This window comes from Ochotona curzoniae, unplaced genomic scaffold (assembly GCF_017591425.1).
Source record: "Ochotona curzoniae isolate NIBS_2020 unplaced genomic scaffold, NIBS_Ocur_1.0 contig_1274, whole genome shotgun sequence".
In the NCBI taxonomy this organism is placed as follows: Eukaryota; Metazoa; Chordata; class Mammalia; order Lagomorpha; family Ochotonidae; genus Ochotona; species Ochotona curzoniae.
Window position 1 is genome coordinate 36,029,479 of NW_024465023.1, and position 288,358 is coordinate 36,317,836.

At 40.0% G+C, this 288,358-nt stretch overlaps 1 protein-coding gene and 1 non-coding gene across 13 annotated transcripts; one reads left to right on the forward strand and one right to left on the reverse strand.

Annotated features, from left to right (window-relative positions):
- The first annotated feature begins 49,004 nt into the window (after window positions 1-49,004).
- On the forward strand, window positions 49,005-211,113 carry ARHGEF9 (Cdc42 guanine nucleotide exchange factor 9). Of its 12 annotated transcripts, none has more exons than XM_041002457.1 (11): window positions 76,677-76,894; window positions 77,132-77,520; window positions 108,486-108,665; window positions 141,304-141,495; window positions 152,397-152,576; window positions 176,846-177,078; window positions 182,301-182,430; window positions 189,954-190,085; window positions 200,279-200,522; window positions 205,887-205,955; window positions 210,894-211,113. In XM_041002457.1, exons 2-11 carry the CDS (start codon window positions 77,512-77,514, stop codon window positions 211,073-211,075), a joined length of 1,551 nt encoding a protein of 516 aa, XP_040858391.1. In that variant the 5' UTR covers window positions 76,677-76,894; window positions 77,132-77,511; the 3' UTR covers window positions 211,076-211,113. The 12 variants fall into 12 exon arrangements, with proteins under 12 accessions (XP_040858367.1, XP_040858397.1, XP_040858363.1 ...); XM_041002442.1 differs by having other exon boundaries at window positions 77,132-77,516; XM_041002433.1 differs by lacking the exons at window positions 76,677-76,894; window positions 77,132-77,520 and adding an exon at window positions 49,005-49,102.
- Window positions 211,114-244,974: 33,861 nt separating this feature from the next.
- LOC121171916 lies at window positions 244,975-245,177 on the reverse strand. The gene has a single exon (XR_005886179.1). It is a non-coding gene; the product is annotated as a small nucleolar RNA SNORA73 family (small nucleolar RNA).
- Window positions 245,178-288,358: the final 43,181 nt, after the last annotated feature.

A 288,358-nucleotide genomic window follows, 5' to 3' on the forward strand; every position in this document is an offset into this window, starting at 1 on the left:
GGGGAGTGAGGAAATTGTGATTGTCTTCTTGAAAATTTATGTGGTGCAAAAAATCTGCTGTCTTTATGTTAATACAATTTTTCTGTTTATTAACCTTATATAAAGAGAACAGATTTCATATATTTTACAATATGGATTTAGAAGCATAATAATACTTCCCACCCATCCTCCTCCTTTATTTATTTTTCCAATGTTTATAATGGTATATGTAGATTTCACTTTGCAATCACAGGCTAAAATCCCCATTAAGCAAAGAGGTCAATACATAGCAAATAGGAAAAAAGCCTACTGTAATGCTGTGAATCAGTTGTCACAAATCAAGGGAAACAAAGTATATGTCTTTTGAGACTGACTTATTTTACTGTGCATAATGGTTTCTAGTTGCTTTCATTTAGTTGCAAAAGACAAAGTTTCATTCTTTTTATGGCGGAATGGTTTTCCAGTGTTCCACAATATATATCCATTGATGGGCATCTGATTCCACATCTTGGATATTGTGAACTTAGCTGTTTTAAACATTGGGGTGCAGATAACTTTCCCATATGTTGATTTCGTTCAGTTTGGATTAAATTTCAAAGTGTGGAATGGCTGGGTCATATGGAAGATCTATTTTCAGATTTCTGAGGAAGCTCCATACTGTCCTTCATCATGGTTGTACTAGTTCACTTTCCCTTCAGGAGTGGGTTAGAGTACCCTTCCCCCACATCCTCATCAGCATTTATGGTTTTCTGATTGCTCTATAAAAATTATTCTAACTTGGGTGAAGTTAAACTTCAGTATGGTTTTATTATTTGCATTTCCCCAATGGCTAGTGAATGTGAGCTGTTTTTCCCACGTATTTGTTCACTATGTGCATTTAATCCTTTGAGAAATGTTCATGTCGTTTGCCCATTTTGTAACTGGATTGTTTGTTTTCTTGTTGTTGAGTTTCTTTTTGTTGAGTTTCTTTGTAGATCCTGAATATTACTCCTCTATCATTTGCATGGCTTAAGAATATAATATAAAGCAAAAAGGAGATAACATCACAAACAATAAAATCACAATTATTTGTACATTACAATTACTTGTAGTTAGGTTACAGCTAATATTTATGAAGGACAAAACTAATTTTATTTAACCTCTGTGAAGGCATCATCTTTAATTTTAGTGATTTTGAAACTTATTTTTAAAGGAAAACATCTTGATAAGTAACAGTTAACCTTATATTGGAGTTTCACTATTTCCACACAAGGTGAACAAATGACCACATTAGGCATCAGAAATGTGACTAAAGAATCCAGTGTGGTCTCAATTCCTTCATCTTCAAATCAGAATTGAAAACTCCTTCTCTGAATACCCAGCAAGACTGTGGTATGCTCCAAATATAGTAATGAATTTCAAAGTGAGTGAAAATTACAGTGTGATATGTACATATGAATTATAATAATGATAGCACTAACTATAATTATCATCTGTTGAGTACATTGGGCTAGTTGCTTTTATTTTAGAAAACTTTCCTAGCGTAGACTCTGGAGAACAGCAGTGATGGCTTGAAGAATTGGGTTTCTGACGTCATATGGGAGATTTGAATCAAGTTCCTGGTTCCCAAGTTAGTCTGTGGCCCATCCCCTGCCATTGCAGGCATGTGGAAAGTGAATCCGTGGATAGGAGTTGTGTGTGTGTGTGTGTGTGTGTGTGCTTCACAGTGTAGTTGTTAGTTATCTCTTTTTGAGACTTATTTTCTCAGGTCTATTGATCGTTTTTTCACTGGATTGGTTATTTTGTTGAGGTTTTTGATTGGCTTGTATATTCTGCCTATTGGTTTTTTGACAGTTTCACATATTTTATCTCATTCTGTTGCGTGTCTCTTCAATTTCTTGTGTTCTTTGCTCTGAATAAAGTTCTATGATGGTAATAATCCTATTTATCTAGGTTTTACTTTTGTGATCTGAATTATTTTTAAGATTTATATAGTTATTTGAAAGAGTTACTGAGAGGGAGTAAAAGAGAAATCTTGCATCTGCTAGTTCATTCCCCAAATGGCCACAATGACCTGAGCTAGGCTAGTCAAAAGCCCAGAGCCAGGGGCTTCTTCAGAGCCTCCCATGTGTATGCAAGAGTCCAAACACTTGAGGCATCTCCACAGGCACATTAGCAAAAAGCTGGATGGAAGTGGAGTAGATGAGGCTAGAACTGGCACCCATGTGGGCTGCCGGCACTACAGATGGGGAATTTAACTGTTGTACAGCACTGGCCCTGCAATTTGAGGATCTTAAACAAAAAAATAATTCTTTACACCAATACCTTGAAATGGTTTTGTTTTGGTCTAGCCATATCACAGTTTCAGGTCTTAAAATTTAGATCTTCGGTCCATCTTCAGTTGATTGTTTTGTATATGTGGTAAGAGAAAGGATCTAATTTCATTCTTCTAAATATGAGAACCCAGTTTTGCCAGCAGCATTTACAGAGAATGCTATTCATTTTCCAATGTACATTCCTGGTACTTTCGTCAAAAATTAAGTGGCTCTGAGACTGCGGATTAGTTTCTGGGTTTCTGTTTCTTTGATTCATGTATAAGATTTTTTTTTTTTTTTTGCCAGTACCATACTGTTTTAAATACTCTATCTTTGTAGTATGCTTTGAAACTAGATATTATGATGCCATTTGCTTTTCATATTTGTGTGTGTGTGTTCAGAATCACCTTGATTATTTTGTGTCTTTTGTAATTCCATATGAAATGTGAGGGTTTTTAAAAATTATTATTCTGCGAAGGATGTAAAGGGTATTTTAATGAAGACTGCATTAAATCTGTAGATTTGTTTAGACAGTATGATATATTAACAATAATAATGAGGCTGACAGCATTAATGCACTGATGCATGCTAAGTTTCCTGTTGAGGCACTGGCATCCCATATGGGCACTTCTGCTGCTCTTTTTTCCTATCCATTTCCCTCCTAATGTGCCTGGGGAATAAATGGAAGATGGCCCAAATACTTGGGCCTCTGCACTCATGTGGAAGATGTAGAAGATGCTCCAGGCTCCTGGATTTGGACTTGCCCAGCTGCAGTTGTTGCAGCCATTTTCGAAGTGAACTAGCAAATGGAAGATCCCGCTCTCTGTCTCTCCTTCTTTCTTTGTAACTCTTTTAAATAAAATAAAGAAATATTTTTAAAAATCCCAATATTAATTCTTCCAATCAATGAAGTAGTACATTTTCATTTTTGTATGTGCTTGATGATTTGTTTTATTGGTGTTTAACAATTATCAATGTGTTTATCATTCACTTCTTTTTAAAACTGAATTGGCTTGAAGACCTAAACATTGTAATTTGTGGTTATAATATGTCGTTATCAAAGGATCCTTAATGGAGAAGTGTATGTGTAAATTAATTATGGATATGAGTATTTTTGAAAAATTTTTTAGCTTAATCTTTTGAGGCCATCATGGGTTGGATTTATCCCTTGATTTCCCTTTCAGCAACATCATCATTAATGTACAAAAATGCAATTATTTTCTTGTATATTGATTTCATAATCTGAAAATATTAAATTAATTTATTGATTCTAAGAGCTTTTGAGGATGATGTTTAGATATTTTCATGTGTGAATTCCTGTCATCTCTTAACAGGGGTATTTTCATTTCCTCATCTCCAATTTGATGTCCTTTTTTTCTTTAACTTTGAGATATTCCTAATCTTCCAATGATATATTGAAACAGAGTGGTGAAAGGGAACACCCTTTTCTTGTTTCAGATGTTAGAGAAAATTATTTCAGCTTTTCCCTATTCTGTGACATTAGCTGTGAGTTTGTCATATATATATATGACATATATTATGTATATATATTATATATATAAAATGAAATTCTGTTGGATCCCATCAAATGCCGTTCCTGCATTTATTAAGACACTTTTTGTTCTTCATCATCAATGTTTCTTATAATGTTTATTGATTTGTAAATGTTGAACATCCTCCTAGCTCTGGGATAAAAAAAAATCTCAGTTGATTGTGATGTATGATCTTTTTAATGTAGTGTTGAATCTGTTTTTATTTTGTTGAGAATTATTGCATCGCTGTTCAACAAAGGCATTGCAATGTCTGTAGTTTTCTTTTTGTTCATTATCTTCTCTTTTGGTTTTGGTATCAGAGTAACACTGGCCTCATAAAATGATTTTAGAAGAGTTGCAACATTTTCAATATTTTGGAATAGTATGAGAAGTATTGGAGTTAGTTTATGTTTAAAAGTTTTGTAGAATATATTTGACTAGCCATCAGGTCATGAACTTTTCATTGATGGGAGTTTAAAATTACTGCTTTGATCTTGTTATATTGTTATTGCTCTGTTTAGATTTTCTGTAATTTTTTGAGAAAATATATTTTATTTAATGTAAAGATAGAGTGTCAGAGAAAGAGGTGTATTCTACCTGTTGATTCACTCTCCAAATGATCACAGTGGCTCAGGCATGGGCCAGACTAAAGTCAGAAGCCTACAACATCTTCTGGGTCTTCTACAAGAGTGACAGGGCCAATACTTGGGCTATCCTCCACTACTTTCCAAGGCACATTAATAAGCACAGCTTGAAATAGAACCTGCACTCAGATATGGGTTGCCAGCATTGTAGGTGATGGCCCAACTCTGTGCCAGAATGTCAGTCTGAGATTCTCTGTATTTTCTTAATTTAATGTTGACAGGTTGTATGTTTCCAGGAATGTATCTAATTCTTCAGAATTTCCAAATTTGTTAGCATATAGTTGGTTATATTAGTTCCTCAGAATCTTTGTATTCTTGTGATATCAATTGTAGTGTCTCCTTCATCTCTAATTTTATTTATTCATTTTTTTCCCTCTTTGTTGGTTAGCCTTTCTAAAGGTTTGTCTACTTTTGCTTTTCATTTTGTTGACTTCCTTAAGTTTCAATTGCATTTACTTCTGGTCTGATCCTTATTACTTCTTACGTCTTGCTAATGCAAGATGTGATTAGCTCATTTATTTGATTGAATCATTTTTGTTTTGAAAGATTGGTTTTTTAATGGCTAAGTGGTGTTCCAGGACGTAATTGGAGACCATTGTGCTTGGTGAAATAAGCCAGTCCCAAAAGTAAAATATCAGATGTTTTCCCTGGTTTGTGGCAACTAACATATAGGATGTAAAAAAAATAAAAAATGGACTATATATGAGCAAAATTGTCACTTTACGATTTGATTATTGTGTAACCCCTTTCCATTAAAAAACAATGCTTTTTTTCTATTTATTGCTTATTGAGTTCTATATTTAATGGAGAGTTAAGCTTGTGATTATTAAGTAAATCAAAAGCATATCATTGCAAAAATTGGAAAAAAAGAGTAGAAAGAAGGAGGGTGTGACTGAGGAATGGAAAGTAATGTGGGAAGTATCATTATACTGTTAAAACCATATATATATAAATGCATGAAATCTGTGTCACTAATACAAATAAAAAATTTTAAAGGTTGTTTAAATCTTTCTATCTTTAATCTATGCACTCACTGATTATAAACTTTCCTTTTAATACTGATGTTTTTCTGTATCCCACAGAATTTGATACGTTGTGTTTTTTAGGATTCAAGAAAGTTTTAAGCTTGTTGTGAAGGTATATTTATTTGTTTTAATTTTAAAGACAAAGTTACAATGAGAGGAAGATAGAGAAAGACAGGGAATGTGGCCAGACCAAAACCAGTAGTCTAGATTTTCCTGTGCATCTCCTATTATGTGCAGAAGGCCAAACACTTGGGCCATCTCTGCTGCTTTCCCAAGCATATCAGTAGGGAGCTGGATGAGAAGTGGAACATCTGGGACTGGAACCAGCACCCAACAGAGTTGCCAGCACTATTGATGGAAGCTTAGCCCACCATGCACAATACCAGCTCCTTTAGTTTTTTTCTTTTTCTTTTTTTTTTTTTTAAGATTTATTTATTTTTTTGCAAAGTCAGATATACAGAGAGGAGGAGAGACAGAGTTGAAGGTCTTCCGTCCACTGATTCACTCCCCGGGGGGACCACAACGGCCAGTGCTGTGCCAATCCAAAGCCAGGAGCCAGGAACTTCCTCCAGGTCTCCCACACCGGTGAAGGGTCCCATGGCTTTGAGCCATTCTTGACTGCCTTCCCAGGCCACAAGCAGGGAACTGAATGGGAAGGGAGCTGCTGGGATTAGATCTAGCGCCCATATGGGATCCTGACGCATTCAAGGCAAGGACATGAACCACTAGGCCACTGTGCCGGGCCCAGGATTTATTTTTAATTTACTAAGTTTTGATCTGTGTGGCTTAATATATGATCACTTCCACAAAATGTTCCCAAGCGTGTGTATTCTGCTACTGTTGGGTGGAATGTTCTGTAGACATCTAATAGGTCCATTTGCTCTATAGTTTGGTTGAGTTCTGATGACTTTGCTGATATTCTGTCTGATCTCCATGTTGGTGCCAGAGGGGTATGGAAGTCCTCTACTGTTATTGTATCTGAGTCCAACTCTTTTTTCCAGTCTAATAATATTTATATCTGTGTGGTTGAATGAATATGTATTTACAGTTGTTATATTGGTATATCTTCTTGAATAAATTCTCTTATCAACATATTATATTCTCATCTCTTTCTATAGATTTTAATGTCTTTTTTTTATCTGATAAGAGTATTGCTACTCAAACTTGGTTTTGGTTTCCACTTCATTGTTATGTCTCCAACTCTTGACTTCCAGTTCCTATGTATCTTTACCTGTCAAGTGGATTTCTGGTAGTCAAAGTATAGTTAGGTCTTATTTTGTTTTTCTTTTTAAAGATTTATTTATTTATTGGAAAGGCGGATATACAGAGAGGAAGGTCTTCCATCCGATGACTCACTCCCCAAGTGAGCGCAACGGGCCGATGCTATGCCAATCCAAAGCCGGGAACCAGGGACCTCTTCCAGGTCTCCCACACGAGTGCAGGGTCCCAAAGCTTTGGGCTGTCCTCGACTGTATTCCCAGGCCACAAGCAGGGAGCTGGATGGGAAGTGGAGCTGCCGAAATTAGAACTGGCGCCCATATGGGATCCTGGTGTGTTCAAGGTGAGGACTTTAGCTGCTAGGCCACGCCGCTGGGCCCTGTTTTTGTTTTTCATTGGGGTGACCTATATCTTTTGAATAGAGAATTTATCTCATTGACAGTCACTGTTAATATTGATAGATAAGAATCAATTGATGTCAGTTAGTTGTTGACTGAGTTTAATATATTCTTCCTTTCTTTTAATTGTGTTTTCACAGCTCTCTGCTGTAAGCTTGGTTTATCTTCTCTATTTTTTGTATTATTTCCTATGTTAGTGAATTTTAAAATAAAATTTACCCTTTTTTGCTTATTTAAAATATAGAGTGATGGGGTGGGGAGGAAACAAAAAAGATTCTTTACTGGCAGCTACTAATCTGAAGCAAGTGTCCCTCCAAGTCCTGTAAGTAAATACAAGTTACTGTACTGATGATGCACAAAGAGCTGTACTACCAGAGCTGTAGGATACAGAAGAGACTGTCCCCTGACTTCCCCAGTGCAAGTTTCCACGGGGCAAGCAAAGGTGATGCTAGGGCTTGTACAGTCTCAGTCACCCAGTACTTCATGAGAGGAAATGAAGAAAATTCTCAAGTCTGGTCCTCTTGGTTGGTGCATTCCCTGCTGTTTGTGCTGAGCTCCCCCCAACAAAACAAAGCAAAACAAACAAACAAACAAAAAACCAGAGGAACTTATTTCCCTAAGTCAGGCAGAGCAAATAAGCCTGGGCCTTTTGTGCAATAACTCAGCAGCTGAGGGATACAGGGAGTGTGATATGTGTCTTGTGAAACACGCTGATCCAGGGTGTGGGTGGCAATGGGGCTGCCTACCGTTCCTGGAAACAATGCAATGGAATTTGGCGGTGGCTGTGCTGCATACAGCTCAGGTCTAGAGCTTTAATGAAAGGGAAATAATGTGTGTTTCATTTTTGAAGCAAAGCTGTCACTGGGATCTCAGTCAGCTTTCTAGCCTGGATTTAAAGCTTGTGAGAACTGTGGAATTGCTCTGCAGTTGTGGCTGCCAGTTGGCCACAATTCTTACTTCTGACCAATGTAGTGTCTCCCTGCTGGAAAAGTGGGAGAAGGAGTACTGATGTGCTGTGGTCCTCTCTGCTGGCATTTGGAATCTCTGTGCTGTTAGACTCAGTTTTTTTTCCTGAAGTTTTCCCTCAATTTCTTGTAAACATGGTCCTTTTTTTGGTTTGTTTAGTTTCTTTCTCTGCGGCAGATGCAAGTGTAAGCTCCTTCTATCCAGTTAACTTAGATCTCTATTCTGTTTTGATGTTAATGCCTGGATGGGTAAGTATTATGTTTGACATTTGTCCCGTAGTGTCTACGTCAGACATTGTTGATGAGATCCATTACAAAAAAATAACAATGTGTTTTAGTCTTTTTCAATAACCCTGAGAATTATTGTGGAAGACTATTTTCTTTAATTCCCATTTGACAAACAGAAACCCCGAATAAGAAAGTTGATCTGAGTTGCTACTGCAAGCAAGCACCTAGGATCCTGCTGGATAAGGAACAAGTGGTAACCTGGGGCCAGCCTGTAGTGTAGCAGTGTAAGCTGCTGCCTGCAAAACTGGCATCACATAGCTCAGTGCCAGTTCAAGTTCTGGCTGCTCCAATTTTGATACAGTTGTCTGTTGATGCACCTGGGAAAGCAACAGAAGATGGCCCAAGTTTTTGGGGCCCTATACCCATCCGGAAAATGTAAATAGAGTTCCTGGTTCCTGGTTTTGACTTGGCCCAACCCTGGAAGTTGAAACCATTTGGGCAGTGAAGCAGCAGATGGAAAATGTCTCTCTGTCTCTATGTGTCCCTCTGTCACCTCACCTTTCAAATTAAATCTTTTCCTCTAAAAAAAAAAAAAGTGGGGGCACAACATCCCAAAGGTGTGTTGGAGTTGGCATTTGAGGTCATATATTTTCCCCACTCAAGCCTATGGCAAGGAAACACACCTTCAGCACTTTCCCTCACAGCTACTCTAGATCTTTTTCCACACTTGAGGCAGACTGATCTGTTTGAAAGACAAATATAAAGGAATTTCTTTAAGGACATAGTTTCCTGGATAAAAGCCCCTTAAGGACAGCAGTGTGGCTACAGCAAAGGGAGCGGGAATAATAGCTAAATGAGGACATTTGAGGCCAGGGTAGAGTTTTCATTCTGTGAAAAGAACATCCCGTGGGGCTTTGAGCCTAGCAGAGACAGGATTTGTGTGGCTTTCTGGTCTGTGTAGGGGATAGTCAGCAAGGACCAAGAAGGCCAAGTGACGAGAAGACTGCTATGTACAAGTGATAGAATGTCTTGGCTTGGACCTGGTATGATAACAGTGGCTGAGGTCCTCACCTTGAATGCGCCAAGATCCCATATGGGCGCTGGTTTTAATCCTGGCAGCCCCGCTTCCCATCCAAATCGTTGCCTGTGGCCTGGGAATACAGTCGAGGATGGCCCAAAGCCTTGGGACCCTGCACCCGTGTGGGAGACCTGGAAGAGCTCCTGGCTCCTGGCTTCTGATTGGCTCAGCTCCTGCCAGCCATTGCAGCTGGTTGGGGAGTGAAACATCAGATGGAAGATCTTCCTCTCTATCTCTCCTCCTCTCTGTATATCCACCTTTCCAATGAAAATAAATAATAAATCTAAAAAAACCGTCTTGGCTTAGACCAAAGTGTGTGGAAAGTGATTAAGTCTACATATATTATATTTAGAATGCAATACTAGCAGACTGGATAGAGAGACAGAAAGTGAAAGAAAATCAAGGATTTTAGATTTTGACTCCAAAGTTAGATGAACATTAACACTGTTGGTTAAAAACATGGCAAAGACGGTTTCTTAAAGAAGGGGTGGAATAGAGAAATAAGTGTTTGTGAGAGAAGGAAGCCGTGAGAATTCAGAATAGCAGGAAAACATTTCCAGAGGAGAAAATAGGAAAGGCTTTCCATTGAGTGTGGTGTTTGTGTTATTTTAGGCTCACCAGACAAAGCAGGATTGGGAATATAGAGATAGTGAGAGGAGAGATGGAAAGATGTTAGTGTGGTGCTTCCTGGACTTCGTAATTTTTGTTGCATAAAGACATCCTTGTGCTTACTATTTTTCCTTAAAGCGACATACATTCAAAAATTTTGATAATTTTCAAAAGACCTGTATACTAATGCTATGATTTCAGTTTGGTTATCTACCTAAAACACATTGAAAGTAAATTTCTACTGAATATTTGGTTGATGGCATAGTAGCTAGTAATTGAGCATTTATAATACATTTGGAGAGGTTTTAATTGCTGAAGATCAAGATATTCATTTGCCTTGACACTCATTGTCCTTATTCTAAGCGCTTTATGTGTACTAACTCATTTAATCATTTAACAATGTTATGCTACACATTTATTGCCTTCTCCACTTTAAACACAAAGAAGCAATATTCTAGAGCTGTTGGGCAATTTGGGCAGAGTTGTACAACTAGTGACATTCTGAGCTAGGCTGAGAGCTTATGTTGGCGTTCACGCTTGACTGTATGTTAGAGTCAATATAAAGAGGTTTTTTTGTTGTGGTGGTTGTTATTCTTGTTTTAATACCTGTGTCTAGACCCCATTCGGATTAATCAAATCAGAAACTCTAGAGTGGGGCTCCAACATCTGCATTTTTGCAAAGCTTCCTGGGCAATTCTGATGTGCAGTTAGGGGTGAGAAACATCTTGCCATGAGGCCTCCACCACCTATAATCACTGCTTAACAACTGTGTTCTGGGAAATGTGAATTTAGGGCATTTGTAGAAGAGAGAATTCAGACAAAAGCATAAACTTGTTCATTAGCAGCTCAAAGAAATTCGTGTAGCTCCTTTTAACTTCACGGAAGTCTGTAAGTTAATGCCTGTGGTGGGGAAGATGCTGCCCACAAGGGGGCTTTATGTGGTAGAAGGTCACAGAGTCCTAGGAGATGAGTTTGAATCACCTGGTTCCCAATTAACATGCTGTCTGATCTTTTCACCAAATTTAATTTGCTGGCAGATTATTAACTTCCAGTTACTGAAGTATGTTAGGGCCAAAGGGGGGAAGGAAGCCTAGCAACCAAATTGCATGGCTTAGCAACCAATTACCACACTTCAGTTACAGCAGATGTGGGAGTCTGTCTGCAAAACTGCAGTTGCTGGAGCTGGGAAGAAAAGTCACAGAGTAGCCAAGCAGGTACAAATAGCAAGGGAAAGTTGTCTTACCACTAATTTAATGGTTGGTTTTAGGAAAGTCACTTACTTGTTCCTGAACCTGTTTCCCAAACTATGAAATGGGCTTTGTTTGCAAAAACATCAAGTGAAAATATTGTCATTTTCAGCAAATACGAGCTTGAATTTAGAGTTATTTAATTTTGTATTTAACATGTATTAAGAGCATACTTATTATGCTTATAAATTTCCTATTGTTTCTTAAAAAGACGAACACAAACTAGATGGTTGAAAACTGAAAACATATTTCTCCTTTTTTAAGATTTTATTTTATTTTTATTGCAAAGTCAGACATACAGAAACAAGAGACAGAGAGGAAGAACTTCCATCCTATGAATCACCCTCAAGTGACGGCAATGACAGGAGCTGAGCCAATCCGATGCCAGGAGCCAGGAACCTCCTCCAGGTCTCCCACATGGGTACAGGGTCCCAAGGCTTTGGGATGCCCTCGACTGCTTTCCCAGGCCACAAGCAGGGAGCTGGATGGGAAGTGGAGCTGCCAGTATTAGAACCGGCATCCATATGGGATCCTGGTGTTTGCAAGGGGAGGACTTTAGCCGTTAAGACACTGTGCCAGGCCTCCGAAAACATTTTCTTACAGTTGTAGAAGAATCCACAATGAGCCATGCTAATATTAAGGTGTCAGTAGAACTGCATTCTTTTCTAGATGCTCTAGAAGAGAATGTTTCCTGCTTCCAGTGTCTTTTTTTCTTTTCCTTTTTTCTTTCAATTTTTTTTATTGTTATAAAGTTCCAGAGGCTCTGGGATTCCATTTACCCCTGTCCCAAATCACTCCACCTAATGCACTGATTTCCCCTATATATTATTACAATAATACAGTATTCATAAATATCATTAAGTCCAACATTCTGCTATATAAGCGTGTCCTGACAATGTAGCTATGGACAATGGCAGAGAATCCAGCATCCTATGGTCAACATAAATTTAACAGTTTAATTGTAAGTCCATATTTGATCTGGAAGTACAGGTGCATACTGCATTGTGCCCTCACATCTGGATATGATAGTCTCTATTGCAGTTAATATACATCCCCTTAAATGAAAAGCTGCAAAACAAAATCAACAACAGGAAGAAAAATAGAAACTTACAACACTATGAAGTTAAATACCAGGCTATTGAATGACTAATGTATCGTTGGAGAAATGAAAAAGAAAGTCAAGAACTTTCTTGAAGAAAATGGTGCTATTGTAAGAGCTATGAGTAAGTGCAGAGTTTAATATGAGAAAAAAAAAAGCGTTTTGAAGAAGTGAAAATAAAAACAAAAATATTGAAATCCATGAGATACAGTATCCGCTAATCTTTGTTGGTGAGATGTGACTCCTGTAGGCAACAGATAGGTTTTGTTTTTGAGACTGTCTGCTAACTTTTTATGTTTGATTGATGAATTTAAGCCATTTACATTCAGGATTAATATTAATGGGTGGTAATTTACTTCTGTCATTTTAGCAATGAGTTTTTAATTGTCTGATTTAGTGTTCTGTTGTTATTTTACTGGGATGTTCTTGACATTTCCCTTTGGTGGGTGCAATTGCTTTTCTCTGACAGGAGAACATCTTTAAGTGTCATTTATAGGGCAGATCTGAAAGAGGCATATTCTTTGAGCTTTTTTTCACTGTACAAGTGTTTTCGTTCCTTTTCAAAAACAAAGGAACGCTTTAATAGGTACATTATTCTGGGCTGACAATTTTTTCCTTTTAGAATCTGGAATATGTCACTTCACTCTCTTCTGGCCTGTAGAGTTTCCTGTGAGAGGTCTCCTGTGAATCCAATTGGGATTTCTCTATATGTCAATTCAGTTTTTTTTCACATTCACACTTAAGGATCTTTTCCTTATGTTCAACTAAAGTGAACTTTATTATCATGTGTAGTGGTGAAGATTGCTTTTGGTCAATCCTAATGGGATTTCTGTGCCCCTCCTGTATTCCATTTCCCAAGTCCTTCTCCAGATTAGGGAAGTTTTTGTATAATATTTCATTGAATACATCTTTAAACACAGATTCTCTTTCTGTGCATTCTGGAACTCCCATAACTTTTATATTTGGCATTTTAACAATGTCTCTTCATTCCTGATTTAAAAATTTTTTTTTTTAGCTTGACCAAGCTCCGCTTCCAGCTTTTAATTCTCTAGTAGTTTTTCTAGCTTCACCCACCTCCACTTCCAGCTTTTTGATTGCTTCCCCAGCGTGGCAAGAAATATCTTCCAATTCTGAGATTCTTTCATCTGCCTCACTCATTCTCTTGTTGAGGATATCCACTGATTTTTTTCATTTGCTCTGTTGTGTTCTTCTGCGCTTCCAGTACCTAGAGGCTATCAGCATTCCTTAACTGATGACTCCTGCTACCTTCAAACCCAGCAATGGCTTCAGTTTTCTTCACTTGACTTTATTCCCACATTAACACTGTTGCCTACCTGTCTCCCTAGTCCTCCTTTAAACACCTTTGTAATTACAGTGGTCTATTGACATAATCCTGGATAATCTCCCTATTGTACGGTTACTGATTAGCAAGTTTAATTGCATCTGCTCTCTTAATTCTCTTTTGCCTGGTAATCTAGCATATATTTCAGTGATTAGAATGTGGCCATGTTTAGGGAAACATATTCTGGCTCCTATGTTATGTATCAGGTTTTATTCTGAGTGTTTCACATATATTTAATCCTTGCATGTTTCTAATTCATGTAATACTACTCTGAGAAACAGCGCATTACAATTTCCACTGTACAGATCAGAAAATGGAAGCACAACTGAAGCAGTTATGTGCTTTTAACCAGCATTTATCTTTTGCAACTAAAGGCTGAGAACTTTATGCTTGGCTGCTAGTAACAGAAATGAAAAATAAAAATGGATTGAGTAAAATAGAAATTCAAAGTATGTCATTGTAAAAATGACTTAATGCGGTAATTCAGTGGCTAAAGTCCTTCCTTGCCTTGCACTCGCCAGGATCCCATATGGGCACCGACTCTAATTCCAGCTGCTCCACTTCCCATCCAACTCCCTGCTTGTAGCCTGGGAAAGCAGTCAAGGAGGCCCAAAGCCTTGGGTCCCTGCACCCGTGTGGGAGACATGGAAGGTTGACTCAGCTCCAGCCATTGCGGTGGCTTGGGGAGTGAACCAGTGGAGAGAAGATCTTTCCCTCTGTATCTCCTTCTTTCTGTATATCTGCCTTTCCAATAAACATAAATAAATCTTTTTAAAAAAATTAAATAAAAGAAAGGAAGAAAGAGAGAGGGTTGGAGCAAGGAATGGAGGGAAGATAGGGTGGAAAACATTATTATGCTCTCAGAACTGAATACGTGAAATACATGGAGTTTGCTTTCTTTATCTAACATTATTTTTAAGATACGTACATTTATTTTTATATTATGTGAAAAATGCCTAAAGATTATCAGTTCAGCGTTGGTAGATGATTCCATCATCTGTAGCACATGGCTTTCATCCTCAATGATGCAAGTAGCTGCTGGAACTCCATCTGTCACATCACCATTACAAACAAGAGGAAAAGCATAAATGGTACACGCTAGCTGACTTTCAAGAGACTTTTCTGCAAGCCACAGCTAACAGCTTTCACTGGCCTCTTACTTATTACTATTTAAAATAATTATATATTTATTTTCATGTATTGGAAAAACAGACTTACAGAAAGAGAGAGAGAGAGGAAGAGAGAGAGAGAGAGAGAGAGAGATCTTTCTTGTGCTGGTTCATTTCCCAAATGACCACAACGGCTAGGGATAGGATTGGGCCAAATCCAGAAGGCTGGAACACCATCTGGATCTCCCTTGTGGGTGGCAGGGGCCCATGTACTGGGGTTATTTTCCACTGCTTTCCTAAGTACATTGGCATGGAGCTGGATCTGAAGTGGAGCAGTTGGAACTTAGACTAGTGTTTAGCTATGACATGTTGACATTGCTGCCAGTGTCTTAATTCACTGATGTCAAAATGATGACCCTTGCCACTACTTTTTTATAGTAAAGGAGACTGGACATATTCGTACCTGAGGGGGGAAATAAAAGAAAAGTGGTTTTTAGAAGGTAACTGTAGTCTCTATCACAGCTGTCAAGAATGAGAATTCAGCCTCTTGCTTCCTCAGCCAATGGTCTTCCTGGAAACTTCAGGAAAGACTGCTCCCCTTGACTGACAGAATAGAACAAGAAGTGGGGCAGAGGTCAGCCACCAGTTCTTACAGGGGTACATGAGAATATTGCAAAGTAAATACATTTGAGAGTGACAGGGAGCATAGAAAATCGGAGTGCATATGCCACTTATAAAGCATGCAGCCACTATCCAGTTTTAGTTGAACTGGCAATTTTTCTAAGTAACTAGAACCATTTCTTAATGGAGCCTACCAATAAGATTTCCTTGTATATTACTCTGGTTTTTAAAGTATTGTGTTGATTAATTTTTATTTGAAATGAAGAGAGAATCTTCTGTCCTTTCATTTACTCATGCAAATACTTATTATAGCCAGGGATAACCCTGGATAAATCCAGGAGTTGGAAGCTCCAAGTGCTTTAGCCATCGCTTGCTGCCTTGTGGGGTGTATATTAGTAGGAAGCTGGAATTGAAGGTTTGGGGCTTGAACTCAGACACCCTGCTGTGGGATGTGGGCATCCTAATAGGTATCTTAAGTGTAGTGACAAATGCCTAACATGTCTGCTGTAAGAAAATATTTGAAAGGCAGAGCAACTGAGAGGTAGAGAGGCACCAAGAGATTGAATCTCTTCCATCTGCTGATTCACTCCCCAAATGCCTGCAAAATCAAGTCTGTACTAGGCCAAAGCCAGGAGCCAGGAACTCCATTTGGGTCTGCCATATGGATGGCAAAGGCTTAGATATTTGCACTCTTTTCCATTGCCTTCTCAGGACCCTTAATAGCAAACGGAAGTGGAAACGGAGTGTCCAGAACTCAAACCAGCATTTCAATATTGGATGTCAGGTGCTCCAAATGCTGCCCCCTCTGTCTGCTTTTTGAATAGTGTACCAACTGTATTTTTCTGTTATGTGGTGAAACTAAATATATGATCCAGTTCAATGTTACCAGTTTCCAATTATGAGTGCAATGAAATGAACACTAGCGAAGAGAATAGGATTCTAGCCAAAGGTTTGCTATGTGACCTTGTACAAATAACATTCTGCCTCTGGGCTTGATATTTCCTATTAAGACGGGATGTGGGATGGTCTGGACCAGTCAGCTGTGCATACTGGCAATCATGGGAAGCAGGACAGGGGGTGGCCCTATTGGGGGTTATTGCAGGTTGCTCCAACTAGGTTGTAGCTCCCACTGGTTTACATGAAGCCCAAGTATGTGGTGGGCAGGATCAGACTGGGCTGCAACATCCATTTGTTTATGTAAGAGACAGGCCTGGAGGCAGAACTGCTCCAGCAACTGCAACCACCAGCATATGCATAAGCTGATGGGGTGACGGACTATGCTGGACCCTGTATTGGCAAGCACACACAAGAATCAGGACTGGGATCACCTCAGATGAAGTTACTGTGGGGATCCTCCCAACTGAATTGCTGGACTCAGAATCCCAACCATGGAGAGAATTGCAGATTTCATGCTCTGGCTGTGCAATACATGTATCAGAGCTGGGCCTCCTAATTGGCTCAGACTGAGCAATGGAGAGCATATCCAGGTGCACATGGAGGATATGGCAGTATATTGGAGTCTGTATAGGACACCTGGTGCCATAACAGAGAATGGATGATAGAACAAATTGATCAACTACCCCAGCAAAGAGTTGGCAGTACTCTAAGGTGGACTGTGTCAACCAGTGGATTCTGGAGAGATTTCATCATGTTTGGAGTGGCGAGATCGGCAGCAATTCAGAACCATTGAACTATCGAAACCTCTTGAGCAGGACCCTCGGAGAATGCCCCACATTGGGGACCCCAGGGTGGTGTTGGGTGATTGTCCTCTATTCCATGGTGCAGAGGCATTTGGGAGGCTGTATGTAGCTTCTCTCCTTGTCTCCTCCCTTCTCCCAGATACAGGAAGGAAACAAAAGAATGTGGAAATGGTGATTTCCCCACCTTCCTGTAATCTTTGATACTTATCACCCTGATCAACTATGTAAAAATTATCAAAAAAAATTTACAAAGATGGTAGTTGATTCAGAAGTGGTTTTTTTGGGGGGGGGTGGGGATGTTGTATGTGTCGGGGAGATGGGGATAGTGTGATGACTTGATTTGCATGCACTGAGATGCCATATGGATACTGTTTGTGTTCCGGCCATTCTATTTCACATCCAGCTCCCTGCTTATGTCCTGGGAAAGCAGCACAGGATGGCCCAAAGCCTTGGGACACTGCACCTGTGTGGGAGATCTGGAAGAATCTCTTGTCTCATGGCTTCAGATCCCCTCAGCTGAGGTCATTGCAGGCACATGTGGAGTGAACCAATGGATGGAAGATCTTTCTCTTTGTATTTCTTTCTCCCTGTAAATTTACCTTTCCAGTAAAATAAAATAAATCTTTAAAAACTTTTTTTTTAAAAAAAGTTTTAATTAAAAACTTAAATTGAAAAATTTAGCAAACATGTAAAAATTATACCATATTTGTGGGGCATTATGTGCATTGTACTATGTGTAGACATTATATAATATCAAGTTATGGAAAATATAATTATCTTTCTGAGCATTTAACACTTCTTTGTGGTGAAAATATTAAAAATTTTCTTTTAGTTTTCTGATAACTACATAGGGAATTAAATTAGCTATGTTCATTCTACTGTGCAGAATTGCAGAACTTCTAACTCCTATTAGCTATAACCTAGCACTCATCAATCAACCCCTTCCAACCTTCCCTCCTTTTTTCCCTAGCCACTTGTAATACAATTCTATTTTTCAAACTTTTATGAAGCCCCTTTGTTTTTGTCTGCTTGTTTGTTTTTTTACAATCCACATATGAATGTGATGATATATTTGTGTTTCTGTGCTTGGCTTACTTTACTTAGCATGTTAACCTCTGGTCCAACCCATATTGGTATAAATGCAAGATTTGGTGCTTTTTGTGGCTGAGTAATATTCCATTGCATACATGTGCAACATTTTCTTGACAGATTGATTAATAGATGGGCACATAGGTTGTTTCCATTTCTTGTCTATTGTGAATAGTGCTATAAAAAACATGGAACTGTAGATGTCTCTTTGACAGATGGACTTCATTTCCCTTGGGTAACCCGTAAGTAGGATTGCTAGATCATGTGGCAGTTCTATTTTTAGTTATTTGTTTTTAGAAACCTCTGTTGTTTTCCACAACAGTGTGCTAATTGCTATGTGCTAAGTGTTTCCTTTTCTCCTCATCAACACTGTTCCCCTTTTTCATTTTGATAATTGTAAATCTTACTGGAATGAGATGGTACCTCATTGCCATTTTGATCTGCATTTCGCTGGTGACCAGTGATGTTGAACATTTTTCATGTATGTGTTAGTCATTTGTATGTCTTCCTTTGAGGAATGTCTGTTTAAATCTGTTGCCCATTTTTAAGTTGGATTGTTTAGTTGGTTTGGTGGATGGGTGGGTGGTTGCCCCTGATTTGTTTCAACTGCTTATATATTCTGGAAATTAAACCCTTATCACATGTGTAGCTTGTAAATATTTTCTCCTATTCTGTACTTTATTTCTTCACTCTTGATTTTTCTCTTTGATTTAATGAAATCCTGTTTATCTGTTTTTGCTATTATTTACTCTGCTTTGAAAATTTGATACAGGAAATTTTTGCCCATTACTATGTTTTAAAGTTTTTCATGTATTTTCTCATAATTTCGAAATTGCCGGTCACACATTTAGATCTTTAATAGATTTAGTGTCAATTTGTATACATGATAAGAGATAGGGGTTTAGTTTCATTCTTCTACATGTGAATACCCATACCCCCCCAAAATAATTTTTTTCAATGTGTGTTCTTAGTACCATTGTCAAAGATCAGTTGGCTATAAAGCAAGTCAATATACTTCTAGGGTCTCTTCGGTTCATTGGTTTGGTCTTCTGCCTTTATGCTAATATGCTGTTTTGATTACTGCAGCTTGGTAATACGTTTTTCTTTTGCCTTTTTAAAAATTCTTCAAATACTTTTACTAGATGCACTATACTTGCAATGCCTTTATGCTTTGACATTGTAGATACTTCTGTACCTAAATCATTCTCTGTTAATGACTTTGGCACCAGAGGCATGCTAACATGGTTAAAACTACTAAGAAATCACAGATTTTTCAGGAAATTGCAGATACCAAGTATAATTTGGTACCCATGGCAATCACCTGTGTCAGTAGCAATTGGAATGTTGCCTACTATCATATAGTGTCTTTACTCCTGCTTTATACTTTTTGCTCAAGATCACCTTAACTTTTCATATCTTTGGGCTTCTATGCATACTTTAGGAGTATTTATTCTAATTCTATGGAAAATGTCATTGGAATTTTAATAGAAATCATATTAAATCTTTAAATTCCTGGGGATAGAAGACATTTTTTTAAAAAAATATTGATCCTTCCTATTCATGAGCACAAGGTACCTTTCTATTTCTTGGTGTCCTCTTCAATTTCTTTCTTTTTAAAAGATTTATTTTATTTTATTTTATTTGAAAGGCAAAGTTAGAGAGAGATGTAGAGAGGGATAGGGAGGGAGAGAGAGAGAGAGAGCATTTATCCATTGGTTCTTTATTTTTTTAAAAAATATTTATTTATTTATTGGAAAGTCAAATATACAGAGAGGAGGAGAGACAAAGATCTTCTGTCAGATGATTCACTCCCCAAGTGAGCGCAACTGGCCAATGCTATGCCGATACGAAGCCAGGAACCAGGAACGTCTTCTGGGTCTCCCACACGAGTGCAGGGTCCCAAGGCTTTGGGCTATTGTCAACTGCTTTCCCAGGCCACAAGCAGGGAACTGGATGGGAAGTGGAGCTGCCAAGATTAGAACCGGCGCCCATATGGGACCCTGGCGCGTTCAAGGCGAGGACTTTAGCCACTGGGCCACGCCGCCGGGCCCTATCCATTTGTTCTTTCCGCAAATGACCAGGAGATAAAAGCTTCATCTCAGTTTCTCATGTGGATGCAGGACTCCGAGGACTTGGGCCATGTTCTGCTGTTTTCCTACGTGCATTATCAGAGTACCATTTCAGAAGTAGAGCAACTGGGACTTGAACCTGTGTCCACATGGGATGCCAGAGTTTTAATCAGTTACTTAAACATCGCAACCACAACATTAACTCCAGCGTAGTCTTCAATTTCTTTCACCAATGATTTATAGTTTTATTGTAGAGATTCTCTGTTTTATTGTAGAGATTCTGTTAAATTTACTTGCACATATACTATTGTTTTTCTGTAGCTATTGGAAATGGAATTGCTTTCTTGTTTTTCTTCGCTGATGATTCACTGTTACTGTATAACAGTGGTGCTCATTTTTGTGAACTGAATTTATATCATGCAGATTTGTTGAATTTGGCTATTACTTCTTATAGTTTTTTGATGGGGTATTTGTTTATACATTTTCTGTAACTAAAATGATATACCTTAACAAGGAGTGTCCATTTGACTTCCTTCATTCCAATTTGGATTAGACTTCCAGTACTGTGTTGAATGAAAATGATGAGAAAGAGAATCCTTTTCTTGTTCCAGATCTTAGAGAAAAAAAAAGCTTGTTTTTGTCCCCATTCAATAAAATATTAGCTGTTGGCTTGTTATGTATGGCCTTTATTATGCTGAAGTATGATATTTCAGCACATACTGGGTCTCAGTTTTATTATAAAGAGGTGATGAATTTTATCAAATGACTTTTCTGCTTCTGTTGAGATAGTCGTATTTGTCCTTCATTTTGTTGAAGTGTTCCATCACATTAACTGATTTGCACATGTTGAACCATCCTTGCATCCTTGCATCATTTGAATGAATACCACTTGATTATGGTGAATGAGCTTTTAAATGTAGCGTTGGAATTCATCCACTAGTATTTTTCTAGGACTGAGGGCTTTTGCATCCAAATTCATTGAAGATATTGGCCTCTGGCTTTCTTTTGTGTTGTGTCCTGATCTGTTTTTGCATCAAGGTGATACATGCCTCATAGAATTAATTTGGAGGAATTTCCTCCTCTTACTTTTTGAGATATTTTAAGATTGGTGTTAATGTTTTAAATATTTGGAGGAATAGAGTAAAACCATCTAGTCCTGGGTTGTCTTTGATAGGAAAATTTTTATATTATTATCATTAATGTTCCAAACGTGGTATTTGTTACTATTCTGCATAGATACTGTATGTCCTTGTGAATTGTCACAAGGATATAATTTGGGTAAGGTGTGTGGGTTTAATAATTAATCCAGTTCTTCTGATTTGAGTCTGTTGACATATAGTTCAGCATAGCAATCTCTATCAACCTTTTATATTTCTGTGATATCAGTTATTAAGTCTCTATTTCCATCTCAGATTTCATGTTTTGGAAACTTGTATCTTTCTTGGTTACTCTAAGGATAAGGATTTGTAAGTTCTGTTTATCTTTATAAAGAATTAGCTCTGCATTTCATTGATTCAATTTTTATTTTCATTTCAGTGTCTGAGTTTTACTGTTCTTTCCTTCTAACAGGGTTGAATATAGCTTGATTTGTTCTGTTTTTTTTTCCTAGTTCCTTATTTATTTTAGGCTTATGGCACTGATTGCTACAAATTTCTTTTTTAGTACCTCTTGTTTTATCTCATGCATCTTTAATATATTATGTTTACATTTTGCTTCACTTCAAGAAATTAATTTTCCCTTTGATTTCTTATTTGATCCATTATTGTTCAGGAATCTAAGTGATTTGATTTTCATGTGTTTGTGCATTTTTCAAAACTTTTTGTTGTTATTGGTTTCTAGCTTTATTGCACTGTAGTCAGAATAAGCACTTGATATGATTTCTCTTATTTCAAGTTTATTGAATCTTGTTTTGTGATCTACTATATGATCTATCCTAAAAGATGTCTCATGTGCTGTTGAGAGGATTTTGTGTGTTGTAGCTATTGGATGGAAAGTTCTGTAGACATCTGTTAGTTCCAATTAATGTGGGGCCATTTACTCTGCTGTTTCTTTATGATTTTCTGTCTAGAGAATCTCTTCATTTCTGAAAGTGGGGTCTTAAAAAAGTCCTGTACAATTAGTATATTAGAATCTTTTCCTCCCTTTAAGTCTGTTAATATTTGCTTTACGTAACTGGGTGCTCCAATATTAGGTGCATATACAAGTGTTCGTTTATCTTTCTGCAATAAATACATGGTCACTTTTTACTAATTTTTTCAGTGTTTTTTTTATTATTGTTAATAACATTGTATTATATGATACAGTCTCATAGGCACTGGGATTCCCCCCGCCCCTCTCACAGCCCTCCCACCATGGTGGATTCCTCCCCTTTGCTGCATAATCACAGATCAAGTTCAGTTGAGATTCCTTCATTGCAAGCAGATACCTAGCATAGAGTCCAGCATCTTATTGTCCAGATAAGTTCAGCGGCTTCTGGGGGAAACCTTCTCTGGTCTGAAGGTAGAGCTAACAGAGTAAAGTCCCGGTCAGTTAAAAGCCCCAACAAAACATCAGCAACAATATACAATGTTATGGAATTAATTGACATAGTATTGAGTAAACAATATGTTAAAAATAATGCAAGTTCAGTTCTTCACAACACATGGGTTGAGACAGTATCAATGACAGGTTCAAAAACAAACAACCAAGCAAACAAACAAAAATTACAGGTTAAATCAAGGCAAACATGTGGGATCTAACCTTTTGGGCTTCACTCATTTCCCTTAGCATTATAGTTTCCAGTTGGGCCCATTTAGCCACAAAGAACTGCATTTTGTATTTTTTAATAGCTGAGTAGTATTCCATGGAGTAGATGAACCAAAGCTTTCTTATCCAATCTTCTGCTGATGGGCATTTCTGTTGCTTCCATGTTTTTGCAATTACTGATTGTGCTGCTATGAACATAGGGGTGCATGTTGGTTTGTCATGAAACAGGTGTTTTGGATATATTCCTAGGAGTGCTATTGCTGGGTCATATGGTATGCAGATTTTGAGTACTTGTTACTAATTTTGATTTAAAACCTATTTTTTTTCTGCTGGAAGTAATGACTGCTTGGCCTCTCCTTTTCAGGCATTTGTTCAGATTATCAAGTTCTATCCTTTCACCTCAGTCTTTGTGTGTCCTTAGAAATGAATTTCTTGTGAGCAGCATATAGTTAGGTCCTTCTTTTTTTCCAATAAGATGTATTTATTTGTTTATTTGAAAGAGTTATATAGAGAGATCCTGTATCTGCTGTTGCACTCTTCCAAATGGCTGCAGCTGCCAGCACTAGGCTGGTTGAAGCTAGTAGCCTCGAACTCCATCTGTGTCTCTCCATGTGAGTTGCAGGAACCCAAACACTTCAGTCCTCTTTCCAATGCCTTCCCAGGCAGGGAGCTAGATTGAAAGTGGAGCAGCTGGACAGGAACCAGCACCCATATGGAATTTGAGTATCCCAAGCAACTTTAATGCCAGCTGGGGCCCTGCTTTTTAATCCGTTTAGTCACCATGTCTTTTCATTGACGTAGTTAGTCTATTGATATTCAATTATTGAAAGGTAAGGTATTCTTAACATTTTGATATGTGTTTAGTATCTTTATTGTAGTCCCTGTCTTTCTTTTCCCCGAAGTTGCAATCGTTATTTGAGGCGAAGTGATTTTTCTCTAATGAAGTTTCTTACTATTTTTGGTTTGTGGTTACCTCAAGGCTTAAAATAAGTCCTTTGGTTATCAGAAGCTATCTTGAAATGACAACAACTTGTCACTGATTATAAGTAATTTGAAAAGAGGGGCTGTCATGGTAGTATATTAGATTAATTCCCTGGCTATATTGCTGACATCCCATATGGGAGCTTGTTCATGTCCCAGCTGCTCCAGTTCCAATCTAGTTTCCTGCTTATGACCTGGGGAAGTAGCAGAGAATGGTTCAAGTCCTTGGGTGCCTCACCCACATGAGAGACATTTACTGTGATGTTTAAAAAAATGTGTAATTTCTGTAGTGAAATATGATGTGACTAGCAATAAGTAGAGAGGTCAAATGTAACACCAACACAATGTAACATCACAATGTGGGAAGGAGTGAAGCAAAAATGCAGAATATATAATTAGGATTTTTTTCCCTATTTTTAAAAGATTTACCTATTTTATTTGAAAGGAAGGTTTACAGAGAGAAGGAGAGGCAGACAGAAATTTTCCATCTGTTGGTTTACTCCCCAAGTAGCTGCAATGGACAGAGCTGGGCCAGACCTAAGCTAGATGCAAAGACTTTCTCTAGTTCTCTCCTGTGACCGCAGGGGCCCAAACCTTCTGAGCTATCCTCTACTACCCTTGGGGAGATAAATCAAAGGTAGAGAAACGGAGACTTGAACCTGTGTGCATATGGGATGTCAGTATTGCAGTTAGTGGCTTTATGTGTTATGCCACAACAGCGGCCACAGGATGCTTATGAATTCTGGTGGTTTTTAACAGGTCTGTGAAGAATGTCATTGGTATTTGATGGTGACTTCATTGAATCTGTAGGCCACTTTGGACAATATGTACATTTTAACATGTTGATTTCTTTAATCCATTGACATAGGAGATTATTACACTCATTTGTGCCCTTCTCAATTTCTTTGATCAGTGTGTCATTCTACAATTTTCATTCTAGAGGTCTTTCACATCAGTGTTTGAATCTATTCCAAGTTAGGATGAATGGAATTTCTCCTATAATTTCTTTCTGATTGTGCTCATTTTTGACACATAATAATGCTACTGAGTTTTACATGTTGATTTTACATACTGCAATTTTAGAAAACTCACTTATCTTTTCTAATCTCTTGGTGAATTTTTTTTAAGTTTCTCTTTATATAGAGTCACATTATGTACAAATGGAGGAAATTTGACATCCTTTCCTACTTGCATTTTATTTATTTCTTTTGCCAGTGGCTATGTCTAAAACCTCTGTTACTATATAGGATAAGAATGATGCAAGTGGGTACACTTGCCTGGATTTAGATCATAGAAAAACTATTTTTTAACTTCTTCCCCCCACTCAATATGTTGATATGCTGTTTGCTGTGGCTTTGATATGTATAGAATATATTATGCTAAGTTACTTCTGTATCTGATTTTCAGGTTTCCATCATGAAAGAATGTAGATTTTTAAGATAAAAGACATGATTTTTCTTTATTTGAAAAGCATACAGCAACAGATAGAGGTCTTGTTTACATCTGCTGGTTTGCTCCCAAAAGCCTACAATGTCCAGAGTTGAGCCAGGTCTGCCTGTAATTCAATACATGTCACCCATGTAGGTGACAGCAGTTGAAGTTACGCCCTCTCATTAAACATTATTTGTTTAATTTTTGGTCTTGTATGTGCCTTGATTTTCCTTCCAGTCATTTTACGCTTTCACATATTTTCATTTGTTGTTATCTTTCTTTTGCTTCTCTGTGTGACTCCCTCGAGCATCTTTTGTCAGGTTGGTATGGTGATGATGGATTTCCTCGGCTTTTGCTTGTCTTGTCTTGGGAAATCTTTATTTCTCCTCCATTTATAAAAAATAACTTCATTGTGTAAAAGTATTCATGGTTTGTGGTTATGTTCTTTCAAAACTTGGATGATCTCATTTTATTCTCTCGTGTCCTAGAAGGTTTCTTTTGAAAACTCTATAGTTGCACTAAAGATGGGGTTCCCTCAAAAGTGATCCATTCTTTTTCTGTTGTGAATTTTAGAATTTTGTTTTTGTTTTATAGTTTTGAGAGTTTGGTTATAATGTGTCATGAAAAGAATCTTTTCTTGCCATATCTGTTTGGGTTCCCATTAACATTCTGTATTTAGATGACCAAACTCTTCTCCAGATTAGGAAGTTTTAGCAACTATGTCATTGAATAAGCTTTTAAATCCTCTGTTGCTTTATTTGTCCTCAGGAATTCTCACAATTCTAATATTTGTGTCATTAATGATGTTCTGAATGTTTCAGAAAATATTTCCAGTCTTTTATATTCTTGGATTTTTTGTTTGCTTCTTTTTGGTTTTGGTGGTAGAGGATACTAACCTATCTTCAAGTGCGATTATTCTTATTTTCTGCTTGACCTAGTGTGTTGTTGAGGTTTTAGAGTGTTTCTTTTATTAGACTTACTGAGTTCTTCATTTCCAGTATTTTATTCCCAAGATCCTTATTAAATTTCTCATTCACATCGTGCAGTATTTTCCTTATTTCATTCAACTGTCTGCTCATATTATCTTGTATCTCTTTGAGCATCCTTGTAACCGTCCTTTTGAATTCTTTGTCAGGCATTGCTTTTCTTTGCAATTTTTTTTACTAAAGCATTATTGTGATCCTTCTATGGCACCATGCTGCTTTGCCTTTGCATGCTTCCTGTGTTGCTATTTGTACATCTAGTGGATAAATTGGTTTTATCAGTTTTGCCAAGTGACTTTTGCAAGTTAAATGATTTTTTTTTTCTGAAAATGTGTCTTCACGTTTGTGTTAGGTATTTTGGTTTATATTTTGGTTTTATTTCCAATTAGACTGTAATATAGTTTCCCTGTATCTTATTTCACCACAATTGATGGCAGCAGTGATGGAGGCATGGGTGTTCCTTTAGACACAGCAAAAGAATGTGGGTCTCAGTAGTAGCCTGTTGTTCTCAGTAGCAGCCTGGGGAAGGGTCACTGTGGTTGGGGCACCAGCCCTTAGTCTATTGTGTCTGAGCTAGTAAGAGTTCTGGAAGGGTTGCTTGCGTACCTATTACCGACAGGGCAGGGATGTAATCAGAAGTGTGGTAGTGGTGGCTTGAAATCCAGTCACAGCATGTGCTTAACCACAGTGCTAACCCCATGTTTCAAAGCAGTATTTTGGTACCCACTAGCTTCTTATTCCCATGAGTCATTTCTCTCTCCATCTATCAGAATCTAGAGTTGGAACAGGAATGGAGTGAGCAGTCCTGTGACAAACTGTACTGCAATTCTGGATCACACCCAGACTCTAGAACCCCCAAATCCCACTCCACTCTGCATAGAATAGGCCCAAAGCTCACTTTCCTGTGGGCTATCTTGTGCTAAGATAGACCTGCAGCAACAGGCTGCTGCATCCAGCTATGGGGCATCCATTTGGGATTGAGGTTACACCAGGAGCGTTTTCTGCTGGCACGTCCCTGAATTCTTTGATTTTTGCAAAGGTGACTTGATATGTAAATATTTATTTACATTGGGGAAATTTTCTGAGCATATTACACATTTGCCATCTTGAACTGTCTCCTAGATTTCTCATTTGAATTTGTAGGTCATTGGGTATAGAATTTCTGTAGAATCTCCAATCTCTAACCTTCTATAATTTTTTGGTATATGCATGGATTTCAAACTGCTTTACACCAAAGTAGACTTTATTCCATTTTCCATGAACCTTTTAAGGTGCTCTTATATATAATAACAAAATGAAAGATTATGTCTTTTTAAAACATTCTCTATGTCTATTGTAAATTTTAATTTTTTAGGAGATATAACCCTCATGTATTTATTACTATCTCTAGAGTTGGCATTTGCTAAAATGTCTAGTCACTTATTTGCCATTTATGGTTAAAAATTCTTTAGATAGAATCTACTTTATCCAATTCAATTAGGAATTGTAAGGACAGTAGAAGTCCTACTAGCTTATTTTTTAAAATGTGTATGTGTTATAAATAAATTATAAATAATGACTGGTATTTCTGTCTATTTTGGTACTTTTACAGAAGAGCTTGAGGAGATGATAGGCACCTTGGAATGAATCAAACCTAAGAGGAATTTCTCTAGAAAGACTGCAAGAAGCACAGAGCTGATTGCAAAAGGAATATAAAATTACTCAACAAAAAATTGATATTTGGGGGCACCTAACGAATGCTTTATATAATTTACGTCATTTGACCTGCCCATGAACCAATTGGTGAATGCTATTACCTCTTAGGGAAGGGCCACATAGTAAATATTTTTGGCTTTGTAAGCTATGTTCAATATATGTTGCAAGTTTTTCCCTTTATTTCAATCATGTATAAATGTACAAAATCGTACAGTAATAGGCTATGGACAGAATTCAACCCACCACTATAGTTGGCCAGTGCGTTCATGTAGAAATTAATATCATGAACACCGGAGACAATGCAATGAGAATATTGTTGGCTTCACCTCGTAACTATGTTTAATATAACAAGATATTTTGCTTTGACTTGCCTCAGTTTATCATATGCAAAAAAGGGGCGATTTTGGAACATACCTAATAGTGATGGTGTTAGGATTCACTGAGTTACTATTTGTAAGTGGTAAGAGGAGTGTCTCACGTACAAGTGATTCCTGTTTGAAAAAGAAAATCTAGAATTTGATATTGGAATAGGGACAGTATGTGTGGGAGATAAATCAATCTAGGAGACTTCTGATTATACTCTATGGGTAACCATTCTCTCTACATCTGGAATTGGTACAACAGGTTCTCCAATATGGCTGACAGAGCAGATACTGTGTTTTCCTATTGAATGCCTCTGGTGATACATTGGAACACACAAGACTGCTGACCTGTCTAGCCAAATCTGTGTGCCTCTCAAGCTGGAACCTTGATGACTGCCACAGGGGCATCAGTTTGCCATGAAGCTGGTCCCTTTGTCAATCATAAAAGAAAGTCACTGCTATGTTTTGGATGTGATTCGTCCCCAAAGGGTTCATGTCTAGGAAGCTTATTCCTCAATGTGACAGATTAAAGTTGATGTAACGTGTGAGAGGTAGGGCCTAGTGAGGTGGGAGGTGCTTAGGTAGAATGCCCTGGGAGGGATTAACATGGCTCTCCTAGGACCCTCTGGGCTCATTCTTACAAATTATTATAAAAGCCTAAGCCTAATTCCTGAATTTCTCTCTTGCTTCCTTTCTTGTGATATATCTACCCAGCCTAGAGTAGGTTTAATGGGTTAAGCCACTGCTTGTACATTGGAATCCCATGTAGATGACAGTTCAAGTTAAAGGATGTTTTGCATTTGATACAGCTCTCTGCTAACATGCCTAGGAAAGCAGCACAATGTGGCCAAGTAATTATGCCCCTTCACCCATAATGAGAATTTTGGATCAAGTTCCTGGTGTCTGACTAGCCTGGCTTAGCCCCAACTGTTTTGGTCTTTTAGAAAGTGAACCCGTGTCTCTCTCCACCTCTTTCTCTGTAAATCTTTCAAATAAATAAAACAAAAATAATTTACCCCTCCTCTACACATTCCTGCCATTGTGGTTGCTATCTACCATGAAGTTCTCACCAGATCTGAGCTGTTTCTAGCATCATGTCTTAGAACCTCCAAAAACTCTGAGCTAAATAAGTCGCTTTTCTTTTATAAAGTTACTCAGCCTCAGAATTTCATTACAGTAACAGAAAACGAACCAGTACACCCTCTCAACAGCACTTTAAAAAGCCTACTCCCTCCTCCTTGAAACTATTTCTTCCTTGGATTCTAGGACACCACATTCTCCTTGTGTCACTCCTGTCTCACTGATGCTTTTTCTCAGAAATATTCAGTATTTTCTCCTCATCTCACCAAGCTTTAAGTGTTTAGAGGTCCTGAGGCTTAGCTGTCCAACCTCTTTTTTAAAACATTTATTGATTTACTTGCAAGGCGGAGTGATAGTGATGGGGGAGCGTGCGTGCACACACACACACACACACACACACACACACACACACACACACACGAGGATTGGGGGAGATATCTTCCATCACAAATTTACTCCGCAAATGGCCATAACATCTGTGCCTGAAGCCTGGAGCCTGGAACACCATCTGAGTCTCTTATATGGATGGCAGGAGCACAACTTAGGTCATCATCTGCTGCTTTTCCAGGTGCATTAGCAGGAAATTGGGTCAGAAGTAGAGCAGCTGGCACTCAAACTCACAATGTAAGATGGGAGGTCCGCATCAAAAGCAATGTCTGAGACCTCTGTGCCATAGTGCTGGTCCCAGGAACTTTTCTGTTACTCATATGTTCTTCCTTATTTGGTGGTTCATCTAGCTTCATGATTTTAAATAACAGTAGAAGGTGTGCAATGCATATTATTTGAATAAATAAGTGAAATTCCCTCACTGCATCCATTTTCTTTACCCAAGAATATAAAATAAACCCAAGTCTGAAAAGTTCCAAAGGTAGGCTCATGGAGGGCAAACATAAAGACACAGTGATAAGAAATTAGGCAAGTGGTCTTATGCCTGCTTGTAGTTCATTTATCTTGCCACCAAAGTTTCATGAAACTTCTCAATCTAGACTCTGGGCTTTAGTGATTAGAATATTTTCACTGCTCCTAATGTCTGCCACCACCTCTTGCTCTCTCACTTAATATCCCTTTCCTCTTGTTCATCTTTGATGTCAACCCATGAAGCTCAGATTCTTAATAGAAATGAACTGACAAGTATACTCAGTGGCTGTTACAAAACTAAAGGCTTTATCGCTTCTCGGCCTTTTGGTTATGATCAAGTGTAAATGCTTAAGGTATCTCTCTCTCTCTCTCTCAGTCTCTCTCTGTTTGTATGTGTGTATAATTTTACACTTTGCCTCAGGTCTTCATCCATTGTACAATTCACATGGTCTGCATCAGATCTGGCAAAGTACTTCGTTGTCTCTGGGAAACCTTTTCGAAATCCCTTTAACCTTATCTTTACCATCAGCCCATAGCTAATCACTGCCATCAGGGCTGACAGGTACCAGGCACTAAACTAAGGACTTCAGGTGTATTTGCTTGCTTACTCATCTCAGCAATTATTTCATATAGGTACCTTTATTATTCTTATATTCAAGATGTGGAAATAGATCCAGACATATAGAGTAACTAGCTCACATGTCCATCTTGCTTCCAGTTGGTGTTGAACAGTTGATTTTGAATAGTATATTTTAAGCTGTTTCAACTATGTCCCTCATTAAAACACAACTAACATGAATTGAAACAAAGTTTTGTGAAATGATGCCCTTTGCAGTTTGATATTTGTTTCCCTGTTTGTTTGTTTTTTTTAAAATAACTGATCAGGACACACTTAATTGATTTTACCACCTTAATGAGTAAAGTTTACCGTTCACTTAAAGCTTGCAGTCATGACTTTACAGGTTTTAGTACCTATATCAAAATGTTGCTGTGAATAATAAAAAGGTGAACGCATGTAAACCTCTTCAAACAATTCCTGACACATTTTAGTTCTTTTTTTAAAGATTCATTTTTATTATTTTTATTGGAAAGGCGGATATACAGAGAGGAGAGACAGAGAGGAAGATTTTCCGTCTGATGATTCACTCACTAAGTGACCGCAACGGCCCATGCTATGCCGATCCGAAGCCAGGAGCCTCTTCCGGGTCTCCCACGCGGGTGCAGGCTCCCAAAGCTTTGGGCCGTCCTGGACTGCTTTCCCGGGCCACAGGCAGGGAGCTGGAAGGGAAGCAGGGCTGCCGGGATTAGAACCGGCGCCCATATAGGATCCTGGGCATGCAAGGCGAGGACCTTAACCACTTGCGCCACCGCGCCAGGGCCCACATTTTAGTTCTGATGTTAGTGATTAGCTATGGGGTAAAGGTAGGGTTAAGGAGGTTTCGAAGCTGCATTTTAGAGACCTACAAAACGTCTTCATTACGAAATGCCCAATTGGTGTTGCTCTGCTTATGGAATGTCAGAACCAATTGAAATATAGCAGGAGATGGAGGCATCCCCCAGAAAGAGTGGCAAAGTTGGAACTTGCTTGGCTTTTTCAACCCTCTAATCTGCCTCGCCCCTTTCAGAACCTAAATTCAAGTCTTAAGTCTCCCATCTTTGAACATCATTTCATTCAACAGCTTATAAGAACCTCAACACATTTACCAGAGTGTATGAAAAAGTAAAATTATGTGTAAGAAACTGGCTCATAAACAACTAACTACATAAAGTAAGCTGTGGCAAGTGGCATAAAAAGGGTGCCACCAACATGTCATAAGCATGCCCAGAAAGGGAGATGAATTTTTAACATGGGTCACAGTTTCATAAAAGAGATGACATTTGAGCCAAGTATGGAAGGATGATAGGACTTAGATAATCAAAAGCATGGGAAAGGAAATTATGAGAGAATATTCTTACAAAGCATATTTGCTGGAAAATGTGGCTATCTATGAAGACTCTAGAGAAATTAAGAATACAATTTGGGGCTACCTTGTGTGCAATTATTAATATTTTGTTAAAGAATTGAATGTTAGGGCCCAGCGCGATGACTCAATGGTTTTGTCCTCACTTTGCAAGTGCCAGGATCCCATCTGAGTGCTGATTCATACCCTAGTTGCTCCATTTCCATTCCAGCTCCCTGCTTATAGCCTGGGAAATCAGTGCAGGATGGTCCAAAGCTTTGGAACCCTGCATCCATGTGGAAGATTCAGAAGAGGCTCCTGGCTGCTTGACTTCAGATTGGCTCAGCTCCAGCTGTTGTGATCATTTGGAAAGTGAAACAGCAGATGGAAAATCTCTCAGTTTCTCTCTCTTTCTCTCCCTCTTTGTGGCTATTTTGGGAGGAAACCAGTGCCGGGAAGATCTCTACCTCTCCCTCATCGTAACTTTGCCTTTCAAATAAATACAAAATAAATCTTTCAAAAATGTAAAAACAGAAAAGAAATAGAACTCTGGTAGTAGTGTGAGAATGGATTTGACAGCAGCAAAGTGGGAGTAGAGAGACACTTGCGGGGTCCAGGAGAGACATAAGTTACGGCCTGACGTAATAGTTGTGGGTACGGAGTTGTGGATATGGAGAGAAGAGAATATGCAAAGTTGTATAGGGATACAGGTGGCAGGATTTAGGCAATTAATGATATGTATGTGGGTGGAGGTGATGTTTTCTCGCCTCTTTCCCAGTTTGCTGTGCAACTTAGGGCTTCTACATGCCTGATGAACTCTGAATGCACCCTACCAGGAAGAGGAAGTGTGGGAGTGAGGAGACAATTCATCATAAGCAGGCTGGATGGAGACAGCTCTTCATATCTTTCTCTCCTTCTCCCTTTTGTATGCGTTATGCTTTTCAGTTTTCCCTATCCTTCCCTTCCTTCTCCTTTTCTTCCTCTTCCTGATTTTCTTAGAACTTTAAGCAATAAAACAAGATTCCCTCAGAGCTCAGGAGTCATTTTTTTTTTCTGTGAAGGGCCATTTGGATATGTGTAGGCTCTACATAATATCAACTGGAGAGTAGGCTGCTATGGATTTGTTAAATTTTAAGTCCTACCTGTGTTTACCTGGACAGGACCAAACGAAATAATTTTGTTAGCCTTAAACTTGCTGCGAGTTGGACATTTTCCACCCCTGTCCTAGAACCAGACAATGTGCCAGCTTTCTTCATGATGCTTTTCCTATTCAAACAACTTTAGGCTGGAGGATTCTCTTGGTGTCTCTTCATCAACTCCCTGGAAAAGGGCTTAGCAGGCTAACTGAAGAGGTTTAGCAGTTTCTCTGGCGCCATGAAAGTGAGAAAGAACTGTTGCTTCCTCAGTTCTTTCCTCTTTGTAATGGCTCTGCAATTCTACAAATGTGAGCCATGTAGAACCAGCATCCACACCACCTTGGAGTCTCTTAGAACTAAAGAACCTCAGGCTTCATCTCAAACCTCCTGAATCAGAACCTTCGTTTCAAAAAGAGCATCCACGTACATTGATATGGAGGAGCACCGCTGTACATAAAACACATTGCTTATTATGGACATAGCCATTCCTAGAGCAACTCATTCTTGGTTTGGTTTCCTGGGACTCTGGAGTGTTAAAGAAGCTGAAGTTCAGAAAATGCGGGAGAACATGTGTCACCATTCAAATGCTGACAGAGGCTGGACAAGTACCAATGGGCACAGATTCTAGCTGCAAAGGGGGAGGCTGCCACTGATCTCCAGCTGATTGTTATAAAGTAGAAATACTAGCCCATGGCTTGTCAGATGTTCCTATATTTCAAGAGGAGCTAGAAATCTAGATTTTTATATGAAATATTTTGATTTTGAATGAAATTCAATAAACTTTTAACATTCAACAAATTTTTAAAGACTGTAGTGGTAAACAAAACATCTCTTATGTAGACTATTCTCTCTGCAAGCTTCCTATATAGTCTATGTTTGGTTTCTCATTTGTTTGATTGAGCAAGTGGTGAGAAAGAATGAGAAATTTTCTCTCCCATTCATTCCTTAAATGCCTACAACATCCACAGCTGGGCAGATTGAAATCAGAAAATGTGAATCCCCCGGGGGACAGGGACCCAAGTGCTTGGATCATAATTTACTGACTTGTCTTTAAACTGGTGTAACCAATGTCGCATCCACTCAACCACTGAAGCAGGATGTCACATTCACCAGGGACAATCACAGCGAAGTTTTATTGTAAATGAGAGTCAAGGCAACAGACTGACCGACTGACTGGCCTACCAGCCAACTTGGACCAACACCCCTTACTGGAGTGTGGCCATGAACAACACATTCACAGGGTTTTTATATGGGCAGCTCATAATAGCTTGAAAAGGGGCAATCCACAATAGCTTGCAAGGTGAGGGGGTGGGAAATGTCTTACAATCCCTACCTATCGTGGCTGGACAGCCCACGCCTGGCTCATCTCTGATTCAGCCATTAAGGTAACAACCCACTTAATTACTTGGAGCCACCTGTAAGATATCCAGACTTGGGCCTTGATTAATGAGAATTGGGGCCCATTGGTGCTAAAGGTCACATAGGCCCTTTGGCCTGCAAGCTCACACAGTTTCTTGGTAACAATGAGCCATGTTTATTCCATTTTGTTTTCACTTCTACACCAGGACTTGAACCACATTCTCAGCTATGTGTTGCAGGCAGCCAAAGCATTGGCTTAGCTCACTTTACCAAGATGCCTGCTCCCATTTGTTTGTTTTTAAGAGTAGGAACTTTTGGTACATGAAAATTCTACCTGGAAACATTGTAGAAATCAAGTGAAAAGCGAATCACTCTGGTTAGCAAAGGACCCAGCGTTTCTCCTGTTCAGCCTCCCACGTGGCCCCGGGAGCAAAGGTAGCTCTCATAAGTCCTTTTCTATGTGCTACAAAAATATAGGCTGCCATTGTGGTATGGGGAGTTAAACCATTGCCTGTGATGCCAACATCCCGTATGAGTACCAGTTCAAATCCTGGCTGGTTCACTTCCAATACAACTTCCTGCTAATATACCCAGAAAAGCAGTGGAAAAGTCCTTGTGCCTGTGCACCTGTGTGGAAGACCCAGATGGAATTCCTGGATCCTGGTTTCCCCTGAGCCAGCTCCAGCTGTTGTGACCATCTGTGAAGTAAATCAACAAATAGGAGATATTCTCCTCCCCCCCCACACACACACTTCTTTTCTAAATAAATAAATAAACAAGCAAACAAACAAACAAACAAATTTTTAGGTAAAGAGAAAAATGTGGAAAGGCTCTAACCATACCATTTGGCAGATCAAGATAGGTAACGGCTTTATTTAAGGTTACATAGCAATTTAGCAGTCATCAGGCTCTTAGACCAGTACTCTGCTCACCTCAACTCATTAATATTTACATAGTTGTCTCATGCAGTCTTCCTTTAACGGAAGATACATTTTGTAGCAGTCTACCTGGTGCCATTTTGCCCCAATATCCTTTGTGATGAAATTTCATAAGGTTGGACATTAACATGTGAGCTGAACTTTTCAGAAAATCTTAGAACAGATCCATAATGTTTGTGATCTTTGCAGGTCCTGATACCACCCGAATGATGTAACCAACACCTCTGTTCCACTATGAGTTAAATCTTTTTATCTAATTGAAATTGTTTGAAAATTAATAGAGTGAATCCCTTGGTAGACAGGAAGCTGAGGCTGAAGGCATTGCATGGGAGAAAGCAAAGAAGAGAGTTGTAAAGAGGAGAGGAGTGGATGCTAGGAGGAAATCAATGTGACAAGGGTTCATTTATAGAAGTTTTAGAGTAGGGAACCCATGGAGAACTCCAAGAAGATGACTTACTGCTAGATTCCCACCGCAGTGGAAAGAGCAATCATTTCATCTGCCTTATCTCTATGCTCAAGCTGAAATGACTTGGGGAAAATTTTGGGGCTAAGTCTTTCTACATTCCAGAATGGTACTTACTTCAGTAACCTGTTCAGCAGCATCTTATCCTGTTTTGAGGGGCTGCCTGCTTTTTGGCCTGAAAGAGGACAAATATGACCGCTTTCTCCCTGCTCATATTGTCTTGCTTCAAGTGACTCTGATGTTCACTGGGTCTCTTCTTTTGCCTGGATCTGCAAGTTCTCATGCCTCTTGAGAAACATTTTAGTGAGAAATTGTGTTATGAATGGAATGAGTGCCTAGCTCATGTTCTCACAAAGAAGGGAATCCACATACCTGCAAGCCTTCTTTCACAAATGAGGAATCCTGGCTATCCCTAGCATATCCAAATACAAATGAGGATTTTTTTTTAATGCTTTTTTGGTCAAAGGAAGATATCTTAATGATATTGACAGAGTGGCAGGGATTTGGTCTAGAACGTAAAGTCTAATACTTCAAAGTGTGTGAAAATCACTGGAAATCTTGTGAAAATGTTGATCCTTAGTAGGTCTGGGATGGATCTGAGATTCTATATATCTAATAAATTCCCTGGTGATGCTAATGCTGCCCATCAGAAGCGACACGAATAACAGCAAGAAGCTAGATGCCTAGTTTGATTTTTGTTTTCTCAAAGTGTGAGCTTACATAAGGATGCCTTAGGAAGTTCATGGGAAATGGAATTAGAAGAAAGTTGAGATGGGCATTTGGCATTGTGGTTAAGCTGCCACTTAAGGACACCCACATTCCATAGTTGAATGCCTGGATCCAGGTCCTCACTTTACTCCCTACTCCGACTTCATGCTAAGTGCATCCTGGGAGGCAGCTGTTAATCCCTCAAGTAGCTAGATTCCTGCCACCAATGTGGGATACATGAATTGAGTTCCCAGCTCTGGGTTTAGGCTTGGTCCAGCATTTGAAGTATGAATGGATGCATCTGAAGTGTGAACCAATGGATGGAGTATCTGCATCCTCTCTCTATGTCTCTTTCTCTGTGTCTTTCTGCCTTTCAAATCAGAACAAAAGTAAGTTAGTGTCAATACAGATTTTTTAAAGTCGTGAGCAGTGTTTTCATAATGCACATTTTCCTTCAGTTTCTTGAGGACCTCTTGTTTCTAGGGTTTCAAACCAAATTTATGTTAAAAATAAGCTTCTGCTTTAATACATTTTATATGCACTTTGAAGTACCCTCATATTTATATATGTACTTGTAGATACATTACCAATTGCACAACTATCTTTTTCTGTGTTAGCTTATTTGGAGAAATAAAATCCGTTTTTCCTGTTTATTCTTTTTTCTGCCTTCATTATCGTGGCTCCTTAGAAACACATACCATCTGCCTCTGCCACCCACCATGCCATCTTTATTTTTCCCTTCATCTTCTGAGATTCTGGCCCTTCTGATTCTCTGACAATTTCTCCCACCATTGATTTATGGTTTAGTGCTAGTTGCCATGCTGACTTTCCCCTGTTTGCATTTGTCAGTCTCATTTCCATCGTTGGGTCTTTGCCTTTATTTTCCCTTCAAGATTGCACTGCTTTGTCCTCATTTATCTGCATGACTTTTTCATTCCAGTGTCAACTCAGATGTCATTTCCTCAGGGAGGCCTTTCTTAGCCACCTAAATAAAAACAGTTTCTCCTTTTCCCAATTCTATTATTCATACTGTTTATCATTTCATAATAAGCATTCAGTTCCTAAGATTATTTTTGAATTTGGGGTTTGTTACAGTTTAAGCTCCTTTAGGATAGCTACCTGGTATGTCTTCTTCACTGCTGTTTTGCCGTGGCACTTGCAATATGGCACATAAGAGATACTTGATATGTAATTTTGGATGAACATTCTTATTCATTGGTGACTTTAGCTCCTGGTTCATCACATGTCTTTGACCTTTCTCTTGTCTATTTGGCCTTAACATTCCAATCACTCTATTCATTTCTGGTTTCACATTTAGCAAACTTTTTCCCACCCTACTCACCTGGAAAACTCCTGTACTAATGCCAGGATATCTTTTTACCTTCACAGTCTTAATTTAAACTGTCTCCTCTCTGATCACTATCTTACTCTTCTTTTGCTAAATTTGTACCAATTCAATTGAATCATCAAGAGTTCACAAATATCCTATCATTCCATGGCCTTTATACCATTACTTGATATATAATTTCCTCTTTTCTCTTTTCTCTAACTGGCAAAAATTCATTAGTATAATATGATCACTCCCTTGCAAGTGCTGACAGCTAGTATTTTCCATTTTTCTTCTCATTATTTTAGAGGACTTCAAAAAATTTAATAGCAAATGGAGTTAAGTGCTAGTTTTATTTTATTTAAAATTTAAAACTAATATGAGGGGTCTTTTAAAAGTTCATGGAAAATCTATATTGTGAAAAATGAGCATGTATTTTAAATGGTCTTTTTATGCACAATAATGAGCAACTTTTTAAAAAGATTTATTCATTTCTATTTGAAAGGCATATTTTTTAGAGAGAGGAAAGATAGACAAGTTCACTGGTTCCACTGGTTCACTCCCTAAATGGCCAATGGCCAGAGCTGAGCTGATGCATAGCTGGAAGCCAAAAGCTTCCTACAGGTCTCCCATGTAGATGCAGGGTCCCAGGGACTTGGGTCATCTTACACTGCTTTCTCAGGCCAAACAGCAGAGAGCTGGATCAGAAGTAGAGCAGCCAGGAGGTGGAGCAACTGGGAACAGAATCTGCACCTGTATAGCATGCCAGCACTGACTCCCGCCCCCCAAAAAAGTAAGCATCTTTTTAAAAAGTACTTGTTTATGGGCCCGGCGTGGTGGCGCAAGTGGTTAAAGGTCCTCGCCTTGCACGCCCGGGATCCCATATGGGCGCCGGTTCTAATCCCGGCAGCCCCGCTTCCCTTCCAGCTCCCTGCCTGTGGCCCGGGAAAGCAGTCCAGGACGGCCCAAGGCTTTGGGAACCTGCACCCACGTGGGAGACCCGGAAGAGGCTCCTGGCTTCGGATTGGCATAGTATCGGCCCCGTTGTGCTCACTTGGGGAGTGAATCATCGGACGGAAGATCTTCCTCTCTGTCTCTCCTCTCTGTATATCCGCCTTTCCAATGAAAAAATAATAAAAATAAATCTTTAAAAAAAAAAAAAAGTACTTGTTTAAGGACCAGTGTTGTGATGTAGGAGGTAAAGCCACTATTGGTATCCTATACTGCACTGTTTCCTGTTTTGGCTCTTCCACTTTTGATTCAGTTTTCTGCTAATGGCCTGGGAAAAACACAAGATGACTGAACTGATTAGGTTCCTGCCCTCCACATGGGAAATCCAGATGAAGCTCCTGGCGTCAACCTGTCCCAACACTGACCACTGTCACCATCTGAGGAGTGAGCAGGTGGGAGGAAGATGTCTCTTTCTCTCTGTCTGTTTCTCTAACTCTGACTTTCCAAAATAATTTTAAAAATAAAACATATATATATATAAACATATATTATATATGCATATATGTATTTTTATATATTTCTTTATTGTAATGAGAGGGAAAGAGAGTGAATGAGGATCTTTTTATCTACTGATTTACTGCCCAAATGGTCGCAACATTCAAACCTGGGCCAAGTTGAGACCAGGAGGCAGGAATCCTGTTTCTCCTATGGCGGGTAGGTGGCAGGGACCCAAAAGGGAAAGCCTTCATCTACTGCTTTCCCAGGCACATCAGAAGGGAGCTAGATCAAACAAAGGTGTGGCCTAGATTTGAAACCGCATTCTCATATGGGATACCTGAGTCCCAGGCAGTGGCTTAATATGCTGTACCACAATGCTGGCCCCAAAACTTATCTTTTGATCCTACTTTTCCCACAAAATATTTTTTCTATGGTGAGCAGAGAGAAAGAATGCATCCACATGCCAGTTCACTCCCCAAGTATCCACAGTGGCCAGAGCTGGGCTGAGTGGAATCCAAGAGCCAGGAATATAACGCAGGTCCCCCATGTGAGTGGCAGAAACCTCATTATTTGAGTCATCATTGCTTCCTCCCAAGGTCTGCAACAGCATAAAAACTGGGGTCAGGACCCAGAGGTGCATATTAAACCCAGACATACTGATATGGGAGCTTTGCCATTAAGTCAAATATTTGCCTTCATTTTTCCACAAGATTTCTGAAGCACTTTCATATTTTCTTGAAAACTCTTCCCCAGATTTCATCAAACCAGCTATCTCCTCTATACTTGATTCCGAATAACAAATGAATGGGAGAAAGCTCCTACAGCTAGGCTGATTTATTTTGCTTTGCCATAAGACACAACTAGGCACTTCATATTTCCTGCGAATTATGCTACATGTCCCTATTGTGTTTGCTTTTTTATTCTAAGACTGTGATTCTCAACCTTAGTGGTACATTAAAATCATGTATGGAGCTTTTAAAAATCTTTATGTTGTAAATTGATGTTGATGTTATGTTGTGGCTTTTCATTGGATGGGATGATATTCTGCCAGCTCTGCCTTCAGACCAGAGATGGTCTCCCCAAGAAACCATTGAATTTATCTCGACAGTAAGATGCTAGACTCTGTGCTTGGTATATGCTTGCAATGAAAGAATCTTGACTGAATTTGAACTGTAATCCTGCAACAAGGTGGAGGAATCCACTCTGGGGGAAGGGTACAGGGAGGGGTTGGAGGAATCCCAGAGCCTAGAAAACTGTGTCACATAATGTAATGTGATTAATAAAAAAATAATATTAAAAAAGTCTTTATGCTTAGACCATGCTTTGTTCTGATTGAATAATATACTCCAGGGTGGGATTTAGGCATCACTGTTTTTAAATCGCCAAGGTAATACCAATGTGCAGCCGTAGTTGAGAATCACTGCTATGAAAAATGTATTTTCCATTCGCTTCTCCACCTCCGGTGATACCTCCATTCATACCTTGGTCTCTGCTTCATCTCATCAGAAACTGCAGCCATTATTGGGGTACTCCAATCGCTTTCATTCACTAAATCTATAGACTCATCAGCATCTGCAAACCTTATTAATTTTCTCTGTCTTCCTTCAGGTTAGAATGCAGGAGGTGACCGCTTCCTTGTTAAGGACAAATTTCTTCTCTTGTGCTCTAGAACCTGTGCCATCTCACCTTCACAATGACAGCTGGGCTGGGGTGTAAGCCAAGAGCCAGGAATATAACGCAGGTCTCCAATGTGAGTGGCAGAAACCTAATTACTTGAGTCACTATTGCTTCATCCCAAGGTCTGCAACAACAGTGCTTCAGAAACAGGAACATCACCTAAAACGTAGAATAAGAATGAGTAATTAAAATGCAGCATAAGATTCAATAGTTCCGGGATCAGGCTTGAGTTGAACAATTCAACAAGTATCCCTTTTACTTATTTTATTTTATTATTATTTTTTTATGTTATATGCTTTTATTTCTAAAATGTGTTCGACTTCACAAACTCTTTCTAATGGAGACCTATCTCACTTAATCCCTTCATAACACAACATCTGAGTTGTATATATTCACTCTCTCCAATTATTTTCTTCAATTTAGTTTTCTCCCTATGATTTACTCCTTAAGCCATTCCATTTAGACTGCTGTCACCCATGTGTCATTGAAGCTAGTTTTGTCAAGTCCCCGGCAGTAAATGTTGCTGACAGTGATAAACAAGTACCACCCACGTAACTCCTCAATGACATTTCTCACATCTCAAACCTTTTTTTTTTTTTTTCACCTGAATATGACTTCTGTTGGTTTTCTTTCTACTTACTGACCAAGGCATTTTAGTCTCTGTCTTTGATCTCTCTTTATCTTTGCAATTAGTTTAATTGTTAGGGACTTGAGGACTCATTTTATGATCCGTTTCTACCTATGCTTTCTCTTTAGATGATTACAGACTGCCTTGTTACTTTGTTGTTTAGATTTTTATTTTAAAGGCAGAGTTAAGATATAAGGAGGGGGGAGAGAAAAAGGGAGACAGACAGGAAGAAACTCATTAATTTAAATACCATCTATATGAGGATAATTCTGGAATGTGTATATATATATATACACATATATATATACATATATATACATATATATACATATATATGTACATATACATATATATACATATATATACATATATATATACATCTTCATGCTCCAGGCTTGTATATCCAGTTAATCTTTCAGACATTTCCTCTATTAATATGAATAACCGGAAGCTCACTCTTAATGCACCCAAAACAGAAATTCAGATCCCCTGCCCTCCTCAAATTTATACGTAAGCCAGTCTCCCGCATCAGTCATGGTACCACTATGTATCCAATTATTGAAGTGAGAAATCCAGAGTCATATCAATTTCACTTTATTTTCACTCATACTTCATGCATCTTCAGATTCTGATGTTTTGTGCCCACAGTCCATTTTTTTCACAAAATAGCTAAGAGCTCTTTTTTAAGTATAAATAAGATCAAGTGATTCCCCTAGTTAAAACTCTTTAATTTTTTTCTCCTATATTCCTGTTGTTTTTAAAATAAATATAAATTCTCTGATTATGGCCTTTAAGATGTTCTAGCTTGTGCCAAATTTGTCTTCTGCCACTCTCCCAATTTCTTACTAGGTTTCAGTCATACTGTACTTCACATTCTTGGAACACTAGAATCTTTTCAATCTTTGGGGCTACTCTAGTTTCTGTTTCCTGTGCCTGGAATTTTTTTTCCCCAGTATCCCTTACTTGATTGCTTCATTTAAGTCTTTAGACCTTAGCTTTAATTGGAGAAGACTTCCTTATCTAAAATCTCTCTTCCCTTCTTCAGGCTCACATGATTTTCTTTTTTCATAGCTCTTGTCATACATATATTAGCATATTTTATTTTCTTACTTACTGAATAGAAATGAGGGCATAAACTGTCTAAAATGCTGTGCCCAGTACATAGTAGCCCCATTCATTTAATGAGTTTATGAACAAATCAGAATGAATAGTGATTGTTTTAGTAATTTTTGAGAGATTGTATTTATTTATTTATTTGAAAGAGCTACGGAAGAGAGAGGGAGAGACAGAGATCTTCCATATGCTGGCTCACTCTCCAGATGGCCACAATGGCCAGGGCTGAGCCAGGCTAAAGCTGGGAGCCAGGACCTTCTTACAGGTCTCTCAAGTGGATGCAGGGGTCCAAACACTTGGACTGTCTCTCACTTCTTTCCCAGGCCTATGAGCAGGGATATGAAATGGTTAGCCAGGACATGGACCGGTGCCCATATGGGATGTGAGCATTGCAGGGGGCAGCTTTACATGTTTGCCACAACACCAGCCCCAGGATGGATAGTAATTTACAGAGCTATCTCAAAAAGTTTACGGCAAGGGTCCAGTGCGATAGCCTAGCTGCTGAAGTCCTTACCTTGTACTTGCCAGAATCTCACATGGGCACCGGTTTTAATCCCAGCAGTCCCACTTCTCATCTAGCTCCCTGCTTGTGGCCTGGGAAAGCAGTCAAGGACAGCTCAAAGCCTTGGGACCCTGCACCCGCGTGGGAGACAGCTCAGCACCGGCTGTTGTGGCCACCTAGGGAGTGAATCATCTGATAGAAGATTTTTGTTTCTGTATATCTCATTTGCAATAAAACATAAATAAACCTTTTAAAAAATTTGTGGCAAAGTGGAATTTAAGAATCTGTTTTGACACAAATGAATTTGGAGTCCATGCATAGTTTTTCTTCATAAAATACACATTATAGACACCCCTCATATAAATTACATACTAATTAGTTAATACAACACAGGTTATAATATAGATGTGAACTTTAGACCCCAACTACTACTATTATAGTAGTCATGCACTTTGTTTTTACACTTTTTCATGGTTACACTCAATTCACCATCACGAAACAAGGGCTGAATATTTATCAAAGCTTAGCCACCAACTTTGTGACTTTGGAAATTCCTTCAATTCCTTGGGACTATTTTGGAGGCAGGGATCACCTTAGAAAAGAATATGTTTAGGACCTTCACTAACTGGTATCTACTGAGTGATGATTATTTACCACTCTGAGAACACAGTGTATTCATTGCAAAATTGGAGACCCTGTAGACACTGGACATTGCCTTCAAGCTACCCACCAGTAGCAAATTTAGCCACTGACCGAGTTTTACATACATGCATAGGAGACAAGGGCCAGCTTGAACTGATGTCTTTGCCTCCAGAAACCTGATTAATGACTCCCTCAATCCTGTGGACTCAAACAAAGAGAACGTAGAACACTGGACACAGTTAACATTCTCTTTCTCCTCATAATGCTGTCCACAAATTGGCAGAAGTTGACCTTTGCCAACGGAGAGCTGATGTGAGGCTACGTACCAAATGCTGCAAGAGAGAATCCTAGAATGAAGAGTTTTTCGAATCCCCCCCCCACCTTTTTTTTCGTATTTCTCTAACCTTGTCCTGAGTGCTGGTTGATTTCCAGGTCCTGTGTTAAGTGCTGTCTTTGGATAAATTAATCAAATCTTTACAACAACGTTGTTGGCCCTATTTATATATAAAATATTGAGGTGCAGAGTTTTAAATAACCTGCCCAAATGTCACAGCTGATAATTGAATCCGAAGAGCTTTGGCTCCAGAGCTTATAACTTTACCTACAAGTTACATTGCCTTTCTTTCTTTACATTTAAAAATATTTTATTTTGTTTTACGGTATAGTTCCATAGGTCCTGAGGTTGCCCGTGCCCTTCCCCAAGGTGCCCTCACCCTTTTACTTCCCCTCTAGTTTTATAATGGATGTCCTTCATGAACAGGCACATGTCCATCATGCTATTATTGAAGTGTTTCCCGACAATGTAGGCATGGACATTGTCAGAGAATCCATCATCTGACTGATAGGATGCATTCAGTTCTTTCACTGGCACGCCATCTTTGGTCTGTATGCTAGAGACATACAGCACTCTGTCTCCATATCTGAACATATCAGTCCCCGCTACACTTGCATTATATATCCCCTAAAATACAGAACCGGTCAGCACAGTCCACAACAGGATGAAAATAATAAAATTCTCATCAACGTGAAGTTAACAAACAGGCTACAAAAATAAAAATGCGTGACATGAGCGGTAAACACGGGAATGGAAAACCTTCTTACATTGCTTTTAACTGCTTGCATGGTTCTAGGGAAATAGATACTGAAGACATAGATTCAACAGTTTAATTTTGCATCTGGGATCAATGCCCATTCTCCTGTGAAAGCCTCCAGTGGAATATAATATTGGCCTGCTTGCCTTCAGGTCTATTGTATACTCTTCTGAAACTGCATTTCTTCATTTCTTTCACTTGTCCTCTCCTTTTTGTCCAATAGGAAGCACTTATAGGATGTCCGGAGGCAAGAGAAAAAGAGATGCCAGGTTATTTTGCCCACCTCCTGCTTCAGAATGATGTTTTCTGGTGGTAGCAGCATTCTTTCATAGCTCCAACTTCCATTCAACAACTCGCCATTCAGATTCCGTACACTATGCTATTGCTTCTGTATAGCATCCCCTTTACTAAGCTCAGGCAACATTACCGTTTCCCATTATCTACCCATCCCTGAGAGTAAAAGCATTTTGTGGTTGCCAATTGCTGAATTGCCTAAGCATCCACTATTTGGCTTCTTAGCTCTACAGGTGTACTATATTCCCTGTTTAAATATTTTTAATTCAAAAGATTTAAGGTGGACCCTATTTTTATAAGTGATACATTTTTATGATCTTATGACTGTTTATATCACATAAGTTGATTTATATCTTTCAGAGAATAATCTCAAGTTCTCTTGTTTGTGTACCTGTTTGTTATGTTTGTCTTGCACTCCAAGTAGATTTTAAGGTCAACGAGCAACGCTCTGTTAAATCCTAAGCATCTGTCATAGCATTGGGCATATAGAGGCTCCAAAATATTATTTTAGTAATTGATGTCTCCTATGTTCCAGTCACTGTTGTTAAAGATACCGGTCCGTGATCATCCCACCTTGAATGTGCACGATCCTGTCTGTTTTTGGAAGGTACTAAGGTAGCTAACTCATTGTTACCACTCAAGCAAAGCAAAACAAAAAAGTAAAGCCTGGCATGATGTAGCAGATATCTGCATTCGGTGCGGGTACCAGCTGGAGTCCTGAATGTTCCACTCTTAATGCAGCTTCCTGCTAATGAGCTTAGAAGAGCAGCAAAAGATGATCAAAGTGCTTGAGTCCCTGAAGCCTCCTAAGAGATCCAGAAGAAGATCCCGACTCCTGGCTTTGGCCTGGCCCAGCCCTGGCAATTGTTGCCAAGCAGCCATTTGGAGATTTAACACAATGATGAAAGATATTCTCTCTCTCTCTCTCTCTCTCCCTCTCTGACTTCCAAATGAATGAAAGAATGAATGAATGAATCTGACAAAAGGCTTCAGCGTATGAGTTTTCTGGAGGACAAAAGTTAACCTGTAACAACAACTAGAAAGTGAGAAAAAAGATCATTTTCAACTGTAAGAGAGTTAAATGATGTTGCTATAGCAGTTAGATGATAGATGATCAATCCAGTGACAGATCTTGAAGATTCTTGACAGGAGTTGGCATTGTGACACATCACATTAAGCTGCCACTTGCAATGCTGACATCCCATATCAGAGTCCATGATGCTTTGTTTCTGATCTGGCTGGCTTCCTGCTAATGTTTCTGGAAAAGCAATGGATGATGACTCAAATGCTTGGGCTCTAACCATACACGTGGAAGACCCTGATAGAGGACCTGATGCCTGGCTTCAGCCTGGCTCAGCCCTGGCAGTGGTAGACATTTAAGGAGTGAATCAGCAGATAGGAGATCTCTCTGTCTCTTTTCCTTTCTTTGTTACTCTACCTTTCAAATAGGTAAATCAGCAAATATTAAAAAAAAAAAAAAACAGTTTTTAAAATCATTGTTTTATTGGTTTTTTTTTTTTTTGGATACAATTTAGTTGGCACTGGGATCTCCCTTCCCGTTCCCCAAAAATCCCTCCCCGCTCCCGTTCTCCCCTGAAGTCTCACAATGGATGTCTTTTGTGAGTCTTCCACATTTTGTGTTGTTTAGCAGGGAAAGGTACATCTAAGATACTCAGTATGAGAGAAGTGGGGAAGTGAGAACTTTGTAGTCTCTGATGCACCGACTACCAGACTTGAGGGGAAGTTGAAAGGTCACCCTGGCCAGGCTCCCATTTGATTCAGAAATCCCTTGTCAGAGGATCACTCAGCTTTTCCTTGTACACTTCCTGTATCTCCAGTATCCATACTCATCAATGAAACTGTTTTGCTTTTTGAGCCATTCAGCTTCTGCCTGAGCATATCCAGTGTCTGGGTAACTGATTTGATCTTTAACTATCCAGTCCAAAACAAAAGGCTTGAATAAAGTGGAGAGGAAGTGATAAGCAGAAGGGGGCAACACATTCATATTGTATAGTATATCAATGATGTCTTGTTACTCATTACTTTCAGGAACTTCTTTTAATATCTTACTTTATTTCACTCTTGCTGCTACTGCTAACCTTGGTTTTGCGATTTCATTCTTACCTGACCTGTCCTATGTCAGGAGCCTTGGATTCTTGACTTATTTGGCTGTGCTGCTTTGAGCTGAAGTGTCAATCTGGATTTCAGTGTTCATGTTGATAAAAAGGAGTATTTAACACTCTGAGTGACCACTCCACAAAAGTTATTATGAGATTATATGAAACAATGATGGGTGTGAATGTGACTGAAAAATCAATGCTCAGATGCAATGGTACCAGCCTGGGTTGCCTTGATCAGAGTCAGGGAATCGTGAAGATGTGGGCGGTTTTGCCATTTACCTGTTTGGCAGGTATACATGTGATTCATTCTCAGTAAAATAAGCAGAAGGAAAAATTATCCATCACCAAACTATCTTTCATGTTCCAGAAGGTATAAGAGAGAAGCTTGGTGTGTGTGTGTGTGTGTGTGTGTGTGTGTGTGTGTGTGTGTGTAGAGAAAGAGGGGGAGAGAGAGAGGGAAAAGAGAGGGGAAGGGAGGGAGAACACTAGAGCAGAAAAAAGCTTGGAAAGCTACTGAGGGTAAAGTTGGGGCTTGCTTGCTTTATTTATTTATTTTTGATGTGACCTTAGAAAGATCCTTTGTCTCTTCCAAATCTCCATCTATTTATTTGTAAACCTGCGATCTGCCTGCCTTCCTGGTGTTGTTCTGAGAAGTGCAAGCAATGCAGACGTGAGCCCCCAGAGAAAACACACACACGTTGGGAGAGGAGACCCCAGGGAGTATGCAGAAGGAGGGATGGAGTAGGGGGAGGGAAGCGTGAGTACTGGCATGGCCCCACCAGGGCAGCATTTTATTAGTCCGAAGATTGGCGCAACACCTCTAGCAACTTTGGAGAGGACTTTCTGCTGACTCGACAGAATTAGGAAGCCCCACAATAAACAGCATCTAACTCCAGCACAGCAGGGAGGCAGGCAGAGGTGGTTGCTGCTTTCTCTCAGGCTGAGGTTACTCCGTGCCATCCCCTCCCTGCACCTCAACCTTCAGTTCTCAAACCTTGGTGGGGACAAACGCAGTCCGTTGGGACCCTCCCCACCCCCTCGAGCGCCTCTCCAGGCCAAGCCTACCCCCCCACCCCCCCACCTCCCGGGAGCAGCACGGCGGAGAGGCAGAAGCTGCTGCCTGGCATGGAACAACCTGACTGAAGGCGAGGTCCAGGGCGGAGGGGATTGGGCTGTAGGGCTGTGGAGGAGGGGAGGCGAAGGGGGCGCTGGGGCTCTCGCTCGCTCCATCCCAGCCCTCCTAGCCAGCCCGCGACAACCCGCGCCAGCCACCGGGCCTCAGAGAAGCCGACTTCAGGGCCACCATGCAATGGATAAGGGGCGGATCTGGAATGGTGAGTGCACGTAGCCCTGGCTTCCCCTGCTTTAGCCTCAGTCCCCCGGCCCCACCTCCAGCCTTTCCAGCCAGCCACATCACAGCGAGCCCCCTTGTTTCTGCCCACCGCCCTCACCGCCACTGTCCTTGAGACACCAGTGAGCTTGCTGTGGCCATTTTAGGAGCCCCTGCTCCCCCGCCTGCCTAGGAAAGCCCCCTCCCATCCCCCTTCGTATTTGTACTGATTGAGGTTGAATGGGGGTATGGGCTAGATCAGGCACTCAGGAGTAGCTTAGGGGTCATCTGGGTGGCCAGAGAGCAAACAGGGTAGCAGAGGGCTTTCTGGGAACAGTGAAACTGGAAGGAGGCAGGAGAGCAGACAGGAGATTTAGAGGTGGGGGGTGGGGATGATCACAAAGCCTGAGATTGTGGGGCCCCTAATGGAACTGCTGCATAGCCCCCCAACTGGGTGTGTGTACCCCTTAGTTTTGGCCAGCCCCAGGGCATGAGGACATGAAGTCTCTCTGGGGGGAAGCTTCATGAGGGATCTCGGTGACTCCTGCTTGTCTGGGCTGGGGTCACCCTGTTCACACTTAGGACTTAGTCCAGTAGAGAACAGCTACAGAAATCCTGGCCCTGGAACTAGGTCTGGGCTACATTCAGCTAGCAAAACTCCTCCTTCCCTCCCATTGAGTGGGTGCTTTGTGTGTGTGCATGTGTGTGTGTGCGTGTGTGTATTTAGTATAATCGTCCAACAGTGTATTTTATGCCATGGTGCTTCCACTTCTACCTGGAGACCTTGGAATGACTTCCCTTTGCAGAGAGGAAGTGGTGGCTGCATCCTGATGCCTCTCTGACTCAGTCAGGGGTACATCACACCCTGTCAGGTGCTCTGGGATGTGGAAGACCACCATGAATTTGTCCTCAGCTGGGAGGCATAGGCAAGAGGATCTTGTAGGGCAGTTGTCTTGGGTCAACAGGCACTGATGGCATTGCCACCCCGCACTTCTGCACTGCCACCCACAACTGTAGCCTAAAGAAGGTAGCCTAAAGCAGTTGAGCAAAATTTGATATTTAATCCCTTTGTTTGCTCCCATTCTGTAAGGGAGGAAGGAATCTGGATTGGGCTAAAGCTGTATTCAGAGAGGCTGTCCCCTTGCCTTCCTCAGGATTACCTTGCGATGACTGTTTCAGTGATTCTTAAAGGCGCACCGTTTGTATACTTATATGTCCCTCTTCCCAGACTCCCCCTTCCTCCAGGGTTCCACTGTGGCTACATCAAATGTTTGTAGAAGCAGAAAAGGTCAGAGCAGGTAAAGACCTGAGAGTCCCTGTCCTCTGACTAGGAAAGCCACAGAAAGTTGAGAAAGACTTCCCCAGAGCCACAGACTCCTTGGAGGTAAATCAGAGTGTGGTACTAGCGTCCTTGGACTCTCTGTCACTGTTCTTTCCCACTGCCCCACAGAGTCATCTGTTCAAATGATGCTGAAAGAAACAAAGGAACAAAGAGCCATGATCTTGGGAAATGACTTTCTTCAATATGAACTAATGCCATGAAATCAGTGCCAGTCCTGGCATTTCTGGCAACTTACCCTAAGTGAGACTCACCTTCTCTTCCAAATATAGGGGCCCAAAGCTACCTACTTATAGCAGATTAAACTAATAGAGAAATTTGAAGTTTTGCCAATTGCGTGTGAGAGAGACGAGAGTAGCAGACATTTTGTGGACACTATGTAATTAAAAATTGATCTATGGGGAAAATATAATATTTTTAGGTACCAAGGTACTGGATATTACACAATGAAAGCATTTATTTAGCCATTTGATAAAATTGAAAAGCTAAAAATAGTAAACTGTTTGCTAGCCTAGGAGACGGGAAACCTCTAGACTTAGCTCTGCTGATAACTGATGAGAATGAATGCTTTTGGGCTTCAGATTCCTCACCTTTAAAATGAGGCCATGAATAAACACCAAAGTTACTTCCAGGCTTAAGATTCCTAGAAGTAAATATTTAACACAAGTTAACTAGCGGCTCAATATGAAAACAACAGGAAATGTCTACCAGCCACTATTTTATAATGTGGCCAGTGAAACAGCTGTTGCTTCTTGTTTTTTTTTTTTTTTTTTCACTTGCAAGGTACCTGAAACTCAGAGTGTGCGTCTTATAACAGTGAGGTTTATTTTGAGAACATTTGAATGCTGTAGTTTATTTCTAAGTGTTGCATGTAAATCAAAGTCCTTGAACAGAAAACACTGCTTGAGATTTCACAGAATAAATGTCTTGGTAGGTAGAGTTCACTTTGGATGGCAAATGGTTCAATGTGTTTATTTATACCTCTGCCTGCATTGTCCAAATTATTCTGGAATGTGCAGTGTGCCTAGAGGAGAAAGAATGCTCTTCTCCAAGTCATAAGTCTCATTTTGAGGGACCTTTTTATACTTTTCAGTTCTGAAACTTTTGCAATTATCAAGCCTATTTTGTGTTCAGTGTTCTCATCTTGAAAATGGGTATGAGCCATCTTATGGGCACTGTTGCAGTAATTAATCAACAAAATGTTGAGTATCTGCTGCGATTAGGAACTGATTTAAGAGTAGTAAACAGATAAAATTTCTCATTCTCATGGAACATACGATTTAGGTTTTGAGGGACTCAGCAGTCACATAACATGCCAACAGATACTAAGAAAAAGAAAAACTTGTTAAAAGAGCAGAGAGATGGGGAATGGGAAAGTGTAACATCCAGATTGGTCCAAGCCTGTCTGGTTAAGGGACATTTGAGCAAAGATTTGAAGAAAATGAAGGAACAAGCTCCATGTGGATTTTAGGCATAAGGAGCATCCAGAAGTAAACACGATTAGTTTTGTGTAAAGAATAGCGGAGAACCCTATGTCCTAGGCATAAAGAATTAGTACGTAAAAGAATGGGAGATGAGGTAAGTGACAAAACAAGAGGACAGGTTTTATAGGGCATTTTTACCTGAGTGATTTGGGGAGTCACTAGAAGATTTAAAAAAAAACTGATGGACATTGTAGGTCTTAAATTTTAGCATAATATTGTGGGGCAAGACCAAAGATTTGTGGAGACGCTTAAATAGTCCTGATTAGAGGCGATGGTGATTGGACTAGAGTGATAATTGTGCAGACCTGTATGAAAGAAGTATGCCTAGAACTATCTATAAATGGCTGTTTCTTCTTTCTGATCATCTCCATAGACTCTCAGATGGCTGAGAGTAAGGCTAAAAAGCACGCAGATGGGGTGGATATATATATACACCTACAAGAACATTTCGTATTTGAGTCAATGGGTGAATGATCTACTTTGGGCTCTTGGACACTGGTAGGGCTAAGTAAGGGTTTGCTCTATATGGATTATCATTTAATAAGTATTGACTACCATTTAATTAGTTACCTGATTTGTGAGATTCTGGAAAAAGATTTTGTTATTTGTATTTTGGAGACTGAACAAACTAGTATATAGCCTATACAATATCTATAATCAATAACATTTGAATTTTTTATGACAGAAATGTTTTCCTTAAGAATCAGTACCAAAATTAAGGAACCAAAGAATAATACCTTCACATTTTGAACATATTCAAATTCAGAAACTTATTCATATGCCAAGTAAAATTGTACTTGCTCATTGAATAGAAATATTATACCTTGGATTTACATTGTTTCAGTACTTCAGATTTTTTTTCAAAGGTTTGTCTATTTGAAAAGGGAGGGTAACAGAGAGGAAGAGACAGAAAAAGATCTTCCATCTGCTGGTTTGCTACTCAAGTGACTGCAACATCCCACTCTGGGTTAGACTGAAGCTGCAGCCTAGGGTCTCCACATGATTGCCAGAAACCCAAATACTCATACCACCTTCTGTTGGCTTCCCAGGTGCCTTGGCAGGGAGCAGGATCAGAAACGGAATAGCTAGGATTAGAGCCACTGCTCCAGTATTGGGAAGCCAAAATTTGAAGCAGTGGCTTACTCTGCTTGGTCACAACGCTGGTCCCATTTACTGTTTCAGATTTTAAGTGCACACACACACGTAAACCTATCTCCAATTGATCATATTTAATAGTGACACAACCATTTCTTTTTTACAGAATTGTACCCAAAGCTACCTTGAGTGATTTTGTACTTAAACATAGTTAAAGGGAGCTAACCTATCTTGTTAAATCTGTGCTGTCAGGGCCAAACATGTAACTCAGAGTTCTCTAAGTCAACTTTTATGTGGAATACAGTGCTGATTAAAGGATAAATAGTGAAAGACACCAATTTGAAGCTTCATATATATTATTTTAAATCAATAGTAGGGCCCGGCGCGGTGGTGCAAGTTGTTAAGGTCCTTGCCTGGCACGCCCAGGATCCCATATGGGCACTGGTTCTATCCCGGCGGCCCCGCTTCCCTTCCAGCTCCCTGCCTGTGGCCTGGGAAAGCAGTCGAGGACGGCCCAAAACTTTGGAACCCTGCACCCGCACAGGAGACCCGGAAGAGGCTCCTGGCTTTGGATTGGCATAGCATCGGCCGTTGCGCTCACTTGGGGAGTGAATCATTGGACGGAAGATCTTCCTCTCTGTCTCACCTCTCTGTATTTCCACCTTTCCAATAAAAAAATAATAAAAATAAATCTTTTAAAAAAAACTCAATAGTAACCGCAAGTATTTTCAACTTTGATCAACTGAAGGTTTTCTCAGATAGGGATTTTGTATCACTGATATTCTTTAAAATGGCTGGCGTATAATGATAATAAAAAATCCATTGACTTCAAGTACAATTTTAAAAATATACATTTATGTCATACATTTGAGGGGGAAGGAGAGAGAAAAGGACAAAAACTTCCACCCAAGTACGTACTAAAACTGGGTCTGTGGCTGGATCTTGGAGCTAGGAACCTAATCTGGGTCTCCCACATGGGTGCCAGGGACTCAACAATGAAGCTGAAACCAGAAGTGGAAGTGGACTTAGGGTACTCCAGTAGGGGGTACATGCATCCAAGTGGTGTCTTAACTGCTAGCTCAAATACCTGCTGCAACTTTCATTGTTTAAATGAAAGCTATATAGATAGTGCATTATTGTTTTCATTCAGTTTTGTTTTCCCCCATTGCCCCATCCTTTTTTATTCCAGTGCTTTTTAGGAAAATACAGAACTGGGGGCCAAATTCTTTCACAGGGAAGATGGAGCGGCCAACTGATAAATTTTGTGGTTTATTTGCTTGAGCTATAAATAATAGAGATTTGTCTACACTGGTAAAAACACAATTTTTTATTGTTTCTGATAAGATGTTAGGAGATACAGATGTCTTCACTGGTAATGGCAACTCTGAAAAACCTTTAGGGACTTCTCTGTTCTGTTATCCTTTGTATTTGACTTGTAATCTTCATGGTCCAAGGTGGATACTGAAGCTCCAGAGAGTCTAATAACGTTCTCATTATGGAGGAGCCAAGAAGAAGAGAAAGGACTGGCTCTTTATTTTTAAGAAGATTCTCAGAAGTCTTATGTAATATACCTATTTATATCTCATTGGAAAACTGAGTCACATGATTCCTCTCAGCTGCATAGGAGATAGAGTCATTTAAACTGGCTGGCAATGTGCACACTTAAATTATTGGGATAGTTTTTTTTTTTAATTTATTCATTCAAGACACTTCACAAATGCCCACAACAGTAGCAGCTGAGTCAGGCCCAAAACCAGAGACCCAAATGCAATCCATATTTCTCATGTAGCTGGCAGGGACCCCCAAGTACTTGAGCCACCCCAACGATACCTGCCCCCTATTATTATTATGCAGTGCCCGTGTTGCTTCCATAGAGCCTCAATTAGAGGGTGCAAGTTATATGACCATGGGTGCAAGTTATATGACCTTAGACCTGAAGTGAGGAAACTGTAGTGTAATGGCCAAATCCAGTCCTCAGTTAAGAAAAGATTTTACACTTTAATGATTAGGGAAAAAAAACAGAAAAATAATAACATTTGATGATATAAACATATAAAGTATAAAAAATACAGAAACATAAAATTCAAATAAACATACAAAATTCAAATTTCAAGATCTATTAAAATTTTTTTTGTATTTTTATCACATTCATGTCCATTCACTTGTTTACTGTCTACGGATGACTTTGGGTTGTATGGCCCACAAAACTGAAAATATTTGTTCTTAGCCTCTTACAGAAAAAAAGAATTGCACACCCCTGCACCTTAAAGCCCTTATGATTACTATAGCAGTGACTTGAGGATGTGGGCTTGAGGGGCAAACAGAAGGCTGCTGAATCTCTAATTTTTTATTTATGAAGAGCACCCGAGTTTTTACTTTATTGAGCTGATGTTTAAGATTTTGCTGATTCCTCATTCCTTCTGCCTCCCCTCTCTCCAAAATGTTTGAATACCATGCAAATTACAGACTGAAAACTGAAGCTCAGAGTATGAAAGTGCTTGACCCCAAACTGCATAACTATTCAGTAGCTGGAAAAAGAATCCAGATTGAAATTCCCTATCGCATAATCCTTCTTCTATGAGTTAGCTTGGTGTGTTCAAGGGAAGAAAAGCTTATTTGTTACGTGCCAGTTATGCTAAAGATTATTTCAATCAATTTTCACATCGGTTCCTGGAAATTTTTTTTTTGTTTTTACTGATTTGAAAGGTGGAGAAGAAACATACAGAGAGAGACAGAGAGAGAGAGAGATCTACTGATCACTCCCCAAATACCTACAACAACTTGGAATAGTCCAGCCTGAAGCCAGGAGATGACTATTCAATTCAGGTCTCCCATGTAGGTGACAGGGATTCAAGCAATTGAGCTGCCTCCTAGGGTATACATTAACAGAAAGGTAAAACTAAAAGCAAAAGCAGGAATTGAATCCAGGCAACTGGGATTAAAATGTCCAAATTGCGTTTTAACTGCAATGTTAAATGCCTGCTGCCATAAAGGGTTTTGATGTCTAAGTCTGTTTATTTGGAAGCTTATAAGTCCATGCAGTAACTGAGCATCTACGGAGCATCTACTGCTGAGGATCAAATATTCTTTTAACCATTGGAGATGTAGCATACAACAAAACCAAAACATGCCCTTGCCTTCTAGTCTAGATTGTAAATCTTACATCTAGCTTTTTAAGCTTAAGCATCTCACTCAGAATTAGATCAGGGCATCATCAAATTTCATGCTGACTGCAAAAGCCTTATAACTTTCTATAATGCACTTATCCAACTCTGATCATCTACTCTTCACTCCTCTATCTAATCTGTAGCCACCCACTGGTTCACTCATCCATGTACAAACTTACTCATCTCCCCATCCACCCACCCATCCATTAGATGTATTTATTCTTCACTTACAAACTTCTGGATGTTGACAATACAGCAAGTATCCTACATTTCATGCTTCCACTTGTTAGTAACATCGTGTAATGGTTAAGAGCATTCACCATGGACCAAAGATTCTCTAAAATCGAATACTTGCTCTGGGCACTTAACTGTGTGGTCTTGGGTGTCTCACTTGACTGCTCGATGTCTTCGTCTTTAAAGCTGGGAAGATAGTAAGTAGTGCATACATATTTTACATTGCAGTGTACGGATTGTATGAGTTGAATACATGTAAAGCATCTTAATCAGTTCACGGCCCAGGGAAGTTACGCAATTTTGCTGCTATTATTTTTACATTTCCTTCAGAGTCATGGCCTAACTCAGTTTCCTCAGAAACACAGCTTCTCGTTCATAGGAACACTGAGTAATCATGTTACAATCCTCAGGGTCCTTTCAAGATAATCTGAGAAATTTATGTCAGTACTTAGTAACAATTCAATATGTTCTCTCTGTCTTTTAATATATGCATGACAAAATTGATGTAATTATACTGAATAGGTTAAAGCATGCACAGGGTACAAAATTCAAAGCATAAGAAACATAATGTGGTAAACAGTAAATGTCTTGCCTTTCCCTGATTCTGTCATCCAGCCATTTACCACAGAGACAGCCACTGTCATCAGTCTGTTACATGTTCATGTAGGGAAGTTCTGTCTTTACAAGCACATGTGTGTGTGTGTGTGTGTGTGTGCACATGAGCACATGAACACACATTTTCTTTATGTAGATAGTACCATATCCTTACAGTTCTATATAAATTAACAGTGTCTTGGAGATTATTTTCTGTTAGTGAATGCAGAGATACTTCCTTTTGTATGACTACATAAGATTTTATTGTGTCTCCTATTGAGGGCTGATTAAGTTTTCAGTCTACCATGCTTCAATGGGTTTTAACATATCTTTTTTAAAAAAATTTATTTATTTTTACTGCAAAGTAATGATATATAGAGAGGAGGAGAGACAGAGAGGAAGATCTTCCATCCAATGATTCACGCTCCAAGTGGCCACAACGGCCGGAGCTGTGCCGATCTGAAACCAGGAACCAGAAGCTTCTTCCAGGTCTTCTACGCAGATACAGGATTCCCAAGGTTTTGGGCCATCCTTGACTGCTTTCCCAGACCACAAGAGGGGAGCTGAATGGAAGGTGGAGCTGCCAGGATTAGAACTGGCACCTATCCTGGGGTGCATTCAAGGTGAGGACTTTAGCTGCTAGGCCACCACGCTGGGTCCTGACATCATTTTTTAAATGGATGTTTTCTAGGCAGCCATGATTTTTTAAGGTACTATACATAGTAGGCTGAGATATGGGTAGGTCAAAGAAAGATGTGAATTTGCCTTGAAGCAGCTCATAATTAAGTAGGGGAGAAATAATCTAGACTAAATCATGTAGGAGGTAGCAAAAAGATGATGTGAGAGCACAGGGTAGCAAGAGCATGATGGGGCAGGGTTTGCAAAGATCAAACAGGATTTCCAAGAACAGGCAGCATTTAAATTGTACTTTGCAGGTAGCAGATTTCGCTTTTGGTGTTAAGTACAGACGGCAGGTGTGGCATGAGTTGTTCAAAGCAGGAAGCAGGAAGTAAAGATTTAAGAAAAAAACTCAATTGTATGATAAGGAAGCATGTGGGTGCTCTGGTGTGATTGGAGCCGATAATTCTGGAAAGATGGGTAGGCACCAGATAAAAATGGGCTTGTTGTGACACAAGAAGATAAGCTTCCATTTGGGACACCTGCATCCCATTTCAGAGCTCTGGTTTCAGTCCTGATGCCTCCACGTTCCATGCAGCTCCCTGTTAAAGCACCTGTTAAAGCAAAAGATGGCCCAAGCGTTTTCCATCCAATAGAAAACCTGATTTGGAGTCTCTGACTGCTCACTTAGGACTGGCCTAGCTTTGGCTGTTTCAGGCATTGGGCGGGGGGGGGGGGGGGGGGGAAACAGTGAATGAAATATTTCTCTCTCTGTCTCTCTCTCACACACACAGAGTGAATTTCACAAGATGAACATAAACAGTTTTTCCTACTGTGTTTTAAGTGCCAGGCTCAGAAGCTCTGCCTGGTAAGACAGAAAATGGCAATGTGAAACATAATGGCGTAAGATTCATATAGTGACAGACATGAGGGGATGGGAGGAGAGGAAGGATTGCACTTGACAGGTAGAACAAGTTACACAGATTTCACCTCACAGTAGTGGGCCTCAAGTACTCTGATTCATATCAATGTCTGTTGTGTACACTCCTTTTACCTTTTATCAGAGAGAGGGATTTTCCACTCGCAGGTTCACTTCCCAAACTGACTAGAGGCAGAGCTGTTTTTGTAGGAAAGGCAGATTTACAGAGAGGAGACAGAGGAGAAAGGGCTTCCATATGCTGGTTTGTTCTCAACATGACCAAACAACCTGAGGTAAGGTAATCAGGAGCCAGGCGTTTCCTCCCGGTCTCCCATGTGGGCACAGTATCCTATGGCCTTGGGCCGTCCTCTGCTGCTTTGCCAGGATATAAGCAAGGAGCTGGATAGGAAGTAGAGCAGCCAGAACACAAAGCAGTTTCCATTTGGGATGCCAGCACTTGCAGGTAGAGGAATATCCTCTTGAGTCACTGTGTTGGGCTTAAGCTGCTGTTTTAAAATATTTATTTGTTTATTTGAAAATAATTACAAAAAGGGAGGGAGGGAGGGAGAGCGAGAATGAGAAATTTTCAATCCATTGGTTCACTGTTCATATGGTCACTTTGGAGCTGGACCAAGCTGAAGCCAGGAGATCTGAATTCCCTCTGAGTCTCCCACATGGGTGACAGGGGCCCAAGCACTTGGGCCATCTTCCACTTCCTTCCCAGCACATTAGTGGGCAGCTGAATTGGAAGTAAAGCAGCTGGGACTTGAATCAGTACCCATATGTGATGCCAGTGTCACAACTACCAGATTAATCTTCTGCACCACAATACTGGACCCAGAAGGGCTTCTTCTTAGGATGCCATGGCTTTAACAAATTTACAAGCCATGCTGCTTTTCTTTTGTGCATACATGTATGCACATGTGTGTATGTGTGTGTGTTTTGCAACCTGACCAGTTCTGCAAATGATTAAGTTATTAAGTAATGGAAACAAGTTTTTGTTTTGCTTTGTTTTGTTTTTAGCTATCTGTAAGACTGCCTGTTGCCCTGAGGACATGTCTTGTGAAAGGGATTATCTGCCATTACTGGCAGTTACATTTAAGCTGAATCAACAGTGTACAGATTTTGGAAATAATCCTGACACATTTGGAATACAATAAAATATAGACAGGTTTGTAGTGACTTGAGGGAAGGTAGCGTAGATAAGATACATAAAGGCCTTCAAGATGAATCAGCTTGGTACACTTGAAGGATACAAAGAAGGCCAGTGTAAGATGGAGCATAAGCAGACAGGGACCTCAATGCCATGAATGGAGCACCAAAACTTAGGTTTAGCACCAAAACTTACACAGGATTCAAAGGCGTGTTGTTCAGTGGTCAGTAGCCCAGGCATTCAAAACAAGTTGTGTTCAAATTCTGACTGTCATGTCTTAACTATGTGATTGGGCATGTTATCTAATCTTTTCTGTTACCTCGGTTATGCTCTTGAAGAACTGGGAATGGTATTAATTCTGTTAACTATACTGTTGGTACTATCCATAGTCTTATGATGAGAATTAGGTGAGTTAAGTGGTGTTCTTGGCAGAACTAGGCACATAGAAAGTGCCATTTGTTCTAGGTATTATAGAAAATATTTGAAGCAGTAAAGTATAATAGGGGTTACTTTGTGACCTGAGGAGATAAGTTTTGTAGGCTATATGAAGAATGGATTGAAAAGTACAAAAACGAAGATTAGGACTCATTGCAGGGTCAGGTGCTCAGCCTATCAGTTAATATTGTCCCATATTGCAACATCTGGTTTCAATACTTGGTTCTGGCTCTTGTGGACTAGCTACGTTGCAGTTGCTCTAGTTCAGACTTTGAGAGGTCATCGTGATGGTTCAAGTGATGGGGTTTCTGTCCCTGACAGAGTAGACCTGGATTCAGTTCCTGGCTCCTAGATTCAACCTGGACCCAAGCCATTAAAGGCATCTAGGAAATTAAGAGACAGGATGCGAACCATCTCTCTCTCTCCCTATCCCTCTCTCTGTATATTTTCCTCTCAAATATATTTTTTGAAAGGAATTCAGTCAGTGGAGTTGCATAAAAGAGGACAAATATAAATTTTGGAGATGCAATCAATGGGACTTGCTGTTAGACTGACTGAGAAGGGTATAGGACAGGCAGGAAATAAGGTTAACCCCTATGTGTTTCTGCCACTGGCCAGCTGTGTGACTTTGGACAAGGGACTTTAAATATATCACTGCAACTATCTGTGTATCTAGATACATAGTGATATTTAATCACTATGTGTCACTCACTATCCTCCCTTCTTATTGGGAGGAGGTCAATCTTGATTCTCCTGAGATCTTTCACCCATGTTATAGAGGGTAAACTGCAAGAAGGTTCTTGATTTTCATTTCTTCAGCTACATGTTAGTCATTTAGTAGCATGTTATTGAACGTCATGGTGTTCTTAATTTCTTTTTTCTTCATGTTGTTGATTTTGTTTCATGGTTTTTCATTTAAGAGGATGTATAGTAGCTGTGTAATGGAGACTTTCATATCTAGCAACATGTTATTTAACTTCATGGCATTGTAAATTTTGATTTTTCTTTCTATTGTTGATTTTGTATTGTGACTTTTCGTTTAATGGGATCTACAGTAGTTGTAAAATGGAGACTAACATATCCAGATGTGAGGATACAATGTAGTATGCATTTCTACTTCCAGACTAAATGGACTTACAATGAAACTGTTTACTATATTTTGGCAATAGGATGCTGGACTCTCTGCCATTGTCCATGTCCACAATGATGGACATATGACTGTGTATGAAGAACTATACTTTAGTAATGATATAGAGGAACTCGGTGGGGGGATTAAATTGGGGCTGGGATAAGGCAAATACCAGGAGCCTATGAAACTGTATCATAAAATGATAATAATATTAATAAAATGTAAAATGTGAAAAGAGAAAAAAATTAAATTTTATGTATATTTTATGAAACCCTTCGTAGAAACACCCAGATTAATGTTTAACCAAATATCTGGCCAAAAATTTGGGGCAGGTGTTGTGCTTAGAAGTTAAGATGCCTCTTAGGATGCCTGTATCTGGTATTGGAGTGCCTGGGTTTGAGTCCTGGCACTGCTCCCAATTCTAGCTTCCTTCTAGTGTATACCCTAATGCTCAAGTTTGGGCTTCTTACTTACATGGGATATGTGGTCTAAATTTTTGGCCCCAGATTTTGCCTTGACCTATTCATGGATGTTGTGAACACTTGGGGAATAAATCCGTGAATGGGACGACTCTCTTGCTCTCTTCCTTTCCAATAAATAACCACCACACATTATCTGTGAAACTGAAACAATGGTAAGACCTGATCAGTGATACTATTGTTGTGAAGATGAAATAGTATCATAATGTAATACATTTGCCTCAATGTCTCTCACATAGCAAGGGTTCAATTAGTTGGACCCTTTTTATAACCATTTTTATAGTAATACTCTTTCACATTGGTTTATTATTTTACATTAAAAAAAGAGCTATAGGGAGAGGGGGAGACAGATAGATCTTCCATCACTGTCCCCCACCCCCACTCCACTGCCACCAAACAGCCACAGTGGCTAGGGCTGAGCCAGGCAGAAGCAAGAAGCTACATCTTCCTCTCCCACATAGGTACAGAGGGCCAATCCTTTGGGCCATATTCTGCTACTTTTCCCAGGCTACTAGCAGGGAGCTGAATTAGAAGTGGAATGGCCATCACAGGCAGTTGCTTTATCTTTTAGATCATGATGCAGGGGCTGTGTATTTGCATTTTCAAACAGGTATGAAATTCATGAACTCATGCAATCCTCAAAATTGTACCCTTCTTACTTAAAAATTTAAAAATATATCTATTTGAGAAAGAGAGACAGATGCAGATGAAGAGACAGAGAGCTCTTATTCACTATTTTTTTGCTCCTCTTTGAGTTGAAGAAACTGCCAGATATAGTATGAAAGACTGAGTGACCCTCAGGTCACCTTTTGAGAAGATTCACATTACGTTTGCTCCTTCCACTCTGAACAGTGTGCATTCCAAAGAGGATGAAAACTCTGGGAAGCCTTTTGAGTATTTGAATATGTAAAATCAATGAGGCCTGGCAGAATACTTTTTGCATACATTGCAGGCAATCTAAATGTCTCTGGAATGGGTGAGTGAAATGGTAGTGATCCAGGTACCACATTTAGCCACCAAGTGCCTTGGAGCTGACCCCAAATAAGGCAAAAGTTTTTATAACAAATGTTTCCTTTGACCTGAGTAAAAGATTGGTAAAAGAATGGGCTGAAATAAGAAGCTTCAGAAGTTCTTCTTGAGAAGATGAATTCTCCCGGACACCAGTTTCCCCATAGATAAAATAAGGACTTTATCGCTTCCTCTACCATTCCCCCTTGTGTGTATGCATGTGATTTTTTTTGGTCATCCACTATATATCAGGCAATGTTCTAGGCACTGAATGATGACCAAAGCAGACAAAAAAATCACTCCATAATGTAAAAAGATATATGCTAGCTAAATTATTAAATAAAACATATGTTATGTTAATTCTAATTGCTGAGGAGAAAAAAGTACAGCAGGGAGCAGCAATAAGAAATATGTGTGGGTGGGTAAACTTTTAAATTCCTGTTTCCTGCTGTACTTCCTTAACAAGGTTGCCTTGAGGTTGATACTCAATAAATGGCTTCAGTATTTAGGAAGCTGTGAAGTTCTATTTAAATGTGAACTACAGTTAGTTATTCCTGGGGGATTAATTTTGCCTAAGTCCTTATTTACTGTTCCCTTCTCCATCATCTGTATGGTGTAATTTCAAGAGTTCAGGCTTAAGAAAGGGGAAATTTCAAATTCTAGGCCTGACCCTGATACGGCAGTTTCTTAAAATCCCAAATGTATCAAGCTGTATAGATTCTAAAGTACGTTTCCCAGAATTTAGATCTTAGGGCTCCTAATCTTTTCTACTCCTGTATGAAACTTTGGGAGCTGTGGCAAGTCACAATTGCTTTTTAGATAAGAAGCTTTGCCCTCCTATAAAATGGAGATGATGAATCTCTTCCCAATGAGCCTCCTTGGGCTGTTGCGAGGTGCAAGCAAGGTATCTGGTATGAACTTTATAGGTTTGATGCTTTTGCTTAAACCTTTTTTTTTTTTTCTTGTAAGCTGGGTGTATGTATGGAGGGGGAGGTGCGCGTTAAATGCTGCTGCCACTTCCTTTCCTTGCTGACAAGCAGCTGAGGGGAGCGGAGGCAGTACTGATCTTCAGTATCTCCTAGAAACAGGAACAGTTACATGGAAATGGCCTCTCACGATGGAGTGACAGCTACTGGTGTGCAGGCCCCCTTTGGCCACTCTGCTTTTTGCGAAGTGGGAACTGGGACTCATTTCCTGACACTTTAACAGATCACATAAGTGGCTCATGGTCTTTTAAGATCTCCACTTTGCATGTCATTTAAATGCTGGCTATGGGAGTGGGTAGCCTTAAATAGGTGAATTTTCATTTAGTACTGTTTTTCTGTTATGACAACTTTTTTTCACATCCTAACTGAATTTGTCTTTCAATAGAGCCCTTCCAAATCTGTTTTCTCATCATCTCTTTGGTTGATATTATCTGTGTGTTCTATTTATGCCGAGGAAACTAAAGCTCAGAGAATACTTGATTTGGCTAATATTAGGGACAGAGATTGGATTGAAATCTTTCAAGTAATAGTATTTGTTAGAAACCACTTAATTTCACTAAGTGCTGCAGATTGTTTTAAGTGCTTTACATATATTCTGTCAATACTCTCTCATGAACAAGCATATGGAGCTCCCTGCTTTGCCAATGAGGAGACTAGGTGGCTGAGAGTCTGGGGCTTGTTGAAAATGAGGGGCGGATTGAATATGAAGGCATTCTACCATTTCTCCATTTTAAAGATGAGAAAAGTGAGGCTCAGAACAATAAATAACCTGGGGCTACACAACTAGCAACATACAGGGCTAACACTGAACGTTAGTAGGCTGTCTTTAACACCAACGTTCTTAGCCTTCAAGCTATACTATCTCAAAATCTGCTAGGGCTCTCCCTAGATTGGCTAGAGACCAGACAACGGGAAAGAGAGAGGAAGGGAGGAAAGAAGCGATGGAAGAAAGGAAAGAAGGAGGGATTGAGGGAGGAAGAGAAACTGACTCTGAATTAAGTCTACATAGCCGATTTGACATGTTTAATTTAATTTTGAATAGATGATAAAAGAAAAAGAGTCCAGGAAGCAAATGTTTACTCTTCATTCTTCAGAGGTCACCAGCTCAAGAGCTTATTATAATATTTCCAGGGGTTTTTGAAAATTGAGAGGCAGAGAGGCAGGCAGGAGAGAAATATACAGCAAACCTTCCATTGGTTCACTCCCCAAATGCCACTGCTGTCCAGGGTTGGGCCAGGCCAAAGCTTATTCTCAGGAATTCAATCCAGGTCTGCATATGGATGGCAGGGATACAATAACTAAAGCCATTGTCTGCTGCCTCCCAGGATCTATGTTAATGGGAAGCTGGTGTCAGGAGCTGGAGCCAGTTGTGGAACCTAGGCACTTTGATATGGAACATGGGCAGCTCAACCTGTGTCTCATGTCTCAGCCCAAACTTCTACCTGCTAGAGGTGTTTTGGTTTTTTTAATGTAAGTGTGAGCTTTGCTGAACATCCGAGAAAGAAAGTACTAGCCAAATACAAACAGGCCTTTATTAAGCAAAGAGAAATCCATTCCTGGGCCTTTCCCTGTACAGCGGAGGAATAAGCAGGAGCGGATGAGGACAGTAAGTGGGAAAGACAAGCTGGATGGCAGAGACAAAGGTTTTATACCCCCGGGCCCGGCGCGGTGGCGCAAGTGGTTAAAGGTCCTCGCCTTGCACGCCCGGGATCCCATATGGGCGCCGGTTCTAATCCTGGCAGCCCCGCTTCCCTTCCAGCTCCCTGCCTGTGGCCTGGGAAAGCAGTCGAGGACGGCCCAAAGCTTTGGGACCCTGCACCCGCGTGGGAGACCCGGAAGAGGCTCCTGGCTTCGGATTGGCATAGTATTGGCCGTTGCGCTCACTTGGGGAGTGAATCATCGGACGGAAGATCTTCCTCTCTGTCTCTCCTCTCTGTATATCCGCCTTTCCAATGAAAAAAATAATAAAAATAAATCTTTAAAAAAAAAAAAAAGGTTTTATACCCCCAATGACATGGGTACTGGCATCAGCCTTTCTTGGGCCCTGATATGGCAAGGAATGTTGGCCTTTGTCCATCATTGTCCATATGTGGCCTTGGCTGGCTTTGGGGCATACCAGATTGCTGGCTAAAGTCACTGTGGTGTCCACCCACTTCCTGTAACCGTGGTAACCATCAGTAAGCATATTAAATATATGTATTATTTCTCCTTTTTTTCCCCACACAAAATTTGTACATCTTATCTACTAATCTCTCTCTTGTAGTTCTCACCTAATATTTATTTGAAATCACTCCTTATCAGTCTGTGGAGAGCTTCAACACTCTTAGCAGGGCCTTAAAAATTTTCAGCAAGCTTTCCTCCATCGTTGTGCCCAGCACACTTATTTCTCTTTTTTACCAACCTTGAGGTGGGGCTAACCCTCATAATTTTCACTGAGGATCATATTGGTCATTGTCTTTGGACTTTTACAGAAATACTGTTCCCTGAAGTCAGTTCCTCAGTCTCCCTCTGATGCAGAGTATAGCCTTTTGCAAATTTCCTAGCTTAACTAACCCACTTTGTCTTTATTTCCTGTCATCTGCCTTCCTACTAGCCAACTTATCTGCTTATCTATATAATTCTTGTTAAGTATATCTCTAACCAAACAAAACTCCATACTTAATTTGATGATGAGTGGTTTGCAAGAAGCCTGGGCATAGGAGCCAAAGAGGCTCTAGTCATGAGACCCACCCAAGAGTGGAACTATATAAATTATGCTCCAAAACTAAACACTGAATCCTGAGATGGAAAGAAGTCACTGCCCATCAAGCCTTAACGTTACACAAGATTGGCTTTGTCTACCTCAGAATAATCCTGACTGAGCCTGACATCCCCTTTAGGGACATTTAGAACCTTGCTCTTTTTCAACCATTCCTCTCTCTGCCCAGAGCAGATACAGATGTACTGACCCACTAGCTTACTTGAAATAGAATTGAGGTAAGCCCCAAATAAATGTGAAATAGTCTTGAGATAGATTTATGCCAAGAACAGGAGGAAACTGCTATTTCTAGGTCTTTATTTGGATATTTATCCAGCGGCTGGCCATTTGGGGGCAATATGGGCAGTATTTCTGGAGAAAAAAGCTTCTGGGTGGGGGGGTTACAGTGGTGTCTGGGTCAAAAGGGAATAGAAAATCAAAGAGTTTCTGGAATTCTGAACCGATAATGCAGACCTTTTAATCTCTTGGCTGAGTTCTTACTAACCAAGGCTCTTGGGGTGGGGAGGGGCAAAGATTGGAATTTACAGATTGCACCAAATAATACTTGCCATCACAAACTTCCTCAGCATCCCAGGTTGTGAGTCAGCAGGGCTTATGCCTTGGTATTCACTCGCTCATTGATTTAGTTAGTCATTAAAAACATGTTTATCGAGTTCTAAGCTCTGTTTAGGATCTAATAATACAGTAACAAACAAGTCCAACTCTGCCTGCATGGGGCATGCCTCTTTATAAAGACTGCTAATAAACTGCCACACAAACAATTCTATGCATGATTGCGAAGAATGAAGAGGCTATGAGGGTAAAATGAAGCAAGATGGAACAGAGTGATGCAGTGGCACAATATTATAAAAAGGAGGTCAAGAAGGAAGTTTCTGAGCAGGTAGGAGACTAAAGATTTTACAGTGAGAAGAAAAGTCTTCAAGCAGAGACAAATTCTTAATCCTTTGATTTCTTCCTTAAGATTTCATTTCTACTACACAATTGTATGCAACTGAATTTGTTAAGAGTCACTATCACCCATTGCTTAGTGTGCCACTTAAGGCCAGTTCCATTCCTGCCACACCTTGGGCAAGACAGTGGAAGATTCAAAGCTGTATTCTAGTTTTCAACCAAGTCAAAAATCTCTGAGCTTTAGAGGACTTGAAAACTTTCTCTCAGGTTATACAGCTTCCAAGAATCAGAAGCTGACAATTCATCCACTGTTCTTTTCACTTTGCTCCTGAAGGTATGTGGGACCACAGCAGCACATGTGAGACCAATGCTCAAAATAAAAGAAACAATAGTTTCACAGCATTCCCTATCCACTTTCATCTGTATATGTGTTCTGAGTAATGTATACAAACTAAAGAACAACCAGCTTCGGGAGGGAACTGAAAACCATGACACAAGTGGAAGAGCTTGAAAAAAAATGATCACAAAGAGAGAGGGATTGGGATTCAAATTTATTATAGACGTCTTCAAACACTTAAAAAGACTATTGTGAGGAGAGACTTAGATTTTGCTTTTATGTCCCCTCACCTTTTTTGACATGAGCCAGAATGCTGTACTGTACCAAATGGGCAGAAGCCATAAGAGAATGGATTTCAGCTCAAAAGAAATAATGGTGATATGAGACTCAAAATGTTCCCTGTTACTGAAAATATGCCAACAAATTGTTGGATAAAACGTTATCAGGTATAGTGGAGGAAAGGAGTGGGTTTTGGAATCAAATATCACTTCAAACCCTGCTGCTGCTGTTCTATTTTATTTGTATGACTATGGACAAACAATTCTTACTGTCTACACAGTAGTATCAAATCATCATTCCTGAATTTCTGGTGAAAATTAAATAGCTTATTTAAAGGACTAGCATTGTGTGTGTCATAAGTACAATTATTTCCTCTTTATCTCTCCTTCCCTTCATCACATGTGCTATAGAGAGGATTTCTACTTAGGGAGGTTGGGAAATAATGACCACTTTCTCCCTTCTGAACAACAACAACAAAAAATCTATGATTCATTCTGTAATTGTCAATAGTTTTATTCATTATCTTACTGCGCTGGGACGCTTGAAGCATGCATTGAAATTATGTGCATTATTGTCTTCTCTTCTGGATTATAAGCTTCTTGAGAGCTTCTCTGTGTTTCTCAACTGTCAAAGTAAGTGCTTATCAAGTAGCACTGATTTTGTAGGGGTGGTGATATCTATGATTAAAAATTGAACTAAATAGAATTTTTTTTTTGTCCTTGGGGAGCTCTCAAGCAGAATTGATACGCTTAATTATGCAAGAGTCTCTGGTCATACCTGTAGCCAAGACAATAAATAGATAGGATTCAGTGTCTGCCTGTGGTAAGCCTAAGTGAATATGGAGTAGCTGGGATGGTAGTTGAATGATAAATAAATGAGTAGCAGTTGGAGGAAGACAAGACACAAAGATAGAATTTTTCTTGAGAATGCTTCCTGGCAGAGGTGAGTCTTTGGGGGCTTTCCAAATATGGGAAGCAAGAGGTAATTAGGAACTGCCTTGTCTCTAACAGAATGAAAAAAAAATTAAGTCTTGGCATCTTGTATCTGAGGTTTTGGCCACCATGACCCACATTAGGACTTTAACAGTTTATTTTGCCTGTGATCCAAAAGAGGTCAGATGCTACTGAAAGATGAGACATAAGTCAACTAGTGACATCAGTATAGTTCCTTGTTTATGATCATAGGTTCTAGAATCACACATTCCTGGTTTATATCTAGACTCCAGCACTTACCAGCCATGTGATCTTGGGCAAGTTATTTGATTTCACTTTGTTTTGTTTTTATTATCTATAAAATAAGGACAACAGTATCTGCCTATGGATTCTATATGTAGATACTACCTTATTGTGAGGATTAAAAAGAGCTAATATGACAACATGTCAAAAAGCTTGTGGAAAAATGCATTTCGTACTCAGTGTAAAGTGCCACTGAAGACACTCAAATGTCATGTTGGAGTGCCTGAATTTGAGTCACAGATTTCCTTCTGATTCCAGCTTCCTGCTAACATACAGCCTAAGAGGCAATGGCTAATGATTCAAGTACTAGAATTCAAGCCATTCATGGGAGACCCGAATTGAGTTCTAGATTATTAGGTTTGTCTGGCCCATCCCAGGCAGCTGTGGACATTTGGAGAGTGAATCAATGATTGAAACATTTCTCAGTCTCTCAGTGTTTCAGATAAATGCATAACAATTTTGAGAAGGCTAATTGGGAAAGCTGGAATAATAAGATACATGTTTTGGGGTAAAATTTTCAAATCCATGCAATTTTTTTTTCATAATATACACTTCCCACAGAATTATTTTGAAGTACCCTCCACATATGTGAAAGGCTTAGAACAGCGTTCGGCACAAAGCTATTACCACCATTTGTTGAATGAGAGTCAAGTGCTGAAAAACGATTTGAATTTGAAAACATCCTGTCATGGAGTGGTTACCTCCTCACTAATGTTTGTAGTGTATCTAGTGGTATCTGGCTCAAAGAGATGGAGAAACGTTCCAACAACTAAGACTGGGACAAAGATGAGGGGATCTTCATCCTTGAAGATAGAGTTGGCCTTGGGATTTGACCAACTAATGGGAATGTTGTAGAAAAGATTGAAGGAACTGGGGTAGTTCTAGAGATTCTCTGATTCCTTGATACTTGTTAGTAGAAATGTTGCTTCTTGGGCCGAGGTATTGCTGCTCCTAATTTTATTTTTTTAATTGTAAGTAGAATTGAGTTTCACCTAACTCAACACGCTAATCTGGGCTGGGATGAAATGCCATAATCCAAAGCCTGAAACAAGTTAAAAAATACTTTTGAGATTCAAGATACAGGGTTTTGCTGCCCACACTGCTATGTGATCTAGACAGGCTGCTTCCTTTTTCTGGTATTGGTAACCTGGAATATGAGCTTTTAGATGTTCTCTATGGTCTCATCAGGTCTTGCTTCTTGTGGTTGGAAGATTTATTTCTTTAGGTGGGAACAAGAGGATGAAGGCAACATTCATGCACTCTATAGGTATTTGTAAAGCCCCTGCTAAATGTCAGGCATTCTACTGGGCAGGATAGTGAAAATAGTTAACATGACAGGCATGGTCTTTGTCCTCATAGCTCGTAGTCCAGTGGAGGATAAAAACAAGAAAAAATAGTTAGAATGCAGTTTACTAAGTGTTTCAGGGGAGCTAAAGTGGTTTTAATGAGAAAGGAAAAATATCCAAAGTATTTTGATAGAGAGTGCACCAGAAATTGCATTCTGGAGCCAGTGGCACTTGAGCTGAGCTTTGTAATGGAAGCTGCAGGGAGTGAACAACAGGTTACATGGGCCCTGAGGTAAGAGAGCCTGGTGAGTTATCAGAACCACTGTGCTTTAGGTTCTGCATAGCTGTAGCAGAGCCATTGAAAGTGCATTGCCTCAGATGAAGTTTCTTTGGAGATCCCTCCTACTGAACTGCTGATCTCAGAACCTCAACCATGAAGAGGCCATGTCAGCCAGTGGATTCTGAATAGGTTTCATCGTGATTGGAAAGGCGAGATTGGCAGCAATTCAGAACTGTTGAACTATCAAAACTGCTTGAGCAGGACCCTCAGAGCATGCCTCACATCGAGGACCTGGGATGGGTGGGAGGTTGGGTGGGGCATTTCCCTTTGTTTCTCCCCTGACCCCAGATACAGGGGGAAAATGATATTAGTGTGGAAACCATGGTATTACCCACTTTCCTGTAGCCCTTGACCCTTTGTACCCTAATCAACTAAGTAAAATTATTTTAAAAAATAAATTAATTAAAAAAAAAGAAAGGGCATCGCAAGAGCTGAGGTTAGAGACACCTAAGGACATCATACTGGCAAGCCATTGTGTGTCATATTGCAGAATTTTTCTTAATGGTAGTGAGGAACAATTAAAAGTCTTTGGGCAGAGGAGTTGTATCAGTTAAATTTCAGCTGCAGAAAATCGAACACCCTAGCTTTTTTCGGCGCATAAAGTTTAATATAGAAAATCTAATGCTAATAAAATATGTGGGAAAGGTGGAGGTTGAAGTTATAGACTGCACCTTCAGGAATGACACCAAAAACACTGCCGGAGTACTTGCTATGCGGCATCAGGATCTCTTGAGAGCATGGCACCTTATCTGTGATCTAGGAAAGAGGAAGCTGCTATCAACTTAATTGTTAGGTAAAGTTTTACCAGACTTGCCAGATCCACAGTGGCAAAACGAACAAACAACCACATAAAACCCCAAAAACGGAAGTCCTATTCTCTGGCTCAGAAAATGCCAACACCCTCACACATTGTGCTCCCCAACAGAAGCCACACAGATGTGGCTTCTGCTTTTCCATCTCCTTCTAAATATTGTACATGTGTATGATTGGCAAAACTATATCACACCAGACCCGGTGCAATAGCCTAGTGGCTAAAGTCCTAGCCTAGCACGTGCTGGGATCCCATATAAGCACCAGTTAGTGACCCGGAGGCCCTACTTCCCATCCAGCTCCCTGGGAAAGCAGTAGAGGTTGGCCCAATGCCTTGGGACCCTGAACCTGTGTGGGAGACCTGGTAAAAGCTCCTGGCTCCTGGCTTCAGATTGGCTTAACTCCAGGCGTTGCGGCCATTTGGGGAGTAAATCAGTAGATGGAAGATCTTCCACTCTTTCTCTTCTCTCTGAGGTATATCTGACTTTCCAAAAAAAGATCTTTTTTTGGAAAGTCAGATATACAGAGAGGAGGAGAGACAGAGAGGAAGATCTTCCGTCCGAAGGTTCACTCTCCAAGTGACCACAATAGTTGGAGCTGAACCAATCCGAAGCTAGGAGCCAGGAGCTCTTCTTCCGGGTCTCCCACATGGGTGCAGGGTCCCAAGTGTTTGGGCTGTCCTCAACTGCTTTCCCAGGCCGCAAGCAGGGAGGTGGATAGGAAGCAGGGCCGCTGGGATTAGAACCGGCACCCATATGGGATCCCGGGCGTGCAAGGCGAGGACCTTAACCACTGCGCTATTGAGCCACACCCTAAACCAATCTTTAAAAAATACTATATCACACCTAGAATTTTAGCTACAAAGGAATCTGTGACATGCCAGTCAGTTGTAGTTTGTGATTTTTAACCTTTCAGCAATAAAAGAAATCATCTAAGAGGGTCACTTGGACTCATAGCAAACAGTTCATAATGTTTAGTGCAGGACTGATAGGAGCAGCGTTGCTTCTAAGAGATGATTTGGGCAAGAGAAAAGCAGCTGAATTGGAGAAACAGTGTGATGACAGGTCAGACGTGAAGTTACTGGCAACAGGGAAATAATTGACGGGACAAATGAAAGATACATTAAGAAGAGAAATCAGTAGGATGTCAAGATTGGCTGGCTATCCAGTGAGGTTGCAGAGATATAGGACTTACAGATATCTTATCGGTTTTTCGGTTTTTTAGTATGTGATCATCATTCTAAAAAGACAAGGAACTCAGAGAAAGAAGGAGGTTGTCTTTCATTTTGAATTTTATTGACTTTGAGGTGCTTGTGAAATATTCTGGAGGAAATATCCAGGAAGAAGTTGGAGCTGGATTTTTAGAATTTCAGGGGAGCTGCCTGGGAGTCAACAATAGAGGTGCAAATGCTCTGCTCCAGTACCAGCAAGTACTTGTGCCTGATTGGTCTCTTACTGGTATCCAGTAACTGCTGAATGGAAGTATACTTCCATTCAGTAAGACCAGAGAAGTCATGTGGAGAGTCCCCAGGCAAAGGATGATTTCAGAGAGAAGGAATTCAGCAATGGAATCAACCGTGAGGTAAGTCAGGAAAGATAAGGATGGAAATTTGGTCATGAGATCTAGATAAAGTTAGTCCTATGCTTTCTAAGTATAAAAGGTTTCTAGGGGATGGTGAGGACAAAGCCAGGCAGTTGTGGTTCGAGATTTTGAAATAGCACCGTAAAGCAGAAACAGAAGATTGAACTTTTGAAGACAAGAACAATATTGCAGATGCTTACATTATGGTATTGTCCTCATCACCAGTATCTGTCTTAGCGTTACCTATGAAAGTGGCTTTCAAACCGTTTTGATCATTATCTGCTGTAGTGAGTACGTTTTTATATCATTCTCACTACATTAAACCAAAGTTTCATGAAACAATATCTACCCTAACTATATGGACATTTCATGTGAATTAAATCATACAAAAAGCCTTTTGTGTGAGCTTTCATTTTATAAATAAATTTATTTATTATTTATTATGATTAAATAAATTCATTAGCTGATGGACAAATGAATTACTTCCATCTTTTGGTTATTGTGAATAATAATGTTGTGAACACTGATGTGCAAGCTTTTATGTAGACATGTTTTCCTGTTATATATATATTACTTTGAATTGGAATTGTTGGATCGGATGATAACTCATATTTAACTTTTTGAGGAACTTTCAGACTGTTTTCCAAAATAGTTTTACTATCTTACATTGCCAATAGTTGTATCAAAGACGGTGCCAGTTTCCACACAGCCTCCAACACATGTACTTTAAAAAATATATGATAGCCATTCAAGTGGGTGTAAAGTGGTTATCTTCTTACAAACAGTTCTGTCATGAATATTCTCCACTTGCATTTTCTATGTTTGATTTGAATTTCCCTGATGGCTAACCACATTAAGCATCTTTTTGTGTGCTTATTGACTATTTCTTTGGAGAAATGTTCAGGTCCTTTGATAATTTTTTAATTGAGTTATTTTTTCATTTTATGATTTTCAAGAGCTCTAGACACAAGTCCCTTATCAAATATATGATTTACAAATTCTCTTTTGCCCTTTGATGTACCAATGTAAATTTTTAACGAAGTACAATTTAGCTATTTTATTCTTTAGTTGCTTGTACGCTCTGAAAACTGATTTGAGAAGGCGACAAAGATCAAGCCAGGGACAGCACTCATATGATTTATTCCCCAAATGCCCATATCTCTGGGTTTAAGCCAGGCTAAAGGTAGGAGCCAGAAACTTGGTCTAGGTTTCCAGATGGCTGATAGGATCTGAATTCCATGAGCCATCACCACCGACTCCCATGGTCTGCATTAGTGAAAACTGGGGTCAGGAACTAGAGATGGATTTGAAGCTTTGGTATGTGGTAGGAAATACGGGTATCTTAAGCAGTGTCTTGACTGATAGACTAAATGCCCATATTTGTTGCTTGTATTTTCATATCTAATAAAGTAAATCCAAGGTCACAAAGATTACCTCTATCCTCCCCCATCTTTAAAAACGTCACAATATCATTATCACTTCTAAACAATAATAATCCTTAATATCAGTAATAAAAATATGTTCAAGTCTCCGATTGTCTTATAAGTATCACAGCTGTGTGGTTTTATTACCTGTATCCAAGTTCTGAGTCAGTTAAACTATTTTCTTCCTATTAATTCATAATAAACGGATTGTTTCTGTAGTTTAACCATCTGAATCCTACAATTTGTATTCTGTACTGTATTTTAACCTGTTCATTTGTATACTTTGTGTTCTATAAATTGGTCACTGGATTTAGAATCTTGATTTCATTTTGAGTTTGTTGTTTGTTACAGGAATAATCATTCATAAGACATGCTATGAGCTAAAACTTATGAAGTGAGGACTTTTTTTTTTCTTTTGAAGATTTGTTTTACTGTTATTTGAAAGGCAGAGATACAAAGAGGAAGATATGAAAAAAAAAAAAAGGAGAGATCCTCCTGCTGGTTCACACACCCAAATGGCTGCAATGGCTAGAGCTGTGCTGGTTTAAAGCTAGATGGTAGGAGTTTCCTCCAGATTCTAAGTGGCATCCACATAGGATTCTGGCACTGCAGACAATGGCCTCACCAGCTGTGCTACAGTGCAGGTCCCAAGTGGGAACCTCACAAGGGTTTATTGTATCTTGTAGGGTCAGGGACCATTTTGTTTATGACCAACATCTATTAAGAGTTTTCAGTAATCTAATTAGGATGGATGACTTGTTCTAGCCTTAGATTTTTAGAAAATGGAAATTCTTATTCAAGTCTGTGGTATGTTAGCAGTTCAGAACTTAATTCATTCTTTCTGTGCCTAATTCAGTTTCCTGCTTCTGTCCACATTATCTGTTAACTCTTATATGGTCCTAGAATGTAAGATCAAGCAAGGTCCTGAGCAGTGTTTTAGCCAAAGAAGTCCCTTGGTCCTTGTGAGCCTAGAGGACTACTGAAATGCTATGTATTTTCCTGTGTGTTCTGAGGTTTCACTGAATTCTCAGTATACGTCTAAGTCTTCAAGTAACAGAAGCTCAAAAAGGCGAAAGAGGTTGGCCAAAATCCACACAGTAACCTTTAGGTAGGGCTGGAAGTAAATCTGAAACCTTCTGGTCTCTACTTCTGTCTCCCAGCTCCCTTGGTTCCAGACTCACAGAGCACGGCAGATTACAAGCAGATTGCAACTTGTTAGAGGTTTCCCCAGGATGAATATTTAACCCTTAGCTCTCTTTGTTTCCTAGTACCCTGCATGCTCAAAGAGTACAAGGTGTAGCCCGAGGAAACCATATTTAGGAAACGAATTTGTCCAGGCGAGGGAAGCAATATCAGACAAGAGCAAACAGAACTGTATTTTGGATATTTTGTGATGTTCAAGTGGTTCTGTTCACAGCACCGAAATAATTTTTGCAGCTTAATGTGAGTTGGCAAAGAACAAATACCTTTGCTTCCCCCTTGCCCCCGGCTCCAGAGTGGCTCCCAAGGTACCTTTTCCTCTCTCTTCTATCCCTGTTTTTTTCATTTCCTTTTTCTTCTCATTCTCCTCTTTTTTCATTATAGCCCCTATCTCTTCTTCCTCTTAACTACCTTTTCTTTCTCTTTCCTAGGTCTCCAACCCGTACCTCCCCCGCCCCCTTTCTCCTCTAACCCGTTCCTTTTGATGCCTCCGTTTTTCTGGCCTGTTCTCTCCTCCCTCTCTCTCTGTATCTCGCTTAAGCCACCCCCTAACAAGCTTCTCACCCCTATGCCGGCACTGATGGTGGGTGACTCCCTCACATCCGGATGGAGCGAGTCAGCTCCTGGAGCCTTGGTCCCTCCGATTGGCTGCCACAGCTAGCAAGCTGCGAGACAAAGCGCCGCTGCGGCACCTACTATTGGCTGAGTGACTTGTCAATGGCTTTGTCCGCGTCTCACGCAGGCGCCCGGAGTCTCTCTGTCAATAAAAAGGCAGCCTACGGGGTGAGGAGGGGGTTGGGAAAGGAGAGAGGGCTGCGAGGCAGGGATTGAACGAGTGGCTGGCATCCTGGAGCCCCGCGAAGACCGCGAGCAAGCGAGCAAGCGAGCGAGCGAGCGTAGGAAAGCAAGCGAAATAGACAAAGTAGGGGGGACTGAGACAAACCGGTAGCCAGGCAGGCGGACGGACGCACGCCCGGACAGACAGACTGAGCAGGTGCCGGAGAACCTCTCACAGGTTCCTCCCGCCTTTCCCTTTGAAAGCCAGGATTTTGCCTTTTCCGAGAGAGAATGCTGGACTCTGCCGACTTCAGCGCAAGCTAAGATTTCTCAGCTAGGGAAGAAAGATCAGCCCGATCCTGAGAGGGGGTGAAGCAAGCTCCCCTGTCCCCATCCCCCTCCCCTCCCCCTGGCCAAACTCCGGCGCCAAACCCAGCCCTTCCCTAACCACCCGACTTCCTCGTCTCTTTTCTAGCATGGTGGCTGTATGGACAGTCTGACAGAACAGAGACTGACATCTCCCAATCTGCCGGCCCCCCACCTGGAACACTACAGTGTTCTGCATTGCACCATGACCCTGGATGTGCAAACTGTAGTCGTTTTTGCCGTGATTGTAGTCCTCCTGCTTGTCAATGTCATACTCATGTTTTTCCTGGGAACGCGCTGAATGGAGTCCAGCCACCTGAGCTGTCGCGAACTCTCGCTGTGATTTCATCCCGAGAGCCACCGAGAACAAACAAAAAAAAAATACCAAGAGACAGACAGAGATAGGGAAAGAGAGGGAGAAAAGGAGCAAGCTTTCTTACTCTGGGGGGAAAGCGTTTTGAGCTTCAACATGGCCTCGCTGTGATATGTATGACGTTGGTATATTATTTCTCCCTAAAATCTTTTGTCATGTCTTGTCTTTTAAGTATGCCTGTGAGTGTAGTTGCTTATTGCTTGAGTGAAATTGTTGGTAAAAAAATGCTTTCTATTTAAGTGCATGCATGCGGGCATTATGCATCTATGTGACTTTCATGGAGCAAGCTCTGTGTCCTTCAACAGCGGCTTTGCTATTTGTGGTGTCTTGTCGGCTCAGTTTCTTGAAAGCTAGCCTTAAAATCCACCAGGGAATTTTAGTCAAATTCTTCTCTTGCCATTTGGGTTTGTTGGGGGAAGGGAGGAGGCGGGGTTTGTGGAAAGGCCTGCTGAAATTCTGGCTTTGTAGGAAAGACAGTCTTGCATTGGATGTTTAAAGGAGGAAATTTGATGCAAATAATGGATTTAGTTTCTAATGGGGAGCAAGAATTTGAGAAGTGACGCGGTGGAGTGCATGGAACTGGCAGCTGGTGACCGTGTCCTCTGATTCTCAATTTGCTGTCCAGGGTTCACAGTTTCCAATTTGGAAATAAGCCACCTTGAAGAAATTTCTTGTAGCGTTAAATGTCAAGTTATTTTGTATCACAGGACAGGAAAATAAAATCATTCTATGATATTTTGAATTGGCAAGAGAGGGCTTTGACCAGAGATGTTTGGATCTGTTTTCCTAAAGATTGTACCCCTGGGTTTGAGTTTGGAGGTTTTGTCTGTGTATCCTTTTAAAAAAAAAAGCCAGTTATTTTACTGGCCTTGGGAATCATAGTATTTGGATGTGGTACCTTTGGGGTAATCTCATTTGCTATGGTGTTCTTGAACTACATCTTGAGTAGGACTTGCTAGCGCTAATCAGAAAGTGGCGGTGTTATCTTTAATGTCTTTATTGCTTTTAGGTATGAAGTTTTTTTTTTCTTTTTTCTGATCAAAACATTTCCATTACTGAAACTATGTAATGTACCAAATTATGAGTTTTCAGCATGAAAAAAAAAAGTCTCGATGGAATGGGCTGAGAGCGTGGGAGAAATATAAGCAAGAAGTAATATTCTGATTTGAGATATGTTTGCTTGTCCATGTCAGATGGTAGTTGGTAGTTGCTGTTATTATGTTTATACTTATGTTTTCTCTGAGAAGGATTTTGGCAGAATGAGGTGGGGATGGGGCAGGAGGGAGGAGGGTGAAAGGGGAATGGGGAATTGTCTGAAGCCAGTGTGCATAACACTCCCCCCCACCCCATTCCTTGCTAATGTAGGCAGGTTTTCCTCATATTGTTGCTTCCCTGAATTTAAACAGTGCCATGTAGCAGTGAATCAGGGTGCATACACGTCCACACACATGCTCCCCTCCTACACCCATGTGGGTGGTGGTGGTTCATGTGTGATGTGCAAATCAGTTGGCAACATGCTGTCAAGTACCATGTCTTGTTCAGTGTTTTTCAAAAAGGTGATGAAGGGAGAGGGGGAGTGAAGCATGCCTTTTGAATTGTCCTGGCCACAGGACCTGGAGAACATTATTTAATGGCGTCGAATGAGGCTTGGGCCTCGAAAAGCACTCTGATTTGTGTGGGTGACAAGCTGAGTTATCCTTTCCTTTCCCTTACTTTTTCCTTTCCTTTCCTTTTTTTTTTTCTTTCTTTTTTTTTTTTTTTTTCCTAATTGGGACCATGGCATAAGTATGGTGTAAGAAGTTTGCCTCTTCTTAAATACTCTTCAGGCCCTTTGTGAGTTACACCCAAGGGGATATAACAGAACTTTTTTTCTTTGTGAAGAAAATCTAGGGAGGGCTTCTGTTAGTATCATTTAAAGCGAACCCAATGTTGTTTGGGGCACTTTGTTTTTAGACAGTGTTGGAGAGGGGAAAGGCTCTATGCTGAACAATTGCAGATCTGCTTTTTCTGTTCAGTAACTGTTTGACCTTGGGCATTTTTTGTTTCTCAGTGGGTTTGGGATTCCCTATAACATTGGCATTTTGTGATGGTTGTACTAGATGACACCCCAACAGGATGAAGTTGGAAGTAGGGGGAGCTAGAAAGACAAAGGGAAAAGACAAAGGAACTGTTGATCAAGTGGTCATGAGGGGAGGGGGTAGATATTCGGTTACTGATAACTGGAGAATAATATTTAGCTAAGAGATATTTTTTTTTTTTTGGTCTGTATTGTGTGGGAACGTAACCTAAGCTGCAACAGTTTGAATGTGTTTGTACTTTTATTCTTTCCTAAAGAGGTAGGGAGGGTCTCAAAGGCCAAGTTTATGACCAAACCCTGTGGGGAAATGCTTTCCCTACAGGGTGCCTGACAGACTTTTGACAGAAAGCTTTTTTGGAATGTGTGTGAGTGTAGGGTGGTGGCAGTATGTTCGTGGGTTTGAGTGCACTCCTATGTGTTGAGAGGGGTGCCTGGGGGGGGTGCGAAGGGGGGATGTATGCTCTTGAGTGTGAAGGGGGGTGGTGGTGTTAGGAATGAGGAAATACGGCATTGAGTTCTCAAATGGCCTTCTTGTGCTACAGTCTGTAAAGATGTAAATGGTAGTAGGATGGATGGCTGTCACTCAAACCAGTCTTCCCCCGCAACACCTGAAAATTATCAAGGCTAGAGGAGAAGCTTGAATGAATGATCCATCGGTAAATTGGTAAATTATCTGTCCTGGTTAGCGCTGTGCAAGTTCACTTACCTCTAAGCAAATAAAAGCAGGTTGCTAGCCAGATGGCAAGCCACCCGAAAGCAGCCAGAGGGAATTTTTGGGGAGTAGAGAACAAAAGGTGGCAGTGTGACTTTTTACTTGTGTGAATCAATCCCAAAGGCTTGGCATTTTTCCTTCAGACATGTATGCAAAAAAGATTTTTAAAGAGTGGGAGAAATGAAAAATGCAAGCCCAGAGGAGTGGGACCCTTTGCGTTTTGACTTGTCTTCTTTATTTGTCTCTTTTTCCCCCTTTCCCTTTCTTTCCTTCCCCCACAACACTTGTCAGTGGGTGAGAAGTAAAGAAAAGGATATTTTTTTCCTGTTTAACTTTCCCCTCGTAGAGCTTGTTATTTCCCCTTCTTCCACTTTGAAACCTTTGAGCAGAGGATACAATTTTGTTACTAGGAAGGGAATAATACCAGTTTCTGAATTTTGGCTCCTTCCCATCCCCCCAGTACAGTCCCCCGCAACTCCCCCCACCCCTTGGAATTAAAGAAAATGTCCTCTACTGGTATCCTAGCAACCCCTGCCTCACACAGCACCTGCTGAGCTCCAGAGCCCACCATTTAAAGGCCTAGGCACCAATAGCTCTGGAAAAGGAAGACTGGAGCACAGTTCCTCTGGAAGAGGTACTTTTAGGGTGAGAACAAGGAAAGAAAAAAGATTCCCATTGCTTGAAAATGCCTATAAAACATGTCCACAGCAGACATACAGAGCTTGTTTTAGCCACAAGAGCTGTTTGTTGGAAAACTAATGGTTTTAATACTGTTTTCAGTCACGACCATCTCTTTAACATCAACTGAGACTATTTCACCCCCCGGGTTTAGTGCTAGGGAGTCTGTAGGTTTTTAAAATGTTTTTTACAGCCCAACTTTTTGTTGCAGCAGGGAGAGGTGAAGTGAAAACTTGGGCTTAGTGGGAACAAACTGAAAGACATGTTTCTTCCTCCGTAGAGAGAGCCTCCATCTGTCATAACCTACAACATCTGCTTTTGTAGTGTACCCCAGCTTTGCTTGTGGCTTGGGGAACCCTACCCAGCCCAGCTGTACCATAGGATTTGGGGAGTTTTCTTTCTGTGTTTGTTGGTCCAACAGTTTCTGACTGGGACAATTGGACAATTGGATTGTGGAACCTGTGACTAGTGCTTGGGCCCTGACTCAGAATCTCTTGCCTCCCTGAAGCTGTAAGGGATGGAGAGATCCCAGTAGGCTTGGGACAGCCCTTCTGTCTGACTGACAGTGCTTGCCTGTGACCAGAGGGCATACGCTGGTGGCTGCAGAAATGGTGCAAAGCATGGCCTCCTCCTTTGTTTAGCTTTTGTCTGCCTGTGATCACTTGGTCTGTGGAATGCTTCCTCTGGGAAGGGACATGAAAATTGAACCTCTTCTTAAATAACTGCTTCCATGGAAGATCTTCCTCAATATATATATTTTTTCTTTTAGCCACAAGAAATGGAACAGAAGAGGTAAATCTTAAGCTCTAATGCCCTTATTTCCGGCTCTGCAACTGAGCTGGAAATGCAGTGAAGCCTAGGCCAACTAAGTCCATGCCTTTCCAAGAATTCCTAATTAAACCTTAGCTGACTTCCAGTATCTATCCAGAGTTATGTCCTAAAGGTGGATGGAACTCTCTAGAATGTTTTAGTCCATTGTATAATTCTCTCTGGGACCAAAGTATAAAGTGGGAACTAGAAAGGGGATGAGCCTAGAGGGAGAGAAAGCTTGGGAAGCAATCCAGTAATGACTGTATAATAATCCCTTTTCAGTGCATGGTCTTACGGAGTTTACAAAGCAATCTCCCAGCCTTTGTAATTTGAGCATCATATCAACCTTGCAAAGTGAATAGGGGTGATTTTTATTCTGTTTTACTGATGAGGGAAAGTAAAGGTCAGAGGGACCGGAGGGAAAGGAGTGGGGCTGCCTTTCAGAAAGTGTAGAACACCCAAATTGGTCATTCCTAGCCAGTGTGAAGCTGAAAAGGAGGAGGCATATTAGCTTCCTCAACTGCTTGCGTCCACACTTAGTGCTTTTTAATACCTTTCACTTGTGTGGCACTTTTGCACACCTTCATGGCATACTGCCTTTTGGGCTTCTATATAGCAAAGGGTTTCTTTTCCTCCTATGGAAGCTTAGCATTTGGAATCTTTCAGGTGAAAGGCCCCTATGAATTGCCGAAATCTAAAATACAGAATATTTTGAGAGAATTGCAGTTTTTATACCCTTGTCCTTTGTTTTGAGGCTCTTTTTTTTTTTCCGTTTTTTTAAAAAATGTGTTGCCCAGAACTGATAATGATACTCCAGGTGCCCCCTGATGAGCATGAAGTACAAAGAGACTTTGACCTGTCTGTGAAATATCTAATGAATGCAGGCTTCTTGTGGTTTTCAACCCTCACTGAACATTCAGATCACTTGGGGAGTTTTTGCAATACCCCTGTCAGATCCCCATTCTGATTTAATTGGCATGGAATAGATCCTAGGAAAATTTCTTCCTTTTTTTTTTTTTTAAATTTAAAGCTGCCTGAGGTGATTCAAATGTACAGCAAGGGTTAGAAGCCACTGCCTTACCCCTATTGAGCTCTGAGGATGAAACCCTTTGCTGTCCAGTCCAGTCCAGTCCTCTATGCTGTTGTGAATCTGGTCTTTTGAAACAAACTCTATTTTTTTTAAACGAAACTGTTTACTTCTTATTTGGTTGATCCATTATATTAGCTTTTGGAGAGTTAAATTTTTTTTTCTTTATATTGTGCAACAAATGATTCCCTTTTACCAGTCCATCAATTAAATTGTTTTAATTTGTTCCAGTCTTTGTGAAAGGGTTTAAAATCTTTTCTTCATGTTTGGCAGTCTCTTTTAATACTATATAATTTAAAAACTGCATATCAATATATTTTTTGACCCCAAAAATGTTTACTATGAAAAGGTTAATGCTAGCTGTTCTGGCACCTGTGCTAGCCTTTAGAGCCTGTTTTTTTATGTATCTATTCAGTCTAAGGTGATTGCAGTTGGAGATGTCATCATCTGTCCTACCAACATGTCAGTGAAGCTAAAAACACAGTAGATCTTTTGTATGTTTTGTAGGCATCAAAATATGCTACATTTATGGTAATCAAGTGACCATGACTAATCACTGGTCCAATCAGAAAAAAAAAAAAGGTGAGTTACTTGGTATGTTGCTCCTCGTGAATCGCTTTATACATGCCAGATCTCCCTGTTTTCTTTTCATGTACACAACTTAAGTGGCTCTCATCTGGGTCCAGATTTTGAGTGAGGATCAGTGCTGTACTGTATTTTCTGTTTCAATTTCCTTTTCCCTTTTTAGAAAAACAGAACATTATAAATATAGATTTAAAGCAGAATATATTTTGTACTCAGAGTTGGGCAAACTGTGCATGTTTCTCTTGTTTGGTTGAATTGTTTCCATTAACCCAGTGGTTCTCAGCCCTGGCTGCACATTGAAGTCGCCTGGGGAGTTAACAAGACTAACAACAATTCTTAGAATCTCTGGGTGAGATATGATTGAGTTGGTCATGGTGGAGCTCTGGAGTCAATATTTTTGTAAAAGCTCCCTGAGGTGATGGGAATGCTCAGTCAGGGCTGAAAATGACTGCTATGGAATGTTTCAAAGGAAATGTTAGCTCAGCCTGAGCCTAGCTTATCACACAATTGAAGAGGTAGGTCTTGCAGATGGCAATATTGGATTCTAGGATTAGGGGGGTCCTGATGAGTTTTTGGGACTTGTGTCTACTCTGAAAACGAGCATGCGGTTCTAGAGAGTCAGTAATCTGGGGACCTATTTGGCTTTAAAGTGAAGTCAACCTGTATATGCACAGATTCTGAATCAGAGAATTCCAACCAACCTGGATAGAAAATATTTTCAAAATAAATTATAATAGGGTAAAAACCAATTCAAATACAGGTAGAGGGTAGCAACTATTTGCTTATCATTTACATTGTATTGACCACTTAAAATAACCTTGAGAGGGGCCTGGCATAGAAGCCTAATGGCTACAGTCCTCATCTTGCACGTGCTAGGATCCCATATGGGTGTCGATTCTAATCCCAGCAGCCATGCTCCCTTTCAGCTCCCTGCTTCTGGCCTGGGCAAGCAGTCAAAGATGGCCCAAAGCCTTGGGGCACTACACACACGGGGAATCTGGAAGAGGATCCTGGTTCCTGGCTTTGGATCAGCTCAGCACCAGCCATTGCAGCCACTTGGGGAGTGAATCATCAGCTGGAAGATCTTCCTCTCTGTCTCTCCTTTCTGTATGTCTGACTTTCCAGTAAAAATAAACAAATCTTTTTAAAAAGTATTTTAAAAATAACCTAGAGATAATTTAAAGTGTGTGGGAGGATATGCCCGTTTGTATGAGGGATGTGCAGATTCTGAATTTTAGCCTCTAAACAGGGCGTCCTGGAACCAACTCACTGCAAAATCTAAGGATCGCTGCTTATCAGCTATAAAATTATTTGCTTTTGTTTTGTTTTTTTTTAAAAACATTTTTTTTATTGCAAAGTCTGATATACAGAGAGGAGGAGAGACAGAGAGGAAGATCTTCCATCCGATGATTCACTCCTCAAGTGAGCACAATGGCTGGAGCTGAGCTGATCCGAAGCCAGGAGACAGGAACTTCTTCCAGGTCTTTCATGTGGGTGCAGGGTCCCAAGGCTTTGGACGGTCCTCTTCTGCTTTCCCAGGCCACAGGCAGGGAGCTGGATGGGAAGCGAGACTGCTGGGATTAAAACCGACATACATATAGGATCATGGCTCATTCAAGGTGAGGACTTTAACTGCTAGACTACCGCACCAGGCCCAGCTATGAGGTTATTTGAACCTGCAGTGATCAGTTCCTGCTGCTTGTTGTAATGGCAGAGAAGATTCTAACATTTTCTGGGTATTCACATGTAACTACTTCTTTCTGAAATTTGTTTTCTTCATCTACAAAATGATGTTAAGTGGATTACATAGCTTCAAAGATTTCTTCCAGTTGTAGTAATCTGTGCTTGTTTTGTGATTTAATATTTGTGATCAAAATGATTGTTCAAAGCAAGCAATTAAAATTCAGACTCCCTTTAGCAGGTTTGTAATGCATAGGTTAGTTATGGGGAAAATATGGGGACAATAGACTTGCCTTCATGATTATATTTGGCTTAGCTTTCTTTGAGAATGAGAGAACTATACATTGTATTGTCTGGGAAAACACTGAATAATAAGCAGAAAAGGGAATCGTATAGTGAGTTGAATAGCAGAGGGATTTTGATTTGAGATGCAGCTTATTAAGAAGTTATATCATATGAGTAATTGATAATTGCATCTTAGGGTACAAAAGCAGTGTTACATGTTCTGAGAATGCTTAGGAAGCAAGAGGCCATTGTTTGTTTTGAAAACCCGAACTCCTTTATGCAGTATTATATGTATCTATTTAGTAACCTAATGCTGCTTCTGCTCCTACTAGTTTTTGGAGGTGCATTTATTTGAAAGAAAAATACAGAGAGAGGAGAGGGAGAGGATATAAAGAGAGAGAGAGGGAGACAGAGAGAATTGAGAATCTTCCATCTGCTGGTTCATTCCCCCAAATCAATACAACAGCCAAATGTGGGCAAGGTGGAAGCAAGGATCCCAGAGCTTCTTCCTGGTCTCCCATGTGGATTAAAGGGGCCCAAGCACTTTAGACATCTTCTGCTCCTCTCCTGGGTGCATTAGCAGGAACCGGATTGGAAGTGGAGCAGCCAGGACTCAAACCAGTCCGATATAGGATACCAGCAGAGCAGGTGAAGACTTAATTTGCTGTACCACGAGGCTGGCTGTTCTTGTTTAAAGAACTTCAACAAATGAGGTCCCGTAGTTATTTCATTGGCTGCTTTCCTGGAAGTCATTCAGGAAAGTGAGGCTCAAAAAGATTAAGCAACTTTCCCAAGGTCACATAGTGGAAAGCTGTAGTGCTTGGCTTAGAGCCCAGGCTTCTTGACACCTCATCCTGCAGCGCTTCCAAGGTAGCCGCCCTAGTGGATTTTGTCAGGGTCAGGATACAGTCATGACTGAAGTACAGGGGTTCCACTGGTATAGAGCCATAAAATCCGTAGGAGAAAGCACTGAAGAAAGGAGCAAGTGGGACAACCTGGAGGAAGACAAAAAGAAAGGTTAAGACAAGGATGTGTCATTTCCTTCTCTTTACTACAACTGTTCGGTGTAGTTGCCGGCCCATGACAGGAATCAGGCATTTGGTGTTTGAGCACCAAAGTTGAGTTGATAGCAGAGAAGATGGTAAGTTGTGCATGCCTACAGTGAGAGAAAAAAAACTCTGCAAAGGCTTTTGTATGCCTAGGATAAAGTCCTGTTTCTGCCTACCCTGCTGCCATATCTTGATCCAGATCCTTCCCACATAGGTGTCTGTTTCCATGTCTCTATAAATAAGGAGTGTTTCCAAATGAGATTTAAGCCAGAAGTTTCTATATATATATATAAAGGAAAAAAAGCAGAGCTAAGCTGAGGCAGGGTTTGTGGAGGACAGAATCTAAAGTTCTAGGCAATGCAGACGTTAGTCAATACAGAAATTGTAATGAGAGGGGGAGATGGCTCTGCCCGATAGAGCTTGAATTGCTTGTAATATAGGACACACTCAGATGGGGCTGTGTGATGTAGGTGTGCCTTTATCTAGGTGATCATGATTCACAGAGAATCACAGAGAAGCGTAGACATTTAAAAAACAAGTCTGAGGACTACTGCAGCACGTCGCCCTCACTTCGGCTTTACAAGTAAGAAAATGGAAGGCACAGAAGGGGAAAGAGATTTTGCAGTCATGATCAAGCTCTTGCCCACCACCATAGCCTGATCCTTCTATAGGGGGTCCTAGTGCTACCCTCTTTCGGCTCTTTCAGGTTTCGTTGGAGAAAATAAACTGATGAGAGGCCAGAAGAACCAGAGCATTATGTAACCTTCAGGAGGGGAGCAAGCCTGTTAGAAGCCCTTGGGGTCCCAGGAAATAGGATGGGATGGGGGAAGCACAGGGTTTCCTACAGACCACATTAAGTTTCCTGAGGCAGGGAGCCTTGGGTGCAACCCTGTGCTGAGTAGCCATCTAACCTCAGGGCTCAAAGTAGGCCAGCAGTGTGCGTCCATAGCCAGCTCTGGGAATGGCTCTGGCAGCTGATTTCTCTGCCTGCCTGCCTTCATTAGAGGAGGGAAAGCCATGAACCTCCATGCCCAGCTGGCTGCAGGAAGGATGTTCTAAGAACCCGTCCCCCCACCCCCTCAGAGTGTGGTGCCTAAAGGCAGCAGCTACTTTTAGCTGAACCTCCCACAGCCTCTCCTCCACCTACTCTCTTCCTTCCTCCTCCCTCTATGAACTGTGCTGCCTAGCAAGAAGCCTGGGCAGTGGGTGCCTTAGCATTGGGCTAGAGGGACCAGAGAAGCAGACATTGCTAGGAGGGGGCTCTGGTAAGCCTAACATGCTGGGAGGATTGAGATAAAAATGAAAATGATGAGACTGTTTTATGTTTAGGTACTCAGAGAATGTGGAGGGGCTTTTTTTTTTTAAGATTTATTTATTTTTATTACAAAGTCAGATATACAGAGACAAGGAAAGACAGAGAGGAAGATGATTTCGTCTGATGATTCAGTCCCCAAGTGACCGTAACGACCGGTGCTGCACTGATCCAAAGCTGGGAACCAGGAACCTCTTCCGGGTCTCCCACACAGGTACAGGGTCCCAAGGCTTTGGGGCTGTCCTCGACTGCTTTCCCAGGCCACAAGCAGGGAGCTGGATGGGAAGTGGAGCTGCCGGGATTAGAACCGGTGCCCATATGGGATCCTGGGCACGTTCAAGTTGAGGACTTTAGCTGGTAGGCCACCTCGCCGGGCCCGGAGGGGCTTATTTATTTCATTTGGATTTTGCAACTGGCTCAAATCCCTGTCTTGCAAGTCTAGACTGAACTACACAGGAGGTCTTATGAGATTTATTGGACAGAACGTGCATAATACTCATGTTCTATTTGGATTTAAAGGAAAACAACTGGTGGTAGTGAACACTTAAAGTTGATTCTTGACTCTCCCTCCTGAACATTGTCTTATACTTTTCAGTGGATTTTGTACTATCTTACTTGATCTCTGTGGCCATGTGAAGTGGGTAGTATAGGGATTACCTCCACTTCATGGGTAAGAAAAATGAGACTCAAAGACATAGCATCATATAGCTGCCTCTGGTTTTCTGGTCTCAAGTACTATTTAATGTCATTCCAGTTTTACCTCCTACAAAAGGTATATTAGAGCTGTGCTGGGTAAGACCTGCCCAGGAAAGAGGTATATCTGTAGTAATGCTGGAGCCAGAACCTGGATTGCCTAGTAAGGATGCAAGATTCTGGACCTGGAGATGTGCAGGCTTCTGGTCTTTCAGAGGTGATTCGTGAAAACTGTATAATGTGATAAAAGGTCACTGAACTAGAAGTGTATGTGAGTTTTAGTTCTATGATCTTAGGTGAGTTGCTTAGTGTCTTTGACTTCCTTTTCTTCTTTGTAAATTGGGACTGATAAACCTTGAGAAGTCTCTGAGGTAAAAATTTTCTGATGGTGACTGCCATGGTCACCTGACATTTAGTGGGCCCTCCTTAAAAGTTTGATTGAATAAAATACATACATGAATAAAGAAGGTTGCAAAACAAAACAAAAGGTCAAACCAAATCAGTCACTGGGTGACCTTGATCAAATCTCATTCCTCTATATTGAGAGCCTGATGATCTAGCCTTTAGGTTGGGTACTTGGTGAAAAGCTGTGGTTTTTTTTTTTAAGTAAGAAGTTTTTACTTATGTACCCCTAGCACCATTCCCCATGTAGTCACACACATGTTGCTATGAATAGCACGCTAGCTTTTTCCTCATCCCCTGCAAAGCCAAAAGGGGATCTTGGAATAAAACCAAATTTAATTGCATTTTTATGTAGCACTTTCTCAAGTCCATCAGGTAAAAACCACCTAGGCACTTAGCAACAAAAAATCAGAGTTTTAAAAATAATATTTATTAATTTCATAGTTTTGGAGAGAGAGCATCCATCTACTGTCTTACTGCCAAAATACCCACCGTAACCATGGCTGGGCCAAATAGAAGCTATGAGCCAGAATTTTAATCTATTTCTCCTTTATGAGTGGCAGAGACATAAACACTCACTGCTCCGGAGTAGGGCAGGAAGGTAAAGAATATTGTATAGTTTACTGTTCCTGATGTTTAGCCTCTTTCTCAGTGACTCTATGAAATAGGTAAGGCCAAAAATAATCTCCTCAGTTTTTACCTAAGGGGGTTAAAGCTCAGAGAACTGCTTTGGTTGACTCATATCAGTGTTGTAACTTAAAGGCACAGTATATTAAGTCAGTTATTACCAATCTACCAGTAGCATGTGGTTTTGAGCAAGGAGTTCATCTTTTGTGTGTGTGTGATGTATTTTATCTATTTATTTATTTTGAAGGACTACAGAGAAAGAGAATGAGCGATCTTCCATTTGTGCTTCATTCCACAAATGGCTGCAGTGGCCAGGGCTGGGGCAGACCAAAGCTAGGAGCTTCCTCCAAGACTCCCGTATGTTTACAGGGGTCCAAACACTTGTCTTCCTTTCTTTTATTTTTGAAATTAGGCTTGGTAGGACCGTGAGCTCAGTAATAGAGTGTATACACTCAAGGTTGCATATGTTGTAGCAGGTTCTGAGGGGCAAACTGGATCCAGAACTGAGTGCTCAGGTGTGAGTTAACAAGCAGCTGGAGAATGGAGAAAGCAAATTGTCATTCATTAGTGCAAAAAGCTTGAGCTTGTTCCTGCATCCTGAAGTTCTCGTACAAACCATTATGGGATGATGTGATTGGGAAGCAATGTCCTAGAAAACTAAGTAACTGAATATTAGAATTTGTTTTTCTTGGGAAAGAAATAACTTATTTCAGGAGCAAGCATATCTAAATTGTGAGTGAAAGAATGTGAGGGAAACTGGTTAGATGCATAAAGGGAGACCTCTTTGAACCGTGGGTAGCCTCTCCTGTGTTACTAGTGGGTTGAAAGACTAGTCACATCTTTAATGACCACAGCCCAGCCCTTAGGCACAGGCGCTTGGACCATCTGGCCCCACTCATGAAGGCCTGCTATTTTTAGAGTTTCTCAAGCTCAAAACCAGGTCATGGTGTCCTGGGGAAGCCTTTCTGGTCCTTGGAACCAAAGATTAGAGTTAGAAGGAAGGGCAGGGCTAGATTGGACCCAGTTGAATGGTGGAAAGCTGTGAGACAGGTAGGCAGAGGATGCCAGAACTGTCCTGGAGCAGCAGTCAGAGTCTCTGTTAATTGTTAACTGTGACAGCCTATTTCACTCCTTTGGACTTGAGGTCAGCAAACATGAGTTCCAGTGGTCTCCTAGGTTTTCCACATCCTAGACATCCTGGGCAAAGTTCTTCCTGACTCTACTTTCAGTTCTGGAGACTGGGCTTAAACTGTAGTATCTTATAGGACTTATAGGATTTGGAGTTACAAGAGTTCATGGTGATAAAGGATGTGAAAAGTGGCCTGTAAAATGTTGAATGTGTTTCTGCTCTTTGGATTGTTAAGATTTCATTGAAGCTGTGTGATTATGGATGGTTCAAAGGTAATCTAGGAGTTTGTCCTCATTTTATTTCTCAACCCTTTTCCCATTTCCTTCTGTTATTACAATTACTGTATTCGTTTCCCTCAATTTTCAGTTTTATTTATATTTATTTGAAATGCAGATTTTAAAGAGAGGAGAGTTAGAGAAGTCTTCAACCCACTGATTCACACCGCAACTGGCAGCAATAGTCACAGCTGAGCTGATCCAAGTTCATTCTAGGTCACCCACGTGGGTGCTGGGTCCTAAGAACTTGTGAAAACCTCAGCTGCCTTCCCAGGCCATTTAGCAGAGAGCTGGATCAGAAATGGAGCTGCCGAAACTCGAGCCAATACCCATAGTGATGCTGGTGCCACAGGCTGGAAGATTAGGCCACCAAGCTGGCTCCTATTGTATCCATTCTTTTTAAAAATTTATTTATTTTTATTGGACAGTCAAATATACAGAGACAAGGAAAGACAAAGAGAGAAAGATCTTCCATCTGATGATTCACTCCCTAAGTGACCACAACAGCCAGTACTGCACCAATCTGAAGTCGGGAGCCAGGAGCTTCTTCTGGGTCTCCCACATGGGTGCAGGGTCCCAAGGCTTTGGGCCATCCTTGACTGCTTTCCCAGGCCACAAGCAGGGAGCTGGATGGGAAGTGGAGCTGCCGGGATTAGAACCGGCGACCATATGGGATCCTGGGTGCGTTCAAGTTGAGGACTTTAGCTGGTAGGCCACCTCGCTGGGCCCTATTGTATTCATTTTAAAGATGGGCATACGCATGCTCAGAGAGGGTGAGACTAGCCTGAGGGCAGAAGGTAAAGTGGACTGGAAGTCCTGCTTTTAGATTTCCAATGCCAAGGCTGTGAACTGCTACCCAATCAATTCTGGTGCCAAAGGAAGTGCCAATGGCAGCTTAATTTTTCTCTGACAAACATCATAACCAAAAGGCTTTCCAGGGTTCAGTCTCTCTCAGAAGTGTTCCCGCTTGCCCAACAGAGGCTCAGTAATTCACCCTTTATCCCTTCCACAGCCACTCACGTCTCACTCGTCTCCTGCATGTTGGAAGCAGTGAAGCACTGGAAAAAGATGTTAAGTTGTTATGAGAAAAACGGCTGCCTATTTAAGCTACTTCAGGAGGATCCCAGTTGGTACTCAGTCCACCTCGGTTACCCCCACCTCTCTCATAGCTTGCTAGGTACAGAAACCCCTTGTGGCTGACCTGTCTAAAGGTAGATTGAAAAGAATCTGGGGAAATACGTTGTATAGCCTAATCTGTGGAGGATTCTGCCATGTCTGGAGCGATAATATTGTGAAAATCCGAGAAGCCAAGCTGAGAGAGTCCCTGGAGACCAACTGGGCTGGCTCTGACCTGATCTCAATATAGACATTAAACCCCAGCTGTGCTTGCTTGTCCTCCCTTGGTGTACTGTTCCTTTGTATATCGTAGACTTGAGCTGGGCAGGTTTTCCTGGAGCCTCTCTAGCTTGCTGGGTCGTTGTTGTCATTCTGAGCCTAGGAAGAATAGGCACATTGAGATGGTGATGATAGAAAGAAGATGGTGAAATCTGTAACTTGGACCTTGGGTATCATGCATTTGGATAAAAAGGCTTTTGTATTCTCTCCTGCCACTAATGTATTACTTTATTTTAGCTTTCCACTCACTGGCCATGGGAGCTTAACTGAATCAGTTTCTGTTTTCACGTAGGCTGCTAAAGCTTACAGAACAACTAGTGTTAGCCCTTCTGGGAAATTGAACAACACTGAAAGCGGTGAGTGGAGCACTGGAGGAAAAGAGGACAAGCACTTTCTTTTCTTCAAGTTGGGGGACCCAGAAAGATTTTGAATAGGAAGCATTAGCTGCTATATCCCTAATGGCATTCATGTAATTTCTTTCATGACCTTAGACACCACTTTCTAAAAAAAAAAAAATGTGATTGAATAAGAAATACATTCACATGGCTTGAGATTCAGAAAGCACAACAGAGTACCCAGTAAAGTCTTCCTCTTATCCCTGCTATTTAACCAACCAGTTTCTCTCCATAGCAGCTACTAGAGTCCTTCCAGAAAAATGTGCTAGTGATATCCTAGCAAATATAAGTGTTTCCATCTTCCCCCTTTTAATGATAATATATTATACACACTGTTCTACATACAGCTTAAACCTTGGAGGTTCTTTGATGCTTCTTTGTCTTACGCACTTTGGGAATATGAGGATATTTCACAGGCAGCAGCAGTTAGTAGTACTGGTTCTAAAGTAAGCCTGCCTATGTTCTAGTTCTGGTTCTGTGTGGGCTTCAGCAATTAGATTGTCTGTCTGCACTTTGGGTTCTTCATTTTTTAAACTGGAAAATGAAGTAAGTTGGTATATATAAAAGGTTAGATTTTTCTGTGACTTAAGCATAAATAGATGTTAGCTACTTTTCCATTGTTTTTTAGGGGAAAAGAAACGTTTCCTCTCATCTTCTTGAAAGGCAGAGTAATACAGAGAATGAGAGAGATCTTCCATCTTCTGGCTCACTCCCCAAATGCCCACGATGGCTGAGACTGGTATAGGTTGAAGTCAAAGCCTACACTGCCATCTGGCTCTCTTACAAGAGTGGTGGGGGCTGCGGCATTTGTACCATCATCTGTTGCCAATCCAGGCACATTAACAGTAAACTAGACTAGAAGTGGAGTACAGGGACTCGAATTGGCAGTCTGTTATGGAATGTGGGCATTGCAAGTGGTGACTTAATCTGCTACCATCACTTTTTCTTATTAGGAAAAAAATAATGAATCCCAAGATCTGAGTTTTTTTTCTGGCCTCTGCTATATGACTTCGTTTGTCTAGGTTTCAGCTTCCTCACATTTTAAAAAAAGTTTATTTTTATTGAAAAGTCAGATATACAGGGAGGAGGGGAGAGATGAAGATCTTCCATCCAATGATTCATTCCCCAAGTGACCACCATGGCTGGAGCCGTTCTGAAGCCAGGAGCCAGGAGCCTCCCCTGGGGTCTCCCACATGGGTGCAGGGTCCCAAGGCTTTGGGTAGTCGACTGCTTTCCCGGGCCACAAGCAGGGAGCTGAATGGAAAGCGGGACCACCGGGATTAAAACCAGCACCTGTATGGGATCCCAGAGAGTACAAGGTGAGGACTTTAGCCGTTAGGCTATTGCTCCAAGCCCCAATTTCCTCATCTTTAAAATGGAACCACTGATCTCCGTTAATCTCCCAGAATTGACAGAAGGATCTAGTGAGCTCATGAATGTCAAAGCAACTTCGAAATTATATTTTGCTGAACAGATGGATGAGCTGCTGGTACATTTTGTTTTCATAGAAGCTGTTTTAAGTAGCTTGAACCTAATGGCCTCAGTTGAGTAGACAGTGCTGTTCCTTCTGGCAGTGGAACAGGAGGTCCATGCCTGTACTGGAGCAGTATTCTAGGTGCCCTCCTCCCCCAAATTGAAATAATCAGTTTTTGTCATATCACCTTTCTAAACCCATCCCGGTTCCTTTGTTGTCTTCAGGTTTCTGTGTTTTCATCCTCATCCTGTGTCCTATCAAAATCTGCTTTTAAAAAATAAAGCAACTGTGTTGCTTATAGAGAATTTCAACATTGCACTTAAAATAACCTAGTCAAAGTAACTTAGGAAGGAGCTTGATCTGTCCAAGTTCATGAAGTACGTAATTAAGCCAAGCCAGGCTTGGATCCCATTCTTCCCATCCAGTTTTTTTTTTTTTTCTTTCCTACTTGCATTTGTGTTCTGGTATGAATTTGACTTTGAGATCCCTTAGTGTAGACATCTAGTAATGATAGACATTCTCAAAGTTCTAGAACTATTAGTTCCAGCCTATGTCCTGCCCTGCTCCTACACCACCTATTTTCCTTCCCCTAGATTATCCCACAACATCTGTCAAATGGATTGGCAATTGATGGGTTAATATCCGTGGAGCTGTGGCAAGAAAGAGTGGCAGAAAATGTCTAAAACAGTGATGTAGATACTCCTTTAAGAATAAAATTGTTCGGGCCCGGCGCGGTGGCGCAAGTGGTTAAAGGTCCTCGCCTTGCACCCCGGGATCCCATATGGGCGCCGGTTCTAATCCCGGCAGCCCTGCTTCCCTTCCAGCTCCCTGCCTGTGGCCTGGGAAGGCAGTCGAGGACGGCCCAAAGCTTTGGGAACCTGCACCCGTGTGGGAGGCCCAGAAGAGGCTCCTGGCTTTGGATCGGCATAGTATCGGCCCGTTGCGCTCACTTGGGGAGTGAATCATTGGACGGAAGATCTTCCTCTCTGTCTCTCCTCTCTGTATATCCGCCTTTCCAATAAAAAAAAATAATAAAAATAAATCTTTAAAAAAAAAAGAATAAAATTGTTCCAAAAACAGTGGGACTACTGAGACGAAAACGAAGATAAACGCAGACTTTATTGGGGTCTGCTCCCAGGCGAGGTTCACTGTTCACAAGGCAGTGGGCTGGGGCAGTCGTGCCCACACTGAGGAGGTAGCTGCTTAAGTAGTCATGCTGATGGGGCTTGAGGTAGGGGTATGGGTTGTCTTCTGATTGGTTGGCTGCATTTGAATGAGTCTCCTTGCATTTTTTTCTATCTTTTTTTTTTTTTTTTGAAAATCTTTACAGAGGTTCAGGTGCTACAGGAAGATGGGTAAGACAATTAGTTCTGTAGTGTTTCCTTAATATATCTGATGTAAAAGGGGATTTTAAGGGAGAAACGCCACCCAGTCTCCCACCCGCCCCAGGTCCCTGATGTGAGGCAAGCTCCAAGGATCTTGCTCAAGTGGTTTTTCCCAGAAATCCCTGCGGGCTGTTCCTCCTTGGCCCACTAGGAGCTCTCTGCCTGCTCCCTTTTCTTGCATCTGAAAGGCCCTCTGGGCTAACACTTGTCACACACACACAAAAATGATCTTTATATGTGAAGCTATTAATCTCATTTTTATTTAATTTCTATTTCTGTAAAGATTCTTATGAAGCACATATGATAGCAGTAATAATAATAATGAGATAAATGTGTTTCTTATATTTTTATTGTATAAGATTAATGTTCTATCATTTCACACTGACATTTCTTGTGTCAAGAGCAGCTACATATTCTATTTTTAACAGTACAGGGGTGTTCAGTTTCAAAACAGTTGGCTTTTTTCTCCTTTTAATTTTTTGTTTTAAATTCTAGGACTGGTTTCTAATATTGGCTTTGTGGTTTCCTAGCTTGACGCTCTTTAAAATATTTATTTTTCTTTGGAAAGTCTGATTTACAGAGAGAAGGAGAGACAAAGAGATCATCCATCTGCTGGTTCACTCCCTAAATGACCACAGTGTCCAGAGGTTAGGCCATAGGGAACCAGGAAATCCTTCCAGGTCTTCCACAAGGTGCAGGATCCCAAGGCTTTAAGCTATCCTCCACCGCTTTCTCGGACCATAAACCAGGAGCTGGATGGGAAGTAGAACAGCTGGGACATGAACAGGCGCCTATATGGGATGCCAGCACTTGCAGGTAGAGTTTTAGTCAATGGAGCCATCACGTCTGCTTCCTAGGTTGGCATTTTATAGAACTTTTTTTCCCCCCTGGAGACTCAGTTTTCTTGTGAAACGGAGGACTCAATCAGGTGTACTAGCTTTTGGAAGTCTCCAAATTCTGACTGCCTCTGAGTATAAGAAACCACTACCTTTCACAGGTTTTAGCCCAGGCGGAGTCAAGAAGTAGTTTCAAAGCCTGACACTTCATTGAATGCTTTGTTCCTCTCTCAAGTGCCCAGGGTCTTTTCCCTTCTCCACCCCCACCTCTTCCTCCTAACCCAGACAGGCTGACGCTTCATTACATAAGCTTGGCTGACCTACTTGAAAAGTTTTTGTTATAAACTCAGCCACTTTTCCTACAGCAACAGTCCTGGTGCTATCTCTAGCCTAGAGGGTAGGAGGTCCAATTTTGCATCTCTGGTGTCCTGTTAGCTCAGGTTTGGATGTTGTATGCCTCTGTCCACTTCTTTAACAACAAGGTCTGAGGGGAAGTCAGATCAGCTATGTGGGTCTCCTGGGGCCTGAATCAGTGGATGCCTGTTCACTGAATGCCTCTGTCATCCACTCATCCACCATTTACTGTAGGTCTGTTGGAAGCTCAGGACTTTGCAAGGCTTTGCAGGAGAAACATAGTCTGCCCAGGATCACGAAAGCCAGCTAACGCGAAAGTGCCTTGGCTTTGACCCGATGTCTTTTCTTTCAATGTGAGCCAAGTGGCAGAGGGAGATCAATGAACCACTGGAAGCTATCTTTCACATTCTGATAGGCTGTTTAAATGCAGATTTCCTCTCTGAGCTGTAATGACTCCCCAGGAGACACTTATATTCTTTTTGGAAGTACACGCCAAGACTCAGAGCTTTTTGAGGCCTGTGTCCTGGATGGGCATGTCAGTACACTTAAAGGTGGTTTAAGTTAATTGAGATGTATTTATTTTTTCTTCCTTTTCTTCCCATACAAGAGCCAGTCACAGTGTTCCTTAGTAAATACTGTTTTTTTTTTTCTCTGTACCTTAGACCAGATGGCCAAATATAAAGACATTAGAACCATTAGTTCCAACCTATCTCTTCTCATGCTCCTCCCCCACCTGCAGCTTTCCTTCCCCTAGAAAATTTTAACATGGCATCTGTCAAATGGATAAAAAAAAAATGACTTTCCCGTCTCTTTGCCTTGCCCACCCACCCTCTAGCTGAGATGTTGATGAGTATAGAACTATGCATGTGGGAGGCACGGAGGACAGATTTTTCATGTAAATCAAGCCCCCTCCTCCTACCCTTCTGGAAACCTAGAGGAGCCCTACCCCCAACCCTATCCAGGAAATTCCAAGGTTGGGATTTAAATCATACTTGGGAAAGTGAATGCTCCTAGCACCTGTCCAAGTGGAACTAAACGGAGAAATTCAAGTATTTAGGACAGATCTAGGTCAGCTTAGGGAATAGGGTACTCTTTTCAGCACCTTCTGTCTCTCCCCTAGACTTACTTTGGCCAGCACTTATCTCCTGGGATAAAAGCAACAAGACACCCCACTGTGTGACTGGAGTTCAGTTATCCACAACAAATCTAAGAAGGGCATGATACCCAGGCACACTTTGTACAGGGTCCAAGCTGGCTCAACAGACACTCATGGATCAGTAAAACCTCCAGCTTGAAATAGCATGCTTCCACTCAAGCATTCGTAAAGATGGTATTGCTGAGTTTATCATTATTATTTTAAGTAATGATTTGTCCTATAGAATATTGGAGGTTGCCTTGTGTAGAATCAGTATAGCTCTAGGATATTGTTCCTAGACTGTAGCATAGAAAGATTCTGGTAGGAATTTCCATTAGGGCCAGCAGTGGCCTCAGTGCTGAAGATTTGTGCAAGAGTGAGAACAGAACAGAGCAGGCATAGATAGCCTCTGGACACACTTGGAAAATCTAGCTGGACGAGCTACCTCAGACTCCTGGAATCTAATGTTAAAACAGAAGTCTTCAGATATTTCCAGAGCTTCTGGTTTCTTCTGAGTGGCCCACTACAGAAAGGAGAAATTTTTGTATTGGGAAACTCCTTAGCCTCAGAATACTTAATACCATTTCATTTGACACATGATTCTGATTCACTGGGGCTTTTTGTTAAAAATGCTGTAGTCACTTCTTAACAAGGAGTTCGTGAACCTCATGTGAAGAAACTCTGGTGTGTAAGAGATCTTCAGAAAGCTTATGGATAATGTGTATTCAAAGATAATCGCATGTATTTTAAAAAAAACTTTCTGCACACTAATACAGCTTTTAATTCCATCTTCAAGTAATAATTGTTTTACCTGAACTTATTTATTTGAAAGGCAGAGTTACATAGAGAGAGATCTTCTACTCACTACTTTACGCCTCTGACGTCTGCAGGGGCCAGAACTGGGCCCATCTGAAGCCAAGAACCCAGAGCTGCTCTTTGGTCTTTCATGTGAGTGCAGGGACCACACGACTTGTACCATCTTCTGCTGCTTTCATAGGTGCCTTAGTGGAGAGCTGGATTGGGAGTGAAACAATTAGGACTAGAGCACTCATATGGGTGGCAGCTTTTACCTGCTAAACCACATTACTGCCCCCTTCACTCATGTTTTGAAGTATATTAAATTTGTGTTCCTATACTTGGCTTATTGGGCAGAGGCACCTGAGTGATACCCAAAGATCCCAGAACAACTTTATAGTAACTGCTGTCTTCAATTGCTTTACTTAAACTGTTTATCAAATTAAGAACTGCTCTTGTTGTTGGAGACTCCCTCTAGCCAGCAGTAAGATGGTGATTGGTTGTTCACAATCATTTTTCTCTTAGATTTGTGCAATGCTTTGGCCCATTCGACTACATTTTTTTTTTTCAAGAATTCATTTTCTCAGCAAGATCAAGCTCTTAAAACTTTGGGGGAAGCAACTCGATTGATGTGTTGGAGCTCATGCCTGGAGCTTCAAACCGCCAGAGTCTGTTGCTTAAGTTAAGACCAAGCAAGGAACTCACCTTGTCTTATGTTTTTGGTCACCATTATAGCTGAACTCACTTTGTAATTTCCCTTTGGAAGAGATGCAAGAAGTGATCCTAGCTTGGAAGGGGTGAAAAAACACGCAGGAGTGAATTAGCTTGTATCCCCTATAATACAGGTGTTTGGATTAGAGGTTCTGTTTTAATCTTATTGAGCCTTCTGTTTGTCTAGGATCATCTTTTAGGTCAAACCAAACCACCTAGATTACTTTCGATTTATTTTAAAGATTATTTTTATCTGAAATGTAGAGTTCACAGAGAGAACTAATGGTAGAGAGGTCTTCCATCCTCTGGTTCACTGCACAGATGGCCACAGCAGTTAGAGCTGAGCCAATCTGGAACCAGGAGTTTCTTTCTGGATCTCTCATATGAATGCAGGGTTCCCAAGGACGTGAATCATCCTCCTCTGTCTTCCCAGGTCACAAGCAGGGAGTTGGATCAAAAGTGGAACAGCCAGGACAGTGAACTAATAATGCCCATATGGAATGTTGACATGAAGACTGTGGATTAGCCTTATATGCCATCACATTAGCCCCTCAGCTAGGCTTCATGTCCACCAAGTTGGGCTTGTACTAACAGTAGATCTTTCCTTTTTTTTTTTTTAATAAAAAATTGAGTAGCATGATATCAGGGACATTAGAGGAAGCTAATGCATAATGACTCACAAAATACATACCCAAATCCGAGAATAGGTGATCATATAATGAAGAGGTAATTTATGTACTTCCTTTCAGCCTATTTAGACCCATTATCCATGTACTGTATTAATAATTTTACTCAGAACTAAAGTTATTTAGTTATAAGGGATAGCAGCACCCAAACTGAAGCTAGAAGTAGCTAATGTAAACTGGTAAGTCTTGGGAAAATGAAAAGACAACTCTTGTGATTTTAACAAATAATATTTATGGTATGACTTTTCCTGCCAGGCATTTCTGTTCATTTTGCTAACTACCGTTAGGCACCTGTATAGAACTTTAGCAAAAACTGGCCTGTCCCAGAAGTCACATGATCATGACTCTTGGCAACTCCTGATTGGCCTATCAGCCGTCTGTATACGTGTTATATACACAGGTTGCTTGATGCTAAACAATGTTCTTTGAAGTGGTAAGCATGCTAATAATTTTGTTGCTATGATCTGCTTCAGAGCTTGTCTGGTTTTGGGGATCAGGTCATAAAATGTCAGATAGAGGCTAAAAACAAGACTTGTCATTGTGGATTAGGCAACTTTTTAAAAAAATGTGTATTTTTTGCCTACCTTAAAGGCACAGGCTGCGGGGGTGGGGGCGGGGGGCGAGAGAGAGAGAGAGAGAGAGAGAAAGATGGTGATTGAGTTTATTGGTTCACTCCTCAAATGTGTACAATAGCTGGGGCTGAGCCAGGCTGAAACCAGGACCCTGGAACTCCACTCATATTTTCCCCATGTGTAACAGGGATCCCAAATCTGCTGTGTCCTGGGATTCATCAGCAGGAAGCTGGACCAGAACCAGAGTAGCTGGGCAGACTAAGCCTCTACCTACAATTCCAGCATATATATGGGGGAGGGAGTGCCAGTTCGAGTCTTTAATGTGCTATTTCCCATTCATCTCTCTGCTAATGTGCCAGGAAAATAGCTGAAGGTGGTCCAAGTGTTTAGGCTGCTGCCACTCATGTGGAAGCCCAGAAGAAGCTCCAGTCCTCTGGATTTAGCCTGGACCAGCCCTGGCCACTGTGGCCATTTGTGGGAAGAAACAGAAGCTGGAAGGTTCTCTGTCTCTCTTCTTCTTTCTAGAACTCTGCCTTTCAAATAAATAATTTTTTTTTTAAGAAAAGAGGTTGAGTAGTTGGGACTTAATATGGGTGCTCTGATATGGGATGTGGTCATCTCAGGTTGTAGCTGCAATGCTATACCACATACCCCTAGGCAAATGGTTTAGATTTACCAGTCACAAGTGAACATCGTAGGTATTTGGGGATTATTACCCTGATTTATAACTTTACCTCTAAATTAAAACTGTTACTTTCTTAATATTTTTGTTATTTTCTTCTCATCTTCTTATATAGAAAGTGAATGAGGGAATGAGGAGGCTGAAGTAGTCAAGGATGAAGTTAAGGAAGAGATGGTCAAAATAATGCAGTTAAGAAGATGTTTAGTTCCAGTGCCCCGACATTTAACTGTTGGATAATGATATGGCTGATTCAGAGGCATATAGGGCTACATCTGATGGGCTCCTCCAAACTTCTCATTTTTCCCATTAGAGAGCAATAATAACAAATGACAACATTTTTATTGAAAAGCAGATTTACAGAGAGAAGGAGATACAGGGACAAATATTTTGCACTCACTGGTTCACTCCCCAAGTGGCAGCAACAGAATGAGCTCAGCTGATCTGAAGCCAGGAGCCAAGGCTTTGGGCTGTCCTCTGTTGTTTTCCTAGGCCACGAGCAGGAAACCAGAAGGTAAGTGGAGCAGCCAGGACATGAACTAGCACCCATTTGAGACTCAGGTGCATGCAAGGTGAGGACTTTAGCTACTAGGCTACTGTGCCAGGTTTGGGGTGAGCAACTTTTAAGGAAACAAAAAAGAGTAAGTTGGGGGTAGTGCAGTGACACTATGGTGTAGTAAGTTAAGTCTCTGCCTGTAGCACTGGCATCCCATATGTGTACCAGCTCTGGTCCCAGCTGCCCTGCTTCCAGTCCATCTTTCTGCTAATGTGCCTGGGAAAGCAGCAAAGATAGCCCCAGTCCTTGGGCTCCTGTGCCCACGTGGGAGAGCTAGAAGAATCTCCAGACTCCTGGCTTTGGACCAGTTTATCTCCAGCCATTATGGACATTTGGGGAGTGAACCAGTGGATGGAAGAACTGTCTGTCTCTCCTCTCTCTGTAAATCTGCATTTAAAATAAAAAACCATGAAATGTGAGCCACAATAGTAAAGTCACTGTACTTTGCAGAACTTTCAGTTGGTGTGGTTCCACTGTGTCACTTGACTGATAAAGTAATAGATTGAGATCAAGAAAGGGACCTTCTCAAGGTCATTCATTGAATTACTGGAAGTATTTTTTCCATGGCCCATCTGTCTTTGCTGTACATTGTGGTGCTTGCTAGCTTTTGTTGGAATGGTCTGAATTTGTAGGTTTCTTTCTTTCTTTTTTTTTTTTTTTTTTTTCTGGAGATGAGGAGGAAGAATATCCTTCCACACTTTGGGCTAGATAACCAGAGTCTATTTGTAAGGCTAAATTAAAAGAATAATCTGAGTACTCCAGGAGACAGCATAAAATCCCATCCTGTTTTAAATGTGCTTCAAAGGAATCAAAGGAGAGGCATCTTGTCTATGCTTGGCTGTCGAAGGAGGCCCTGTAAGAAGATAGAAGTAGGCAACAAACTGAAAAAATCTCATAGAGAGGCAAGAGCCCCTTTTTCTTGTGAAGCTTCACAGAAGGCCGATGCAGCTCAGCTACCTTGGCGAGATCTGGCACATTTGCTGTTCCACATGATACACGGTAGTTACTAAAAAAACAAAGCAAAGAAAAAAAAAGCCTATCTCTTCTTCTTCTTCTTGCTGTTAACACTCAGTATTTCTGGCAGATATTCACACTGATTAAGTATCAGCCTGGGTGTGGCACTGTTCGGGTAGAAGGCAAAAATAAAGGAGGATGACAAATGGTATGACTCAAACTGTGTGAAGCCTGTGATCAAGTTTTTTCTTTCTTTCTTTTTTTTTTTTTTTCCCCTGTGTTGGTTATGCTCCTTACATGACCCTGACTGTTCTTTTCAGTTGAATCCCAACCACTGAGGAAGACTTCATAAAAATAAGTAGGAAATGCTAAGGCAGAGATCCCAAGGGACTGCATGGCATGTGCATCCCTGGAAAGAGTGAGGCATCATGAGAGGCAAAGGCTAAAGCCTAGATAGGGGAAGTTTTCCAAGGCAGTTGCTGCACAGTTGTACCCTGGGTCAGTAGCTTTGGCTCACCTAGGGACCTATTTGAAATGCAGTTATCAACCCTAATTTGGGGGCTCAGCAGTCAGAGTTAAAAAAAAAAATCCCACTGCTCTAAGTCATTTACAGAATGCTCCCTCGCTGCCTTTTTCATAGGCTCTTGGAGGGTTAATAAAAGCAAACTGTAGAGTAAGGTCAACTGGAGACTTAAATATGCCTCAGTATGGACTAAGGGTTACTCTAGACCACTTCTTTAACCTCACAGGTCATCATCAGGGAAAATGCAGATACTAATGCTCACCTGGGAGATTTCTAGAGCCTGCGCTCGCTAAATGATCCTAGCATGTGCTTTCAATGAGTCTATTTATTTATCTCCTTCTTTTCCTTTCTGCTCTACCCTCCCCCAACCCTGTGTTACTTTCTTCTCTTCCTTCTGTCATTTTTTCCCCTGTCAAAATGGTTCACTAAGGGCTGGCATTATGGTACAGCAGGGTAAGGCAGTTCCTGTGAGGTTGGCATTCCATAGCAGAGTGATTATTTGAGCCCCCCCTGTTCTGCTTCCAAACTTGCTCTCCTCTGATGTTCCTGGGAAAGCAATGGAGGATGATTCAAGTATTTGGACTACTGCTACCCATGTGAAATACTTGGATGGAATTTCTGGAGTCTAGCTTTGGCCTGCCCAGCTCTTGCTTTTACAGCCATTTAGGGGAGTGAACCAGAAGATGGATAATCTCTTTCTCTATCTTCACCCCTTCCACCTCTGTCACTTTGCCTTTCAAATAAACATACTGCTATGAAAAGGTCCACCAGTCACTCAAAGCTATAAACATAAACTTAGAGTTGATCAGAATTCAGCCTTAAATTTCAAACTTCCACTGCCTTTGGAGTATAATGATCACATTTACAGGTTAAATTCAGGCACATTATTCTGATAAAAGTTATATGAGGGGCATTTTGAAAAAGCTCATTTGGAAAGCATGTATTAGGAAAAAGTATGCACAAGTCAACATTTTCTGCAGCACAATAAGCTTATTTTTTTTAAAAAAATCTGTTTCCACAATTTTTTTAAGTCTGTTTCCACAAACTTTTTCAAGTGTCCTTTTTAACACTGTGCGATCTGTGAGATAGGATATTTGAAATTAGGATTACGTTAGACAATCTGAGTAGAAAGGAATAGGATCTCATTCCATTTTTTATATATGTATCTTTAAGATATGAAGGATTATACTACTGTAATACTATGGGAAAAATCAGTGGGAAAATGGTTTTGGGGGGTTAAATCCCAGAACCTATGGAACTGTATCATAAAATAATAATTAAAAAAGAAAAAAAAGTCTTATGGCTCTTTTGCCCACTATCATCTTATTCATGTCCCAAAGTGTCTTTGGTGTGAAGATGGGAAACACTGTGTGCCCACTCACTGGTAAGTCAGAGTTAGAGCCAAACTTTATTTGGTCCTGCATCACCATGGAATTGAGAAGTTATTTTGTGAGTAGTCACAAGTCAAGATTATTGCCGTACCTTGCTCAAGTCAAAAAAAAAAAAAAAAAAAGCACTGCCTCCTGGATTTCTGTCAGACTTGCAGAATGAAGGAATGAAGGAGGGGGGTTAGAACAAGAGGTGTCCAGATCAGTTTGGAAATAGGGAATTTAGCTCCTGCTTTAACCGTTCAGAAATATGTTTTTCTTGGCTTGCGTTCTGAAGCTCTCTGCCTCTTGATGATGTTGATCAGCTCTTGGTGCTTGAAACTTTTGTCTTTGGCTTTTATATTTAAACTGTTGATATCTAAATGGTAAAGTGAGATCCATTTAGCATTGTTTCTGTGACCCCTCTTCTATTTCTCGCCTCACATTGTTGCTATTTTCCAGGTATCTAGACTTTATTGATTTACTTATTTATTTATTTATTTATTACGTATCAAATCCTTCCAGGGCAAAATTTGCTGATTTTTATTGGACCGTTGACTCCCAAATCTTTGTTATTTGTCTCCCCAGACTTTCTTTGGGCTCCAAATATGCTTTCACATCCTGCTGATCCCACCATACCTAACATACTCTTTCTGCTTGAAAGGCAGTATTCCCTTGCAATCTACCCTGAAGACTCAATGATCATTTGTGATTAGTCTCCCTCCCCCAAATTAACTTTGATTTTCTCTTTCCCCCAGTTGAGATTAAAGGTCTTTTAAACATAGCTGCAACTGACCTTTGCAGTCAGCTATCCTCCTACTTCCTTTTCCTGGCCATACCCTCTCCCAACTTTACTATTTGCTTGTCATCACATTTTCTATCATCTTCTTTTGGATTTTAGTATTTCTCCTCCTTGCATGCAAGTACTTTGTAACTATGCCTGCTAAAATTCTGCCTATTTTTTAAAAGATTAATTTTATTTATATTTGAAAGGCAGTTACAGGGATGAGGGGCGGAGAGAGATCTTCCATCTTTTGGTTCACTCCCCAAATAGCACAAGGGTTGGAGCTGAGTTGATCTAAGGCCAGGAGCCTGGTGCTTCTTCTGGGTCTCCTTCATGGGTACAGGAGCAGAAGGACTTGGATCATCCTCCACTACTTTCCTGGGCCATAAGCAGGAAGCCGTGCGGGAAGTAGAGCAGCAGAGACACCCATATGTAATGTCAGCACTGGTAGTGGAGGATTAGCCTACTATACCTTGTCCTGGCCCCTAACAGTCATTAATTTTAAGTAGTCCTTGACAACAAACTTGTCAGTTGGTTTGTTGATTTGTGACTATTGAGTCCTGAATTGGCCTTATCCAGAGTAAAGTTAGGCTGTCTAACATAAGACCCTGGCCATTTCAGTAGGACAAAATGAGGACAAGAGTGAGATATTTTCTGCTGGGGAAAGGTAAGCAGAGTCCCTAAAAAGAAGGCTACAAAGTAAAATGGGAAAAGCAATGGAATCAGTCATATCTGGTCTTGGGAAACCTAAAACAGCATCATAATGTCCTGAGGAGAGGATTGGTAATTGATGCGGAGATTCTCCTCTGACCCCTGATACATGGCTGTGAATATAGATTTAAACTACAAGGCCACATGGGGCTATATGTTCTCACTGAGCTCTAGCAACACCAATTTGGAGCCCATCTTTGGTAGGAGGTTTATTTTATCGAGGACAGTGACAAGCAACTCTCCCCTTCTAATGAGGCCATGAAGTTGATTTAATACCCTTGGAAGGAATCAAATTCAACATAAAAATGAGAATCTTTAGAAGAGGGTTAGCAGTGACTCAAGGCAGATATCTAAATTCCCTGTAGGGATTTTTGTGAATAAGATCTGTCTGGCTAATGTTCTTAAGGCTGGAGTTTTGTATATCCAGCATAGCTGAGTGGTAGACATTAGTGTTATGATTTGATATGTGTAAGAGCACATGAAATAAAAAAGACCTGATTTCATAGTTTATTGATTGTGTTATTGGTTAAAGGGCCAGGTCACTTCTTTGACGCTGACATTTTCATATTTAGAATGAGTGAGACCTAGCTCATTCAGTAAGGATAAAGTGATACACTAAGTGTGGAAAGCAGTGAACAAACAGTAATGCAAGAAATACTTGGAAGGTGATATTAGGAAAAAACCCGGCAATCTCTTTTGTGTCCACAGTGAGATAGTTTCCCTATGCCTTCCCTGCAGTAGGAAGCATGAAAACCAGACTTGTGAACAATTAATGGTGACCTTACAAAGTGTAAAGATCAGTGTGTGTTTTTGTGTGTCTACATATGTGTCCTGGCTTCTGCATTCATTTTGTGACCACAGGGTTAATTTCCTGGATGATAGCTATAAAATAGATCTGTGATTAGAGATGTACATTCCTGGGCACAGTGCAGTAGCCTAGTGCCTAAAGTCCTTGTCCTGCACGAATCAGGATCCCATACAGGCACCGGTTCATGTCCCGGCTATTCCACTTTTCTACTTCCCATCCAGCTCCCCGCTTGTGATCTGTGAAAGCAGTGGAGGGTAGCCCAAAGCCTTGGGACCCTGCGCCTGCATGGGAGACCTGGAAGAAGCTCCTGGCTCCTGGCTTTGAATTGGCCAGCTCCGGCTGTTGCAGCCACTTGGGGAATGAAATCAGTGGATGGAAGATCTTCTTTCTGTCTCTCCTTCTCTCTGTAATTCTGACTTTCCAATTTAAAAAAAAATCTTAAAGACGCATTCTATATACTTCTCTTTTGATTTTGCTCTCACTAAACTTGGGTAGCCAATCCTTCCACAAAGCAGGCTGATGGAAACGCTGACTTCTAGAAGACAAATGTTTCTATTCAATGTTGAGGAGAGAATGTTTAGTATTTTAATTCACAAGTCACATGTTCTACATTCTGGAATCAATTTCTCTAAATTCTGAGAAAACTAATGGCCCCTACAGGTTGGGAGGAAAAGAAAAATAACACAACATATCACCCTTCCACATCCTTACCATTTTTTAGATGAATGTCACGAATGTGTGTTTGTATGCATGCATGCATGTGCACATGTACTCATCTTCCTGATTTGGTATGGATCCCAGTCCTGTTGACTATGAAATACTAACGACCAGAATTAGTGACCATTCATAGCCCTGCTTTGCTGAGTAATCCTAGGCTCATCTCTTGATTCTTTGTTGCTTAATTTGGCTGTCTTATAAAATCCAGAAGCCAAACCAGACCCCTCTGTATCTCACAGGGTGGCAGAAATAATTGAACAAAACTGTGCCAAAAGCATCTGTGCACAAGGCATCATAGAAAACCATATTCTTTCATATTCATGACCTCTCCAGATGGCATCATGTGTGGGTGAGAACAGGAGGCTGCAGGACTGGGGTCCATTGTGTGTGAGGAATGACATGGGAGGGGGTGCAGTGGGGTTAAATAATATATTATCTACCCTCAATTGGACACTTCCAAGAAGGAGGAAAGGGAGAGGAGCACAAGAACTAAAAGCAGATAAATTCAAGCCTCATTGTAGCCAATGGTATCAGCCACGAAACACCAGATTGAGACTGAAGTTTGTTTTCTTGTCTGGGGGAGAAATTCATGAATAGTAATAAAACATGAGGCTTGTTTAGTTCACATTCACACTTTGGATCATAGCATACACTAGTTAATTGAGAGTTCACAGTGCTGTTTGTCTTGTGATCCAGCAGAGCTTGTGCTCCAGTGTTGTGCCCTTCTGCCTCTCCCCTCACCACTAGAGTATGTGAGTTTTTCAATAAGTAGTGGAACTCTGTGGGAGGGGGAAGGGACAAATGAGGTAGCCAGCTGTATGGACTGAACACATTCTCATTTTGTCTCCTAAGCTGATCACTGGAGATTCCATCGTTAGTGCTGAGGCAGTATGGGATCACGTCACCATGGCCAACCGGGAGTTGGCTTTTAAGGCTGGCGACGTCATCAAAGTCTTGGATGCTTCCAACAAGGATTGGTGGTGGGGCCAGATCGACGATGAGGAGGGATGGTTTCCTGCCAGCTTTGTGAGGGTGAGTGTCAGCCTTCACTCTCCTCTTCTATCTCTTTAGCTGCTTACCCTTGTCTTTCGTTTTGACCATCCTTTCTTCTCCTGCTTATTCTTGGTGTTTTTTTCTTAATATTTTTCTTTTTTCCCCTCTCTCATTCTTTCCCACTTCCCTTCTGCCTCCTTTCTTTTCCTCCCCCTTTACCTTTCCATTTTCTTTTTCTTTTCTTTACCAGGACCTGAGCTACTGACACCCTTCTCATTTCTAGTCTTTTTGCCTTTGTCTCTTGTTTATTTTAATAATCACTTCTCCCAAACTCCCACTTTTGGACAAATCACTTCTCTTATCTGGGCCTTAATTTCCTTTTCTGGAATTGACCTTGATGGTTTTGAAGACCTTTTAACTGTATATTGGTGTGAAATATTCTCTTTCTAAGATATCTTCTTTCTTTGTCCTGCCATGTTTTATCCTTTCTTTTAGATCTTTCCTATCTATTGTTCTGCTTTCCCCTATTCTGGTCTTTCCCCCTCTCCTCTCCTGTCCTCCTCTCTGCTTCCATTGCCTCATTTTTCTCATTAAGGGAAGTATGAACACCAGCTATGAATTGTCACAGGATTGTCTTTAATTGTAATATAAGAGTTTGGGTCCTCTGCCCTATATGGAGTAGAGCTTATTGACTGAACTTTTTGCAGGAAAGCCAAGTAGCTGGGATCTAAATATATACTGGGGATGGGCCACATACAGCCTATAGACTTACAAAGTTTTAGCCTATTTGACATTTTACCCTGAAAATTTACTGATCCTAATTAAAAAAAAAAAAAAAAAAAAAAAAAAAAAAAAAAAGCACTCTTGCGAGGAGACTTCCAGCAGTTTCTGCTTCCTTGGGATCACTAGTTAGCAAGGTGCTGTGAGAAAAAAGAGCATTGGACAGGGATATCCTAACTCTTGGCCTTCCTTCCCATAAGCTGAAATCAGTTGTTTGAGTTCTGGTTTTCCTCCATCTGCAAAGTTGTGTTGGAGATTCTTTAATGCCAGGGGATATCACAGCAAATGAAATAAAACACATGAGCATTCCCACATAAAGTGTGTTATGACCGGTATCCTTACTATGGCTTATCATTTTTTTTGTTAGTTTCCCTGTAAAATAAGATTGAAGTGGGATTTGGGCTCTTAGAGAATAAGGATCTCAAGACTGGAATTATGGTAGTGTGATATGAAGGAAGGAGCAGAAAATTTGGGAGGCAGATAACCTGAGATGCAGCTTTTCTACCTCCTAAATGATGGATTTTTAAAGACTTTTAAACTTTTCCTAAGCTTTGAGTTCCTTATCTAAAAAATTGAGATTTGCATATTTGCTTTAAAAATTGATGATATATGTAAATAAGATGTCTAGCATGTTACTTGACACCTGTTGGGTACTTGGCAAATGGTAATACTTTATCATATCATCATCATCATCACCACATGTTCATTATCATTACTACATTATTCGCTCCAAGATAGTTTATGTTTTAAGGTTGACCAGTGGGGGTTAAAGAGTTCTTTGTGAAACTTGAAACTCAGAAAGCATTGTTACTTAATTGAGCTGACTTAAATGTGGTTATGTCTCAAAAGCAGGGAGTAGACAAAATGACCTCTCATACACTTCTGTCTTGAGAGTTTTCTGATGAATTAGTCAATTGTTTCTTCTCTGCTCATGAAGCATCTCCCATCTTCAAATGCTACCTGTGTTTTAGCTCAGCTTTGTTGATTGAAAAATCAGTCCCTGGGCACATCAATAACCACAGGTCCTCAGGTCTAACATGAGGACCTAGACACACACAACTTGTCTTTTGTGCTAACAGACATGGCTTTAGAAAGAAGAATTAAGCCACACCCAGTATCAGTGTCATAATTCTAAATGGGTTTCACTTTCAGGGAGAGGTCTCTCTTATGATAAACACTAAATCAAGGGAAAGGATCAAACAAACTGAAAAGGCAAATCACAGATTATCAATGAGTGAGCATTAATGCTATTAATTCAATCCACAAATATAATTTAAACTTTTGTAGTGGCCACACTAAAAAGGTACAGATATATAGGTAAAATCAATTTTAACATATTTTTAAATTAACTCAATATTTCCCAAATGGTGCCATATACATAATGACAGTAAATTCAGTAGATACAATTTTACTTTGCAAAAGTGATCCAGGAGTTCATGTTCCTTCTTAGAAACTGGTCAGGTTAATGGAATTAAAGCTTATAGAACCTCATTCTGCATGTTTAGCCACTTGTACATTCAGCTGCTTTCATGAGCTGTTTCCTCCGTGGGAGCTTAGGGCAGATTGCTGTGTCTGCAGTGAATGCCACCTCTGTGGTAGGTCAGTTTTTACCTACTGCGCCTTAATTCCAAGCCAATCAGGTGTTTTCCCTTTGTCACTTTCCACACTAAAGAAGTTTTTGTCATTAGTTTGGATTTTGGTCTTGAGAGAATTTGCCCACTACTTGAGGATATGCTGTGTACAAGGACAAATGACAACGTGTTACTATTTTTGGGAGATGAGACTTGCTTGTCAGAGTTAAAATGCTGTCAGTAGCTGGCTATACACTTTACTCATTTCTCCACATAACATATGTCTCTAGAATGGGGCTTGCCTGGGGTTCAGGAGATGAAGGAATGTCCAAAAAAGTTCATTACTTGCATTTGTTCAGACCAGGTATCACAGAAATCCAACTTCCTTCCTGAAAATTGATTTGCTTTTGTTTATACTAGTGAAAGCAGCTGAGAAAAGTGTTTTACCTATATGAAACACTAGACTCAGAATAGATTTAGAACTGGAAACTCTCATTTTAAACGAAAGATTTATTTCTGTTTTTGAAAGGGAGAGAAAGCAAGAGAGATCTTCCCACTGGTTCACTTCCAAAATGGATACAATGGCCAGGATGATCAGGCTAGGAGCTCCTTCCCTGAGCTTTGAATTTACTATATGAAAAACTGAGATTGTATAATGATTGTCAGAAGGACTGAATGAACATATATGTGAGAAAGGTTCAGAGAGAATGTTGAATCCAGTTGTTTTATGGCACAGGTCATATTGTAGGCCTCTTAAGAGTTCTCAAGTTGAAAACACCTTTGAGTGTCATATATGTAATCTCCCAGGCTCCAGACAGAACCATAGTTAGCACACCCTGAATTTTAGAAAACCTGACAAGCAAGCCCAGACTTCTTTCTCATTTCCAGCTGTTCATCCTGATGACGTTGTCTAAGCCAATTTATTGGGACATGTTACATCTTGTACTAGGAAGCATTTTTAAGAGTTGGTGCTAACAGGAAACGCTCTGATTTGTTCGCTTGTTGACCCACAGCATGAAATTTGTGACCTAGTTGGCAGCCTAAATTGAACTAGTATTTGGTTCTGGGGCATGTTTATCCCTGTGTAGACCATCCCTGGATATATTTGGGTGTAATCTTAGGCTTCCTTATTATTATGTGTATACTTCCTTGGTGGCCTGATGGCTTGAAGAAAGGATAACCGTGATCGCCTAAAGATGAGGTGACTCTTTGGAAAATGCAAAAATTTAGAAAAAAATTACTTTGCTTTTTTTTGTCAGTATGGTTATCATTACCAGTCAGGCTAAAAACTGTTCCTCTTTTTTTCTCCACATGATTTATTGCTACTAGTAGTGTTATTAGTATCTTAATAACAGTATTTAATAGGCCCAAACAAAAATGATTGTCTATCACTTAGGAACAGCCACCTTTTTGAGCTGGGTAGATAAGTGCTGAGACTATCAGGCATCTTGAGGGCCTTATTTCAAGGGACTTTGCTTTCCTTTTTAGAGGGTAACCGGAGAAATAATACTCAGGTGTGGGTGGTTTTCAGAAGCGAGTCTTCTTGAAAGAGCATTTATTTATAATGCTTCATACTGCATGAGTTAATCAATGTTTCGTGATTTAGTTCTGTTCCTAGAACGGACCTGGTCCCTCAGGTTGGCACAAAGTAGCATTTTTCTGAAAGACTTGGAAAGTTGGTAGGCATTTCTATGTATGAACCGTGGGACAGAGGTTCAAGGGTTAGACCTTAGACTTCATCTGCACTAGTGCTGTCAGAAATCCATCCAATGAGAAAGTCTGACAATCCCGTTATGTTTTAGACAGTTCACATTTCTCCCAGTGGACATCAAAGTCTGCATGATGGGCTGTATTGATCACTTGAGGGTATCATTCGTTAGGATTCCAACTGCTTTCCCCTTTTCTTAACCAGCCTGGGCACTTGGATTCAGTGAGAACTGTCAGTAGCTCATTTCTGCCTTTTAGAGAAACCAAGGAGTAGGCAGATGATGCTAAAATAGGAGGAAAGGCATATAAATGGGCTTTGGGCAGAAGATATTTTTCCCATCTATTGAGGCCTTTCTTGGAAGTGTGCCTTTTACGTATAAGAAAGATCAGTTTGTGCAAGTAGGACAGAGGCCACTCTCTGAGGAGAAATAAGGAGTTACAAAGCAGAAAGAGCAGAGCAAAGGTGTCATAGTGGGCTTGAGAGTCAAAGGCTTGAGTTACACAGGCTGTTCTGCCTACTGCTTATTTACTGGAGAATGTCTGGCACAGATTGTCCATCTTTGGGGTCTCAGTCTCTTCACTGACAGTGCAAGGATTGGGATCAGGTGGTTTCTGAAACTGCAATCCCTTCTAGCAGTCTGAGTTTCTTCTGCAATTCAAAAATGTATTTATTTATTTATTTTAAAAAGTGGAGAAATTATGAGAGGAGATTGAGATATATCTTCTCTCTCCAAATACCTTAATGACAGCCAAACCTGGACAAGGTTGAAGCCAGAAACTAGGAACTCAGTCTGAGTTTTATATGTAGATTGCCAGGGATCCAAGTACTTGAGCCATCACCCACTGCCTCCCAGGGTACACATCACTAAGAAGTTGGAATCAAGAACTGAGCTGAGATTCAACACTTGTACTCTGATGTGGGTGTCCCGCACAATATCTTACCTGCTGTGCCAAGGGCCCACCTTTCTTCTATGATTTAAGAACCAAAATCATTTATGTTTGTTATCCTGCCACTGCACAGAACAGGACATCACATTGGTTTGATGGAGCTTCCCAGGGGAGCAGAAACAATTTTGCTCAGCACTACAGGTGTTGAGAAGATTGTAGCATTGACATGACACTTTGACAGGTAGCACCATATCTCTAGGTAAAGAGGCTTTTTCTATGAGTCAACTGGCAATGGGTACTACCATAGAAGATAGCAGGAGGTGCTGTGAAGAGGTAGTTCAGCTCCTGACCTTTCAACAGCCAGACTAAAGGAAAAGACAATTTGTTCTTTGATCATTTTACGAATAGTTGCATTACATTATATAAATCTAACTAGTATATGAATGTAATTAATATATTCTATTTTGAGATATTTAGAAAATGACATAGGTTCTTCTCAAAAGTAGAAACTCTGCCAAATGCTCTACCAAGGTCAACCAGTTTTGACCTTTCTGCTTCTATATCTTCCGTTGGTGAATTTTATATCTATAAATGTTTCAACTTTGTGATTGTAGAATTTTGAAACATGCCCTGTCAACTTTCAGTTCAAAATAAAATTTTGAACCCATTTTTTACACAATTCATTCTCTACTGTACTTAGAATAAAATGTGCCACTGCTTAGGCCCACCTCTAGTCACTACTGCCACTTCAAACAACATATTTAGGCCCCATTTCCCTCTCTCTCTCTCTTTCTTTCTCTTCCTCCCTCCCTTCCTTCCTTCTTTCCTTCCATCCTTCCTTCGTTCTTTTATTCCATCCTTCCTTCTTTTCTTCCTTCCTTCCCTTTCCCTCCCCCTCCCTTTTATTTACTTATTTATTTATTCAGAAAGTCAGTTTCACAGAGAAGAGGAGGAGGGAGGGAGAGAGAGATCTTCCATCTAGTGATTCACTCCCCAGATGACTGTAGTAGCTAAAACTGAGTTGTCCCGAACCTGAGAGATTTCTTTATCTGCCAATCACACATTAGGAATTTTGCAAACTGCAGTGCTGGTCTCCTCAACCTGTAGCCCTCTCAACTCCTTTCTCACTATTCTGCTCCTAGTCTTAGCAACTGTGCTTTTGTTTTGATAAGGTGATGATAACACCCATTATCTATTGTAATTATAGTACATTTCTGACGATTTATTCACAATTTGTTCTGTAAGTCAGAAACCAATAAAGGCTTTTGTACTCAAGTGGAGCTATAAGAATACTTAGCAAAGGCAGGTGTTTAGTCTAGCAGTTAAGAGATCCATGTCCCCCACTAGAGTGTCTGAATTTAGTCTCTGGCTCTGGCTCCTGACTACAGCTTCTCACTGAAATAGGCCTCGGGAAGCAGTGGTGATGGCTCAGTAATTAAGCTTCTGGTGTCCACATGTGAGAAATGAGTTTATGTTCCTTGCTCTCGGCATTGTCTCTTGCCATGTAGGCATTTGGATGGTAGTATTTTTTCTCTCACTCCTTTCCCCTCTCCTATCTACTCTCTCTTTTCCCTTTTCCTCTCCCTCTCGCCTTGTAAATAAGTAAATGTGATTTAAAATATACTTAACACTTTATATATGTATTATGTCAGGATTATATTTTCTTTCTTGTAATCTACTGTTTTAACATCTGAAAGGCCAAATCATGCTATTATTAAATCCCAGTTTGGGATTCCTATTTTTTAGATACTTTACTATCTGATTTTTACTGTTAAGTTCCAATTTTTTCATGGTCTCCTTTCTCTTATTCTGCTATGGGGATAGTTTATTCTTTATTTCTACCATAGCTATCAGTATCATTAATTAGGGAACTTCCATATGTGTAAGTGTCTAAGGCCCAGGCTACTTATGTATGCCTTTCCTTTTATATATTTGTGTTTCTTACTGTCTTTCTACAGCCAGAATGTTCCTTATTAGGAATCATAATCATTATATGTCATTTTATAATTGAAATTTTTCTTTAGGATTCAGACCATTTGAGAAAACTTTTTTTCACATTTTATATTTCATTATTGTTATTATTATCATTTTATGATACCGTTCCATAGGCTCCTGGTATTTCCCTTATCTAAGCCCCAATTTCCCCCCGCTCCACCGAGTTCCTGTATGTCATTACTTAAGTATAGTTCTTCATACACAGTCATATGTCCATCATTGCGGGCATGGACAATGGCAGAGAGTCCAGTATCCTATTGTCAAAATATAGTAAGTCCATCTTTGTCTGGATGTAGAGATGCATACTGCATTGTATCCTCACATCTGGATATGTTGGTCTTCATTTCACAGCTACTGTACATCCCCTCAAATGAAAAGTCACAATACAAAATCAACAATAGAAAGAAAAATAGAAATTTACAATGATATGAAGTTAAATAACATGTTACTAGATATGACAGTCTCTATTACACAGCTACTATACATCCCCTCAAATGAAAAGCCACAAAACAAAATTAACAACAGGAAGAAAAAAATTAACGACACCAAGAAGTTAAATAACATGCTATTAAATGACTAACGTGTAGCTGAAGAAATGAAAATCAAGAACCTTCTTGCAGAAAATGATGCTACTGTATGATCTATGAGTCATTGAAGAATTTAATCAGAAGTGTTTTGAAGAGATGAAACTAACCGAAAACATCAAAACCCATGAGATATAGTTTACACTGATTTTTGTTCGTGAAATGTATCTCTTCCAGACAACAAATAAATGGGGTTTTGTTTTTTAATCAGTCTACTAATCTGTGACATTTGATTGGATTTAAGCCACTTACATTCAGAGTTTAACATGTATGGGTGGTACTTTGGTCCTGTCATTTTAGGAATGGGTTGCTCATTGGTTTAGTCTTCTGTTGTCATTTTACTTGGATGTTTTTCCCATTTGCCTTTGGTTTGGTTTGATGCTATTCCTCTTCTCTGTCAAGAGAACATCTTGAAATATCATTTGTAGGGCAGGTTTGGAAGAGGCAAATTCTTTTAATTTTTCTTTACTGTGGAAGATTTTTATTTCATTTTCAAAGATGAAAGAAAGCTTTGCTGGATATGTTAACCTAGGCCAACAGTTTTTTTCCTTTTATGATCTGGAATATGTCACTCCATTCTCTTCTGTTCTGTAGAGTTTCCTGTGAGAGATCTCCTGTGAGCTTAATTGGCATTCCATTATATGTCAATTGATTTTTTCACATGCACATTGAAGGATCCTTTCCTTATGTTCGATTGAAGAGAGCTTGATGATCATGTGTCTTGGTGAAGATTGCTTTTGGTCAACCCTGTTGGGAGTTCTGTTCCCCTCCTGAATAGTGTTTCCCAATTCTTTCTCTAGATTAGGGAAATTTTCCTTTATTATTTCATTAAATAGATTTGTAAAACCAGTTTCTCTTTCTGCACCTTCTTGGACTCCCATAACTCTTATATTTGGCCTCTTAATAGTGTCTTTCAATCCTTGGATACTTTTTTTGGCCTGATCCAGCTCTGCTTCCAGCTTTTTGTTTGCTTCCCCCTGGTGACAGGAAATATCTTTCAATTCTGAGATTCTTTCTTCTGCATGTTTCATTCTATTTTGGAGACTCTCCATTGCATTTTTAATTTGCTTTATTGTGTTCTTAATTTCTGGTGTATCAGCCATGATTTGCTTTATTGCTTGTGTAAAATATTCCTTAAATTCTTTGAACTCTTGTATGTGCTTCTCATTGTTGATCAGAAGCTTTAAAATGAGTTTTCTGAATTCTGTGTCCCCCATTTTCTCGATGTCTTCCTCAGTTAACTCTGAAGTTGGAATAGGATTTTGCTCCTTTGCAGGAGAGTCTTCGATAATATTCACTGGGCCTCTGTCTCTTATTTTGCTCTTGGTCATTGTACTTCTGGTTAGCAGAGTCTTCTCCTTGGGGCAGGTTTCTAAGCTCTGTCACCCACAGGTCTACAGTTTGATTTTACTTATTGCACTTGGTACACAGCTCTGCTTGCAGCCAGTTGTGGCACTGCCTCCAGCGAGTTCCAGGTCTGGGTTCTTATGTTAGATTTCCACCAAGAACTTCTTAGCCCCAACTCCTGGCTCACTACGCTCCCCACCTCTTGTGATACCGTACTGAGGCTACACCATTGTCTGTAAAACCTTTCTTCTACTTCCGTTTGGAGCAGGTCCCAGGATTAGGGAGACAGCAGGTATCCTATATAACTAGGTTTTTGGTGGCGTTGATCCTGACGGAACTGGTTGGACATTAGGTTTGGGTGCCACACGGACCTATTTTCATGCATATGATGTCACAGTCGGTATTATTTTCCTGTGGTACCAATCTGCTGAACTCAGTGAGTTCCAGCGAGATCAGCACATGCGCAGCTCACTGCTGTCTCCTGCAATCCTAAAGCTTTTTCCACAGTGTACAAAATGGCGCCTGACATACCACTACTAGAGTTCTTAATCTGCTGGCCATGAGGTCTGAGGGCTACCCAGACCTGTATTGGGTGGAATCTGTAGGATGCCATGTTGCTGCAGTTCACGGAGTCAAAAATGAGTTTGCTCCCAGCTCAGCATATGCTCAGTCCTTTCCGTTGCCTTTGTCTCCTGACGCAAAATGACGTCCAATTCGGTTCTAAGGGGCTGACTGGGCTGTGGAATCCACCCTGTTCTCTCACTGCCAGTCTGGGAGCTGCTGCTCTGTCCCTGCTCCTGGTCAAATCAAATGGACCAGCAGGACGGACAGTTCTTTGTCTAGGTTCACCTCCCAAGCTCCCAGTGAAAGTCCCTTCCCACCTGGTTGCTGGTGGAGTTCCGGCTGCTGGTGGAGTTCAGATTGCTGTTAGGTGAATGCTGCTGGAGTATCAGTCACTGCAACACCACACCATTGTGTCCACTGCTTTCCTGTGTCTGTCAGTCTCCAGGTACCCCTCTGCTGTTGTTCTGTCCTCTCCTGTTTCCTGGAATGTGTCCTCTCTGCTTCATCCTGATTAAATGTTTCTCCATCCGTTTAAAAGTGTCCTTACCCTATTCCGCCATCTTGATTCTCCTGAGAAAACTCTTTTGAGAAAATTAAAGAAAGTATAGATGATCCCCACTTTACAATAGTTTGAGTTAGGATTAGAATTTTTTTCCAGTTTTTAGTGGTGTGAAAGTGATACATATTCAGTAAAAATGTTGCTTCACATTTTGAATTTTTACCTTTTTCTGATGAGTACTTTGATATTCTCACAATACAGGGTAATAGCTGTGAATCACAGCTCTCAGTCAATCATGCTCATGCAGGTAAACAACTGATATCCTGTGGTGTACTATGTTGGCTAGGCAATGGTGTTCAGTAAGTTAGGTATATGATATGCATTTTAACTTAAATAAGTACATTGTGAACAAAGGAACAGCTGTGTTAATTCTAGTCTGTTCATACTGCCTAAGAATGTTTTAGAGAAAGGACCATGAGTATAACTAAGAAAGGAAGTAAGTGAAGATAAACAAAGATGAACAGAGATGTAGTCCTGGAAGGGGAGTGCTGTAAGCACAGTTTTCGAGCACCTCCATTTAATTTGGACCTACTGGCCCTACAATATGGCTGTATTCTCAGGTTCCATGTCCAATAGAAAATAATTTGAATTCCAGAAGACCCGCCTGACAGTCCAATGGTACTCATTTTGCATCTTCTGTCTAGTGTTTGTGAGTGTGGTGAACATTCCTATATTTCTTCACATCTTTGAGCCTTTTGTTTTTGTCACCTGTAAAGTGGGGACACTGAGTCCTGCTTTTTCTAAAATATCATATTCTTGCCCTTGAATAGTATGCCACAGTTTAATATTTTTATAAAGATGGGTGCAATTTGCCCTCTCTGGAATATAAAGTTCCATCATTCCATCATTAGCAGAGTAGGATACAGAGGCTCAATCCTTGAATACAGCTGGAAGACAAACAAACAAATAAAAAATAAAAAGACTAATTTCTCCAAATATCTAGGTCACTTAGGGTAGCATCTGAACTAGGATTAAGCTTCTTATTGGGGGAAGATCACGATCCCGTGTCTTTCCCATTATCCATGAACACTATGTGACTGGAAAGAACTACTGATTGTGAAAGTAGATTTGCAAGCAGAGCATTATACTCCCGGGATTAGAAATTCTGTTTTTTTGTTGTTGTTGTTATTGTTTGTTTGTTTGCTTGTTTGTTTTTTGACTGAGATGGAATTTTGTGGATTAGCTTGGCTGTAGATCAGGCATAGAGTCAGTTTAGTATAGAGTTCAGACACCCAGAAGCAAGTATCCCTCATACTGTGAGGACAAGCTAATGGGTAGCCTGACTGTGGCAATTCTCTTGTGGCTCTTCCTTGTCCTCCAGTTCCAGTTCCATGATGAGAGTACTCTTAGCTTGCACTTAAGTGATGACATGCTTTTGGCCTTGTCTCTGTAAGACTGCTGGTTACTTTGGCTAGTTGGTTACTTTAGCTAGTTGGTTACTTTAGCTAGTTGTTACTTTAGCTAGGTAGCTAGTCTGCAGGTTTCAGTCTCTTTATGACTGTGCAAGGGCTGACTTCTCCCTTTCCTGATGCCTTAGAGTGCTCAACCTATGCAAACTTCAAGTCTATCAAGTTTTTCTTTAGAGAATACCCATTGTGCTTTTATGCTCCTTTCCTATCATCAGTCTTATTACCTCCAGTAATTGTGGTAATTTGTTCCCTGGAGCAGTATGCCCAGTCATAAAAGCTGTTACCTAAAGTGGTTGTCAAACACAGGTGTAGGGTGGATTGATGCTGTAACAAGCCAGAGCTAAAGGTACGCACTGAGTCTGCTAGCCTCAAAGAGCTAGGACTCTGATCTCTGGCTTCAGATAGATGTCCCCTTGAATTCTTTGTATTACTCGACTGACCTCAGAATACTGGACAGTCATAAGATGTCATCCAAATGAGTTATAATGTAAGGAAGCCTGGGCAAACCATCCATTCTCTCTGACCTCTCTCATTTTTCTGGAAGCTTTATTTCTAGCCTCTATTTGCTCCACTTCTCTTTCTTAATTGGGGCAGCTAGGGGCTATTCACTGCCTACCCCCTCTTCACCATTGTGCAGAAATATGAATCCTGAAGCACTAAACAGAAACAATTACAGCTGATAGGATGATTAACTCAATTTAATTTCTGTTTCCTCTCATAAGATGTTAGATGGCTATGGCTGTCTTGTGAAAAGTGTCAAAGCATTAGGAGAGAACAGGTTTATATAACAATATCCTAGATTGCCATGTCCAAGCTTCTCCTCATCCTTCCATCTATAGGAATAGTACTAGAGAATGCAAAAAAAAAAAAAAAAACCCAAAAAACAAAAAAATCCTACCACAGGTACAGGATATCACCTTAAAGCCAGAACAAAGGCCTTTCTAAACTCATAAGTAGCTGGTTCTTGTTTCACTTTAATTTCCCCACTTTCCGCGAGAGGAAAATGTAGCAATAGGAGAAGAAATCCATTTAGGATAGTTGGGCTTGAATTTGTTAAGAATTTTCGAAGACATGTAGAGGATCCACATGTCCTACCACCCTGCGCCTTTGCCATCATACCCCTTCCACCACTGCTACCTTACCTGCTCTTCCTTTTACCTTATGTGTCATTTGATATGTCCTGTTTTGTGGAAGAAGCCATTGACATTGGTGTGATATTTTATGCTGTTAATGCTTATATTATCTCTAATTGCCCAATAACAGAATCTGAGGAAGGAAGTGTTGGACTGAGTTTGCATTTGATTAGGCTTCGTTGAAATGTATCCATCCAAAAAGCCTGGGCTTTTTGATCCTTTTTAAAATTTAGGTCTGTGAGCAATGGCGGTTGACTCATAGAGCATTTCAGAGCTCAGAGGGAATCTTTAGAGTCATCTATTTTAGCCCTCTTGCTGATGTTCAAACACTTCTAAATTATAGATTTTTGCTTCTTAAGTGGTTATCCACACTCTGTTCTCACATTTCTATTAACAGTTATCTCCCTATCCCTTCAAGTAATTTGTGCAAAAGATCTGGAAGGTTAGGTCTTTAAATTAAAATTTGTCTTTCTGGGGCTTCTAAACCTGGGAAGGGTATAAATGGACAAAAGCACTGGCTGGCATTTAGTAACAGTAAGGTAATAGGCAGGTTTTTATTATTATTATTATTATTATCATTATTATTTATGTTTCTGTGACCTCACGTATGTAAATTGCCAATATAGTATTACCCACTTCATTAAGTTGTGAGAAATAAAGCAAATTATGAAAAAAGTACTGACAGTAGATGTATAGGATACATAAGATGTCTAAGATGTATAGGGTGTAAAATATTGGCAGTGGATATATATAGGATGAGTAGATCTATAGGCGGCAGTCATTAGTAACACTGATGGTATTCACAGAAAACTTTTAATAGAAGCACCAAAAGTAGTATCTTTATTTGTTGTGCTTGCTTTTTCTCACACATCCTATGTACTCTCTCTGCCACCCTGCAGAGCACTGAAGCCTGAGACCAGGTCTGTCATATCTGTCCTGTCTTCATGGCTTCATCATTTATCCATTGTTTGGCAGAATCAATCTTTCTGCAACAATTTCTTGTTGCTCCTAAGTTTGTGCGGCTATAGTAAGGCCATCTGGACACACATGCTTCAAATCTTTTCAATTCAGCCACTTACATTTATGAGAACACAGGCTACTTCGAGGCTTGGATATTCTGATAATGCCAGGTTCTGAGAACTAGTGGCTATGGTGTTGGAAACAGTGAGCCTGCTGAACATGTAATTGGACAATGGTTTTCTTGGCTGCTACTAACTGTACTAACAGGCATAACAACATTACCAAGGCTGTACATCAGCAGTTAGCCTTCATTTAGGAGTAAATAAATATTGGAACACTGTGCAATGCATAGGAGTCCATGAATGGATTTGTAAGATGCATTGGGGAAAAGAGCCATAATAATAGATCTGTAAATTATGTCCATGGGTTCAGTTTTTCAGTTGTTTGGATAAACTTATTAAGGTAGTAAAATTATTGACATTGTTGCTCAGTGGGCCTTGGGCCTGAGGGCATTGTGTGGTGTAGACTCATGCCAATAACCAATTACATATTAGATAAGCATAAATTACAGTTAATGGCATATTTAACAAGGGTATTACAGGTGGAACATGTCCAGCAATAACTCTGAAATTACAGGGCAGTCAGATAAACTTAAATTGAGATCATGTTCATCTTCTCATATAGATTGGGTTAGCCTGAGAATATGGAGCATGTGAGGATTCTCCAAGTACAGATACTGGAGGTTTAGCCCAGTGGGTAGATCAGCAGGCAGGCCAGCAGAGTATAGCTTTATTGTGGCAAGTGGTCAATTTCAGTGGATGTGACATGTGTATGAGTGTGCCTCACTCAGTAGGTCAGGTGGGGTAGTCAAGGAATCTAGAGTCAGGCAGTGTATAGATAAAATGATTTAAAATGCCTTCCTCTTTAAGATTTCATTTTTATTTATTTAAAAGGTAGAGTTACAGAGAGGAAGAAAAGACAGAGAGAGACAGAGAGAGAGAGAGAGAGGGAATATGAATATGTTCCATCCACTGATTCACTCCACAAATGGCTGCAACAGCCAGGGCTGAGCGAGGCCAAAGTCAGGAGCTTCTTCCAGGTCTACTAAGTGGATGCAGGGCTCCAAGCACTTGCACCAGTCTCTTTTCCCAGGCACATTAACAGTGAGCTGGATGGGAAGTGGAGCAGCTGAACTTGAATCAACTTGAATCAACTCCCATTATGGGATGCCAGCATTGCAGGTGGAGGCTTAGTCTGATATGCCCCATAAAATATTAGCTCCATAAAATGGTTTCTATACTTGCATAGTGAAGGGCTTAACTACAAATTCCTCTATCCCGCAGAGGGGCCTCAAATGCTGTGTCAGAGGGTATGGAACTTTGGACCTTCAGACCATTCTGCAGAGTCTAGGAGTACTTATATATGAACTTATCCAAAAATGAGAAAACAAGTTTAAGTTCCGTACTTCAATCAGATGCATTCCTTCTTCTAAGCATTGATCTTCTTCCATGGATAATAGAGAATTAAATCAGGTAAACTGTAAAAATGTTTAAAATCCATACTCCATAAATCAGGTTTTTTATTGAGAAAAAATCATAAAAGTTATTATTTCAACCATTCTAAAACATACAGTGCAATGTATTACTCAATTGTACAGCAGTCAGCACTATCTGATTCCAGAACATTGTTAACACTCCAAAGTGGAGCCATACCACCAAGCAGCCATTCTCCTTTTCGTTTTTTCTCCAATGCACTAGACTCCACAATGTTTTGTGGACAGATTAACAGGTAGAGGGAAGAAGACAGTGAAATGATGTCATTCAATAAAATCTGAGATGTGGAAGTGACTTAAGTCGCCATAGCAGAGTGCCTCAACAGGACTACAGAATAGCAAGGGTTAACAATACTGGACAGATGTTTCACGAGAACTCTCCTGTATGAGAAAGTCAGATTTGGGGCACTTGTAAAATTCTGCAAGATCACAATTACATATATTTGTAAGAGGCATGACCCAGACAGATTCCAAAGTCAGTGCTTTTGCCAGTTCATTGCCCTATAGTGTTTTTTGTTTCTCTCAGAAACTCAAACAATTGCAAGCTTTATGGAAGATTAGTACCTCAGGTCGGTTTGATTTAGCACATTCATGTTAACATGATTTTGTTCATGCAATTAGGGAGGGCAAGGATTTGTACCTTAGTATCTGGAGAGTTTAAATAGAAGCCTTCCCTTTTAGCTCAAACAGAAAGAATCAAAGGAAATGCATGAGAAATGAACTTTTGTAAGTCCTAGTAAAGCACTCCTTCTGTGGCTATTTTACTAGCAAACGGAAGTTCTATTAATATCTAGGCAGGATTGGCATATACAAACCAAAGAAGGGAGAATATGTGGGTAGAGAATGTTTTATTTCAGAGGCATCTTTTTTTAAAACAGATTATTTTTGAAAGGCAGATTGACAGAGAGAAAGATGGAAGGAGAGACGGGAAGAAAGAGAGAGAAAGAAAAGAAAAAAAAGAAAATAATTCTTTCTTTCACTGATTCATTCCCCAAATAACACAACAGCCAGGCTGATCCACAGGCTGAAGTGGAAAGTCAGGATTTCCATCTCGGTCTCCCACATGGATGGTTAGCAGCATCAGTACAGGAGTCATTTTTCTGCTGCCATCTTATGCACATTATTAGCACAACGCTTAATGGGAGGCAAAAACAGCTGAGAATGCTCCAGTATGGGAATGCCAACATTTCAGTTGGTTACTTAACTTACTGCACAACAGCACCAGTTCCAAATCTACTTTTCTTTCTTTTTATTTCTTTTTTAAGATTTGCTTATTTTAGTTGAAAGTCAGACTTTGCAAAGAGAGGGATACACACACACACACTGGCCTGGAGAGAAAGAGGTCATCCCTCCACTGATTTACTCCCCAGGTGGCTGAAGTGGTTCACTTTCCAAATGGTCACTGCTTCTCTGCCCAAATGGGTTGAAGTGAACCAGTCCGAAACTAGGAGGCATGAGCTTCCTCTAGCAGAGTGTCATTCACTATCTGATCGTGCACAGTTGTACAAATGCCACATGGGAGCAGGGGCCCAAGGCCTTGGGCACTCCTTTGCTGCTTTCCCAGACTTAAGAGGGAGCTGGATCAGAAATCAAGCAGGTTGAACACAGAGGCCATTTGGGATGCAGGCACCTCAGGTGGATTAGCGTGCTACACCACTGGCCCGTTTTGCTTTTAAGATTTGCTTATTTGAAAGTGAGAGCTACAGAGAGAGGGGTGGAGTGAAGCAGGGAGAGAAAGAAAGAGAAGCAAATTTTCTGTTGGTTTACTTCCCAAATGGATATAATAGCCAGGAGTTGCCAGGCTAAAACCTGGAGCCTCTTCTGGATCTTGCACATGGGCGCAGGGATTCAAGCACTTGGGCATTTTCAAATTGCATTAGCAGGGAGTTGGATCAGAAGTGAAATAGCCAGGTATCAAATGGTTGCTCATATGGAATTCCAGTATGGCAGGCTTTACCTGCTGTGCAAGAGCATCAACCCCCCGGATCTACTTCTCTTGGCTGAAAAGGAAATCATGTCATCTGTGAAGGGTTTCCTTGCAGCACAATCCACACCCATTCTGACCTGGGTTCTCACCTTAGAAAACACTGTCAAGTGCAAAAGACATTACAAACCCAGTCCAAATGAAATCTCTCTTCCATAGGGGGTGTTTAAAATCTGGCTAATAGGAAAGGTGCAATCTTCCTCTCCCCCTTCCCTATTTATTTATCTTTTTGGTCTGCTGTATAACCAAAATCTTTATTGCTATAATTGGAGCTCATTACTTCTCATTGTGTGAAAAGGAAAACAATTTGTTAGCAGCATTCCCCTAGAAAAGAAAGACAATTTGTTGGCATTCTTATAATGATCTTCCATGTAGTTAGTGATAGTGCTTCAATCCCATTTCCCTCAAAGGAGAAAGACTGTATACACCTTACTGATTGTGTAGACCACGTTGAATGGTCTGTGTGCCAGGCGGCAATGCTAAATGCTTTTTGGCAGGCATACTCATGGAACTCCATGGAGTCCTGATTCATCTAGAGGCTGGAATTGAGGCTTTTAAACTGGTTATGTGGGTTAGGCAGGTGGGAGTGTGGTACATGTGCACGTAGGACTATGAGCTCTGCCTGCCTGCAGCCAAATGAGTTCTTTCCAGTCCATCTGCATCCACACTTTGCTTCTGAGCCACTATGATGACAGAAAAAGACATTTCAGTTTCCTTTGTTTTAAGAAAATTTGTTTTCTCTAATCGCATTTCCTTACTTGTATTTTTACCCTTTTGCCGTGTTTGTTGAGATCATTGGCTGGCATAAAGGGATCTGTTCACAGAATCATCTGAGAAAGGAAAACGCTGCTTTGGAAGATAGTAATTCCAAACTGATGGTGTTGAAGCTGATAATCTGGGCAAATGCTAGCCGGTGATGTGGTCAAGGGAGTTATACGTTGATTAGGGACAGGGAGTCATATGAATGAGGCTAACCTCCCATTTCATTTAAAACTCTGATTTGTCAGCTCTGAGATTCTTTTGGTTAATTGTGCCTGGCAATAATGCTTCATTTTCTCAGAAGATGACATACTTTTCACACCTCTCTGATTTGCAAGATTTGACCTTTGAAAACGTTAAGGCAAAATGTAGACAATATCGTTTACCTGTTTTCTCAGAAAGATCATACTTCTGGAAGCCAGGAATAGGTTTACTTTCTAACCAAGTGTTTAAGTCTTTATGCATTTTTTTGGTGTGGGGGAAGCTACTGAATGAGTGTTATGACACCTCTCCTTTTAATTTGAGACAGGGGCTACTAAGGGTGTTAAAGAGTCTAGAACCAAAGAGCATCATTTTAACCAAACAGCGGCGTGTCTGCTGGAGTATGCATATAGGTCTATAACATAAATGCGTAAATGCAGGGATCCTTTTTTTTTTTTTTTAAGAAAGGAATCCTTAAAGAAAAAAAAAGAACAAAAGTCCATAATCATGAGATCATCAGAAGTGAAATATGACAGGAACGAGAATGATGAAAGGAGAAACTTCAGTTTGTCCAACTTGTTTTAAGTGTTATTGATTTCTACAGGCTTATAATTCACATAGCACAACATTTACCATTTTGAAGTGTACAATTCATTAGGTTTCAGTATATTTGTTAGGTTGTATCACCGTTACTACCATTTATTTCTAAGCATTTTTAACTTGTTTTTAACTGACAAATAAAACCAAATGTGTTTATGTATGATGTGATGCTTTTATTTACATTGCAGAATAATTGCTATATCTGTCACTTCACATGCATATCATTTTTGTAATGAGAATATTTAAAAATTAACTTTTAGCATTTTGTCATCCAGCACATTATTAACTATTGTCAGCATGCTATACAGTGATCCCCAGAACTTATTTTTCTTCAAAAGAAGCTGTGAACCTTTTGAAATTTATCTGTATTCTCCTTCACCCTAGCCCCTGATAGCCACTAGTGTGTCATTATTTATCTTTAATAGATAATTCTATTGTGAAATATCATATACATAGATTTCCATATGAATCTTAACAACAGCTTGTCATTTTTTGCAAGAAAGTCCACTGAGAATCTTTTTCTGTATTTTATGTATTTAAAAAGGCAAAGAGAGAGAGATTGAGGTCGAGATCTCATCTAGTGTTTTACTCCCCATGTGACCATAGTGGCTAGGACAGGGTAAGGCTGAAGCTGGGATCCTGGAATTCAATCCACGTCTCTTGCATAGGTGACAGGAACCCACTGCTTGAGCTGTCCTCTTCTGACTAGCAGAATGCATATTAATAGGCAACTGGACAGGAGAGTAGAGCCAGAATCCAGGCCTTCTGCTGTAGGGTGGCATTTGTCCAAGTTCTGTCGTAACCACCATAGCAGCCATATCAAATGCCCAACTTCCAGCTGAGATTTTAACAGGGAACAAATTGAATCTGAATAAATCTGGGGAATATTGCCATTTTTAGCAATACTAATTCTTCCAATCCATTCACAGAGATATCTTTTAATTTGCTTTCAGCAGTTTTTTTTTTTTAATTTTCAGCATAGAAGCCTTGTTCTCGTTTTGTTGAATTTATTTGTGATGTTCTTTCTGATGCTATTGAAATGTACTTGATTTTTAAATTTAATTTTGTTTCTATTTAAAAGGCGGATTGCACATAGAAGGAATGGCCACAATGTCCGGACCTGGGCAGATCCAAAGCAATGAGTCTGGATCTTCTGGGTCTCCTACATGGGTGCTGCAGGGTTTCAAGGACTTGGGCCATCTTTTATGCTTTTTTTGTGAATGTTGCATTATTCACTGGCAGTCCAAGATGCTAAAGGGGAGCCTTGGTCTAACCTTTAAAATCAGGAAACCTGGCTTTGGTGAGTTGGGGGATCAGAGAAAGTACAGAGTCCGGGGTGTTGCCTGGAAAATTCCCTCACCAAGTGGGGCCAGAAAGGTTTCTTAGGTACCTCCCACTGAGACTGGGCTTTGCTGTAGCTGATGCCAGACTCTTCACTTCCACTGCTGGGGTGTCCCCAAACCCTGTGGACTGGTTGACGCTCCAAGATAACAGGTCCATGGCTGCTCCTCTTCCTGGACCACCAGTAGCTTGGTGATGATGCCAGATCCCTGCCTTCTCAAGGCTGGCTAAGCTAAGGGAGAAGCCATAAGGGGAAGTGCTTGGCACACAGTAGGTGCTTAATAATAAATAGTCACAGGGATTAGGACATGAGGACACTCAGACACAGAGTGAGAAAAGCTACTTTCCCCGAGAGGCACACATATCTGAACGTTGTGATTGGCACCTAGGAAACTTGCTACCTGCAGCATGGGCTTCCTTATCTGGACTGTGACCAGGGCAGCTGGGACACCTTGAGAGAGGGTAGCCGGGAATGCATCAAAGACACATCATAGCAAAAGGGGCCTCCAACGTCAGTCACCATGTCCAGGATGCTCCTTGAAGTTGCCCAAACCTCCCACTACCCCTAGCTTCGGTGCCTGGCCCACACATCTGCTCCTCTAGATTGAGCAGAACCTAGAAGGGTTGGATTGGCTTGGGCATGGCATTTCCAGCGGCAGAAAGAAGGGGGCTGCTGGGAGAAGACATCACAAGAGAGTGGGGGGTGGGATCAAGCTGTCATTGACCCGCTCCAGGTCATTTCCATGTTGGGCCCAGGATAGGATAAGATCAGGTAAAACACACACACAGAAACTTTCGTGTCCAAAGCACATCCATCTCAGCTGAGAGGGCAGAGCCCAACCTCCTTCCACCTCTCTCCCACCCCCAATCTGGCTATTGGTTATAAAAATGGCCAATTATAGCACTACTCTCATCCCCAACACCTGTCCCTATGCACCCCAAAATGGTCATCAGAAATTGACAGAGGTGCTGCACCTTTCCTTTAGCAACTGGACACAGCAGAAAACAGGGAGTCAAATTGGAAGTATAGCAGTCAGAACTCCAATTGTTGTCCGTATGGGATGCTGGCACCATAGGCGGAAGCATAACCTGCTACACTAAGGCATAATCCTACCTTTGATTTCTTAATTCCATTTTCAGTGTTCATGGTAAAAAAAAAAATGGAATTGATTTTTGCATATTTATCTTGGATTCTTAAACTTGCTGGTTTATTATTTGTAAATTTTATATTTGACAAATTTGTTAGGATTTTCTGTGTAAGATCATATAATATATGACTAGAGATAATTTTCTTTCTGATCTGAGAGCCTTTTATTTCATTTTTTTGTCTGGTTGTTCTGGCCAGAACCTTAGTATGATGTGAAATTGAAGTGATGAGAACAATTTTCCTTATCTTAACTTGGTTTTAGAAGAAAAACTTCAGTCTTTGACTATTGACCATGATATTAACTGTGAGATTTTCATAAACGTTCTTTATTTTGAGGAAAATCCCTTCTAATCCTAATTTGTTGAAAGTTTTTTTTTTTTATCATGAAGATGTGGAGATTTTTCAATCTTTTTTTTTCTGTATCTATGATCATTAAGTTTTTCCTGAAATTTAGTTTACTAATATGCTATGTCATTAATTTGATCCAACCTTGCATTCCTGCACTCTGCCTTGTCTGTCAAAGTGTATAGTTTTTTAATATGTTGTTGGATTTATTTTGGTAGCATCTTGCTGAGGATTTCTAATTTTGGGGGGAGTTTCTGGTAGGTTGATATTAATTTCTCTTTTAATGTTTGGTAGAATTCACCAGTGAAGTCATTTGCTGCTGTTCATTGTTTCTGTTGTTTTGGTTTCATCTTTTTCTGCATTTGAGAGTTTCTTCATTTTTCATTCACCTTATCATAGGTTTACTAATATTTTATGTTTTTTATTTAGCTTCTATAGCTTATGCGTTATTAGGAATTTGTCCATTTATTACATTGTAAGTTATTGACATAATGATGTTCATAGCCATTATTTGTATAATATTGATAGCAATGTTTCCTCTTTATCCCCTGCTTTTAATAATTTGAATCTTTTCAGTCCAAAGCAAATTTGCTTCTGTGTCAGCTGTGTAATTTTAAAATGCAGGAAAAATGGAATGGAAGGATAAGATGGTAAAGTAAAAATATGGATATGTAGCTAAATGCTTGGCAATCTGTATGGGGATCAGTTTCTTTAGTTGCATCATCAGAAAGTTGAGAGTTTGAGCCATTGTAACTTAAATGGTTTAAATACTTCAGGCTGTATTACTTTTGTGTTCCATTATGGGATGAAAAATGGAGACGAAGATTTTTGTGCAAAATGTAGATTGATCCTGGAGCATTCAGCATGCTTGAAGAAAGTAGCAGAGTGTCAAGGTGGAAATGGATTGGGGTTACAGATTACAGTAGTATTTGAATGCCATCATGAGGGAATTGGGCTTGGTTTATACTCAGTGGGGAGCTGTTGAGATTTGAGGATATGAGAGTAGCCTGTCAAAATGATAGTTAAGGAAAATGATTTGATCATGTTGTAGAGGAGGATTTGAGGCTGGAAGATTACCCAAAAGCTTTTCCAGGTCAGGGTGGTGACAGTGCGCATGGGAAAGGAAGAGATGAGAACTGGAGATTATTTATGATTTGGGAAGCACTGTCTGACTCAGAAGGAGCAGGAGAGAGGAGTCAGTTGTCATATTCAGTTGTTTGTCTCTCACAATTAGTTGTTAGGCGTGGAATAGCTCCAAAATAGTTACTTGTTCAATTGAACCCATTTTCACTTCAAAGTTGAATGAAAGTTGGATAAACTTTTTAATGTACTCTGTGAGGGTTTCTAGAGAAATCTTCCAACCTGACAAATTCCAAGCATTGTCCACCTTTTTACTTGTCACCCAACAGTCTGCATGTGCTAATTGCATCATCAATGGAAAGATGCTTGTGAAAAGGTATACTTTAGTCTTCACGTATTTTTTGGGCATTCCTGGCTGATATTCTACCCAGTAAAGATAGGTCATGCACTGATCTGTGTAAATACACTTTTATATATGCAAGCAGTGTGTAAATACATTCTTATATGCAAGGCCTTCATCTGAAGGGCAAAGATATTAGAGCTTAGACCAAAAACTCATTTCATTTGGCCCATGCAGTCTTTTCTGGTACGCTGAAACAGAGTGATGTGTACCTCGTGATGTGGGAACTCTCCCTTGGGTCTCTGACTGCTACCTGGAAATTGTGCCTTAGGGCACATAAGCTTTAGGTCATGCCCACCAGTTAGCAGGTAGAGACCTGGAGGCGATTTTCCACATCTCCCCCGTCTGCTTTTGTGTCAAATTCTATCACCATGACTTCCACCAATAAGCAAGACCTTATGTTGGTGTAGACATGTGAGGGCAAGGTTTAACATAAGAGCATCAGTTGTTATAGCATCAAATTACAGGCAGAATGCCTGTCACAACAATGTTAAATATCCTTGACTTTAAGTCCAATTTCTCTAAGAAGAAGGCTAGTCCTCTGGGTCTGTAAGTATTTGACCTAATTTTGAGTCCCAAGGGCACAGGTGGCCAGCATGGTTATGTTGAGTGCAGTCTTTATAGTTGGTCTGATTCAAGGACACCATTGATGTCAAATGTGGAAAATCGCCCCAGAGTCTCTACTGCTACCCAATGGGCGTATCGTAGAGCTTAGCTGCCCTAAGGCACAACTTCCAGGTAGCAGGCTGACTTGACTCTAGTGTGGCACAGTAAAGAGATATGAGAGGTGTAGAATAAATGGGAGATCCTTCATCCCCCACCTGTGCCCTCCTGTTTTCCTACAAAGGGGTGGAGTGGGTCCACAGGTCTCATGGGCAAATGGTGAAATACCACTACTCTTTTTCACTGACCCGATGGGATGGGGCGGGGTGGGGTGGCGAGGGAGGTGAGCCCCAAGGGATTCTCACTCCTGGTGCCAAGTGCCCGGCTGCATCTTGCCTGGTGTGACCCGCTCTTGGGACAGAGTCAGGTGGGGAGTTTGACTGGGACGGTACACCTGTCAAACGATAATGCAGGTGTCCCAATGCTAGCTCCGGGAGGGCAGAAAGCTCCCGTGGAGCAGAAGGGCAGAAGCTCACTTGATTTTGATTTTCTGTAAGAATACAGACCCGAATACAGACTGTGAAAGTGGGGCCTCACGATCCTTCTGAGCTTTTGGGTTGTATGTAGGAGGTGTCAGAAAAGTTACCACAGGGAGAACTGGCTTGTGACAGCCAAGCATTCGTAGCAACGTCAATGTGACATCTTTTTCTAGGCCAACATCTTCTTTAGTGTTTTGTTTCTACTATATCCCCAGTATTTGGCACACGAGACACTTGATGTTGATCTAATGAATAAATGATTCTGGCAGTAGTTTCATAGGAAGGCAACATTTTTTAAAATATATATTTATTTTTAGTTTGAAAGCTAGATTCACAGAGAGGAGAGAGAGAATCCTCCATCAATGGTTCACTCACCAAATGGTCCCAATGGCCTGAACTGGTGTGAATCTCTGGGTCTCCCATGTCAGTACAAAGTCCCAAGGACTTGCCTCTACTGCTTACTAAGGCCATAGGCAGCAAGCTGGATCAGAAGTGGAGCAGGTGGCACTTGAACTGGCACCCAAGAGAGTAACGCTTGTTGAGCCACTGTACTGACCCTGGAAGGCAAAATTTTAAACCTGAGGAATGCACTTCTGTAATTGTTGTGATAGAATTGGTAAAGATGTTGTTTCAGAAGTTCCGTTTGAACAATCCTGTCATCAAAAGCTTTTTGTTCTAACCAGAGGGAAATCTTCATCAACTTCTATTTGACTGCAATTGCCTTCCTTCCCTCATTATTGTTTGTACTACAGTGCCTTGGAAGATGGTTTGAAACAATCTGTTTCTGTCCCTGTGTTCACTTCTGCTCTCCTGTTCCTCATCATCTGAGTTTTAACTCATTAGAATTTTTCCAAATAATCACCTTATTCTATCCAAAGACCAATGTTTGAAAGACAGAGAAAGAAAAGCAAACACAATTCCCACCTGCTGGCTAACACCAAAAAATGCTGGCAATGACCCTCAGCTGGGGCCAAAGCCCTGCACTGGGAACTCAATTCAGATCTTCCAGGTGGGTGGCAGAAACCCAGTCACTTGAGTCATCACCATTGCCTCCAAGGATCTGCATCATCAGAAAGCCTGAGTTAGGAGCAGAGCTCAGTATTCAATCCGAGAACTGTGACTTGGAATTCAGGGGTCTTAATTCCCAAGCCAAACGCTTGGCAACCTTTTTTACTTTACTTTTTTTTTTTTTTTTAACTTCTGGGAACATAAGAGTTTAACAGTCATATGTGCATCATTCTGCTACTTAAGGGTATCCTGATATTTCAGGTAGGTTCAATGGCAGAGTCCAGAATCCTATTGTCAACATATTTCTTACAGTTTCATTGGGAGTCCATCTTTGATTTGGAAGTAGAGATGCATACTACATGGTATCCTCACATCTGTTTATGATAGTCTCTATTACACAGTATAATAGATGTATAATAATACTTCCCCTTAAATTAAAATAAAATCAACAACAGGAAGAAAAAGAGATAATTTAAAACAACATGAAATTAAATAACATTCTACTGAATGACTAATGTGTCGCTGAAGAAATGAAAATAAAAAACCTCATGAAGAAAACAATGCTACTGTATGACCTATGTGTCACTGAGGAAATTAATCAGAAAAAACAGTTTTGAAAAAATGAAAATTAAAAACAAAAATATCAGAACTTATGAGATATAGTGAAAATAGTATTGAGAGGGACATTTATAACATGAGGTGCTTATAAGCCATCAATTATCTCAAATAAATGATCTGATGATCCGTCTCAAGTATTTATTTAAAAAGAAAAAAATGAACAGGAAACAAGAAATGATGAAATCGTTGCAAAAATAAATAGAATTGAAACTAAAAAACTACAAATTGCAATAAGAAAGCCATTTTTAAAATATGAGCAAAACAAACTTTTAGCCAGACTAGCAAAGAAAATCCAAGAGAGAAAAATCAATTAAAAGCAGAGATAAAAAAGAAAACATCATAAGAAACCAGTAAGGTGCTCTCTTTTTGCTGAATGGATCATTATGTGGTGTCCTTAATCTCTTAATATTTTTCACATCAAGTCTGTATTATCTGATAAGAATGGCTACACTAGCTTGTTTTTCTTTTCAATAAGCCTGAAATATCTTTTTCCATCCTTTCACTTTCAGTTTGCATATATCTTTGTTGGGGAGATATGTCTCCTGTAGACAACATACAGATAGGTTTTGTTTTTTGATCTTGTCTGCTATTCTCTGAGATTTTATTGATGAGTTTAAGCCATTTATATTCAGGGTTAATGTGAATGGGTGGTAATTTGATCCTGTAGTTTTAGCAATGGGATGTTCATTATTTGATTTAATCTTCTTTTATTGTTTTATTGCGACATTCTCTATGTTTGCCTTTGGTTTTGTTAGGTGCTATTGTTAGATCCAAAAGATCCCCGAACCATGGACAGACAAGTTCCACATGCAACAATGTAAAAGCAAAGAAACTTTGTTGCTAGCTCGAGCTAGGGTCCATGTCTCATCCATTGCAGTGCAGTCTTGACAAGGACCCCGCTTGTCTCTTGCAGATTCTTTTTAGTGCCTCCTAGTCATGTACAACACATCTCCAGCAAGCAGTCCTTTTCTTGGTCATGTATAACTCATACTGGTATAGGCCACATTTCCGTGCAACCCATACCAGTGCAGACCACATTCCATTTGCGGACATTGGATGCCCCTAATTGGCCCATCTCCAAGGTCTTTCCCCATGCCCACTCCATCACTCTGAGGAAAATGCAACTTTGAAGTGACGTGAACCTTAGGCCTATCATGGCATTGGGCCTGTCATTTATGCAGCAAAGCCAAGCAATGACTACAGAAGCCAAATATAGTGGTTATGGTAACAGTTAAGAAACTCCCTTAGCACTACTGTTGTTAAGAGTAAATCCCTGCCACCCAGCCTTTTGCACCCACAACTCCACACTATTCTTTTTCTCTGTCAAGAGAACATCTTTAGGTATCATTTGTAGGATAGATCTGCAAGAAGCAATTACTTTGAGCTTTGCTTCACTGTGGAAGATTTTGTTTTCATTTTCAAAGATAAAGGAAAGCTTTGCTGGGTATGTTATTCTGGACTGCAACTTTTCCCCTTTTAGAATCTGGAATATGTCACTCCATTCTCTTCTGGCCTTCAGAGTTTCCTTTGAGATGTCAGCAATGGGTCTGATTGAGTTTCTCCTAAATATTAAGTGATTTTTTTTGACATGCATATTTAAGGATCTTTTCCTTATGTATGATGGAAGAGAACTTGGTTATCATGTGTCATGGTGAAGATCACTTTTGATCAATCCTAGTGGGAGTTTTCTGCCCCTCGTGAGTTTTGTTTCCTGATTCCTTGTCCAAATCTGAAAATACCTTTTTAAACTCAGCTTTTCTTTCTGTACCTTCTGGTACTCTCATAACTCTTGTATTTGGCCTTTTAATAGTGTCACTTAATTCTTGAATACTTTTCTTAGCTTGACTCGGTTCCTCTTCCAGCTTTTTGATTGTTTCCCCATTGTTGCAGGAAATGGCTTCCAATTCTGAGATCATTTTTTTTTCTGCTTCATTCATTGTATTATTGAGACTTTCCATTGATTTTTAAAATTTGCTCCATTATGTGCTTCATTTCTAATAATTCTGCTTGATTTTATACTGCTATTTCCTGTGTGACATTTTCCATAAATTCCTTCAACTCTTGAATATGCTTCTCATTGTTAAGAAGCTTTATAACAAGTTTTAAAAATTCTGTATTCCCCATTTCCTCGACGCTTTCCTCTGTTAACTCTGACGTTGAGAAAGGCTTTTGACCCTTTGTAGGGAAGGCATCAGTAATATTCATGGTGGCTTTGCCTCTTTTACTTACCCTTGGTCATTGAACTTCTGGTTAGCAGATTCTCCTTAGAGCAGGTTTTTAAGCTGTCACTCACAGATCTACAAATCAATTTTACTGATTGCCTTCGTTACCTGGTTTTGTTTAGTGTCACTTATGCCACTCCCTCCAGAGAGTTTCAGTTCCAAGGTCTTCTGATAGGCTTCCACTGCTGCTCCTGGCTCATCACTTTTCACTTTTTTTTTTCTTGTCCTGCGGTCAGCCCATTGCCTGCACAATGTTCAAGCAGTGCCCAGGATTAGAGAGATGCTAGCTGTCCTAAATCACTGAGCTATCAGCACTGCTATTCTTGCTGGAACCTACTGGCCGTTAGATCTGAAGGCCACCTGGATATATTCTGGATGGAACCCATAGGATGCCAAGTTGGTACTATTTTCGGTTTGAGACCAATGCAGTGCGTTGAGCCAGAAGTGAGTTACATCCCAGCTCAGCACCTGTGTTGTTCGTTTTTGTTGCTTCTGCCCCACAGCCTTTTCTCAGTATACAAAATGGCACCTGATGTGGCTTTGGAGGAAGTCTGAGCCTGCTGGGCCATTAAGTCTGGAGGCCACCTGGACCTATTTTGAGTGGAACCTGTAGGTTGCCAAGTCAATACTGTTTTCCCTATGGGACCAGTGCAATGTGTTGAGCAGGGCTTGGGTTCTTTTCTTGCATAGTGTATGTGAAGCTCACCGTATAGTTCCTTCAGTCCCTGCCCGCAACCCCTACATCCAGTCTTCCTCAGTACACAAAATGGTGCACTGAGTGACACTGGTGGGATCTAGGCCTGCTGGTCATTAGATCTGGAGACCACCTGGACCTATCTTGGTGGAACCTGTAGGATGCCAAGTCAGTACTATTTCCCCTGTGGGACCAGTGCAATGTGTAGAGTTGGAAATGAACTCACTCTTGGCTTACTGCATTTGCTGCTCACTGTTGCTCCTCCAGTCACATAGTGTCATTACACAAAATGGTGCCCAATGTGGCACTGGTGGGGGTGAGTTGTGAAATCCACCTTGTCCTTGCTTTTGCCTGCTTGGGCTCTGCCACTCTGCTTTTGTTTGAGGTCAAATCAAACAAACCAGCAGGACATGCAATTCTATGCCTGGATTCACCTCCTGTGCTCCTGGTGAACTCCCCCTCTTACTTGGCCACTGATGAAACTTCAATTGCTGACCTCTGCTGGGGTATATTGTCACTGCAACACTGCCCCACTGTCTCCACTGCTTCCCTGTGTCCACGAGTCTCCAGGTGTCCCTCTGCAGTCAGCCTCTCCTCTCCTGTTTCCTTGAATCACAGCTTCTCTGCTTCACTCTGGCTAATGGGTCTCTTTTTAAATGTGTCCTTATCCTATTCTGCCATTTTGTTTCTCTCCTATTTTTAATTTATTTTTAAAAATTTTTTAATGAGGGCCCGGCACGGTGGCGCAAGTGGTTAAGTCCTCGCCTTGCAACCCCGGGATCCCATATGGGCGCCGGTTCTAATCCCGGCAGCCCCGCTTCCCTTCCAGCTCCCTGCTTGTGGCCTGGGAAGGCAGTGGAGGACGGCCCAAAGCTTTGGGAACCTGCACCCATGTGGGAGACCCGGAAGAGGCTCCTGGCTTCGGATCGGCATAGTATCGGCCCGTTGCGCTCACTTGGGGAGTGAATCATCGGACGGAAGATCTTCCTCTCTCTCTCTCCTCTCTCTGTATATCCGCCTTTCCAATGAAAAAATAATAAAAATAAATCTTTAAAAAAAAAAAATTTTTTTAATGATACACTTCCATAGGCTTAGGAATTTCTTATGTTAAAGCCTTGCCTCTAGTACCCTTTTTATAGTAGCCTTAGACTGCCTTAGGAAAAACTAATGTAATATTAGAAGATGAGGTTTTCATTGATATTAATAGTAGCATTATGCATAAGTTTGCTTTAATGTTGCATGAATATACTTTTAATTAGCACTTGAGACTGGGTAATGTGTAAAGAAATGAGGTTTATTATGCTCAGTTTTTATAAGGTTTATTAAGGAGTCTTTATTAACCAAGCTTGGTGATAATACACTATAAATTACAAATCACACGTCCATATGGCAATTCAATCAGTCATAATCCAACCAAACATAACCCCAAGAGGAACAAATGATCATTACCCTGAAGTCCATCCGTTAAGTTGAAGACCTATGTCCCAGCTTCTCCAACAATATAAGTTATCCTAAGAGACATGCAACGAATAGCAGTTTGGACACACTTACAAACCTGCAGACATTCACCTTTCCCTGGCTTCTCTGCCCACATCCCATCACTGCTAGGTCTCACCTCTCCTGGAACTCCTGATAGTACACAAACCAGAAATAATATTGTTATATCCATTTTCCCATCTAATCAGTACACAGGGACCGTTGTTAGGGGATTACTCATCCTGGGTCAGCCAAGAGTCGAGGTGCCAGAGCAACGGAAGCACCTGGCCAGAAAGAGTGAGCCCCTGCTTCACAGGCCCTTTAAAGGGTCTTGTGAGGGGAGTGGTTACACAACAATGCAATACCATCCCCTCTGAGTTGATAGGTGAGTCACAGGGGGGCAGGAGCAAATACCTAAGTGGTGGGGGAAGTGGTATTTTGCTCAATTTTAAAGGTAGTAATTTGAAGCAGTATAGTAACAGTTCTGGCAATGACCTCCTTTGATGTATCACATCATAGTGTATAGTTTCTAGATAGGACCATATATGAAAGTGAAGGATCACATAATGACCTACCTCATTCCCTTAAGGGTCATGCCCCTTCCCCCACACCCCACCCCAGAGCCCAACAGCCTCTCACTAGGCCCTGTCTCTTTACCTCTTGATATCACCACACCAGGGATCAGGCTTTCAACAGATAAACCCTTGGATAACAAATACATTCAAACCGTAGAAAATGCCTTTGGATCACTTTTACGAACAGGTCTCTTGCTTTAAATAATCATCTTTCATAATGTCTGTTATTGTACTAAAGGGCAGCTTTAGCATTTCGTACACATAAAATTGACCTTTGGGGAGAGATCTCCAATAGATCTTTCACAGAGGGAGATAAGTTCTGGGTGAAGATAAACTTTATACATTTGGCTGTGTGTGCAGAATGTATTAAAATGGGGAACAATGCTTGTGTTGTTGCAAATGAGTGGAATATATGCTAGTGACACCTCTAGGCTGAGTGGCAATTGTTCCCTTCAATAGGAGGAAAGGAGAAAAAGGACGAGAGAGAGAGCGAAAGAGAGAGAGAGAGAGAGAGAGATGAAATTGCTATCATACTTCCATTCCAAAACCTCTGTTCTGTTCTTCTAAGGTCACTTTTGAACAGGGTTGCCTGATGACAAAATTAGGATTGCATTTAATTCTCTGATTTTGAGGCAAAAATGTAGGGAAAAAATCCATGGGGTAGGGTGCAGAAATAGAGTATTGATTAAAGGTGTTACTTTGCCTAGGAGGCACACCTTTGGTTTTCTACCTGCCCCATGCTTTTGATCTTCCACAGCACTGGAGTGAAATGGACCATCTCTTTGATTCAAAGTCATATAAGATCAGAAACATCTTACCCAACTTCCCCCAGAAAAGGATTCTTCTACCTTCCTCTGCCTTCTCATGAGTTAATAATCTCAACTTTAGTTATTTCTGATGATTCTAATAATTCTTAGCCCACCTTGGTCTAAACCATTTGCTTCTCCTTTCCTGCCTTAGAGTCCAAATCACCAAGGTAACTGTGGTGCACAGTGGTTAAGAACATAGTCTCTAGAGTCGAGCAGCCTAATGGCTTGATGATTTCCTGTGAGACTTGGGACAAATGCCGTAGCTACTCTGAACCTCTGTCTCTTCACATGTGAAATGGTGGTAGTATGAGGTCATTTGGGCCTGATAGGCTCTAAACACCAAAAAGATAAGGAAATAGAAGGGTTAATAATGTGATATGATCAGTTTATGCTCTGTATGTTGAAATTTGCACAATATTTCATAAAAACGTAAGGTATTCCATGCTAATCCAGTTTTTTATCACTTAAAAGATTTTGGGAAAGTTGTTTTCAAACTAGAAGATTTGTTTTTTAGTATAATGATTGAAATTCATCCATAGTTTTTTTTAATAATACGTACTATGAAGACAGTTTTTGCTGCACCAAAGTAAATTTATCCCTTTATTTTATCTTCCGTGAACTTTCAAAATCTTGTTACCTGTAGGTCTTGAAACTCTTGCCACAATAATTGCTGTATAATAAGTAGTAAAGAAATATTCTGCCATCTCCACTGCAGCCTTAAGGCAGTACATCCTCTGGTGGAGATTAGTACCAACGACCATGGGTTTGAGCTCATAGCCTACTCTAGCGTCTAGCTTTAGTATTCGTACTTATAGATGCTAAATGCGTTATTTTGATAGTAATCTACTTGTGAGACTCAAGTTGTATAGCTCAATCTTTATTTGTTTTTCTTGGTTCAGATGTGATACCTAGGTGTTTTCTAGAATGAAGGAATTCTACTTGCCATCACATCTCCCTCTTTAGAGACACTTCCCAGCCAAGAAGGCCATCAGATGTGATTTAATTGTTCCTGCCCACCTGCTGCCCCTTCTTTTAGTTAGGTCACCAGAAATCAGAGAGTTATAGCTTTGTGGATAGGGTTAACAAATCACCATAAAGCCAGTCTGGCACTCTTTTTCCAGTAGCCTTGGGTTGAAGACTCTCTGAGTTTTAATTTGTCCATTTTCTACTTGGCTAGAATCTCCTTGAAGAATGAGGCTAACCCTTTTTTTGTGTCTACCTCCACAGCTGTGGGTGAACCAGGAGGATGGGGTGGAGGAAGGACCCAGTGACGTGCAGAATGGACACCTGGACCCTAACTCAGACTGCCTGTGTCTGGGCCGGCCACTGCAGAACCGTGACCAGATGCGGGCCAATGTCATCAATGAAATCATGAGCACTGAGCGTCACTACATCAAGCACCTAAAGGACATTTGTGAGGTAATCATGGTAGTGTATTTGGGCATGTGCAGGGTACAGTGGAAGGTACTTCCATGAAGAAAGGACCTCTCTCGTGGGCTGTGCCTGTGACAGTCCCAAGGAAAGGAAGCAAGAAAAGACAACTGGTCAATGGAGTGAACAGAATCCTTGTAATTTTTTTTGTTTTCTCAATTTTTGTTTCTCACCTTTTTTTCTAATTGTATTCTTTCCTCTTTTTGCCCCCCGTCTTGTTCCTGCTGTCCTCATGTTCCCCCACCCCCAACACACACCTAATTATGTTTATCCTCCTTGGATTCTGTTCCAGTTGCTATCATTTCTAACCTTACTCATTAAGACCAAATATATCACTCTTCAAAAATAATGATTCATGGACTTGAACATGCATCAGAATCTTTGGTGGAGCTCGTTAAGCATAGAATCCAGCCCCCTCACTGGGGCAGTCAAGTTGTGAATTGTGAAGCTGAGGTAAAACCCAAGCATCTCTAAACTTAATGATCATCCCTGGTGATGCTGTTGTTGTGGTTCCTGTCTCACATGGAGAACCTCAGGTGTAAGTGGAGTATGTAGCTAGCCATCTATGTGAGATAAGGATTGAATGGATCAGCCTTGATTCTTTCAGTATTTCAATCAAGTATGTCATTTTGCCGTGCCATGCTCCTGCCTGAAGAATTTGTGTCTCTATATTCCCTAACGCCATTCTATCTTCTCTTTGTCCCAAGTGGGAAAGAGTACTTTTATCCTCATACTCTCTTGAGCTCTATAGACTCAAGTTGTCATTTTCAAAGGTCATTTTACTGAACAGTAAAAGAAAACCAGTAAGAAGTGAGGAATATTTTAAGAGTCACACAAGTATAATTTCTGTTTGACCCAGACAAAATTATTCTTTGAATATATTTTAGAAATATATATTTATTTATTTCCCCTTTTTGTCAATAGAGTAGGGGGTTGCGTCTTGCTTTCTGTCCCCTAACCTGGGGATCAATTTAGGGCCATTGGTACAGCTGTACTATTTTTCAAATGTCTTGTTTTTTAAGAATAGTACATTGAGTAGAACATTGTACAGTATTGAAGATGTTTTGTATTCACCCTCTAATACAGTAAGTCACTAAAAAACCATTTGTAGCTTTTGAACATTTGAGGTACTGCTAGTATGGCTAAGAAATTTACTTTTCTTCAAATTTATTTATTTTTATTGGAAAGGCAGATCACATTTACAGAAAGCAGGAGAGACAGAGAAAAAGATCTTCCATCCACTGGTTTACTCCCCATGTGGCCACAAGGGCCATAGTTGAGCCGATATGGAGCCAGGAGCCTCTTCCAGGTCTCCCACATGGATGCAGGATCCCAAGGCTTTGGGACTTGCTGCGCTGATTTCCTAGGCCGCAAGCAAGGAGCTAAATGGGAAGTGAGCAGCCGGGACACAAACTAGCTCCCCTATGGGATCCCAGTGCTTGCAAGGTGAGAATTTAGCTATTGAGCTGTTGTGCTATGCCCGAGAAATTTACTTTAATTTTTATTTAAATGTAATTAATTACATGTGGCTAATTAAAGGCACATTGCGTAGTATAGATCTCAAAAGACCGAAGCCAATGACCCTAGCCCTAACTTTCTTCACCTAAAACATTTTTGTCATTTCTTCTGGGGAGGCTGAAGTTTATCTTTTCTTCTTCACAAGGCATTTATTTGGAAGGAAAGAATATGAGCACTGAGGACACTGAGTACTGACTTTCACATGTTAAGTCAGTAACTAACCTGCAATATTGAAGGTACTCCTTTACTCTCTGACCTTTAGTTTTCTCACGTATCCAACAGGCTTCATTATGCTAACCTCTTGTGAGAAAATGTAACATTGTAGCAACATGTTAGTATTCAAAAGAGATTTCCCTCCCTTTCTCTACTTATCTGTATCTATTTTCTCCCTTCCTCCAACCTTTCCACAAATGTATGATATTTAAACATCAAAATTTCTCTGTGGATTGTGCTATTGCATATCATGCAACCGGCATGTCATTTAGGCAGCCAATACTCAGTTTCATTCTGTACCATGCCAGATCCTAGTCATAGATCTTCTGCTGAAAATGTTTTACTCTAGACCAATGACATGTGTGTCAATTGTTTCTTGTCAGGAATAGAACATTTTTGGTTCTACCATAGACTTCCTGAGTCACATACTTCATCTTAACAAGATCCCCAATTGAAGTGCAACATGTATTCAGTTTGATAAGCATTACTCCATAGGCCTGTAATAAATACAAAGAGTTCTCCATTTGCTAGCCAAGGGATGACATCCAAAACCAAGTCAGGCCATAATTTTTCCTCTGCTAAAAATCTTGTTCTAGCTCACTGTCTCCTCAAGTAAAAGTCAGAATTCTATTACATACAAGGCCCTATGTTGTCAATTCCTCCTCACATCTGTGGTTATCTCCTGTTTCTTCCGCCATAGTGTCAACTGTACCAACCACACTGACCCCTGTAATTATTTCAGAATGTCTGACACGCTCTTCCCTCAGAACTTCTTCTTTTGAGGTTTATTTATTTGTTTGGATGTCAGTTATGGAGAAAAAGATAAACATACACAGAAAGATGGAGAGAAAGAGAAGGTTTCTGCCAATCGGGCCTGGCCAAAGCCAGGAGCCCAGAGCTTCTTCCTGGTCTGCTACATGTATACAGGATTCCTAGTACTGGAGTCATCTTCCACTGCTTTACCAGGCCATTAGCATGGAGCTGGATCAGAAACAGAGCGTTCAGGACTCAAACCAGTACCTGTGTGGGATGCTGATGTCACAGGTGGTGACCTAATCCTGTCACAATGTTATACCTTCCCCACCCCTCAACTTTTGCACTGGTTCTTTTCTCTGTCTGGAACATTCCCTTTCTAGATGTCAACACAGCCCCCATTCTCACATCCTTTAAGTCTTTACTCAAGTGTTTTCTCCTTAAGCCTTCCCTCACCATTTTATTTAAAACTGCAACCTTGCAGTACCTTTCCCCCTTTACTGCCTCATGATTCTCCATTATACCTCTCAGTACCTGGCATATTTTACTTAGGTGTTTTGTTTTTGTTTAACCTCCCTGATAAAGTGTGAATTCCTTAAGGAATAGGAGTTATTATCTGCTAATTTTACAAATATATTGTTCCCAGAACAGTATCTGGCACACAATAGATGCTCAATAAATATTTATTAAATTAAAATGGAATATAATTGCTCATTGAGGTAATACTTTGGTTAGTAAAACACATTCACATTCTGTTCTGCTTAATTTTCAATGAGAGCAAAGGTTGTTATTTTTACTTTTTAGATAAGCAGATTGATTCTCTCAGAAGTAAAAATATTTTCTCAGAGTTTCTTGGCCAAGTGAGAGTCTTTTTGTCTTATATAATATTCCCAACATCCAAAAATCTTTGTCTTTTACCATAGGAAATAGGCCCAGAAAAGCAGTAGAAGTATTCCTGTTTCCAGAAGGTAAAACGTATGCTTTGTATACACTTTGAGAGCTTGCTCAGTCCAGCCAACCAAATCAGCTTTATGTGAACATCTATTGGGATCTCTCATTTTGTCCAGTCCTACAACCACAAATGTCAGAGGGGATTAGAAAAAATTGTGTCAAGCTGGGCCAAATGCAGTATTTTAGTTTAGGATGTGTCCCTATGAACTAATAGCTGTTGTAAATTAATTGGTTATCAGAAAAACTATCAGAGTCAGTATTGGGAGTCCCAGATTCAGGTGCTGCCTTGGTCATTGCCTGACAAGGAGCCTCAGGTGAACCTTCTCTTCCTTAGCTGCATCTCTATAATAAGCATATTGGAGCAATTGCTTTTTAAGTGCTGTCTTCCTTTTTGGTCCGTAAAATCTAGATATGTCCTCAGTACAGAAAGCTATGAGAGTGAGCCAGGTTACCTCTTCATCTTCTGCCTCTTCTTCCTCATTGCTAATGGAGACACATCTTACTTAAGTGTGAACGTGTTAACATGACTTAATATATTTTTTTCTGTAGATTAAGGGAGAAATCTAAACACTTCCCACTCTTGTACTTGTTGAAAGGGACACTGCATTCAATATAGAAAAAAAAAATTCACAGAATCTATTAGGGAACATTTTTTTTTTAACTCATGAGAGCAGAAAGTCCTTTGCAATCACATAAATCCCAGCATCCTCCTTTTACTCATGAGGAAGTAGAAAAGAAAGTGATTATTAATCAAAGTGATTCAGTGAGCTAAGTAAGAGAGAAGGTCTTTTTCTAATGAGTTCTCTGAAGACCAAATTCTTCTTTCTAAACACAGTCATATAAAATTATCCTTGGTTTGGTTTTCGATCATCTTGACTGATTATTGACATGCCTGCATGCAAGGAAACTGAGCTATTCCTTATAACGATGTATTCTCAGACTTCCTTGAGGTAAACAAACTTAGTTATCCCATACCTATAAAATAAATTCTGTTCTCAAATGCCTTCTATAAAGCTGGCTTAATTTCCCTCAGTCATTCATACTGGGATCTGGTATATACATATATATGTATATAAATATATGTATACATCAAGAAGTGGTTTGCTAAATCCTACCAGCTTTATCTTTCTGTAGTTTCAGGATATTTCTATTTGATGTATTTAAGCCTGAATGTCAAAATTACTAACCATTTCCCCGAGAATGATCTATCCCAGTACTTCCCAATTATCTTGCATATTGACATATAAAGAAAATGAACACATTGTAGTAATTAGTAATATTTTCATAATGCACTGTGATAAAAGTTGTTAGTGTATAAGTGAAATGTGACCAGCCCAAGGGCTTTTGCTTAATCCAGCCTTACCTGTCCATAATGCCGGGATAATTCAGGCCCTCTTCCTGTGCTTTGCTAATTTACCACTAGCTTCTCATTCTTCTATGATTTATAAGACTTCCGTATGTATTTCAGAAAATAATTCTTTGTAAGTTTTTCATGTTATGAATATCTTCTTCCTGTCATTTCTCTTGTCTTCTTCCTGTTATCCATTTTCAAAAAGAGGAGAAAGATGAAGAAGGAAAGAAAGTCACCAGTTTGAACATTCTGATATTTAATCAACTTCTGTCATCATTAGAATGAGAAAAGCTAATCATTTTGCATTTATTCAACAAATATTTACTGAGCAGAAACTGTGCATCTGATACCAATATAAATTCTGAAGGTACAGTGGTAAAGAAAATAACTGTCATTCTGTAATTTTCTCAAAATTTTCTGCAAAGTGTTCCTTTCAGGCATACACACACATATACACACAAACACATATGCACACACATGTGTATTTACATGCCTAATATTGTGGCACAGTGAGTTAAACTGCCACTTGGGCCTTTCTCTTCCTATAGCAGAGTGCCTGAGATCGTGTTCCACCTCTGCTTCTTACTAAAATTCTTGCTAAAGCATTTTGGAAGGACGATATTCTAGCTCAAGTACTTAAATATCTTCCAGAATTCTATCTGGTCCAACTCTTGTAGTTGTGGGCATTTGTAGTCAGTTGGTGAATAGAAGAATCACACTTTCTGCCTTTAAAATCACTTAAATGAATAAATAGACATCTAAATAAACAGTACTGTAGTGTACACAATTACTTCTTATAATTCAGGCAGAGTTGAGTAGCGTTTGAAGCATGCCTAACAGAAAGAGCTACCAATGTCTTCTGTTCCTTTTTTTACACGGTGACAGGCCTTCAGTGATCTCCTCCTGAGTCTTCGATGACAGATTTGATTCCTTCTATTGTTCTTCATAGTGTTGCTTTCATGCCTTCTCCATACCTTGCTCACTTTCATTTTGTTAAGATTTATTTTTTATTAGAGAAAATCACCCACCCATTGATTCCCTCCCGAAGTAGTTACAATGGCCGGAGCTGCGCTGATCTGAACCCGTGAGCCAGGTCTCCCACATGGGTGCAGGGTCTCAAGGTTTTGGGCCATCCTCGACTGCCTTCCCAGGCAGGGAGCTGGAAAGGAAGCAGGGCTGTCGGGATTAGAACAGGTACCCATATGGGATCCCGGTGCGTGCAAGGTGAGGACTTTAGCCACTAGGTTACCATGCTGGGCCTACTCACTTCCATTTTACTCTTGAAAAGAGGAAGAGCTCAGAATTGAGTGCTGCTCTCTTGCAGTCATGTAATTATTATCTATTTCCCCTCTCAATCTGTTTTTAAGTTACAATGGCATTGGAATTTTTGGCAGTCACATTTAGCTGCCAACACATCTTTAGCTCGTGCACCCTGAAAGTGAGTAAATCAGTATAGACAGGATTGATTGACCCCTATACCAAACCTCCGTTCATCATCACTGTGGAAAATTGAATGGTAATTAGCCCAGCCGAAAGAAGAGAATAAGCAAGACTCCAGGGAACTAGTCATCCATTCTGGCTTTTCTTTTTCCAGAGACCTAGGTAGCTAATGACACAAACACTGAAAGTGACATTTGGAGGTTTTCTGACTACTTTATGCTTAGGTCACTTCCACTGCTTACATCATGAGGGCAGTTACTAAACGTGTGTGTGTGTGTGTGTGTGTGTGTGTGTGTGTGTGTTATTCTTCCCGGAAGGTGTGTCCTAAATACTAGATCTTGAGACTATCTAGAAAAGACCTCATGTTTTCACCTCCCAGCCTGCCCCCAAATACACAAACCTCCTTGATGGCATCTTTCTTGAAGATGTATTTACTTTTCGTTACAGTCTGTTGAAGACCCACTTCCCGCACCCCCACATTTAATCATGAAAATGAAAAGAAGCAGTAGAGGCAAGATCAATCAGCATTCACTAAATATAACAAAATTGTGCTTTTGCAAAGCACTTGGAAATCTGTCCATAAGTATATACATATATATTATATATCTCAGTGATATGCATATATATATGTATATAATGATATACTACCTTATAGTCTGCTCTTTAACTTTCTGTCATGAGTACTCTTCAATAACAATAATATAGTTTTCCTGATCATTTTAATGTTTATATAATATTCTATCAGATTAAATGTGTCAGAATGTATTTATAACCTATCATTAGCTTTAAAATCACAGGTGAGAGCAGCGATTCAGCCCAGCGGTTGTGGTGCTGGTTAGAATTCTTACATTCCATACGTGAGTGCCTGGGTTCAGAACCCAGCCCTGTTCCTGGGTCTAGCTTCCTATGGATGCCAGCCTTGGGAAGCAGTTGGGTTTTGTTCAGGTAGTTGGATTACTAACACCCACAAGGGGGTCCAGAAAAGGTTCATGACTCCTGTTATACCCTTAACTGGGTACTGTTGTGGGCAATTAGGGAGTGTATGGGCATATGCCGGAGTCCAGCTCCAGCTGAGTTCGGAGCTCGGGAAGGGTGCGTGGAGTTGGCGATAAAGAAAGACACAGACACTTGTTGCGTTTTTTCTGCCTGCTTGCTTCTTGCTTGCTCGCTTGCTTTCAGCTTCCTTGCTTCAAGAAGAAGCTGTTCTTTTTATTTTCTTAGACACATCACAAACTTCTGCACAAACGTTTGATTTTTTGATCTTTTACTTTAGAACTAAGACAGCATGTACAGATGTTCAATTAATTTTTACTTCATGGTCAACCAGGTGCTCTTAAAGATAATTCTGTAAGTTACTATAATCAGTTTCTTTAAAGTAAGCCGTTATTCATTCTTCAGAAGTGGCCACTAGGTGACAGCCAGAACTCCAAGGCCAAGGCACAGATGGTTACCTACTAATTAGTAAAACATTCTTACTACATTTTATTTTCACAACTTTATCTATCACATAATGGGAGAAATACATCAAAAGAGAAAAAATATAAGGGTCTAAGACAAAAAGTTTCAAACATTAAATCCCCCTACGACTGCAGGCTCTACAGCCTCATAAGCAATCAAACAATAATCAAAAGTATATCTCTGTGATGTTAATAGAATCATCCTATATTTCCTCTAGTTAAAAGATTATGAAAGCGGCTAAAGCAGCTACATTTTCTATGCTCTAAAGAGTTGCAAGGACAGGTTAACCTTTAAGGTCACAGCAACTATATTTTTGCCATAGCAGTTTCAGCTCATACTCCCATCACTTCCATTAGTTTGTGAGATTCTTGTTAAGCCGTTTCCCAGAAGGCATGCTATATGTCTGGGCCCGATTTCAGGGCAATGGGTAGGCACACAATAAGGTGTCCAGAAATGGCATGGGTTTAATTGTACTCCTGTGCGCAGTTAAAGGCCGACTCACTAAGACATTATCAATAACATTAACTCTTAAGCTCACAGTAGTTGCCAAAGCCATCTCACAGGGGCAAACAATGCCTCAATAGATTACAGAATTCTTAGTGGGGTGCTTGAATGTCCATGCAAACAGGGGGTGAGACTGTGTCAAGATGGTCAGAGAGAAATCGCCGGGCCCTGCCAAACAGCTGGAAGCTCCCCAGGCCCTGCCAAGCAGGGAGCTGTTCTCTTCACACCTTCATGTCATCCACACCTACTGCACGGACCCCAGCAGGCATAAATAAGGTAAATTTCTCAGTCTCTGTTTTTTCTCTAACACATAAATCATTTTAAAAACTGGGCAGTTGATTAAACACTTAAGGATTTCACCATCTCATGGGTAATTGTTTTCTTCTAGTACATATAGCCTAACAGTTTCTTTCTACAACATACATAATCTAATAGAAAGAAAATTATTTCCTTGAAAATGACACTGAATAGCACACTTAGGTAATTAGGAATCTATATTTAGATCTTTTCTGGTGTCTAAGAATAACTTTCTTCCTTTCATTGTGCTATGTTTTATGCTAAGTGGAGCTCTAGTTTCCTTGTTGCATTTTGAAGATTTTATGTTTCGTTCCTTTTCTCACACCTATCAAATGAGTGCCATGGACAAAACTACTGAGTAGTTCCTGAACTTACTTTCTAGGGGATGCATAGGCTGTATAGGCTGGCCTTTTTTTTTTTTTTTCGTCACCATATGCTACTCATCACCAGTACCTACAGCTTACACAAAGGTGACATGCTGAAGATAACATTGTTATAAATTTTCTCCTCAACAGGTCTCCCTAAATCTATCTTAGTGAGAGAAAGTAGAAGCAAATATAAGGAATCCAGTGCACATCCTTAATCCTTTAATGATGAGACTCTTATTGACGCTATACTCAATGAACTTTTATTCCACTATAGTTAAGACTTCCAAAAGTAAGAGTGTCAGAGAGACAGACAGGCATAAGACATACAGAAAAAGTTGATTCTGGGAGATTTATATTAGGCATTGACCTATATAGCTCATATTGCTTCTGTTTCTGTTATTAAAGCAAAGATTTCTCAGGAGGAAGAACTTTGGGTGCTACTTCACTGAAAGGAGCAAGGACAAAAGGATATTCTAGTGATAGAGCACAACTTCCTCATGGTAAATAATTGGATAAGAAAGAATGTGAAAGCAGCAGCCATTAGCTAAATGGAGGTCAACATAGACACACTCTTGGTATTTATTTACAAATCGTTGAAGGACAGCTAATAATTATTGGTTGAGTTGAACGATAAGAAGAGATAAGGAAGTGAGATTTTTGGTTGGAGCTAGTAAAGGGAATTGATGCCAAGAATGAGAATATTCCTGAAATGTGTACAGATCACCTTGTTGGCAGTTGTGTTAGGTGGGAGACAAATGAGGACAAGGAACATGACTAGATGTGATAAAGACATTCCTTATTATGGACTCAAACATCTTAAGAAAGCCTAGGAAAGTTTCATTTAGTCTTTAGATGAAAGTAAGTGACCATAATTCATTTTCACCAAAAGTATTTTGATACAGCATTGATTTTTAACGAGGACAATATTCATCAGTTAAAAATCCATGCCACTAGGTTCAGAGTGGATCACCCTGCTTCAACTGGGCTTTTTTCCCTGACTTAGTAGTGTGCCCTGAATTTGTCTGTGTTAACTCAGTATTCTCTTTATCACATCAAGAATTGCTTTCCTTCTTTTTAACCAGTGGCTAGCTATAGTAAGGCATCTGCTTTTGCAAATGCATTTTCAACACCTGCTCTGTAAGAAATACCATGCTCAGACTCTGAAGAGTTTGCTGGCTGAGCTCATCTAGATGATCTTTCCTGGCCAACTACCTGATTACATTTGCTTTAGGAAATTGTTTGCCTAGGGCTGGCCTTCTAGTATAGTGGATAAAGCTGTGGCCTATAATAACATGTGGGTGCTGGTTCAATTTAGGGGTGCTGTGTTTCCAATCCAGCTCCCTATTAATGCTCCTTGGGAAAGCAGTAGATGTGGCCCAAGTGCTTGGGTCCCTGAACCCACGTGGAAGACCCTAAGGGAGTTTTAGGCTCCTGGCTTGTTCCTGGTCCATCCCAACCCATTGCAACCACTTGGGCAGTGAACCAGCAGGTGGATGATCTCTGTCTCTCTTCCCTTTTGCTGTTTATTTCTCTCTGCAACTCTGCCTTTCAGATAAATAAATCTTTCTTTTTTAACAACAAATTGCTTGATCTTATTAATTCTTGTTTGCTTATGGGAAATTTTCATGTTTCTGGCTTCTCTTTTCAAACTGTTGTCACTGTGATTAAAATATTTTACATTAGTCTTATGAGGAATAGAAGTTTAGAATATGAATCAATATAGTGAAACTGATAACTACTAACATTCATGAAACTGTGCTCAAAGAGCTTCTAGAAAATGGTTCTTTTTCCTCTTTTTCCTAGCATATGGGAAGAAGCTCTGGTGCCTGTTTACTTTGAAGACCTTTGCCAGAGCTAAAATAATTGTAGTTATTCACTAATAGAATGACTTCCTTCTCTAAACCTTAGTGTCCTCAGGTGAGAAACGGAATAACTATACTTCAAGGAACTAAAATGAGGGCCCCAAGTACTTAGACAGTGGTAAGCCCTCTGGAAGTTGGGGACAGTGTCACTTTGGGCTTTTTCTTTGTCTGCAGGGCTACTTGAAGCAGTGCCGAAAGAGAAGGGACATGTTCAGCGATGAGCAACTAAAGATAATCTTTGGGAACATTGAGGACATCTACAGATTTCAGATGGGCTTTGTGAGAGACCTGGAGAAACAGTACAACAATGATGACCCCCACCTCAGCGAGATAGGACCCTGCTTCCTGGAGCACGTAAGCATTTGCACCTTTGGGCAGACTTTTGAGATATCTTAGGAAACCACAGAAAGGATGTCTGAGCTCTGTTTTTATTCAGCTATTTTTCCCCTGTTTCCTGTAGTGGGGAATTGGTTCCTTCCTGGCACTGATTTTGACCCTTGATCTCTGGCCAGAGAAGAGGACTTAAGAAGGAGTTATGATATGCCCTGGGATTATTTATTTTATCTATTTATTATTTTTACCATTCCCTTCTCAACTCCCTGATATCTTAGAGTGTTTCTAGTAGGATTTTGTCTGCAACTTCTCTGATCCTTCCTGTTCCATTCAGTATCCATGATTCCCTGAGCCTTGAGGGAAACTTGGCAGATTCACAGCCCAGAAAATCCAAGAATCAGACGGTATATGCTTGCAATGAAAGAACCCCAACTGAACTTGACCTGTGGCAATGCAGTAAGGTGGAGGAATCCACCATGGGGGGAGGGTTGGTGGAAGGATGGGGGGAATCCCAGTACCTACAACTGTGTCACATAGTGCAATGTAATAAAAGAAAAGAAAAGAAAAGAAAAGAAAAGAAAAGAAAAGAAAAGAAAAGAAAAGAAAAGAAAAGAAAAGAAAAGAAAAGAATGAAGAGGCACCATGGTCAGCAGCAAAGTAGTCTCCCACAGGCATTTAGGAAAGATCAATGGGTTGGGGGCAATTCACAAGGGTAAAATACCAAGGCTTGGCAGAAGGAGCACTAGGAAACAGGACAGTGAGGATTGAATCCTGTACCTGTAATGACCGTCTGAATAACTTTGAACAAGTCCTTTAGCTTCATCATATAGAATATGAAAGTTTCATTGTATGACCTTGGTGACTTCCTCATATCATTTGAGTCTGATTCATAGGTAACCATGCTTTTGGAAACCTTTATTTTCTTTTTTAAAGTATTTATTTTTAAGTAGGCTATATGTGTTTGTTGTTGAAAATCCAAATGGCATGAAGAGTAAAGCTAAGAGTAGTCATTTTGAAAAACTCTTTTGCTTTTGGAAATTTATGTTCAGGGAGTCCATAAGATCATGCTAAGTTCGGTGATTACTAGGACTCACAAATATATAGCTACACTCTTGGTCATGCTTTTTTATAGCATAAGAAAATGAGGAAAAGGTAAAAGGTACATGTGAAGACGTTCAGAGGAAACCAGACACAGGCTTCTAATAGGCTTTCCCCAGTGTAGTATGTGTTAAGTTCCTTTAGGATTGAATTATAACAACACATGAAATGTCTGCTAAGGAAACTTAGGAAAAGTTCTGTGCCCAAGATTTTAATGAGAGGCTACTCATGTAGGCCCCCCTTGACTAGTATGCACCACAATTCCAGCGTCTGAGAAGAAGAGCAGTTATTCACTATAAAACATGGACAGTGTAGGCACAGAAAGTCAATTTTGTCGGGAAATGATGGAGAACCTGACTGAGATCCCAGTCAGCAGGAAGATGCCAGTCAATGGGAAGCCTTCTAAGAGGGCCTTTCTGAAGATAGCAATTTCTGGCCTGATATGATAACTTCCTCCATGGTATGAAAACTGTTTAAACAATTCCAGAAAGCCCCTAGGTAGTAGTTACAAAAGCTCAATGTGAGTACAATCTAGTAGTTCCATTCCTGAATGTATGATTTGGATAAATTTTCACAGAGCCACAAAGTGAGCATATAAGAGGTTGCTGATTTCATGACAGTGTTTTTTGTGATAGGGGACAATTGGAAGCAATTGAGGAATTGATCACTGGTGAGATAGGTAAGAATTCATATGGGGGATGCTTATTGGCTAGATACATAATACTTCAGAAAATTGTGGGAAATGAACTTAAAAGATATGCTTATGTTAGTGCAAAATCTCATTTTATTTATGGACACAACAAGTTTCATGGTTCAAATTAAGAGCATAGTGATACCTTATACTCCATCCTATCAACGCTCCCCAGAGGCTAGCCTTCTGAATTCATTTTCACTCCACTTTGCAGTCACAGGATTACAGGCTTAACATATCAACACATAGCAAGAAGAAAAACAAAAGCAAAACAAAACCAAACCTACTATTTATTCTGACATTTCTGAAATTTTTAATTTCAGACATTTAATTTAATCTGAAAATGTCAATCTTACTCATATATAAAGTATTTTTTTATGTTCCATGTACGGATTAGGGGAAGCATGATATTTGTCTTATTGAGACTGTATTTTCACTATAAGAATAATAATTTCCAATCAGATTCGTTTAATTGCAGAATGCAGTTTTTATAGTACATTTCACTAATCTAAAAAAGCACTTGTATGCATGGATTTCACAATTTTTGTATCCAAAAATGTCAAAAGACATTGTCAAATGTCCTTGGGGGGACAAAATAACTGCTAATTTGTTGAAATGATCACTTGCTTTTACTGCTTAATCTATTATGTGTTAAATTTAGATTGAATAATTTCCATATATTAATGGAATGTTGTATTACTGGGATAAACTCCATCTAATCACAGCATATTATCTTTTTTTATGTTTTATTATGTCTTCAAAATTAAATTGTTAACTCTTTTATTACTTTTAAGATTTTATTTCTCCCCCCCCCTACAAATTATCCCTTTTAGCAGTTTTAGGTAAAAATTAAATATAATAAGATTCCCCAATTTTAAGTGTGTATTTGATTGAATATGAGAGGTCTTTTAAAAAGTTCATGGAAATGTGTATTACAAAAATACTACACATGAACTTCAAAAAGTTTACACTAAAATGAATCTATCCTAAATTCCATTTTCCATGAAATTTCATGAACCCTTCATATGTATAGTCTATTTGTAGGAACACTGTTCTGTTCCAAGGATCTGGGACTGTTCTTAAGCTAATAGCACACTCCCTTGATTTGTGCAAGGTTCATACAAAGTCTTAAAATTAGGTAACATAAGTCTTGCAACATTATTCTCAAAAATCAGGTTTAACTATTTTAGATAATTTGCATTTCCATATAAATTTTAGAATCAGCTTTCTATGTTCTACTACAAAATAAAGAAGAAGAAGAAATGAGAATCCTGTAGCAGCAGGCATTTGGTACAGTGGTTAAGACGATTCTTGGTATGCCACATCCCATATCTAAGTGCCTGATTCGGTCCTGATTCCACTTTGAGTTCGTGCTTAGGTTTCTGTCACACATGTAGACATTTTACTAAAGTGGATACAAAAATAAATGATCAATGGGTGTATGAAAAGGTATACAATAGACTAACCATCTGGGAAATGTAAATAGAACCACAATGAGATATCATGTAGTACATGTTACAAGGGTTATTATAAATATGTATGCATATAACATATACAAATTATAAATGTATCCTACATTATATACATGTCTATTTAGATCTTTTGCCTATTTCTTTAATTTTGGTATTTAGAGTTTTTGTTATTATGAGATTTGTGTTCCAAGAGCAGTTCAGAAACTTCATAGAAAATATGTGTTTTAAAAAGCAAGGATCGGGCCCGGCGCAGTGGCGCAAGTGGTTAAGGTCCTCGCCTTGCACGCCCGGGATCCCATATGGGCACTGGTTCTAATCCCGGCAGCCCCGCTTCCCATCCAGCTCCCTGCCTGTGGCCCGGGAAAGCAGTCAAGGACGGCCCAAAGCTTTGGGACCCTGCACCCGCGTGGGAGACCCGGAAGAGGCTCCTGGCTTCGGATCGGCATAGCATCGACCATTGCGGCCCACTTGGGGAATGAATCATCGGACGGAAGATCTTCCTCTCTGTCTCTCCTCTCTGTATATCTGCCTTTCCAATGAAAAAAATAATAAAAATAAAATCTTAAAAAAAAAAAAAGCAAGGATCACACAATGTGGCATAGTGAATTAAGTTGACCATCTGCAGTGCCAGCATCCCTTATGGATGCTATTTCAAGTCTGAGTGTTCCACTTCTGATCCGGTTCCCTAACTGTGAAAGTAGCAGAAGGTAGCCCAAGTACTTGGGCCCTTGTACCTATGTGGGAGGTAAGGAAGAAGCTTCTGCTTCCTGGCTTTGGCATAATCCACCCCTGACTATTGCAGGTATTTGGGAAGTAAGCTTGTGGATGGAAGATTTTTCCTATTTTTCTCTCTCCATCCCTCATCCCCCCCTCTTTTTCTCTAATTCTGCCTTTCAAATGAATTAAATAAATCTTTCAAAGAGAGAGACATGCATATATTTCAAAATTTTCTGCTACAAAATAAACTTAGAATTTTATTACAATTTGCATAAAGTGTTTGAAAACTCCTAGTATATTTAGAATGTAAACCACCTTTTGTAATAATTTGCAAGTGTTTTCTCCTAATACATAGGCTTACTTTAAATTTTGTTGTATTTTTATTGGAAAGTCAGATATACAGAGATAGAGAAATATCTTCCTCCCCTGATTCACTCCGAAAATGACTGCAAAGGCCATAGCTGAGTTGATCTGAAGCTAGGAGCTAGGAGTTTCTTCCGGGTCTCCCACACTGGTGTAGGATCCCAAGGCTTTGGACTGTCTTCATCTGCTTTCCCAGGCCACAAGCACGGAGCTGAACGGGAAGTGGGGCTGCCGGGAAACAAACTGTCACCTATATAACTTTAGCTGCTAGGCTACAGTGCCAGGTCCTACATAGAGCCTTTTTTTAGTTTGAGGTAGTTTCATTTGTTTTTTGTTTGTTTTTTTTTACATTTAAAAACATTTTGTTTTGTGGTATAGTTCCACAGGCTCTGAGCTTGCCCGTGCCCTTCCCCAAGGTCCCTACCTCTTGATTTTCCCTCTAGTTTTACAATGGATGTTCTTCATGAACAGGCACAAGTCCATCATCTTATTGTTAGGATGCATTCAGTTCTTTCACTGGCACGCCATCTTTGGTCTGTATGCTAGAGACATACAGCACTCTGTCTCCATATCTGAACATATCAGTCCCCGCTACACTTGCATTATATATCCCCTAAAATACAGAACTTGTCAGCACAGTCCACAACAGGGTGAAAATAATACATTTTCATCAACATGAGGCTAAAAAACATGCTACAAAAATTAAAATGCATCACAAACATGGTGAAAACGGGAATCGAAAACCTTCTTGTAGGAATAGATGCTAGTGCAGGATCCTTGTGGTGCTGAAGGAATTACAATTAAAAACTAGACCTTCATTACTCGTGAGATGTAGCAAAACAGAGTTGAACTGGACATTTACAATCTCAGGCGTTTACAAGCAATCCATCTGTTATGGATGATCAATTAATGAATCACAAGAACTTATTGGGAGAGATACAAATAACTAGGAAGTGTGAAAAGGTAAGATTAAAAGGTAAGATGAAAAGGTAAGATTAAAAGTGTGACAAGGCAAAAACAATTAGATTTGACACTACAAAACTGCAAATTTCAACAAGAAAGAGCCATTCCATAAGAGGATGAGCAAAACAACCCATAGCCATGTTAGCATTGAGATTTTTGATGAAAGTCATATTACAGCAAACATGTGGTATTTGACCTTTTGGGATTGGCACTTTTCCCTTAGCATAATGGTCTTCAATTCAGCCCATTTGGCTGCAACTGATTGTATTTCATTCTTTTTAATAGCTGAGTAGTACTCCATAGATTGGATGAACCACACTTTCTTTATTCAGTCCTCTGTCAATGGGCATCTAGGTTCTTTCCAAGTTTTTGCAATTTTTGATTGTGCTGCAGTGAATACAGGAGTGAACGTTACTTATTCATGTATCTGGTCATTTGAATATATTCCCAGGAGTGCAATTGCTGAGTCATATAGTAGGTGACTTTTCAGTTGCTTGAGTATTCTCCATACTGACTTCCATAGTGGCTGCACCAGCTTGCATTCCCAACAGTAGTGGAGCAGGGTTCCTTTTTCCCTGCATCCTAGCCAGTAGGTGTTGTTGGTCATTTACTGTATGTGGTACATTATTACTGGAGTTAAGTGGAACCTCAGTGTTGTTTTATTTGAACTACCCCCCCATCTGTTATGTAGTGTGCAAAGATTTTTCTCACATTCTCTTGGTTGCTTCTCTGCTTTGTTGATTGTTTCCTTTGCTGTGCAGAAGCTTCTTAGTTTGATATAGTCCCATTTGTTTATGAAAGACTATACTATTATAGTAATATAGGAGAGATCAGTGAGGGTGGGGACTTGAGGAGGGAGAAAAATCCCACAACCTATGCAACTGTATCAGAACATATATAAATGAATTAATTGATTTCCTTTGCTTTGGATGATTTTTCTAGAAAGACTTTGCCTATGCCTAATCTTGTAGAATATTTCCTATGTTTTCTTCTAAAAGTTTGATGGTTTCTAGGTGTGGGTTTAGCTACTTTATCTTTGATTTGATCTTTGTGTATGTTGAAAGGTGGAGATCTTGTTTCTAGTTCTGCAGGCTGCTATACAGTTGTCCCAACAGCATTTATTGAAGAGACCTTTTTCCCTGGGTTGTTTTCTGTTTTTTTTGTTGTAGATGGCTGTACATGTCTGGGCTCCTTCAGATGTTTCTATTCTGCTCCTTGTTGTAATTAATTGTATTTTTTATTAAAAAATTATTTTATTTATTTGAAATGAGAAGCACTATAAGAGAGGGAGAAAGAAAAAGAGTTCTTCCACCCACTGTTTCACTCCCCCAAATGTCTGCAGTAACCTGGGCTGGGCCGGGCCAAAGTCAGAAGCCAAGTGCTTCTTCCAGGTCTTCCACAGAGGTGCAGGATCCCAAGTGCTTGGGCCATCCTTTGCTGCTTTTCCAGACATGTTAGCAAGGAGCTGTAATGGTAGCGGAGCAGATGGGTCTTGAATCGGCACCCATATTGGATGCTGGCACTTCAGGAAGCAGCTTGCTATGCCACTGTGCCATCTCTTAATTTTGTCCTTTGGAAATTGTATCCAAACGTTTAATGAAGACCATCAAGAAGCTTTTATCTTTAATTTGTTGTCTGGAAATTTTTCACTTGAAGTTTTTTCACTTCAGATTTTAAAAACTTAATTTGTTTATATATGTTATGGTACAGTTCTATAGGCTGTGAAATTTACCCCCCTTCAAGTCCCCACCCTCACTGATCTCCCCTATATTACTATAATAGCATAGTCTTCCACAAAAAGTCTTCAGTCCATCATTCTGTTGTTTAAATATATCCTAACATTCTAGCTATGGAAAATGGCAGTGAGTCCAGCATCCTGCTGTCAAGATATATTTAAGAGTTTCATTGGGAATCCATCTTTAATTTGGGAGTAGGGACGTGTACTACTTTATATCTTCATATTTTGATTTGATAGTCTCTATGATATTATTCTTCTAGATGACTATATGTATATGCATGTTTACCTATATACCTATTAATCTTGTGTTTTGCATGAAAGTTGTCTTATATCAGAGAAAACATATGATATCTGTCCTTTTGGGATTGGGTTATTTTGCTGGGCATAATGGTCTCTTGTTAGGACCATCTTGTTGCAATTGGTAGGATTTCATTCTTTTTAATTGCTGAGTAGTATTTCATAGAGTAGATTTACCATGGTTTCTTTATCCACTGCTCTTTGAATGGCCATCTCGATTGTTTCTCTGGCTATGCTATTGTAGATCGTACTGCTGAAAATATAGGGGTACAGTTCATTTTCTCATATGTAGATTTCGTTTCCTTTGGATGTAGTCCCAGAAGTGAGATTGCTGGATCATATGGCTGATCAAGTCTCAGCTTAAATCTTACATTTTCATCTCATTCATTTTTAGCTGATTTTGGGCATGATGTAAGTATTAGTTTCAATATTTTGCATGTGGATAACTGGTTTTCTCAACCATTTTGGTGTTCCATTTTCTCTCTTCATGTATTGCCTATCCCTTAGCAGTCTAATGTAGCAATTATGACTTTATTATTCACATTAAAGATTATGTACAGTGTTTATAATATCAGAACATCCTCAATTTGCATACCCTCATGAGTAATCATGAGGATTCTACCTTATATTTATTTCTTGTTTTTAAAAAATTTTTATTAATCTAAAGATAACAGATAATGTATTTCCTAGGTAAAATCCTTAGAAGATAATGTCTCTTTCATTTTGAAGAACTCCCAGGATATTTTTTTGCAAGCAATCTGGTAGTAAGAAATTCTCTCAGTTTTTCTTTATGTGAGAATGTCTTTATTTTCCCCTTATGTAAAAAAGATAGCTTTACATTTACTGCAGAGACTACCCTTTTCCCATTGTATCTTATAAATTGGTTGACTATTTGCTTGGGTTTATTTCTGAACTCTCTATTCAATCCCATTAGTTTATATAGTTTTTTTTTTATGGCAGTAGCGTACTTTTCAGTTTATCTCAGTATTATGATATTGTTTGAAACCAGGAACTGTGATAACGTCAACTATTTCTATCTTAGGATTTCTTTGGCTATGGAGGCATTATCCTATTTTCTTACAAACTATAGAGTTGTTTTACTTTTTTAAAGATTTGTTTTATTTTTATTGAAAAGTCAGATATACAGAGAGGAGGAGAGACAGGAGCTGATTCACTCCGCAAGTGGCCACAATGGCCAGAGCTTCACCAATCCGATGCCAGGAGCCTCTTCCGAGTCTCCAGCAAGGGTGCACGGTCTTAAGGCTTTGGGCTGTCCTTGACTGCTTTCCCAGGCCTCAGGCAGGGAGCTGGATGGGAAGCAGGGTTGCCAGGACACGAACCAGTGCACATATGGGATCCTCGCACGTGCAAGGTGTGGACTTTAGCCACTAGGCTCTGGTGCTGGGCCCTAGATTTGTTTTTATGTATTTCCATTCCATTCTAAATACCCTTGGGAGTTTTAGTAAGGGGATATTTTAAGAAGATACATCATTTTGGATGGGATGAATAATTTTAAAGTGCTGATTGTTTTCATCCGTGAACACAGAATTTACTTCCATTGGTTTTTAAGATTTAATGATTCTTATTGTAAAGACAGATTTAATGGGGGAAAAAAAAACCGAGAGAAAGTTCTTCCATGTGCACTTTCACTCCCTAAATGGCCACAGCAGCCGGAGCCAAGCTGATGTAATTGCAGGAGCCAGTAGCTTCTTCCAGGTCTCCTACATGGCTGCAGGGTCTGAAGGCACTGGACCATCCTGTGCTGCTTTCTCAGGCCATACGCAGGGAGCTGGATCGAAAGTGGAGCAGTCAGGACACAAGTTGGCACTCATATGGGATGCCAGTATTTGGAGGTGGAGGATTAGCTAGTTGAGCCAATGTGGCTTGCCTACTTTTATATATTTGTATCTTCTGTTTTTTCATTAGTGCTTTGTAGTCTTCTAGGTAGATATCATTCATCTCGGTTAAATTTGTTTCTATTTCTAATGATACTAACGTAAATGTGATTATTTTCATTTTTAAAGATAGCCTTCCCTGAAGAACTGAAACTTCTTTTTGCGTGTGGGATCTGTGTAGTACAAGTTTACTGAAATCAGTTATTAACCCTAACACATTTTTTTGTGGTTTTTCTACTTATAATCATCTGCAAATAGTGATCATTCTTCCTTTCCAGTTTGGATGTCTGCCATTACTTTTCTTGTATGATTCTTGTTGCTAGGACTTTGAATACTATGTTGAATAGAAGTGGTCCTTGACTTATACCAGACGTCAAGACGTCAAGACGTCAAGATGTCAAGACGTCAAGACGTCCTTGACTTATACCAGATCTTGGATAAAAAGTTTTCAGTTATTTGATTATTGAGTCTTTTAAAAAAGAATTTATTTGTGTGTGAGAGAGATCACACTGTCCAGTTCTCTTTGTAAATACCCGCATCAACTAGGCCCAGGGCCAGGTCAAAGCCAGTAACATACTCCAGGTCTCCTCCACAGATTTCAGGGACCCATTTTAATGTTGCTTTCTAGGATCTACATTGGAAGGAAGCTGCTCAGGAGCTACCTGCTGTTGGCTGTGTGATTCTCATAAATGGCCTTTATTGTCCTGAAGAAATTTCTTTATATACCTAATTTGTTAAGCAGTTTTATCATAAAAGGATATTGAAGTTTGTCAGATTTATTGTGCATTTTGAAGTAATCCTGTGGGTTAATCATTCCGTTGATCAATTTAGAATATCCTATAAGCTGATTTGCATGTATTAAACTTGCATTCCAGGGATAAATTCCACTTAGTCTTAGTGCATAGTTTTGTTTTTTTTTTTATGCGTTGTTGCATTTTGTTTGTTAGTGTTCTGTATTCCTGTGTTCATTAGAGGTATTGGACTTTACTTTTCTTTCCTTCTATTATCTTGTCTTTGACATAAGGATGATTTGTGCTTCATAAAATGATTTTGGAATTGTCTCTAATTCCATTTTTGGAATAACTTAAGAGAGTTTGATATTAATCATTCTTTGAATAATTGGAAGACTTCAGCCTTGAAGCCATCTGGTCCTGCTCTTTTGTTGCTGGGAAATGTTCATTACTAATTTAATCTCTTTATTTGTAAATCGTGTGTTCTGGCTGTATTTCCTCTTAATTAAATGATAGTAGGTTATTTTTTCCTAGGAATTTATCAGTGGTCCTATAGGATATCCAAGGTGTGTGTTTTTTTTTTTAAATTTTGGTATTTAACTATTCATAGTAGTCCCTTATGATTTCTGTGGCATCTTTGTAATGTATCCACCCTCATCTCTGGCTTCATTTATATGGGCCTTCTCTCTTATTCTCAGTCAAGCTAAGGGTTTGTTGATTTTGGTTTTCTGAAATCTGTACAATTGCTTTTTCTAGTTATTTGTTATTCACTATTTGATTTCAGTCTGGTCTGATCTTTATTATTTCATTCTTATTGCTAATTTTGCGTATCATTTTTCATTCTTTTCCTAGTTCTTTAAGGTGTAATGCTAGGTTCTTCATTTTGTTTCTTTTCTTGCTTTTTATTAATGTAAAAGAACAGGTTCTCTTTGTTTGATAGGTACAGTTCTAAGAATACAACCACACTTCCCCATCTGCCCTGCTCCACCCAATACCTCTTCTTCACTCTCTTCATGAGTGTTCACAAATGCATAATTTTTTTTTAATTTTTAACCCATTTTTTTTTTATTGTTGCTTACATTGTATTATGTAGTACAGTTTTATAGGCGCTGGGGATTCCCTCCACCCCTCCCATACCCCTCCCCCCATGGTGGATTCCTCCACCTTGTTGCATAACCATAGTTCAAGTTCAGTTGAGATTCATTGCTTGCAAACACATGCCTAGCATGAAGTTCAGCGTCTTATTGTCCAGATAAGTTCAGTGGCCTCTTGGGGAGACCTTCTATGGTCTGAAGATAGGTCTAACAGAGTAAAGATCCGGTCAGTTAAAAGCCCCAACAAGGCCTCAGTTTCAATATACAACATTATGGAATTAATTGACATAGTATTGGGTAAACAATATGTTAAAAATAATGCAAGTTCCATTCTTCGAAACATCTGGGTTGAGACAGTATCAATGACAGGTTCAAAAAATAACAAACAACCATACAAAAATTACAGGTTAAATCAAGGCAAACATGTGGTATCTAATCTTTTGGGATTCGCTCATTTCCCTTAGCATTATAGTTTCCAGTTGTGCCCATTTAGCCACAAAGAACTGCATTTTGTTTTTTTTAATAGCTGAGTAGTATTCCATGGAGTAGATGAACCAAAGCTTTCTTATCCAATCTTCTGCTGATGGGCATTTCGGTTGCTTCCATGTTTTTGCAATTACTGATTGTGCTGCAATGAACATAGGGATGCATGTTGGTTTGTCGTAAAACAGGTGTTTTGGATATATTCCTAGGAGTGCTATTGCTGGGTCATATGGTATGCAGATTTTGAGTTGTTTGAGTGTTCTCCAGACTGATTTCCATAGAGGCTGTACCAATTTGCAGCTCCACCAGCAGTGGAGTAGGGTTCCCTTTTCCCCGCATCCTCGCCAGCAAGCGTCGTAGCAATATACATTTTCAATGCAATTCCAATCAAATTGCCCAAAACATTCTTCATGGAACTGGATACAATGATTCAAGAGTTCATCTGGAAACACAAAAAACCACGAATAGCTAGAACCATCCTGAAAAATAAGAAGTTAGCAGGGGGAATCACAATCCCGGACCTCTGGACATACTATAGAGCAGTGGTTATCAAAACAGCCTGGTACTGGCACAAAGACAGAAGGGAAGATCAATGGAATAGAATAGAAGCACCAAAAGGGAACCCACACAAATACAGCCAATTAATCTTTGACAAAAAGACCAATGACAACTCAAGCAATTGGGAAGGCCTCTTTAGTAAATGTTGTTGGGACAACTGGCTGATAGCCTGTAGAAACAAAAAGATAGACCCACATCTATCACCATACACCAAGATCCAATCTACATGGATAAAAGACCTAAACCTACATCCAGAAACCTTCAAACTCTTGCAGGAAAATGTAGGAAATACCCTGCAAGACCTAGGAGTAGGTTCCGACTTTCTAAGAAGGACACCAAAAGCAATAGCAGTTGAGAACAGAATAAACAAATGGGACCTCATCAAACTAAGAAGCTTCTGTACAGCAAGGGAAACAATCAACAAAGTAAAAAAGCAACCCACAGATTGGGAGAAGATCTTTGCACACGATATAGGCGATAGGGGGCTAATTTCCAGGATATACAAAGAACTTCAAAACAACCAAAAAACCAAAACGAACAAGCCTCTCAAGAAATGGGCACGGGAAATGGGCAAACATTTTACAAAGGAACAAGTCCAAATGGCAAACAAACATATGAAAAAATGTTCCAGCTCCCTAGCAATAAGGGAAATCCAAATTAAAACATCGATGAGGTACCACCTAACACCAGCAAGATTGGCCCACATAAACAAGAACACCACAAATGCATAATTTTAACTGACTCAATATTCACAGACTTAATTTGGTACTGTCAAAACATTTCTTAAGTAAAAAATAGAAAGACCACAGTGTCATAGGAGAATAGACATGGGCTAAAAGTAAGTATCATATCCCAAAGTGACTGTTTAATTTCATTCCTATGCATTTGTTTTGGTTTTCTGTATCAACTGCCATATATCAGAGGAAAGATTTAATTATCTTTTTGAGACAGGTTTATTTCACTAAGCATGATGTTTTCCAGTTGCATCCAATTTATTATAAACAAAACAAAACAAAGTAAGATTTTCTTTTTTATGGCTAAGTACTATTCCACAGTGTGTGTGTGTGTGTGGGGGGTGTATTCTAAATTTTGGTAAGGCAAACCCTTATTGTGTTTTTAATTTGTATTTCCCTGAAGTCTGAATGAGCCGTTTGTATTTCATCCTTTGAAAGTAGTCTACTCATGTCTTTCACCCATTTCTTAACTGGTTTCTTTGGTTTGTTATTGATTTTCTTAGCTTCTTTATAGATCCTAGATATTAATCCTTTATTAGGTGAATATTGCAAGTATTTTCTCCCAAGTTTTTGTGTCAGCACCTTTCAGAGTTTCCACAATGTTTTTTCCTAATAAATTGATGATATCCGGTTTAGGTCTTTGATCCATTTTGAGTTGATTTTTGTATAAGGTGTTAAGTAGGATTTTTGTTTCATACTTTTATACACGTAGATCTACGTTTCTCAGCACCATTTGTTGGAGAGATTGTCTTCTCTCCAGCAATGAATTTCAGTTCATCTATCAAAGACTATTTGGTTGTAGATGAATTAATATTTGGGGTATCTATTCTGTTCCGCGTGTCTGCATGTCTATTTTTGTGTTAGTATCAGACAGTTGTGATTGTAACTTCCTTTTAGTATGTCTTGAAGCCTAGTATTGTTATTCTTCCAGCTTTGATTTTGTTGCTTAGGACTGTTAGCTGTTCGTTGTCTCCTGTGCTTCTCTAATGACTTCTAGCATCATCACTTCTAGATCTGAGAATGTCATTGGTATTTTGATTCAGATCACATTGATTCTGTAAATTACTTTTGGTAATATGAACTTTTTATGTTATTAGTTCTTCCAGTCCATGAACATAGAACATTTTTCCATGCTGTACATTTTTTTAGCTTTTATTATTTCATACTTTTTATCATAGAAATCTTTCATCCCATTGCTTAAATTTATTTCAAGCCTAAAATTTTTGTGACTGTTGAGAATAGAACTGATTTCCTGTTTTATCCATGGCATTGTCTTTGTATACAAAGGATATTGAAATTTTTCTTTGCAACTGTACACATGCATTGCTTTGAAACTGTCTTTTCAGCATCCTTAATGTTTTAGTATATTTTGATTTCATTTGCATTTACCTTACAGTATTTTTTTTTACTTTATCTTTTCATTTCTTCTTTGACTCAATGATTTTTCAGGAACATGACGTTTAATGTACATGCATTTGTGCTGGTACAATTATAACTTTGACATAGACTGTAATATATAAAGAACATTTTTAAAATCTGTTCTTTAAATTGAGAAGGCTAAACTCTTGGCACGTTCAATTTATAAGGCCCTTATTGCCTCATCATAACAAAGCAAAATGGTAAGGCATTATAGGCAAAACAAGCAAACAAACAAACAAATAAACCAAACTTAACCCTTTCATCAGGACCCAATTCCAGTTTTAACTAACCTAACTCCCATTTTAAATGTGTTAGAATTCAGTCATGAATGTGAAGTTCTTGTAATTTGAGAATTTCCATGTTTTCTTCTGTTTTTTATTTCTAGCTTCATAAAGTGTTATGATCAGAAAAGACACTTGATATGTTTTCATTTTTGTCAAATTATGTAAGATTAGCTTTGTGGCTTATTGTTTTTTATCCTTGAGACTAATCCCTGTGCACTTGAAAAAAAAAATGTGTGTTCTGGCCTGTAGGATAGGCTCTATGCATCTTTTAGGTACATTTATTTTTTGCTATTGTTGTTTGTTTTTCATTAAATATTTTATTTGCTTTTATAGGAAGAATAGGGAAGGAGTTACACAGAGAAAGATCTTCTGCCTGCTGATTCATTCCGAAGCCATTAGCCAGGAGCCTCTTTTGGTCTCCCAGTACGGGTACAGGTTCCAAAGGCTCTGGGCCATCCTCCACTGCTTTCCTGGGCCATAGGCAGGGAAACTAATCAGAAATGCAGCAACTTGGAAACAAACCCGCACCATGTGGGATGTCAGGACTTGTAGGTGGATTAACCAGTTGAGCCATTGCACCAGCCCCGGTACATTTGGCTTAAAGTGATGAAAATGTACTCTTTCCTTATTGTCTGGATGATACCACCATTTTAAAAGATTAGTAATTTATTTGAAATGCAGAGTAAGAGAGAGAGAGAGAGAGAGAGAGAGAGAGAGAGAGAGAGAGAGAGAGAAAGAGAAAGAGATTTACTCCCCAAATGGCCACAACAACCAGAGCTGGGCTGGACTGGGATGAAGCCAGGAGTTAGGAGCTTCTTCCAAGTCTCCTGCTTGGTTGTAGGGTACCAAAGACTTGGGCCATCTTCTTCTGCCTCCCCGAGCTCATTATGAAGGAGCTGGATTAGAAGTGGAGCAGCCAAGACTTGAAAATTCGTACACTTATGTGGGATGCTGGTGCCATAGGTGTTGGCTTTACCCACTAGATCACAGTGCTTTTCCCCATTTCTTTTTGAACATGAGATACTTAAATATTTTTGCATTTTCCTGTTTTTTAGTATCATATATATTTTTTTTGTTTAGCAAGTGATTCATTTTGATCTTATATTGTTTTCTGTTTTTGTCTGTTTATCTTTGTTCTTTTAATTCACCAGTCTCCTTTAGAATAATTATTTGAGATTCTTAGGCAATTCGTGGAGCTTGTTTTGGGGGTTAGTTGTTGGAAGTTCATTTGATGATGTCATTTGGTGGTTCCATTTTTGATGTCATTTCTTCACATTCTTCTTGCTCCTTATAGTCTTGCAAAGTTGCCTATAGTTTTTCAAGAAGCAGATGCTGCTTCCTTATTTTATGAACTCACTTAGATAAAGAAAGTGCTGACTCTAGAGGACCTATTGTGGCAATAGGTATATTAGTGTTTGACGCTAAGCCACAGAGTTATTCAATGTCTGGGTGAAACATTGTATCTTGTTGGCTCATACAGTTGGCAACTTTAAAAACTGTGGAATGCAGACTGCAGCTGTGAGACTGATGAGAGTCTTAGTTTTCCTTTGGATCAATTGACTAGATAATATGCCTATTGGCATTGGAGTATTGTGGACAAATTCTGTTGGAGAGGCTAATTGAAGAAATATGTATGATACCATTAGCCAGCTGTGGTTTTGCACAAGATGGTAAAGACTGAGATAAGTGACAATGAGTAAGACCAACTGCAAGCAACTAATAATGAAGGCTGGACTCATGTAAATACACCATTGCATAGACCAACTTTGGGTATATCAAGATCCAATTATCAGAATCAGTCTTTCTATGGGTGGACAACTACAAGACCAAGACGGTGATGTCACTGTGTGCATAAGTTCAGGGACCATCAATGGGTGGAAAAAAATAAACAGTGATAGCAGCTGGCACTGAGATATAAGGCCAGGTAGTTATATATTCCCGGTTGTGGATACCATGGCTAGCATTGTTCTATAGCCTGGTTTCATCAGTCTGTGTTGTCTGTGCATGGTTGTACTGGAACCCACAATGGGTGACCTTGAGGCTATTTCTGGACATACATCTGGTAGTGTTCTGAGTCCTTGGGCCAGAACACCCAAGGAGGAGACATCAACTTGAGTGTTTTCAAGGAGAAGTGATAGTAACATGACTTGAGAACGCAAAGGTTATTGGCTGGTCCTGTGCTGGTCATAACTGAGGCAACTTCTTGCACAGCTGCACAAGTCATGGGAGTACTCATAGATCAGGGACCTAGGAAATATAAAGACTGCAGGATTTGGTCCTTGGGTAAGGACAACAACACAAACAGTAATTGGCAAACTATTTTCCAGCTCAGTGCAGTGGATGAGAGATGGGACACGACCCAAGTACATTAAAACTCTGAAGGAAAAAATATTGTGGGGGCTCCACAGCATAGACTGCAGGAATCTGTTGCTACTGTGCTAGAAGTTGTTTTTCTCAGCATTGAAAGTTTCTACAGTTTTTTTGCAGAACAAGGTACTAGGGTCTGTCTTTGAACCACTGAGGAGGAACCTTTGTTTGTATAAAAATGTAAAGGGCACAAGGGACCATGTGTTTGTTGAGGTTCCCAATAGAAAGATCCCATTGATTCCTTTTGGCTGGCTGATACTAATAGAGCCCATCTCTCTTATTCTCCACAGTTTCCATTTGTCTCAGCTATGCCAAATCCCCTCCCACCCCCCAGAGATCTGGATTGGAAGAAAGTAAAGCTAGTCGTTTGTGCAGTACCCCAGAAAGTTTGGGAAACTTGTTATATACCCTACTATCCTTTCTCTTTCAAAGGGGACATAGAACCAGAGAGCTCCACAATGCTCAGGCAGTGCTGGTTTGACGGACGAGATGAGATGATGCTGGCAGAATTTTCTGTTCTTCCTACCATTTCTGTATGATTATTCTTATTGTACATTTTCCTTTCCACTGTGTTGCTTTGAGTTCTTTTTAAAGAAGATTTATTTATTTTTTATTAGAAAGGCAGGTATACAGAGAGGAAGGGAGACAGAGAGGAAGATATTCCATTCACTGATTCACTCCCCAGGTGTCCATAACATCCAGAGCTGAGCTGATATGAAGCCAGGAACCGGGAGCTTCTTCCAGGTGCAGTGTTCCAAGGCTTTGGGTTATCAGTGACTGCTTTCCTAGGTCACAAACAGGGAGCTGGATGGAAAGCAGGGCTTCTGGGTCATGGCCCAGAGCCCATAGGGGATCCCAGTGAATGCAAGGTGAGGTCTTTAGCCACCAGGCTACCGTGCAGGGCCCAGCTTTGAGTTCTTTTAAAAAATAACTTATTTATGTAAAGTGAACACATTTCATGTATTTCACAATATAGATGTAGGAGCATAGTAATACTTTTCACTCCACCTTTCTTCCTGCCTGCATTCCCCACATTTTAAAGGCGTAGTGACAAAGAAAAGGAGATTTCTTTCTGCTGGATCATTTGTGGCTGTGGTTAGTGTAGATCCTGGCTGAAGCAATGAGCTTCTAATTTCATCTGGTTGTCCCATATGAGTGGTAGGGCGCCAACCATTTGGTCCACCTCCTGTTGCTTTCCCAGGCACATTAACAGGGAGCTGGATCAGAATCAGGGCAGCTGAGATTCACACTGGTGCCAATACAGGGATGCCAGTATTGCAAGTAACAACATAATCCACTGCATCACAATACCAACCCCCGCTGTGTTTTAGGTGGACTTCAAAACTCTTCCAGAGTTATGCTTGTTCATTCACACCTGCTTATTTGTACTTTGCTGTAGAAGACATGAAGGCTGACCTTTCCTAACCTGCCATTTTGTCAAAATCCTTTACCTAAAAATTGAGTTCTGAGCATTGAGTTTTGGTGCTATTGCAAAGTGATATTTTAAATGTTTATTCTCTTACAACTTGTTGCTATACATTGACGTTAATGCATTAACTTTGTATCCTAGCACAATTGCTCCATTAATAATTCTAATTTCTGTGATTTTCTTATGATTAAATGCATCTATAATCATATGTTTTCAATCTGTGCGCCATTTATTTTCTGTCTTATTGCATTGGCCGGGATATGTAGTACAGTGTGAACTAGAAATAATGAATGGGCAGCTTGGTCTTGTTGCTGATCTCAGGGGCAAGCTTTCAGTATTTCACCACTGAGAATGTATTAGCTTTAGGGTTTTCCTTCAGCATACTGAGATAGTTTCTTTTTATTCCTAGGTTTTCATGGCTTTTATCATAAATGCGTTTTTGCAAATGCTTATTCTGTATCTGTTGAAATGATTGATTGCCCCTTAATCAAGTGAAATAAATTGGGGTAAATCCCTGCGAAACGTAATGCATCATGCTTTCTTGTTTACTATTTCACCTGATTTTTCTAAGAAACCTATTTGTAATAGCCCTGTTTCCTTATTACTTTTGCTTATTGGTGTTCCTATTCGGTTTTTTTTTTTTTCAATGATTTGTGTTTTCTTGTAGCAGCTTTTTAAAAATCGCATGTTGAGCAATTTATAAAAAATTTGAGGAATTTTTTCAAAAAGGTTTATTTGGTAATTTCAAACTGGTAGAAAAGTTGAAACACAATAGCAGTACAAAGAATACATAAATATCAGTCACCAAGATCACATATTGTTAATATTTCATCATTTTTGTCATTTTAGTATCCTTTCTTTTTCTTAATTGTCTCTGTCCTTCTTTGAATGCATATATACATTCTTATATTTTTCTGCCAAGCCATTGATAACTAACTTGTATTCATTTTACCCTTACCCCTTTTTTTCCATTTTGAAAAGATGCATCTTATTTCACTTATTTTTATTTGAAACGTGGAGTTATAGAGAGGAGACAAGTGAGATAGCTCTTTCATCTGGTGGTTCACTTCCCAAATGACTGCAATGGCTGGAGCTGAGCTGATCCTATCGGAAGGCAGGAGCCAAGAGCCAGGAGCTTCCTCTGCTCCCTCACGCCTTGCTCCCACGCCCCCATGATTCCAGGTGTCCAAGAACCTGAGCCATCCTCCCCTGCTTTCCCAGGCAGTTAGTAGGGAGCTGGGTTGGAAGTGGAGCAGTGAGGACATAAAGTGGCACCCATATGGGATGTGATGCAGGCAGAAGCTTATCATACTACACTGTGGCACCAGTGCCACTCCTGCACCCAAGCGGCATTTCTTAAGGTATATTTTGTGGAGAAAAATTGAGGTTCTGGATTATATGATATTTTTCATACAGGATTCAGTAATTTTTCAGCTTTTCTGTTCTCAATGGCAGGATATATCGAAATCAACATACTCTGATTGCCACAAGTAGAGTATTTGATTTCTTTTGTGACCCAGTAGCAGAGTTGCTGGTTTTTTTTTTTTAAGGAAATTAAACACTTTAATAGGACCATTTTTACAAAGCATAAAGCAAAACCAAGTGATGACAGACTCTTATTCGCAGAAGCATTAAACTTACTTCCAAATTGCTTAACATAAAGCAATAGGCAAAAGTGAGAGTGACAAAGCAGGCATCAATTACCAGTGGAACTTTTACTAACACTGTTATTTGGGCAGAATGAAAGTCCACCTGTCTTTGACCATGAAAGCAAATCTGTGAGCCTTGTTTTTTTTATGATGTCACCATAAAAAGTGACAAATTGATACATGTGATAATTTTAGGCAGAGAACTTTTTATTTGATAAATTCATATCCAGAGAATTTTTGTATTACTAGTTTATGATCAGTTCCATAGGCTCTGGGATTTCTCTTACCCCTTTCCAAATCTCCTTCTCTTCCTCAATTTCCCCCACATAATCACAATTGTGTAGTTCCTCACAAAGAGTCATAAGTCCATCATTGTGGGCATGGACAATGGCAGAGTCCAGCAACCTGTTGTCAAGATATAATTAATAGGGGCCCGGTGGCATGGCTTAGCGGCCAGAAGACCTTGCCTTGAATGCACTGGGATCCCATATGGGCATCAGTTCTAATCCCAGCAGCTCCACTTCCCATCCAGCTCTCTGCTTGTGGCCTGGGAAAGCAGTTGAGGATGGCCCAAAGCTTTGGGACCTTGCCCCGTGTGGGAGACCCAGAAGAAGTTCCTGGATCCTGGCTTCAGATCAGCATAGCATCGGCTGTTGTGCTCACTTGGGGAGTGAATCGTCGGACGGAAGATCTTCCTCTCTGTCTCTCCTCCTCTCTGTATATTTGACTTTCCAATAAAATAAATAAATAAATCTTTAAAAAAAAAAAGGAATAGTTAACAGTTTTATTGGGAGTCCATCTTTGTCTGGAAGTAGAGATGCATACTGCATTGTATCCTCACATCTGGATACGACAGTCAGCATTACAGTTACAATACACCCCTGTAAATAAAAAGGGACAAAACAAAAACAACAACAGGAAGAACAATAGAAATTTACAATGCCATGATGTTAAATAATATGCTACTGTATGACTAATGTGTCATTTAAGAAATGAGAAAGAATCAGTGAGGAATCTAATGAGAAAAAACAAAAGTTTTGAAGAAATGAAAATAAAAGTCAAAACATCAAAAACCATGATGTATAGTTTCCACTAATCTTTGTTGGTGACATGTGTCTCCTAAAAGCAACAGAGAGATGGATTTTGGTTTTTTATCCAATATACTATTCTATGAAATTTGAATGATGGGTTTAAGCCATTTTCATTCAGGATTAATATGAATGGGTGGTAATTTGATCATGTCATTTTAGCAATTGGTTGTTCATTGTTAGATTTACTCTTTTGTTTTGAAGTTCTTCACGTTTGCCTTTGATTTTGGTGGGTGCTATTCATTTTCTCTGTCAAGAGAACATCTTTTTTTAATTTTTTTTAAAGATTTATTTTTATTTTTTTTTTTCATTGGAAAGACGGATATACAGAGAGGAGAGACAGAGAGGAAGATCTTCCGTCCGATGACTCACTCCCCAAGTGAGCGCAATGGCCGATGCTATGCCAATCCGAAGCCAGGAGCCTCTTCCGGGTCTCCCACGCGGGTGCAGGTTCCCAAAGCTTTGGGCCGTCCTAGACTGCTTTCCCAGGCCACAGGCAGGGAGCTGGAAGGGAAGTGGGGCTGCCGGGATTAGAACTGGCGCCCATATGGGATCCCGGGCGTGCAAGGTGAGGACCTTTAACCACTTGCGCCACCGCGCCGGGCCCAAGAGAACATCTTTAAATATAATTTGTGGGGCAGGTGTGGAAGAGGCATAGTCTTCAAGCTTTTTTTTTTCTTTAAGATTGTTTCCCTGTTGTGACTAGAAATATATTCCAATTCTGAGATTTTTTTCTTCTGCCTCCTTCATTTTATTATTGAGATTTTCCAATGACTTTTTAATTTTCTCTATTGCATTCTTCATTTCCAACAACTCAGCTTGATTTTGTTTTAGTGTTGCTATTTCCTGTGTGACATATTCTTAAATTGCTTGAATTCCTATATGCGCTTTATAATGAGTTTTCTAAATTCTGTATTCCCCATCTTCTCAATGTATTCTTCAACTAACTCTGAGGTTGGCAAAGGCTTTTGCTCCTTTGCAGGGGAGTTTTCGGTAATATTCATTGTGCCTTTGTCTCTTCTTTTGCTCTTGGTCATTATACTTCTGGTTAGCAGATTCTTCTCCTTAGGGCCAGTTTCTAAGCTGTGTCACCCATTGGTTTACAACTCGATTTTACTTATTGTGGGTGGTACACGGCTCTTTGCTTGCAGCCTATTACATTATTTCCAACAAGTTCCAGGTTTGGGTTCTTATGTTAGATTTCCACCATGGTCTCCGTAGCCCCAGCTTCTGGCTCACCACTCTCCACCTCCTGTGATACCATGCTGAGGCTGTACTATTGTCTGTACAACTTTTCTCCCACTTCCAGTTCTAGCACTTCCCAGGATTAGGGAGACACAAGGTGTCCTGAATAACTGGATTGTTGGTAGTGTGGATCTTGCCAGAACCTGCTGGTTGTAAGGTCTGAGGGCCATACAGACGTATTTTGACCCATATGATGCCAAAGTCACTGTTATTGTTCCTGTGGTACTAGTACAGTGCACTGAGCTGGAAGTGAGTTCACATCCAGGACAAACACATGTGCAGTTTACTATTTTCCTTGCAATCTCATACCCTTTGCCACCCTCTACAAAATGGCATCTGATGTACATCTCATGATGTTCTGGATTTGCTGGCCATTAGATCTCAGGCTACCCAGACCCATTTTGGGTGAGACCTGTAGGATGCTGCATTGGTCCAATGCATTGTGCCAGCAATGAGTTAGTTCTCTGCACAGTGCTGTCCCATAGCCTTTGCCTCCCTACACAAAAGGTAGCGTGATGTGGCTCTTGTGCGTGTCTGGGCTGTGAAATGCACTCTGTTTCCACACCACCTGTTCGGGACCTACTGCTTTCTTTCTGCTCCTGGTCAACTCAAACAAATCAGCAGGATGAGCAGTTCCTTGCTTGTGTTTACCTGCTGAGCTTCTGATGAACTATTCCCACCTGGCTGCTGATGAAGCTTGGGCCTCCCATTTATCTCCAATAGCTGCTTGCTAAATGCCGATGGGGTATCTGGTCACTGCAACAGCACACCACTGTGTCTACTGCTTTCCCATATCCGCTAGTCTCCAGGTGCCCCTTTGTCATCAGCTTGTCCTCTTCTACTTTCTGGAATGTTCCCTCTCTGCTTCATTGCCGCTAATAGTTCTCTGTCTGTTAAAATGTGTGCTTACTGTATTCTACCATGTTAATTTTCCCAGTAGCAGAGTTTTATTACCACATTACCCCTTGCTGTATCTCACTCTTGTTAGAACGTTGGTAGCTTTCTTTTCCAAAATTTCCAGTTCGTTTCTACATATTTTTTATTTTCTTTCTTTTTTTAAAAAAAGATTTATTTTATTTTTATTGGGTAGGCAGATATACAGAGAGGAGAGACAGAGAGGAAGATCTCCCGTCTGATGATTCACTCCCCAAGTGAACGCAACGGCCGATGCTATGCTGATCCGAAGCCAGGAGCCTCTTCCGGGTCTCCCACGCGGGTGCAGGGTCCCAAAGCTTTGGGCCGTCCTCGACTGCTTTTCTGTGCCACAGGCAGGGAGCTGGATGGGAAGCAGGGCCGCCAGGACAGAACCGGCGCCCATATGGGATCCCGGGCGTGCAAGGCGAGGACCTTAACCACTTGCGCCATCACGCCGGGCCCATATTTTTTATTTTCTATAAGAACTCCTTAGGACTTGGCACAGTGGTTCAGTTGGCTAATCATCCCCCTTCAAACACCAGGATCCCAAATGGACACAGATTCATGTCCTAACTGCTCTACGTTCCATTCAGCACTCTGCTTGTGGCGTGGGACAACAGTGGAGGATGGCCCAGTTCCTTAGGATTATTCACTCATGTGGGAGACTTACAAGAAGCTCCTGGCTGGCTCCTGGCTTCAAATTGGCTAAGCTTTAGCCATTGCGGTTACTTGGGGAGTGAACTAGTAGATGAAGATCAGAAACTAGTAGATGGAAGATCTTTCTCTCTGTCACTCGTTTTCTCTGTATGTCTGCCTTTCCAATGAAAATAAATCTTTAAAAATGAGCTCTTTTACTAGTGCATCTAGTTTCCCAATAATTTCTTGTCATATTTTATCATTCTATGAACCAATTTAGGAATAATAGACATTTTATTATTATTATTGTTATTATTATTATTATATTCCTACATTAAAAACAGGATCTTTCTCCCCTTTAAGACTTCTTTCGATGTCCTCAATAGCTGTTTCCTTTTCCTTTTTTTCCCCCCTCTGGCCACAGCAAGATGGATTCTGGATATATTCTGAGTATTGTAACAACCACCTGGATGCCTGCATGGAGCTCTCCAAGCTGATGAAGGATAGCCGCTACCAGCATTTCTTTGAGGCCTGTCGTCTGTTGCAACAGATGATTGATATTGCTATTGATGGCTTTCTTTTGACTCCAGTACAGAAGATCTGCAAGTATCCTTTACAGCTAGCTGAACTTCTGAAGTATACTGCCCAAGACCACAGGTAATGGAGTAAGGGAGACTGGAGTAAGGGTTCCTGTGAATGTTGATCCTTACTAAAAATGTGTCCTTTTGCCTTTCCTACCTTCTATTAATGATGGATTCTTGCTTACTTCATAGCACTATTGAGAAAAATGCTTTTGAGATTTGCTTTCAAAGTTGGAAATCAGTATGCACACAAAATAAATCTGCACCATCATTGTTATACAACTTAGGGCTTACCTTGGGAGAACTTTATAACTTGGTCCTTAAACTTAAGTTCAGTCAAAAAAAATCCATTCTGATGTTTTCAACTCTACATTCCACCCTGTTTGAAAGGTTCAAATGCCCTGGTAAAATCCTACCCAGATTATACTGACCCTAGATTCTTTTATAAGATGGATTTCTTTAGAGTTTTCCACTTGCCTCTTCCTCAATCCCACTGTGCCATTCCCTTAGTCAGAGAGTATGGGTGGGGGAAAATAGACTTGTGACTTCCACTACAGTTTTTTTTTTCAAAATTTTAACTATTTCAAAGAAAAACTGGGGTCAGCAATGGCTCAACTGGCTAATCCTCCATGTCCAGGCACTGGAATCCCATATGGACACCAGCTCATGTCCCAACTGCTTCACTTCCTCCAGCTGCCTACTTTTTGGCCTGAGAAAGCAATAGAGAATGGCCCAAATCCTTGGGAATCTGTATCTGTGTGAAAGACCCAGAAGAAGCTCCTGGCTCCTAGCTTCGGATCAGTTCAGTTCTGGTCATTGTGGCCATTTGATGAATGAACTAGTGGATGGAACATCTCTCTCTCTCTGTCTCTCCTCTGTGTAAATCTGTCTTTCCAGTGAAAATAAGCAAGTTTAAAAAAAGATAAAAAAAGAAAACCAAGCCAGCAAGGACCAAGGAGCTTACTTCAAATTGAGTGGAAATTATACTTCTCACATCCTATCAGTAAGGAACATGCTGGGAATAATCTGTAATTATAGGAATGGTCTGCAATGAGCCATCCTGCACTTATGTCCTAATAACCCAGAGCTGCTAACCTGTTTCTGACTTCCGTTTTATTTTTAATTGATGTTAAACCCTTGATCTTTATGTACCCTTTGGCCTAGCTCTAAGTTCTATTTTTTCAAATTAAGGAATTCAGCAAGAAATAAGGCCTTTGCCCAATTTATCTTAGCTTTCTGCTTGATTCTTTGTAGATTCGTTTTTCATTTGACATCTGTTTCCCATGGGTTACTTCCATGTCTGCATGCATAAAGTCACAGGCTTGGAGCAGTTGGTTTGGCTTGAGTGAAACTTCCAGGCCAATTGCTAGGCTCATTTTTGAGTTGATATGGCTTCTTTTTTGAATCATTGAATCATGAGTCTTGTGGTTCTGGAGTCCTAGGCAAGTTTCAGATTTTAACCCAAATGCCATGGCACTGGTCTTCTGTTTGTGTGATTAACAAGGCCAGTGATAGCTCTGCCTTCCATGCTGTCCTGAGTATGAGGGAGATAGGTGGAGTAAGGTCTTGTCAAGGAAAACTCTCTTCTCCCTTACTGAGGCAATTTACTAGCTGGGGGTGATGAACATACTCAATAGATTTGAAATTCGCAATGTGTCCCATTGCTAGATTGGTGATCTCAAATTTTAATTCTTGTGAGAACTAGTAGGATATTGAAGAACCCATATGAAAATTCAGATACTTACAAATGAAAATCAGAAAATCCACACAGTCCTTAGAAGAGAATACCTTAGAGGAGAAATACCTTCCTTTCTGGTTAGATTGCCTCACTTTATGGTTGGAAAGGCTAAAATATAAGAAGAAAAAAAAAGGTAAATCTGTGGTGGCACAGGGACACTGATTATGAGCACTAGTCTGGGAATCTGTCTTTTCAAAAAGGCATCGAGGTGATGTTTGTGCACAGATGGGTTTAGGAGTCAGTGCAGTAGCCAACCTGTAACACTGCTTTCATCTGTCAGTCTCTGATATCATGAGACCAGCTGACCTTCACAGTTATACTGCATGGTAGTAAGGGACCAGCGGAAGTGATTTCTGTGCTTAAATCATCAAGCAATAGCCTCTAGACCGATAGTTTTAAAAATTAGACATTCAGGGCCCGGTGCGGTGGCGCAAGTGGTTAAGGTCCTTGCCTTGCACGCCCGGGATCCCATATGGGCGCCAGTTCTATCCCGGCAGCCCCGCTTCCCTTCCAGCTCCCTGCCTGTGGCCCGGGAAAGCAGTCGAGGATGGCCCAAAGCTTTGGGAACCTGCACCCGTGTGGGAGACCCGGAAGAGGCTCCTGGCTTCGGATCGGCATAGCATCGACCGTTGCGGCTCACTTGGAGAGTGAATCATCAGACGGAAGATCTTCCTCTCTGTCTCTCCTCTCTGTATATCTGCCTTTCCAATAGAAAAATAATAAAAATAAATCTTTAAAAAAAAATTAGACATTCAAAGAATGGTTCTCAAATGGTTTCGTATCACAGCTCCTCATGAACCTGCTTTGTGAGTACCCAATCTGTGGAATCTAGAAAAGGACTCTAAAAAGCATACTTACGAACTGATGATGTTACTAGGTACATTACATATTCAGTAATTGATCTTTTTTTTGTTTTTTCTTTTTTTTTTTTAAAGATTTATTTTTATTATTTTTTGATTGGAAAGGCGGATATACAGAGAGGAGAGACAGAGAGGAAGATCTTCTTGTCTGATGGTTCACTCCTCAAGCAGCTACAATGGCTGGAGCTGAGCTGATCTGAAGCCAGGAACCTGGAGCCTCTTCCAGGTGTCCCACATGGGTGCAGGGTCCCAACGCTTTGGGCCATCCTCGACTACTTTCTCAGGCCACAAGCAGGGAGCTGGATGGAAAGTAGGGCCGCCAGGATTAGAACAGGCACCCATATGGGATCCCTGCGTGTTGGAGGAGAGGACTTTAGCTGCTAGACTATTGTGCTGGACCCTCAGTAATTGATCTTAAAGATCCCAGAAAGACCATATTATGTGATATTCTTAAGCAAGCAAGCAAAAGGCTTTATTGGGTTGGTGGGGGCAAGACAGATCACCCACTAGGACTTCCTTCCTGTATTCCTTTATCTTGTGCATAAAATGCCTGCCTCCTAAAACTCTCTTGTTCTTTGGATCCTTGGTCTCATTTTCTGGCACATCCTTGGCTCTGGAGTGCTGTTGAAAGAGTTCAGGCAGTGACAAGCTATACTAATCTTGATCCATCTTCAGTGTGATCAGTTAGGTCCAGCACTACCTCAGGATGTGGGCCACACTTTATGAATCCTCAAGAAGTTAAGATAGCAGCCTCTACCATGCACATCACTAGCCTCTTGCATTTGAAGGCAGTTTGGAGCTACTGCCAGCTTTGAGGTTTAGTCAGATAAGTAGACCTGAAATGCAGGCAGTCAGAGTAGCCTCTGAAGTGGCAGGGGTATTAGATAGAGAGTGAAAAGGGGAAAAATACTGCCTTTGCTTGGAGAGGGATAACGTATTTCACCTCCACTACCTTCCTGCAGCTGACAAGAATGATTGTTCACAAAAGGGATGCTAGCTCATGTTTCTGAAACCGGAGAAATCTTGCTTCTGTCACTCTCTCCAGTAGCAGAAGGGGCCTATGCTTCGTCTGATGGCTCTGCCTGGCTCTGGCCAGGATCCCGGTTGGACCTCAGTTATTCTCCTCTTTCACTCACAATTGAAGCTGGTGGGAAGGGTTAGAGATTGGAAAATTTCTACTCTAGCTGTGATTAGAAAACTAGTAGCAATGGGACAGTTAACCTTGCATGACTACTAAGTAGTAAAAAATCAAACCACAACAAAACAAGACAAACAAACCACAAAACTTAGCTCGCACAACTGATGCACTAAACTTTTACTGTAATTTAATTTTAATTCAATGTGGCTGGGTGGGCACCATATTTGACAGTATAACTGTGTTTCCCAGAATGTGACTTAAAGCAGGATGTCCTTAAATCAGAAAAAAGAGACTAAGGCACAGAAAATGGCCCCAAATGAGCAAGAGTACTTATTTATTTCAGTAGCTTCTCCAGCTACCCTTCTATCTCCTTACCCTGTCTCAAAATAACAATCTTAGTCCTATCAGAGAAAGAAACTTCAGCAGTGTTACAAAGTTCAAAAGATTCCCCCATCAGCTAGGGCAAGTGATTATGAAGGGATCAAATGTAACAGGAAAAAGTGTAAAGTTTTGTAGTTGAGTCTAAGAAATCTTTTAGGACAGGCTGAGATAGATACAGCTTCTATAGAACATGCTTAGGGAAGACTTAGGAAATATTGGTTGGTCATAACCTTAATATAAGTTAACTCGGAGTCCCAAAAGAAAAACTGATAATGATTAACATCCATTAAGTCTCAGAATAAAGCAGGCTTTCTTAACAAAGTTGTCTTGAGACAAAATAAATTGGTTAGGAGGTACAATAAACAGCCCTTCCCTACGGGTGATAAAATACAATAGTGTTTCAGAACCATGATCCTCAAAAGAATGCAGAGCACAGATTGCAGCTGCACATTCCAACTAACAGTTACATGCATTTGTCCTAGCAGTTAAAACTCCTTCCCTGTGTTCATGTTGGGTCCGCCACCACACTCTTCAGTATATTAAGAAACAAAGAGGCAGTTATTGTGCATCTTCTTTTTCTCCTTTCTAATCAGAACTAGAAGAATGAGCATATTAATAACGACCAAGGCGTTTTCAGCATCCCCAGAGAGAGTTGTTAACGCTGAACCATGATGCATCCTCTTACCTTCACATTTTATTGTAGCTCCACTGAGTGGCCAAGATCTGTTATTCTGCCTTCCCTAGCAATTGAGATCAAACAAGTAGAGGAAACTATACAGATTGGTGTAATCCAAAAACATACGGACTATTTAGACTCCCAGGAAGCTGGGATGAGGGTTATATTTCTGGGATCAAGGGTTTTAAGAATTATCTCATGTGATGTATTTACTAGAGAAATGTTATTTGTAATACTATTGCTAACATTTATTATAGAATAAGAGTAGACTAATTTACATATAATGATTATGTTTATTTTATTAAACGTCTCAATAAATTTTAGCATAGTTCTCTTCATTTCACAGGTGGGAATAGTGAATCAATGAGAGGTGATGTACAGTGTCATCTGAAAATCAGGACTGTGGTTCACTGGAGGAAACCAGAGGGAATGTTACGATTGATACCTTGCCTAGTGGTTCTCTAGCACATTAGTCCATCCAATTTGCACTTTTGTATCTTCACAGTGACTACAGGTATGTCGCAGCTGCTTTGGCTGTAATGAGAAATGTGACTCAGCAGATCAACGAACGCAAGCGACGTTTGGAGAATATTGACAAAATTGCCCAATGGCAGGCCTCTGTCCTAGACTGGGAGGTAGGATCTCTACCAACTGGGGCTTTGGAGAGTATGAATATGTTGGTAAAAACTTCCTATTTTAGACAAGAATGCAGGAAGAGGAATTAGATTTGAAGAACAGGATGAATTTCAATTTGACCCAAGCAAAAACTTCCTGCTAGTGCTAAGTGCGGGGTGCTTGAACAACTTTTTAAGATTATTTGAAAAAAAAAAAAATCTCTGTGACTCTGATTTATCACAAAAGGAAAGATTTATCTCTTAGGATGTATCTGGGAAATAGCTGGGTTACTTCTGTAACATTTCAAAATTTTTCATGCCCTGTACTTAAAAACACCAGATGTACACTTAGATGGGTAGCATATACTGATTAACTCCCAGGCACAACATATGAATATCAATATGAAATTGATTTTATTGTTCTTAACCATGAAGAAAAGCAACTTACATTTCCTGTTGGCTGGATCACAATGATAGCCTTTCATCCCATATAAATAGGCATGAGTTCTCTAAAACTTTGAAAGCCTTCGGTAGCTAAAATCCCTTGAAATCCACCAAGAGAACTTAGAGTAATGACATTTCACATTTATCTATCAGGGCCAACTTGATATCTGATAGTCCACAGGCTAACACAACTGAGAGAAGATGGAAATGCTACCACGGAAAGACAGCATTCTTAGGCCTGTGGTCACAATGTTGAGTTAGAGCCAACTCCTTATTCAACTGGCTGTAATTCAGCTGTCATTTTCTTTTCCTTTCTTTATTTTCTTTATTTATTAGAGATGCAGAGTTAAGGAGAGAGAGAAAGTTTTTCATCAACCCCAAATGGATGCAGTGGTTGGGTCTGGTCCAGGCAAAGCCAGGAGTTAGGAGCTTCTTCCAGGAGTCCCATGTGGGTGCAAGAGCCACAACACTTGGCTTGTCCTTTGCTGCCCCAGGCACAATACCATAGAACTGAATTAAAAGTGGTACAGCCAAGACTTCAACCATATTGGATGCCAGCACTTTAGGCAGTGGGTTAATCTAATATACACAGTGCAAGCCCAGCTGTCATTTTCTATGATTAAGAAGTAGTGTCTCTTTTAGCATTCAAGTAGGAAAATCTATTCCAAGAAAACTGGCATCAATCTTACTAAGAATTACTTAGCCAGAGTTTGGGGATGGGGAGAGCAGGGGGCATCTATTTTTTAAATTCTGCTACCTCTGTTCTTCCTTAATATAGATGACTGGGTAAGACCATAGTTCTGATCAGTGGGCTTATTTAGAGATGTACATTGTTTTAAAGATAATTTGTTCATATATCAAAGAACAGCCGTGATTCTTTGAGATGCAGAAAAATGAATTAAAATATGTAGAGAACCTTGTCGTAAGAGGAAGCTAACACTGGCCCGGACTTCTTTGAAAATCATGGAATCGGTGGCACTTGTGCCTCGGTTGCTTTTTGTTTTAAATTATTATTACATTGTATTATGTGACACAGTTTTTTAGACACTGGGATTCCTCTTACCCCTTCCCTAACCCTCCCCCCATGGTGGATTCCTCCACTTTGCTGCATTGCCGCAGTTCAAGTTCAGTTGAGATTCTTTCATTGCAAGCATATACGAAGCATAGAGTCCAGCATCTTATTGTCCAGATAAGTTCAACGGCTTCTTGTGGAGACCATCTCTGGTCTGAAGGTAGAGCTGGCAGAGTGTCATCCCGACCAATCAAAACCCCCAACATAACATCAGCAACAATCCACAACATTATGGAATTAGTGGACATAGTATTGAGTAACCAATATGTTAGAAAAAAAATTTACATTTTACAGGTACTGACATCATTTCATCTTAAATTAAGGCAAACATGTGGTATCTAACTTTTTGGGATTGGGCCTCGGTTGCTTTGAGAGGTCCAAAGGGGCAGAGGGCTGAACCAAACAACTTACAGTAAGTCCATCAACTCTAAGACAATCTGACTTTATAGTAAGGCTTTTTCTTACATCATGATAGTGTTCTCTATAACAGGGGATGCCTAATAGCAATTATCATCCTATTTTTTGGAACATTTCCCTCTTTTCACTGGATGGAAGACATTCTTATTTTTTCATGTGTTCTTGGTCAAGGAAGAACAAGAATAGCTTGAGTCCCCATCCTACAAAATGAATTTCATTAATACTAAACTCAGCTTTGTAGTAGTCAGCTGTGATTTAAAGACTGGGCAACTCAAAAGGCACTTTCTGTGTGTTTTTGGTGCTAGTAATAAAACAGGTAATTCTGATAATTCCTTGTATGATTGATTGATCCTCTCATTTCCTGCTCTTCTATTTGGTGAAACATTTATTTATTTAAATTGCTGTCTTAGTCCATTTGGGCTGTTCACTGGCTTAGAAAAGGAAATTCATTTCTGATAGTTCTGGAGACTGGAAAGCCCAAGATCGTGATGTTGGTAGATTTGGCATCTGGTAAGAGCCCACTTCCTGGTTCACTGGTGACCATTTTCTTATTGTGTCCTCACATAGCAGAAAGGACAAGATAGCTCTCCAGAGTCTCTTTCAGAAGAGCATTAATCCTATTTGTGAGGTTCTGCTCTCATGACCTAATCACCTCCCAAAGACCTCCCCTTAAGAAATCATCACATTTTGGAGTAGCTTTCAGCAAATGAATTTTGAGTAGACACAGACATTCAGTCTGTGGCAATTGGTAAGAAGTTGCTCAGACCCATGCATCACTGTGGAACTAGCTAGTTACAGAGGGATTTGTCCTTAGGAGAACTGTTCCTCTTAAGGCCCGAGGGCGATGTTTGAGAAGCAAAAGCTTTTGAAGTATCCGGCATGTTTGTGATATCTGATCTTAAAGACTTCTAAAATGTCAAAATCACTAGGCATCAAAGAGGGCTTGCTCTATACTCCTGAGCATGCTTGTATGTGCACAGACATACATACTCCCAGGAACACTCTCACTCACCCTCATAAACCTTGCAATGATGGTGGGAGAATGATAAGCAGAGAGGGGGCCTACTCCTGATCAAAGCCACCAGCACAAAACATGACAAAGTTGTGCTTTGTACCTATTCCCCTTTTCCTTTGTGTGATACTCTTGCCTCCTATAGCCCAACTGTTTGTCCTCTATAACACTTTCGGTGCTTGTTTCTCCAGTAAAGATTCTATGTTTAAATGAACCTTGAGGCATCTAAATTCCAGTTAGGTTAAAGGTAGATTCATGCTGGAGAGAAAGCAATAATACATCGAAATTCCATTGTTTTCTAGTTGTTTCTTAGTACATTCTTTCAGCTCAAGAAATTAAACAAGGAGAGGAGGAGAGACAGTCTCACCAGATTGCTGAGGACTAGAGTGGACAACTCTTACAGATCAAGAAAGAAGTAATATTTTGCTTTCTCTGCCACCATCTTGTTTCCCTGTTGTTGGAAAAACAGGGTGGCTGTCACAAGCATCTGTGTGATCATTTCAGTTTCATTTGTCAAATGAAAAGGGAGAATGACAGGAGTAATCTTCAGAGCTTAATATCCTTTGGAAAGGAATTGGGAGGCTTGATGGCAGGCACTCAGTGTTAAAGCAGTGTTTTACTGGAGAGCAAGTGGCCTTGCCCTGTGTTAAGATCTGGCTCCTGTTTCAGCTTACTCCATTAACATTCTGACTCTGTTTATCCCAACTTCAGTTATTATCCCTGCTTCTTGCCATCCAGTGGGGACTGCAGAGTTCCTGAAGTACCCCTACTGTTTTCCCATTCTTCAAGACTCCTGAAAATAAATAGATGAGTGAAAGAGCCACACATCTCTGTAAGTCATAATCAACGGATTAGAACAGTTGGGGGCAGCAGCAGGGAGAGAACTTGTTCCAAAGAATACAGTTTCTGGGAAATTTCCATTTCTGATTTCACCAATGCTGACATTTGCTTGAGCTGTCATTTTGCCACCTTTCACACTCATTAAATCCACTTGAAAGGAAGAGGAAAGGAATATATCTCTGACAGCTCCTTTTTAGTCTTTTTTTTTTCCAGGAGATTTTTAGCAAGAGCCTATGCAGCCCATGTTTAGAAGCTTGACTGTGTGGTTCTGGTTTCTTCCTCATGGCACTTGCTGCCTAGTTGTGTAACACCCAAGGGACTGCTCCAGTTTGCCATTGAATGATTGAATCTAGAGAAATTTGGAGACCCAGTGTGGTGAAGGCAGCAAAATAATCCATTTAAAAGCTAAACTAGCTTGCTGAGACATTCTCCTGGGACCAGAAGATCAAATGTGGTGTCAGACATTTTTTTAAATTTTATTTTCCTGCCATCCAGTCAGTAGCCAACATTTAAAAGAAACTTGATGGGAAAAGACACCATTTCTATTGTCTTCTTCTTTTTTTTTCTGTGCCTGTTCAGTGAAACACAACCACACATTAACTGGTCTATAATTAAACTGCAGTGAAATCAAGCAGAATGGAGTGAATTTAAATTGGAATAAATTAAAATGATTTACAATCGGGTAAACTCTCTTCTATGTGGCTTTGATCTCAAGAAAGTGATGAAGGGGACAAACTGATGAGAAAACTTTGGGTAGTTTTTGGTGACTAGTATTCATTCAGCACTCACTTATTCATGTACTAAAAGATATTAGTGTGTCAAGTCTCTAGCAATACAGGACACATTCCCTATCCTCATCAAATTTGCATTGCAATATTGGAAGGGTGACAACGAAAAATGTAATATATTGTCAGTTAATAATAAGTGTTATGAAAAAATAAAGCAGGGAAATACGTCAAGGTGATGAGGTACTACGTAAGGTGGTGATATTTGAGAAAAGACCTGAAGATGATGAATGAGCAATGTGGCTTTCATGGAGCCAAGTATTTCCAGCAAGATGAAGGACAAATACAAATACCTTGAAGTGTGAGAGTATGTGTAAGTGTGAGACAGTGTGACAAGTAAGAGAGGAAGAGAGATGGGGCAGATGAGGTCAAGGGAGGATCCTATCCTCATAGGATTTTCTTTTCATATGAGTAGTATGGAAATCACTTGGTGCTTTCAACAAATATGTGATACTAGGAGACTTGGGCTTTTAATGTTTCTGCTGAGCCTTGCTCTACAGGATTTGAGAAGGATAAGATATGGCTTTGGCCATCTAGTGAAGACAGATGCCTTCTTGGCAGAGAGAACAAAATCTCAGAGAAATGAAACAGATGTCCCATGGGAGGGGGGCAGTGGAAGGATGTTGTACTATTGAGGGCAAGGCAGAAAGAAGTGTGATGTGGGAGAGTGGAAAAGACAAGAGTAAAACCTGGCTAAATGTCAAGTCCCTTTACATTGTGTGAACTATGTTCATATTCTCAAGCAGCCATATACCAGACAGCAACTGTCATATCTCCATGCTACAAATGTGAAAACAGGGTAAGAGAATTTTCTGCAACTTTCCTAAATATGCAGAATGAGTTGTGGGTGCTATATGCAGCCCCCAAATCTGATAGCCTCACCACAGAATTATTCTAGAACAATTGGTGGTGCTGCGTCTGGTGGGGGTGGAGTGGGGCAGGATCCATTATTCTAATGTGGTTTAGTGATGAGGAGTATAAACTTTGGAGGAGTCTGACTTGAATTCTTCGCATTTGGGCAAATTATTTCTAATTTCTCTGGCCTTGTTTTTTTGGGGGGTAATAATAGGATACACCTTGTGAAAGTGTTGTCTTACTAAGTCACAGAATATATAAGTGAGCATTTCAAAAAGTTTATGGAAATATAGGAATATTTGAAATCCATGTTTTTGTGTTAATATTCCATGATCTGCTAGGACAAGGCTTTCAGAGTTTCAATATTAGTAGTTACATACTCTTTGCAATATCTGAATTAAGTTGGTTAAACTGTTAGTATCCTCATTTTACAGAAAATTGTACAGTTTTTGGTACATAAGAGCTGGGAAAACTGAGGCCATAGAAAGGAAATGACTGATCCCATGGTAGAGTTTTTGGCTTACAGAAAGTTAATATGTTTAATTTTAATGTAGTGTAAGGAGTGAGCATACTTTCTGGAGTCATCAGGACTAGGGTTGGGTCGTGGATCTGCAGCTAATTAGCCAGGTAAATTTGGCTCAAAACTTCATCTCTGTATCTCAAACTGTAAAATAGGAGCAAGACGATAAACCCCTCAGTGCTCTTGTGAGGCTCAGCAGAGAAAAGTGGAAAAGTGTCTACACAATATCTGACCTATACTGGTGTTCAGAAAATACACTTCTGTGTCTCAAGCTACTGGTCTTTATATACATCGTGATATGGTCCTGGAACTTTCACCACTGTGCCCATGGCTTTCATGTGGTTTGTCTTGTGTTGTATGATTTCTGAGCACACTTGTATAAATGTATTCCAACGAAATGTGAACTCCTTAAGAACATGGGCAGGGCCCAGCGCAGTGGCGCAAGTGGTTAAGGTCCTCGCCTTGCATGCCCGGGATCCCATATGGGCGCCGGTTCTATCCCGGCAGCCCCGCTTCCCTTCCAGCTCCCTGCCAGTGGCCCGGGAAAGCAGTGGAGGACGGCCCAAAGCTTTGGGACCCTGCACCCACGTGGGAGACCCGGAAGAGGCTCCTGGCTTTGGATCGGCATAGCATAGGCAGTTGTGCTCATTTGGGGAGTGACTCATCGGACGGAAGATCTTCTTCTCTGTCTCTCCTCTCTGTATATCCACCTTTCCAATAGAAAAATAATAAAAATAAATCTTAAAAAAAAAAAAAAAACAGAACATGGGCAAAAGTATGGCTTCGCTTTTGGCAGATAACCCCAACAAACCTGTGATCTGGCAAAGTTTTCATTAAGAAGGGGAATCCTTAGAGACTTTATAGAATCAAATTAGCCAGGAGTCAGTGTTGTCTTGGTGATTGTGGTGCTGGGGTGTGGTGTATGTGTGAGCGTGGGCATGTGTGTGAGACTATGCAATATAGTGAGGAGAACTTGAGTTTCTGAAATCAACTGAAACGTGTAGTCATGAAATTTCCCACTTAATTAAGAGATTTTTAATGAACTGAGGAGAAATGAAAACATTCTCTTTTTCTTGGCTGTCTCCTCCTCTCACCTAGATAGCAGACATAATTCTATCACTTGCTTGGGCTTATTACACTTTGAATATTGGGACCATATCTTGTTCTGAAAGACTAAGTAGGTCTGAGAGGGATCTCCATAAGGAGGAATAAAAGGAAGGGAAAGATTCAGAGAAAGAAAAAGGAGATGATCAAGAGGTAGTGTCACGTGTGTCGGGTGGGGTGAACAATCAGTATGAGTGGGAATAAATGAACTCATGACAGCTGGTTCCTCTTGGAGCAGAGGGCACTCAGCATTGAGAAGCTATAGCAGCCTTGGGTGGTGGGAATCATTTGGCTTCAAAGTAAACAAGAATATAAGTGCTCCCAGTTCTTGGAGCTGTAAAAGCATTGTGATGGAGTCACACCTCCCTTCGTCTTCACTAGAACATTCCTAGTTTCTTCCTATCTCAATCTATTCTCAGGCTAGGGTGCTTCCAGGTAAGGTACAGAGCCATGCCTTCTGCCCAGCTGCTTCTCACCATCACATGTGCTTCCCAGGGCGAGGACATCCTAGACAGGAGCTCGGAACTGATCTACACCGGGGAGATGGCCTGGATCTACCAGCCCTACGGCCGCAACCAACAGCGGGTCTTCTTCCTGTTCGACCACCAGATGGTCCTCTGCAAGAAGGTAATCCTTCCTCCTTCTTTGCTGTGGGAAGCGGGAAACACTAACCACTTCCGTCTCTGTCACAGTCATATTCCCAAGGGTATGGACACAAACTGCTGGGGGGGAAATAGACAGGAGATTGGCAGCCGTACCGTATCAGGGTGACTGGCATAGCACAGATATCACAGGTAGAGCTGTCCTATAGGCAGTGAAACTCTGGAGTTTGAATATTTTGTCTTGGTGGGGTTTATGTTTTGTCATCATTGTGATCCCTGTGTCTCCCCTGCACCTGGATCTGAAAGCTGGCTTGTATCAGTTGTTTAAAAAAATATATATGAGATATTTCTACTGCAGTTGGCAAACAATAGCTACTCTGAGTACCTTTCCCATTCCCATCCTAATTACTCTGACCGCCTGGCTCCTCTACGCCATAGGAACCAAAAAGAAGGCTTCCTATTTTTGCCCTGACAGGTAAGTAACTGCATGAGACAAGAATTGGCTCCACATATTTACCTGTTTGCTATACGTGGTGTGTTTGTTCCCTAAAATTTCCATCCAAGCTCTTCCCTAACCTCTCTTCTCTGTAATATATTTGAGAAGTCTTTTTACTACTGAGCCCTGGATATTGCTTTTGTTGGATTCTTGGCGTGTTTGTTACAAGGATATGGTGTAGGACATATATTTTCAGCCTGATTCCTCTTTATGGGATACTATTTCTTCTACCTCCTTACTCAGGATTCCTATCTCTGGAGTGACAGGAAAAAATTAGGACTAAGCAAAAGAGAGTGGAATAATGTTTCTTAAAAAGTAAAAGAGTGCTAGGAGTAAATTCTCAAATTTAGTGTCCAACTTTGACTTTTTCCATCATGCAGTCCGTTTGTTCTCTCTTCACACAGTAGCAAGTGTTGAGTCACAAAATGTCAGGTTCAATGCTGATTTTTTTTGCTAGGCTGGGATATATGACACACATTGGTATTATACGCTGTTCTCTCTCTCTGTGCATTTACATGTGCCGCATCTTGTATCACATTTTTATTCATACGTGAAATGAGGGAATAAACTGAGCTTGTATTCAGACTGTCTTAGTGTTAGATGATATGTTCTGAATTCTAGCTCTGGAACCTAGTTAATAGGGTAGCTAGTTACCTCATTCTGGAGCTGCCACCAGGAAGAGTAAACTTTCATGATCTGAACTAGCCTCAACAGCAATTTCTCTTTTTAGTCTCCCTCAATTCGTCCCAGAGCTTCATAAAATTGGGATTTTTTGATTGATTGATTGATTGATTTCACAGGCCGAATTACAAAAAAGAGGAAGAGTCTTTTCCTTTATTGGATCACTCCCCAAATGCCCACAAAGGCCAGGTATGAACCAGGCCAAAATCAGAAGTCAGGTGCTTCATCCAGATTTCTCACATGTGTCACAGGAGCCCAAGTACTCGGGCTATCTTCTGCTACTTTTCCAGACACAGCAACAGGGAACTAGATCAGAAACAGGGAACTAGAACTGGCTGGCACCCTTATGAAATACCAGTGTCACCATCCCCAGTAGGTAAGATTATGGGGCAGGGATGGGGGAGGGATTATTTCATGCACACAAGGAGATTTTCAGTATATGAGACATATCACCAACAGGCACAGATAAATTTTTTTCAACTAAGATATGTTCATGCTCAGAACAGCGTAAATTTCTTCCTAATCATGCCAGTCTTCCTAAAGACTACAAATTCCACATATCGAGGACTTTAACACTGGTTTCTCTGAGAATGAGCAGCTATGGCCTGATTGTTTAAGGTCCTTTAAGTATCTGATAAATTTGGTATCTGTAATAGAACTCTTCATTTAACAAATAAGGGATGGGTTTTTGAAAAATGATCATAGGGCCCAAAGTAGGTATGCAGACTGATGAAACATTTTTTCTACTAAGTTGTTTAGGGAAATGTTACCATTACCAGAGGTGGGAATAATGGACCTGGAGATACACATTCCTTTGACAAAGACAAAGGCCATGACTATGGCAAGGTGGGTGGGACTTCACCTCAGACTCACAGTTTAGATGGACGTCTGAAACATATCGGAGTCAGCATTGTATTGCAGCAAGTTGAGACACTACATCCCATAGTGGATGCTAGTTCATGTCCTGGCTGCTCTGTTCAAGACCTAGTTTCCTGCTAATACATTTAGCAATGTAGCAGAATATGGCCCAACTACTTCAGCACCTGCCACCCATATGAGAGGCAGAGATGGAGTTCCAGGCTTCAGCTCATTACAGCATCCAGGTAGTAAGCGAGTGGACAGAAGACCTCTCTCTTTCTCTCTCTCACTATCACACTCATTCACACACTCTCTCTTACTTTGTTTTTCAAATAAAATCATTGAAAAAATTAAAAATTAAATATTTTATGCCCTTTATTATAAGGAACAAAAGAGGGAATAAGCCAGCTTAATAATCAAAGGTAACTATACTAAGCTTCTTGATAAGCACCTACTTTAAAAATAAGGAAATAGGGGCTCCTAGCAAGTGGCTAGAAAATATAGAGCATTTTTATATGGTATGAGAGTCAACAGTAGTTACAATACTAGCTTCATGAATCCAAGACTGAGCCAGAGTTAGTTTAAAATGTTCAAGTCATTATGAATGATTTTTAAAGATCTATTAAAATAATGTGGGAAAAGCAAGTGTGAAAAATACCTGCTTAATGCAAATGATTTAGTATTAACAGAAAAGCACAAAGTCCTTCTTTATCTAGGAAAAGAGAGCATACACATAAATAAAAGGCAATTGAAGCCCAACATATAAAAGCACTTTACTGTTGTGAATTCTTTTATGCTTAAAATATTTATTATTACCCTGTTCTTTGCCAGCCAGCTCTGCTTTTTTGAGGCTTATAGCCTAATAGAACTTAAGTAAAATGTAACTTAAAATACATTGATCTCTGGGCACTGAAAAAATTCTCATGTATCTGTAGGGGGATTGCTAGAAGTAAACTTGGCAGAATTACTTCAAGTTCTATGAGAGAACTATAGATTAAAACATATGCCAGTTTTCCAAACAGGAAATAATGTATTCTGAAAAATATAGATTGAAAAGACAATAATAATGAACTAGTACTTAGTGAACATGCCTGTGGTGCTCTTCTATAAATCTTTGCTCAGGAGCAGGCCTTCAGTCTAGTAGTTAAGATACCCACATCTCTGGCTGAGTGGGTAAGTTTGGGTGCCAGCTGTGGTTCCTGATTATATCTTCTTGCCAGTACAATCCCTGGAAGGCAAAGGTGATAACTCTGTTGTATGGGATCCTGTTAACCAAGTGGGAAACCTGGATTGCATTCCTAGTTTCTCTGTTACAGGCATTTGGGAAGTGAACCAGCAGATGGGAATTCTCTGTCTTTATCTGCCTTTCAAATACATTTTTAAAATCAAAAACAAATAAGATTCGTTGGCTGAATTTAATTTTCATAGCAAATCTATGGAGTAGGTTCTATTTTTGTTTTCATTTTGAAGATATATGAAGTAAGATAGTTGGGCAATACGTGATACAGGCAGCTGGTTCTAGATTCCACACTGGCACCCTATATGTCATTATTGCCTTTGAGCTGATGTGAACTCTGTAATAAATTATTGAGTAATCTACAATTACACATAATTAGAAAGAGATGCAGAGGCCACATGTACTCCACACTGCTTTCTTAAGAGCAAGTCATAAAACTATTCTTTTGCCAGTTTCTAGGTAGGTTGATGGGCAGATTGCAGTGGAAAGAGACTGAATGTCCGTCTGTCATTTCAGATTTGATCATGATTTACTTGCAGGCAGGTGCAATGTTGTGAGAAAGTTCTGGTCTCAAAGCTCATTCCAAGCCCTGATTCACTACATGATTTCCAGCAAGTGATTCTTTGTTTCCTGTACCTTCATTATGTAATTTGTAAAATGGGAAAAATAACTAGAATTGATGTGAGCAATAAATAAAGTTGATGCATGCAAAATGTTTGATAGTGTGCCTAGCATCTGGTAGGTATTCATCTATCTTAGTATTCTCCCATTCCCAACAAATCAGTAGGCAGTCCTGTAGGGTAGTGAGGTTTCCATCACTAGATGTACTTAAATATGAGTTAACTATCTGATCTCCACTCAAAATCATGTGGCTCATGTCCGATTAAACTCTTAAAATTCTCTTAATTCCAAGACAGTTATATAGTTATACATTTTTGTTTGTATTTGGTGTTAGAATCAACTGAGCCACACAATAACTAAAAAGCTTGTACAGCTTATAACTTGGTTTTGAGTGTTTCTGTGTGAAGATGCTTTTAAAAATGATAACTGTGGTACATGGAGAAAACACTAGTGGCATTTAATTGTATGACGTGACTCCTTCACTAAGTTTTGTTTTCCCCTCTCTCTCACTGAAATTTTTCTTCCAAAAATCTAGATAATACTACTTTTGCTCTCTCTTCTTGCCCTCTTTCCTTGTTCCATTGTCTTGTTGTTTTCTTTTTTTCTTTTTTTTTTTTTTTTGATGGTCAAAGCCGAAGTTTATTAGGGGCATCAGACTTTATACTCTGAAAGTCCGTATGGGGTAGGGGAGGAAGTATCGTGCTCATAAACAAAACCATCAACTGTTATCGCACTCTAGATTAGAATTCCTTTAGTCTTTACATCACGCTGGGTGTTCTCATTTACATGCTGTTTACTCAACCCGTGGGAACTATCTCCCAACAGGTATGCAAGAGATAGCCATTTGGTCGTTTTCATGCAAATACTGCCCAATGAACTGTAAACCTGTGCTCCCTGGCCTTCCAGGCTCACAATGTCCTCCTGCAAATCCCCCTTCTGTGTTTTATAAAATTAGGCCTGAAAGTTGTAGCTGGGGGAACGTGCTCTTGGAAGAGCAGAAGAATGGGGAGAAACAATGTTATATATATTAACAGCTATAATTTCTCCCGAGCTAACATGTTTTTGAATTCAACCTAAATCAGAGTTGCACAGGAACAGTGAACAGTTAATATCCATCATATGTAACAGCTGAGTATAAACTTAACATCACAGTTTCTATACAGTTAGTATTAACAGTTGACGAAAGTTTTGGGGAGAATCTCAACTTACAATTTAAGCCTTGCCATTTATATAATTGAAGTGTGATTTTACAGATTTCTACGCATTGAGGATAATCAAAACAGTCTTATAATTCTACCAAATCATAGAAAAGCGTTAGGCAGGTGAGCAGGGAAATCTCCAACAACCTAGTAAATGAGGAAGAATTTAACTCTATATCCTAACCTAGTAAAGTCCATGAAAAGCAAATAGGGAGCCTGACCAGTAAGTACAGGCTGAGCGATTATAAGTTAATGGCCTTTGTTCTGACTGTTCCAAATACTCTATATCCATGTCTCTCTGTAGCCTGATCAGTTAGGTACAAGTTGAGTGAATATCAGTTAGCTGACCTTATTAGTCTCTAGCATCTAAAATAATTTTGGGGCTCACAAGCAACCCTGATGGTCAGTGTAAGAGAGGGCTGGGAACCACGGCTCGAACTAGGTAAGAACTAGAGCAAGCTCCTCCTCTGAGTCCACTTGTCTCTGAGTGCCACCCGGGGCTCCTGGCTGAAGTTCCGATGTCACCAGACCCTATCATGAGGGAACTGGGCTGCTTCAATCCCGTGTGGGAAATTCACTAGGAAAGGACTGACCTCAGAGTTCTCGGCCTCCAAGGGCACTCACCTTCCTTGTAATCCCCTTGGCAGTCGGGATATGGTCCTCCTTCATTTTGCATTTTGAATATATTTTGTTATTTTCTTCCTTAGCTAATTATTTTGATACTCTGGAAAGATTTTTCCTTTTTATTTTCTTTTTTTCCTCTTCCACTACTTACTGTGGAAGGGAATAGAGTCCCTTTCCCCAATCATTCACTAATGTCCTTGCAGCCCTGCAGTTGCTCTAAGCAGTCTTTTCCCTGTATCATGTTTCCTCAGTTGTGTCAATCTTGGCATGCTTTCTTGTCCTCTGTATCTTAATTGTTCCATATTTCTGTTTCTTTCACCATATTCTAAGGGATTAAAATTAAAGAGCATGCTAAAAGAGAAGTTTCTGCATTTTAACTGTTAGTTCTTGCACTGAAAGTCCAGAGTATAAGATGAACCATTTGGGACAACTCAGAAATATACAAATGGCAACACATATGGAGACAGAATAGAAAGAAAAGGGGATTTGAAGGCAGGTCATCTGAGTACCAGACCTATTTCTGCCCCTTACCTACTTGTCTAACCTCGAACTAGTTCTGTAACTGTCTATTATGTTTTCAATATCAGATTAGAATGAGTTAGAACTGATGTTAAACTTACGTTTTGGAGGGAACCACCTATGGTAGTAGGGAGCAATGGAAGTTAAGAGCACAGATAACAGAATCAGACTAGAAGATTCCAATCACCTTTCTACCATGAGCTGTATGACCATGAATAAAGACTAGTTACAATCATCGCTTCATTTGCAAAATATGAATGATAGTGGTATTTGCCAGGAAGAAAGATTATGATTGTTAAATGTGACAATGTGGGTGCAATGCCTGGCACATAGTAATCACTGAATAAATGATAGCCATTGATATATTACTGCATATGTATTGTTATGAACCATTCATACAGCCTGTTTTTATTGGGAAACAATATAAAAGATTGGTTAAACCGAAGCACAGATTTTAGAGCCACAGCCTGGAATCAGGGCCCAACTTTGCCACTTAGTAGCTTTTATTCCTGCTAAATTTCTTAATTGCTCTATGTTTATAATTATTCTATCAAACGTGAGCTGCCAGAAACTTGTGGCAAATACCACAGGTGGCAAATACCTTCGGACAAATATCATCCCAGCCCTGAGAGGGTACAGAATCTCCAGAGAGAGTGGAAAAAGATATGTAAATTGACAAAGCATTCATCATGATCTTTGCTTTGATTCATTTTTACTCTCAACGTTTAACTTGTTTGGAACATTTAAATGAACTAAAGGAGACAGTAAAATTTGAAAGGATTTTTTTCCAAAATGGATTTTTAAAGAGCTGTGCATCACTGGCTTGGAACAAGAAAGATCAAGGCAATATTTAGTGAATAGGCTGACCTCATGACCTGGAAACTGCATGTTTAGATTATGGCTTTACAGCCATTTCACAGGGTCAAAATAACTCTCTTCACTTCATAATTAAGGAAACTAAGGGTCAGAGAGGTTAAGTAGTTTGCCCAGGACCACAGAGCTAGTAGTTTCAGCAGCAAGGATTCAAATTCAGGGCTGTGGATTCTACCTCATGCTCTTTCAACTGTTGTATGCTGCTTCATGACCTTAGCTAACCTTTCTGATTAGAATCTCTGAACCAGCGAATCACTATTAATCGTTTCTATCATGTCCCTAAGTTTCATTTGTACCAATCTGTTGCCTGAAAACTCACTTGCAACCCTCTAAGAAGCTAGGAAGAACAGGCAATGGAGAATTTTAATAATACCTCTCTCTGGTTATATTCACCTCAGAAGCAAAACGTTTCACTACTCCTTGTTATCCTTAAATAACTACAGAAATAATAAGAGGTTCAGTGGAAGTTTTTAATGTACTTCCATGCTCATGTACATCCTTTCCATTTTTGGAAACTGGAAAAGGTGTTGAAGGCTATGATTAGAACATGCCAGTTAAGGGGAAAATGAAGCTACAGACTCAATTTGGGAACAAGTTAATTGAGACTTCCTATGATTTAGCAGGGTAAGTACCAACCTCTGAGCTTCGTGGTCCAGATCTCGCTTTCTAGATCTGGATGCAATGTGTTGTAAATTGTGAAAAAGATTTCAAGCCTTTATGAGATCAAGCTAGACTACACCTATCTACCACCCCACCCCCCCGCCCAAGTCTATTGTGCTTTTATAGTTAGATTAGCCTGATAGGGTGTACTTTTCATGCATGTGTTTTGCAGATTGTTCCAAAGAATTGTGGAATTCATTTTTTATGGGATGCACTTCATCCTACTATGTAAGAGTGCATCTGTATTCCTTGGACATGGTAGAAGGAACCTAGGCTCTGAAACAACCTTGGAGGCATTGCTGATTCTGTCTCTGTACAGCTGTCTTCCTCTCTTCTATGAGTTTGAGGCTGAGGATAATAGTTGATTATATTATATCATACTATTATATTTATACCATATATTAATATATTATATATTATATATATAATAATATATAACCATATTATTATAATTGTATTCACAGCTTATTTACATGTACCATCATTATGGGGGAAAAAGAACAATGTGAGATAAATATAAGCAGTTCAATAGCATCTATATTTCCCAGCTTTTGATTTTCACAGAGCTATGCTGAGATTCCTTTAAGATAGCCTTCCTCAATTCTATCAAGAAGTTCAATGACCTGCTCAGTATGAAGAGTTAGAACTGGGAATGTGGGTGACCAGAGGCAGACCTTTCACAGGTAACCTGCAGCTGAGAAGTAAAGCATGTCAGGCTATTCAATAGAAAGGAAATGGTTTAACTGAAGTGCATTATGTTAATAAAAATTAGTGAGCTTTTCTGACTGTGTTAGGTTGAATTAAAAGCCAAATATAAGGAGAAAGGATGGAGGATTGGGCAGAAAGAGCCCTGTCACTAAAAGAGAACATCTGTGAGGATATCCTCAGCCAGACTTAGCCAAGCCACATATCAGCTTTCAGAGGAGGCGAGGGTAGTTTTTAGAGGATGAGGGACTGAAAGGCCATTTGGAGAGACTCATGAGCGCTGACACTCCATTGAATTTTATATCATTTCATCCATCTCTCTTTTTTCTAACTGAGGAATATTTGACATTCAAAAAATTAATCACTCCCTACTTTAAGAAACAATTCATTACAAATACAATCCTGTCTTCCCTTTTTCTGCTTCCCTGCCTTCCAGTCTCTCCTCTGTTTTCTGCTCTGTACTCTCTCATAAATCATTGTTGTGTATTTCTTTTTTTTTTCTTTTTAAGATTTATTTATTTATTAGAAAGGCAGATATACAGAGAGGAGGAGAGACAGAGAGGAAGATCTTCCATCTGATGATTCACTGCCCAAGTGAGCACAATGGCCGATGCTATGCCAATCCGAAGGCAGGATCCAGGAACTTCTTCTGGGTCTCCCACGTGGGTGCAGAGTCCCAAAGCTTTGGGCCGTCGTCAGCTGCTTTCCCAGGCCACAAGCAGGGAGCTGGAGGGGAAGCGGAGCTGCCGGGATTAGAACTGGTGCCCATATGGGACCCTGGCGTGTTCAAGGCGAGGACTTTAGCCGCTAGGCCACGCTGCCGGGCTCAGATTGTTGTGTATTTCTTCATGTATGTTTTAAGGATAATACAGATGATATGAAACTGCATAGAAAAGCAGCCTAGGGAATGATGAACATGCAATTTAGTTGCAATGATGCCTTGGAATTGTCAATTTAGATTGTGTGGTGACTTCACCAATATTGATTACATTATTCCCAGATAGTTATTAAGTAAATAAGAGTACCATTCTTAGACTAATGAGTGTGCAATGGGCTAGAATTAGGATTAATGCAGTTCTGTGTGTACAAAAGCACGACAGTAATAGATAAGTAACATACCATTTGTATCCATCTATGATTTTTATCTTTCACCATTATATGTGTGAGATGTATGTTAATATGTGAAATTCTTACTTTGATTTTTTTTTCCTGGAATAGATACCTAGCCCATTCTCTAAGATACCTAGATACCTAGAATGCTAAGTGTTATTTCAGGTGATCTTCCCATTCAGCGTTATGTGACCTCTTCGCTACTTTTATCATGTATCCTCTCTCTGGTATCAAGGCTCTCTGACCTGCCATGGTTTCTGGGTACACTCAAGGCAACTAACTTATTTTATTACCATCTTCTTATTTTATGCGCCTATTAGGTTTGCAAATGTGTTGTGAAAGTCCCTTCTAGCAGTGCTTATATGAGTTACTGTTCCTTGCATCCCATCAAAAGACTTAGAAGCATATCCATGGGTTGATACTGGGGTCTGAGGCAGTCTTTAAATATGTGATAGAGGCTTTCTCTCAGTACATCTACTTAAGCTGCCTGTCCATTTCAAATTATTAATCTGACATGCCCAAAATTACATACTCCAAAACAATTACGTTGTTACTCTGCTATACCCTCGTGCCAACTCTCCTGGAGTGCACTGTGCATATATATCCACAAAATTGTTCTTTTGCTTCCCATCTAGGACCTAATCCGGAGAGACATCCTGTATTACAAAGGCCGCATTGACATGGATAAATATGAAGTGGTTGACATTGAAGATGGCAGAGATGATGACTTTAACGTGAGCATGAAGAATGCCTTCAAACTGCACAATAAAGAGACCGAGGAGATACATCTATTCTTTGCCAAGAAACTGGAGGAGAAAATACGCTGGCTCAGAGCTTTCAGGGAAGAGAGGAAAATGGTACAGGAAGATGAAAAAATTGGTAAGTCACCTGGGAGGAGAAAGAAGAAAGTGGCTCTTGGAATGTACATAATTTGAATTATTTTTCTTTTCTCTAGAGCTAGAGGGAAGATATCCATTGCAAACTGACTTAAGCCACTTTGGTCATTCCTGAGTAATAGATTTCTGTTAGTAAATAGCAGCATCTTCTAATAGCCAGGGATAGGGAGGAGTTAGAAATAGGCCTCTCCTACCATCTCATTACCAAACAAGAAAAAAATATACACTGAAATCCAATCTCAGGCTTGATTCTCTCAAACACATGTTCATTAGCAAACAAACCCAAAGCAGTTCTGTAGTCTCAGTGAAATCCCAGCTTTCTGTCCTTGAGTACAAGACACTATCTTTTGCCAAAATGTCAATCAGGGAAGATTTGGTAATATCACAGTAAGAAGATGCAGTTGACTTTCTAATCAGCACCCAGTGACAAAATCCACTGATGAAGACCAAGGCAGAATCTGTTTTCAATTGAAAGCTTTAGGTCCTTATTCTGAGGGACACAGGTATGGGATTCTACTCTTATGGGAGCTAAAGTGCCTGTAAGATATTTCTGGCTGATGTACATCTTGAATAACATTCGCTTTATCAAAAAAAAATATTGTTTCTTACTTATATTCAGTGAATTAAGCTTACTGAATCAAGGTGACAAAACTGCTGAGCTTATCTAGGCTATTATAAATAGTAAAAGGATAGTCCTAGTGTGCAGACTCTGAATCATTGCCAAGTTTCCTCTGATGTACTTGTGCTTCAACTTAATGTCTCCCACATAAGGTCCTAATAACGTATAACTATAAGATCCACTATCAATGGAAAAACTTGTAGAAATTACTTCCTAATGAGTCCATGGACGTCTTTTTCAAAAGTGCACAATATCTTGTTTTGGTATTTGCTCAAAGAAAATCATAGAGGAAGGGCGAGCATTGTAGCATACTGGGTAAGGCCACCACCTGTGCTGAAACTTCCACTATGTATGGGTGCCCCTTTGAGTCTCAGTTGTTCCACTTTTGATCCAGCTCCCTTGCTCATGTACCTGAGAAAGCAACAGAGGATGGCCCAAGTCCTTGTGTCCCTGCACCCGTATTGGAGTCACAGGAGAAGCTCCTACTACCTGACTGTAGCCTGTCCCAGCCTTGGCCTATGTAGCTATTTGGGAAGCAAACCAACAGATGAAAGGTCTCTCTCTGTCTCCCTTCTTTCCTCTCTCTACCTTCCAAGTACATTTTTAACCATTAATCACTATGTTATGGCAGTAATAAATATCTACCATAGTTTTATTATTCTTTGCTTTTACTTTTAAATTTCAGCACTATGTGAGACAACCAGCATTCACCTTATCATGTCTCTTTCCGCAGTTATCTTGTGTTCCTGCAAACATGTATACGTTTTTAAATTTATGAAAACAATGCACATATTACTCTGCAACTTGCTTTGTTGAGACTTGATTTATCATGAATAGCTCTTCAGGCAAGGAGTTCAGGATCTATCAGTCACGTCCAACAAGAAAAATCTAACCAATATATTACTGTGAAGAGATTATAGGGAATTGGCTAATGTGAGTGTGAAGGTTGTCTAAGCATTTCGGGAATCTGTAGAACTGTCAGTCAAAAATGGAAGATCATGGGCAATGGCAAAAGCTTTCAGAGCAGTTCATGAGAAGAATGAAGCACTCCAGACAAACTGTGTTTGTCAAGCAGAGTGTCTTCTCTCCCTGAGGGAAACCTCAGCCCTGCTTTAGAGACCTTCCGATAGACTCAGTCAGGTCTACCAAGATCATCCAGTATATCCTCCCTTATAAATGTCAATTGCTTGACCTTTGGTTACATCTATAACATACTTTCACAGAAACACTTATTATATTGAAGATCGTAGTTTAATCAGATTGACACAGCAAAAAAAGCCATCACACTTCTCAAATAGTCGTGTAACACTACTCGTTATATTGCAGCTGTTTTGCTTTTCCTAAACATTCATGTCATTTCCAGCTGTTATTTTCCACTGCAAATGTTTCTCTAGTAAATATCCATGTACATATCTTATTTCGTATCTGTGCTTTCCTTGCTATAGGATAGCTTAAATTGGAACAACTAATGCCAAGCTACAGTTTTACATTTAATACATATTTTCATATTAAATTATGAAAAAATATAGAATTTGTATTCCTAGCATTATTTTACAGATATACCTTCATCAGTACAGTATATCTGCATATTTTAGATTGTAATTCTCAGCTAGCAAGACTGAGTTTTTTTTCTATGTCCCTGCCAAACATTTACAAATCTTTAGTGAATTGCCTACTCATACCCTTTGGTCCTTTTAATTTTTGTCTTTTCTTATTTACATGTGTAATGATTTAATACTAGAATGATAAAGCTTTATAAATTGTAAGTCACTTTACTCAGTCTGTTATTTGTCTTTTGTTTGGTTACAGTACTTAGTTGTATAAAAGTTTGTTTTTAGACAGATCTGCTGTTCCATTTCTTATGGGTTTATTTTGCCTGAAAGAATCCTTCCTCATGAACACCTTGCAATTTACCAAGTTATCTAACTTTTTGGTTTAGTTTTAGAACTATAATCTGTCTGGAATTTTCTTATTGACTATGGTGTGAGAAAGAAGTACTAATTATTTTCTTGCAGGTGGATAAACAGTTATATCAGCATTAAGTACTAAATAATTCCTTTATTTGTCACACAGTTGGAATGTCACTTATATAGAACTCTCACAGTAACTATCCATACATACTTGAATTTGTTTTTAGAATTTTTATTCTGCTTCATCATTCTATTTGTCATTACTCACTTCAAGAAAACAATCTTTTTATTATACGAGATTTCTAGAAATGTTAAATGCCTGGAAAAATAAATTCTCATTCATTTTTCTTTGCAGTTTTTAGATGTTTATTTTATATGAATATAAAATTCATTTTCTTTTTGTTCCCAAAGAAGGTTCATTTGAATTCTGCATGGCAGGATATTAAATGTGTTAGTATGTAATTTCTTAACATTTTTTTATTAAGTCTTCACATTTAGGATCAATGCCCATATGCTTTTATACTAGACTTATTTTACCTGGCTCGGGAATGTGGTATATTCATTCTTCTTCACATGGATTATATACCTTTACTTTTTGTATTAATTCTGATTGCCTGTATTTTTCTGGGAAATATTTTCTCTGGCTTTTCAGTGTAGTACTGTGTATGTGTGTACACTCACACGTGTAATTTTGTCTTATTCTTTTAATTGTGGTTTTCTTTTTCCCTCATTCCTAGTATTTTGTACTTAATATTTTTCTAAGATTAGCCTTTGAATCAGATTTGTCAGGAGACACTGATTGGTCTTTTCATAGAATTTATTTTTAGGTTACCTATCTTTTCTACAGTTTTTTTTCTTTCAAATAAGTTTAGTTTTATTCACTCTTTGTTTCTAATTTCCTTTAGTTTTTAGGATTTTTGCCTCCTGTTTCCTTGGTTGGATATTTTGTTCATTTTGAATAAAAAATAATTAAAATCAGATTACATGTTTTTTTGAGGAAATTCTTAACCATATCTAAAGATTTTTTTTTACACAAAATATGATTTTGTTCATTTTAGATAATTTATGAGTTGTGGTATAATTTCTTTTGATCTAGGAGTTATTCAGAAGACTTTTTACTTCCAGTGTTTCAGATGAAAATTCTAATAATAAATATTATCTCATAAATAAGCTATCTTTTAGCCTGTAACTTCTTTTCTTTATCCTTCATGTTTGTTAATTTCACTGAGTAGTCAATGTTTTGGTAGGTCTATGTCTGTATTATAATCCTACCTTGGACTTGATAAGACTTTTTACTGTTTCTTTATTTCACTTAGCAAAGTTCTGTGAACTTTTTTAATTTGATTTTTTTCCTCCTTCTAAAACATGCTTGACTAACTGTTTTAATTCTTTTCTGGGTCATTTCCCTTTTATTGTAGTTTTTAATGCAATGTGAAGTATTTCTTCCACTTTCCAACCATGTTTCATTTTTTTTAAAAATCCACATAACAGCCTCTTAACTTTTGCTCTCTTTTGTGCCTCTATATTCAGTGAAATACATCTTTTGTAGCTATAGGCAGAGCTAATACACAGCACACATAGGCATAAGTGAGAGCCAGGACAGGGTACAGGCCAGGTCAGGTTGGTCCCTAACATTTGCCAGTTCATATTAGGGCTGGGGTTTGGCCAGACTGAGTTTGGTTGCTGCACCCACTGGTGTGAGAGTTCAGATTGGGGGCAGGTCAGACTAAGCTGGGATGTATTACCTGCTGGTGAGTGCCTAGACTGCGGGGTCAGCCATTTCAGACTGGGCCACAGCACCAGCTGACACACGCAAGGTTCGGAACTGGAAGTTGGGCAGGTAGAGGAACTTCAGGGACTCCCTTGCTGAGTTACTGATTCCATTGATGAGCATAAGAGCTGGGACTGGGTTTGGGCCAGTCTCAGGGCAGGACAGGTTGAACTAGGCTGTTGCAGCTGCTGCTGCACACAAGAGCCAGAATGGGTGCAGGCCAGCTGAGCTAGGGCATAGCACCAGCTGGCAAGTGCCAGGACTGACTGCAAGTCAGATTATACCATCAGGCTGGAGTGCACCACCCCCTGGCAGGTGCCAGATCTGGAGCTGGAAACATGCCCAGCAGGGGAACGGTGTTTACTCCCCTGCTAGGCTACACTTACCAGTGGTGAGCAAGAGAACCAGGGATGGAGAAGAGCCGGGCTGAACAAGGCAGTAGCACCTGTTGGTATATCTTGTGAGGGATGAGTTTGGGAATGAGTTGGGCTGAGCTAGGCTGCAGCACCTGTGGGTGGACAGAGTGCTGGGTGGGATATAATCTAGGCTGTGCTAGACTGTGGCAGAGGCTGACACACACACAATTCAAAGCTGTGACTGGCCCTATGAAGGTTGTCTGGAGCTGCCCCAACTAGACTTCAGTACCCACTGGTATGTGTAAGGATTGGGTCTGTGGAGGGCGGCTGGGCTGGGCCACAGCAACCATCAGTTCCTGTGAGATATGGCACTGAGGCAGAACTGACCAAGCTGTGCTGACCGATATGTGTGTTGGCTGGTGCAGGCGACAGACTGAACCTGCACTGGCTAGCGCAAATAAGAGTCAAGTCTGAGGTTACCCCAGGCAAAGTTTCTCCATGGATTTTTCTGACTGAATCACTTCTGGGAAGTTCTCTTACTAAAGAATGAATGGGTCAAACAGAATGTACTCCTTGTGTTTAAAAATGTTGTTACATGTTACCAAATTGCTATTCCAGAAAAATTGTACTAACTTGTACATCCAAGAAGAGGATGGTTCTCATAAAAACATCATGTACTTTTCTATTTTAGGCTTTGAAATTTCTGAAAATCAGAAGAGACAGGCTGCAATGACTGTGAGAAAAGTTCCTAAACAAAAAGGTAAAGCTGCTTTTATCCCCCAACCCCACTCTGTCCTCCCTGTCCTACCCACCCTACCTGCCTGTGTGTGATACTGCAGAGCCTATAGACTATCTGCTTGCATAGCCATAGGCTTATTTCCATACTGGAGTTCTTTGGAGGTGGTACTGATTAGACTCCAGGCCCCAGGTGTCCTTGACTGACACATAACAAGGTTTATTGTTGAGGAGTGAATGGTGTAGGATGGATATGTCCAAGGTAGATCATGGGATACAGGAAAAAGAAAAAAAAATAGAACATTTGTCTTTGTTTTTACTTAAAACAAGAGACACTCTACTAATAATTTAGAAGTGTGGAAAATAGCAGATGTGCATAATTTGTTTAATAGGTAGAAATACATTAGAAATGTGTATTCAGCTTTCTTTAACTGATCTGAGGGTACCTAGCAAACCAAGAGCCCCACATTTAGAATGGAATACCTTTGATTGAACAAATACAGAACATTTTTTCTCTGCACCTGTGCCTGTTCAGTATCAGTATCTTTACATATTTAGGTATATATATATGTATAGATATATATATATATGTATAGGTGTATATATATGTGCATATATATATATATATATATATATATATGCAGTCCCATTTCCCAGGAGGAAACTGAGCGTCTTTAGGGTAAAGTGAGTCTGAACTTCAATTAGTTTGATTCTGAGCATACTGCTTTCTGCTAATTCACCACATCCTGAGAAAGAAGAGCTCGTTCTCTGTCACCTCAATGACTAACGGCAGCTTCAATTACTGACAACCATTGTCACTGTCCCCAGGTTTAAGCAATCTTAGTAAGATCTCACTTTCCTCAGTTCATCCCTTCTGCTTTCTCAGTGGCTTCTCTGGTTCTGAATGAGTCACCACAAAAATTATTGGATTCAAGTGCTGCATCCACATAAAGCATCCTTAATTATTCCCAATGAATCTCCCCTTTGATTGAGGGAGCTGAGTGCCCCAGAATATTTGATTTTCCATTAGACATTGCACCTAGCTGGGCCTCTGATTAGGCATGCCTTCCTTTCAACTGTTTATTACTTCTTGCTCTTGAGAGGATAACATTGGCTCTTTTCCTAATCATGCAAATATGATTCCTTTTAGATAGGAAATTACAGCCATCCACCCCCAACCTTCTGGGGAGTAAAATTTGAGAGATGGTGTCAGAAAGCATTCTGGAGTTAATATCAGTAAGGGTCTGATGTGTATTAACAGGGAAACTCTGTAATCGGATGTCCTCTTTGCTTAGATACGGTAGTGATTAGCAAAGACCCACTCGGCAGCTGGGCAATCATCAGGCTGCAAAGGGATACTGCCCTACCAGTCGGTTTCTGTCGCCTGGGAACTGTCACCTCTGGAGTTTCTAGCGTTCTGATATCCTGTGCTGCTTCCATCACACTTGCCTCCATGGTGGCTTGGTACATTTTAATCCCAGCACAGGTATCTTCACAAGCATATTTGTGACTGACAGGCCTTTTCACCTAGAACACCCCAAGCAAAGAGACATCTACAAAGGAACCGGTCAAAAGATAGTCCTGCCGCCGCATACCAGGTTTCTTCGCACCCTGTCTGATCTCCAGACTGTCCATTTCAAATTTTCTTGACCCCCCCAGTATCTGAACTCTGCTTAACCTAAACATCTTTCTTCCCTTAACAACAATCTTAAAGTCTTCAGGGAAACACATCTAATTTTAGTCCTCCCAGAAGTCCTTTGAATCTTCTGTCATATGTCTATCCATGGCATTTAAGACTCTTCTGTTAATAGAGGGCTATGGTCATTCATGTATTTTTAGGCTCAGGGATGCTACACATATGGAAGGGGTTGTCAAATTTTAGGAATTCAATAGTTGCAGTGTGTACATAGGGAAAATGTGAAGGAGTTTTTTCAGCTACCCATGAAAGTTAGCTGTGTTAATATTTCCACTGAATCTTTCTTGGAAATGACGGGGGCATTGCTAATATTTCTTCTCTGCAGATGTAACTGAGTGGGGTAATGAATGCAGTGTCCTCTTCTAAATGCATGTATAATACCTTAGGACATAATCAACTCAGTGTTCTGCTTTGTGAAGGGGAAACTGATTGGGAGAAGAGCAGAGAGGATTCAGTCAAGTTCTAAGAAAGGCATTCCTACTTCACCTTTGCCTCTCATAATGCCTTGGTTATGAGCATTGGTATACAACATTAGTAGTTAGATATACTTCCAAGTCCATTCATCAAATTCATTCTGTCAATAATGAGCTCTCTGGAGCCATAAGCACAATCTCTGTTTTCAGAGGCTTTAGGGCCAACCCAAAATCAAGTGAATACCCTAAAATAGCTAAGATAATCTTGAAAAAGGGAGAATAAAATGAGTGTGATCAGTTTATCCAATTTCAACACTCATTATGTAGCTTCACTAACCAGAACAATGTAAATTTTGCTAGAAAAATAAACATGAGAATGACAGAGCAGAACCTAGAAGCGGACCTGCACAGATATGTCTGATATGATCTTGTCAAAGGTCCAAAAACAATTAAGTACAGAAGGAGTAGCATTTTCAATAATTAGTGTTGAAGTAATTGGACTTCTCTGGCAGTGGTAGGGGGTGAGAGCAGAGAACTAAAACCCACACCTTATACAAATATTAACTCAAAATTAATCACTGAAGTAAATGCTAAGCTACAGAACTCTTGGGAAAAACTAAGACAAGAATCTTCAAGAGCTAGGACTAGGCAAAGAAATTCCTAAAAGCCCAGACCACATTTTTTTTAAAGATATGTAGCTATCTTAAGAGTTGATAGTCTCTGGAAAGGAAACTGTAAATAGAATTTTAAAAAAACAAACTATGAGATAGGACAAAATATTTGCAAAACATGTAACACAAAATACAATTGTCTAAAATATATGAAGAACTCTTAAAACTTAGCAGTAAAAACACAAATTACTCTAGTTATAAAATGAGCCAAAGACACAGAGATAGTTCACTGACAGCAATGTAGGGATACTGTAAGGTGTTTGACATTGTTAGTCACTGGAGAAATGCAAGTTAAAGCCACAGTGAGATACCACTACACGTCTACCAGAATGTCTGAAATATATTAACAATACCAAATGATGACAAGAATGCACAGAAGATGGATCATTCATACCTTACTGATGAGAATACAAAATGATACAGCTACTCAAGAAAAGTGTATCAGTTCTTTAAAAGCTGCCATACAACACAACAGTTACACTCTTAGGCATTTTTTCAAAAGAAATGAAAGCTAACATTCATGTGAAAACTTGCCTTTATAGGAGCATTGTTCCCAATAGCCAAGTTGGAAATAACTCATGTATCTTTTCATGGGTAAATGATTGAGCAGACTGTCATACATCCATATCATGGAATGTTATTTTTAAACCGGTGCATTTTACAAATGAGGGATAAGTTTAGTGGTTGCCAGGAACTAAAGAAATATTGAAGGCAACAGAGGTACTCATATAAAAGGGTAAAAGTGATCCTTGTGATAATAGAAGTGTTCCACATTTTGACAGCATTTTACAACATTAATAAAATTTTGATTGTGAAATTATAATTTTCCAAGATGTTACAATTGGGAAAACTACATACAAGTTATATAGTTTTTCTGTATTATTTCTTACCATTATATCTGAGCTATGACAACCTGAAGATAAAGCATCATCTTTAAAAAAATTACATTAGCACTCCCAAATTCCCTTGCTGATATCTCCATAGGGTCTACTAACTACCAGTACATTTATGTTTCTGTCACCATGTTTCAAAACTGACTCATACAAGAGAACTTGATCCTTTCCACTGAAATGCCACTATTATTATTGGCTTAATCAATGCCATCAAGCCATCACACAAAGAAGTGGTAATGCTAATATTGGCTAGCAGAGGAAAGAGGTATTTGGGATCTGCAGAGATGCTATCTTGGCATGCCTTCACTTATTGTGTGCCTCATCCTATTCGTTTCCAAATACAAATGAAGAAGAAATTTTGGGGTTAAGCCCCTCTATTTCCTATAATGTTCCATTTTGTTTTGATGGTTGCTTACACTTAAAGTTGAGAAGATGTTGAATCTTATGTCACTGAAACTGGTTAAAAAAAGATCAACTCTCCCTTGCTTTCTCTAAAATATACCTGCTGGTAGTATTCGTTTTCTTTATCAACTACCTACATCCATTACCTAGTAAATGTGGGTTCATCACTCTCAAGTCACAGAACATAACACTGAGTCAGTCACTTGCATCTCCTGTTTTTACACCCGCAACCCTCAGACCTGCCCTAAAGCCAGCAGTTCTTAATCAGGCTCTTTTGACATTTCAAGAGGCAGTTGGAGAGGAGAAAAAAACCAAAGTCCTTTGAAATTAAATGGAATTTGTTGTGTCCTTTCGAGGACCAAGACCTACATAAGGGATTAGGATTCCTTGAAAACAACTCTAAACTGGAAATGAAATAATGTGGGTTCTAACCCTTGTTTTGTAACTAACTTATATTTGATCTCAGATATGACATTTCCCTTTGGCTATCAGTGTCCACATATATAAAAAGACTGATGACAACACCTGAAATCTTGTAGTGATGCATGACTAGATGGAGAAGTGTGCAGTGCTACAGTAATAACTATGCCCCTCCGTAGTTGGTTATGGAGAAAAATTCTCTCCTTGGTTGACTTGTAATACAATTCCAGTGTCCCTTATAGAAAATTCTTGAAATATGTTTTAGGATTTTTCAGATTTTGGAATAACTGCATGAATTTTATCACTTAATTATCCCTAATCTGAAAATGCTCCAGCAAAAGCTCAATATGTACCAATTCACATTCTAGGCTTCCTTGAATTGTCTACCCAAAGTGGTCACTGTGTAATTTGAAAAGCCCTTTATGACTTAACTTATATTCTTTCCCTTTGATCTCCTATCTGCTCTAGGTGTAAACTCTGCCCGCTCAGTTCCACCTTCCTACCCACCACCGCAGGACCCGTTAAACCAGGGCCAGTACCTGGTCCCCGATGGCATCGCTCAGTCACAGGTTTTTGAGTTCACCGAACCCAAGCGCAGCCAGTCGCCATTCTGGCAAAACTTCAGCAGGTTAACCCCCTTCAAAAAATAATACCTACAGGGAGGCAGATAATTTTAAAATAAAGTAAATAAAATTATATTTATAGATGGACCTTTTTTCGGAGAAGCACTGTTGAAATTTATATATACATACATACGTACATATATACATATATAGAGAGAGACATATATGGTCATATACACAGACTGTTGAGTATACATGCACACACATTCATACACATAACAGTACACACACACAAACACATGCACACACACACACACACACACTTCCACACACACACACACACACACACACACTTCCACACATACAGAGAAGGACCAAAAACGTTTTCTGTTGTTTTTGGGAAGTAAAATCTCTAATTGATAGGAAAAGGTACCAATGACTTCCAAACATGTGATCCCTTCTTAAAAGTTTTGAGTTCTTACCTGTCCCCCTCCTCTTTTCTTTTAAATATTAACATTTCTATTTGTTGTTTTTCTTGTTGAGATAATCTCTTTGCTCCTCTGTGAGTGATTCACTGACTTGTCATTATTATCATAGATGTATTTGTATTGGTTTATTGTTTTCTTTCCTGATTATACTAATGCTGATGATTTTTAAATTTCATTTGATGTGGTGGAGTTTGGGATTTCTTTTTTCCCTCTTCCACTCCGTACTAGGAAGAGGGAAATCCCCTCTCTCCTCTCCCTCAGCCAAGCATTTGCGAATGTTCCTGCAGCCTTGCAATTGCTCCAAACAGCCTTTCCCCAGCATCCTCTGCCCTCAGTTGTGCCAGTCTGGACATGCTCTGTTGTGCCCTGTGACATCATTGCTTGGTATTTCTATTGCTTTCACTGTTTTAGGTGTTGTAGAGGGATCAAAAATCAAACAATCGAGAGAATGTCAGAGTGTGATGATTGTAGAAAGGACTTCTGTTCAGGGAAACACTGTGTTTTGGTTGTTTATTCTAGCCCTGGGGATTCCCAATGGTGCAATACTGGTAGGTCATTACAGTTTTGCATATGGAAGTTAGTTTGAGCCAGTTTATTCTTTTTCAAGTGAACTTTGTTATGAGTCTCCTCCTAGGCTTTTCCCTTTTCCCTTAGCCCAAAAGATCTGAACTGAGAACAAAGAGGTTGAGACTCTGCCTCCTGAGGGAAGAATTTATCTTCCCCACTCAGTACCAAGTAGGTAGAAGGTAGAGCTCCCCACAGCATTCAGTTCAGTGTCCTGGTCATCCCTGTTCCTATTTGCAGATTTTTAAGGCAGCATTGATAGGAGTCCATGGATGTATTTAAGTTAGAACCTACCTGACCAGTCATCAGCTGCCTTCAAATTATTGACATGGTCCAAGGCTGACAATAAACCCTTACAGGAAAGAACAGGGACAGACATGGGAAAAGACAGCCTTGATCCAGATATTGTACTTATAGTTCCTTCCATGCCAGTTGTGCGAGACGTCTCCCATTGTTAGTAAATTGCATGGACAATCTTCCTGGTCTCTTTCCTTCTCCTCCCCTGTCTTCCTTCCTTCTCCAGCCCTCCTGGCACAGGAGAATTTCAGGTATTGACATAATGAAAGTAGTTATGACAGTTGAAGAAAGCCTTCATTCCAATTATCTTCCCACACCAGGATATTTGAGACAAGTAAGTGAGGGGTCTAGACAAAGAGTCTGAGACAGAGATTCCACACTCAGGCTCATTTTTGGTAGGCTTTCCACTTGGGCAGAACTAACTTCTCGCTCAAAGAAGCAGGGTCTCCATAGGGGGTGAGTAGCTGTCTATACTCTCTACATTACCCCTGGCGTAGATAAACCTTGAACAACCAGGAGAATGGGGTATAAATGAGTGAGAAAAGGCCTTGCGATGGAAAGCCACTCAATCAAGGAATATAGAGATTTTAAGTCTTTTCCTGGACCCCACAGGAGACTCACACCAAAAGATCTCAGTTTACCATGCAGCAACCATGGCTGCATGAGAAATTTAGCATAGCTGGCTTTATTATTGCCTTGTGACTTCAGTCCAGGCCCTGTCCAGCTTGGAAATATTTCCTCTCTGGAAGTTAGAGGAAAGCTAACAAGCTCTCAATTGAAGCTTCCATTTCCCCACAGCCAAACTAGACTTATAGAGTAAGTCAAGGATTAGCGCACTTTGGGTAGAGGCCAGGGCTCGGGACTGGCCACCACTGCTCAGCACATGACCAGCTTCTTAAGCTCCCTTTGGCAAGGGATCTGGCACCTAGCACTCAGGCTAAAATGTCCTACCTGGCAAACAGAGTGTGTTTTAGTAGCTGCAGGCCTCCCTTTAGTATACACCCCTTTCGTACCTTCCACTTCAACTCACTGGACTTGGCCTTGATGTGTTTTTCTCCAGCTGTTAGAGGCACATCCAGGAAAGGATGCTTGGACAAGTCATTGGGCCTACAACATCTTTTGGCCAGGACTTTTCACTCCCGTAACTTTACAGGAATCCTGTGTTCAGGGCTCCATGATCAGAGATATTAATCTCACCCCCTACTTCCCCTCCACCTAATGCACTGACATTTCCAAATGCCAGCATTTTGTGAAAGCAACAAGAAATCAGCTTTCTGTTGGTTGGATTGTCCCAGAAGCCTGTGGCAGGAAAGCAAATCTGTGGTCAGCAGCCAAAAGGAAATCTATTCATTACCTGAGCTCAGTATCCAAATCTACTGTGTCCCCACAGCAATGCTACTCCCAAGAACTCTATAATTCTCCTGTTTCTGCATGGCACTCTCCTTTCCTCAATGCAATGAGGCCTGAATTTTGCTCTCCAAAAGGCTTTGCTAGTATATTCTGTCGACCCTGCCATGGGGAGATCTCAACACATAAATACAATTATTCTTTTGGTCTCCTTCTCTCCCCCTTTCAATGTTTGTATGTCTCTAATGGATCTATAAAGGACAGCAACAAGAGAGTTTCAACAATTCTGGTGTGAGGCCAAATAGTGATCTTTTAGTGCTTTGGGGGTGGGGTGGGCTGGGGTGGATAGATGGGCAACAGTGAATATGAATACCCCTGCTGCTCTGCATTTGCCAGTTTATTCTTTTGTTCCTTCTATTTGACTGTTTGACCCCTGTCAAACAAGTGTCAAAGTTGTGTGTTTAAAAAAAAATGTTTAACAAAAAAAAAGATGTTGTAATGACTCAAAGCCTTATGAAATTATTTATGGAGTTCAATAAAAGAAGTAAAAAGACATCTCCAGGCATAGCTCTTGTGCCATTGTGTGTGTGTGTGTGTGTGTGTGTGTGTGTGTGTGTGTGTGTGTGTGTGTGTGGTATGTTTAGCCAACTGCAAAATAAACAGAATTTGCCTGTATGGGATAGCATACATCAATCCTGTCTTGATCTGCCAGCACTGCTTTCCCAGGCCAAAGCATCCCATTAGCTATCTTTGATCTTCTTTGTCCCTTCTGAAACAATAGAGCATAAGAACCTTTGGCAAAACTTGGGGGCCTATTCCTGACATTCTCTTTTACCCTGAAGCTGAAAATTCAGTATTTGCCTTAGGCACTTGGTGCTTTTTGAATTAAGCTGGAGGGCACAGAGCTCCAGAATCTCCCATTGCAGGTATCCCACTTCGGTCCTATCTCTTCCGAGGTAGACACATTCCAATCTGTCCCGTACAGTGGATGAATTCACTTTACTCTTTTTTTCTGCACAGGGTAGCCTGTCTGAAAATGCTTGTCAAGCATGCTGGGCTTGCATGTGGTGTGTTACGATGCCTGTCAGACGTCTGTCAGTGGGTCTGCTGTGGTACTGCCTCACTTGCATTTCTCTAGAGCAAGTGAATACTGATCATAATAATGTGCATGTTGACTAAAAGGGTCCAGATCATCGTGTCAAGCTAAAGAGATGGGAAATGAAGCACCTATGCCTCTGGGTTATGAGCCCTGTCTGTCTAAGCCTTGGGGATTCCTCTCCAGGGAGATTTGGGAGAAATTGGCAATTAAATCTGTCCCGTCTTTCCTTGCTTCCTTTGCTCCATTTTTTGGGTTATCCTCATTTAACCCCGACCTTTGGTGCCACCACCCTTTTCCTTGAGGTCTGCCATCTCACTCCATCAAAATAAGCCAGCCTCAGCTCCAGCAGTCCTTTCTGCACATTTCTTGCTCCCAGCTTCCTTGGCTTCCAGAAGTGAATTTCAGTTATCTCCATCAGACCAAGGGGACGGCATCTGATCTCAGTCTTTCCTCACTACCTTCCAGGGACTCTACATGTGGGAAGACAGAAGTGAGGGCCTTACACTCAGCTGATTCTTTGCTAATGGATCTAAAATCAAACACAGCTTCACACTAGAGGAGTCATTTCTGAAAGCCATACACATGTTCTTTATTATTAAAGTGGCTCTATTCGCAAACTTATTTAGTAAGAGTCCTTATACCCTCCTGCCTTTGATCTTACTTTAAAATCCCATATGTTTACTGATGAGAGAGTGTCATTTGCCTCCATAATCACTACATTTCTGTTTCTAAGAGCAAGAGGTGTCAATGAATTTCAAGTGTCATTTTCAAGAGGTCCTGAAAGGGTGATGCCAACAAAGGGAGGGTAACAGTGCCTTAGCCTATCTCAAAGACCACTATTTGAAGGATAATGGATTCTCCCTGTACTTTCTCCTGAATCTTCTGGAAATCTCAGGAGTGGAATTGGATGTCATAATTGTTCAGAACTAGAATGGAGAAAGGAAATACACCTCAGGTTCCAGGGAAGGTTACTTTCTAGGGCAAGTCAACCTCTGCCCATCTCTATCATTGAAAAGTCCTGACTGATCTGATGGAGAAGCCTTATGATTTACATAAAAACAATTCCTCAGGGATGAGCGTTGTGACAGAGAAAGTTAACAGGCTGCTTGAGATGCTGGCATTTGATATCAAAGCACTGGTTCAAGTACTGGTTGCTCCACTTTCCATTCAGTTCCCTGCTAATATCCCTGGGAAAGTAATGGAAGGTGATCCAAGTATTTGGGCTCCTATTATCCATGGATGGAGTTCCAGGCTTCTGGCTTCAACAACTTGGATAGTGAATTGGAGAATGAAGGTATCTCTCTCATTCTCATTGTCACTCCCATTCTTGCTCTCCCTGTCACTCTGCCTTTCAAATAAATAATATGTATATTAAAAATAGAAACAATTCCTCAGGAGCTGGCATCATGGTGCAGAAGGTTAAGCTGTGGCTTGCAACGTTGACATCCCATATCAGAACACCTGGAATCCTGGCTGCTTAGCTTCTGATCCAGTTTCCTGATAACACGTCTGGAAAAGCAACGGATGATGGCTTAAGTACTTGGGCACTGACTGCCACCCATGTGGGAGACTTGATGGAGTCCCTGACTCCTGACCCAGCCGTGGTCAGGGTGGTCATTTGAAAGTCAACCACTGGATGAAGTATCTCTTTGTGTCTATTTCTCCTCTCTAACTCTACCTTTCAATCAAGTAAATAAATAAATATTAAAAAAAAAACTCCCTTCGATTTCTTTCATTAATGATGATGTCATTGAATATGGAATGTTATGTAATGTTTATGGCAATGATTCGACAATGGGAATATTAACCACATTTGACTTAGAAGCAGACAGACACTAAAAGTGATTACCAGCTTGTAAGTATTCCTCACCTACCTGTCACCTCTAGTTAGATTTCACAGCTGCTGACTTCAGAGTGCCTGCTGTTAGATAAGGAGAAAACAGAACAATAAAGCACAAGCTACTGCTCACAGTGCCATTTACATTCCTAGGTAGCCAGATGTCTTAAATTTTCTAATTTAGGCTTCCAGCAGGCACCTGCTGCCACAGGTCTGTTTTGTGTACCACCAAGGATCAAGATTAAGGTCTTGCTGAGAACATTTGCTTATTTCAGTGTTTCTGTCACTGAAGCCCCCTCTATGCTGCTTGGCTTCCTTGGCTTGTGGACCATTGGGGATTAACTCATTCATGCTGACCTGCTCAAAGCTGGCTTCCAGAGGCATCTGTCCTGATTAAGATACAGATCTGATGAGGTAGATCTCACTTGTCCAGGGACTTTACCTGTCAGGTGCAAGATAATAGAATGAAACTTCCCAACATCTCCCAAGACCTGCTACCTACAGGACAACAGTTCATCCTGGCCATAAGTGTTAGTGGGATTTGCAGCACAGTTGAAGGATGTTTGGAAACAACATTGATGTCCCTAACAGCACACTGTTTTGGTTCATCTCTCCCTCTTCTGTCTTCGTTGTGACATCCTTCTTAAGTGTGTGATGGGTGTCAGATGCTCATTGTTTTTTCATCTAGTTGAAGGAACAGAGAAATAGTGACAGCACATGAATGTCGAATAATCTTGTGTTCTTTGGAAGCTGCTATCACTTACACTCAGCTCATGAGGCTTCCACAAATACATCATATAAAACAGCTCCTAGGGATGGATAGCATGGTGCAATGCCTTAAAATGCAACATGAGGCACCCATGTCCCATACTGGAATACTTAGGATCAAGTTCCACCTCTGCCTGTGATTCTAATAATGTACCTTGGAGGTGGAAAATGACAGCTAAATGCTGGGTTGCTACTACTTATATTGGAGACACAGCTGGAGTTCCTGGCCATTGCTTTGATCTTGCCTAACCCAAGCTGTTGTAGGCATTTGAAGAGTGAACTAAGAACTCAAAGATTCGCTCTCTCTATCCTGCCCCCACCTGTATTTCAACAAAATAAAAATGAGTAAGCATTCATAAAAACAGCTTCTTAGGCCAGGTTTTGGCCCTCTTCACAAGATCGCTGCTTCTCTACAATCCCGATGCCAGTCAGCTGAATTAGCTTCAACTCACATGTTCTAGGAACCTACCCAGGGCCAGGGACACAATGATGACTAAATACAACTTCAGTCCTATCAATCACTCAGGTTGAATGAAGACGCATAACCCTGAGCTCTAACAGGGTTGGATATGTGCCTGAGATGCTCAGCAAAATGCACCAGTTCATTCTGATTGAGAAAAATCTCATATCAGCCAGGATAAGTTTTGTTGTGCTGAAATAACTATAGTTTCCAAATTCCAATGTTTTAATACAAGATAGTTTATTTCTTGCTCAGGCAAAATCCTGCCTTTGGTCCAGATGGCTGTTGTGAAGGAGCTCTGAGGTGTTGCTTCTACACGGTGCTTCCATCTACACGCATAATCACTGCAACTGGAAAGAAAACTCCAGAATGGGTTCTCTAGGCCTACTCTGGTCACTTCCTTCACCTGACTTAAGATATAACAGAAAAATGTAAATGTCCTATGAGCTCACAGGGACAAAAGAACTACATACATTTGAGTAATACTTTTTAATGAAGAAGGACTCAGAAAGTGGAATATTCTATCATTTGAAAGTTTGAGCAATTAAGAAGATAGGAATAACAGTCAACATATGACTATTTACCAAAATGCAGTCTGGTAAAAGTAACAGGTTCCTGTGTCCCACAGCAAAGTGAGGTGATTAGAATATGACGGTGGTGTATTCTATATAAAGAACTGGAAAAGAGGAGCTGTTAGACTCCAATTAAAAAGATAAGAATTTAGAAAGGCCAATTACCTGATATGATCAGTTTATACTGTGAAGATGCATTGAAATATTACACTGTACCCCATAACTTAAAAAAAAATCCTTAACAATCAGCCAGAAGAAAAAGCAAATAGTACAGAGTCCAAGAGAGTCCTGAACACAGAGATGCTGTTCTCACCATAAAGTCAAGACATGTGACCCTGCCTGCATAGTTTCTAGGCATTTTATTTGGCTCCATCACCACTTCTGAGGCTTTTTAAAGTTTCTAGTCTCTTCAAAATGTGAGCCTATGCCAGGTAACTCAAGAGTGCCCACCTGAAAGCCTATTGCTACTAGCCAGAGCTCTGTTTAAGCATGATTAAATTCTTTACTCCACTTAAGCAAAGCTTTGGGGATAGAGTCTGGAAAGAACAGTATAAAGTATTCCAAGTAATGGGAGTAGCAGAACTAAAACCTCCACATCTTAGGTTGGATTGCGTTAAAACAAAAAAAGATTCTGAGTATCACTTTATATTCCTTTACCTAGTAATCCAGAAAGTATCCTGGTTTGTTCAGCCTTAGATTGTCAGCCTTAGATATGTCTGCATATCTAATACTTCAAGGCTGAACAAACCAGGATATAGCTCCTGTCTATATGGTGCTTATAATATGAAAAATCCTCTTGAAATGCAAACTTCTGTGTAAGCATGTCTTCTTGGGATTGGGATCTGCAGCTTTCAAGTTCTGAGAGCAAACCAACCCTGTGGGGTGTAGCTTCACTCATATCCCTTCTCATATGTACAGGCTTCTTGTCACCAGATTGGATCCCCTGCCCTATACAGTTTTATTCAATACAGCTCACACCCATTCCCAGTTCTATGACCACAGGCCTATTCATACATGCACTTCACAAAAACATAAACATAAACCCTTTTGGTTAATAGATGCTAGCTAACATTTATGAAGCACTTGCTTATATGCTGAAATCGGTAATGGGTTCTCATAACAGCCTTTAAAGATAAGTATCAGTATTTCTTCCATTTTATCGATTAGGAGGGTAAAGATCAGGGTCACAAAGTTAGTGCACAAGCTGGACTTAAACAGAATTGATGCTGGCATTGTGGCCCATTGGAGTAAGCCATGGCTTATTTGTGCACCATTTTGGATCCCATATGCTCCACTTCTGATCTAGCTCCACACGAACACACCTGAGAAAGCAATGGAAGATGGCTCAAGTGTTTATGCCACTATCATCCATGTGAGAGATCCAGAAGCAGTTCTTGACTTACTCTTAGCCCAACTCTGGCTATTGTGGCTATTTGGCAATGAACCAAAGTAGTTGGAAAATTCTCGTCCCTGTCCCTCCCACCTGTGTGTGTGTGTGTGTGTGTGTGTGTGTGTGTGCATGCGCCCATGTCTCACCTTTTTCTCTTTGTCACTTTTTCAAATAAAAAAATAAATAAGTTGCTTTTAAAATAAATGTTTTACTAATAGAACATGTGATCTAAGAAGTTGGGAAATAGTAATCAATATGTAAAATTTATTTGCTCTTGCTATCTATAATTCCTATTCTAAGTGCTTTACATATATTTAATCAGTTTAATACTCACAATAGAACTGTGAGAAAAGTGCTTGTATTGTAATTATTTTTATATCAAATATTTGTGGCATAGATGAGTTACGCAAATTGATAAAATTCACACATATAGTGGATAGACTCAAGACCAAGATATTTGGCTGTAGAGTTTGTTTTTACAGCCACTTGCTAAGCTAAAAAGCCAAGTCAATGAACGCTAATGCCCAGGCTTCTAACATATAATGGGTACATCACTCTAAAATTATCTTTCTAGAACAAGAATTAGCTTCCTGTTTGACCATGATTTCAGGACCCTGAAGTCATACCACTTGTGCTCGAAGCCATCATCCACTTCTTAGAAATGGGACCATCAGCAAATAATATCCCCTCTCTGAGCTTCAGTAAATACTTAACAGAATTAGTCTGAGGAGTAAATCAGTTTACATTAAATATGCAAAACACCACAAAACATCTATGTTGTTAAAAGTCGGTATCTCAGAGTTCCCCAAAAACTTACATGCAGAATTACCATATGAACTGAGCAATTTCACTCATGTGTATCTACATAAAGAAATCAAAAAGAACTTGAATATTCATGCAAAGGAACTTTACTCATGATTTAAGCGGTGAAAAGAACACAGATGCCTATTAATCTAATGAATGGATAACAGGTGCTGTCCATACAAAATGAAACACGCAGGTATCAAAAGTCATGAATTATAATATGGATGATCCTTAAAAACATTATGCTATATGAAAGCAATAAGATTTTGTATGATTCCATATGTCAAGAATTGGCAAATTCATTTAGACCAAAAGCAAATTAATGCGCACCAGACAGAAGAGTGGATGTGGAGTGTCTGCTAATGGTTACAGAGTTTCTTTTTGGATTGATAAAAATAATCTTAATCACTCATGTTGAAGATTGCACAATTCTGTAAGTATATCTTTAAAAGGCTAACTCATGTCAATATATCTCAATAAAGTTTTTTTTTTAAAGAAAACTGGCTCTTTTAGTATTTTGTTGGATTACTTTTCTAAATTCAATGTGTACTGTAAGGAAAAAAAAACTGAACAGATAATCTTACATTGAAGAGAAATCACACCGATTAAAATGCTTAAATGAGTCATTTAATGTGCAGCATACTGGTCGAGTCATTATAATGACTACTAAGCCCAACTAACACCAATATACAGTCCACATGCTGCCAGGTTGCATCACCTGTCCAGCCAAGCCCACCTCCAGCCCTGGTTCCAATGATTACCATTGGGAACTGCAGCATATCAGAGGGGTACCCATAATTTCCCTTCTATACACATTCTCACCCCGGATCTTGCACTCCACAGGTAGTTCTGCTGTCTAGCCTGACAGGACTTGCCCCCAGTCCCAGCACCTGCTAGCTGATGTTGCAGCAAAACCCAAACAGCTTGTATTTACTCAGACTCATGCATGCACCAGTGGGTACTGTCACTTAGCCCAGTTTGGCTAACCCCTATAACTAAGTTCATACGCAGGCCAATGGACTTTGTAACCCTGGCCAGCCTGGTCGGCCCCCAGTCCTAGCTCTCATCAGCAGGCTCAGTGGCCCAGTAGGGGAGCCCCTGCAGGTCCCCATATTGGTTTTGTCCCTATCCCAGCTCTTACTTGTGCTGGTGGGTGCTGTGGCCCAGTCTGGTATGTCTCACCTCACCTCACCATTCACTGGCTGAAACCTGATTTACCCAGTCTGCCCCCAATCACAGCTCAGGCTGGTAGGTGCTTCAGCCTAGCCCATCCTGGACTGACCCTCAGTGCTGTCCCTAATGTAAACTAGCTGGTGTTGCAGCCCAACCTGGCCTTCCTGCACCCCATCCTGGCTCACTTCTGCGAGTAGGTTTTAGGCATTGCCAAGCCTGGCCCACCCCCAGACCTGCGTACCATGCATGCCAGCAGTTACTGTAGCCTGGCCTGGCCTGGGCTGGGCTGCTTCCAGTCTTGGTCCCTGTGCTCACCAGCAAGGATGTTGTCACCTTCCGGTGGCAGATCTTGTGCACACTGGTGGATTCTTGGCCTAGCCTGACTTGTCCCACCTGTTGTGTTGGCAGGTGCAGCAGCCTTGCCTGACTGCCCCACACCCATCCTTGCTCTTACTGTTGCATGCTACAGCCCAGCCCTGCCTGGCCGGCTCCCAGACCCATTGCTCACATGGTACAGTGATTGTTAAGCCCTAGCCAGTCTGTCTTACACAAATCCACTCTGGCTCCTGCCAGCACCAGCTGGTGCTGTAGTCTAGCTCAGTCTGGCACACATAAGACCCAGTCCGCACCCAGGTTGAGGAATCCTGCAGCCATGTCCAGCCTGATTCACTGCCTCCATTAAGGCTCTCAAACTCACTAGTGGGAATAGTCACGTAGCTAGGATGTCCCTTTGGCCCCCGACCAGAGTTGCTCCCATCCACAGATTTTGCACATGGTGGTGGTTGTTCTGTCCCATCCTGGCAGTTGCTATCCCTGGCTTGACCTGTGCCATCAATGCTGCATCCTGGCCTGGCCCATTCTGAGTCCTAACTCTTGCTGGTGGGTGCTGTAGCCTAGTCCTGCCTAGCCTGTCTCCATGCTTGGCTTTCATGTAAATTGAAAGGTGTGATGACCTAGCTTAGTCTGGCCTGGCCTGCACCTGATCCTGAATCTGTGCATGCGAGTGTGCTATGGTTTGGCCCAGTTCTGCCTATAAGCTCCTCCCCCAGCCAACCCACACACTTGCGCACAAGTGAAGCAGTCCTGCTCAGCTTGACCAACACCTATCCCTGACTCACATGCTCACCAATGGGAGCAACAGCCCACCACTGGAGCCCTCCAAGTTCTCCCACCAGGCACATTCCAGACCAATATCTCATGCATGCAGTGGATGCTAGGTCCTTAGTTGACACAATCTGCTTTCTAGTCTCAATTTTGTGTTTGTGTTTGTTGGTGAATGTTGTGGCCCAGCTCATCCCATACCTAATTCTTGGGTGCAGCTATGAGTGCTACAGCCTGGAGCAACCTGATCTTTTCCCAGTTCCATTTCCCATATGTGTTGGTGAGTCCTATGGTCATGCTTAGCTAGCCCATCACCACTTCCATCTATTTAGCAAACCAGTTGATATGGCAGGCCCCATGTTGTATGCCTATGATCCCCTATAGACTCTGCTCCTATAATCAGTATTATCATTTGCTGTATGGTGTCATGTCCCAGTGTAACATGTTGCATAGTCTGCCCGACACTCACTCATGGCCACAATGGTTGAGCCCTGCTGTTGAAGGCTCGCCAAAGCCGTGGCTTTAGTGTGTACCAGTAGGTGGTGGTCAATACCAACTAGCCCAACTCAGGTCTCCCAATTGGTCCCGTGTGTTTGTTTCACCCCAAAAATCCTAAAATTTCCTTCCTCTAAGTCACCTGCTCTCACTACCCTCTTTCTGGAACTGCAGTAGCCTAGTTGGTGGAAGCCCTTCAGAAGTCACTACTCACCTGTCATGTTCTCTTTCTGCATTCCTCCCTCCCGCACATTTCCAGACCAACTTCCTGGGCAATTCACAGCCCCCCAATCCCATGACCAGGAACGTACAGATCCCCAAGCCTGGTCTCCCAGCAATGTGTCATGACAAATATATGAAATATGTATATTTTAAATAGAATAAATAGCTATGCTGGTACACTGATAGAATTAACATAAATTTGGCATTTACCAGGCCTGGGACAACTACTAGCTGCTTTTCTCCCAGGAGTGTAACACTTGCTTAGGTACAATGCAACCTAGGCAGTTACAAACAGCCAGAGATTTTGTTTTACTTTTTTAAAGAAATTAAATACCTTGAACATGAATTCCATTTTCTTTGAAAATTCTTTCAAATGCAGTGTTCACTGCATTTTGATAAGCAAATTTTTTTTTTTCCTGCAAAGAGTCCTGCTGCTCCTATGTTGGTTTAAATTAGTTCAATATTCAGTTTCAGTCCCAGTGCATAGGGATTTAATGTCATGGTTAATTTACAAAGTAGTGAACTCAACAGACTGAGTGCTGAGTTAGTAAGCTGTGAACTTCGTGTTTCCTTTAATACACTTTTCACTTACCAGGAAGCGAAATATGGACTTTTAGGAAGAAAAGCCTGTGACTTCTGTGTTAAATGTAAAATAAAGAATCGCCCTTCGTCAGCTAGTATAGCATGTGTGTATTTTGAAAGCTGATGCATTCTTATTGTGCATGTCATATTGAGATTGAAGACATTTCAGAAAAAATATGTTTCTATCTCTCTACTTCCTGAGTCACGGATTGATTTCTCCGGCCCTGGAGACTGTCTCAGTCAATGAGAAGGATATAAGTCCCTCAGATGAGAAAACTAGGAGGGGATAGTAAAATAATTTCTGATAGTTGAACTAGGTTATATGAAAACTCAGGACAGCAAAATTATTGGGATTTGTACCTCTCAGGTGAGCTATTCCAACTCTGGCTCTTCTGTTTGCTACTTGGGTAGGTCATTTAAATTCTCCCTACCTCCATGTCATCACAATGAGGGTAACACTGCCCATCTTTCAAGATGGCTGGAAGAATTAACTGTGTAATTTATAGTAAGTTCTCAGCATAGTGTCTGGCACATGGCAAAGGTGATGAAGCATAATCTTGTCATTATCACTATTTGTTTTGTTGCTCTCACTAGTTGAGAGAATCCGAGGAGAGATTTTGTTTGTATTTGGAGCAGAGCTCCCAAAGATAATCATCACTTTCCCAGAGTCAGGTGTGGTGATGATAGAGCAAATGGAAACAAACACACAAGATGTATGCATTTGGTTCAGGCTCAGTTGAGATTTTATGAAGACAGATAATTGTGCCTTACAGCTTAAGTTTTCTTTTTAAAAGCACGTCACGATTTATTTTGAAAGGTACAGTTGTGGAGACAGAAAGAGACAGAGAGAAAAGATGTTGCTGGGGTAAGAGAGGGAGATCTTTCATCCACTACTTCACTCTCCAAATGGCCACAACACCCCAGTCTAAATGAGACAGATGCTAGGAACTCCATCTGGATGACCCATGTGGGTGCAGGGGCCCAAGTACTTCAGTCATCTTCCACTGCTTTCTCATACACGTCAGCAGGAACCTGGGTCTGAAGAGGAAGAGCTGGGACCCAAACCAGCACCCATCTTGGATATCAGTGTGTGTAGGCAGTGATCTAACTTGCTATTCTACAACACCATCCTCTCTTATAATTTTTTTTTAAAGATTTATTTTTATTATTTTTTCATTGGAAAGGCGGATATACAGAGAGGAGAGACAGAGAGGAAGATCTTCCATCCGATGATTCACTCCCCAAGTGAGCGCAACGGCCGATGCTATGCCGATCCGAAGCCAGGAGCCTCTTCCGGGTCTCCCACGCGGGTACAGGGTCCCAAAGCCTTGGGCCGTCCTCTGCTGCTTTCCCAGGCCACAGGCAGGGAGCTGGAAGGGAAGCGGGGCTTCCGGGATTAGAACTGGCGCCCATATGGGATCCCGGGCGTGCAAGGTGAGAACCTTAACCACTTGCGCCACCGCGCCGGGCCCCTCTCTTATAATTTTTAAAATTTGTGTCTCCTTTGTGTCCCCCACTCCCTTCTGGAAACAGCTGAGAAAAGAAATTTTTAACAAGGAAATAGATGTGATGATATAACTTCTGTTCCCAAGCAGCAGATGGGAGAAGAAGCTTGAGTTATTACGAGATTAACAATAAGATTTCTGCTCCAATTTAATAAAAGAAGCACATTTTTCTCTCTTAACACTAAAATGACAAAGGCAATATAAGAAACATTCTGTAGCTATGCTGAAAAATTGGAGGGATAAAAAAGAAAAGCTTGCAGAGATTTTGAAAGAAAATTGACAGTATCGAATTAATGGAAGAACAGATGAAGCTGAGACTCCACCAACCCAATGCAGCAAGATGGGAATCCTGAAAAGTGCCTCAAGTAATTTTCCACACAGAGCCCAGTCCTCTCTCAAATTCCAGATACTTCTATCACTTTCTAGGATTCATTAACAGAATTCTTGATTTGAACCAAAGCATCCCTGGCTTGAATCAATGCAATAAATTCAATAAATTCACAATACAAGTGCTGGCTTAACTCACCATGTCAAAAGATCAGCCTCCACTACTTGCATTTTAACATGATATGGTGAGTCATATTCACATTAACGATGAGCACCATTCTAGCTAGCTTTATTCTGCCCAAGAAGTACAGAGGAGAAAAGCAGTGGCTCATTCCCAAGGTGACAATCTCTATTTTTTTTTTCTCCTGCACAACCTGAAGATAAATTCAGTTGTGGCTTGTTCCTGTCCACCCATCACATCATTCATGGCTGTCCATAGCCACGAGTTATTCCTGAGATAATCAACCCTGGCTATGTATTAGCATCATTCGGCATACTTTTGAGAAAGGTCAATGCTAAGTCTGTACTCCTACCTCCGTAGTTCAGTTTCATATAAGAGTGTTGTCATCTGTGGAACTCAAGTCATTCTCAGGAACCTGGAGTGCAGCAGTTCTGCAGGAATAAAATGACAGTAGAAATTTAGCAAGAATATTGGGCACCAATACCACCCAATAATCACACCAACTAACAGCAAAGAGAAAGCAGAAATGTCAATATTGTTTCAGCAAAGATTTCTTGTCACAGAGTATTAAATAAATTGCATGTGAGGGTTATTTCATGTTGGCAATTCAAAGATTTTTTTTATTGGAAACTCATATCTACAGAAAGGAGAGACTGAGAGAAAGATCTTCATCTCTGGTTCACTCCCCAAGTGGCTGCAGTGGCTGGAGCTGAGGTGATCTGAAGTCAGGAGCCAGGAGCTTCTTCCAGGTCTCCAACTTGGGTGTTGTGTCCCAAGGCTTTGGGCCATCCTCTACTGCTTTCCCAAGTCACAAGCAGGGAGCTGGATGGGACGTGGAGTAGCTGGGATATGAACCGGCACTTATATGGGTTTCCCAGTGCATGCAAAGTGAAGACTTTAGCTGTTAGGCTACTGCAATGAGCCCATGTTCACAAATTTACAACCCGTTGGGGAGAATTGAAAGCCATGAACATATATAGTAAATGACAAAGTACTGAATTATACAAAGCAAAAGCTGAATTCCAAAAGAAAGTTGAAAGATATAAAATGAAATTTTATACATTGCTAATTAGCACAGTAATTAGAAAACATGTCTTGATCAACATGATTAGAAAGTTCGGGTAAGTAGTGATGTAACTATATATCAGACTATGAAGTAAATTTTCAATAAATTTAACAAGCAGAAATATTGTGTATGTACCAGATTCTTTAATTTAAGTCCAATAAAAATATAAAATATAAGTAAATAAATGGAGGGAAGGAGCAAATTAAGTGAAAAGTGAAATATTATGTATGATTATTACATTAAAAGTCATATTCAACACAACTTACGTATGATTTAATAATTAATAGCAGCATTTCATAGCAAAACCTGAGTAATACAATAAAATATGGATGTTAAAAATGGGGCAAAGGCTTGGTGTATTAGGTTAAGCTTCTGCCTGAGGTACTGACATTCCATATGGACACTTGTTCATCTCCACTGATTCTTCACTTCCAATGCAGCCACCTGCTCATGGTATGAGAAAGCAACAAAGAAGAGCTCAAGTCCTTGGGTCCCTGCACCCACACAGGAGATTCCCCAAAAGCTCCTGATTTTGAACTAGCTTAGTTCTTGCCATTGTGGCCACTCCCAAAGGGGAGTGAACCAGTGGATGACATATCTCTCTCTATGCAACTCTGCATGATAAATAAAAATTTTAAAAATTTAAGGAAAGAAATGAAACAAATTCATAGCTCTCAATATTCAACATTCTCTTTTATTCAAGAATAAAATGTTGGCAGGGGGCGCTGTGGTGTAAAGCCAGAGCCTGAAATGCCAGCTTCTCATATGGGCACCTTCTCTCTATAACTCTGATCAGAAAGAAACAAAATAGTCATCTCCAGAAGTTCAAATGGATTATAACCAACTATATGCCCGCAAAATTAGATGATCTATAAATAATGGGTAATGTTTTAGACATATAAACCTCCCAAGACTGGGTAATAGGAAAGAAAATGTCTGAACAGAACAACTATGAAAGAAAGTAGAAGTAGTTTTATCCATCAAAGAAAACCCAAGACCTGATGGTTTCACTGCTGAATTCTCTCTGTCATTTAGAGAACAAATGCCATGTTTACGCAAGTTATTCCAGAAAACTGAAAAGGAAGAAATACTTTTAAAGTGTTTATACCAAGCAATGATTACCCTGATATGCCAAAGCCAGAAAAAGACACTAAGGAAAGAAAATTACAAGAAGATATCCTTGAAGGACAAAGACACAAAAACTTAGCAAACTAAATTCAACATCCTTTTCGTACAGTCCCTTCATCACCATCAAATAGTATCTATTCTTACAATGTAAGAACTATTAAGTATTTGCAAAGCTACATATGTTACAAACCTGTGAACAGAAAAAAAGTGTAAAAAATGTGGAAGCTTGGGTCAGGCATCATGGCAAATCAGATTAACCCATCAATCACAGTGCCGGGGGCCCCCATATGAAGCACTGGTTTGAGTCTTAGCTGCTTCAGGTTTGCTATAGCTTTCTGCCAATGTGACCAGGAAAGCAGCAGAAAATGGCCTGGGTGCATGGGCCCATGCAACTCTCACATGGGAGACCAGGATGGAGCTCCTAACTCCTGGCTGTAGCCTAGCTCAGACTAAGCTACTGTAACCCTTTGGAGGAATCAAGCAGCATGTAGGAAATTCTACCATTTCTAAAAGCGTGACCATATCAATGTAACGGAAAAAAAAAATCACTTGGCAAAACTCAATATCTCTGTGACTGCAATTCTCAGCACATTTGGCATAGAAGTAATTACCTCAACATGATAAAGGCCATATATTATAACAAGCCTGCAGCTTGTTCTAATGGAGAAAACTAGGGAGAAGACTAGAGAGCTTTTCTTCTAAGCTAAACAAAATGAGAAAGACCACTCTTACCAATTCTATTTAGTAGAGAATTAAAGATGTCAACCAGAGCAATTTAGCTAGGAGAAAGAAATTCATGGCATCTAAATCAGAAAGGAAGATGTTAAAGTGTGCCTCATTTCACACGACATTACTATATATTTAGAAAATGCTAACAATTTCACTAAAAAGAGCCTGTCAGAGCTGATAAACAGATTAAATTCAGGAGGATTCAAGATAAGCATGCCAAAATCAGTAGCATTTCTGTACTCTGGCAATACATTGATTGAGAAGTAAAATAAGAGAAAAAAATTTAAATATCTATCACAAAAGAAATGTGCTAGATTTAACAAAGTGAAAAATTTTATACACTTAGAGCTATAGAGCACTAATGTATGTAATTGAAAAATGCAAGTAGGAGGGTGATCTGTGCTCATTTGTTGTAAGAATCAATGTACTTACTACCCTACATGTCTGTTGAGTCAATGCAGTCCCCACCAAAATTCAAACGTCATTTCTCTGATAGAAGAAAAGCACTAAAATTTATATGGAACCTAGAAAAAAAAATCTAAGGCAAAAAGAACAAAGCCAGAAGCATCTCACTACCATATTTCAAACTGGACCACAAAGCAATGTCAATGGAAATAGTATGGTAAAGGCATAAAAATTGACACATAGATCAATGCAACAAAATACAAAATCCAGAAAAGATATCTATGGTCAAAACTTATCTATGACTCTTGTCAGAAGTATCAAGAATAACACTGTGGCAGAAGTCTCCGTAATAGATGGTATTGGGAAAACTGGATATCCATACACAGCCAAATAAAAATGTGATCTTTTTTATCTCATACCAAATTTATAAATCAACTCAAAATAGATGTCAAGTTTAAATATTATACATAAAACTAAAAGATTACTAGAGGAAAACATACGGAAAAGAAACATGACATTGATCTAAGCAATAGTTTTTAGATTTAGACCCCAAAATTGAATAAAGCAAAAGACAAATGAGTTTGCATTAAAATAAAAATCTTCAGGCATCACAGAACACAATGACAATGAATTATGGGGATTGCAAACCAAATATCTGATAAGGAATTAATATTTCAAAAAATAAATGAACTCAGCTGGCATGGAGTCACAGCATGTTAATAGCTCGTTTGTGGTGTCGGTATCTTATATGGTTGCTGGTTTGAGTCCTGGCTTCTCCACTTCTTTACCAGCTCCCTGTTAGTGACTTGGGAAAGCAGAGGAGGATGGTCCAAGTCGTTGGGCCCCGTACTCATGTGGAATACCCAAAAGAAGCTCCTGGCTCCTGGTTTAAGACTGGCAGTTAGGGAGCATTTGAGGAGTGAACCAGTGGATAGAAGATCTCTGCTTGTCTCTCTGTTTTTATTTTTCTCTCTGTTGTGTGTGTATGTCTCCCTCCCTGGTTCCTTTTAACTCTCATATTCAAGTAAAAATAAATATTTTTGGTAGCTATTTTTTTTTCATGTGTCACAACCAATTAAACAACACCATATCTACACTAATGTAGACTTAGTTGACAGGAAATTCACAAGACATTTTTTCCTAAAGTAGAAAACAATCTAGTTGAGATGGCAAACACTTTCTTTGATGCAGTTACATATTGTTTAAGGAAATATAATCCTTGTAAATAAATTTCACAATACGCATGAGTCCACAATAAATTTCACAATATGCAGGAGTCCATGTTTCTGAGAAGTGATTTGTTTTTTATCCTTGGCCAAGATTCTTTTGGAACACTTTCTCATGATTAGATTGCTTTCAACTTAAAAATAAATTAAAATTAAAAATTCCTCAAAGAATAAATGACCTACCTTGTTCCTGAATCTATTTTTTAATGATAAAATAACATTGCCTTTTAAGTCTTTATGTCACTGTAAAAGTACAGCAGCTCTTCCACTTACCCACTGAACGAATTCAGCATGTGAATACATTCAACTGGATTCTTCCTTGTAAATTATGTCTCAGTGGAACTACTCGAATCTTTATCTTTCTGTTTAAGGGAACTCTGTAAAACAGGTTTGGTGTAGTTATCAGATGTGTATAAAAACATTACTATGTAAGAAACATTTGTATTTAAAATTTTCTCTTTTTTTACAAAACACTTTAAAAAAAAAGATTTATTTATTTTTTATTGCAAAGTCAGATATACAGAGAGGAGGAGAGACAGAGAGGAAGATCTTCTGTCAGCTGATTCACTCTCCAAGTGACCACAAGCTGCCCCAATCCGAAGCCAGGAGCCAGGAACTTCTTCTGGGTCTCCCACACAGGTGCAGGGTCCCAAGGCTTTGGGCCATCCTCCACTGTTTTCCCAGGACACAGGGAGCTGTATGGGAAGCAGGGCTGCCGGGATTAGAACCAGTTCCTATATGGGATCCCAGTGCGTTCAAGGCAAGGACTTTAACCACTTGGCCACTACTCTGAGCCCTACAAAATATTTTTGTTTTTCATTATACAGTTTTGTAGGTTTAGAGCTTCCTTCCTATCCTTCATTCCCTCCCTCCCTCTTTGTCCCACCCCCATTCACCCTTGGAATTTACAACACAAGGAAAAGGACTAGAGCCTTAAAGCTGTGGTCACAATTCCAAGATTCTGCTCTTTACTTAAGTGTCATGACATTTAGGTATAGGCAATGGTAGAGAAGTTAGTATCTTGTTGTCGCAGAAAATTCAACAGTTTCATTGGGAGTTCCTCTTTATTCAGGAGTAGAGATGCATACAGAAGTGTTTCTTTGTTTCCCAATACTCTAGTCTCCACTATATTCCAGTTCCTTATGAAAGTATGCATGTATATTGGTGTATATATATATATGTAATATATAGATAGATAGATACAATATATATATATATGTCATGAGGGTTGCCTTATATCAGAGAGAGCATACAATATATACAATATTTGTCTGTTTGGGACTGGCTTATTTCACTGAGCATAATGGTCTCCAACACTTTGCTGCAAATGGTAAAATTTCCTTCTTTTTAATGGCCATGTGTTCCAGAGAGTTGATGCACCATAGTTTCTTTATCCATTCCTCTTTCAATGAGCATCTGAGTTATTTCCATGTCTTTGTTATTGTGGTTTGTGTTGCTATGAATATAGGGATGCAAGTTGCTTTCTTGTATATAGGTTTTACTTCTTTGTGATATATATTACCAGGAGTGTGGCTGTGGGGTAGCTGAATTTTCAGTTGTTTGAGCACTCTCTATACTTACTTCCATAGTGCAGGTCCTAGTTGACAACCCCACCATTAGTGTAGTAGAGTACTTATTCTCCCACATCTTCGCCAGCAGGTGTCTCTGTATGTAGGCCATTTTCACTGGAGTTAGGTGAACCTCAATATGGCTTTTACTTGTACTTCCTTTATTGCTAGGGAGCTTGGGCATTTTTTCATATATCTTTTCGCCATTTGAATTTGTTCTTCTGAAAAATAGCCGCTCATTTCCTCTGCCCATTTCTTCACATTGCTCATTTTGCTGTTGTTGAGTTTCTGAAGCTCGTTGTAAATCCTGGATATTAGTCCCCTCTCAGTTGTATAGTGTGCAAAGATTTTCTCCCATTGTATTGGTTGTTCTTTGCTTTGTTGATAATCTCTTTTGTTGTAGAGAAGCTTTGTCATTTGAGGTAGTTTCATTTCTTTATTTTGGTTTTCACTTTCTGTCCTTTTGGTGACTTTTCTAGGAAGTCTTTGTCTACATCTGTATAATGTAGAGTATTACCTGTATTTTTCTCTTGTAGTCTGATGGTTTCTGTGTGAAGATTTAGGCCCTTGATCACTTTAGATTTGATTTTTGTATACAGTGAAACATGTGAGTCTTGAAGCTTACTTTTTTTTTTAAAGATTTATTTTTATTATTTTTTCATTGGAAAGGCAGATATACAGAGAGGAGAGACAGAGAGGAAGATCTTCCGTCCGATGATTCACTCCCCAAGTGAGCACAACGGGCCGATACTATGCCGATCCGAAGCCAGGAGCCTCCTCCGGGTCTCCCACGCGGGTGCAGGGTCCCAAAGCTTTGGGCCGTCCTCGACTGCTTTCCCAGGCCACAGGCAGGGAGCTGGAAGGGAAGCGGGGCTTCCGGGATTAGAACTGGCGCCCATATGGGATCCCGGGCGTGCAAGGCGAGGACCTTTAACCACTTGCGCCACCGCGCCGGGCCCGAAGCTTACTTTTGTAAGCAGAAATCCAATTGTCTGAATATCAGTTGTTGAAGGACCCAAACCTATTTTCTTGGGTTATTTTCGGTTCTCTTGCAGAAGATGTGTTGGATATACATGTGTGGGCTCACTTCCGGTGCTTATATTTTGTTTCTTTGATATTCTTTTCTATCTCTGTGACAGTACCAGACTTTTTTTTACGACCACTGTACCCTATAGTGTGTATTGAGATCTGAAAATTGTGATTCCTATAGTTTTGTTTTTAGACTTCAAGATAGCTTTAGCTATTCACAGTCTCTTGTGTTATTAGATGAATTTTTGTGTCATTTTCTCTAGCTCTGAGAAGGCTGTTGTTGGGATTTTGATTGGAATAATATTCAATCTGTACATTACTTTTGGTAATATGGACATTTTTAAAGCAGTTCTTTATATTGAGTAGTGTAAGTTCTTTATATATTTTGTGTATCAACCTTTGAAATGATGATTTCCGAATTCCTTCACACATTCTGTAGATTACATTTCTGTTTTGCTGCTTGATTCATTTGTAATTCAAAAACTTAATCTGACATAATTTCAGTTTACATACATATAAAATGATTAAATAAAATGGTAAAATCAAAATTGTTATATATATATAGTTTTGTGCACTGTGCTTTTGGAATCATATCCTGGAAATGATTGACAAGGCCAAAGCTCATATTTTTCCCCCTATGTCTCATCTCAGGAATTTTATAGTTTCAGGTCTCTTAATCTTTAAGTGATTTGGTGTTCATTTTTTGTGTATGCATTACATTTCATTACTTTGTATATATATACATTAAATTTCAGTACTTCGTATTGGAGATTCAAATCTCCCAAAACAATTTATTTATGATACTCTTTCCAAACTATATGTTCCTGATACCTTTGGGAGATTTGATGACCGTTTATGTGTAGGTTAGTTTCTAGTTGCTCTATTCTGTTACATTTGTGTACATATATGATTTTATGTCAGACAAGTCATACCGCTTTGCTTAACTGCTTCTGCTTTTCATATGTTTGAAAATCAAAAATTTGCTTTCAGGTTTTTCTTCTTCCTCAATGTTGTACTCAGGATGTGTACTCTTTAAGGCCACATACACACTTTAATTTGTTTTTCTAGTTACGTTAAAGTGTCTTTGGGATCCAACATGGTAGTCTAGGGGCTAAAATCCATGCCTTGAAAAAATTGAATTTAAAATGCATAAATATTTAAATGTAAGACTTAGAACTATAAAACTATTAAACAAGAATAAGGGAACTGAGCATGGCAAAGTGGTTTTTGGTGTTTGGATACAATCACAAAACAAATTGACAAGAGGGGACTCAAGATGGCAGAATAAGGAAGGACACGCTTAAACAGATGGAGAAACATTAGCCAGTGTGAAGCAGAGAGGGCACATTCCAGGAAACAGGAGAGGACAGAAAGACAGCAGAGCGATACCTGGAGACTGACAGACAGAGGAAAGCAGCAGAGACAACGGTATGGTGTTGCAGTGATTGATATCCCAGCAGCATTCAGTCAGCATCAATCTGAATTGCAGCAACAGCCATAACTCCACCAGCAGCAAGGTGGGAAGGGACATACACCAGGAGCTCAGGAGGTGAACCCAGAAAAAGAATTGCCCATCCTGCTGGTCTGTTTGGCATGACCAGGAGCAGAGACAGAGCAGCAGGTCTCAGAAAGGCAGTGTGGGAACTGGGTAGAATTCATAGCCTCGTCACCACCCAGAGCTGAATTGGGTGCCATTTTGTTTAAGGAGGCAAAGGCTATGGGGCAGGACTGTGCATGCATTGAACTGGGATTAAACTCATTTCTGGCTCAGTGACCTGCAACAACGTGGCATCCTATAGGTTCTACCCAAGCTAGGTTTGGGTAGCCCTCAGACCTGATGAGCACAAGAGCACTAGTAATGGATTTGGTGGGGTTTTTTTGTTGTTGTTAGTTTCATCTCTTCAAAATACTTTCTTATTAAATTCTTCAGTGATTCATAGATCATACAAATCATCATTTTCTTCAAGGAGGCTTTCAATTTTCTTTTTCATTTCTTCAGCGACATATTACTCATTCAGTAGCATGCTATTTAATTTCATGGCATTGTTAATTTCTTTTTCTTCCTATTATTAATTTTTTAAATAAGTTTTGTATTTTTATTGGAAAGTCAGATATACAGATAAGAAGAGAGAGAAGAAGATTTTCCATCCACTAATTCACTCCCCAGGCGGCTGCAAGGACTGGAGCTGCATGGGCCAGAGCTTTACCGATCTGAGGCCAGGAAACCAGGGCCTCTTCCACATCTCTCATGCGAGTGCAGGGTCCCAAAGTTTTGGGTCATCTTTAATTGCTTTCCCAGACCACAAGCAGGGAGCTAAATGGAAAGCAGAGCCACCTGGATTAGAACCAGCGCCCATGTGGGATTCTGGCAGATGTCAGGCGAGGACTTAAAGTCACTGAGCTACCATGCCAGGCCCTGTTATTGATTTTGTTTATGGCTTTTCATTTAAGGCAATGTATAGTTAATATGTAAGGATTCTATCATATCTAGAAGTAAAGATACAATGCATTTTGCATATCTATTTCCAGACCAAAGATGAACTCCCAGTGAAACTGTTAAATATATCTTGACAACAGGATGCTGGACTCTGTGGCATTGTTCATACCTGCAATGATGGACATATGACTGTGTATGAAGGACTATCACATAAATAATAATAATATAGGATAACTCAATGAAGGGGGGGGGAAATTGGGGCGGGGGATGGAAATGCCAGGGCATATGAAATTGTATCATAAAATGATACAAATAATGATAATAACCATAAGTAAAATTAAAAAATAATTTAAAAAATTGACAACAAAACATGTTGACATGATCTGGTGCACTAAGCTGGTGGCTAAAGTCCTTGCCTTGAATGCACGCCGGGATCCCATATGGATGCCAGTTCTAGTCCTCTTGGCCATGTTTTCCATCCAGCTCCCTGCTTGTGGCCTGGGAAAGCAGTTGAGGATGGTCCAAAGCCTTGGGACCCTGCACCCATGTGGGAGACCCAGGGAAGGTTCCTGGCTCCTGGCTTCTGATTGGCTCAACTCCAGCTGTTGCGGTTGCTTGGGGAGTGAATCAATGGACAGAAGATCTTCCTCTCTGTCTCTCCTCCTCCCTGTATACCTGACTTTCCAATAAAAATAAATAGGCCTTTAAAATGAAGTAATATTTTCGTATTAACAAAAACCATGTTGACAAATATGAGTGCATTAAACTAAAATGTTTTTCCTATATAATCTACAATGTGAAAAAATATTTTCAAACTATATGTTACAATTCATAAAAATTTGGAAGAAAAACAAGTTATCAGAAAAAAAAACCATTAAAATGCAAAATTGGAGTAAATATTTGTTACAGAAATTATGATGTTATTTGGGGTGTTTGTGCTCCAAATTAAGTGTCTGAGATTTTAAGGCCCAACTCCACATGTGATTATAGCTCCCAGTTAATATGTACTCTGGGAGGTAGAAAGAGATGGTTCATGTATTTGGGTCCCTGCCACCCACACGGAAGCTGTAGATTCAGTTTCTGGCTGTAAACTGATGATCTGAGGCACAGCTTCCAGAGCATGAAGAACATGACCTGTGGCTTGGTTGGATGGTCCAGAGAAAAAACATGCCTTCTAGCCAGTAACAATGTCTTTTTTTTATATAACAATGTCATTGTCGGGTGGGGGAGGGGGGGAGGGACTGTCGAGACTGCCCTTCTCCCTTCCCCTTTTCCTAGTCTATATAAGTTTGTACTCACTTTACAATAAACGGGCATGTTTCATCAGATTACCCCTGGCCATTCAGCACGAAGAACACCGTCGCCTCATGCCTTTGGTGGTTTTGGGGTCTGATGGCAGGAAATTTCCAGTAGAAGAGCTTGGCCAGGAGAGCTGTACAACTGGCTGTGCCCTCCATGGTACCAGACATCCTCTACAGATCTCAATGAACTGGTTGTCATATACCTATGTATGTCTGTGCATGCCATCTGCTACTTAAGTTTACACAACCAAAGTTTTGACATGTGTACTCCATGGTCAGACTACAGATTTTGTGATTTTCACCATGGTAGAAGCTTTCAGTTTAGTGGTTCAGTTGGGGGTCTCCAAGGAAAGCTCACCAGAGGTGAACCCAAACATGACTGCTGTGTGTGCCTGTCAATGAGAGGTCCAGTTGAGCCTGTCACCCATATCAGCCTACACACACACTGGTGGTTGTGGTTACCAGATAATTTATGTTCTCTGCCTCATCTCATATGCAAACCAATGGATGCTGTGGCCAAAATGAACCCAGCTCACTACACACTCAGCCATCACACACATCAGTGTGAACAGCAGCCTAGTTGAAATAATCCACAATAACCTCCACCAGCCTTGCCTTGAGACCCAGTTCCTGTGCATATCAATATGTGCAACAAACTAGTCCAATCCGTTTACTATCCCAATCTTGAACACATCAATAAATATTGGAGGTTAGCTTGGCACAACTGACTCCAATATCCAATCCATACTTATGCTGCCAGGTTGCATCACCTGTCCAGCCAAGCCCACTCGCAGCCCTGGTTCCAATGATTACCATTGGGAACTGCAGCATATCAGAGGGGTACCCATAATTTCCCTTCTATACACATTCTCACCCCGGATCTTGCACTCCCCAGATAGTTCTGCTGTCTAGCCTGACAGGACTTGCCCCCAGTCCCAGCACCTGCTAGCTGATGTTGCAGCTTGTACTTACTCAGACTCATGCATGCACCAGTGGGTACTGTCACTTAGCCCAGTTTGGCTAACCCCTATAACTAAGTTCATACGCAGGCCAATGGACTTTGTAACCCTGGCCAGCCTGGTCTGCCCCCAGTCCTAGCTCTCATCAGCAGGCTCAGTGGCCCAGTAGGGGAGGCCCTGCAGGTCCCCATATTGGTTTTGTCCCTATCCCAGCTCTTACTTGTGCTGGTGGGTGCTGTGGCCCAGTCTGGCATGTCTCACCTCACCTCACCATTCACTGGCTGAAACCTGATTTACCCAGTCTGCCCCCAATCACAGCTCAGGCTGGTAGGTGCTTCAGCCTAGCCCATCCTGGACTGACCCTCAGTGCTGTCCCTAATGTAAACTAGCTGGTGTTGCAGCCCAACCTGGCCTTCCTGCACCCCATCCTGGCTCACTTCTGCCAGTAGGTTTTAGGGATTGCCAAGCCTGGCCCACCCCCAGACCTGCGTACCATGCATGCCAGCAGTTACTGTAGCCTGGCCTGGCCTGGGCTGGGCTGCTTCCAGTCTTGGTCCCTGTGCTCACCAGCAAGGATGTTGTCACCTTCCGGTGGCAGATCTTGTGCACACTGGTGGATTCTTGGCCTAGCCTGACTTGTCCCACCTGTTGTGTTGGCAGGTGCAGCAGCCTTGCCTGACTGCCCCACACCCATCCTTGCTCTTACTGTTGCATGCTACAGCCCAGCCCTGCCTGGCCGGCTCCCAGACCCATTGCTCACATGGTACAGTGATTGTTAAGCCCTAGCCCAGTCTGTCTTACACAAATCCACTCTGGCTCCTGCCAGCACCAGCTGGTGCTGTAGTCTAGCTCAGTCTGGCACACATAAGACCCAGTCCGCACCCAGGTTGAGGAATCCTGCAGCCATGTCCAGCCTGATTCACTGCCTCCATTAAGGCTCTCAAACTCACTAGTGGGAATAGTCACGTAGCTAGGATGTCCCTTTGGCCCCCGACCAGAATTGCTCCCATCCACAGATTTTGCACATGGTGGTGGTTGTTCTGTCCCATCCTGGCAGTTGCTATCCCTGGCTTGACCTGTGCCATCAATGCTGCATCCTGGCCTGGCCCATTCTGAGTCCTAACTCTTGCTGGTGGGTGCTGTAGCCTAGTCCTGCCTAGCCTGTCTCCATGCTTGGCTTTCATGTAAATTGAAAGGTGTGATAACCTAGCTTAGTCTGGCCTGGCTTGCACCTGATCCTGAATCTGTGCATGCGAGTGTGCTATGGTTTGGCCCAATTCTGCCTATAAGCTCCTCCCCCAGCCAACCCACACACTTGCGCACAAGTGAAGCAGTCCTGCTCAGCTTGACCAACACCTATCCCTGACTCACATGCTCACCAATGGGAGCAACAGCCCACCACTGGAGCCCTCCAAGTTCCTCCACCAGGCCCACTCCCAGACCAATATCTCATGCATACCAGTGGGATCTAGGTCCATATCCCAAATAGTCTGCTCTCTTTTCTTGGCTTTTGTACATGTTTGTAGAGTGTACTTGCTGGCCACATCAAACACAATTCTTTTTTTGAAACATTTATTTAAATGTTTTATTGGAAAATCAAATTAACACAGTTCATGAGAGACAGAGAGGGAGATCTTACATCCACTGATTCACCCCCCTAATGGCTGTAATGACTGGTACTTAGCTGATCTGAAGCTGGGAGCCAGGAACCTCTTCCAGGTCTCCCACATGGTTGCAGGGTCCCAAGTCTTTGGACAATCCTCAACTCTTTTTGCAGGCCACAAACAGGGAGTTGTATGGGAAGCTGAGCTACTGGGAGTAGAATTGGTGCCCACAGTGGATCCCAGAGCATTTGCATTGAGAACTTATTCAGGTCCATCACACCCAATTCTTTCCTGCAACAACGAGTGTTGCAGCCTGGTCCAGTCTGGCCATTTCTCAACCCTAGCACACGTGAATTTTCGTGACTTCCATGGTCATTCATAGCTGGGCCCATCATCACTCCCAGACCCTTTAGCAGCTGATATGGCAGTTCCACAAGGTGAGCCCATGTATCACCAACAGTATCTGCTCCCAGATCCAGTTCTCTCACATGCTGATTACTGTGTTGTCTCAGGCTGACATGGTATGCACTGTGCCCCAACCTAGTGGTGGTGGTTGTATGGTCAAGCCCTGCCCATCGGCCCCTAGTAGTGGTTTTCATGTGCACCAGTTGATGGTGGTTGATACCAGCCAACCCAAGTTAGGTATGCCAATTGGACAGATGCTTTGTGTGACTGAGTAAGTTCCTTCGGATTCACTCTTCCATACCACCTGGTCTCACCCTCCTCATTCACCTGTAAGTTCAGTAACCTGATTGATGGAAGTTCCCAGAAGTCACTCCTTACCTCTCATGGTCTCTCTCAGCAGTAGTCCCTCCCTTATATCCCTGGATGCCCTTCGCAGAACAATCCATAGCTCTCAATGTTTGTCAGCACACAGATCCTCAAGACTGGTCTTCCAGAGTCATATCATAACAGCCTGATACCTTGCCCACCTGCCCAGGTTTCATGTATGCTCAGGTGCGGACCCCCAGATCCCATCTGCTGGTATCTCCCCACACATATCTTTTTTTTTTTTTTTAAGATTTATCCACCTTTATTGGAAATTCAGATATACATAGAGGAGGAGAGACAAGGAGGAAGATCCTCCGTCCGATGGATCATCCCCCAAGCAGTGGTAACAGCTGGAGCAAAGCCAATCTGAAGCCAGGAGCCAGAAGCTCTTCCAGGTCTCCTGCGCAGGTGCAGGGTCCCAAGGCTTTGGGCCATCCTCGACTGTCTTACCAGGCCACAAGCAGGGAGCTGGATAGGAAGCAGGGCCGCTGGGACCAGAACCAGCGACCATATGGGATCCCCAGCACATGCAAGGCGAGGACCTTAACCAATAAGTCATCGCGGCAGGCCCTATTTGTGTTTTTGAAAAAGGCATCTATGCTGGCACATTGGTATGATTAACACAAATTTGGCATTTATTAGACTCAGAATGCCTGCCAGGTATTAATTGTTTTTCTCACAGCAGTGTAACACTTGTCTAGGTACTGTGAAGTTTAGGCAGTTGCCTACAGCTAGGGCAAAAATACAATTCTTATTCCAGTTTGAGTGGGTGTTATTAAGTAAGAATTTAGTCATTTCAATCCATGTACCATACAATTTGCCCATTTTAAGTATACAATTGAAGGTTTTCCTATATTCACAGAATTGCACCATCATCACAATTTCATTTGGAACACTTTTATCACACCAGAAAGAAATCTATAGGCATATTAATCAAGCCTTTTTGTATCCTACAGTTCTGATGCTTTACCATTTTAGGCTTGGTTGACCCTTGAAGTCTGCCCTTCCCAGGGCTAGCCATTTACTGAGATGGTAAATCATCTCCCTAGGAGAGAACCTCCTGTATGCTGATTCAACAACTCAAACCCTGTAGACATCACCAAGTGTTCAATTAGGCTGTCACATTCTGGGCTAATATTTTTCTGTTCTAATCAACCAAGAACTTGCTAAAATTATTCAAACTAGCCAGTTCTAAACCTGCTTACTATACCTCTCACATCCTTTTCTGTAAAACTACAATAAAGCTTTTTCCCATGTAATTGCTCCTTGCCTCCTAACTTACCCGGGTGTGCCATGGTCTGTCCCCTCATCTTAGTAATTCTAGGTAACAAACTATTATTTCAATGGCAACAATCTGATCTACCGGCCTCACTATAGTTGAATAATAATAAAAACTTGTATTTTATTATAATATCCTTTCCTCATTACTTTAAATTGTCCCCATGTTCTCCAGCTACAGGCAACCATTAATCTACTAACTTATTTTTTTGTTTCTATACAGTTGCCTATTCTGGACATTAATCACGCCTTTTAATATCCTTCAAATGTTATGCTTTGACATCTGGGGAACTTGTTAGCCAGGAACGACTACCTTTCCCAGGTCAAGCCATTTTCAAAGATGGTAAATAACTCATTGAGGAGGGTTCCATTCATTTGCAAACTAACCAGCTCATATCCCGCCACTAGATGAAATTATACAATATGTAGCTTCCTGTGATTTGCTTGCTTTCACTTAGTGTTATATATTGGAGGCTCATTGATGTTACAGTATTTATCAGCAATTGTATGGATATACCACATTTATTTATCTGTTTATATATCCGCCTTTTTGTTTATTATGAATGATACCATTGTGACCATTCTTATTCTAGTTCTGGCCTGTATATGTATTTTAATTTCGCTTATGTACGTAACTAGATATGAAATTTCTGGGTCATTTGGCAGCTCTCTTAAACTGTTAAATGTTTACACACAAATTAAAGTGGTTGAACAATTTAACATTTTAAATTAGTGAATGAAGTTTACAGTTCCTCTCTATTTTCATCAACACTTACTATTTTCATCATTTTTAAATTACAGTGGCTCTCATGGATATGAGGTTAAGAAACTATCTTTTAGTCTATATTTCAGACAAGACAAATTTCTCCTAATTATACTGGACCAAAGGGTAGCCATCTGAAGGACCAATGCTTAAGTAAGAACCTGCTTTATTAAGGAACAATGCTATTAGTTACTTCTTTTCTGCTCCAAACAGGCATTAGAACTCAAGTGCCTCCCTGTTACTATGTATGACTCGCACCATGCATACTTGTGTAGCTAACCACACCATTCACTGTTTTTCCAAGCAATGTTGACTGGGAACTCAGAGATTATCTCTTCTTGCTTAAAAGCTCTGTGTTCCACTGGGGGGAAAAAACATCATTTATAGATACTTATAGCAGTAAACTTGCTTTTCTTAAGACTTATTTATTAATTTTTTTGAAAAGATAAATTGGAGAGAGAGAGAGATCCTTCACCTGCTGATTCACTCTCCAATCTGGGGTTCCCTTGTAGGTGGTGGGGGCCCAGTAGTTGTTCCATTTTTTATTGCTTTCCCATGTGCATTTAGCAGATAGCTAGATTGGAAGTGAAGCAGCCAGGACTCAAGCAAGATACCGACATGGCAGGTGGCAGCTTAATTCACTGCACACTGCGTCAGACACTAGCAGAAGACTTTCAGTGTTATTTTTAATGTTTTGCTTAAAATGTAAACGTTCAATACTTTGTTAAACAAACAAAATAAATATTAAAAGCACAACGAAATATGTCCTCATTTCTGTTAGAAGAGTTACTGTTATAATGTTTGTCACTAAACACACACACAAACACACGCATGCATATACACAACATAGGAGCACCTAAATATGTGAGGCAAATATTAGCAGATCTAAAGGCAGTGATGCACTGGGTGGCAAGAAGAGTAGGATACACTAATACTGCACTTTCAGCAATGGAGAGATCATCCAGAGAGAAAACAAAGAAGGAAGCAACGGATTTAAACCAAAATGTAGGCCACATTTTTCTAACAGACATACATAAACTCTTGTGATCGATGGTTGCAGAATATAATCCTCTAAAGTACATTCAGAACATTCTCCAGGAGAGATTAGGTGTTTGCCATAAAATATATCTTAACAAGGTTGGGATGATTAAAATCATATCAAAAATATTTCTGACCACAGTAGTATGGAATTAGAAGTCAATAATGGAGGCTTGAAAAATTTACAAATATATAGAAATTAAATAATATTCTCCTGAGCAACCAATGAACTAAAGAAGAAATTAAATGAGAAATTTTAAAATATCTTAAGACAAAGAAAAATAACATACCAAAACATATGAGATGCAGTACTATGACATCGCTTATAGCAATGAATGCCAACACAAAAATAAATCTTATTTAAATGACATAGCATTGCTCTTTAAGGTACTAGAGAAAGAACAAACGCAGCCAAGGCTAGTGAAAGGAAGGAAATAACAGAGGTCAGAGTACAAATAAATAGAGACTAGGAAATAATAGAAAATATCAACAAAACCTAGAGTTTATTTTTTGAAGAGATAAACAAAATTGACAAACCTTTGCCTAAATTAAGAAAAAAGAAGATCTAAATATATAGAACTAGAGGGGCCCGGCGCGGTGGCGCAGTGGTTAAGGTCCTTGCCTTGCACGCCTGGGATCCCATATGGACGCCGGTTCTATCCCTGCAGCCCCGCTTCCCTTCCAGCTCCCTGCCTATGGCCCGGAAAAGCAGTCGAGGACGGCACAAAGCCTTGGGACCCTGCACCCGCGTGGGAGACCCAGAAGAGTCTCCTGGCTTCGGATCGGCATAGCATCGACAGTTGTGCTCACTTGGGGAGTGAATCATGGGACGAAGATCTTCCTCTCTGTCTCTCCTCTCTGTATATCCACCTTTCCAATAAAAAAAATAATAAAAATAAATATTTAAAAAATATATAGAACTAGAAATGAAGGATACATTTAAATCTATACCATAGAAATTGAAAGGATAGTGTGAAATAACCATGATAATTATAGATCAACTAATTGGACAGCCTAGAAAAAAATGGATAATTTTATGTATGCATACAACATGCAAAGATTGAATCACAAAGAGTTAGAAAAGCTGAATAGAGAAGTAGAGTAAGGAAATTAGATCAGTAATAACACATCTCCCTGCAAAAAAGTCCAGAACCAGATGGTTTCGCCAATGAATTCTACCACTCATCTGAGGAAGAATCAATAGCACTCCCCCCTCAAACCCCAGTTTCCCCAAAATTGTAGAGATAACTTCTGAGTTCATGCAGCCAGCAGCATTAAAATAATATCAAAGACAAATAAGGTCATTACAAGATAATTATAGGCCAATATAGTTTTTAAAGATAGACACAAAAATCCTTAACAGAACACTAGCAAACTACACTTATCAACACATTTTTATTTTTTTCGAGAAGAAAACCATTCATCAAAGCAGTAAAAAACCACAGGAGGCAGAGACACACAAAACATTCGAGAAATGTTTCCTGCATGATTTGTCTTCCCAGTCGCAGCCCAATGGACTCTGGGAAGCTGTAGGAATATGCAGCTGCAGACTCAAGGCCTGGCTTTTTCTTCAACATCATGGAGGGAGACTGTACATCATGAGGCAAAGCCCCGTGCTCCCCTACACACCAGGACAAGACACAGGGAGACTGACCTTCCTGGGTGTTGACATTGGGCTAACAGCACTTTAAAGGGATCATGCAGCACAATCAGGTGGGATTTATTCCAAGCATACAAGGATGTTTCAACATACACAAGTCCATATATGTCACTACATTATCATACGATCAATAGATATGGAAAATTTATTTATTTAAAGATTTATTTTTATTATTTTTTTTATTGGACAGGCGGATATACAGAGAGGAGAGACAGAGAGGAAGATCTTCCGTCCGATGATTCACTCCCCAAGTGAGCGCAACAGCCGATCCAAAGCCAGGAGCCTCTTCCGGGTCTCCCACGCGGGTGCAGGGTCCCAAGGCTTTGTGCCGTCCTCGACTGCTTTCCCAGGCCACAGGCAGGGAGCTGGAAGGGAAGCGGGGCTGCCGGGATAGAACCGGCGCCCATGTGGGATCCCGGGCGTGCAAGGTGAGGACCTTAACCACTTGCACCACCGCGCCGGGCCCTAGATATGGAAAATTTATGTGAGAATACTTGACATCCTTTCTCGATAAAAACTGTAAACAAATCAGATATGGAAAGAATGTACTTCCATTGGAAATACACAGCTAATATACTTACTCAATGGTGAAAAGTTGAAAGCTTTGTTTCCCAGACCAGAAAAAAACAAACAAAAACAAATAAACAAACAAAACTGCTCACTTATCACTTCTTTTCAACAATAGCACCAGAAGTCATAGCCAGAGTAATTAGGCAAAAAAACGGAAGAAAACCATTCAACTTGGAAAGGAAGACATTTTTCTTGTTTGAAGACATGACTCTATATATAGAAAGCTCCAGCAAACACTCCGCAGCCTATCCCTCCCCTCCAAAAATCTGTTAGAATTGATAAGTTTAGTAAAATGGTAGTATGTAAATTGAATACACACAGATTGATACCATTTCCATACTATCGGAAAGCAAATAAAATTTGATTTGCAATAGTATAAAATTATGTAGTTTAGCCATGGAAGTAAAACCTCTATACTAAAAACTATGAAATGAAATTAGGACCCTGCTAAGTGGCACAACAAATTAAGCCATTGCTTGTGTGCATTTAAAGTTGGGGTCCTATGTCACAGTTTCAGTTAGTCTCAGGTGATTTGTTTCTGGTCCAGCTTCCTATTAATGTACCTGGAGATGAAGAATGGGTATGACTGCTTTGGCCCCTGCCACCATAGTGGGAGCCTAGGATAGTTTCTGGTGCCTTATTTCAAGTTGGCCCAGGTCTGGCCATAACAGCCATCTAGGGAGTAAACCAGTGGTTTCAAGTGATAGCTCTGTCACTATGCTTTCAAATAAATAAATCTTTAACCAGAAAAATGGGAGTCAGAGTGATGGTGCAATTGGCTAATCCTCCACCTGCAAGTGCCGTAATTTCACGTGGATGCTGATTCATGCATTGGCTGCTCCATTTCCTGTCTAGCTCCCTGCTTGTGGCTTCTGAAAACAGCAGAGGATGACTCAAATCATTGGGACATTGCACCCACATGGAAAACCTGAAGGGGCTTTAGGATCCTGGCTTGGGATCGGCTCAACTCAGGCCATTACGGACATTTAGAGAGTGAAATAGCAAATGAAAGATCTTGGCCTGTCTTTTCTTTTCTCTGTAAGTCTGTCTTTCCAATAAAATAAGTAGACTTTTAAAAATTCTTTATTTTACTAATCTTGGATTTCCATTCTTCTCTTCTCTCCTCAAATTTCTGTCTCCCCATCCACCACTGATTTCCCCCATATCAATACAATAGTATCGTCTTTCACAATCAGTCATAAGTCCATCATTCTGCTATTTAAATATATCCTGACATTGTAGGCATGGAAAATGGCAGAGTCCAGCATCCTGTTGTTAAGATACATTCAACAGTATCTTTGGGAGTCCATCTTTGATTTGGAAGTAGAGATGCACACGACATTGTACCTTCACATTTGTATGTGATGCTCTCTACCACACAGTTACTATATATACCCTTATATGAAACGCCATGAGACAAAATCAACAACAGATGGAAAAATAGAAATGTTTTTTAAAGATTTATTTTTATTATTTTTTCATTGGAAAGGCGGATATACAGAGAGGAGAGACAGAGAGGAAGATCTTCCGTCCGATGATTCACTCCCCAAGTGAGCGCAATGGCCGATGCTATGCCGATCCGAAGCCAGGAGCCTCTTCCGGGTCTCCCACGCGGGTGCAGGTTCCCAAAGCTTTGGGCCGTCCTCGACTGCTTTCCCGGGCCACAGGCAGGGAGCTGGAAGGGAAGCGGGGCTGCCGGGATTAGAACCAGCGCCCATATGGGATCCCGGGCGTGCAAGGCGAGGACCTTTAACCACTTGTGCCACCGCGCCGGGCCCGAAAAATAGAAAATTTACAACGTGAAGTTAAATAACATGCTACTAAAGGACCAATGTGTTGCTGAAGAAATGAAAAAGAAAAATAAAATACCTTCCTGGAGCAAACAATGCTATTGTGTGACCTATGAGTCAGTGAGGAAATTAATAAGATTAACAAAAACATTTTTGAATGAATTAAAGTAAAAAACAATATCTAACCTCATGATATGTAGCAAAAACAGTATTGAAAAGTTTATTGATCTTGTATTTTGCATGAAATTTGTCTTATATCAGAAAGAACATAAGTTATTTGTCCTTTTGTGATTGATTTATTTCACTAAGTATAATGGCCTCTATTTGAGACCATTTGGTTGCAAATGGTAGAATTTCATTCTTTTTAATGCTTGAGTAGTAATCCATGAAGTAGATGTACCACAATTTCTTTATCCACTCCTCTTTTGACAGGCATTTGGGTTGTTTCTGTTTTTTTGCTATTATGGATTGTGTTGCTGTAAATTCAGGATTACAGATCCTTTCTCATATGCAGATTTCATTTCTTTTGAATATATTCCCAGGAGTGGAATAGCTGGGTCATGTGTCAGGTCAATTTTCACTATTCTTACCACTCTCCATACTGACTTCCATAGTGGTTGTACTAGCCTATACTCCCATCAACAGTGAACAACAGTACCATTCTTCCCATATCCAATGCAGGCAGGTGTTGTTATAAGAGTTCTGAATGTAGGTCAGTCTCACTGGAGTTAGGGAACCTCAATGTGGTTTTCATTTGTATTTCCCTGACAGCTAGGGAGCTTGAGCATTTTTTATGTATTTTTTCACCATTTGAATTTGTACTTTTGAAAAATACCTGCTCATTTCCTCTGCTCATTTCTTCACAGAGTTGGCCATTTTGTTGTTGTTGAGTTTCTGAAGCTTTTTGTAAATCTTGGACATTAGTCCCTTCTCAGTTGTGTAGTGCAAAGATTTTTTTCCCCATTGTATTGGTTGTTCTTTGCTTTGTTGGTAGTCTCCTTTGCTGTACAGAAACTTCTCAGCTTAATGTAGTCCCATTTGTTTATTTTAGTTTTGACTGTCTATGCCTTTGATGACTTTTCTAAGACGTCTTTCCCAATTCCTATATCTTAAAGAGTGCTTCCTATGTTTTATTCTAGTAGCCTGATGGTTTCTGGGTACAGATCCCTGATCCATTTAGAGTTGATTTTTTTAGAAGATGACAGGTTTGTATGGGGGGAGTCTTCCTTCTTACCTCTTCAGCCTGTTATCCAATTGTTCCAAAAGCATTTGTTGAAGAGACCAGGCTTTTCTCCTGGATTATTTTGTTTCCTTGTCAAAAAATGAGTTGATTGTACATGTGTGGACTCCCTTCTAAGGTTTCTATTCTGTTCCATTGATCTTATTCTCTGTTTCTATACCATACCAGACTGTTTTGATGACCACTGCTCTGTAGTTTGGCTTAAGTCTGGAATTGTGATTCCTCCAGCTTGATTTTTATTTTTCAGGATAGCTTTGGCTATTTGTGATCTCTTGTGTTCCTTCCATGTTTTCACTGGATGCAGGGCCAATGCTCGTGGGCTATCTTTCACTGCTTTCCCATTTATATTATCAGGAAGGTGGATTGGAAGTGGAGCAGCCAGGACTCAAACTGACACGTAAAAGGGATGCTGGCACTGAAGATGGTGGCTTAACCCTTTGTGCCATAGAGTCATGTTCAATACCTTTTTAAAGAACTAGGTCTTCTACCAATAGTTTCAAAGAAGAAAATTACCTCCCCATTTCTTGCTTCTATAATCATTCATCTGTCATTAAACTACTGCGACATTATTCAGACTCTTTTCTGCTTCATTTCGTAAAAGTAGAAGCATAGAAGCATCCCAAATTTGTTAGGGTCAGCATCAAACTTTTGTCGGCAGTGGTAATAACAGCTACTCCCCTCCCCAATCTGCTGAGAATGTGTGATGCTTTGTGGTTTGCAACGTCCCCAGCAAGAAGGCCACCATTAATGAGGTTAGAAAAATGATTCTGGAGAAAAGGAGAAATAATGGGCAATTGGCATACTTGCCTTTTTTACATTTTCAGCTCTTAGTGGGAAACAAGATAAGGGTTTTCCCTGGTCATCCTGAAGTTTTATGTGTGCAATAACCTGAACTTTTAAAAAAATACTGTTTGATTTATCAGCCAGCATGACTCATGGGATTCTGTTCAAAAGTGTCCTTTCTTCCCATCCATACCCATTCTGTGGCAGCTGGAGTTGCCCTTGGAGCATCAGCTGAATTTGCAAACCATTTCCAGTTGCCATAGTGATAGTAGCAAGAAGCAGGCTTCTACCTTACTGAGGTTTGGGTAGGGTGATGGCTCGCCTCCTCTCCAGGGTATTTCTGTCTGAAAAAACTATTCTGTTACCAACTGACAACTGGATACAGGTGGTCATTACCTCTCCATCTCATGAGTAGCTGATAACCTTTTCCCAACAGATAAACACAGGAAAGAGCGTCAGAGATGGGATTGAGGACCTAAAACAACAATCTCAAGGAATGCTGGCCTTTGCTCTAGCATCCTCTGACACAGTGATGGAAGGACATTAAGGGGAAAAGAAGGTAATTGACTATATTTCCCATTTACAGTATGTCTCAAAGTGAATTATCATCATATTCTGCACATTTACCAAGTCCCATGCATTGAAAAAGACATGATCCCCAAACAATTGTTCAGGTAATTTTAACATCAATAACTCCATCAAAGAATCTGTTTGTATGCCTTTATTGTTTTTCAAGATTTATTTATTTGTATTAGAACCTCATATTTACAGAGAAAGTAGAGGCAGAGAGAAAGATCTATCGGTTGGTTCACTCCCCAAGTGGCTGCAATAGCCAGAGTTGAGTCAATTAAAAAGCCAGGAACAGGGCCCGGCGCGGTGGCGCAAGTGGTTAAGGTCCTCGCCTAGCACGCCCGGGATCCCATATGGCCGCCGGTTCTAATCCCGGCGGCCCCGCTTCCTTTCCAGCTCCCTGCCTGTGGCCTGGGAAAGCAGTCGAGGGCGGCCCAAAGCTTTGGGACCCTGCACCCGTGTGGGAGACCCGGAAGAGGCTCCTGGCTTCGGATCGGCATAGCATCGGAGTGAATCATCGGATGGAAGATCTTCCTCTCTGTCTCTCCTCTCTGTACATCCGTCTTTCCAATAAAAAAATAATAAAAATAAATCTTAAAAAAAAAAAAAGCCAGGAACAAGGAGTTTCTTCTGAGTATGCCAGGTGGGTGCAAGGTCCCAGGTTTTGGGCCATCCTCCACTGTTTTCCCAAGCCACAAGCAGGGAGCTGGATGGGAAGTAGAGCCGCCAGCACATGAACTTGTGCTCATGTGGGATCCAGGGATGTGCAAGGAGAGGATTTCTACACTAAGCTGTCTCGCCAGGCCCCATGAGATAATCTTAATTATTCTTATTTAGTGTATGAAGAAACTAGGAAACAAAGAGATCATATGAATGGTGTCAGGATTTGAACTCAAGAGTTTTTTTTTTTTAATTTATTTGTTTGAAAGGCATTGAGAAGGAAGGAGAAAGGGCGGAGGATGAACTTTATTTTGTTGGTTTGTGCCTTAAACCATGGAGAAAACCAAGGCTGAACCAAGCAGCCAAGAACTCTGAGTCTCCTACATGGATGGCCAGAACCAAGACTGATCAGTATCTGCTGTCTCCCAGGTGTATTAGTAAGAAGATGGATCAACAGTGAAGGAATCAGTATAAGAAGCAGGTGTCCCAAGTGGTGGGTTAAATCTATATGTCACATCATTTGATCCTGGATATATGTTTTTGAGCCGCCATTCTGTACCATCTTCCCTGGAGGTCAAATTCTTACATGGTAATAGGTCTATGTGATTTCAATCCAACTTTTCCGCAAATGTCAATTTCTGTTACCAGATGTCTGAGTGAAATTTGAAAGGCTCAATTTCTCGTTCTCTGGGAGATGCTATTAATATCCTCTTCTACATGCTGGGTTTTCTTTGATTCTAAGACAGCTGTGAGCAAGTCTGTTATCTCCTATTGCCCCTATCTTTCATTTCTCAGACACGTATCTCAAACGGCTATGCTCCATGAGTGATTGCAAGTTTTCAGCAGCAGCAGCAGCAGCAGCAGCAGCAGCATCCACAGCCTGCTAAATAAACCCACAAAGTGCCCCTGAGTGCTCTGATTCTCTTGTTTGGGTAGAAACACCAATGTAATTCCTGAGGGAAAGTGTATGGAAAGTGAGGAAAGGTGCATGGAAAGCATAGAAAGGAAGTTAGCAGTATTTCAGAGACTTATTTATCCTTACAACACACTATGAAATACTAGTTACCCCATTTTAAGATTGAGAAAATGTGCTCACTAGGGTTGAGTAAATGAACCAAAGTCACCCTGTGACAGAAACTGGGCCCTTGTCTTAAAAATCAGCTTTCTTTTATCAGGTTAGCTAGTTTATTTTTTCCTTTCCCTGATCCACTATCCACTTACCTAATTACTTTTTGTACCATCCTCTTTACAAATCTCCTTTAAAACATTTATTTACTTATTTAAAATTCAGTGTTAAGGAGAGACAGGCAGACAGAGAGATCTTCTGTCCTCTATTTCACTCCCTAAATGGCGATAACATCTAGAGCTAGGCTAATTTGAAGTCAAGAGTCAGAGACTGGAAGTTGCTTCTGGATTTCCTGGATGATACAAGATATCAAGCACTTGTGCCATCTTCTGCTGATTCCTTGGGAACATTGGTAGGGAGCTGGATCAGAAGTTGATTGACTGAGCCTCATACTGGCACCCATAAGGGATATTGATGGCACAGGTGACGACTCTATACACTATGCGTTAATGCTGGCCCCAGACTTCTCTATAGAATTTATTATTAGTTAAAATTACCTTTTGTTTTATTTTCTTTTCTCTCTACACAGAACATAAAATGATAATACAAACTGCAGTGCTTAGGGCTAAGTTCAATGAGCGTTTACTGAAAGAAAACAGTGATGAATTAGTATTGATAACCATAGTATTCCTACAGAAAAGAGCCAGCTTCTGGCAGGAGGAAGAAGTCTGCGTTGTTTCAGATACCTGCAATCTTTCAGAATAGTCTCTGAGTTTCTCTCTACCAGTGAGTACCTTTGCACTAAAGGATTAATGGATGCAAATAAGTTCTTCTGACTTTAAGACTTATAACTGCTTGCTTAAGGAATACAGAAGCTATTTGAAAGAAGTAATGGTGTTGGCAAGCTCTTGGATGCCTTGCACTTGGCCAGCCATTCAATCATTGTGTTTGGTACGCTTCACTTTAACACCACCTTGTCTCGGTTGAATCCCTGAGGTAGTGCTCTTTCCAGGTCCCCAGTATCATTTTGGTGGGTCCAGAAACGCATTCAATTAGCATACTATTTCTGCAGCTTTGTCTTGAATTGTCCTGTCTCCTACAATAATGTTTCTAATGCAAAGCCTCAACAGATGGGTCAACCTTCTCTCTGAAAATGGAGGGAGATCAGGGATTATGATCCTCATTTTACAGGCGAAGAGAATGAGACTCAAAGAGTTGAAGTGGCATTTTCAAAATCATGTAACTTATAAGTGATAGAGCCAGGACTTATGATGTGTGTGCTTAGACAGGGACTGATAATTGTCCATGATTTCTATCCTTCAACAAAGAGCTGTAATAAAATTTACCTTTTCCAGTAATTATTGCATAGGGTTATACCCAAGTGACTTGATGTTGGCCAATGACAATAACTGATAAAATGGGGACAGTGATCCCTTCCTTTATTTTGGACTTTCTGGGATGAATCCATCATAAGGTGATTTTCAGAATAGAAACCACTGAGGGCAGAGCAACGTAATAGAAGTCAGGATCTGTTTTTACCATGGAATGTTTTGAGAGCTTTTACATTTAGATTTCTCAAAATGAAAAAAAAAATGTGTGTTACTCAAATCATTACTTTTAAGGATTTTTCTGTTGCTTATCTGAATTCATTCCAGTGCTCAATTATGAAATCATTGTGTGTGTTCCTTATTTCTAAAAAGAGCAACATTGGAAGAAGTCTAGCATCTCATCTAAGCTAAAGTTCAAACTTATTCTACCCATACAATTTTCTATATACTGGAAATTTTTGTGTAAGATAGCTAGAACAGGAATTGCATTGATTGAAATAAGAGCATGGAAACTGGATCTCTGACCATTCGGTACCTTTTGGTTGCTCACATAAGGAGTCCCTGTGGGATCCCTACTGAACCTCTAAGGCATCTGTGTAAAAAATTTAAAAACCAATAAATCTTTCCCTCAATCTCATAGTTACTTCTACCTCTAGTTCTCTGGATATGAGAACTTAGAGTACACTCGGTATTGGATTGGGTGCTCTCCAAAATGCTTGCACCCTGTTTCTTTTCTCTCCTGGTTATTTGAGAGAAAATTGTACTCATGGCTGCTTGACATGCCAAATTCATCCCTGGCCTAATTTTTCTCAACCAGCTGTTGGTGGGAGGAAGAAGGGTGTGTTATCCCAGATACTTACACTCTTTTAGAATAATCTATGAGTTTCTGTCTACCAGTGAGTTCCTTTGCACTAAAGGGTTGATGGATGTAAATAAGTTTATCATGCAGACTCACGTATTGTTTCCTAAATACACAATACTGTTTCATTTTATTAGTAGCTGTCTGCACATTCTGCACATATTATCTTACTGTTGCACGGAATTAACAGTGATGTGATTCAGGAGGAAAAAGCAGGAGGTATTGGGGAAGATGATATTGGGGATCTAAGAATGTCAAATCTTGCCCCACTCCCATTTCTTTTCCATAATATTCTCCCTCCTTACAAGGTCTGAAATGGAGATCAAACCATAACCAGCTTAGTATAAAGATAGAACATAAACATAGAAATATGGTGAAATCAAGGTTGAGGTTGCAATTTAAGGTTGTTCTTTTGAAGAAATCTAAATCTTTTGATCATAATGATGCAGATTTTTACTCCTTTCTTGTGTGGTTGAAATGTCTAGAATACTTTTAGTCTCAAAAGTCTCAAAAGTTGGTGGCAAAAGATATCTTACTTGTCTTCAGTGTAATTAAATATATTTTATAGATGTTCTTTATCAAGTTGAGGAAGTTCCCTTCTATTTTTATTGTGCTTGACAATTTTAAAATAATGAATTGATGTTGAATTTTCTCAAATATCTTGTTGCGTCAATTGATTGTGTGTTTTTTTCTTTATTCTGATGATATTATCGATGAGTTTTAAATGTTAGAACATTTGAAACAAGTATCCTTTGATCAAGTATACAATTATTTTTATTATTTATATTATGCATTGTAATAATATAAGGTATATCAGTGGGAGGGAGAGGGGATAGGGGATAGGGAAGGTGGGAGAGGAAATCCCTGAACCTGTGGAACTGTATCATTAAGAAATAGAAAAACGGGCCTGATGCGATAATGCAGTGGTTAAAGTCTTCTCCTTGCACACCCGGGATCCCATGTGGGTGTCAGTTTAATCCTGGCAGCCCTGCTTTCCATCCAGCTTCCTGCTTGTGACCTGGGAAGGCAGTGGAGGATGGCCCAAAGCCTTGGGACCCTGCATCGGCATGGGAGACCTGGAAGAAGTTGCTGGCTCCTGGCTTCGGATTGGCTCAGCTCCTCCATTGCAGCTGCTTGGAGGCGAGGTGGTGACTCATCAGACAGAAGATCTTCCTCTCTGTCTCTGTTCCTCTCTGTATATCTGACTTTCCAATGGAAATAAATAAATCTTTAAAAAAAAGTCTAAAAAAATAGAAAAATATTAAAAAAAAACACAAACAACAATAACAAAAAATAACCTAACATCTTTGAACTTATTTCTTTTACCTTGTGGACATTTCATAGCCTTTGAACAACAATTTCCCACCCCCCCCACGCCCAACTCCTGAAAACTACTATTATACTCTCTACTTTCATATTCTGCATAGAAGTGAAATTACTTAATATTTGTCTTTCTGCGCCAGGTTTATTTCACTTAATATGATGTTCGCTATTCTATTCCACATTATTACACATGATAGGATTTCTTCCTTTGAAAAATTCAAGGAGTATTTCATTATATATATATATATTCATTATTTTCTTTATTATTCAAGCTTCCAATGACAGACAATAAGGCTGATTTCATAATTTAGCCATTCTGAATAATAGTGTGATGAAAATGAAAGTGTAGATATCTTTTTGACATATTTATTCAGCATTATTTAGAAATTACTCCTCCTGACTTAAGCCTAGCCCCACTGTGGTCATTGTAGCCATCTAGAGAGTGAAGCCAAGGATGAAAAGCTTATTTTTCCCCCTTATCTTCTTCTCTATTTATAATAGGGATTTCAAAATTAAATATATCCTTTAACATTATGTCTCAAGAACATGGCAAAAAAAGAAACGCACCCTAAGGTAGCAGACAGGAGAAAATAATATAGATTAAAGACGAGTCAAAGGTAAGAGGATGAAAAAAAACAACAAAATTAAGTGCTGCTTTTTTGAAAAGATAAACAAAATTGACCAGACCTTAGCCATTAAAAATATATATATATATATGCACCCAGAAGCTACATTCTGAAATGAGAAAGAGCCATTACAATCTATTCTACAGGACTGAAAATGACAAGAAAGTACTATGGGCATTTATATGCCAAAAATTGAACAATCCTAGACATGTGCAACCTACTACAATTGAATTATGACTTAAAAACCTGAATACCTTTATAACTGGTGACACTGATTCAGTAATCTAAAACTTGTCAACAAAGAAATATCTTGGAACAGGTGACTTCACTGGTGAATTCTGCAAGTCATGGAAAGATAAATTAACAATCTTTCTGAAATTCTTCTAAAAACATGTAAGATGAAGAACTGGTTTGTCTCTCATTCTATGAGGGTAGCTTTACAGAAAAACAGCATCCCTTATAAATATTGATACAAAAATTACTGGCAAAGTATTATCAAAAAATTTAGCAGTGTATTAAAAGAGTGATCAAATGTTGTAGATAGTAACTGGATTAAAGAGACAAAACCCATCTCTTTGTTGCCTACAGGAGATACATCTCACCAACAAAAATCAGCAGAAACTTTATCACATGAATTTTGATGTTTTTGTTTTTAGTTTCATTTCTTCAAAACACTTTTTTTTCTCAATAAATTCTTCAATTATTCATAGATCATACTGTAACAACATTCTTTTCAAGAAGGTTCTTGATTTTGTTTTCATTTCTTCAGTGACAAATTAGTCATTCAGTAACATGTTATTTAAGTTCATGACATTGTAAATTTCTTTTTTTTCTTTTTTTTCTTCTTGCTCTTCATTTTGTTTTATGGCTTTGCATTTAAGGGGATGTATAGTAACTGTGAAACGGAGATTATCATATCCAGTGGCATGCTGTTTAATTTCATAGCATTGTACATTTCTGCTTTTCTTCCTGTTGTTGATTTTGTTTTGTGGCTTTTCACTTGGGGATATTTATAGTTACTGTGTAGTGGAGACTGTAATGCCCAGATGTGAGGATATGGTGCAATGTGCATCTCTACTTCCTGATTGAAGCTGGATTCTCAGTGAAACTGTTGGATGTGTCTTGACAATTGGATGCTGGACTGCCATTATCCATGCCTGCAATGACAGACTTATGAGAAACTATGCTGTTGTAATGATATGGGAGAACTCAGTGGGTGGGGGGATTTGAGGAAGGCGTACGGGAAATCCCAGAACCTATGAAACTGTATCATAAAATTATAATGATAAAAAATTAAAAAGTTATTAATAATGTACCAATGGGGGCCAACACAATGATACCGCACGCTCTAATCTTTCACCTGCAGTGCTGTCATTCCATATGAGCACTGGTTCATGTCCTGGTTGTTCCAATTCGAATCCAGCTAGCTCTCTAGCCATGACCTGTGTGTGCCTTGGGCCCCAGTACCTGCCTGGAAGACCCAGAAAAAGCATCTGACTGCCACCTTCCATGCATCTCAGTATGGGTTGTTTTGATCATTGGAGAAGTGAATCAGCAGATGCAAGACAACAGTCTCTCTTTCTCTCCTCTCTCTGTAAAATTTGTTTTTCAAATAAAAATAAATAAATCTTTAAAAAATAATGTATAAATGGAATTAATCCAGAAAGGTAAAGAAAATTCAAACCGAGCATGTACAAATGATTAATAAGTACATGAGAAGATGCTCAACATCATTAAGTAATTGAAATACAAATTAAAATAAAAATGCACTATCACTTTATGATTGCTGATATATCAAAAGAAAGAAAAACAAAGGTATTTTGGTGAGGAATTAATGAAATTAAAATCATGACCCATTGCTAGTGTGAGTATAAAATTGTTTGACTGCTAGGCAGACAGTGCAGAAGTTTATTTAAAAAATATAGACTGGATCTATGACCCGTCAGTTCCATTTCTAAATATGACTGAAATATATTTACTAAGAACATGACAAGCTAAGAACTCACATACTTTAAATTCAGTGTCTATAGAAGCATTATTCATGCAGTTGAAAGATACATGCAACTCAAATGCGTAAATAAATTGCAGTATGTACATTTAATGGAATATTAAGAAATGACAACAAAATGGAATATTGACACATGGTACAGCATGCATGACACCTGAAGTCATTATGTCAAGTGAAAAAGTACACATATCTGGGTCAAACATCATGGCATAACAAGTTAAGCCTCTGATTGCATCATGAGCCTCATACATGTGTGCCAGCTTGACTTCTGGCTGCTCTACTCCTGTTCCAGTTTCCTGCTAATGCTTCTGAAAAAAAAAAAAAAAACAACAACAACAGAATATGGCCAAGTGCTTTTGCCTGAACCCACATGGGAGACCTCAATGAAGCTCCTGGATTCTGGCTTCAGCCTGGTCCAGCCCCAGCCTTTGCAGTTATTGTGGAGTGAACCAGCAGATGGAAGCATGTTCTCTCACGCTCTCTCTCCCTATGCCTTTATAATTTTGCCTTTCAGATAAACAGAAAATCTTAGCATAATAGAATAAATAAGAAAGTACAAATATCCAATGACGTGTACTGAATCAATTCATAGAGACAGAAAGTAGAAATGCTGCTTGTAATGATAGGTACGTGCAGATAATGGAAAATTATTTTCTAATTTTTACAAAGTTGAAATTTATAATGAGGGTATTTGAAAGCACTGAACTCTATTCTTAATAATTCTATTAATTTTTTTATCATTTTCCATGATATAGTTTTGTAGATATAGGGGTTCCTCCCTCTCCATTACTCCCTTCCCTATTTCCCCTTCCACCTTTCTATCCCATATTATCACAGTAGTACAGCCCATTAGTAACAGTTACAAGTTTAACATTCTGTTATTTAAGTGTATCATGGTATTGCAGATATAGGTAAAGGTAGAAAATCTAGTATCATACTATCAAGTTATTTAAACTGTTTCACTGGGAGTTTTCATTTAAAAAAAAAACAAACTTTTTTTTTTTTTTTTTTTTTTTTTTACTTAGAGAGTCAGATTTACAGAGAGAGGAATGACAGAGAAAAAGATCTTCCATCTGCTGGTTCACTCTCCAAGTGGCCGATTTGAAGCCAGGAGCCAGGGGCTCCTTCCAGGTTTCTTATGTGGGTACAGGGGTCCAAGGCCTTGGGCTGTCCTCAACTGCTTTCCCAGGCCACATGAAGGGAGCTGGATGAGAACTGGAGCAGCCATGACATGAACTGGTGCTGTATGGGATCATAACCACTCGGCTACCACACCAGTCCCAGGAATCCTCCTTTTATTTGGTAGTAGAGATGCATACTTCAGAATAATTTTTTATCATTGAATAATTTAATCACAAGAAACTTTTGAAGAGACCTTTCGAAAGTAACAAAAACAAAAACATCCAAATCCGTGAGATGTAACTTCCACTGATTTTTTTTTTTTTTTGGTGAAATGTGTCTCTTCTAGACAACAAATAGATGTGTTCAATGACTCATAGATCATACAGTAATATCATTTTCTTCAAGAAGGTTATTGATTTTCTTTTTCATTTCTTCATTGACACATTAATTATTCAGTAGCATGTTATTTAACTTCATGGTGTTGTTAATTTCTTTTTTCTTCCCGTTGTTGATTCTGTTTTGTGGCTTTTCATTGAAGGGGATGTATAATAGCTGTGTAATGGATACTGTCATCTAGTAACATGTCATTTAACTTTATGGCATTGGAAATTTCTGGTTTTCTTCCTATTGTTGACTTTGGTTTGTGACTTTTCATTTAAGGGGATGTACAGTAGCTGGGAAATGGAGACTCACATCCAGATGTGAGACTAACATATTCAGATGTGAGGATACATCTCCACTTCTAGACAAAGATGGACTTACAATGAATCTGTTTACCATATCTTGAAAATAGGATGCTGGACTCTCTGCCATTGTCCATGCCTGCAATGATGGACATATGACTGTGTGTGAAGAATTATACTTCAGTAATGATATAGAAGAACTAGGGGGAATTGGGGAGGGAATAAGGGAAACCCCAGGAGCCTATGGAACTGTATCATAAAATGATAATATTAATAAAACAGAAATTCTTAAAAAAGTATTTTGTCATGTTTATTGCATTACAATAAAAATTTTTAAAAAATCATTGCTATTGCTATTTGAGGTTAACATGGAGAGTTCGCTGCGTTCGGTCAAGTCAATAAAATAAAGACAGTATTAGGGTAGGCACAGTGACTCAAAAAGCCAGTCATCCCTTTCGTGGCATCAGCATCCCGCCTTTGCACTGCCTTGTGTGTCCTGGATGCTTTACTACTGATTCAGCTCTCTGATTATGGCCTGGAAAAGCAGTGAAAGACAACCCAAGTCCTTGAGACTCTGCACACACATGGGATTCTTGGAAGAAGTTCCTAGGTCCCAGCTTCGGATTAGTCCAGCTGTGGCTGTTGCCACCATTTGGGGAGTGAACCAGTGGAGAGAAGACTTTCCCCTTCTCACTTTAAAACGTCCTTTCAAATGGAAATAAATGTCTTTAAAAAAGACAATTTTGTGGTCACCCCAAAAAATATCCACCCCCAAATGTGACAATACTTCTTTTACTGATCCAGGTTTTGATGATACTCTCCTTCTTTGAGTTGATTGTGTTATGTGAACTTCACGGGTTGATTCTAGGCAGAAAATCAGACATCCACATTAACTGATGGGGCAATTGATTTGGCTAATTGGTTAGTAGTCCATACGTTGTATTTTGTATGAATGAACTGAATGAACATCTGGTTAAATTTCCAGCCAATCTATTGCTAGTGACTGTGGTAGCCAGGTATAAAGTCAGAGATAAGTAATTTTGGCCTTTTTGGCTTGACTTGGCCACAGAGAAAAATCTTCATTTTAAAAGTCTCAAGTTCTACAAGTACTTCTCAGGAAATGCTCCTGTGGAAGTAAGGCAGAGGGAAAGAATATTTGATTCCAGATGGTTTCGTTTCCCACAGAAATACACTGTCTAGTCAAAGGAGATGCATGACGAGTCTCTTAGTCAGAGGTGGCCTTGAAGCTTCTGTTTATTTTTGTAGAACAACACACACACCCCTTTAGGGATATTTATTCCTGTGCTGAGTTATGGGATGTGCATGTTTTTCTGTCTGAGAATGCAGTACTTCAGTGTCATGGGTCTGATTTCATGAGAGATAGTGCTGCCCTCTCCCATGTCCACTGTTAGCCCTTTGATGACATCTCTTTAATTTATTGGTCTTTGTATTTCCTTAAAGAGGTAGTGTGGTGGGGGGGTATGAGCCAGCTGGAAAAAGCCTCTCTAGTCAGCATCAAATCGCCTTCCTGTGCTTCATTGTTTGTTTGCTATAGAGGGTGGGTTGTTTTGAAGGATGTCCCTGTCTGGCACCAATGGATCCTTCTGATTGACCCTCTTGACTTGGAATGAAAGTCAACACTGCATTTAGCTTTTGAACAAAGCTGGAGGCTTAGATGATTAAGTTGTCTTGTTTGTAATTATCTAGCCAAGCAGTTTGTCCCACCCTCTTCCACAGTTAAGCGGTAGAGGGGTCAAAAAAGCCATGATTAGGGTCTGGTATATGTTCCTTTGTGGCTACCCAAGTGTGGAAGAAACTTCCTTCAGAGAAAGGAGCTGGAAGATGCATCAGGGATATTTAACTTGTGTCAGCCACCTAACTTTCTCAGTTCCTGAAGTAGCTTAAATTTCTCCTTTTTTTCTTCCTCATCCTTACTCACAGTCAAAAGGTTTTCCACATTGCAATAAGGCCACATGTATTAGCACAGACCCAACATATTAAAACAATGCTAATAGGTGTCATGGCAGCACAGTTAAATGGACATAAAGTACTCAACTACCATGATGAAAACATAAAGAAAATAGTATACATTTACACAATAAAACACATAAAATATAAGAACATCTGAAAATTATCTTCCTTGATTCAATTCACTGCATTTTTCAGTTTATGTTATGGTAACTCTTAAACAGCGTTCCATTAATTTGCACACATTTCATTTTCATGAGATAGTACTGGGTTCGTGCGGTCTGTAATGTCCTGGGATAGGAATTGTCAGGTACAGGAGAAAACATAGTCTCCTTTCCCAGGTACAAACAGTTGAAAAGGCTAGAATCAAGTTCAAACTAATTAAGGGAATAGTAGCATTGATTAGATAGAAAGCATTTAAGTTTTCTGTATAATTAAAATGGTGTTGATATGTATGTGTGTGCTGATGTATGTATACACAAATGCAACATAAACATTGACAAATAAGAGATAGCAAATGTCTAATGTATAATAATTGAATCATTTAATGGAGATTTAATACTTCTTTCAAATAATTGAACACAGATTAATTTTTCAGATTAAAAATAGCAAGGGATATGAAAAATGAACTTCCATTCAAAAGAAACAATTATTTGTAAACAGAGGAAAGGGGCTGTTGAAATTCAAAAAAATGAAAATAAAGCATGTAAATATTTATTTATTTGAAATGCAGAGTGACAGAGACAGAGGGAGAGACAGGAATAGAAAGAGATCTTTTATCCAATGGTCCACTCACAAGACAACTTCTTTAATGCCCCAAGCTGGGCAGGTGGAAGCCAGTAGCCAGCAATACATTTGGGTCTCCCAAGTGGGTGATAGGGACCCAAGCACTTGGATTAGCTTGCACTGCTGTCTCAGCTGCATCATCAGAGAACTGGATCAGGAGTGGGTCAAAGCTGAAGTTACACTCTGATATGGGATGCTGTCACTACAGCCAGCAGTTTAATACCAGGCCACTGAAATAAACGCTTTTTACCTATTAATTCCATAGTCACATAAAAGATTAACAGATTGCCAAATAGAAGTATAAATTGACAAATTGTTGAGGATATTTTGGAAACATATGTTAATGCTTTAAATATATATTCTTTTGAATATATTTCTATTCAGTGTAGGATTTTAAAAACCAGTAAAACAAAACAAAATAAAACAAAAACAAAAGCTCTAAACCACTTAAGTAGACATAGATTTTGAATACATCATGATATATCAAATTCTATGCAATTGTTAAAAAAGCAGCAAGAACAGAAATAGTTTTGTGCTACTTAAAGGCTATTATAACTTAGTACAAAAATCACCAAATTGAAATATAAGAGCAAAAAGAGTTTCATGGCAAAGACAAATAAATTAACATTAACCAGTAGAAAAATGTACTCTGAAACGTAGAATATCAACATATAATGTTCCCAGTCAGAGTGCTAAAATGAGGTCTTTTTGAAAAAGATTTATTTATTTTAATTGGAAAGGTGGATATACAGAGAGGAGAGACAGAGAGGAAGATCTTCTGTCTGATTTACTCCTCAAGAGGCCGTAATGGCCGAAGCAGAGCCAATCTGAAGCCAGGAGCAAGGAGCTCCTTTGGGTCTCCCACGCAGGTCCAGGGTCCCAAGACTTTGGGCCGTCCTCGACTGCCTTCCCAAGCTACAAGCAGGAAGCTGAAAGGGAAGTGGGGCTGCCAGGATTAGAACCGGCATACACATGGGATCCTGGGCGTGTGCAAGGTGATGACCTTAACCACTATGCCATCGCGCTGGGTCTGAAAAATGAAGTCTTAACAATGGCACAAGGAAGCACTGTGATGTATTTTTATGGATGTAATGACTTTGGTATAATATCTCTGGTTATCCTGCCATTTTTTAAAAAATCTTATTATTTCTTATCAATTTTGAGTTTGATCACAGCTTAGTTCTGTGATTCTTTTAGGCGCAATGAGGAGTTGTTTGTTTGAAATTCTTCTGAATTTTTTAATACAGGCATAGATTACTACAGAATTCTCTTTTGTTACACATCATATGTCTTCAACTATTTTGCTTCCGTTTTCATTAAATTCAAAAATTTTAAAATCACTTTCTTAATTTCTTGATACATTGTTTATTAAGCAGTAAGATGTTTATTTTGCATGTAATTTCATAGTTTCCAAAGTTTTTCATTTCTAGTTTTTTTGCACTGTGGTCAGCAAAGATGTTTGATATGATTTCTATTCTTTTAAATTTGTTGAATTGTTTTGTGACCTATCATATAGTCTACTCTTTGTTCTATTGCATTAGGGTCTGTTTCTCTTTAGGTCTACTAATATATTTGTTATGAGATTTATTTATTTTTAAAGATTCATTTATTTTTACTTGAAAATAGGAGTTACACACAGACACACGCACACACATAGAGGAGGGGGAGAAGAGAGAGAGGAAAATCTTCCATTTGTTGGTTCACTCTCCAAATGCCCACAATGATCAGAGTTCAGCTGGTCTGAAGCAAAGAACCATTAGCTTCTTCTGTGTCTCCCAACTAGGTAAAGAGGCCCAAGATCTTGAGGCATCCTCAGCTGCTTTTCCAGCCCATCAGGAGGGAGCTGGATCAGAAACATTATCCTTGATTTAAATCTCCACTGTTAGTAACCTTAACGCAAGACTTTAGAACAAGCATATAAACATCGGCTTTTTTTGTGATGATGAAACTAATATTTAAACTGTAGAATGGGTCCAATCTCAGGGAAGCTGTGAAAAAGTAGCATAACACAAGACAACAGTGACACCTCCTTCAGCTTGAGAAGTTCATGGTTGTCTCTACATTATTGATGATGATGTGGAGGAGCAGAAAGATAAAGTAGTTAGAGTTTATGTGAGAATGCTTGGCCTAAACAATTGGGAAATGTGGTCTTCAGGCCTCACTAGAATTACTCATACTGATCTGATTACATCATGATATGATTACTCTAGCTTGCTCGTCCAAACTTTTCACTTTCCATTTAAAAAGTTGCAAAGACTTTTCCAAATCTTCAGGTATTATTGATAGCAACAGGCTCACTTATCTATTGATCTACCTATCTATCTACTTATTTATTTATTTTATTCTTTTATGATGGAGTTCACTCTTAAGACCAACTTTCTGTAATCAGCAGCTTTTCACTATTTTAACTAAAATATTTGAGAGGAGAGAATTGAGATGGCAGAATAACTGCAGGAGGGGCAGAGAACTCCCAACAAGGTTGAACAAAAGCGATCTTCACCATGACACATGATAATCAAACTGTCTTCAATCAAACGTAAGGAAAAGATCCTTAAATGTGCTCGTGAAAAAAATCAACTGACATATGAAGGAATGTCAATTTAACTCACAGGAGATCTCTCACAGGAAACTATATGACTAGAAGACAATTTGTTGCTTACAGGAGATATATTTCAGCAACAAAGATCAGCGTAGACAACATCTCATGGATTTCAATTTTTTTGTTAGTTTCATCTCTTCCACACACTTTCTTCTGATTAAATTCTTCAGTGATCCATAGATCACACAATAACATCATTTTCTTCAAGAAGGTTTTTTATTTTCTTTTGCATTTTTTCAGCAACAAATTAGTCATTCAGTAGCATGTTACCTAAGTTCATGGTGTGTTAATTTCTTTTTCTTCTTGCTGTTGATTTTGTTCTTTGACCTTTCATTTAAGGGGATGTATACTAACTGCATAATGGAAACTATCATATCTAGTAGCATGATAATTTAGCTTCATTGCTTTGTAAATTTCTACTTTTCTTCTTGTTGTTGATTTTGTATTGTGACTTTTCATTTTAAGGGGATTATAGTAACTGTGAGATGGTGACTATCATATCCAGATGTGATGATACAATGCAGTAAGCATCTCTACTTCCAGACAAAGATGGATTCCCAATGAAACTGTTCACTGTATCTTGACAATAGTATGCTGGACTCTCTGCTATTGTCCATGCCCGCAATGCCCGCAATGATGGACGTATGACTGTGAATGCAGAACTATACTATAGTAATAATATAGGTGAACTTAGTGAAGGTGGAGGGTATTGGGGAGGGGATAAAGGAAGTCCCAGAGCCTATGGAACTGTATCATAATATGATAAAAATAATAATAATAATAAGCAGTAAAATTTTTAAAAAAGAATGAAAACAAGCTTGAGAGGAGCTTTTTTTGGAAAGGAAAACATTCATTTTGGCTTACAGTTCAGAAGTTCGTGGTTGAAGATCAAATGGCCTTATTCGTATGGCTTCTGGTGGGGGACTGAAAACATGGGTATAGAGGAATAATCGTATGGTGAGCCAGGAAATAGAGAAGGACACAAAAAACATGCTCTGTCTTTATAGTCAACTCTACCACAAACATTATTTTCTTTCTTTCTTTTAATTGAAAAGTCAGCTATACAGAGAGGAGGAGTGACAGAGAAGAAGCTCATCCATCCTTTGATTCACTCAATAGCTGCAATGGACAGAGCCGAGCCAATCCAAAGCCAGAAGCCAGGAGCTCTTGCGCGTTTCCCATGTGGGTACAGGGTCCCACGGCTTTGGGCCATCCTCTACTGCTTTCCCAGGCCATAGGCAGGAAGCAGGATGGGAAGTGAGGCTGCTGGGATTAGACCCAGCGCCCATATGAGATCCCAGAGCATGCAAGGTGAGGACTTTAGATGCTAGACTATTGTGCAGGGCGCTAAACACTACTTCTGAAAGATAAGATCTGAGTAACCAAAACCCTCCTAGCTGGGATCCAGGAGCTTCTTTCAGGTTTCCTACATGAGTGCAGGAGCCTAAGGCCTTGTGCCATCCTTAAATGCTTTCTCGGGCCACAGGCAGGAAGCTGGATGGGAAGTGGAGAAGCTGAGACACGAACTAGTGCCCATATGGGATACAAAGCTAGAATGTAGCCGCTAGGCTATCACACAGCACCCAAGACCATTTATAAGAGCTTGAATCCAATCCATACTAGCTCTACCTTGATGATAACATTGTAACATTGGATATTATCTTTCAATTTAGAAGTTTATGGTCATAATCAGGTCATACTCAAGTCATAGCAATGTTCTTGTGAAAATCTTCCTTAAGAGAAACCAATTTTTAAAAGTTAGCACATTATTACACATCTTAAACAATTCTTTTATTTTTTCAAAGACATGGTAGCATCAGAATTGTCTATGAAAACTTCTGTTTTTCAGACTTTTGTCCTTTTTTGCATCTTGGATGCGATTTTTCATGCCTCCTTTTCAGGGCCACTCTATTACATCCCACCTCCTAAATTCCAGAGTAGGCAACTGTGTTAATTATGTTGGCTAGAATGGCTTAATTTTTAGTTCATATCCTTGCCTTGTACAAAGACAAACAGTCTATGTGCAGATATGTATAATTTGCAAAAAGTGGTGGAAAATTTCACTCAAAAGGTGAAAAACAGAATACAAACATGCAAGGGCATCAGTTATCCCATATGAAAATATATCCATAATGAGTGAACAGTGGGCCAGCGGATTGCTCAAATGGAGAAGGAATGTGAAAGGGGATACAGAGAGGGCACTCGGTAGCATCTCCCAGCATGGTCTACAGAGAAATAGAGAGCTACTCCCATATGCCTTTTTTTATGAGGTGGTGGAGGGATGGTGCCTCTGCAGGCATGACACTACAAAGGAATTATATAACAGCCCCACCAGTTCTATATGAAGCTTAACATGGATATTTTCATAGTGTTTCTCCTCAGGTCTCAAATGAAACAGACACATCCTTTAAAAGGAGGCATTTTGTTGATAAGTAGAAAGTTTGAATTACATGAGGGGTTTGTAGAAACTTCTAGTTCAGCAGACCCAAACTAACTACCTGTCTATCTTACATACATTCATATAAATCAGAGAAAGTATAGAAACTCTAATGCAAAAACCTAAGAAGGCAAAACAAACAAACAAACAAAAACACATCAATTTCACTAACAGCAAACAGTTGCTAGCTAAAACAATGATATATCACTTTCTACATATTAGAATGGTAAAAAACGGATTTTGGTATCCAGGGTGTTGCCACTTTTATTCATACACCACTTAAAGAAAGGATCAAATTAGCAATAGTTTGGTTTCCAAAAGTTACAACCTCCAATCCAATAATTCCATTGGCAGATGTCAGTCTCCTTAAAAAAAAAGTGACAGGGCATGCAAATGAAGAGTGGCAAAAATTAGTCATCAAAACTAGCAAGGGGGTGGTGGCAGTGACATGACAGTTTAGAGGCATGCATACGCTGGCATCCCATATGGGAGCAGGATAGTGTCCTGGTTGCACCACTTCCCTTCCAGCTCCTTGCTTATGGCCCAAGAAAGCAGTAGAGGATGGGCTAAAGCCTGGGACCCTGTACCAGTTGGGTGACCTGGAAGAAGCTCTTGGCTCTTGACTGGATCAGCTCAGCACCGGCCATTGTGCCCACTTGTGAACTGAACCAGCAGACAGAAGACCTTCCTCTCTGTCTCTTCTTCTTTCTTTAAACCTGCCTTTCTAATAAAAATAAGTAAAATCTTAACAATTTACAAGGGGATTAGTAAAGATACATTCTGGCTCATTTTTACAGATGTTGTAAACTCATTAAATGTTTTAAGTGGTGATCTGATAGTATAAAATAGTATCTTTACTGTTTGCTGTTGTAAAATTTATTTAAAAGGGGGGAAAATCACAGAAACACCTGGCTCATATTCGAAGATTGAGTGGGCAGGGAATGGAAAGGTGAGAGAGAAAGCCTCCTTCCCTGTTGTCTGGCCTTTTGTGATCCTGAAAGGGGACGGGTTACATGACATCACTCCCAAATCCCAGATGTCTGAGAGAGGCAGGCCAGGTCCCTGAAGGGTTCTCAACAGTGGCATCTTAGGTGCGCCACTGTACTAGGCCAAGGGCCTAAAATTAAAGAGCTAGGGTTGAGGTACCGATGTTCTTTGGCAGACTAGGGCATTATAGGGTCTAGACAGGCCACATCTACTGCACACAAGTATGTTGGTCTGGGAGCAGCAGGCTAGGGTCCTGATGAGTTAAAAATGGTGTCACTCATAGTGTACCACAGTGCAAAACCATGGGCGTGAGGTCAGAGTTCTAAGCTGGAGTGGAGAGGCGATGGGTGGAAAACGGACATGCACTGATGGTTTTTGGAGACACCCATAAACCTGGACTTTCATGTCCATTTGGTGTCTGACACCAAAGGATTTCTGATTTCAGGGGAGAGAACCTGATGGTGTGGGTCCTGACACAGAGCAGTGCTGATGCTGCTGCTTCCCATGTTGATTCTTGTGTAGGGGAGAGGATCATACCAAGGTGCACATGAATGATGAGTCAGCATGCTCCTGGGAACGAGTCGAGGACCTCTGATGCTGCTGAAAGGACAAAAACATGTGTGGGGTCTTTAATTTCTCCATATCAAGGATATTGGACTTTAAGGCAGACATGTGTTTTCTGTACCTCTTCATTAGAGTCTCTCTTGGAACCACTGTAGGTAGTAGAGCTCCATGGTGAAATCCTCTATTATATTACTAGATGTTGATGTGGCACATGAGCCAAGTCTAGAAACCTGACTGTTGACTTGTGAAGCAGGGAGGAGCTTGTGCAGTGACTGTGCAGTCTGTTACCTCTACTGTGACTGTGGTGTATTCACTGTAAGGAACAGAGGATCTTTGTTTTTAAACTAGATGGTTTTTCAGTCTGTACAAGGGCAGTTTATCATTGCCCAATATTTCGGAAACAGAAGAGAGCAATCTTTCTTTTCTAGATAACGCTCTACACACAATTTTTTTTTTTCAATTTTGCACACGCTGACTAATGAACTGGCTTGTTGTCGAGGCCATTAAGTTTTCAGAGTGACAATGACAGTGCTGGGGATTCAGCCATTGGTGCCAACTGGAATTTCTGGCTTGTGAGATGGACCATTAGATGTGAAAAGAGATGTCTGAATCTGAATCGGTGACATGCAAGATCCATGAACTTAAAGAGCAGGAATAGCAATAGAAGATAAGATGGGTCTGTATATTTTAGCAACCCTGTAAGACTCAGGATCAGGAGCTTCTGCGTAGAGAATGAAACATACCAGCAAATAACTAGCTTAGAGTCATAAATTGGAAGTAAAAAAAAATAATTTAAAAATAACATTATGAATAAAGTTGTTCTCAGTTTCCTTCCCTATCTTTTCTTTCTTCTTTAGCCAGGCATAATCAGGAGTCATGATTTTTTAGTAAATGATTCCAATGATTATTTCTGGTTTTTGCTATTGTTGCTACTGCTGCTGCTGTTTTCTTTTTCCATTTTTAAAAATGAAAAATGCTAAGGGAAATGAGCCAATCCCAAAAGGTTAGGTACCACATGTTTGCCTTAATTTAAGATAATATGATGTCAATATGAAAACATTGCCTGTAAAATGTAATATTATCTCAACCTCCAACAGCCTATCTCACATACAATAAGATATTGTGAAGTAACCAATGAAACAACAATCAATGAGAGTCAGACTGCTTATGATCTACATCAAAGAACTGTAAAACCTAATATACTTTTAATACCCTATGTTATTCCGTAATGGGGTGGGAGAGCAGAGAAATCTTCCATCTCCCTAGAATGTGTGAGGAAATATAACCTACGAGGATCATAACTGGCAACTCATAGACAACAGACTCGAATCAGCATTAGACAATAGTTAAACTACAAAGACATATAGGGGGAATTAAGAGCAATCCTGACAACCTCTTAACAGGAGGTCATATGCACAGAGCAGGGAGGGACACCAGAGCTGAGCAGGGGAACAGGAGGAGGCTTGTTTCCAAACCCTGAAGACTCCCAGATTCTCACCAAAGACTATCAGTATGAGCACCAAGGACTACATCCCAACTGCCAAGGAGACCATGGGGAATTTGAGTGCCCTTCGTAGGCCAAGAACTCTGAGGCCATCCACTCCCGCTTGGATCTGCCACATTGGATGAAAGAAGTCCAAATCCTTCCTTGCAGGATCCAAGGGCATCAGAACAACAGCCAGGAACCCTGAGCAGTCCGCAGAAACAGAAGAAGAGTAAACTTCCTTGGGGACTAGGGAGAACTTCTCTGGTCCTCACTTGGTTCCAATTTTGGGTCCCCACTCTCTCTGGCAATGACCATCAGGATCGCTCCAGAAACCCCTCAACACACACACACTCAAACAAGCAAACAAACAAAAAATCTAGAATAGACAGAGAACAACAAGCAAATCTTAGAATTAGACAGGAAACAGTCAGCGTGGATTCACTCATACCTTACTAGGTGGGACACAATGATTAGTTACTCCTCACTAAGGTATTGAAGATTTCTCTGCACACCCCTCCTAAAACTGTTCACCTAAACTGCTGACATACGTCTTGTAAGAGTTATAAGCCAGTCTAGATTACCCCCCAAAAAGCCAAGTTCAGTAAAAATTATGCTTCAACGCTATAAAATGCTAAATACTATAATGAAAATAGACACGAGACAGCTGAATAGCAATCTATAGCCATTTTAAGGTGTATAGAACCCGGTTGTATATAAACTAAAATTGAAATGTCAATGAAGGAGTTGCAGGATGTGGTAAAGAACTTGCATTTTTTTTTTTAGCATGTTGGTCACTCAATACTATGTTACCTAATTCCATAATGTTGTAAATTGTTGCTGATGTTATTTTGGGGCTTTTAATTGATCGGGATGATACTCTGCCGGCTCTACCTTCAGACCAGAGATGGTCTCCCCACAAGCCGTTGAATTTGTCTGGACAGTAAGATGCTGGACTCTATGTATGGTATATGCTTGCAATGAAAGAATCTCATGTGAATTTGAACTTGGCTAATGCAACAAGGTGGAGGAATCCACCAAGGGGGGAGGGTTTTGGGAGGAGAGGGGGGAATCCCAGTACCTATAAAACTGTGTCACATAATGCAATGCAATTAATAATAATAAATTATTATTATTACTTTGTAGTATAGTTCTATAGACTCTGAGATTTTTCTTGTTGTTTTAAAGTGGCATTCTTCTTATGATATTCAATTTGAACCCATACACTTATTAATTTAGGTATAAATTTCACGAACTCTAGTTATTTTTCATCCTGAAATTTTTTTCGTAAAACCTGAGATCAGACTTGAATCACAGAGTCGAATTTCACCTATGGTAAGAGTTTTTGCAGAATTGTATCAGCTCTGATCAAAGAAAGTAATAACATCTTCTAGTTTTGGACCCAGAAATACTGGAGCCCACCTTTGAAATTTCAAAAGAATCACATTCATGCCTATTGCTAAATCAAAGGAATGGCAGTTGCACTTTGCACCAGTCAGAGTTGCATACATGAGCTGATAATGCACAGTTCACCCCATGATTAAGCTCTAGGATTCACTCATTACCTTTAATCCCTCAGGAAATACAGAAATTGAGCAAACGCTATCTGACTTCTTGAGGTTTTCTGTGTGTCAAGTAAAGAGATCCAGCTTTGGGTGTTCTACAGTGATTCCTCCAACCTATTTTGGGGATGACTTTTAACACTGTTCATCTGTTTTGATTGTTTATATTTAAGGTATAAAAAGTCATTTTGATATTTGCATCAATGTAAAATAATTATTACAGTCAAGCCAATTACTGTCTCAAATAGTTACCTTTAGATTGTGATAAGAGCACCTAAAATCTACTCTCCTAACATGTTTTTAGTATGTAATACAATGTTATTATCTAATGTTGCTATGTTGAATGTTAACTTTCAAAACCTAACCAGAACTACAAAAATTATAATTAAGTTGAGCAAAGGCAAAGACCTTGAATAGATATTTTTAAAAATGCAAATAAAAACTGCAATGAGGTATATGAATACTCCTATCAGAATTAGTGCTACCAAATGATTAAAAAAATAAAGAAATATTAGCAAGGTTGTAGAGAAAAATGAACAACTCCTCCAACCAAGGTTTGGCAGCAAGCATCTGGGTGAATGGAAACTCTAAGATAGACTATCTTAGCCAATGGACCTTGGAAGGATTTCCTCATCCTTGGAACAATGAGATCAACAGCATTTCAGAGTTATTAAAGTCATTGGGGACCCAGGGTGATATCAGGTGGTCATCCCCAGCCCCAGGTAATGATGTAGTTAGAATGCCGAATGTGGTTTCACCCTTACTCTCCCATCTTCTCATCTGTAGAATACATTCATCCCAGCACTCTTAAAAATCTTAATTTATTCCAGTATAAATTCAAAATCCTCAAGTTAAGAAACTCTCTTCATGATGATCATGTCTCAATTCTTACCCATGCCTGCTTTAGATGAGTTCTCTAAATTTGAGTCCATTAAATCAAAACAAATAATGTACTTCTATACTACATTGGTAGAATAAGCACAGGAGAAACACTGACACTCCAAAAGAGAGAAATAATTAAGGAGAATGGAATAACAGACCCAAGCAAGTACAAAACCCAATAGAGTGGAAAATAGTAAATTCTCATATTGCAAACCAACTGTTGACTACAGGTGTCAATTTTTTTTAAATTACATTTTATTTTATGACACAGTTTCAAAGGCTCTGGGCTTACCCCCACCCTCCCCCCCATGGTGGATTCCTCCACCTTGTTGCAGTATTACATTTCAAATCCAGTCATGATTCTTTCATTGCAAGCATGTACCATGCATAGAGTCCAGCATCTTATTGTCCAGATAAATTCAACATTTTCTTGGGGAGATCATCTCTGGTCTGAAAGCAGAGCTGGCAGACTATCATCCCAACCAATTTAAAGTCACAACATAACATCAACATCAAGTTACAACATTATGGAGTTAATTGACATGGTATTGAGTGACCAATATGTTAGAAAATGCAAGTTCTTAACCATGTCCTGTGACGACCTAATTGATATTTCTATTTTGTTATACACAACCAGTTGCTATACACCTTAAAATGGCTATAGGGTACTATTCTGCTGTCTTATGTCTATTTTCATTATAGTATTTAGCATTTTATAGCATTGAAGCATAATTTTTACTGAACTTGGCTTTTTTGGGGGTAATCTAGACTGGCTTATAACTCTTACAAGACATATGTCAGTAGTTTAGGTGAACAGTTTTAGGAGGGGTGTGCAGAGAAATCTTCAGTACCTTAGTGAGGAGTAACTAATCTTTGTGTCCCACCTAGTAAGGTACATGTGAGTCCAAGCTAACCATTTCCTGTCTGGTTCTAAGCTTTGTTTTATTGTTCTCTGTCTATCTGATCTAAGTTTTCTTTGGTGGGGGGCCTCTGGAGTGACCCTGATGGTCATTGCCAGAGAGGGTGGGGACCCAAAATTGGAGCCAAGTGAGCACCAGAGAAGCTCGCCTCCCTAGTCCCCAAGGAAGTTTACTGTTCTGTTTCTGCGGACCACTCAGGGCTCCTGGCTGTTGTTCTGATGCCCTTGGATCCTGCAAGGAAGGATTTGGACTTCTTTCATCCAATGTGGCAGATCCAAGCGGGAGTGGATGGCCTCAGAGTTCTTGGCCTACGAAGGGCAGTTACAGGTGTCAACTCTTGGACACATTGGTGTCAGGCCCCAAAGGCCTTGGAAAGCTCCATCCTCATGAGTTTGTTGGTCTCATTTCATACTACATTTCTTCTAAGCAGATTTCTCAAGTCTGCAGCTCTCTCAGGCTGATTTTCTATATTGATATCTTGATATTTCTGAAATTTTGGTGCTAACTCCACTCACTGTGGCTCTAAGTAGATATTGTCCTGGTGAGAAGCGTTTGTGGTGACTCCTCTCATGCGTGCTATTTCTGCCTGGCTCTCTTACATGTATTGTAAAAATTTCCTAGAAGTTTCTATGATCTCACAACTTGGATGCTCTGCATACAGAGTCAGGATGACATGAATTCTGCCAAATTTTACTGTTTTTTTCCCTTTATGATGACAAATTGTGCAACACCTGAAACCGCCTGAGCCACTGCTGGGATATGCAGTTGGTTCTAAACCAGAACGCAGGGAGCAGTTTATTATGTATTCCTGAGTAACACATCATGAGGTCTCAGGGAGTTTCTGAACTCTGCCTTTAAATTTCCAATATGCTTCACGTGTCTCTGAAATTCTCTTTTGGTCCTTTTCTCATTGTCCAGCTTCCTCCCATTTATATTTTTATATTCAGCAAAAGGCCACTTGGCTACACCTTTGGGTTTTTTTTGTTTTTGTTTTTATTGTTGTTATTTTTGTTGTTTTTATTTTGTTTTTGTTTTTATTGTTGTTTTTCTTGAAAACGCTTTCATTCTCTACCACTTTTACATCCTTCAAATTCATAAGTTCTGTTTCCTTGTTATTAATGTCATCTTCAATGATTTCTCTCCATTCTTATTTCATTCAAGTAAAAGTAATTAAAAGAAAGCAGCACAATTTCCATGCTTTGCAGCTTGTAGATTTCTCACATCTAATATTTTAGCCCCCAGCCTCTGTTCTCGTGCTCACCAGTGGGAGCTGTGTCTAACAAAGGAATTTCCCAAGTTTCCCTACCAGGCCCCTTCCCAGCAAGGGCTCCTGCATTTGCAGGCAGATTATCTGCCCAGCCTGTCATGACCAGCATCTAGTCCTGGCACTCACTGGCAGGTACTACAGCCTAGCCCGACTGGCTGGCACCCATTCTGGTTTTCACCATTAGGTGTTACAGTGTATCCCAGCTTGTCTCACCCCTAGATCGGCCTCTCATGTGACCCATCACATGCTGTGGCCTACCCTGGCCTGTCCCACTCCCATTCTGGCTCTCATGCGTGCCAGCAACTGCTGGAGCCTAGCCCAGTCTCCTACATTCCCAGCCCCAGCCCATATGCTGGCCAATGGGCTATATGTAGCCCGATCCGCCCACATCCTTGGCTTTCACACTCACTAACAGGAGCCACAACCCAGCAGGGGAGTTCCCAAAATTACCCTACTAGATCCATTCCCAGTCTAGGATCTTGCACATGCTGGCAGGTGTTTCAAACCAACCTGGCATAGCCAGCTCGCAGTCAGCTCTTGCTGGCAGGTATTGCAACTTAGCTCAGCTGGCCAGGCCCACAATCTGTCATACATTCCATCAGCTGCTATGGCCTGGTTCAGATGTAGCCCATAAAAATGATGATGAGTGCTGAAGCCTTGCCTTGCCTAGTGCACCCCCAGCTCTGGCTCTTGCGCTGCCCAGCAGGACCTGTTGTTTAGTAGGGGAGTTCCCCAAGTTTCCCTACCAGGCCACTTCCAGCCCCAGATTGCATATATTCCTTCAGCTGCCATGACCCTGTTTGGCATTGTCTGCCCTCAGTCCCAGCCTATGCATGTACTGGTAGATACTGTAACCTGGCTTCCTCCAAACGCTTTTGGATGTGTTCCATGTTCCAATCTGGTTCAGTCCATTACCACCTCCAGCACTCATACAAACATGTAAGTGCTACTGTCCCACAGAGGTGAGCCCACAAGTCGCCTACAGTGTCTGCACCCAGATCCGGTTCTCTGATATTCTAGTGGGTGTCACAACCTAGCCTGACATGATCCATCCTATGCTCTGGTACTCGTGGGTGGGTAATATAATCTATCCCAGCCAGCCCTGTTCTCCAGCCCTAGCCCAAGTTTTTGTGTGCGTCATAAGGTGGTGGGCAATGCTATTTAGCACAGCTCAAGTCTCCCTTGTGGGTGGGTGCCTTGCCCTGACACAGACATGCCTTCTGGTTTCCCCTCTCTAAACCATCCCATCTCTGCTCCTTCATCTACCTGTGAGCGCAATGGCCCAGTCTGTGGAAATCTCTAGATGATGTCATTCCTTCCTGCCAAAAGTGTACTCAGCGGCTCCCACTCCAGCACATCCCCAGAACCACTTCCCAAGGCAATCTGCAGCCCCGCCCTGAGGGATGGGGTGGCTTGTCCCAGCCTGGAGTTCTCCGCCTTCACCACATATCTTTAACAACAACAACAACAAACACTTGCCAAGGTACAAGGCAACTTAAGCAGCTGCCTGCAGCTGGAGTCGCCTCTGTACTTCTGCCAGCATTCTTGCAATAGTGCCTTATACAATCTGTAAGAAGATTCAGACATTTCCTACAGCTTTCTTTCCTCTGCATCTTCAACAGAATTTTTCTTTAAAGTCTCTTCTTGGAGGTTTGGGATTCTTCTAGGCTTTAAGAATTATTTCAACCTCTATTCACTGCATAGTTTTGCCTATTTGCTATAACAATAGCCTCATTTTGGGGGAGCAAAACCTCAATATCATTATTTCTCAAAGAGTTGCAAATCAAAAACATAATGAATTATCAACCTCACCCCTACCAGAATGACTATTATTAAAACGATGGACAATACCGCATGTTGGTGAGGATGGGGACTCATACACACTGTTGGTAAAGCATGTAGATTACTAAGACCATTTTGAAAAACAGTATGGAGAGTCCAACCTAAAAATAGAATTGCCATTTGATTCAGTAGATTCACTACTGGATATACTTCTAAAAACATGAAATCATTGCACTAAGGAGACGCTTGCTCCAATATGTATATTATAGTCATAGTCACAATGTCCGAGATATGGAATATGGAATTAACTAATATGTCTTCATCAGCTGAATGGGTAAAACCAATTATATTCCTGCAATTTTCAGTAACACTAATGGAACTGGAGGAGACAACATGAAATGAAATAAGCCAGGCACAGAAAGATAAAATATGGCATGTTATCCCTCTTACATGAAAGCTAAAACAAAAAATACATTCAATCTGAACACAGAATGCAAATTACCAGAGGCTGGGAGGGACAAATAGGATAGGAAGGGGAATTTTTAATCACGGGTAGAAAATCAGTCACCAAAGAATAAATTCTGAGAGTTACACAACATAGTGAGAGATTATAGTTCACAATAATTTAGTAAATATTTTGTGAACCAATATAATAACAAAGGTCTGAGTTTAAGATCATCAAATGATGTCAAAGGGAGAGACTGACATTGTGGCATACAGGATTAAGCTGCCTATGCATCTGAATAGAATTATTTCGTGTTGTAAATAGCATATATAACTTTGATAAAACTAGAAACTTTAAATAGCAATTGTGAACAATACTTTGTTTTAAAGCTTAAATGTTTCATTTCAGATTATATTTTTAAATTGTATTTGAAAATCAGAGTTATAGATAGAGAGACGAAGAGAGAGAGATGAGAGAGATGGATATACTATCTGCTGCTTCTGCTCTACAAGTGGCTGTAGACCTAGCTAGGGCTAGGTTAGGCCAAAGCCAGGAGCTGGCTGCCAGAAACACCATCTGAGTTTCCACAAGGGACGGTACCCAGCTACTCAAGCTATTTTTTTATTTAAAATTTATTTTTATTTTTATTGCAAAGTCAGATATTCAGAAAGGAGGAGAGACAGAAAGGAAGAACTTCCATCCGATGATTCACTCCCCAAGTGAGCGCAACGGCCATTGCTTTGCCAATCCGAAGCCAGGAGCCAGGAACTTCCTCCAGGTCTCCCACATGGGTGCAGGGTCCCAAGGCTTTGGGCCATTCTTGACTGCTTTCCCAGGCCACAAGCAGGGAACTGGTTGGGAAGCAGGGCCTCTGCAATTGGAACTGGCACCCATATGGGATCCTAGCACTTTCAAGCTGAGGACTTTAGTCGCTAGGTCACCACACCGGGCCCTCGAGCTATCTTCTATTGCTTTTTCAGGCATATTATCAGAGAGCTGGATCATGTATGGAGTAGTCAGAACTCAAACTGATATTCTTATGGGATACCAGCATCATAGGTGATAACTTAACCTGCTAAATCTCAACAATGGTCCCTCAGATTATTTGCATTCTTTAGTAAGGTTTTCCAAGTTTATTTTTTGTGTAAATGTGCAGCTGTCAGGAACCTACCACTCATGGGGCTTGGAAAAGGCTGAGTGGGACCAGGTGCATTCAAGGGCTGGGACTAAGGACAGATCATGCCAAGCAGAACCACTGCTCCCACTGGCATGCATGAGATCCATAGCTGGAAGTATGCCTGGTAGGAGGACTTGGGGAACTCCCTTACTAGTCTGAAGCTCTGTCTGGGGAGCACAGGATGTTGGATAGTGAGACAAAAAGTACTTCCAAACAGTCCTCTTCTCATGATGGTTTAGTGTATAATTTTTCAAATTAATGATGGATTTATCTGCAAGTAAACTCGCCGTAAGTCACGGATCATTTGCATGAGGTTGCTTCTATACCTGAAAATCTTCAAGGCTAGGGCTTAATTTCTCACTCAGAATTGGAGTGGCTCTCTCAATTTCCTGATTCATTCACTCTCCAAAAGTAGTGCTCCCCCTAATTAGCTGGAAGAAAAATACGTTATCACTGCTTATTGTACTGTAAAAATAAAACTGACAGAAAATACTCTCACTGCTAAGGCAATCTTATTATCTTACAACGGACACAGCCTGCCGTTTACATATATTTTAAGATCTATTTACTTGAAATTCAGAGTTGGAGAGAGACATAAAGAAAATCTACTTACTCATTCACTCCACAGATGGCTACAACAACCAGTCCAGGCCCAAACTGAAGCCATGGCAAGGGTCTTCAAATGGGTCTCTTGTGTGCTTGACAGGTGTTCAGGTCATTAGCAGGGAGCTAGATTGGAAGGGGAGCAACTAGAATTTCAGGGATGACTATATAGGGTGCCAGTTTATATGCTTTGCCACAACACCGGATTCCTGGCCTGTCATTTAGTAAAGCTTTGCAAGTATCTTTCTTCTGTTTGTTGCTATATAACTTTTCCAACCCCTTCACCCTGCCTTATGTTCAAGAATACTCATCTTAAGGGATAGCTTCAATGAATGCCAGTTTTCTCTGGCTTTCAGTCTGTTTTAATAAATGGGGTTCTCTGGCAGGTTATCAGAGGATTGGAAAAGAATTGTATCAGGGTTCTAATTTTTATGGTCGTAATTCAAGGTGGTTGTGTTCCTGGACCTAAGACAACTTCTAATCTCAACACAGTCTTCTTTCGAGGATTCTTTTCTTCCAAATTGTAGAAACTGCTTAATCCTGTCACTCTTCTGGATTAGAGATGGGATGGTGAAAGTGTTGCAACACTTTCCTTTTTTTAATATCTCATTCATAACTTTATAATCTGTATTTGCATTACATTTTCTGGTTTCTCTTGAGTCTGTTATCTATTTCCTGAAGAAGCTCTGAAGGAGCTCAATTGGTAACGTTTCCAGCTTCTTCCAAAACATTGTATTCAATTACCTGTTTAGATTAATGCGTTGCTTTATGACAAACTAAAGAAATACAGTAACAGCGCTAGCTGTGTGGCTTAGCAGGGTTTAATTGCTGCCTGCAGTGCAGATATCCCAGCTTCAAATGATTGTTTGGGATCCCAGGAGCACCACTTTTAAACCATCTCTATGCTAATGGTCTGGGAAAGCAGTGGTAGCTGGCCCAATTCTTTGGGCCCCTGCACCCATGTTGGATACCGGAAAGATGCTCCCGGCTTTGGTGTGGCCCAGACCGAGCCATTGTGGTTATCTGAAGAGCAAACCAGCATGTGGGAGAGTTATCCCTCCTCTTAACTCTATCTTTAAAATAAATATTTAGAATAGAAATACAGAAGAAGGAACAAGTATATTGGAATTAAGACTTGTGTCTAGTAAGAGCTTTGTCACCAGTCATGTAGGGCTACTCTAAGAAAGTCGTCATTTTTTCTTTTATGTGCCCAAGCCTTCTCGTGGCAACCTCCAAGAGCACTGCATAAAATGTACTTTAAAACCACATTTTGGTGGACATTTGACATCAAGTAGTTTCATCTTTTCTTTTTAGAAATTCATTTATTTGCTTGAAAGGCAGAATTACAGAGGATGAAGAAGGCATGGGGGGCGGGGAGAGAGACAGACAGACATTTTCTACTACGTGGTATAACCCTCAAATGGCTGCTACAGCCAGGGATGGGTCAGGCCAAAGCCAGGATCTGGGAACCCCATCTATATCTCCCAAGGGGGTGGCAGAAACCCAAGCACCTGGGACATATTCTGTTGCTTTCCCAAGGCACATTAACAAGAGCTAAATCAGATGTGGAGCAGCTAGGACTCAAATCCATGTCCATATGGGATGCCAGTATCAAAGGTAGCAGCTCAAACCCTATACCACAATTCCAAACTCAAGTAATCACATCTTTAGGTAAGGCTATTAAGATGAGAGACCCTATATTCTCTTAGAATTGTGACAATAAGCATACTTGCATGGACAGACTTTCAATAATGGAATTAAAAGACTTCATGTGCAAAATCATCTTCTTAGGGTTTTCTCTACTTCCATAAACTGTTTCCATTGCCTTGGATCTCCAGAGCTATTCCTGGCAGATATGATCGCTCAACTTAGCTTTTCCTTTTATCCGTGGGTGAGAATATGCTCATTGTGATATAGGGGACCGTGGCTCCACTCTCTAATGAGACATAGATAGCAATCCTGAAATTACTAAGTCAGAAAGTTCTAGAACTACAGACACATTTCTTCTTTCTTTCTTTCTTTCTTTCTTTCTTTCTTTCTTTCTTTCTTTCTTTCTTTCTTTCTTTCCTTCTTTCCTTCCTTCCTTCCTTCCTTCCTTCTTTCTTTCTTTCCTTTTTTCCTTCCTTCCTTCCTTCCTTCCTTCCTTCCTTCCTTCCTTCCTTCCTTCCTTCCTTCCTTCCTTCCTTCTTCCTTTCCTTCCTTCCTACCTTCCTTCCTTCCTTCCTTCCTTCCTTCCTTCCTTCCTTCCTTCCTTTTATTTAATTTACCATTTGGGGAATTCCTTATCTGGCACGTTATGCTTTTGGTTACAAAATAAACTGAAAGTATGTCATTGTAAAAAAAAAATAATAAGACAGGAAGGAAGAAGATATAGGGTGGGAAGAAGGGATTCAGGCAGACAAAAGTGGAAAGTATCATGTTTGGACAACCATTGTGACATACCAGACAAAGACATGGTCTGATGTTGGCTTTCCATGTGGGTACCAGTTGGAATCTTGGCTGCTCCACTTCTGATCCAGTTACCTGTTAATGTACCTGGAAATGCAATGGAGGATGGCCAAGGCGCTACACACATATGGCAGACCTGAATGAAACTCCTGATTCCTGACTTTGCCCTTCGCTATTGTGGACATTTAGGCAGTGAGGCAGAGGATGGAAGACCTCTCTCTCTCATGGTCTCTGAATTTTCCCTTTTACATAAAGAAAGTAAAACTTAAAAATCCTGTATATATGAAATTTTCCCTTCAAGTGAATTAATTTTTTAAAGATTAATTTATTTTTATTACAAAGTCATATTTATACAGGAAGAGAGACAGAGAGGAAGCTCTTCTGTCCAATGATTCACTCCCCCAAGTGACCTCAATAGCCATAGCTGAGCCTATCCAAAATCAGCATCCAGGAGCTCTTCCAGGTCTCCCACACAGGTGCAGGGTCCCAAGGCATTGGGCCATCCTTGACTGCTTTCCCAGGCCACAAGCAGGGAGCTGGATAGGAAGCAGGGCTACCAGGATGAGAACCGGTGCCCATATGGAATCCTGGCTTGTGAAAGGCAAGAATTTTAACGGCTACACTATTACACTGGGTCTGCAAAATATTTTTTAATGGCTATAGTTGAGGTTTATAGAAATGAATACATGTAATTATTTTGAAACAGTAGCTCCAACATTGCCATTGATAAACAAATTGCTTTGTTGAACAATTTTTATGTTGTTATTTGTCAGTTTTTCCTTGCATTTTATTATTGTTTTGAACTGAGGAATCTATGAGAAATATATAAAGTTTATCAACTTACAAGGAAAAAGTGAAGCCTCATATCACAAAGACACAATGTCTGAAACAAAATGTAATGTCTTCAAGATCGATGTTAGGAAAGACGGTAATCATTCTATTGGATTCATGATTAGTACCACCTTTAAATATTTTATTAATTAATGTGTATACACATAAAGAGGCTATATTTTTACTGGAATTTAGGAGGGAGGAAAGAAAATCCCAGTCATCAGTAATTATTTACCAAATCCTGAGTATTTTTTAATTTTAATTAGTACTCTACTAGGATCCTTGGTTTTGCTTGAAATAAATATTACTGTTAGTAGAATACTCAAAAGAGATATCTGGGAAGAGGCAATAAGATTTGTAGAGTAGGCACATAAGGATTTGCTGCTCAGACGTTCAATGTCAGAAGGGTTTTAACAAAAGCTATGAGTAGTAAAATTGGAGCTTGTCTGAGTTGGAAAGAAATTTAAAAAATGATTCTTTGGAATCCAATTAGTGCATGGCTGATATATGACAAAAAGTCAAGACTCCTGATTTTTTGACATTGCTTTCCCTTGTGGTTTCCACAGGATAATGCCAGAACAAAAGCATTAAGACTGTCTTCCCCCCGCTTCCCCAAGGCATGACCAAAAGTTAGAGTCCTTCTTAACAGTGGCAGATATCACAAAATGAAGCCTTTCCAAATTACAACATTCATTATGTTACACAAATTCTAAACTTATCAATGGCTTCCTATTGCCTGCAAAATCTGGTAACATCTTCATATTCATGGCATTCATAGATGTGCATAATGTGATAGCAATTGCCATGTTTATATTTGTTCCAAATATCTAGCAGAATCTAATTAAGGCTTCTATTTTCACAGAAAAATTCTATCTTTAGGAATAAACTAAATGATCCCATGGCTGTAACAGTTAACTTTTTTTTTTCTTTAACAAGCTAATATTATGCCAAGGGAAGAGAGGGAGTTCTACGTCCAAATTTTATCAAATTAAAAGTGTTGCCTTTCCCTAGGAAAAAAAAAATCAACAGGAAAAAAAACACTTTGAGGACAATTAAAGAAATTGAACACAGGGTGGATGTTACATGAAGATAATGAATTCTTTAAAAATACCTCATTGAAAGAGTATTTTTAGTACTCTCTCTGTCCTGCATGTAAGGACGTAGTGATAAGATGGTTTTCACCAGAAACCAAGCTTGCTAGCACCTTGTTCTCAAACAGCCTGGCCTCCAATGATACAGAAAAAGAATGTTTATTTAAACCAGAATATGTGGGTTTAAGGCAAAGCAAATTAATTCATTATTTTTAAAGAGAACATAAGAAATAAAAATATCCAACTGTTATCTCATAGTCCACTTAGCAAGCAAGCTGTTAGAATAAGAAATTTCGTAAGAAAATACTCATGTTTTATCAAATAGGACATAGCAGAGAAGTCACCGGGAGATTCATGGTGAGGTGGGATGCTTTTAAATGTGTCTTTTGAAGAATGTATATAAGCAAATGTTTATTTTCAGCCTGCAAATTATTTGCTCCTTTTTCATGAGGATGTTTATTTTTCTCTATTTCATTGTTTTTTCCTGTTCCAACAATGTTGGGCTTTTTTCCATGAACTCTGAGTGAAAGTCATGTGTGCTGCTTTGAATAAAAAGCTTTATCAATTAACTTGTGTCTATAATGCTGTTTGTTTCCATCACAGGATAATTATTATTCCATCTATTACCATCTCATCAACTAAATCCCTGAATTGAAAATATATTACAACAAATCTGGGATTGACATGCATGTTTGAGCAACAAACTATTTTTAAAAGTGCATATCATAAGGGTTGTTAGTACTTGCAGCCTACCTTGATAATTAAGCCTACTCTGATTAAAATAGCAGAGAAGAAGTGAAGTAGTGTAAAGCAAAATAAGAAATCATGCACTCAAAATACTATGCCTCAGAGTAGGCTGAAAGAGACAAAAGACTGACTTTGTGGTTAAAATGGAGATCTCATGTTCAGAAAAAATGAGAGGCAATTAAATAGTATAACTGAAGGCTGGGCTAATAAATATCTTGAATGACAAGTTAAATATTAGGAACTATCTGCACAGCACTGGGAAACCAATAGAGGTTTTGGATAAGGGAGAAGAAATGATTTGATAATGCAAAGCTGGTGGCTGGATGCAGAAAGGTGGAGTGCAGAATCAGAGGCACAGTATTATCTCAAAGGCAACAGAATTTCAGTCAGAACAATAGAATAGACTAGATCTTGTTGAAGAAAAACAGAACGGAGCTAGTTAAAATTTGACCATAGGCTGGTGCCATGGCATAGTAGTCTAAGTTTCTGCCTGCAGTGCCAACATCCCTTACCGGTGCCGGTTCAAACACTGGCTGCATCAGTACCAATCCATTTCCCTTCTTATGGTCTGGGAAAGTAGGGCAATTATGGCTGAAAACCTAAAGAACCTACACCCATGTGGGAGATTTGGAGGAAGCTCCTAGTTAGATCAGCTAAGCTCTGGCTGTACCAGCTTATGCAAAGACTTTTTTAGTAGTATCCCAAAAGCACGATTGATAACACCAAAATTTGACAAATGGGATTAAAATGCTCTGTACAACAGAGGAAAGAAATAACACATTTATGGGGGTCATGGCCATGGCTCAATAGGCTAATGCTCCCCTGCAAGTGCCAGCATCACTTATGGACACCGATTTGTGTCCCATCTCTTCCACTTCCAATCCTGCTCCCTGCTTGTAGCCTGGGAAAGCAATGGAGGATGGTCCAAAGCCATGGGCCCCTACACCCAATATTGAGACACAGAAGAAGCTCCTGTCTCCTGATTTCAAATCAGCTGAACTCTGGCTGAGCGGCCATTTGGAGAGTAAACCAGTGGATGGAAGATCTTTCTCTGTCTCTGCTTCTTTTTGTAATTCTGCCTTTCAAATAAAAATAAAATAAATACATACTTTTTACATGGCAACTAGCTCCACAAAAGCATCAACAAACCCATTCAATAGATTCAATTTTGTATTCCACATGTATAATCTTAGGTCTTATAACAAGTGGACTACTACTTTTTACTTTTAACTAATTCAATTATTATTAGCACCTAATACATACAAATTACTGCTCAATATATTAAGGATTCACACTAACAAGCAAACACAGATACTTTGGGTGGACAGAGGAAGACATACTCATTGTGTGCAATGCTTTATCATCAGGGATCACATCAGATGCAGTGTTTATTCAAAAACAACATATTAACAGGAGAGAATAATCTGATGTTTAAGTCATCCCTTGCTTCCAAGGATGAACATAAATAATCTGCATTACTGTGCAAATGGCTAAAATTTATTGAGTGCCTTCTACACACCAAGACTGATTTTAATTGTTATATATGTACTAACTCACTTAAGTGATTTTACTAATCTTCAGAGGCAAGTAATATTATTGTCTCCATTTTCAAGATGGAGGAATCTATGATACAGAATCATCAATAAGCTTTCCCAAATTCACTCAACCAGGAAATAGAAGAGACAGTATTCAGACATTAGTGATATGTAATATTTCTGCTTTATTATAAGGTTATTGAGAACTTTTTATTATTTTTCCTACCCCCTCATACACAATTCAATGCTTTAAATAGATGACAGGGAAGATGAAGAAAAGAAAATATTGTCTATGGGTAGAGAAGAGAAAAGGTTAAGGATGGAATATGCAGTGAACTGGAACAAAAGAGAACTTAAGTAAAAAGTGTTTTATGGGACATGAGTCAAGTCTCTCCTACAAAAAGTATCAAATTCCCAGTCTATTTAGTAAACAATTTGGACTGAGTGGATACAGAGGATTCTTTTTTTAAATTTTTCTTCTTTTTGTGTGTATATTAATATTTATTTTTTATTGATTACATTTCATTTTGTTACACAGTTTTATAGGCTCTGTTACTTTTTTTTATTATTATTAACGTTTTATGATACATTTCCACAGGCCCTGAGATTTCCCTTATCCCCTCCCCAATTCCTTCCCCCCTCACTAGTTTCCTTATATCATTACTATAGCATAGCTCTTCATACACAGTCATATGTCCATAATTGCGGGCCTGAACAATGACAGAGAGTCCAGTATCCTATTGTCAAGATATAGTAAACAGTTTCATTGTAAGTCCATCTTTGTTTGGAAGTAGAGATGCATACTGTATTGTATCCTCACCTCTGGATGTGATAGTCTCTGTTACATAGTTACTGTACATCCGCTTCAATGAAAAGCCACAATACAACATCAACAACAGGAAGAAAAATAAGAATTTACAACACCATGAAGTTAAAATAACATGCTCCTGAATGACTAATGTGTCACTGAAGAAATGAAAAAGAAAACCAAGAACCTCCTTGAAGAAAATGATGTTACTGTATGCTCTATGAGTCACTGAGGAATTTAATCAGAAGAAAGAGTTTTGAAGAGATGAAACTAACAACAAAATAAAAAAAATCAAAATCCATGAGATACAGTTTCACTAATCTTTGTTGGTGAAATGTGTCTCCTATAGGCAACAAATAGATGGGTTTTTTTTTAATCCAGTTTACTAATCTATGACTTAAGCCATTTATATCCAGGGTTAATACAGATGGGTGATAATTTGATCCTGTCATTTTAGCAATGGGTTGTTCATTGATTTAGTCTTCTGTTGTTATTTTACTGGGATGTTCTTCACATTTGCCTTTGGTTTTGGTTGACACTATTCCTTTTGTCTGTCAAGAGAATATTTTTAAGTATCATTTGTAGGACAGGTTTGGAAGAGGCATATTCTTTTAACTTTACTGTGGAAGAATTTTATTTCACTTTCAAAGACAAAAGAAATTTTGCTTGGTACAATATCGTGAACCAAAAATTTTTTGCTTTTAGAATCTGAAATATGTAGCTTCTTTTTTTTTTCTGACCTGTAGAGTTTGCTGTGAGAGGTCTCCTGGGAATGAAATTGGCATTCCTTTCTGTGTCAGTTGGTTTGTTTCATGTGCACATTTAAGGGTTTTTCTTATGTTTGGTTAAAGAGATTTTGATTTTCATGTGTCATGATTAAGATCACTTTTGTTCAACCTTTTTGGGAGTTCTGTGTCCCTCCTGGATGTTATTTCCCAATTCTTTCTCTAGATTAGGGAAGTTTCCCCTTATTTCTTCATTAACTAAATTTTTAAACCCAGCTTCTGATTCTGTACCTTCTGGAACTCCTATAACTCATATTTGACATTTTTATAGTGCCTTTCAATTCTTGAATTCTTTTTCCTGATCCATTTCTGCTTCCAGCTTTTTCTTTTCTTTCCCCCTGGTGACAAGAAATATTATTCCAATTCTGAGATTCTTTCTTCTGCTTCCTTCATTCTATTTTGGAGACTCTCCACTGTACTTTAAGTTTCCCTTGCTGTATTCTTCATTTCTGGTGTATCAGCTCTCATTTGATTCATTTTCAGTGTGACATATTCCTTAAATTCCTTGAATGCCTGCTTTACGTGCTTCTCTTTTTTGATAAGAAGCTTTATAACAAGTGTTTTGAATTCTGTATCCTCCATATTCTCAATGTCTTCTGTTAACCCTGAGGTTGGTAAATGCTCTTGATCCTTTGCAGAGAAGTCTTCAGGAATATTCATTGTGCCTTTGTCTCTTCTTTTGCTCTTGGTCACTGTACTTCTGGTTATCAGATTCTTCTCCTTGGGGCAGGTTTCTAAGCTGTGTCACCCACAGGTCTCTAATGAGATTTTACTTATTGCAGTTGGTACACAGCTCTTTGTTTGTAGTCACTTGTGCCACCTTCTCCAGTGAGTTCCAGGTCTAGGTTTCTATGTTAGATT

Bases quoted from the DNA above. Each gene is read 5' to 3' on its own strand.
- ARHGEF9 (XM_041002429.1), top strand. From the start codon at position 76,597: ATGGCTTTGTCCGCGTCTCACGCAGGCGCCCGGAGTCTCTCT. The intron at 141,496-152,396 runs GTAATCATGGTA...CTTTGTCTGCAG, and splicing joins ACCTAAAGGACATTTGTGAG to GGCTACTTGAAGCAGTGCCG. The intron at 152,577-176,845 runs GTAAGCATTTGC...CTCTGGCCACAG, and splicing joins GACCCTGCTTCCTGGAGCAC to CAAGATGGATTCTGGATATA.